At 39.1% G+C, this 244,842-nt stretch overlaps 3 protein-coding genes, 1 long non-coding RNA gene and 1 pseudogene across 12 annotated transcripts; all 5 read left to right on the top strand.

The window, feature by feature from the left end:
* The first annotated feature begins 42,924 nt into the window (after positions 1-42,924).
* LOC113053968 (purine-rich element-binding protein gamma pseudogene) lies at positions 42,925-49,907 on the top strand (annotated as a pseudogene).
* A 4,139-nt stretch (positions 49,908-54,046) lies between these two features.
* Positions 54,047-56,074, top strand: LOC113053969 (uncharacterized). The gene is made up of 5 exons (XR_003277340.1): positions 54,047-54,153; positions 54,831-54,975; positions 55,145-55,310; positions 55,538-55,771; positions 55,874-56,074. It is a non-coding gene; the product is annotated as an uncharacterized LOC113053969 (long non-coding RNA).
* An 8,050-nt stretch (positions 56,075-64,124) lies between these two features.
* On the top strand, positions 64,125-67,172 carry LOC113053970 (uncharacterized). The gene is made up of 3 exons (XM_026219135.1): positions 64,125-65,709; positions 66,100-66,146; positions 66,396-67,172. Exons 1-3 carry the CDS (start codon positions 65,287-65,289, stop codon positions 66,943-66,945), a joined length of 1,020 nt encoding a protein of 339 aa, XP_026074920.1. The 5' UTR covers positions 64,125-65,286; the 3' UTR covers positions 66,946-67,172.
* A 1,412-nt stretch (positions 67,173-68,584) lies between these two features.
* LOC113053971 (serine/threonine-protein phosphatase 2A catalytic subunit beta isoform) lies at positions 68,585-82,590 on the top strand. The gene is made up of 7 exons (XM_026219136.1): positions 68,585-69,018; positions 72,216-72,425; positions 72,500-72,673; positions 72,827-72,916; positions 76,825-76,986; positions 77,059-77,177; positions 81,869-82,590. Exons 1-7 carry the CDS (start codon positions 68,917-68,919, stop codon positions 81,939-81,941), a joined length of 930 nt encoding a protein of 309 aa, XP_026074921.1. The 5' UTR covers positions 68,585-68,916; the 3' UTR covers positions 81,942-82,590.
* A 20,759-nt stretch (positions 82,591-103,349) lies between these two features.
* On the top strand, positions 103,350-241,122 carry LOC113053972 (pro-neuregulin-1, membrane-bound isoform-like). Of its 9 annotated transcripts, none has more exons than XM_026219137.1 (11): positions 103,350-104,007; positions 204,718-204,892; positions 205,356-205,477; positions 229,793-229,943; positions 232,838-232,896; positions 235,079-235,102; positions 236,573-236,675; positions 236,810-236,924; positions 237,094-237,212; positions 237,768-237,956; positions 238,917-241,122. In XM_026219137.1, the coding sequence occupies exons 1-11, from the start codon at positions 103,530-103,532 to the stop codon at positions 239,569-239,571; spliced, it is 2,190 nt and encodes a 729-aa protein (XP_026074922.1). In that variant the 5' UTR covers positions 103,350-103,529; the 3' UTR covers positions 239,572-241,122. The 9 variants fall into 9 exon arrangements, with proteins under 9 accessions (XP_026074922.1, XP_026074925.1, XP_026074924.1 ...); XM_026219143.1 differs by lacking the exon at positions 103,350-104,007 and adding an exon at positions 201,589-201,807; XM_026219140.1 differs by lacking the exon at positions 235,079-235,102.
* Positions 241,123-244,842: the final 3,720 nt, after the last annotated feature.

A 244,842-nucleotide genomic window follows, 5' to 3' on the forward strand; every position in this document is an offset into this window, starting at 1 on the left:
ACTGCTTCAAATATCTCTGTGTTGTTAACTTAGCTATCGGCGCGTAAGCACATCAAGTAAACAACATGCGATGTTGTCATCAAACTGCACAAGTAAAACTGCTTCAAATATCTCTGTGTTGTTAACTTAGCTATCGGCGCGTAAGCACTTCAAGTAAACAACATGCGATGTTGTCATCACTTTCCACATGTACAGCTTAAAAAAAAAAAAAAAAGTCATTTTCCAAAACCGCTAAGCAAATGTATACAGTTTCAGTACATACCACATAGAGATGTCATTGCTGATGCTGCTCTTGTTAAATTTCAGCCTCTGGATCTGATTCTGGATCATAAATATACGCGGAATCTGACTGTTAGCCATGGTTTGTTTTTCCTCACGGTAAAGTCACAGCTTCCAAACGCTCTCAACGTAAAAGCCTACTGGCGCTCGTGATTCTTTAGCTCCGCCCACACGTCACGCCTCAAGCCGGTCGTGTTTTTCCGGGAAAAATCGGTACAGACTATCTTTCTCTTATGAATATAATAATACTAAAAACTTTTTGGAGTTATGAAGGATGCAGTACTACTCTATAGGTACTCAAGATTAACAGGATATTGAGTGAAAACCATTCAGGGCTTTATAAGTAATAAGCTATTTTAACAAATCTATACAATGTTTGATAGTGAGCCAGTGCAGTTTTGACAGGACCGGGCTAATATGGTCATACTACCTGGTTCTAGTAAGAACACTTGCCGCTGCATTTTGGACTAGATGTAGTTTGTTTACCAAGCATGCAGAACAACCACCCACTTAAGCATTACAATAATCTAACCTTGAGATCATAAATGCATGGATTAACATTTTCTGCATTTGACATTACGGCATAGGCCGTAATTTAGATATATTTTTGAGATGGAAAAATGCAGTTTTACAAATGCTAGAAACGTGGCTTTCTAAGGAAAGATTGCAATCATATAGCACACCTAGGTTCCTAACTGATGACGAAGAATTGACAGTAGAGCAGTTTTTAGGTCCTATATTTAACACCTCTGTTTTTTCAGAATTGAGCAGTAAGAAAAAACTCGTCATCCAGTTTTTTATATTGACTATGCATTCCATTAGTTTTTCAAATTGGTGTGTTTCACCGGGCCGCGAAGAAATACAGAGCTGAGTATCATCAGCATAACAGTGAAAGAAAGTTGTGGTCAATTGTGTCAAAAGCAGTACTAAGATCCAATAGAACTAATATAGAGATACAACAATGATCAGATGATAAGAGCAGGTCATTTGTAACTCTAAGGAGACCAGTCTCAGTACTATGATACGGTCTAAATCCTGACTGAAAATCCTCACATATACTATTTTTCTCTAAGAAGGAATATAATTGTGATGATACCACCTTTTCTAGTATCTTGGGGAGATTCGAGATTGGTCTATAATTAACTAGTTCTTTGGGATCAAGTTTTTTTGATGAGAGGCTTAATAATAGCCACTTTGAAGGTTTTGGGGACATATCCTAATGACAATGAGGAATTAATAATAGTCAGAAGAGGATCTATGACTTCTTTTAGGCGCTTAGACGGTATCGTGTGTAACATACATGTTGTTGGTTTAGATGATTTAACAAGTTTATACAAATCTTTCTCTCCTATAGAAAAGAATGAGTGGAACTGTGCACTGTCTGATGCAATACAATTACAATTACAATTTTATCTCTAATACTGTAGTATCGATTTTAGAAGTAAAGTAGTTCATGAAGTAATACTGTATTTACGTTTAGCAATAGCCAGCACTTTTAAATTTGCCAAGATGTCAGGCGCTCTGGCTAAACATTTGACAATGGTGGCTGGTGTCTCTATATTCAAATTCCGTACAATAGAATCGCCAATAACTAGAGAACTTTCATCAGGTTTCTCAGTGGGTGCATCACTGAGTTGGGAGAACCCGTTTAATGTTTTGATCGGAACAGAAGAGCGGTGTTTTGACCCACGACTATGCTGCATCTCTATCGCCCAGTTGCCCTACTGCAGGGGCTCTGAACCGAACAATGTACATGAATCCCTGAGCTAGATGCATCCAAAGCCAGATCTAGAGCCCTAACATTCTTACTGTCCTCAATTAAAGTTTGGATGCATGTTTCTAATTCTGAAATCTTCTCTGTCAGCCTAACTGTTTCCCTGCATTTATCACATGTGAATCCCTCATCTGCGACAGAGATAGATAAACTGTACATGTGGCAAGAGGTTCAAATAACAATAGCAGGAGAAGACACTACTCACCGTGCTTGATTAAATATTCATACCACAGAGAGAGGAGCGAGAGAGAGAGGAGAGGAGAAAAGAAAACAGCGATAGGTTCGAATGAAAATGCTAATGACAAGCTAACGAGTGTTAATACAAAGCGTACTGCACTCACGAATATAAAATAAAAGTGAATGATCAAAATTAATCTGATAAGATTGGCCGATAATATCAGAAATATTGTATGAATTAAGTTATATTTTATCACTTTAAAAAACAGAGAGTGATAGTAAGATAAAGATTCCAGAGAAAAAAAAACAGCTACACGAAGCTACAATCGGCTCCAGCAAGGCCAACAGCAAGCAGAGAAAACACTGTCTAACAGCAACGCCCTTCAGCTCTTCTGCATTGTTGGGTCTTGCATATCAAATCTTCCTCTTCCAAATGCCCCATAGTTTTTCTGTGGGGTTAAGGTCAGGCGAGATTGCTGGCCAATTAAGAACAGGGATACCATGGTCCTTAAACCAGGTCCTGGTAGCTTTGGCACTGTGTGCAGGTGCCAAGTCCTGTTGAAAAATTAAATCTGCATCTCCATAAAGTTGGTCAGCAGCAGGAAGCATGAAGTGCTCTAAAACTTCCTGGTATACGGCTGCATTGACCTTGGACCTCAGAAAACACAGTTGACCAACACCAGCAGATGACATGGCACCACAAACCATCACTGACTGTGGTAACTTTACACTGGACCACAAGCAACGTGGATTGTGTGTATCTGCATCCGAAAACTGAAAAATGCTGCCTTTGGAGAATGCATTCCAAGGATGGAAGGCATCAGGCACATCCAAATTCAAAGTTAGCTTCACTTCCTGTCTCCTGAGACACCTAGTTATCACCAAAGCTCTATATATTTTGCTGTAGATCATTAAACCATTACGCTGCCTCAGAAGCCTGTCCAAAATTAGTTTCATGAGGTGCCTTCGTGCAAAAATGCTGCCTAATTAGACAGCAAGGCAGCGAGTCACCTGCCTAAATTTTCGGATGCAGCCCTAGACTCAGAGACCATTTAAAGGCCTTTGCAGCTGTTTTAAGTTAATTAGCTGATTAGAGTGTGGCACCAGGCATCTTCAATATTGAACCTTTTCACAATATTTTAATTTTCTGAGATACTGAATTAGGGATTGTCCTTAGTTGTCAGTTATAATCATCAAAATTAAAAGAAATAAACATTTGAAATATATTAGTCTGTGTGTAATGAATTCATATAAGTTTCATTTTTTGAACGGAATTAGTGAAATAAATAAACTTTTTGATAATATTATAATTATGTGACCAGCACCTGTAAATGTATTTCATGATCTGGGTCATTGTTTAATACAAAACCACACATAATGTTTCTTCTGTATCTCTGTCAACCACTCTAAGTGCTGCCTGTCACTGTCATTAATCAGTTGTGTGATTGACTGTATGGTAATTTCTATAAAGTAGCAACCATTTTGTTTGTAAAGTACAGTAGTTAGTATTTTCACCACAAAAAAGCCAGTTATTTATTTAAAAAAATGTCTGTAGTATGTAGTATGTTGGAAATATCAGTTTATATTTCAAAACATTCATTTTGCCATTAATTTTAATAATAATCTAGTGAGATTTTTGAATGAACAAGCAGTCTGACTCTGCTCCAATGGAGTTCTGATCTCACCATCATTGAATCTGTAGTGATTACATGAAGAAACAGATTAAACTGAGACAAATTAAATGTAAAGTGATATTTTCTACTGACACAGTGGACAGTTTATAGAGCTAAATGCTATAGCCCCACTAAAAAAGCCTAGCGATGCCCATGCTTGCATACATGTTGGAAAACCAGGACAAATATTTCGATCGATCGCTCAGGCATGTATGAGGAACCAAAATGAGGCACCAAAATCTACCTTATGATTCAGTTCGGTTCATACCACTTCCATAGTTTCCATATTGGCACTGGTTTTCGGTACTAAACCCTATTCTTATGTTGGAATTAAACCTTCTTCTTTCCATTGACAACTTTCTGGCAGAGGGCAGCAATTTTCCTCAAGAATTTGACTGTATTTTGCATCCATTTTTCCTTCTATTCTGACAAGAGCTCCAGTCCCTGCTGCAGAAAAAAACACCCCATAACAGGACATCACCACTTTCATGCTCCATGCAGTAGTAATGCTGTTTTTTGCATTTCTTGAGGAGTGGCTTTTTTCTTCAAACCTCCCATACAAGCCACATTTGTGGAGAATTTGTGATATTGTTGTCACATGCACACAATTACCACTCTTTGTCATAAAATTGCTATTTCGCCTCTTGGTTACCTCTCTGACCAGTTACTACTGGCTCTTTTATCCAGTTTTGAGTGACGTCCTGATCCAGGGAGGGTCTGTGTTGTACCAAATACCTTCCACTTCTTAATAATAGACTGTACTTCTAATAATTTATAATAATTAATTCATCTCCTAACTTGTGCCTCTGCACAACTTCATCCCAGAGATCTTTTGGTGCCTTTCCATCCATAGTTGATTGTTTGCTTCAGTTGCACTGCCAAAGACTGAAATGCTCTAGGAAAGCTCTTTCCATGCTGAGCTGATCAAAATGAGCACAGCTGATCACAGGTGAAAGTCAAATGGATTGGACACAAAAACTGTGTCCGTCTTCATTTCAGGCTGCAAAGCAACAACATTTTAATTATTTTTAAGAGAGGTCATTCTTTTCTATACTCACTGTAATCCCACAATTACACTGTTGTACCCTAATTTTGTGACTGTCGGACTGTAATTTACGGCCACAATTCACTCATCAACCTCCAACGAAAAAGACATGTGATTTTGAGTTGAGTTGAGTTTAATCCTTTGTGTTAAAAGGATAGTTCAGCCAAAACTTTAAAATGCCTACAGTCTTGTTTGCCAGATCAGACATCTCAACAATATTCTTTAATTTGATGTCATAATCAGATAGTAATTTCCACTTGTCAACCCCTAATACCCACACCAACTTTTATGATATTTTCATCCTCCAAAAACACCTTCAGGCCAGGTAAGACATATAGTACATGAGTAGATAATCATGTAATACTAAGAAATAACATACAGCTTCTGCCTAAACCCACCTGACATGGAGGAGATATGAGACAGATAGCATTTTTTCCTCTGATGCACACACCTGCACTATAGACACTTTCTTCCCTTTGATGAAGCTGGGCGGCCATTCAAGATCAAATCCCACCACTGAGCCAAACCAGATCTCAAGGAGACCAAATATAAGGAGAGATTGGGAAGGTTAAAGAGCCACACAGATGGGAAATTAAAAATTACCTGTATTACAGTGTATAATGTAGCTGTCCATCAGTGTAAACAATGTGCAAAGTAATTAAACCAAAAAGTACACGATTTATAAAGTTATTGGCTTCTAAAGTAAGGAGTCGACTCTGAATCGCTGAAACGAGTCGTTATAAATTTCAAATCTTTTGCCCATCTCTATGTACGTCACTAGGAACACTTTGCATAATAATCTCCGCCTACCGTCTTGGGAGAAAAGGAACTCTGACCTGCCCCACCCCCCACACAGACGCTCTGGGGCCCATTCTTCGTACATCGCTTATTACATCCAAGATCAAATGACACATCCAAGATGATATCATCGTGCTAATCATGATCCGGCTAATTTGGTTCTTCGAACACACCTGTTGTGTATGATTAGTATCGCTGGAATGAGTTATCTCAGATAATTGCACGTTCATGTGTTGTCTTAAAAGGGGATATGTATCGATACTCGAAACCATGATCAGCAGTGCAGCGATTGGCTGGTGGCAAGACGGCAATGTAATGACGTCATATAATTTAAAAGGACACCCGACGAAAAACTTGACAAATTTCTGGACTTTTATAAGGAAACAGCCAAGCAAACAAAACTAAATAAATGTTATAATAGATACATGAAACAGATAATAGATACATGTTTTTATTTTATTAGAGTTTTTTTCATGATTCCCAATTATTTAGATTTGCAATTTATAATAGTTGAGCAGTCTTTACATTTTTATTTCAATGTAGAAATTATCTATTTATTTCATTTTATAATTGGACAGATTTGTTACGTGACAGCATTAATGAAAGTTTCTTAAGGGTCAATATCATGTTATCTGCATCTCCTGCGCTCCATCAAGCCAATCTTATAATAGCAGTCATCACTCAAAATAATGCATGACTCTATAATCTGTATAGCATGTGTGTAAGACTCTAATACAATTATGATAATAATTATAATAATAATTTTATGACAAATAAATATTTCAGGGAGTAAAACTGGCTGTGTCTATAGTAGGCTGTTATGGACTACACAGCATTTTTGTATTATTTTTTTTAATATATTTTTAAATGATTATTATTTTAAATTAATGGTGGTAGCAGACATATTTTTAGTATCAGTTCTGGTTGAAAAGAAGCGATCTAATTCTGTTTACATAAAATAAGCCTGCTCCCGAGCAGGGTTAAGCTTACGGACCTGTTGCTATGACAGCAGCTCCGGGATGAGCTTCGAAGAACCAAATGATCCATGATCACGGCAGATCGTCAACATTCAAATCCAGCTAACTGAGTTAGCGACGTACGAAGAACGGGCCCCAGGTTGGTGTGATAGCATCATGTCGAGGAGACAGTGTGTTTTTAATTGTAAAGGCAAGTTTGTTTTATTTTCACTGCCAAAGAATGAAAATCAGAAGAACCAATGGCTAAAATTCATTTTTAGCACAATACCAGAGCAGTACAACAAATCCCTTTTGTTGTGTCCACAACATTTCACTGATGACTTCTTTTCTAATCTCGGTGAGTACAGCGGGATTTTCAAAGCGTTTGGCCATAAAAGAGGGTTCATTACCAACTTTATTTAGAACAACGAGCATCTCCGAATCACAATGCGAAGTATGATTATGAAGTTATGTGTCTGTTTTCTCCCGAGCATCTTATCAGTATGTGAGCTGCTGCAGCCTGTCTGCGCTGATTGTCATGTACAAACACATCATTAAAATGAAGTGTAACTTCGTGAATACTCACCGAAGAGACATGAGAGAGATATCTATAGAAAGTTTGACATGTCTACTTTAAAACTAAACAAGTGCTGCCGAAAACAGATATTCTGTGATAAAGTAATCCATATGAAAACAACGCAATGTCTGCTTTTCATGTCTCCCTTTGTGACCACGTCCCCGCACTGAACGCGCTATTCAGATTAAAACTGAAGCGCGCAGCTTGAATAAACCCACACAGAAGAAAAAGCAGCTAGACTGTGCAAGTTTTTTATTTTACTGTTTGTTTCGAGATGAGAGGAATAAGACATAATTCACCCCAAACAGATGCTAACGCATAGTTTACCGTGGAGGTGTGTGCGGAACAACCAATTAAACCTGACTATGTTAGTTGACCAATCAGAACACAGTATGCTACCGAAAGGTGGGGTTTAAGGAAACTGAATCTTTTGAACAGCTTCGTGCGAACCAATTGGGGATCTCTGAGAATTGAGGTAATTTTAAAATGATATTCTGACAAAATGACAATGTTTTTTAACCTTGGATGGATTTAAACCTAATGTACAGGACTTATAAACAGTGATAGGAAGCTTAGAATTTTCATCTTACTGGCTCTTTAACAAACATCTTTCATCCACACTCATTCACAGCACAAGTCCTGTGACATCAGTAACTCAGTGTATTTTCTGGGTCAAACAAGCCAGACCCTTCAGCATTAGTCCAGACTCCCCCAAGTAAGTCCCACAAATCCCACATAACCTGTCAAGACAAACATAACCTGTCAACACGTTCAAGACAAATTTTCACCCCAAATTCAAAAAGTCAAACAAATATTTTGCATATATTGATATATTTGGTAATTCAGATTACTGAATACCCCCTTCTCCAAATTATAGAATATAAACGTTTATTATAGGTGTACCCTAGTGATTCAGGACAGGCTACAAACACGTTTTGGAAAATGAATTCATGGTGTACTCGCTTATTATATACATTTTGTAAATTTTGAGCACAAAAAAAGTTACGGACCGCAGTTCTGATTGGTTGTTTCTTACCGGGAGCGGTGTATTTCTGCAAATGGCAATAAGACCACTGGGAGGAGCCAGAGGAACTTGATTTTTTTCACAGATTATCTGTCTCATATTTTACTGTCAGGACATAATGACAGGTTTAACAAATATGTAAAAAATATTTTTTTTACAAAAGTTACCTACTGTAGCTTTAACTGAACACTGTAGAACTCTGGACCCCAAAGCGACATGATGGTGATGAACAATGAATCAATGAGTGTATATTTCAACACTCACCCTTTTTGTGTTTGTGGGGAAATGAGGTGGATGGAGAAATCTAGATTTCAGTTATTATGCGAGCAAAAACAAATGAGGATTCAGTGCTTTCGCGGGTGAACACAGAAGCACTGACATATAATTTTTCCTCACAATTGCTCCATTTTTTCAACACCATGTCTCCTTAGTGACTCCATAGTGACCTCTTACAACATCTGTGGTTAAAACATAGAACAGCAAAATACTTGCTAGAAAACGTTTTGATGTTTTTTAATGTCTGTTGTCTTGCAACACTCAAGCTCAATATTCAAAGTGGATCTGACTAGCTAAACCACGTTACTGGATAGTAAGTACAAAGAACAACGTCCTACAAGATGTATATGCAAAAAGGATTCCATCTGAGCAAGTACCATTTCTGGCTCTATAACAGCTGTCTGTAATTACTTTTTTTATGGACTGCACTGAATATAAATCATTGTAGATGTGCCATTCTAGTGACACACAATTTTTATGCACTAGAACAATTATTATTTTCTAACAAAAACATAAATGAGAAATCATTTGTAGTGCACCTTCAATTGTTATGGAAATGTCCCAGTACAAACTATTTTTTAAAGGGGGGGTGAAATTCTATTTCATGCATACTGAGTTTTTTACACTGTTAAAGAGTTGGATTCCCATGCTAAACATGGACAAAGTTTCAAAAATTAAGTTGTACGTTTGAAGGAGTATTTCTGTTCCAAAAATACTCCTTCCGGTTTGTCACAAGTTTCGGAAAGTTTTTTTCGAGTATGGCTCTGTGTGACGTTAGATGGAGCGGAATTTCCTTATATGGGTCCTGAGGGCACTTCTGCCAGAGCGCGCGTTCCCATATAGCAGAGCACTGAGAGCACAACAGGCATTCACTGATCAGAGCGAAAGCGTCGCGAAATGTCACAAAAGGAGTGTGTTTTTGGTTGCCAGGGCAAGACAACCCCGCACAGATTACCAAAGAAAAAACAGCATTAAGGGACCAGTGGATGGAGTTTATTTTTACAGAGCATCAACGGAGTTGTGCAAGTGTTTGTGTTTGTTCCCTGCATTTCGAAGATGCTTGTTTTACAAACAAGGCCCAGTTTGACGACTGATTTTAATATCGTTTATTTCTAAAGAATGATGCAATCCCAACGAAAAAGGGTCACGATCGTGTGTTGGAACCGCAGGCGGTGAGTAAAACTGCTTCAAATATCTCTGCCTCCTTGTTAGTGCGCCCGCCTCCCCGGGTTCGAGCCCCGCTCGGAGCGAGTCGTTGCTGCTGCTGCTCTCGTTCAGTTTCAGCCTCGGGATCTGATTCTGGAACATAAATAAATGGTTGAATTTGACTGTTAGCCATGGTTTGTTTTGGATGATGGTTTTTTCCTCAAGGTAATGTCACAGCTTCCAAACGCTCTCAACGCAAAAGCCTACTCGCGCTCGTGATTCTTTAGCTCCGCCCACACGTCACACCTCCAGTCGGTCGTGTTTTTCCAGGAAAAATCGGTATAGACTATCTTTCTCTTATGAATATAATAAAACTAAAGACTTTTTGGAGTTATGAAGGATGCAGTACTACCCTATAGGTACTCAAGATTAAGCGGATATTGAGTGAAAACGAGCATTTCACCCCCCCTTTAACCTATGGGACCAATTAGTACAGACCAAAACTCGACAATTTTTCAGCAGCAATAATCAGCCAAATTTGCAAGTCCGTTCAGTGGCATTGTTTATGTTAAGTGCCTCTAACATGGCCGACTTCCGGATTGATGACGCGTCGTGAAAACCCTCTATAACACAACACAAAGCTAGTACGAATACATGGTGAAACCAACGTTAGTATAAAACAGTAATGGATGTTTCCAAGCGTATATGTGTTATAATAATATTACTTTTGACGTGCGTTTACTTACAATGACGCAAAAAAAAATAATAACTGTACCGCTCACCCTATAATTAATGTAGCACTGTCTCTCTGTGCATACCATCCAGCACTACATATTCCTCTAAAGGTTTTGTTAACTCACAACATTTGTATAGGCGTTGGATAAGAATTTATATTTATAGGCAACATTTGCAGTTATTCCAGTCAAACTCTCCCACGCTGTATTTGTGTGTGACAGACCCAACAGCGTCACGTGTGGGACTGAAGTGAAATAAACAAGCTGGCTGTGTTACAAAAAACACACATACCAATACCAAGCACGGTTTTTGGTTGTTTAATATAAATGGCAACACTGTCTAATATAAATCATCCATGTGAACAATGCCGTCATGGAATGTGCATTAGGCTATACAGTAGTTATATTAGCTACATTGAAACACAGCGCTCAGAGTGGTAACATCAATATCTCCAAATGTTTATGTTTTCATATTTGATATTTCAAATGTAATAATGATTTGCATATAACAGGCGATGCACAAGAGAGTACAGGTAAATTTTTCCACTGGTCTATAATAAAAAGTGGATCGGGCATTATATACATTTGGAAATAGATAAGTCTCACAGTTCCTCTTAAAGGGGCAATATGATGCAATTTCAATTTTTCCTTTCTCTTTGGAGTGTTACAAGCTTTTGGTGCATAAAGAAATCAGTGGTACATCTAGAAATCAGTGGTTAAGTTTCATTTACAACACTGTTCCAGAACAGTTCAACCCAAATATTCAGATGTGTGCAGCGCATTTTATGGAGGATGAGGACTGTTTCCTGAACTAGTAGCCTACAATGTGTCCATGGCACAAATACTTTTTTCTATAAAGTGGGGCATTTGCAATTTTGCAAGGACATTCTGGCGCTTCTGACTCACAGCCTGTAAGTACATTTTTTTACATTTAAAGAATTAGCCACTGGCGAATTTCCATGGTCATTTGACTGAGGTGAAGCTGAAGTACGTTTTCTGAAAATTCTCCTGTTTGATGTGGTCATAAAGAGATATGGCAGTTCCACATCTTAATAAATGCATTTCTTGTCAAGAAAAAAGAAGGACAAAAAATACAGTTTTGAGGTCGCTGGCTTTGTCCCCTGCACAATGCATCACAGTATGTTAAGGGGCGTAACATTAGGGGCGTAACATAACAAGAGGATACAATCGCTGTTTTTAAGTAAACTCACTTTAAAAAGATCAATCAATCAATCAATCACCTTTATTTATATAGTGCTTTAAACAAAATACATTGCGTCAAAGCACTGAACAACATTCATTTGGAAAACAGTGTCTCAATAATGCAAAATGACAGTTAAAGGCAGTTCATCATTGAATTCAGTGATGTCATCTCTGTTCAGTTGAAAATAGTGTCTGTTTTTATTTGCAATCAAGTCAATGATATCGCTGTAGATGAAGTGACCCCAACTAAGCAAGCCAGAGGCGACAGCGGCAAGGAACCGAAACTCCATCGGTGACAGAATGGAGAAAAAAACCTTGGGAGAAACCAGGCTCAGTTGGGGGGTCAGTTCTCCTCTGACCAGACGAAAACCAGTAGTTCAATTCCAGGCTGCAGCAAAGTCAGATTGTGCAGAAGAATCATCTGTTTCCTGTGGGCTTGTCCTGGTGCTCCTCTTAGACAAGGTCTTTACAGGGGATCTGTATCTGGGCTCTAGTTTTCCTGGTCTCCGCTGTCTTTCAGGGCAGTAGAGGTCCTTTCTAGGTGCTGATCCACCATCTGGTCTGGATACGTACTGGATCCGGGTGACTGCAGTTACCCTCTGATCTGGACACAGACTGGATCTCGTGGCCACGGTGACCTCGGAACAAGAGAGAAACAGACAAATATTAGCATAGATGCCATTCTTCTAATGATGTAGAAAGTACGGTGTTATGTGAAGTGTTTCCGGTTCCGGTTTACCTAATTAATGCAGCCTAAAAAATCCTTTAACGGATTTGGATATTAAAAGCATATTAGTATGTTATGTGTATGACAGGTTAAAGAGATGGGGATTTAAACTGCAAGAGTGTGTCTGCCTCCCGAACAATGTTAGGTAGGTTATTCCAGAGTTTAGGCGCCAAATAGGAAAAGGATCTGCCGCCCGCAGTTGATTTTGATATTCTAGGTATTATCAAATTGCCTGAGTTTTGAGAACGTAGCGGACGTAGAGGAGTATAATGTAAAAGGAGCTCATTCAAATACTGAGGTGCTAAACCATTCAGGGCTTTATAAGTAATAAGCAATATTTTAAAATCTATACGATGTTTGATAGGGAGCCAGTGCAGTGTGGACAGGACCGGGCTAATATGGTCATACTTCCTGGTTCTAGTAAGAACTCTTGCTGCTGCATTTTGGACTAGCTGTAGTTTGTTTACCAAGCGTGCAGAACAACCACCCAATAAAGCATTACAATAGTCTAACCTTGAAGTCATAAATGCATGGATTAACATTTCTGCATTTGACATTGAGAGCATAGGCCGTAATTTAGATATATTTTTGAGATGGAAAAATGCAGTTTTACAAATGCTAGAAACGTGGCTTTCTAAGGAAAGATTGCGATCAAGTAGCACACCTAGGTTCCTAACTGATGACGAAGAATTGACAGAGCAACCATCAAGTCTTAGACAGTGTTCTAGGTTATTACAAGCAGAGTTTTTAGGCCCTATGATTAACACCTCTGTTTTTTCTGAATTTAGCAGTAAGAAATTACTCGTCATCCAGTTTTTTATATTGACTATGCATTCCATTAGTTTTTCAAATTGGTGTGTTTCACCGGGCTGCGAGGAAATATAGAGCTGCGTATCATCAGCATAACAGTGAAAGCTAACACCATGTTTCCTGATGATATCTCCCAAGGGTAACATATAAAGCGTGAAGAGTAGCGGCCCTAGTACTGAGCCTTGAGGTACTCCATACTGCACTTGTGATCGATATGATACATCTTCATTCACTGCTACGAACTGATGGCGGTCATATAAGTACGATTTAAACCATGCTAATGCATAAACGCACAGACGCGAATACATGCAACTTCCATCTCTCTCTTTCTCTCTCTCTATCTCTCTCTCTCTCTCTCTCTTTCTAATAGGCAATATTTGAGAAAATGGTTTAGCGATTTCTAATTATTAGATTAAAAGAGAATCAAGACACGAGGGGAAAGGGGAAGGGCTAAGGAGTAGAATTGGGATTGGGCCTAAGTCTTTGGTTCTTTTGTTTGTGATGATTTTGGTTCACATTTAACAAAAACCCATCACAACAAATTAGAATATGATGACATGCCAATCAGCTAATCAAGTCAAAACAACTACAAAAGTTTCCTGTGCCTTCAAAATGATCTCTCAGTTTGGTTCACTAGGCTACACAATCGTTGTGAAGACTGCTGATCTGACCCTTCACAAGTAGGGTAAGTGTAATGGGGAAATTATGAGAGGAAGCAAATGCAAGAATAATGATGATTTAATGAGTAAAGCACAGACGTCAGAGAATTAACAAGCAGGTAACTGGATGTATAACTGTGTAACTGTGGATCAGGTGTGGAACCGAGCAGCAGGAGAGTGTGACACAGGAACTGAGATGGGCGATCCAGTGATGGGTTGAGGAAATGAAGAAACCACAGTGAGTGCGGAAGTGAAGCAGTCCATCTTGCGTGAGAAACAGGAAAGAACTAGGACAAGAAACCAGGCACGAACACAGGGAAATTCAACAACGATCTGAAAAACACAAGACGAAAGACAGGGCAATAAATAGGGAGCAGGAAATGAATGGCAGCTGTCGCTGATGGAACAATTAACGGTTACTCCCAAATGAAATGATTAGTGCAGACGAAACACACACATAACGCCACCCATAACGTAACAAATCAAGACAATGGTTCTACCAGCTGTGACAGTAAGCCACAAACACTCATTGTCAAAGAAGCTGAATGTTCACAGAGTGCTATATCCAAGCATGTTAACAGAAAGTTGAGTAGAAGGAAAACGTGTGGAAGAAAAAGATGCACAACCAACTGAGAGAACCGCATTTTTATTGTATAGCAAATGATTTATGTATAGCAAAATCAATTCTAGAATTTGAGTGGACTTCACAAGGAATGGACTGAGACTTGGGTCAAGGCATCAAGAGCCACCACACAAAGACATGTCCAGGAATTTGCTGAACCACAGACAACGTCAGAGGCATCTTACCTGGGCTAAGGAGAAGAAGAACTGGACTGTTACCCAGTGGTCCTGAGTCCTCTTTTTAGATGAGAGCAAGTTTTGTGTTTCATTTGGAAACCAAGGTCATAGTGTCCGGAGGAAGGATTGGAGAAGCTCATAGTGTAAGTTGCTTGAAGTCCAGTTTTAAGTTTCCATGGTCTGTAATGATTTGGGGTGCAATGTCATCTGCTGGTGTTGGTCCATTGTGTTTTTTGAAAACCAAAGTCACTGCAGCCATTTACCAATACATTTTGGAGCACTTCATGCTTCCTTCTGCTGACCAGCTTTTTGTAGATGCTGATTTCATTTTCCAGCAGGATTTGGCACCTGCCTACACTGCCAAAAGCACCAAAAGTTGGTTAAATGACCATGGTGTTGGTCTGCTTGACTGGCCAGCAAACTCATCAGACCTTAACCCCATAGAGAATTTATGGTGTATTTTTAAGAGGAAAATACAGATTAGCTGAAGACCACTGTCAAAGAAACCTAGGCTTCCATACCACCTCAGCAGTGCCACAGACTCATTCTATGAAACTGGTGCCACTTCCATGTTGCAGTTTTCCAAATTTTCATGAAAAACAAACTTTTTTTCATTTTCTTACAAATTTAAAGATATGTTAATCTTCCAACAAAACATATTTTCCCACCTCAGGCAAAAATCCTTAATAATACTGTATTATAATTTTTATTCACCAATGGTGTCTTTCTTGTACCACCCCATAACGGACAGTAAAACAAGAAATTTTTTTTTTTTAATCTAATGTTTTCCTTATAGTAAAATGTCCCTTTTTTTGGAAGCCATCAATAGAAAAGTCAATCAATTATGTAAATTAATCAATTTTTTTTATTCTTAGTTTTTTATCTTGAAATATGAATTTGACATTTCAATGGCCTCATTGTTTGAAATGAAAAAACGAATAGACTTAAAAAATACAAATGAAGTTACGTTTATTTGATTAGTTCAAACAACAACAACATCATTCAACATTAATGTTTGTAAGATTACAATTATTAAGTTGGCTTGAGAGAGCCAACTTACTGAAATACTATTTAAACTTATTATTATGTTGGCTTGGCAACAAGCCAACATACTATTATGCTATTTAAACTTCTTCTTTTTATTATTATTATTTTTCTGAGACTAAACGTATCTCCTCCTAGGGCTTTAAAGCTACAAGCCCCTGTATTTCTCTGAACACTTGAAGTCCACATAGAGAATTTACAGCCTTTCACATTAAAACACTGCAGCGAAACGACACAAAACAATTAGAAGAATATATTATACATATGAAAATGAGTGTTTATATGTGCTTGTGAGATTTTCTCTGTAAGGCTGGACGTCACGTGGCGCTGCACAACATGGTAAAGTCATTTATATATTTTTTAAGAGCTTCTTAAAATAAAATATTACTCCGAATGCAAACAATCCACCCATTAGAACACAACAATAGCAAAATCCAGGGGTTTTTGAGCTGTGTATGGGTGCAAAATGCAATATTTGACATTGCAAAGTCACATGACAACCGCGTTTCAGGGCGAGATCGGACAAATAAATACACATTTCATTCACACTGACAAGCTAAACCAACATATGTTATAATTACCAGGTCAGATCTCATTAATAAATTATGTCTCTGGCCAAAGAACCGAGAGAAAGACGAGAGAGAAATGAGCGCTGCATATCAGCCAGGCCAGTTATCACTACGAGCTCACAATAAAAGCATTTTTATATTTTTTAAGAGCTTCTAAAAATAAAATATCACAGGGAATGCACACAATCCACCCATTAGAACACAACAAGAGCAGAATTCAGGTGTTTTTGAGCTGTGTATGTGTGCAAAATTAAATATAATTTGACAGCGTGATACAGCTTATGGATACTGGAAGGAAAAAAAGTCATGACAGCCTTTTAACCCTCTGGAGACGATTAGCATAGGCTATATGTGTTATGAGTCATTTTCTCCTGATAACCCCGAAAAGAACTTAAATTACACTTTCAGTTTTAATCGTACAGAAAAGAGCAATAAATCAATCGAATCTGTCAAGGGTCTACTTCTTTTGGATACAGACATAATAACAACAAAACTTTGTGCACTTATAAAATAAAGATAACAAACAAGGTGTGCTGTCTGCAGCCTTTGTCTGCGCTGATCTTCATTTACAAACACGTCATTAATATGAACTGTAACTCCATGAATACTCAACGAAGAGACATGAGAGAGATATCTACTTTTAAACTAAACAAGTGCTGCCGAAAACAAATATTCTGTGATAAAGTAATCCATATGAAAACAACGCGATGTGCGTTTTTCACGTCTCCCTTCATTATATCTAATGTGACCACGCCCCCGCGCTGAACGCGCTATTCAGATTCAAACTGAATCGCGCAGCTTGAATACGCCCACACATAAGAAAAAGAAGCGAGACTGTTCTTCAAGTTCTTTTATTTTACTGTTTGCTTCGTGATGAGAGGAATAAGACTTAATTCACCCCAAAAAGATGTGATGTGGTTGAGGATTTGAGATTTGGATTTCCTCAGAAAAAAAAAAAAAAAGAATGAAGCGCTTTATTCAGCAGAGATCATAAACATGAGTAAGTCCAGGGGCGGACCTACCGGGGTGGCATAGGGTGGCAAATCCCAGTTGGCAGCAACGAATTAAAAGTTATGGCCAATTTGATAATTTAAGTTCGCAAATCTCTAATGTGTGACTGCAGTGAATGCAAACTAACAAAAAAAAAGTGCGCGCAAAGCGAAAGAACCAGGAGTCGCGAGGAGACACAGGAGGAAACAGGTAAAAATTTATTATCTATCTATCAAGAAATGAAGCTATAATGAAAACACAGTGCTAGCCTAGTTGTGTAGTAGTACGTGATACATTGCCCACTTTTAAAAAGCGTGAGGATACGTAACAACTTTGTTGTGTCATAACTTTCATTCATAATTTCGCCCCGTCTGTGTTTGCGAAGCGACGGGGATTGAATCGCGGAATTCAGTCACAAATGGAACTTGCTGTATAAAGCAGAACGTCACGGAATTCGGCCAATTTTGAAGGAATAAATCAAAAGTAGCTAGGCTGTACATTTAATCAAATATCGATATGGACTATAGTGTCTATCTCTGAATATTAAAGGTGTTGTTATACACGTCTCTGGGAATGAGCCCTCAATGTGTGCTTTACTACACACACACACACACACACACACACACACACACACACACACACACACACACACACACACACACTGAAGCAGTGTTTTCAGCTTTTCACTATATTGACACATGATGTAGGCTACACATGTGCACGCTAGCGAGGATTACCATTACGCCATTTAATAAAGATAAAACTATCGTCATTCATTCGCTTCGTATACACAGACTGACAGAAACTGTCTTTGAAAATGTCTTTACGACAACCTGTCAAAATACAATTTTGGTATAACCTGAAGAAATTTAAACAGAAATATAGTACTATTGCACAGTAGAGTATGTTATACATCAAGTAGGCCTCATAGCTAATAATAATAATAATAGTTTATTAAAAAACACAGAAACTCTGTCTACCCACCTCTACAAATGTCTAGAACCCACCAAAATAAAAGATTGGTCTAACTCAAAAAAAAATAAAATAAAAAAAATAATAGGAAATTGCACTGTAAAATATACTTAAAAAACAATAACACCATATTTTTCAAAAACAATTTCTAAAAGTACATTTGTATTTGTGCTTATAATGTTTATTTATTATTATTGTCAGCTAAACAGTATGCTTCCCCTCTCACACATCTGCCACTCATCACCTGTGTTTTAACATTAATGTCTTTCCTGTGATAATGCCCCTTACTTCTATCACACTTGTATCGCATATTAAGTGAGATCACATTGTATGGTCACTTGTTCCTGTTATGAACTGTTTCAAATGCAAGACATTGATTGCATGAGATTAAGTTAGTAAATGGCAGCCTGTGCCCTTTTGTAGTGTGTACATATACTATTTATCATCAAACTGTATGGAAGCATATGGGTAGCATTATTCAATTTGGGATGTAATATGCAAAATGACAATGCAATATGTAAAATGGCAATGCATTTCTGTATTTACATTTACATTTTCCAATACATTTGTGCAACGTTTGGTGCAAAATGAAAATGAAAATTAAATTACATAATTTTCATTTGCCATTTACTACACCAGTTTTAATATGTAAAATGAATATTAATTTTAACGCTTTATAAGTTGCAAAATTAAAATGAAAATGTATTACAGAAATGATTAGATATGTCTAACATGTTAAAGCAAAAACTGTGGCAAAATGATCATTTAAATGCTATTTTTCTTAATTGCATTAACACTCACAGTCAAGACACTTACGATTGCATTTTCATTCGGTGTCCCGCAATGAATGTAGCAAAATTCAATGTGCACATTGAAAATGCATTCGGAGCCGATCACGTGTCCCCGCCCTCGCGCCACGTCAATCATTGTGTGAACAAGGCGGGGCTTACAGAAGGTCAGAGACTCAAGTCTCAAGAAGAGGATTCAATCAAGTGAGACAACATGGACAAGACAGTTGGTCCGTGTATGTTTTGATCATTTCGGTTTATGGCTTCAATATTTCATTCGGATTTGTGGGCGGAGCTGAAACGCTGCTTTCATCTGATTGGTCGAATCGGATCGGTTTTCATCTGACAGCCTTCAGCTTGGTCTTGTCATTCTTTCAGGCAGAATAAGAGTCAGTGCGAGTGAAGCACTGAAATGTCTGAAACTACGCTCACTGTTAATTAGCATAATATTTGAATCAGATGTAGCTGGGCAAATTCGTGCTGCTGAGACCTGCAAATTGTTTCTAGGTTATAGTATTGTATGAATATTGTCCCACTGATAAATACAGTGCAAATAGTTCTGTCCCTTTGGATAACAGTGAAGTGGAAATTAAAATCAATAATAGACTGAACAGTTCCATGTCTGTAACATTTACCACTCTCATCGTTTAAGTCATAAGGCACTAGGTATGTGTGTGTGTGACATTAATAAATAATTGTAAAAATGAATATAGTTACATTTCTAAATAAAAATAGTAAAATTACCTCTATGCTGCTCAGTGCTCCTGTAGCCTACCCCAGAGCGCCCTCTCGCGGCTGTAGACGGTAATGTTTTCTCTTGGTCTTGAATAAATATGACATATAGTCCAGTGCGACTTATATATGTTTTTTTCCTCGACATGACGTATTTTTGGACTGATGCAACTTATACCGAAAAATACAGTTAACATTATTATTATTATTTATTATGAGAGTAATTGACACAGACTAGAACTTTAATGTTTCAGCCAATTCAGCTCATATCTTTAGACTCGTCCGACTCGTGTTGCTTGTATAACTGGCCAGACTTACCTTCCCAAAAAATCCTATTTAATTTTATTTCATAAATTTAACTATATTTATTTCCACTTTACTGTTATCCAAAGGGGCAGAACTATTTGCACTGTTTTTATCAGTGGGACAATATTCATACAATACTACAACCTAGAAATAATTTGCAGGTCTCAGCAGCACGAATTATGTGCCCAGCTACATCTGATTCAAATATTATGCTAATTAACAGTGAGTGTAGTTTCAGACATTTCAGTTGAAGGCTGTCAGATGAAAACCGATCCGATTCGACCAATCAGATGAAAGCAGCGTTTCAGCTCCGCCCACAAGTCCGAATGAAATATTGAAGCCATAAACCGAAATGATCAAAACATACACGGACCAACTGTCTTGTCCATGTTGTCTCACTTGATTGAATCCTCTTCTTGAGACTTGAGTCTCTGACCTTCTGTAAGCCCCGCCTTGTTCACACAATGATTGACGTGGCGCGAGGGCGGGGACACGTGATCGGCTCCGAATGCATTTTCAATGTGCACTTTGAGTTTTGCTACATTCATTGCGGGACACCGAATGAAAATGCAATCGCAATCGTGTCTTGACTGTGAGTGTTAATGCAATTAAGAAAAATAGCATTTAAATGATCATTTTGCCACAGTTTTTGCTTTAACATGTTAGACATATCTAATCATTTCTGTAATACATTTTCATTTTAATTTTGCAACTTATAAAGCGTTAAAATTAATATTCATTTTACATATTAAAACTGGTGTAGTAAATGGCAAATGAAAATTATGTAATTTAATTTTCATTTTCATTTTGCACCAAACGTTGCACAGATGTATTGGAAAATGTAAATGTAAATACAGAAATGCATTGCCATTTTACATATTGCATTGTCATTTTGCATATTACATCCCAAATTGAATAATGCTACCCATATGCTTCCATACAAACTGTGATAACTGTGACTAAATTCAGTATACAGGTCCTGGTCATATAATTAGAATATCATCAAAAAGTTTATTTATTTCACTAATTCCATTCAAATAGTGAAACTTGCATATTATATTCATTCATTACACACATTTCATGTTCATTTCTTGTTTAATGTTTATTTCCTTTAATTTTGATGATTATAACTGACAACTAAGGAAAATCCCAAATTCAGTATCTCAGAAAATTTGAATATTGTGAAAAGGTTGAATATTGAAGACACCTGGTGCCACACTCTAATCAGCTAATTAACTCAAAACACCTGCAAAGCCTTTAAACGGTCTCTCAGTCTAATTCTGTAGGCTAAACAATCATGGGGAAGACTGCTGACTTGACAGTTGTCCAAAAGACGACCATTGACACCTTGCACAAGGAGGGCAAGACATAAAAGATCATTGCAAATGCAAAAGAGGCTTGCCGTTCACAGAGCTCTGTGTTCAAGCACATTAATAGAGAGGCGAAGGGAAGGAAAAGATGTGTAAGAAAACAACATTTAAAAATGTGGGGGAGATTCACAAAGAGTGGACTGCAGTTGGAGTCTCTGCTTCAAGAACCACTACACACAGACGTTTGCAAGACATGCAGCTGTCGCATTCCTTGTGTCAAGCCACTCTTGAACAACAGACAGCGTCAGAAGCATCTCACTTCAAAAAGGACTGGACTGCTGCCGAGCAGTCCAAAGTTATGTTATCTGATGAAAATAAATTTTGTTTTTACTTTGGAAATCAGGGTTCCAGAGTCTGGAGGAAGAGAGGAAAGGCACACAATCCATGTTGCTGAGGTCCAGTGTAAAGTTTCCACAGTAAGTGATGGTTTGGGGTGCCATTTCATCTGCTGGTGTTCGTCCACTGTGTTTTCTGAGGTCCAAGTTCAGCACCCCCGTATACCAGGAAGTTTTAGAGCACTTCATGCTTCCTGCTGCTGACCAAGGAAGCATGAAGTGCGGTTGGACAGTGTTTTCTCTACTTCCTGTTGGCCTTCTGTAGCTAATCATAGCTCCATGTAGCTGTTTTTATTTTATATTTTTTCTCTATAATCTTTCTTACTATCACTGTCTGTTTGTTTGTTTTTTTTAATTGTAAAATATAACTTAATTCACACCATATTTCTGATATTACCGATCAATCTTATCAGATTAACTTTGATCGTTCACTCTTCCGTGACTGCAGCACACCTGCAAAGCGTTAGCACTCGTTAGCTTGTCATTAGCGTTTTCTTTTCTCCTCTCCTCTCCTCTCTCACGCTGCAGTTTTCCACAAGTTCATCAAACAACCGCAGTAAGAATATTTCATCAAGCACGGTGAGTAATGGCTTCTCCTACAATTGTTATTTGCACCTCTTGCCACATGTACAGTTTATCTATCTCTGTCGCTGATGAGGGATTCACATGTGATAAATGCAGGGAAACAGTTAGGCTGACAGAGAAGATTTCAGAATTAGAGACACGCATCCAAACTTTAATTGAGGACAGTAAGAATGTTGGAGCTCTAGAGATGGCTTAGGATGCGTATAGCTCAGGGATTCCTGTACATTGTCCGGTTCCAGCAGAGCCCCTGCAGCAGGGCAACTGGGTGACGGTGAGGCAGCGTAGTCGTGGGTCAAAACACCGCTCTTCTGTTCCGATCAAAACATTAAACAGGTTCTCCCCACTCAGTGATGCACCCACTGAGAAACCTGATGAAAGTGCTCTAGTTATTGGCGATTCTATTGTACGGAACGTGAATATAGAGACACCAGCCACCATAGTCAAATGTCTACCGGGAGCCAGAGCGCCTGACATCTTGGCAAATTTAAAAGTGCTGGCTAATGCTAAACGTAAATACAGTAAGATTGTTATTCATGCCGGCGCTAATGATGTTCGACTTCGCCAGTCGGAGATCACTAAAAATAACTTTAAAGAGGTGTGTGAACTTGCAAGCACGATGTCAGACACTGTAATATGCTCTGGTCCCCTCCCTGCTTACCGTGGTGATGAGATGCATAGCAGATTGTCATCACTCAATGGCTGGATGTCTAAGTGGTGCCCACAGAATAACATAGGTTATATAGACAATTGGACGAGCTTTTGGGGCAGACCTGACCTGTTTAAAAGAGATGGTCTTCATCCCTCCTGGGGTGGCGCCACTCTTCTGTCTAGAAATATGGCAAATAGTCTTAGTGTTTATACTTGACTAACTGGGGCCCAGGTCAGGAAGCAGACAGACTGGCTAAACCGACCGTCTGCTAGCTGCCTCCCGTCACAGAGGTCAGTTAATTCTCAGCACATAGAGACTCTTTCACCTAGTTATCACACTATAGAGACTGTGTCTGTTCCACGAACTAGAAAATACAAAAAACGTCCAAACCAAGTTAAGGTTAACAATTTAATTGAGGTTCAACAAATAAAAAACAAATGCAATATGGATAAACAAATGATAAAGATTGGCTTATTGAATATCAGATCCATTTCTACGAAAACACTTTTTGTAAATAATATGATAACTGATCATAATATAGATGTGCTCTGCTTGACAGAAACCTGGCTAAAACCTGATGATTACATTATTTTAAATGAGTCCACCCCCCAAGATTATTGTTATAAACACGAGCCGCGTCTAAAAGGCAAAGGGGGAGGTGTTGCTTCAATTTATAATAACGTTTTCAGGATTTCTCAGAGGGCAGGCTTCAAGTATAACTCGTTTGAAGTAATGGTGCTTCATATAACATTATCCAGAGAAACCAATGTTAATGATAAATCCCCTGTTATGTTTGTACTGGCTACTGTATACAGGCCACCAGGGCACCATACAGACTTTATTAAAGAGTTTGGTGATTTTACATCCGAGTTAGTTCTGGCTGCAGATAAAGTCTTAATAGTTGGTGATTTTAATATCCATGTCGATAATGAAAAAGATGTATTGGGATCAGCATTTATAGACATTCTGAACTCTATTGGTGTTAGACAACACGTTTCAGGACCTACTCATTGTCGAAATCATACTCTAGATTTAATACTGTCACATGGAATTGATGTTGATAGTGTTGAAATTATTCAGCCAAGTGATGATATCTCAGATCATTATTTAGTTCTGTGTAAACTTCATATAGCCAAAATTGTAAATTCTACTTCTTGTTACAAGTATCGAAGAACCATCACTTCTACCACAAAAGACAGCTTTTTAAGTTATCTTCCTGATGTATCCGAATTACTTAGCATATCCAAAACCTCAGAACAACTTGATGATGTAATAGAAACTATGGACTCTCTCTTTTCTAGCACTTTAAATACAGTTGCTCCTTTACGCTTAAGAAAGGTTAAGGAAAACAGTTTGACACCATGGTATAATGAGCATACTCGCACCCTAAAGAGAGCAGCCCGAAAAATGGAGCGCAGCTGGAGGAAAACAAAACTAGAGGTATTTCGTATTGCTTGGCGGGAAAGTAGCATATCCTACCGAAAAGCATTAAAAACTGCTAGATCTGATTACTTTTCTTCTCTTTTAGAAGAAAACAAACATAACCCCAGGTATTTATTCAATACAGTGGCTAAATTAACGAAAAATAAAGCCTCAACAAGTGTTGACATTTCCCAACACCACAGCAGTAATGACTTTATGAACTACTTTACTTCTAAAATCGATACTATTAGAGATAAAATTGCAACCATTCAGCCGTCAGCTACAGTTTCGCATCAGACAGTGCACTATAGACCCCCTGAGGAACAGTTCCACTCATTCTCTACTATAGGAGAGGAAGAATTGTATAAACTTGTTAAATCATCTAAACTTACAACATGTATGTTAGACCCTATACCATCTAAGCTCTTAAAAGAGGTGCTTCCAGAAGTCATAGGTCCTCTTCTGACTATTATTAATTCCTCATTGTTATTAGGACATGTCCCCAAAACCTTCAAACTGGCTGTTATTAAGCCTCTCATAAAAAAGCCACAACTTGACCCCAGAGAACTAGTTAATTATAGACCAATCTCGAATCTCCCTTTTCTGTCCAAGATACTAGAAAAGGTGGTATCCTCACAATTATATTCCTTCTTAGAGAAAAATGGTATATGTGAGGATTTCCAGTCAGGATTTAGACCGTATCATAGTACTGAAACTGCTCTCCTTAGAGTTACAAATGATCTGCTCTTATCATCTGATCGTGGGTGTATCTCTCTATTAGTTTTATTGGATCTTAGTGCTGCGTTTGACACAATTGACCACAACATTCTTTTGCATAGACTTGAACACTTTGTTGGCATCAGTGGAAGTGCATTAGCATGGTTTAAATCGTACTTATATGACCGCCATCAGTTCGTAGCAGTGAATGAAGATGTATCATATCGATCACAAGTGCAGTATGGAGTACCTCAAGGCTCAGTTCTAGGGCCGCTACTCTTCACGCTTTATATGTTACCCTTGGGAGATATCATCAGGAAACATGGTGTTAGCTTTCACTGTTATGCTGATGATACGCAGCTCTATATTTCCTCGCAGCCCGGTGAAACACACCAATTTGAAAAACTAATGGAATGCATAGTCGATATAAAAAATTGGATGACGAGTAATTTCTTACTGCTAAATTCAGAAAAAACAGAGGTGTTAATCATAGGGCCTAAAAACTCTACTTGTAATAACCTAGAACACTGTCTAAGACTTGATGGTTGCTCTGTCAATTCTTCGTCATCAGTTAGGAACCTAGGTGTGCTACTTGATCGCAATCTTTCCTTAGAAAGCCACGTTTCTAGCATTTGTAAAACTGCATTTTTCCATCTCAAAAATATATCTAAATTACGGCCTATGCTCTCAATGTCAAATGCAGAAATGTTAATCCATGCATTTATGACTTCAAGGTTAGACTACTGTAATGCTTTATTGGGTGGTTGTTCTGCACGCTTGGTAAACAAACTACAGCTAGTCCAAAATGCAGCAGCAAGAGTTCTTACTAGAACCAGGAAGTATGACCATATTAGCCCGGTCCTGTCCACACTGCACTGGCTCCCTATCAAACATCGTATAGATTTTAAAATATTGCTTATTACTTATAAAGCCCTGAATGGTTTAGCACCTCAGTATTTGAATGAGCTCCTTTTACATTATACTCCTCTACGTCCGCTACGTTCTCAAAACTCAGGCAATTTGATAATACCTAGAATATCAAAATCAACTGCGGGCGGCAGATCCTTTTCCTATTTGGCGCCTAAACTCTGGAATAACCTACCTAACATTGTTCGGGAGGCAGACACACTCTTGCAGTTTAAATCTAGATTAAAGACCCATCTCTTTAACCTGGCATACACATAACATACTAATATGCTTTTAATATCCAAATCCGTTAAAGGATTTTTAGGCTGCATTAATTAGGTAAACTGGAACCGGAACACTTCACATAACACCGTACTTTCTACATCATTAGAAGAATGGCATCTACGCTAATATTTGTCTGTTTCTCTCTTGTTCCGAGGTCACCGTGGCCACCAGATCCAGTCTGTGTCCAGATCAGAGGGTCACTGCAGTCACCCGGATCCAGTACGTATCCAGACCAGATGGTGGATCAGCACCTAGAAAGGACCTCTACTGCCCTGAAAGACAGCGGAGACCAGGACAACTAGAGCCCCAGATACAGATCCCCTGTCAAGACCTTGTCTCAGAGGAGCACCAGGACAAGACCACAGGAAACAGATGATTCTTCTGCACAATCTGACTTTGCTGCAGCCTGGAATTGAACTACTGGTTTCGTCTGGTCAGAGGAGAACTGGCCCCCCAACTGAGCCTGGTTTCTCCCAAGGTTTTTTTCTCCATTCTGTCACCGATGGAGTTTCGGTTCCTTGCCGCTGTCGCCTCTGGCTTGCTTAGTTGGGGTCACTTCATCTACAGCGATATCGTTGACTTGATTGCAAATTAAAACAGACACTATTTCAACTGAACAGAGATGACATCAATGAATTCAATGATGAACTGCCTTTAACTATCATTTTGCATTATTGAGACACTGTTTTCCTAATGAATGTTGTTCAGTGCTTTGGCGCAATGTATTTTGTTTAAAGCACTATATAAATAAAGGTGATTGATTTCATTTTCCAGCAGGATTTGACACCTGCACACAGTGCCAAAGCTACCAGTACCTGGTTTAAGGACCATGGTATCCCTGTTCTTAATTGGCCAGCAAACTCGCCTGTTTAAAATGTTTAAAATCACCTAAAGAGACGAGGGATTGTAGTTTAAATTTAGTCTGCACTTCATTCCAGGACCAGGGGCCATAATAGAACAGGCTTAGCTTTCCAACCTCTGTTATAATAGCCGGCACTTTAAACTGTAACCAGTTATATGACCTGAGATTGTAGGAGCTTTGAAATGATAAAAATTTCCTATATAAATATTTTGGAAGTTTTCTTAAAATAACTTTGTAAATTAAAATATACCAATGTTCAAGCCTGCGCAAATGCCAGGTGACCATCCAACCAAACTGTAAAGTAAACAATGATGTGTCTTAAAACTAGAATTTGTGATGAATCTGAGAGCAGAGTGATAAAGGGGGTCAAGTTTGGACAATGTGGACAGAGAGGCAAATCTGTAAATAGTATCCCCATAATCAATCTGTGACAGAAAAAGGCTAACAACTAAACGTTTTCTTGAAGCCAAGGAAAAACAGGACTTTAGTCTATACAGAAAACCCAATGTGAATTTTAATTTCTTTGCAAGAAAATCAACATGATATTTAAAGTTTAGGTTTTTATCCATCCAAAATCCCAGATATTTGTAATAATCTACAGACTGTATGCAAATTCCATCTAGTGACTTGATGGAGAAAGATGATAGCTTTGTTCGCCCAGTTTGAAAGACCATAACTTTAGTTTTATGTGGGTTTAACAACAGCTTCAAATCTATTAGGGCATGTTGTAGGGTATTGAAATCTGCCTGTAGATTTGAAAAAGATAATTTAGCTGTGGGGGCACAGGAATACAGAATTGTATCATCTGCATAAAGGTGATATTTACAAAAATTAAGATTATCACAAACATTATTAATATAAACTAGGAAAAGCAAGGGACCCAAAACAGAACCCTGTGGAACACCCTTAGTTACAAGGACTGGGTTTGACAAATCGTTGCCATATTTGACCATTTGTGAACAATTGGTCAAATAGCTATGGAACCATTTGACTGCATTACATCCAATGCCAGCTCTCAGCAGGGTATTAACCAATAATGGATGGTCCACAGTATCAAACGACTTTGTGAGGTCTATGAAAAGAGAAACACAGCTAAGTTTACTGTCCATGGCCTCTTTGATGTCATCCATTACTTTTAAAGTGGCGGATATTGTACTGTGCCCCGACCGGAACCCGGATTGCATTTCATTTAAAATATTATGTGAGTGCAAATATGATTCAAGTTGGGTAGCAACTAAAGATTCCAATATTTTAGAAAGAACAGGAAGATTAGAGATGGGTCTAAAATTATTCATGTCAAAACGATCACCAGACTTGAATAGGGGAGTAATGTAAGCTTGCTTCCAGATTGCTGGGATCTGATTAGAACTTAATGACATATTAAAAATATGAGTAATAGGCTCAGCTATAACTGGTGAAGCCACCTTTAACAAAAAGGGATCCAGACCATCAGGTCCAGGCGCCTTTTTTGGGTCTATAGAATTTAATAATTTCATAACATCTTGAACTTGTAGGGCTTCAAAATCAAATGACAAATCAGAGATAGAAAATGTACTAGGTGGCAAAAAATGTGTTGAATCATCCCTTGAAATTGATGGAAACTGCTGATCAAATAGATGACCTGTCTTCTCAAAGTGTGCATTAAAGGCATTTAAAATGTCACTTTTATCTGTGATGGTTACATTTACAATGATCAATTTCTGGGGAAAGTCTGAAACTTTTTTGTTCTGCAATAATTTAATTGTTTTCCAGAATTTAGAAGAATTGTTAAAGTTATCAGTAGGTGCATTAAGATAATAATTTGATTTAGAGGCCCGAATAGCTGAGGTACATTTATTTCTCAAAGTTCTAAAACGTTGCCAATCTACATTACTGCTGGACCTCCTTGCAAGGGACCACTGTTTATTTCTTAAATGAATTAACTGGGCTAGTTCTTGAGAAAACTAAATATATTCTTAATAAACTTCAAACATAAAATTATATAGATTTATTTTGTCCTCACATTCTTTCTTGTAACTCCTCCTTCTCAGTGGCACAGCTGATTGAAAGGCTCATTATTCAGCTCATTATGAAGGCCTTTGTCTTCTCTGGTGTAAATCACAATGATATTCATGATAGTTGATGCCTACTCGCATATGACTTTTACCAACAAAAAGTGTCTTAGAAAATTTAAATCAATATATTGTTTTCTGTAAGTGAGTAAACAAGATGATTTTCACATAATTTAGAAATAAAAATTCTAGGCTACAAGCTCAAGTTCTCAAAAATCCCAGGAACCATTGTTCTGTATGTGTTTTATTGCCTTATTCAAGTGTTTTAAATTTTTAGTTTTTCACTAACCACGCATAACATTTTTTTTCTCAAAAACACAATCATGTACATACTGAAAACTGAAACTGAAAAAAGCACAAATGTCAGGGCACGACAAAACTTATTCAGGCCCCAAAAATACACTTAGACTCCAGAGGGAGTACAGTCCAGCGAATCAACACAAAAAAATTAGAAGAATATATTATAGAGATCAAAATGAGTGCTTGTGTGATCTTTTTGTGAAAATAACATCCATCTCTCCAGATTCAGAGGACAGTGATTCTGGCTTTTTGTCGGTAGATCAGACAAATCAAGAACACGATTATTTCAAAATTCATAATAGCTTGGCGAATGTAAACGAAAACAGCCACGTGAACATAAACTGTTGAGAAATAAATCGAAAATAGGTATTGATGCTGGATTGAATATTAAAAGAGGCTGCATTTACCAGCTGCTTTCAGTATGTTGTCCACACGAAGCCGCCACAGGATAAATATATTCGGAGACAAAGCAGTTCATAAAAGTGAATACATAAATTGCCTATTTTCAAGTAAATTATGAGTCCTTCTGTGAGTAGTATTATATGCACAACATGAGAATAGATAACTTATATAGTGTCCCTTCTTTAATTTTTCAGTAATCTGTGATAATTTAAGGAAATATGTTGTCAGTACTATTAAAATAAGATCAAATTGAATGGTATTTAGGAGATTATAGTTTTTGCATTATTACTATATTGGGCCTTATTGAAGTTTATTAAAATAAAATAATGAATATTTATAAATGTTTTATTTATGCACATAAATAAATTTGAAATATTACATGAGTTTGAATGAGTTTAAATTGATTAGAAATAGTTCATAGAAACAAAGTTTGATTGAGTCTAATGGGATTTGGAGCTTGGCTCATCTGAACATCCTGTCAATTGAAGTCTATGTTTTTTTTTTTTTTTTTTATATTTATTTTTATGAAAACCGTAAGTCCAATTTAGAAAAGTTAGAAAAGATATAGCACACTTCATCTGTTCAAAGACTTGAAAATGCTTCATTTATGTGCATAAATAAAAAAGAATAAATATTCATAATTTTTTTTATAAGCTTTCATAAAACCCAATATAGTAATTATGCAAAAACGATCATCTCCTAGATACCGTTAAATTTGATCCTATTTTAATAGTATTGCCAATATTTTTATCAAGTTATCACACATTACTGAAAAAGTGAAGAAGGGACACTATGATAGTTATCTATTTTCATGTTGTGCATATAATAATACTCACAAAAGGACTCTTGAAAAGAATTTACTTGAAAAGATAAATGTCCATTGTGCAACTGCATCATCTATACCAACCATTGTGCTTGGACCCCTTATGATTACCTTGATTTAAACTGCATTGTTTCAGTTATCTTGTGTGTCGTTGCCCACAACGTGACGGTGACAGGACTGTGAAATAGCAAACACGAGAAAAATAGGCATGACTTATTTCACATCCAGCTAGACAACCCTGCCGTAGCTGTTATCATAGCCTAGGCTTTTTATTAGAAAAAAAAAACAGGGACCATGGAAAAAAAATATTACAGGTGTATTTATTTATTTATTTTATTTGCAGTGAGGCAGCTCAAGAATGTTGGGCACACAAGTACTGTGGCTCTTTTGCCCCATGGCCAACATCAAAATTAGTTCACTAACTTTTAATTCTAGTTATTCTTCTTATTATTATTCTTCTGACCTAAAACATCTATCTATCTATCTATCTATCTATCTATCTATCTATCTATCTATCTATCTATCTATCTGACTGTTTCTATCTATCTATCTATCTATCTGACTATTTCTATCTGCCTATCTATCTATCTATCTATCTATCTATGACTGTTTCTATCTATCTATTTATCTATCTATTTATGACTGTTTCTATCTATCTATTTATCTATCTATCTGTCTGACTGTTTCTATCTATCTATCTATCTATCTATCTATCTGACTATTTCTATCTATCTATCTATCTATCTATCTATCTATCTATCTATCTATCTGTTTCTATCTATCTATCTATCTATCTATCTATCTATCTATCTATCTATCTATCTATCTATCTATCTATATCTATCTATTTCTATCTACCTATCTATCTACCTATCTATCTATCTATGACTGTTTCTATTTATCTATCTCTCTATCTGACTGTTTCTATCTATCTATCTATCTATCTATCTGACTGTTTCTATCTATCTATCTATCTATCTATCTATCTATCTATCTATCTATCTATCTATCTATCTATCTGACTGTTTCTATTTATCTATCTATCTATCTGACTGTTTCTATCTATCTATCTATCTATCTATTTATCTATCTATCTATCTATCTATCTATCTATCTATCTATCTATCTATCTATCCATGCTAGTCGTATGATAGTCATGCTAGAAACATGCTAGCAACATGCTAATCATGCTAGAAACATGACAGCGACATGCTAGCAATATGGTAATCATGCCAGAAACATGCTAACAACATGCTAACCATGCTTAAATCATGCTAGCAACATGTTAGTCGCATTCTAATCATGCTAGAAACATTCTAACAACATGCTAGCAACATGGTAATCATTGCTAAAAACATGCTAACAAAATGTTAATCATGCTAAAATAATGCTAGCGACATACTAGCTAAATGCTGATTATGATAGAAACAATGCTAGCAACATTCTAGTCGCATGCTAATCATGCTAGAAACATGCTAGAAACATGCTAATCATGTTAAAATCATGCTAGCAACATGCTAGTCGCATGCTAGGAACATGCTAGCAACATGCTAATCATGTTAAAATCATGCTAGCAAAATGCTAGTCGCATGCTAGTCATGCTAGAAACATGATAACAACATGTCAATCATGCTAAAATCATACTAATCATGCTAGCAACATGCTAGCAACATGATAATCATGCCAGAAACATGTTTTAGCGACATGCTAGCAAACATACCTTTTTTTATTTTTTTATTGAAGATATAAAGATTTACAAACAAACATGGCTGCATAAAGTCAGTTTCTTCATAATAGGATACAGAAAATATATAGCCTGAGGGAGCAGCTTTTAATACAAACAGGAAAATATATAGTCTTAGTAACAAAAATAAAAAGATTTATAAAAAATAAATAAATAAATAAATAAATAAGAAAATAAAAGGAGATTACAATACATATATGACATAAGGGGAGAATTCAGTCAGTACTCATCTATCAGCCTCAGTTGGGAAGTGTTTTAGGGTATCAAATATTTTTTGTGCTTTAGGACCTTTCAAGATTTTTAAAGATTTCACATATAGTTTAAATTCATTTAAAAAAAACAACAAATTTGGGAGATTTGTGAATGAAGAATTTAGCTAGACATACGATTGTATTAATACAGAGCTCATCATTCTTGTTTTTCAAAATCAATCCAAACGTTATGTCATCACTAGAGAAAGAGGTTGGGAATGAAGACATCTGTTGCTTAACCCATTTATATATCTCACACCAAAATGTCTGAATCACATTACATGAGAAAAACACATGGTCCGTAGTTTCAACATCATTTTCACAGAATGTATTATCCTCTATACCAAAGCGAATATACAGTAAATCTTTAGAGGGGTAAATATTATTCATTACTTTAAAGTGTGTTTCTTTCACTTTGGGAGGTATAGGGAGAGTTAAATATATTGTTCTTAGTTTAATGATTGAATCTTTATCAAATTTTTGTAGGATGTTATTTTTATTTTGGCTTTCAGGGTAAAGATAATCAATAAAACATTTTCTAACAAAGTGGTTAGTGCATTTTTTATCCAGAATATAGATCCCTTGAATTGATAGTGGGGCCAATTGTGGTTGTATCGTATAATATGTCAAAATGCTTCTTGTTAGAGGGACAAAAGCTTGGGGTAGTGCTTTATTTAATGTAAAAAAATCAGATTTTGAAGGTTTGAAATTATGTTTGATGCAAAATTGTTCATAATTTAAAAATTGTCCGTTGGTATCCATTAAGTCGGCCATGAACCATATATTTCTCCCATACCAATCCTCAAAGAACAGAGATCGGTTACGGTGCAAAATATACCTGTTGTTCCAGAGAACAGATGTATGGGGTGAAAAGTTATGTACGTATAACATTTTCCAATACAAGAGTATTTGTTTGTGAAACTCTTGACAATGCTATAGGTAATTTATTAACATTAAAGTCCGCTCTAAGAAGAAATTCTAAACCTCCAATTTTTTTGAATAAGGTCTTTGGAATACAATACCAGAATGAGTTGCTGTGTTTGATCCAAGATTTTAACCAATTTATTTTTAAGGTTCCATTAAGGCAGTCAAAATCAATAACTTTTAGTCCTCCATCCTTTGTGTCTTTAACCATATTGCCTTTTTTCATATAATGTGGTCTGTTTCTCCAAATGAAGTTTAGGTTGATTTGGTTGATAGATTTAATCAATTTGTTTGAAATGGCATTAGAATAGGCTGGGTAAATACACCTTGATAAACATTCCATCTTAGTAAGGTAAATTCGACCTAGAATTGATAAGTCCCTCTGTAGCCATCTATTTAATCTTGATTTGCATTCTTTAATTTTATTTTCTACATTCAGAAGTTGGCTTTGTTTTTGGTCCTTGGAAAGGTAAATTCCCAGGTATTTGATTTCTGATTTAATAGGGATATTACAATTTTTTTTCAGTGAAGTGTTGTGTACAGCAAGCAATTCACATTTTTTTAAGTTTAATGCTAGACCTGAAGCTTTCGAGAATTTTTCAATTTTGGAAATAGTTGTAGAAATTTGGTATCTATCTTTTAAGAATATTGTTGTGTCATCCGCTAGTTAGCTGATTATTATGTCAGTGCCCAGTACATTAAGTTTTTTAATATCATTACAGTTTTTAATATAGATTGCTAGCATTTCTGTGGCTAAGATGAATAGGTATGGTGAGATGGGGCAACTTTGAGGGATACCCACATTAATCTTGAAGCTTGGGGTGGTACCACTAGGTAATAGGACACAGCTACTAATATCTTGATATAAACCACCAACCCATTCACAAAATTTGATTCCAAACCCAAATTGTTTAAGCACCGAGAGAATAAATAGATGCTCCACGGAGTCAAATGCTTTATAGAAGTCTAGAAAGAGAAGGAAACCATCATCCTCTATTTGGCTTCTATACTCAATAATGTCCATTACCAGTCTTATATTATTATGGATTGATCTTCCTTTTAAAAACCCTGACTGTGTATCTGATATAATATCTGAAATCCCTGTTTGAAGACGAGAAGCAAAGATATAAGTTAGGATTAGTCAGAATTTCTGAGTGTAATAGGTCTTCTGTTATCTATAATTCTGGGATCTTTCCCAGGTTTTGGGATAGAGATGATAATTCCATTTCTCATTGTTGGTGGAAGCACACATGTTTCGAATATTTCAGTAAAGACTATTAGCAGCAGGTCTCTTAAATCTACCCAAAAATGTCTGTAAAAGTCACCTGTGAGACCGTCTGAACCAGGGGCTTTGTTAAGAGAGAGACGACCAATTACTGCGTCTAGTTCTGTAATAGTAATTTGATTATCACATGTTTGTTTGAGGCCATCGTCTATTTTTGGTATATGTTTTGCTATATCCTGAAAAAAATTCTGACAGTCCGCGCTAGAAAATTTAGAGCTATAGAGCTGGCTATAGAATTTCCAGATTTCTGAAGAGATCACTTTTTCATCTGTGACTTCATTATTATCAACCATCAGGGATCTAATGCTATTTTTTTCCTGTATTCTTCTTTCAAGACCACAGAAATACGATGAATTTTTTTCCCCCTCCTCTATCCACTTAGCTCTGGATCTAATAAATGCCCCTTGGGCCTTACGACTGTAAATTTCATCTAGTTTAGGTTGGAGGCTTAAAATCTTCTGTCTATCGTCTTCAGTTGGGTTTGGTCTATTGCAGTACATATTTAACTGATTAATAATGTCTACCTCTTGTTTTTCACTATCTTTTTTAATCATTTTACTGAATGAGATGGTAAATTGGCGTATTTTATATTTTAGGAATTCCCACTTTTTGGTAGCAGTTGTTAGCTCCTTAGAATTGGCATATTCTTTAATTAATAATTTGATTTTTTTGGCAATATTCATTATTTTTCAGCAGACTGGAATTGAATTTCCAATATGTGAGTGGACATTGTTGTCATTGGGTTTGATCTGTAGTAGAATAACACTATGATCTGTTAGTGGTGCAGCAGAGATATCAGAACTAGTATTATAAACTAGCAAATTATTTGCAATTAACCAGTGATCAATTCTGGATTTATAATTGTGGCTTGAACTAAACCAGGAGTATTTCGATATTTCTGGATTTAAGTGTCTCCAAGCATCAACCAAATTTTGTTTTTCGCAGAAGTTGGTGAATATGGTGTTTGGATGACTAACAGAGTATCTGCAAGGATATTTATCAAGAGATTCATCATGAACTAGATTTAAGTCGCCACCAATGATGATGTTATCAGTCGAGTGTGTTAGTTTAAGATTGTCTAACTTTTAACCAATTTGTTCAAGTAGGTTTCGGTTTTTTTACTGATGTTATATCCATAAATGTTGACTAAGATGAATTTCAGACCATCTATGTTTATGATAAGAATCAACCAGTGACCAAATTCATCTGCCATATGGGACACAATATGACCTTTGAAATTATTTAGGAGGATGGCGACACCTGCTGACCTTGAAGTGCCATGGCTAAAGTAAGCTTCATCTCCCCATTGTTTAGACCAAAATATAACATCATCAACCTTAGAATGTGTTTCCTGCAAAAAAATTAGATTTGACTTCTTCCCTTTACAAAATAAAAAAATACTTTTTCTTTTTGTCATGTCTCTTAAGCCCCTTGCATTAACAGAAATTAGAGAAATGTTACTCTTTAAACTGAACATAGAGAAAATAAATAAATAAAATAATGATCAAAAACTATCTATAACAACAGATTTCTGAACTTACTCAGAACAACAGTAGCAGTTACCTATCAGGAATATATAACAGTAGCAAAACCCTGAGAATACGTTTTCATTTAAACTCACTTGTTTTCGGGAATCAAAAACCCTGGACAGTTGTGTCTATGGTGAGACTCTTTGTCCATTAATGAAAGCATGGGGGCCCTGGAACACTGTCTTTAGACCTGCCTTTCTTGCTTGTTCAACTTTCGGCCACACAGCCCTCCATGCCTCTCTGTCTTCCTTGGTGAGGTCTTCTGCGAAACGGATGTTGAGATCCTTGCACACGCGGTGAAGTTTGGTGATCCGCCAGAGTTCGTCCCTGAAGTGGCGTCCTGTGAACTGCATGATGATCTGACGAGGGCGGTTGGTGTTACTCGGCCCCAGTCGGTGCACCGAATCCAGGATGAAATCCATCTTCTCCCTCCAGTGTGGTACAATTTTTCCGATGATATCAGATATGATTTGTCGTGTGTTTTCGTCTTTTCCTTCCTCTAATCCATTTAATCGCAGGTTCCATCTTCTTTTATAACGCTCCAACTCTATTGCTCTTTTTCCCACTTCTGCTACTCTCTTCTCCAGATCTATGTTCTCCTCAGTCAATTGTTTCACCGCGATATGCAGTTTTTGGCACTGTTCTTTACAATCTTTGATCTCGGCAGAGTTAAACTCTACCGCTTTCGCGATGTTGGCTATGGTCAGCGTGTTCTGCTTTAGCTCCTCTTTGAAGTCCTGCATCATGTTTTGAAGAGTGCCGATAGCAGCCAGTATCGCAGCGTTAGAGGCGTCTTCAGCATGGGCACCAGTAGTCATGGCGTCGTCTGACTTTGACTTTTTCTGTGGTGCTGGTGGTTTGGAACGGGATGCTAAGGTGTTTTTAGTTCCTCTTGTGTTAGTTTCCATCCTCTCTGGACCACCATAGCCGTGCTCTTGGAGAGCCTTCAATTTAACATTAGATTTTGTGCTAGACATATTATGGTCTGCGATATCGTACTCCAGGAGGTGTTCAGGGTTATTTACAGGATTCTAAATTCTTATGATAAGTACTCTGCAGTTTTACACCTGATATTCCAGGGTTTTGTTTAGTTAAAAGTTAATTCCGTTGATTTTCAAGGTTTTGCTAGTCTGAGCTGTTCACAATGCGTCTGCTCTCTCCGCCATCTTGAGCCTTTTTTCGCTAGCAAACATACTAATCATGCTAGAAACATGCTAGAGACATGCTACTAACTTGCTAATCATGCCAACGACATGGCTAGTCACTTGCTGATTATGCTAGCCACATGCTAGATACCTTGCTAATCATGTTAAGTACATGCTAGTCACTTGTTAATCATGCTAGCAACATGGTAGCAACTTTGCTTATCATGTTAATGACATTGTAGTCACTTGCTTGCAATGCTAGCAATGTTAATCACTGTTTTTTTAAACTTCTTAAACTTTTTAAACTTTCCAAATGTCTCACATTTTCAAACTTTCTAAACTTTTCAAACTTTCTGGTCAGGCTTTCTCAAGCCAACTTAAAGTTTGTCTTGACAAACTTTTTTATCTAGTTATTAAGTTGGCTTGAGAGAGCCAACTTACTGATATTCTATTTAAACTTATTATTATTATTATTATTATTCTTCTGAGACTAAAATTTTCAACTGCTACTCCTCCTAGAGCTTTAACTCTACAAACTCCAAACTCAGTCCAGCTCTTCAGACTGATCTGAAGTTAGTTGCTATATCTTTTTAGACTGATCGGACTTATACTTTTCATAAAACTGAAGATTAAAAATCATAAAAACTCCCATAGACTTGCATTGAAAAGCCTCTGCTCAACTGAACATTCCGTCAAACTCCAACTGTCAAAAATTCAAATCTAAACACACTGAAGCCCATTAGACTCATAGTCTATGTACTATGTACATATTGTATGTACTATTACTAACCCATTCAAACTCATTCAAACTCATCTATCATATCATATCTATCTATCTATCTATCTATCTATCTATCTATAATCTGTCTGTTTCTAATCTATCTATCTATAATCTGTCTGTTTCTAAACTATCTATCTATCTATCTATCTATAATCTGTCTGTTTCTAATCTATCTATCTATCTATCTATCTATCTATCTGTTTCTAATCTATCTATCTATCTATCTATCTATAATCTGTCTGTTTCTAATCTATCTATCTATCTATAATCTGACTGTTTCTAATCTATCTATCTATCTATCTATCTATAATCTGTCTGTTTCTAAACTATCTATCTATCTATAATCTGACTGTTTCTAATCTATCTATCTATCTATCTATCTATCTATCTATAATCTGACTGTTTCTAATCTATCTATCTATCTATCTATCTATCTATCTATCTGTCTGTTTCTAATCTATCTATCTATCTATAATCTGACTGTTTCTAATCTATCTATCTATCTATCTATCTATCTATCTATCTATCTATCTATCTATGTATCTATCTATCTATCTTCATAGCAACACTCTAGCAACTATCCAAACCAACCTAGAAACCACCCAGGGTATCCTAGCAACCACATAGCAACACCTTAGCAACCACTCAGGGTACCCTAGCAACCGCATAGCAACACCCTAGCAACCATCCCAGATACCCTAGCAACCGCATAGCAACACCTTAGCAACCACTCAGGGTACCCTAGCAACCGCATAGCAACACCCTAGCAACCATCCCAGATACCCTAGCAACCGCATAGCAACACCTTAGCAACAACTCAGGGTACCCTAGCAACCGCATAGCAACACCCTAGCAACCATCCCAGATACCCTAGCAACCGCATAGCAACACCTTAGCAACAACTCAGGGTACCCTAGCAACCACATAGCAACACCCTAGCAACCATCCCAGATACCCTAGCAACCGCATAGCAACACCTTAGCAACCACTCAGGGTACCCTAGCAACCGCATAGCAACACCCTAGCAACCATCCCAGGTACCCTAGCAACCGCATAGCAACACCCTAGCAACCACTCCGGGTACCCTAGCAACCGCATAGCAACACCCTAGCAACCATCCCAGGTACCCTAGCAACCGCATAGCAACACCCTAGCAACCACTCCGGGTACCCTAGCAACCACATAGCAACACCTTAGCAACCACTCCGGGTACCCTAGCAACTGCATAGCAATTATCAAACGTTTTAACTTAACTTAAAATTTAATTTTAAACTCTTTAAACTGGCCAGGCTTTCTCAAGCCAACTTAAAGTTTGTCTTGACGAACTTTTTTATCTAGTTCTTCTTATTCTTATTCTTCTGACCCAAAATTTTGCAACTGCTACTCCTCCTAGAGCTTTAACTCTACAGACTCCAAACTAAGCCCAGCTCTTCGGCCTATACCCGCCGGGTGAGCTATATCTTTTCTAACTGATTGGACTTTTCATAAAAATGAAGATTAAAAATCATAAAAATCCCACAGACCTTCATTAAAAGGATGTTCAGATGACCCAAGCTCCAAATCCCATTAACTCAATCAAGCTTCAATGCTAATCAATTTAAACTCATTCAAACTCATCTAATCTATCTATCTAACTATCTATCTATCTATCTGACTGTTTCTATCTATCTATCTGACTGTTTCTATCTATCTATCTATCTATCTATCTATCTATCTATCTATCTATCTATCTGTCTATCTGTCTAATATTTCTTATCTATCTATCTATCTATCTATCTATCTATCTATCTATCTATCTATCTATCTATCCTAATAACATGCTAGTCATGCTAGAAACATGCTCGCAACATGCTAATCATGCTAGAAACATGCTCGCAACATGTTAATCATGCTAGAAACATGCTAGCAATATGCTAATCATGCTAGAAACATGCTAGCAATATGCTAATCATGCTAGAAACATGCTATCAACATTTTCATCATGGTATCTATCTATCTGACTATTTCTATCTATCTATCTATCTATCTATCTATCTATCTATCTATCTATCTATCTATCTATCTATCTATCTACCTGACTGTTTATATCTATCTATCTATCTGTCTATCTATCTAATATTTCTTATCTATCTATCTATCTATCTATCTATCTATCTATCTATCTATCTATCTATCTATCTATCTATCTATCTATCTATGCTAACAACATGGTAATCATGCTAAAATCATGCTAGCAACATGCTAGTCGCATGCTAGTCATGCAAGCAACATGCTAGTTGCATGCTAGTCATGCTAGAAACAATGCTAGCAACATGCTAGTCGCATGTTAATCATGCTAGAAGCAGCATGATAATCATACTAAAATCATGCTAGCAACATGATAGTCGCATGCTAGTCATGGTAGAAACATAATAACAACATGCTAATCATGCTAAAATCATGGCAACAACATATTAGTCATATTAGAAACAAGCTAGCAACATGCTAGTGCTAGCAATCTGCTAATCATGCTACAAACATGCTATCAACATGCTAATCATGGTAAAATCATGCTAGCAACATGCTAGTCGCATGCTAATCATGCTAGAAACATGTTAACAACCTGCTAATCATGCTTAAATCATGCTAGCCACATGCTAATCATGCTTGCAACATGCTAGTCGCATGCTAGTCACATGCTAGAAACATGTTAACATGCTAGGAAATGCTAAACATGCTAGAAAAATGCTAGCAACATACAAATCATGTTAGAAACATGCTAGTTGAATGTTAGTCATGCTATAAACATGCTAGCAACAGGCTAATCATGCTAATATCATGTTAACAACATGGTAGTTGAATGCTAATCATGGTAGCAACATGCTAGCAACATGTTAATCATGCTAGAGACATGCTAGCGACATGCTAGCAACATGCTAATCATGCAAGAAACATGCTAGCAACATGCTAATCATGCTAAAATCATGCTTGCAAAATTTTAGTCGCATGCTAATCAAGCTAGAAACATGCAAACAAAATGCTAACCATGCTAAAATCATGCTAATCATGCTAGCAACATGCTTGTCGCATGCTAGTCATGCTACCAACATGTTAGCAACATGCTAATCATGCTAGAAACATGCTAGAAACATGTTAATAATGCTAGAACATGCTAGAAAAATGCTAGCAACATACAAATCATGTTAGAAACATGCTAGTTGCATGCTAGTCATGCTATAAACATGCTAGCAACAGGCTAATAATGCTAATATCATGTTAACAACATGGTAGTTGAATGCTTATCATGGTAGCAACATGCTAGCAACATGTTAATCATGCTAGAGACATGCTAGCGACATGCTAGCAACATGCTAATCATGCAAGAAACATGCTAGCAACATGCTAATCATGCTAAAATCATGCTCGCAAAATTTTAGTCGCATGCTAATCAAGCTAGAAACATGCAAACAAAATGCTAACCATGCTAAAATCATGCTAATCATGCTAGCAACATGCTTGTCGCATGCTAGTCATGCTACCAACATGTTAGCAACATGCTAATCATGCTAGAAACATGCTAGTCGCATGTTAATCATGTTAGAAACATGATGGCAACATGTTAATAATGCTAAAATCATGCTAGAAACATGCTAGTCGAATGTTAATCATGCTAGAAACATGCTAGCAACTTTGCTAATCATGCTAATGACATGGTAGTCTTTTTTAAACTTTTTAAATTTTTAAATATTTTTAAACTTTAAACTTTTCACATTTTCAAACTTTATAAACTTTTCAAACTGTCTGGTCAGGCTTTCTCAAGCCAACTTAAAGTTTGTCTCGACAAACTTTTTTTTATCTAGTTTTACATACAATTGTAACAAAATTACCCTGTGACGGGATGGTAACTGATGTCACAAAGTGATTCACTGTGACAGGGTGGTATGGACAATGCGTTTATCTATATGATATGGTTTTAAATGATATGTTTTAATCTTTTACTACTGGAGGAGGGAAACATTAAACTTAGAGATTTCATGGAAAACATTGGTGATGAGTGAGTGAGAGAAAGAGAGAGAGTGACAGAGATTGGGAGTGAGTGAGAGAGAGGGTGAGTAAATGAGTGAATGAGAGAGAGAGAGATAGTTTAGTGCGGAACAGGGCACGGTTCGCATGAAAAATCGCTAATGTGAAAGCTGTCATCGGACTCTGGTGTGCATTGGGGTAACCGAAACCGAGACTACCTGGAGAAGATGGTCTGAGTTTGTTTGCTCCCGAACTGTGGTGTGGTTCGCATTATTGTGCAAGCAACACAGACTCGGGTTTGCACTTGTTTAGGAAGTAAAGTATCCCGCGCATGCGTAACACTGTCGATATCATTGTTTCCTCAACACACGAGAGAGTCGATGTTGATTCCACACACTCCTAAAAGTCAAAATGTAATTAATTAAAATAAAATTATTAAAATAAATTATTATGTTGTGCTTAATAGCACCAAAAATTTTTTTTACAACTATGCTCAGTGTCCTCCATGCATTTTACGTGTGCGTTTGCGATGATATAAGCTGAATGCAAAAGCACCTGGGTTTGATACAACTATTGAGTATGAAATCAGACAAAAGTTGCTAAAAATGATTAGCCTATATTAGAATCCTTGATTTCCACACATTCAAATGGAAAGCAGAACCACCCCAGGGTGGTAAATTTCAGCCCAAAATAGCCGCAGATCTCCCATGTGGTCAAGTTCCTCACCTAGCATACATGCATTCTATCTGAAATATAGAAATATCTTGGTATTTTTATTAATATTGTAAAATAAAAAATATAAATACATTTCCCCTTTCTATTTTGCATGACGGTGTGGTTGGTTTAAGCTTGACGGAAGCTGCCTAACATGAAAAATCAACAAATAAAGTATGCAGAGGAATGTCAGTACTTGCCTGCTTTTGTTTTTGGTGGCAAAAACAAAATGATTAAAATATTATGTTATTCTTTAAAAAATATATTTTTATCATATATCATGTTATCAAAAACACTTGAATGAATTTGTTTAATCTTTATAAACACATTTTGGGACATGTTTTATGCATCTCATCAAATGTTGCGGACCCAAAGGGCACCCGTTTCATAGAATGACTCACAAAATGATCACCTCCATGGCATGCTGAATTGATGCAGTATTTAAAGCAAAAGTAGCTCCTACCAAGTATTGAGTATGTGTACAGTAATTGAACATCATCAATCTCATCATCAATCTCAACACAATCTCATAACATTATAATTGTATTGTATTTGTTGTATTTTTCCAGTGTAAATTAAGTGAAAATGTATATATAACAATAATCACATTATCATAATTTAACTTATAGATTAAATGTAAGAATTTGAAATGAAAGATGAAGTATTAATGACACACACACACATACACACATATCCAATGCTAATTTATCTCCTGCATATAGTCAACTCAAAAATGGAAATAGTTAATAGGCCTATAGAATCTCCTCTTTACATGCAATATTTGTGACTTGACTTAATACAATTCCAAATAATAATATGATGAAAAAGGATAACTGAAATAAAATCAGATTAAATTAAGAATTTATTCTGAGTTTTAAATACTAGAGTAAAACTCTCTCAAAATACTAAAGATTTTGGAATGTTTCTGTTCATCTTTTGAAATAAAATAAATGAACAACGAACAATCAAAACCCTGTGGCCACCCGTCCAGGGTTTCTTCCTTGATCCAGCATCCCCTACATAGGAAAAGCGGTGCGGAGAATAGACAAACATGTGCAAGTATGGCCTCATTCTGGAGTATTGATTTAATATATAATTCTCTGTATGCAGCACAGAGCATGTTTTAGTTTGCAAGCGGTACGCGAGCGCGTGTGCGCGCCTGTGTTTTAAAGGGAGGGGAGGGTCATTGAGTTCATTCGCACTACAGCAGAAGCGCCCTCCAGAGATTCACTCTCTCTCACACACACTCTCACTTCAGGAATATGTGTCAGATGGATGGTGAGGCGGAAAACAAGAGCGTTTAAAATATGGTGCAAACGGTACGCGCCTCCGCGCTTCGCTTGACCTTTCATCAGGACAAAGGAAGTAGATGAGCCGTTCTAAGCTACTGCCATTTTCAGGTCAGTCGAGGAGACTCGCCGGTGCTCGAACTGTCGATAAGCGGAATACAGAGCGAAGCGATGAAGCACCGTGAATGATTATGGCCGATATTCACCGAAAGGGCACGGACAGAGGTAGAGGCAGCATGACATCAGTATACTCGCAGCAGTACGCGAGCGGAAAACCGTCAGACATTCAGGAGCTGGCGTCCAAGCGCGTGGACATCCAGAAGAAGCGCTTCTACCTGGACGTGAAGCAGAGCACCCGCGGCCGCTTCCTGAAGATCGCCGAGGTGTGGATCGGCCGAGGCCGGCACGACAACATCCGCAAGAGCAAGCTCACCCTCTCTATGTCTATGGCGCCCGATTTGCGCTACTGCCTGGGCGAATTCATCGATTATTACGCGCACATAGGGCTTCGAGGAAGCCAGGCGCCAGACCACCGGCCGGAGGGGCAGAGCAACGGTCAGGGACGGGCGCCGTACCCTCGCCTGAGAGCAGCGGATCTGACGGCGTCCCCCAGCGGCTCTGCTGCGTCCGAGGAGCAGACGCACAGGGTGCTGAAGAGCGAGTTCATCGAGCGGGACAATAGGAAGTATTACCTGGACCTGAAGGAGAACCAGCGCGGCCGGTTCCTGCGCATCAGGCAGACAGTCAACCGAGGACACGGAAGCATGGGTTACTACGGGCAGGGTATCGAGCAGACCATCGTGCTGCCCGCGCAAGGTCTCATCGAGTTCAGAGATGCGCTGTCTCAGCTCATCGACGACTACGGTGACGACGAACCAGAGCGGGCCTGCGCGCGAGACCACGACGAGTCGCCCGAGCTACCCGATGCCGCATCGTTCCGCGTCGACAACAAGCGATTTTACTTCGACGTAGGTTCGAACCGCTTCGGCGTCTTTCTGAAGATCAGTGAGGTCCGGCAGCCCTACAGGAACACTATTACCGTCCCGCTGAAAGCCTGGGCCAGCTTCGGCGAGAACTTCATGAGGTATGAGGAGGAGATGCGGCACATCTTCACCTGTCATGAAGAGAAGAGGACAGGCACGGAAGAGCACGAGGATTGACGAAAACTAACGTACTTCTGATACTTTTGATTGTTAGTTGTATCTCTAGTCTCCTGCTGTACTAGCGGACGATCGTGACCGGTGCCGGACAGGTGCAGTCTTTCATTAGGTGTGTGTGTGTGTGTATGAGAGCGCTTAGTAGAGCATTGGGATTTGGTGTTATTACATCCAGTACTTCTTCCCAGGCTTAACGTGTGGGGCTGCTGTGCAATTTCTCAAAGCTGGGAATCAAATAATCAAGGTCTTATTAAGCACTTATATCAGAAATGAAGTGCACACGATCAAGTGCGGAATATTTCGATTGTTCAAAGTGAAGTTTATTTTATTTATTTATTTTTTTTTAAGCTTGACTTTGTCAATGATAAAGAGAACTGCAAAAATTTGCCATTGCACAAATACTGATTTCCTCATTTGAAATTAGAAACCAAAAAGTGCATTAATATTTACAATATTTGGATGAATTATTTACACACTAGCCTAATGAAAAATACCTAACACAATGAAGCTGCTCTAACTATAAAGCATCAAATATATGACATTGTGTGTCCATGCTTTAGCATACATGAATGGACACCTCAATGTGACATTTTTTAAAAGTTTTAAGTTTTTAAAAGTGGCTTTAAATAATGGATTTTAATCTCTCTGATGAGACAAAATCATCATTGATAGGTGTGCAATATATTATTTTTTCCTGACAGTTGTTTTAATATAACTGAATTTAGTTTAGCTTGGTTTGCAGGGTTATGTGGTCATATGTGAAATGCTGAAAATAATTGTCACACTGGATTTACACAAACCTAAAATAGGAGCAGACGCACAGGGTGCTGAAGAGCGAGTTCATCGAGCGGGACAATAGGAAGTATTACCTGGACCTGAAGGAGAACCAGCGCGGCCGGTTCCTGCGCATCAGGCAGACAGTCAACCGAGGACACGGAAGCATGGGTTACTACGGGCAGGGTATCGAGCAGACCATCGTGCTGCCCGCGCAAGGTCTCATCGAGTTCAGAGATGCGCTGTCTCATCTCTCTGATGAGACAAAATCATCATTGATAGGTGTGCAATATATTATTTTTCCCTGACAGTTGTTTTAATATAACTGAATTTAGTTTAGCTTGGTTTGCAGGGTTATGTGGTCATATGTGAAATGCTGAAAATAATTGTCACACTGGATTTACACAAACCTAAAATAGGTACCAATGCATTTAACATGTCATTCCTCTCAAAACAATAGCTGTTTAAATCTACTTATCGTCATACACATATTCTATTGCATCACTAATACGTAATCATTTGTTTTTTAAATAGTATTTGATCAAATGTAAATGTCCTTCACTTCAAATTCACTGGATTGAAGGAAATGGTTTTTGCAGATTTTGGCAGTTTTAAGTCTATACTGAAATTGGGCCTACTAATACAGTATGCATTTTGCAATCTGAATTGCTTTCAAATAAAATATAAACAATGTAGCCTATTATTATGAAAACACAGGATTTGTTAACTAGTTGCCTTTACTATAACTTTTTCCTGGGGTTGTAGCATTTAGAGACATGGCTTCTGTTTATTTGTACTGTAATTATTGTCCAGCTGACAGGAAAAGCAATTCATTTCAGCACTTCTTTTTTTCCCCCTGTATTTGTAAATCGTCTGTGTGTGTGTGTGTGTGTGTGAGAGAGAGAGAGAGTATTTATGTTTTAGCAGAAAATGACTGAATTATGGATCAATTCTGTGGGTTAGTGTTAAGATGCATATCTATAACAGACACCACCTACAGGAAGCACTTTATTCAAACAGCACTTTGAGCTGCTTCATCTGCTTTACCACTGCAAAGAGAACCTTCATTTTTGCCCCATATGTAAAGATTCACAATCACGCTCCCAGATTAGCACCTCAGCCTTTCAGAAGTGCATTCATCTGTTTGCTCTCTGCACTTCTTGGTTCATTTCGATCAGGTTTGATTGCAATGTGTTATTTCAAGGATCTGATTAGCATATCACTGACACCAAGTATTCAGTCTTGCGATTGTATTGTTCTCTTTGTGTAGTTCGTTTCTTATGACTGTCTGCACACCGATTTCTTACAATAAGGGCTGTTATAAAAGGACGCAGTATATACTAGCCTGGGTCATAATGCTTAGTATACAGATTTCCTGTATTTATAAGGTAGGAAGGTTGAGGCAGTTATTTTCACTTCAAATTTCAAACCTTTTTTCTACCAGGCGCATCAAAATATTTAGATGGCACCATCTGGTTGTCCTCTTTTATCTATAAAGTTGTAAACGTGTAAAGCTGGTGCAAAATTGATGAACCATGTGCACTTTAAAAATCAGTACAGGTTTGTTCCCAACAAAGATGTTAGTAGAAGTATACTTGTTATACATGTATGTGCAATGCATGACCAGAAGAGAGCAGTGTTCGTATGATGTTTTTCTTGCTTTATGTATAGTCAGAATATAAATATTGTTAGTGTACACAATTTACCACCCTGATAAAGGCGCTTATTTCATTCTAAGTGAATTATTTGGGAAGACTGATGTTTATTTTCCTGTAGTGTTAGAGGAAACAGCTATGTCAATTTATGAGGCCATCTCAAAATGCGATTATATTGCAGCTATATCTGAGTTACTCAAAACACTTGAATTCATGAAATTGGACTGTTATGCATAACATGAAGTCATGAAGTCACAGTTTTCAACCCATAAGCCTTAAAATCATTACACTGTGGTTGAAATGATTGACTTTAGGGTTACGAATTGTCATTCCAACATAGTTTGCCTTCATCTCTAAAATATAACTTTTTGAATGCATGGTGTTAGAAAACAAAATAACAGATGAAAAGGTTTTTTGAATGTGACAATGTGACCATGCAAATAAAATGAACAATAATACAAAGTAAAACAGAAAAACATTTTAAGTTTGTGGAAAATCTAAATATAACAGCAGAGATGCATACATTTATGTATATGTTCTTGATAGTGGTGTGGGTAATGTGATGTTATAAAAAACAAAGGTGTTCACAAATCTTTCTTTGCTCTTTTTTATCTTTGTGTTGACCATCTGCAGTTGGAATTAAGACATGCCAGTGTTTGTTAAATGATTTTAAAAGATGGCAAAATTCAAAAAAATGTTTTGGTGTATCTTTAGAAAAGTAATGTAGTGTGTCCTCTTTTAGAGCCTTCAAATAATATACGATTCAAAAAAAAGAATGAAATGGTTCTGTCTAGTTGCACTTTCTTTTCATGTGAGTACTGTATTAGTTTCTGTTTAAAATGTATGGTACAGTATAAATATTCCTGATTTGCCTTGTAATGTTTTAAAAGGTTGAAAAATGTAGGATACATATCTGACGAAATATGAAGTTTTAAATTTGACGTTCGTGCATGCAAACAGTAGGGTCCTGACTAACTTCAAATATATATGAAAAAATGGTGCTATATGAGAACTTATAAAGGTGCTGAACTGGACCCTAGCTGCATGCATGATGAATGACAAAGGAAACAGTAGAACAAACCCGAAGCTAAATGCTGTTGTCAATCTCAAGAACCATGGCAAGATGCCCTCTTTCAACGTGAGCACTTATGCGTAACTGTAAATCATGCATACTTCCAGAAGCTCATCTATGTCTGTGTAGTCATGAGCCAACTTTCCAGTTGTGTGTGGAGGCTCCCTGCACACAAGTCTGGCTTTATTCTCCAATTAAAGGGGTCATATGATGCTATTTTTTTCTCTGTGGTGTGTTACAAGCTCTTGGTACGTAAAGAGTCTGCTCACTCAAGGCCCTGATGTGTGACACTGTTTTGCTGAGAAAGCAAATCTACTATGTTTATGTCTCGTCGCTCCAGCCGGATACAATATGTTAAGGGGGGTAACATTCCCGTCACACACTTGAGGTATTCTGCCAATCACAATGCACTGGATAGCTGGCCAATCACAAAAGATCTTGCTCTTCAGAGCAATTAGCTTTGTAAAAATGTAAGGGTTAAGAAATTATGTTTTTTAACCTTAATCCCGCTTAAACACATTTCATTACACCAAATACACAAAATAATGTTATTTTTAGCAGCATCGTATGACCCCTTTCAGGTTGCTTTAGGCAGGATGACATAAGAAAGTTGTGTTAGCTACACAAAAATATGTCAGAAATGCAACCAGAGAGCAGCTGCCATGGCTGCTACTCAGTTTTTACGGTGAATAACACTGGTGGGTGAAAGCTTGAATCAGTAGATGTCTCATGGTTGTTGTCCTCACCAAAGTACATGTTGAAATGTGTGATGTTTATTTACAGCTACCCAATATTTGTGTGTAAAGTTCCACAGACAATCTAATAAAATACAACTTTTTTATGTTTAAAATGTGTTTTGATCAACTCTTCAGATATCATTGGCTAATATTATATTATTGACACTCTTTTTTTCCACATTATAGTAAATTCATAACTTATTATTGGAAGGACTGTGATATGACATATTTTTAGCAATTAAAATTCTCAGTAGTTTTTACATTTGTGCTTCAGTCAATGCAATAACCACGCTCTCTCAGCTGATTTAGGCTTCAAGACCAAAGGGTCAAGCCGTCTTTTTTTTGAGATGTTATGTGCTTTTGTAAGGCTGGATAAAAGCAATATAGCATACTGAATCTTAACTGTAATACTCTTCCACATGTGTCAGGAAGAAATATCCCTTTGAGCTCAAAGTGCTTAAGCCATGATTTCAGATAGCCACCTGATCTTAACCTCTCTTGTCTTTTCTTTCAGAAATACTGGTTATTTATGATAGAAGTTGTGAAACTTGTGTATTAAATAAATTCAATGCACACAGAATGAAGTAGTTTAATTTTGGGTCACATTTAACAAAAACCCAACCATTCATCTCAACAAATTAGAATACTTCATGAGACCAATAAAACATTTTCTGTTAATTGTTGGCCTTCTGGAAGGTGTGTTAATTTACTGTACATGTACATGTACTCAATACTCGGTAGGGGCTCATTTTGCTACAATTATTGCCTCAATTCGGTGTCGTATGGATTTGATCAGTTTGTGGCAATGCTGAGGTGGTATGGAAGCCCAGGTTACTTTGACAGTGACCTTCATCCCATCTGCATTTTTTGGTCTCTTGTTTCTTATTTTCCTCTTGACAATACTCTATAGCTTATCCACAGGGTTCAGGTCTAGTGAGTTTGTTGGCCAGTCAAGGACACCAACAGCATGGTCATTTAACCAAATCTTGGTGCATTTGGCAGTGTAGGCAGGTGCCAAATCCTGCTGGAAAATGAAATCAGCATCTTCAAAAAGCTGGTCAGCAGAAGGAAGCACGTCAAGTCCAGTCACTTTTATTTATATAGCGCTTTAAACAAAAAACATTGTGTCAAAGCAACTGAACAACATTAATTAGGAAAACAGTATGTCAATAATGCAAAATGACAGTTAAAGGCAGTTCATCATTGAATTCAGTGACGCCATCATTCAGCTCAGTTCAGTTTAAATAGTATCTGTGCAATAATTTGCAATGAAGTCAACGATATCGCTGTAAATGAAGTGTCCCCAACTATTTATGCCAGAGGTGACAGCAGCAATGAACCACAGAATGGAGAAAAAACCCTGGGGTTATACCAGGCTCAGTCGGGGTGAGGGGATTAGTTTTCCTTCTGGCCAGACAATTCCAGGCTGCAGCAAATTCACATTGTGCAGATGAAAGTGAAAGTGATGTGACATACATCCAAGTATGGTGACCCATACTCAGAATTCGTGCTCTGCTTTTAACCCATCCAAAGTGCACACACACAGCAGTGAACACACACACACTGTGAACACATCATATAATTACAATTTAAACCATGCTGATGCATTTCCATTAATGCCAACAAAGTCTCTAGTCTATGCAAAAGAATGTTGCTTAGTCATAAGAGGATAATTGACTTCTGGAAGCACCTCTTAGATGGAATTAGATGGAATAGGGTCTAACATACATGTTGGTTTAGATGATTAAACAAGTTTATAAAATTCTTCCTCTCCTATAGTACAGAATGAGTGGAACTGTTTCTCAGGAGATCTATAGTGCACTGTGTGATGAAATACTGTAACTGATGGCTGCATGGTTTTAATTTGATCTTTAGTAGTATAGATCTACTAGAAGTACAGTACAGTAGTTCATAAAGACCCTTAGTGCTGTGATGTTGGGACATGTTAACACTTGTTGATGCTTTATTTTTTGTTAATTTAGCCACAATTTTTTCTTCTAAAAGAGACAAAAAGTGATCAGATCTAGAAGGTGTTAATTCTTTTCTATACGATAGGGTACTTTCCCACTAAACAATACGAAGCACCTCTAGTTTGGTTTTCTCCAGCTGTGCTTAATCTTCCGTAAGCATGAAGGAGAATTTAAAATGCTAGAAAAGAGAGAGTCCATAGTTTCTGTTACATCATCAAGTTGTTCTGAGGTTTTGGATATGCTAAGGAATTGGGATACATCAGGAAGGTTATTTACAAAGCAGTCTTTTGTGGTAGAAGTGATGGTTCTACCATACTTGTAATAAGTAGAATTTTCAGTTTTAGCTACTGTATATGAAGTTTGCACAAAACTAAATAATGATCTGAGATATCATCGCATGACTGCATAATTCCAAAACCATAAACATCAATTCCAGAATTATATCCAGAATCATACTTAACTCTAGAGTATGATTCTGACAATGAGTAGATCCTGAGATGTGTTGTTTAACCCCAATAGAGTTCAGAATGTCCATAAATGCTGATCCCAATGCATGGATATTAAAATCACCAACAATTAAAACTTTATCTGCTGCCAGCACTAACTCGGATATAAAATCAGCAAACTCTTTAATAATGTCTGTATGGTGCCCTGGTGGCCTGTATACAGTACTCTTCTTATTCCGAGGTTGCCGTAGTCACCAGATCCAGTTTGTATCCAGATCAGAGGGTCACTGCAGTCACTCGGATCCAGTACGTATCCAGACCAGTTGGTGGATCGGCACCTAGAAAGGACCTCTACATCCCTGAAAGACAGCGGAGACCAGGACAACTAGACTCTAGACTCTAAGACCTTGGTTTCCAAATGAAATACAAAACTTGCTCTGATCTGAAAGGAGGACTTCGGACCACTGGGCAACAGTCCAGTTCTTCTTCTCCTTAGCCCAGGTAAGACACCTCTGACGTTGTCTGTAGTTCAGGATTGGCTTAACAAGAGGAATATGACAAAGGTAGCCAAATTCCTTAACACATCTGTATGTCTTGACCCCAGCCACAGTCCATTCCTTGTGAATTTCATTCAAATTCTTGAATCGATTTTACTAGACAATCCTCATAAGGATGTGGTTCTCTCGGTTGGTTGTGCATCTTTTTCTTCAATACTTTTTCCTTCCACTCAACTTTCTGTTAAAATGCTTGGATACAGTTCTCTGTGAATGGTTAACTAATTTGGTAATTAATTTTTGTGGCTCACCCTCCTTGTGAAGTGTGTCAATGAATGTCTTATGGACAACTGTCAGATCAGCAGTCTTCCCCATGATTGTGTAGCTTAGTGAACCAAACTGAGAGACCATTTTGAAGGCTCAGGTTTTGAGTTGATTAGCTGATTTGTTTTGATAGTGAATTGGTGTTTTTTTTTTTTTTATGTAAGCCAAAATCATCACAGTCTGTGTGAATTGAATTTATTTAATAGACAAGTTTCACAATTTGAATTGAATTACTTAAATTAACTTTTCCACGACATTCTAATTCTATTTCTAATTCATTCTATTTTTAGCTGTTTTACATGGCAGCATGCATAGGATGTGCAAGTGTTTTATGAGTTTGAGTCAGAGAACTGAATAATTTGCAAGAAGGAGAATAAAAAAGGAAGCAGTTTCACATGCTGGTGTGATGAAGTGTGTAAACACTGAAAATAGAAGCTTCTCTTTCTGAGAATGATGGTCAGTTGGTGCACATCTCTACGTAAAAATAATTTCCCCTCTTGCATAAATGATCCAAACAGCATCTATCTGAAACAATACAATACACATATGCTGGTCATTGGAAACAATGCAATTAAATAATGTTTTGTACAAAAAAAAAAAAAATGTAACAACCATTTTATTCAGATTGAAGTGTCATCTAAATAGGCTATGCTTTTTTTTTCATATGAAGTCCTGTGGCAACCTTTGACCCATATATCAAGAATAAATTCTTAAATAGTATAATACTAAAATGTATGTGTGTGTGTGTGTATGTATATATATATATATATATATATATATATATATATATATATATATATATATATATATATATATATTATATGAAACTAAATTATCCAAAAGTTCTCACCTCTGCTCTATGTGGGGGATAAATTTCAAGGCTCATTGGTGGTTGGACTAAAGAAGAACCCGTGGTGTTAGTAACAGTACTAGGTAATTTCCTGTGCCTTTGCTGTTCAGCGTTTGAGGTCAAGCGATTTCCTTTTTGGTATGTCTCACTTGATGTTCCTCAAACTGAAGTGACAAACTTTGCACAGTTTCCTGCTAAGACATCTTAGATCATGTTGTACATGTTCAACTGCCATTTTACATGATGGTAAGTACCCATAATATTTATCTTTCAAGTTGAAAGATTATTTCTTTCAATGTGTTGATACCTGTTAGTTTGATTGCTCGGTTATAGTGTAGATGTGAATTTACTTATATAAACATTTCACATATATACAGCTTTGTTTTCACACTGTCATGCTGTCATGTGAAACATAACCAACATGTAGTAACACTAAATGCTTCTAATAATACACCTTTAGCCAGATCTTTCACTAGAAGCTATGTGATTTTCAATGTTGAATTATAGCAGCATTCCCTAAACCTTGAGTTAGTAACGCTGAACTGACGACTTCTGAAGGATTCTTTTTTTATACATGTAAAAGCTTAAATACCTATTTCTACATTTACATTTCATGCTGTGGCAGTGTGATTATCTTCCAAGAAGCATTTCTTTTCTTTTTTTCAGTAAAGATTTCTACAACACCTCTTTTGCCATTTAACATCCTATTAGTTTGTTGAAAAGTTGTTGTTGGGAAAAATAAATAAAAAATCAATGAACTTTTGTGGTCATACAGTCACATGGTAAATAGTACAAAGAGCTCACCAAGAATAACAGCATTTATGCAAAGTGCATGTTTGTGAGCACTATGGCATAAATAAAAACAGTGAAGCTCTCACTGAAATATAGACTCTCTTTTTACATGTTAGATTAATGTTTTTCAGGGTGAATATCAGTTGTAAACAAGTATGGAGAAAAGACAGCGTGAGGAAACATTAGAGGGCTCCAGATCACAGAAGTCAACATTAACAGGAACACTGACACTGAAGAACTTCACCATACCCAGGAGGAAACGGACCTCAGTAGAAGGTTTTACTAGTTATCTCATAATCTAAATCAACAAAATATTCTTTGTGATAGCATATGTAAACTGGTTTCATGGTGGTGCTGTCATAATCTAGAGATACTGTTAAATTTATCAGGCACTTTAAAAAAAGTATTTTTTATTTATTTATCTTTTTTAATTCTTTTCGGTCAGTCCTTTTGGAATGTTGTTCAGAGGAAAGCCGTGACTACAACCTCATTCAGACAAAACTTAGAGATGCCAAGCTGGACACTAGAAAGGACCGAGCAAATGCATGGGTCTGGAAAGATGTTCATTTAGTTAACAATGAGGAGCTTCTTAAAATGTTCTCTGAAAAAAGGTAATGACATAAAATCTAACAACAACATACAATAACATGCTGGCCAGTTGCTACAATTTCCAGTGCAGTTGGAGGCCTTTCTCTTGTGGCTTTAATCATGTGGCACCTTCAATGATGATGCTTTATTTGTTATCTTCTGTAGCTGTATATTCAGCAATGAAAATTATTTTTGATTCCACAATAAATGAACGTTGCTTTTCATTGCATATCTGTCACGGCTCAACAAGTGACTACAGGGCAGAGATGCGTACTAAAGGAAGACATGGGAGAGAAAGGGAAGAAATATTTAGTTTTTTAGTAGCATCGGACCAAATGGCAGCCCAGATTTATCAGCACGGTTTACAGGTTGGCAGCACAGTCCAGTATGCCTTGGGAAAGCCATCACATGGAGTATATCTCTTTAGGCATGTCGATGTGGCTCTAAGTTCTTATACCAGCATATTAAGTGCAAAAAAAAAAAGGTTTGTCGAATGTTTCCTGTGTCCTTTACAGTCTAAGCATTGTAAAATTACATTTAATAATGGAATGACAGTAATGAACATTATTGTGTTTCGTGGCTTCAGGTTCTTGATGGAAAGGTGAAAAAAATTGCCCCAAGCCTGGAATGGAACAAAACACAAGATCCTACTGTGGGCTTTGACTGTCACATGTGTAAAGATGCAGTGTCCCATCGAGACACTCTTCACCAGCAATATCAGAATATCAAATTATCCAATCAAAAAGACTGGATAATCAACACGAGTCTTAATAAACCATTGTTCTTCTAGATTTTTCTGTTTGACTTTAACGAGAAGCAGGAACTCACTGAAAGACCCAGGCAGTGTTTGCCGTATGCTGTAGTTTCATTTATTCCTTCCAGCAATGTCATTCTGACAGTGCCTACAAAGCTACCACCCTCAGCTTCAGCGTTACCTATTGGCCAAGTGTATGGTGAGATAAATTAAAAAAAAAACTAACAAAGAAGCAAGATAAACATTAATTATGTAGCAAATCTAGGACAAAGGTAGTTCCTTATTAGATATTTGATAATTATTAAATAAAAATATCTTCATTAAGAACTACATGCGAATTATGACCAATTAATTAAGAATAACCAATTAATTACTAATCATAACAGTAACGTCTTTAGTGAGCAATTGATATTTTTGTGAAAACTCATTTATGAATATGATATCCCCCAAAAAAGTCAGCTGCAGGTTGAAATTGTGACTATTACCCTTAAAGGATGGATGTTTTCGGTTTATTTCAAACAAAAACATAGAATAATAATGAAAATAATAAATTAAAAAATGTTAATAATTAGGAAGTGATTGATTTAGTTCACAATTATGAGCCCTAATTTGTGTCAGTTCAGTATGTCTCCAAAGACTCCAAAAGACCTATGACAATAGGCTGGGGAGGACATTTCTTGAATATAAATGATGTTCTCTTGACAAAAACTACATCCTTAATGAAGACAATGACTGCATTTAAATTGTGTTAAAGGGTTAGTTCACCCAAAAATATATATTTTTTTAATTCTGTGCTAATGTTATGAGCGCAGGTAAACCGAAGGCTTGAATCAAGGGCAATCATCGTTTTCTTCAACCGGTTTATTTAATCGAACTGTCCGGAAGAACAGGTTCATGGAAAAGAACCAAACTTCCCATCACTACTGGTGATCTGAAAACTGATGAGTCAATCTTTCGTTCGTATCTGGCTCTGCTCGGTGTTCATCTTCAGTGCTCTCTTCACATCAGTTCAGTCAGTGTACTGTTTGAGTAAATTAATTACTCCAGTATATTGGTGTAAGCCACATTACAAAAAGTTAACAGCTTAAGTCATTTGTGTATTAATGCATATTGGATATGCGAACCACTTAAAACGATTCAGTTCGATTTGGTGAACTGGTTCAAGAAGATCCGGTTACATCGAGTGATTCGTTCCCGAAACTGCAGCGTTTTGAAATCTCACAACAGACATGGAAGAGAAGACAATGCTGAATAAAGTCATTCGAACTGACCCTCTGATGTCACATGGACTACTTTGAAGATGTTTTTATTACCTTCTTAACCATGGACAGTATACCGTACACACATTTTCAATGGAGGGACAGAAAGCTCTCGGACTAAATCTAAAATATATTATACTGTATTCCGAAGATAAACGGAGGTCTCACGGGTTTGGAACAATATGAGGGTGAGTAATTAATGACATAATTTAAATTTTTCGATGAACTAAGTTAGCAACTTTGTTGGTTGCAGGTTAGCAACTGTGTGAAGCACTAGTGATATTTTACCAGTAAGTCTTGGAGTGGGATGATAAATACTGAACTGGCATGAAGCAGAGCTAAGCTTGATCACAGCTTAGAATGTAAAAATGAGCTCATAGTGCAGGACTTGCAAGAGAATGAATCTACTCCAGGTGTTAGCTTGGTTGATAAGCCGAGCACTAAATCATACCTTATGTATAAAAACAACATCATGGATAACACAGTCATAGAAATCGCAAGCTGTGTTGAAGTCTCTAGTTGTAGGACATCAAACAATTGTTATCTCAGTCTTCCCATGGCAGTAAAGCAAAAGCAGAATGGGAGAAATTGCTGTGAAGACTCTGAAAGATCTCCAGAGCTCGATATGGAAACAGAAAAGCAGGACCACAGTGCTCAATGGGAATTGTACAAAAGAATTCAACTTGATCAACTTTTGCCAAGCATGTTTCAAAAGCAGGTTTTCTCCTCCAGCAATATGGGCAGACCTGCAGACAACATTTCCAAGCTAAGAAATGAAAGCAAAGATCACAGCAAAGTTGAAACGAACCTAAACATGAGATTCTGCAAAGATATCCATCTCAAAGTTACTCTAAAAGCCAGCAAAACATCTGCTCATAATACAGAAGTACTTTCTCTCTCTGAGCGATTTCCAAAAATTTAAGTCCTTCAAAAGAAATTGAGTGAAAGAAACAATGAAATGATTCAAAGCCCAATGATCCAAATGTGCAGTAGCAAAGGATACAAAGAAACTGCAACTTGTAATGTTGAACTACTACAATTACTAGCTCAGAGATACAGTAAAACTAATATGTATGTAAAACGGAAGAACTTGAGCAGAACAGGCAGTAAGAAGGCATGTCTCAAAAAACAGCACGCAGTTCTATCACTAGGTCACTCTCTAAAGAGGAGCATATATGTCAAAAAGACATGCTTTTGGAAAGCAAAGAGGAATCATAGCAGAACAGTTGTGTCTGCTGAGAGCCCCCATGAAACAGTAAACAGCAAAGCAACATCAGACTCTTCAAACAGTCAGTCTGAAATAGTCCTTACAGGACATGAAGATCAAGACCCAGACTCTCTCACATCTGATGATAAACAACCGTCACATGTTCAGGGTTCTCAGGAAGCTAATACCACTCTTCCTGGGGACAAACCAATAGAGGGGCAAATAAATCATACAGAACCACTTTCAGAAGATCTCTATAAAAGTGATTCAGTCTACACTGAGAAGACAAAAAAAATTTGACTACAAATCTAATCTCATCAATGGTGGATAAAGGAGAACAAGTGAAAACAGCTGAAAACATCTCCAATCAAAGCCAAACATCCTTGATTACATGCACTAGAAAAGAACATGGGAGTAACACAGAATGCAAAGAGGAGAACATGTTTCTGAAATTGACATCAGAGACTGGACTGAATTCATTAAGCAAGGAGCATTTAACAAAGAAAATCACAGTAGATGACAATGTAGATGCTTTGAGTATGCATGATTGTGAGGCATCAGAAACACACAGTGATGTGCCTGCAAACAACACAATCAACAGTCATAAAACTAAACTCCATACAAACATGACTGCAGAAGCCAAGGTGATGTATACTATCAATGCTAAGGCTTAGACAGACACTATAAAATGTAGTGAGCGAAATGCAAGTATGAAAAATACTCTAAATGTACAGTGTTTTGAAACAACAGAGCACATGTCAGCAGATATCCCATATATGAACCAATCATGTTTCAAAATGTTTACCAGCACATCTAATGTCAGCAGTGTTCGGAGTACTGATTCTGAGGCATTTGAAGAAACAGCACCAGATTCAAAGCAGTGTGGGCCAAAGGCTTTGAAATATGCATCAAATAATGTTATTGATTTTACTGTTGATGATCCAGCATTGAGCGTCCAATGTAAGATTTCTTCAGAACACACAAAGAAGAGTAGTAACACTAGTTTGCTTGGCTCTACCAAATCACCAAGTTCTCTGGCAATCAAAGACAACTGTAATTTATCAAAGACAGACCAAAACAAAATTAACGAGGCAAGCTCACCAGAGACTCAGCTCATTTATAAATTAAGAGATTATTTGTCCAAATTTGAGTCCACTGTCAAGAAACAAGAAGAGGTGAATGAAGATTTTAAAGAGAGACCAGTGGTGTGGATAACACTTGACAGCACATAAACAGCAGTTGTTTGAAAAAAAAAGCCAGTATTGTATGGTAAATGTTCCCTGCCTGATGCCTCACGGGGGTAAAGCTGTTAAAAAGACAATTCAAGTGAATACACCGAAGCCCCTGTTCAAGCTAGGAAGGTTCTTCGAAGTGAACATGCTCAAAATGGAACTGATGTTTGCCTACTAGTGCCAGATGAATCTAAGAGAGGCAGACGATCTTCTCAAATCAAATGAACCAGTAAGCAAAGATCAAGAAAGAGCTCAGTACCTAGTGTCAGTCCTGACAGCACCAGTGCTATAGACACTGTCAAAGGTAATAGTCCTCACCCTTTGCCACAGGTGAATGACCAAAACACTGTTTTTTCCAGAAATCAGTAATACCCTTAATGCTCAGTTACAGATGCAAATAAAAAACACAACAGGCCAACAGAATCCCTCAATGATTTTTAATAGTTTATGTAAACAAAAAAGTCAAAAGAAACAATCTTTGTATACCATAAAAATCATTGATGGCAATGTGAGCAGTACAGTCGCTGACAATAAATACAGCATAAGTGACATTTCAAATACTCTTGAAATGGTTGATCAGACAACATCATTAACCGAACTAGGATCTTTGCAGTCTAAATGCAAAATCATGTTGCAGCATTTTATCCCAAGTTTTGAACAAGATCAGAAAGTGTCATTCAACCAATATTTTGTTTCAAGGGGTATCATCCTAGAAAAATACTTGGACCATCCACCTGCACAAGCAGACTTGAAATGAAGCAGTGAATTCTTACTTGGAGCTGCAGATGATGGAAGCTTGGCAGTTTGTAGAAAACAAAATTAACTTTATGAGCGGTAAACCCACGTTTAGGAGTTTGCTATGGTATGACCCTTCTCTTTATGGAGAACTCTGTCACGGAAAAGACTGGATGCAAGTGCAAGTTAATATCTCTTTAATGAGCGTATACCACAACAGAGTCAGTTTTGCAGGAGAAGACAAGACAAACTAGCAGCAGGAGAGATGGCAACACAGGGACCTTGATGGGCGTAGGTGCTCGTGGTGAGAGGAGTCTGTGAAGTGCCCGTGGCTGAAGTGATGAACGATGTAATCCAGAACGAATATCCATGGAACAAACAGGCAACAGGAAACTGCGACGAGAGATCCAGAGCAGGAACAACTACACGGGGGACAACACAACACCAGGACTCCAAACAACGATCTGACAAACATGAGACGAAAGACAAGGCATTAATATAGGCCAGATGGAATAAGCCGCAGCTGCCGCTGATCAGTAATCAGCAGCGACGCCCACACAGAACAATCATGTGATACACCCCGCAACCTACACACAGACAACAAGGTGACACTATGTATCAATGAACCGTGACAGTACCCCTCCTCCTAGGAAAGCCTCTCGGCGTTCCCACCACCCCTTACCTGTCGATTGTAATAATCGATAAGGGAGTGATCCAGAATGTCCCGGGCAGGTACCCAACTTCTCTCCTCCGGACCGTAACCTTCCCAGTCCACTAAATACTGGAATTCACGTCCCCTCCGCCTTGAGTCCAGAATACGGTTAACCGAATAGGTGGGTTCCACGTCTACGAGTCGCGGCGGTGGAGGAACCGGGACAGGCGGATTAAGTGGTGAGTGAAAAACTGGTTTAATTTTTGAAACATGAAAGGCGGGATGAATCCTCCTGTATGCTGGAGGCAATTTGAGGCGGACTGCCACCGGACTAATGATCTTGGTGACAGTAAACGGGCCAATGAATTTGGGAGCAAGTTTATTAGCAACGGAGCGGAGCGGAATATTCTTAGCAGAAAGCCACACTTTTTGACCGACGACATATACGGGTGGCTTTGACCGGTGGCGATCGGTCTTAGCCTTGGTGCGCACCCTCACCTGCAAGAGAGTCTCACGGGCTCTGTTCCAGGTGTGGCGGCACCTCTGGACAAAGGCGTGGGCAGAGGGGACCGCGACTTCGGATTTCAGACTGGGAAAAACAGGTGGCTGGTAACCTAAGCTAGATTCAAACGGGGAGAGGCCCGTAGAAGACACTGGTAACGAATTGTGCCTGGAATTGAGCCTTTTAGCTGATCGTATATATTCTAAGTTCTTGTGATCAGTCCAAACGATAAAGGGTACCCCCGAACCCTCTAACCAGTGACGCCACTCCTCTAACGCTAATTTGTCCGCCAACAACTCTGTTACCAATATCATAATTACTTTCCGCGGGAGATAAACAGTGAGAGTAAAACGCGCAGGGTGCATCTTGTTATCTGAGGGAGACCGCTGGGAAAGAACTGCTCCTACCCCCACCTCCGACGCATCGACCTCCACCACGAACTGACATGAAGAATCAGGGGCAATCAGAATGGGAGCTGAAATGAAGTGGCTCTTCAGTTTAGCAAATGCGGCTTCGGCTGCATCTGACCACCTGAAGGCCATTCTGGGGGAGGTCAAGGCAGTCAGAGGTGCGGCTAGTTGGCTGAAGTTGCGAATAAAACGCCGGTAGAGATTGGCGAACCCCAGAAACCGCTGTAGGGCCTTACAGGAATCTGGACTTGGCCAATCAACCACATCCTTGACCTTGTCAAGATCCATGCGAATTCCCTCAGACGAGACGACGTACCCTAGGAAGGAAACAGATTGTGCATTAAATTCGTATTTCTCCACCTTGACAAAAAGACCATTCTCTAACAGCCGCTGAAGCACTCGTCTGACGTGTTGAACATGTTCCTGTAGAGACGAAGAAAATATCAATATGTCTTCCAGGTAGACATATATGAACTGATCAACCATGTCTCTCAACACATCATTAACGAGTGCCTGGAAGAGCGCAGGCGAGTTGGAAAGCCCGAAGGGAATAACCAAGTTTTCAAAGTGCCCTCTGGGGGTGTTAAAAGCGGTCTTCCACTCATCTCCCTCCCTGATGTGGACCAAATGATAAGCATTACGCAAGTCCAATTTAGTGAAGATGGATGCTCCTTGCAACCTCTCGAAAGCCGGGGATATCAACGGCAAAGGATAGGTATTCTTAACCGTGTTGTTGTTCAGCCCCCGGTAATCAATACAAGGTCGCAAGGAACCATCCTTCTTCCCCACAAAAAAAGAACCCCGCCCCCGCTGGAGAAGAGGAAGGGCGAAGGATCTTGGCTGCCAGAGAATCAGAAATGTATTTCTCCATGGCCTCCCTCTCGGGAGTAGACAGAGAGTATAATTTGCCCTTAGGCGGAGACTTACCCGGCACTAGGTCATCCCTGGCTCCACAATCGTAGGGACTATGTGGAGGAAGAGAAGCAGCCTGGGACTTACTGAACACCTCCTTCAGGTCAAGATACTCCATGGGCACGTTAGAAAGATCCACAGTCTCATCCTGCAACACAGAAACAGACACCGTGGGACAAGCAGACAACAGACAAGACTTAGGACAATTAGTGCTCCACTCAGTGACAGTACCCAGAATCCAGTCAATACGGGGACTGTGCTTCCTGAGCCAGGGATGACCCAGAACGATGTGAGCATGAGGTGAGTCCATAAGGAGGAACTGAGTCTCTTCGGAGTGGTTACCAGAGGTGATGAGTGTGATGGAATCCGTGATGTGAGAGAGCAGGTAATGACTGTCCATTGAGTGCGCTGACGGAGATGGGGTGCTCGAGGGAGGAAGTGGAGATGCCATGTAGCTGAGCGAAACTTAATATCCATGAAATTGCCCTTGGCCCCGGAATCCAGAAGTGCACTGCAGGTGACGTCGTTGGTGGCCCATCTCAGTCTTACTGCAGGATGGTAGATGGTGAGGACTTCTCGGCAGAGATTCCGCCCGATAGTAGCCTCGAGTTTACTATTGGGCCTGGTCCCTTTACCGGGCAGTTTCTAACGAGATGACCAGATGTTCCACAGTAGAGACAAAGTCCAAGGAACCTCCGCCGTTCCCTCTCCTCCCGGGAAAGCCGCGCTCTCCCCACCTGCATGGGCTCAGGATCGGACGGTGGACTGACCACATCCACCAGACTGGCTCGAAGACCGCAGCGTCGTTCTCCAGCTTCCTCCATAGCCTCCACTTGTTGAAGGCGTGAATCGACACGTAGTGCCAGTTCTACCAAGCAATTAAAAGTCTCAGGTAAGTCCAGGGTGTAGATCTAACGGTGGATGCGATCAGCCAGCCCATGCAGGAAGATGTCCCACTGCGCCTCCTCGTTCCACCGGCACTCCGCCGCGAGGGTGCGGAACTCGATGGTATAATCCGCGACCGTGCGATTGCCTTGCTTGAATGCGGTGAGTCTCCGGGCGGCCTCCTTGCCCACCACCGCACGGTCGAACACCCTTCTCATCTCAGCAAGGACCCCGGTTCTCCCAAACCACCGTTCCCCACAGCGCCGCCTTCCCTGTGAGAAGCGGGAGTACGAATGCCACTTTGGACTCCTCCCTCTCGAACGTACTGGGCTGTAAAGTGAAGTGGAGAGAACACTTGTTGAGGAATGCTCTACAAAAGTCAGGCTCACCCGAATAAGTCTGTGGCACGGGGAGGCGGGGCTCCGAGACGTCCCATGGTTCTGAAGGCGGTGGGGAAACGGTCGGCGGGGCAGGCACAGTGGGAGCGCGAAGTTGTTGCATCTGTTGGTAGAGCTTGGACACCTGTGTTACCAGCGCCTGGACGGCGCATCCGGTGGAAGAGATGCTCTCCTGCTGCTGATCCATACGAGTTATGCTGTGGCTGATGAACTCGGTGAAAGCCACTGAATTCGCTGCATCCATGATGATGGTCAGATCGTTCTGTCACGGAGAAGACTGGATGCAAGTGCAAGTTAATATCTCTTTAATGGGCGTATACCACAACGGAGTCAGATTTACAGGAGAAGACAAGACAAACTAGCAGCAGGAGAGATGGCAACACAGGGACCTTGATGGGTGTAAGTGCTTGTGGTGAGAGGAGTCCGTGAAGTGCCCGTGGCTGAAGTGATGAACGATGTGATCCAGAACGAATATCCAAGGAACAAACAGGCAACAGGAAACTGCGACAAGAGATCCAGAGCAGGAACAACTACACAGGGGACAACACAACACCAGGACTCCAAACAACGATCTGACAAACATGAGACGAAAGACAAGGCGTTAATATAGGCCAGATGGAATAAGCCGCAGCTGCCGCTGATCAGTAATCAGCGGCGACGCCCACACAGAACAATCAGGTGATACACCCCACAACCTACACACAGACAACCAGGTGAAACTATGTATCAATGAACAGTGACAGAACTCTACAAAGGGGAGGTTGGCTTTCAGCAGCAGTCATCATTGTTTGCTTCTTTTCAAAAGATCTTGGCACAAGAGGGCTGCAGTAAACTTCAGGAATATTACAGTGCAGTGTCCTCTGTGCACCAACAGCTCTGTGCAGCCCCTGATGCATCTCACTACATGTATCTGAAGAGTAACGTGAGCTCCTTGAGGCTGAGGCTGCACTCAGAAATCCCCACAACATTAAAAGCTTCTTATCTGTACCAGTGTCTGCAGTGATCAATTTAGGAGACAGTTTGGAAAGCTTGGAAAAGATACACAAAGTGATAATGACTTTTGTGGAAACACCTTCGGATCAGTTGCCAGGGACATTTGATGTGGGCAAAGCAGAGCATCTGTCCATCACATTCAGATATCTTCAAGAAAAAGCTATTTTTGTGAAGTCATGCAAAGAAATTATTAGCAAAGTATCATGGTTTGGAATCGAGCACCTTCTTTATGATGCCTCTAAGGTTCTTGTATGGCAAGACATGAGTCATGGTGCACCAAGTGAGGTCCTCAAGACATATAATAATTCAAACCCGCAGATTATTGTTGGGGTGACAGAGTCAGGTGTTACTCTTGTAAACAAAGTGGAACAGCCCCCTCCATCCATGGATGGAGCAGAGACCCCAACAAAACAAACAAGTAAAGCTGTTCAGAAACAAAAAGGTTTGCAGTTATGGACATCCTCACAACCCAGTGTTGCAAAGGTAAGATTTTGGTATGTGTGACATATGTCGATTGATAGTCAGAATGAAATCAAAATGTTAACTTTAATACTAACTTTTAAATTAAACTTGCTCTAAAATAACTTTTTTCTTTTCCTTAAAAAGCTCATAATGTATTATTATAGGAAACTCTCATTTTGAATGGCTCCTTACATTAACTATAAAACCCACTTTTTATGATTAATCAGTTTCTAATAAATAAAGTACAATTTCTCTTTAAATTTGGTTCAAATTCTATTTCACATGGAAAGTCACATTTCACATCTGATCTGAGCTGCTAGAATTAGATGATAGAGGTGTTTAATCTCATTTGGTTGCAAAGAAAATTATTGTAAATCTTTCCAAATGTTTGTTTATTTATTTCTAATCTAGAGTGTAAAGGCTGACAATGGTGTGGCTTATAAAATGGCTAAAAGGAGGTAGGAGAGATTTTTGCAATTTAATTTTAGAATCAAATGCTGATTTTTTTATTTTTTTTTTTATCAGACTTTAATGAATTGGTTTTGAATACATTTGAACTATTCTACAATGTCTGGGTAATGAATGTTTTCCAACATCTTCAGGAGATCTCTTTTACCCCTAATGCAATGTAATGCTATGAACCCACTTTTCCAAACAACTTCTGCAACTCATGTTGAGAACCCAACCTCTTACAATCTTCCTCACAGAGTGGATCCAGGGCATTGGGGAATGGTTGAGAGCACTGCTGCAGACTGGAATGCCTCTCACTTAGTCCCACCTTCACCTTCGACATCTCATGCACACTCTGAAATAAATTATTTTAATCTGTCTAATAGACAAGCAACTTTATCACATTCTGATGAGAGGAGATATATAGCAGACATACAAAGACCTCAACAGCCTTCAGTCTCGGCTCCCCAAGCAACTTTACGAGGAGATTCTTGTGTTACACATCTAACATGTGACAGTGTTAAATACCAACAAACTAACACTGCACCACATTCTCCTGTGCTGTCACAAGATCAAGTAAACCAGTTCAGGTTAGCCATGACACAACCTAATAGTTTACCAAATTGCCATTTGAATGAAAATTTGATGCCGCGGCCTTTCTCGGTTCAGGCTTTGACGCATGTCCCTATGCCCAGCACAATTACAGCAATTCATTACCCCTACTTCCTTCTAAATGGACAAACATACACCACTGGCTCCACTGCAGCCATTTACCCTGATACTAGATATTATCCTAACACCATTTAGTTCTAATATACTATGAGCAACAATTGTAAGTCAGTCATATTCATAGGTAAATTATATCAAAGAACATGTTTGAGGCCAACGTCAGTCCTAGAGAGCCACAATCCTGTGGAGTTTTGCTCCAACTTTGATAAAACCTTACCTAACTGTTGGTTTGTAGTAAACCTTAGAGCTTGTTTTATTAGGGTTGGGGCTGAACCAAAGCCACTAGAAGGTAAGCCTGCAACCTTTAGCCAAAAAAAGTGTAACGGCTAATGCTAACTCTTCCAGTTTGCCAGTATGTGGTAAAGGAGACCAGAGGCCATTTTTTTTTTGTATGGATGTCAATGGAGTAGAGGCTTCACTATGCTGAATAAAAAGCTTTTTAGAAGTAACAGCTTGTCTTTTAAGAAATTGACAGCCTTTTAGCTAATTCCAACATCTTTTACACTAATCAATACTTTTAAGTTTACTCCGGAAAAAAGCCACTTTTTAAGAGAAGTCACTAACTTTTGTGACAGGTGAGATACACCTTACAGCACTTCTCATTCATTCCTATGCTATCCGTAAATGGCGATTGAGTTTCTGAATGAAATTCAATGACGTTAAGGCTGTTATTTGAATGGTTATTAAGGCACTAGTGTTCCACGTTAACCATCACGCTTTCTGCAATAGTAAGTAATACAGACCCTTTCATCTCGGTAGTAAGACAATCTCTGGCAGAACTCTGCGGGACTGTGGCTCTTCAGCATCGATGTTGGCCACCCCTAAACTAGTTTAACATCTTAAAACCTAAATCTCACAGATTCACAGATGCAGTTGGTGCTTTTAAGCAAATGTACTTTAATGTGACTTTAATGTACATATGATATAAAATACATTATCTGGTAAAAAAAATGTCCATGTACTGTACATAACAATGTTTTATACAAAGAGCTGATGTTCAGTTACTTTGTTATAGTATTTATTGCAATTCAACATTTTTTTATTTATTAAGTGAAACAAAAAGTGGTTTGAAAATTCAATATATTAATAGACAAACTGTTCTGCAATATACTCACAAATCAGCTTTCTTAATTACAATTCTGCATTCAAACCTCTTACACATTAATTTCATTAGAAATTATTTAGAAACATGATACTTACACTAATAGACTACACTGATTCTAACATAGGAAGCTCCAGTAATGCAATCTTAGTCGCTATTTACATAACCAAACAATATCACTCTGCTGGGATTTATTACAAGTTGTGTGTAATCACATATAATCTGGAATTAATCATTCCACATGATGTAAGTAACCAGAATAGGTTACCCAATTTAGGCTATTTATCTGGTATATCAGTTTGATGGTTCCAGGCAAATTTATATGCACATTATTTTATTTGTATGTATTTATTTATTTTCATTGCAGAACATACACAGCGAATCTTGGCTAAACATTATACATTAGGCGCAGATGCGTGTGACGTCTAGTGTTTCTGACTTACTGGTTGTACACTGCATATACAGAATAACTGATTAAAGGTGTACTGCTTATTGAATGGCCTTCATTTACAAATGAAAATTTGCGTGGCATTTAAACATCTACTGGGATCTATTTATGTCATCTTTGAGTTATCCTGACCAAAGGGGGCAGCACCTAGCTCAGAGTGTTTCGAAGCGTGCCTTTCTGAAGATGTCACGGGCGGCGAGCGCAGCGGCCATTACACAGCGCATTTATGAAGAAGGTCGGAAGCGCGACGAGTCAACGGAAAATTCATCAACGACAGACTGCGGATACCTTCTAAAGACATCTACCAGTAACCACCAAATCTAGAATAAAAAAATCACGCGATTTCGTGTTTTAAGAGCTGTTATCCGAGGTTAACAGCGGTGTTTGGCTGTGTTTTGCGTCGGCCCGGCGCAGCGCGTCAGTGTGTCAGCGCGTTTGCTGCTCGTTTAATTAACGAAGAATCTGTGAGGATTACCGTTAACGCGGGATCGTGCCGGTTATGGATGAAAAAGCGTTCACGAAAGATTTAGACCAATGGATAGAACAGCTGAATGAGTGCAAACAGCTGACCGAGAACCAAGTGAGAACACTCTGCGAGAAGGTAAAGAAATGGTCAGGGTTTTAATACATTATTAGGTCGTACTTATCGTAAACATAAACTTAACATCTTTGTAAGTGAACGCAATGGGTGAAAATAAGATTATTAGGATGTTGAATGAGATGTGTATAACATACACCAATAACATAAAACATAATTATTATTTATATGGTGTAGCGTTATTATTCATAATTCTTAAGTCTAAATTTAAATAAGAACTATTTTATTATTATTTTTAAACAAAAAGTTTGCAGTAATTACATCCAGACATCTTGCCACTGTCTGTCCGTTTCATGATTTTCATGTGTGTATTTGGCTGAATTAACACCACCGCTAACACACGTCAGTGTTCACTATTGTTGTTGTCAAGATAGGTTAGAGTTGGCTGTATTTTTTTTTTTACCTAATATTTCAGTGTCTTTAATTAGTTGTATAGTATAGATTTGTTATTTTACTCTCTGAAGATATGACATTGAGTGCCTGTCTGGTTAATTGTTGACCTGTAAAGCAAATTCACTGTTTACTCTGTTTTCTGTGATATCTTCATGGCTCCAAATATAGAACAAGAGGCAACCTTCCGTTTTTTCTCGTGAAACCAACACGGAAGTGACTAAAACTGCAATTTATCAACGGCCCATAGACTCCCCATGTTGAAATGCACAACTTTACAGCAGAAAAAAAAAAAGAGTTAACAGCCTGGTATAAAAAGTAGGTTTGGTCTATAAATCAATCCAAACATGTTTGCGTTCACACAGAAGGCAATCCGGCAATTTTCCAGGACTAAAGTGCAGTCTGAAAGGGGTTTAGTAAAGCACACGTCTCTTCTACAAGACCCATGAGTGAGGAACCATTGTATCGTACAGGCATTTCGTCCACACGGATCCAGCGTTTTAGGAGAGTGAAACCGAGTCTCAGAGTGGAAAACGCTGCCTTTGCATTTTTTGTGTGGACCGAGAATCCATAATTTTTTCTGAAAGGATGAGGGGGTGGGTGATATCTCGATATTTAAAATATATCAAGATATTTTTTAAATACAATATGGATTTTGACATCGTATATATCAATATTTCGTTTATATTTTATTCTGATTCTGCCACTTTGCTTGTTTGCCTTTTCTGTGCTTATCTTTTAAATAATTAAAAGATAAATTAAATGAATGTTTTATACCTTCATTTGATAACCAGAAAAATGTAAATACACAGAATTTCAGAGGGGGAAAAACATTTCATAAGATCATTTTAAGAAAAAAATGTTTACAAATTAAGTTGTTTTATGCATTTAAATAATTACATATGCTAAAACACAGAATTAGGTAACAATAAAATATATGGTGAAGAAAAAATAAAACATTTCATAGGGCCCTAAACGTTATATATATATATATATATATATATGCATATAATATATTAATTTTTTTTGTAGTAGTTTTTGGAGGGATTATCTTTCCTGTAAAGATAGAGAGATATATCGTATATTTTATATAGCAAAATATATAGAGATATATTTTTTGCTCCATATCCCCCAGCCCTAGAATGACATCGCCCCTAGTCAGACACCGCTATGTCACGTAACCACAACAAAAACATGAATAAACACTGAACAATTGTCTTTTCATTAACTAACATTAACACTGATTAATAAATGTATTGTTCCATGTTCGATTGTATTAGGTTTATGTGCATAGTCTTCTCCATTTTAGTGTATCTCTGTGGCAGAATTACAGAGCCACATACCGTATATGTGTAGCTCCTCCTTAATGCTGAAATGCACTACACTACTTTTAAAATCTGAACATAATATCATCTAGGGCTGTGCCGATAAACAATATTATATCGAATCGCTGTAAATATATGTAGATAATGATGAGAAGCTCTAGGCATTTTTACATTGGATTAATATAAGAGCCAATCATACAGCAGAAATATGCGACAACAGCCAATCAGCATGCAACTTTAATTGTTCATGTCAAAGAACAAAGCAAATTTCCTAGAGCACTTTGCAAAGATAACTCGATAAGGACGACAGAAATGAGTGGAAGCAGCGACTAAAGTGAAACTAACCTTGAGTTATTATTAAAATATTATGAAATTGTCGACGAAAAGGTTATTTGAAAACCGGCCAGGCACAAATTAAAACGATCTGTAAAATATGTCGTTGGATGGTGAAAAACAAGACTTGCAACTAAATCAACTTATTCAATCACAGTGTTTCCCACACATACTCTGTGTCTCAATCTGCTCCCTAGCTTCCTAAGACGTTAATCAGTATATTGTGTAAATTAATGTGCCTGACTCCCTGATCAGTGCCCTGACTACTGAACTAGGGAGCTGATTGAAACGCACCCATAGACTTTACTTGGGCGGGCCGCCCATGTAAATAATGACGGCTGCCCAAGTAAATTTGGAGACATATTTATGCTTTTATTACTTTTATTCTCTCAGACTTTTGCATCTGCCCAAGATAATGAAACCATCCGCGATCAGTTAAGTACTGCAAAATCTCCCCTCGCCCTACGTGTTTCGTACCTGCTCGTGATGTGTGCGTCAGAACGGTTTACTCCCGCTGACATTCCCATGTGCGCTGCACAGATGCGGTGGATATTTCACAAGGAGCGTTGCATGCTGCAATATCAGCTGAAAATATAAATCATGTTTGATATCCACCGATGGTCTGTGATGTTATTTTTTTATGAAATATGTCAACTCAAATCTGCAGACTGGCTCTGACTAGAGTTGACTTATCCAGACTGTAAATCGGTGAAAATTAGGGCAAAAGTTGTTTCGTTTATTCCAGTCTTAAAAAAAAAAAAAAAAACACTTCAAGCACTGATTGTTGGTGAAGTGTTTCGGAGGGCATTTACACCTGGTCTTTTCATGATTGGATAGCAATCTGATTAGAGAAAATGCATAAAGTGACCTTTTTCCGCCCATGATTAGTTTGCTTCTATGCATGTTATACTGACATGAGACTTTGTATCTAACCTCAGGTCAGAGGCTGTGAATGTTCACTGGAGCTATTTTTGAGGGAAACTGAATTATTCACTTGTGTTTGCAATGATGGAACTTGCGACTGTAGATGGCTAACCATGCTTTAGGGAAACGCACCACTGATTGGGCTTTCAAAACTTTTGCTTAAGATATTTTCCTGCTGTTACAACATTCACCTGTGCCTGATACACTATCCCGTTCTTACACCCCCAGGCTAAAGAGATTCTCACTAAAGAGTCAAATGTGCAAGAGGTGCGCTGCCCGGTCACAGTGTGTGGAGATGTTCACGGCCAGTTTCATGACCTAATGGAGCTCTTCAAAATTGGAGGGAAGTCACCTGACACTAACTACCTGTTTATGGGCGACTATGTAGACAGAGGATATTATTCTGTGGAAACAGTCTCACTTCTTGTTGCACTAAAGGTATGTTTGTTAGATTTGCTTGTTGTGTTGCAAATTTGACATTTTGATACTACATTTGTCTACTTCATTTGTAGGTTCGCTATCCAGAACGCATCACGATATTGCGGGGAAACCATGAGAGCAGACAGATCACACAGGTGTACGGTTTCTATGATGAGTGCTTGAGGAAATATGGCAACGCAAACGTCTGGAAATATTTCACAGACCTCTTTGACTACCTACCCCTCACAGCTCTGGTGGATGGACAGGTGAGAAAACATCCACCTCGTATAGTTATAGGAATAATAACAGAACAGTTTAACTTCTCTTACAGTTATCAGGTTATTTTCCATAGAGCCAGCCTTAGAATCCTCTGACTGCTGCTGATGGCTGTTAATAACTCCTATAACTCTCTTCGTCAGATCTTCTGTCTGCACGGTGGCCTCTCTCCATCTATAGATACGCTGGATCACATTCGTGCACTGGATCGTCTGCAGGAGGTGCCACATGAGGTACATGAGTACAGTTACAGATCGCATTCATCCCAGCAAGCAGTGTCTAGTGGATTAAAGAAAAATTAGATGTGTGCGAAATATTAGTATTCTTATATTACTTTTGAATAAATCAAAATCTAGTTTTAATTTAGATTTTTAGAAAAAAATTAATCTTTAGTTTTACTTTTGAATAACTATACCTGGCTCTCGCCATGAACATAGCCATAGAAGCTAGCATGGTGTAAAAAAGGAAAGCGAAAAAAACATCACTATTTTAGATAATAATTTACTTTACAGTGAGTTATTACAAGAGTATTTTTGTAATTTTTATTACTGATGTTATTATATTGTAATTTGTATTATTATTATATAGATATTGCATCAGAGAAGCAAGTGCGTAGCCATTTTCAGAATCTTGTCTTTGATGATATAGGTACTGCAAAAACATAAATGCAATGTTGAAGATTAATTAGCTGGTCAATTAGATTTACTTTTCTTTTTTTTTTAAATAACTTATTATTTGTGCAGCCAAGCACAGCAAATCTGGAGTTTTTTTATAGGATTTTTTTTATAGAAAAATCACAGTTCTATTTTTTTTCTTTTGAAGTAAACTTTATTACTCTACATATTTCTTATGACTCTCTCATCACTTCAGATGTTTGTTCTATTCGACCGTAAGTGCTCTGTGAAGTGGAAATCACAGGATATTTGCAAACCTCTAGTCTGCAGTGTATATGTGCATGTTTCTTTTTACCCGGAGTACCATGACAAAAGCCAAAGAAAAGCAGCTTGTCGGAGAAGCACCAGCTGTGACTGGCAAATAAATATCAGAATAGATCATTTATTTAAAAGTACAAAAAATAGACAACAACGGAACAGCAAGTCAAGTCAACGTTATTTATATAGCACTTTTAATAATATAGATTGTAACAAAGCAACTGAACCGCATCAAATGGTAAAATAGTGTCAATAAAGAAAAAAAAACACAGTTCATCATTGCTTACAATGTCATCCATTCATCTAATCTGATGTCATCATTCAGCTTAGTTCAGTTTAAAACCTCTACAAGGATTTGAAACGTACCAGTGTTAATTTCGTCAACAAAGACAATAAAAATATTCGTTAACAAACATTTTTTTAATGTGACTAAGATGAGATGTTGACGAGCTAAAACTAATATCTGATGATAAAAACTATGATGAAATTTATGCCGCATCTTTGTTAACATGACAAGTTGGAACTATAATGTTATTTGTGGACTATCCCTGTCATTGGATTGGATTTCTTCCACCGGATTCGTGTGGAAGAAACGCGTGGTCTGACTATGGGCGAGATGTGGGCTTATGATGTCATAATTTCAGAAAATATATTGCTGTCCACACGAGAAGTGCAGTGTTTTCAAATTTATCTACTGGGGCTAGGATTGGGAAAGGCTGCTTTAAACAGTACAGATGTTCAGGGCAGCTTCACAGTATTAAACTTGATAGTAACATACAAGTGATGCAAACATCAAAAATTCAGCAAATGCAATTTCTGATGTAAAGCAGCTCTAACAGCACAATAGTGTCATTTTTCAGCTCCAGTCACGTCAGTGTTGTTTCAGTTCAGTAACTGTGTAAAGTTCATTCATTCTAAAACAAGTTCAATTCTGCTATAAGCAGCTCTTCTGAAGACAGTAGTGTCATTGTATTCAGTTGGTGTCAGTTTAATGTTTTCCCCAAATCGTACAGCCCTAGATTGATGGATCTAATCAATCTCGACAAATTAGAATGTTAACATTCAAATCAGCTAATCAACTCAAAACACTTGCAAAGGTTTCCTGTGCCTCTCAGTTTGGTTCACTAAGCTACACAATCATGAGGAAGACTGCTGATCTGACAGTTGTCCAGAAGACAATCATTGACACCCTTCACAAGGAGGATTAGATATAAATATTCATTGCCAAAGAAGCTTGCTGTTCACAGAGTGCTGTATCCAAGCATGTTAACAGAAAATTGAATGGAAGGAAAAAGTGTGGAAGAAAAAAGATGCACAACCAACGGAGAGAACCACAGCCTTATGAAGATTGTCAAGCAAAATCGATTCAAGTATTTGAGTGAACTTTACAAGGAATGCTGAGGCTTGGGTCAAGGCATCAAGAGCCACCACACACAGACGTGTCAAGAGTTTTGCTAAACCACAGACAACGTCAGAGGCGTCTTAACTGGGCTACGGAGAAGAAGAACTAGACTGTTGCCCAGTGGTACAAAGTTCTCTCTTCAGATCAGAGCAAGTTTTGTATTTCATTTGGAAACCAAGGTCCTAGTCTGGAGGAAGGTTGGAGAAGCTCATAGCCCAAGTTGCTTGAAGTCCAGTGTTAAGTTTCCACAGTCTGTGATGATTTGGGGTGAAATGTCATCTGCTGGTCTTGGTCCATTTTGTTTTTTGAAAAGTCACTGTACCTGTTTACTAAGAAATTTTGGAGCACTTCATGCTTCATGCTTAGAAGATGCTGATTTCATTTTCCAGCAGGTTTTGGAACCTGCCCACTTTTGCCAAAAGCATCTGCATAATTTATAGCACATGAGCTGTGGACATTGTTTACGAGCTGTGTTATTGCTTTTGATTACATGAGGCATAAGATGTTAATTCATGTTTATTTCACGTGAAAACTAGTAGTAAACAGGAACGGATAATTGTGCTCTGCGTTTGAAATTAGGTGTTTATACAGTGATCTGATGTGGTGCAACAGAGAGCACCAAAACTACATTTGTTTGAATTTCCTAAATAAAATGGATATAATTTGAAAGATGAGACTTCTAGTTATAGTTAGACTTTAGTTTCTTATCAAAAGTAAAAATACATAAAGCTGGAAGTTTCCAATGAATTGTTTTTTTTTTTTTTTTAAGAAAGTTGCAAGACTACAAATAAGTACACGAACAAGATGTAACAGTTCAACCTCTGTGACCATTTAAAAAAGTTACAGGCAATCAATACATTTCAATTGAAATCCAAAGAGACTACATGTGATATGAGCATTATACATTTAAATTAAATTCAAAATTTGAAGCAAAAACTAAATGGTCGGACTTTAGGTATGTGAACTTTGGTTACGTAAACTTTTGCATGTGACATAAACAGCAGACAGACTGAAAATGCAACTACACTTTCTAACAGCAGGTGATGCTCATGGAGCAGCAGTAAAGGAGCTGTTACCACTTTTAACAAAGCAGCTCTGTGCTTATAAAGACTACTTTAATATGCATTATACAGAGGCAATATGAAAAGAAAATATCATCTAAACTTTTCGGAAATCAGTCAGCACTCCGATATACATTAATATAAATCAACAAACTTAATTGAGTATTGTCTTCCTATATTTTGTATATCGGGAACAGTGATCTTGCTCTGACTTGTGCATTATTTTCTCCTATTTGCTTTTGTCTTCAGTGTTTCTGGCCTCCGTTAACAGCAGTTTACAGACTTTGTAATAGTTTCACACAAATTACATTTTGTAAAATGATTGCAATGTTTTTTGTGTTCAAGATCAGATCAGAGATCATCTAAATAAAAAATATAAAAAATGCCAGTTGGGTGATGGATATTTGGAGCAAAAACCTTCCATTTATGGCTGGTTGACCGGTGCTTCTCTAACATTTACACAACTAGTTAAAGAAAGGTTGTCTTGTATATTGTTCTGCTTGTGTCTATAAATGTACACCAGCCTCGTTTTGCTCCCTGTATCCTGATAATTGCTCTGCTTACTGAGAAATTCTTATGGTATAGGATAAGATTCAAGATAAGATTCATGGTTTTGAAGCAAAACTTTGCCTCTTCAACTTATTAGCTCCTCAGATTAAATAACATCTATGCCTGTGAATGTAAACACATGAAATATTTGACTGGTTTATTGAGAATGGCTCCACATCTTTGTTTGTGTATTTCAGGGACCCATGTGTGATCTGCTGTGGTCAGACCCTGATGATCGCGGTGGCTGGGGAATCTCTCCTCGTGGAGCTGGTTACACGTTTGGACAGGACATTTCTGAGACCTTCAACCATGCTAATGGCCTCACGCTGGTGTCCCGCGCTCATCAGCTGGTCATGGAGGTAAGATCCACAATTCAATTCCTCACAATAAAGATATTCAGATAAAGTAAAACCTTTTTTTTTTTTTTTCAGGGATACAACTGGTGTCATGATAGGAACGTTGTCACTATCTTCAGTGCGCCAAACTACTGCTATCGTTGTGGCAACCAGGCAGCCATTATGGAACTGGACGATACTCTTAAATATTCGTTGTAAGTTGCACTTCTCATGATAATCTTTCAAATATCTACTGTCCTATAAAGTGTGATTTCAACACATGTCTAAATTATATTTCAGTAGGTTTACTTTAAGAATAAAAATGCCTATTTAAATTTCTTTAAAAATGTAACCGTTAACCCCAAAACATTTTACAGGAATATTCTTATAGGTGCAATGCAAACAGTCTTTAATTTTAAAGAGCACCTATCATGGCATTTAAAATGTTCCAAATATTGTTTTAGAAGTCCCCAACAACAGTTTTGCATGCATGCAATGACAAAAAAGACTTTAGTTTTCTTATAAAATGCATTTATTTTTACCTGCGATTCTCAAATGATTCGTTTAGTGATTCACTTTTCAAAACCCCGCCTTTACGTGATGTTAGCGAGGATAGCCCAGAGTTCATATTGTAAAAGTGTGCTTTGTTTTTTGTTTCATAAAATCAGTCTTTGTTTGTGTTAACTCGATGCATAAACATAACGTTTTTACAAAAAAAATAAAATAAATGCAGTTACATTACTACGAGATATGACTCTATTCTTAAAGAAAACTCAGAAAGCAACGACAAACAATCTCAATACAATTGTCATTGAACCTAGAAGCTAAACTGTGCTTACACAACAAACCAAACAATTATTAAGGATGCTACATAAATAAGGCTGGGACAACGCGTTGAGGTCATCGAGACGTCGATGGAAAAAATACGTCGACACAAAATATGCGCATCGATTAGTCGACCTGTTTTTATTTCTCTAAAAAACATTTGCAAAACGTTTACCTTCGTTGCCTTTATGGTCTCGAACGAAAAACTTCGATACTATGAGTATCGAAAAATAATTTATCTTTCGGTGCCAAAGTTCGGTTCCAAAAGCCAAGCGGCCGGATTTTTTTTTTTTTTTTTTTTGCCAAGCGGCTGTGTCTGTGTGAGCTTGTAGCATATGTTCATGTAAGGACCTAAATTCGCCGTGATTGGCTGTCCACCACCACGTGACGTGACGGGGAGCATTTCTGAAGATACTCGCAGTCACACAACACAACTGTAGTTGTTTTTTCTCAAAACGTTTCCGTTTTACAATGACAAAGAGGTCTAAAGTGTGCACTTTATAAAAGTGGATGCCGAATCCGCAAAGTGCAACATATGCGATAAGAGTATTGCAACCAAATCCGGTGTTAATGAAGCATTTGTTTGGATGAGTGTTTTGCCCTCCCTCCCTGTTTAGTTTGGTCTACTCCATTGTGTATCTTGAAACACGCCCCCTTTCACGTTGTCTAAAAAACAGAAAGAGAGAGACAGATTTTTCCGTCCGGTACAGCGAATTTCTCTGAGCAGCAGGCCACTGTATGGGTTCACTTAAAACATAACCGACTGTGTTTAAGAGAATACTTGCAGAGACAATCATTTTGATATAATTGTGTGTATGTGTTCATTCAGAAGTTACGCGAAAGATGAATTCATTCTCTGTACGCGCATTGTCTGAAATGCTGCTTGCAGTGCGTGCTTTCAATGAGTGAGCTCCGAACGCACGTGAATTGTTTAAAACGCTTGAATCAGAAATATTTAGAAACAAGTGTGAGCAGCATTTCAGAAACGTTGCAAATGTTGTGTGACTTGAACTGTAAAGCACATAAAGCTGTCGTTTGAGTTTATAAACTTCTATTTAATGCATGATTCATATGGATCTGCTTACTGAATGCAAAGTGTTAGTTCTAGAAGAATGTTTGTTCCTTGATGAGCATGTATCGCTCACTAGGAGTCGCTAAATGAACAGCTGCTGTTCTGTTTTCTTTTTTTTGTGGATCAGTTGCCCTATTGGTTAAAATCCCCAAACTGTTTACTTAAATATTAAATTAATAAATTACATCAAAACAGGGGCGTTTGCGTTATGATGTGGTGGGCTGCTGTGGGCCAGAAAGTCCAGGGCCACTTTTTGGTCCCAGTCCGCCCCTGAATGGCACACCCCTATCCAAAAAGCACAACCAGTTGTATTAATAATGTTATCCTGAGCATGAAGTGTTACCAGAATGTTTTAATTAAGGTGAAAAATAAAAGTTTTGTGTTTAATTTATTTGTGTTGATGTTGAAATGGATTTTAAAACATATGGTATCGAAAAAAGTATCGTTAGGAACCAGTATCGAAACTGAGGTATCGAAATTGGCACCGGATCGAAAGATTTTGAACAATACCCAGCCCTTACCTTATGTGCGCTGAATATACGCGATGGCCGGATCAACATTCTGTCCAACGTTATATAACCATATATTTCTGCATTGATCTTTTTTTTGGCGGCTGTCAAAGCATTATTTGACCGGTGAGTGTTGTAGAATAGAATGACTGGTGTGCCTGACAGGGTGCGTATGAGAGAGAGCCCTGGCTCTGCACGCACTCACAGTCTTCAAACAACACGAGCGCTTCTTGCTCTCTCTCTCCCTTGTGCATATTAATCAAAATCATTAAACACGATAGAAAAAGGGCGGAACACCAAAGTTTCACGTGCGCTCAAGCACTCACAGTCTTCAAACTACACGAACGCTGTCTTGCTCTCTCTCTCTCTCTCTCTCTCCCTCCCCCTCGTGCATATTAACCAAAATCATTAGACACGATAGAAAAAGGATGTTATTTTCATCAGAAAGAATAACTTTTTTTCAATAAGCTAGGCCCTATGTGTTCAGTAAGCTTGTTTCAGTAAGCTATGTGTTTTCAAGGCTTCAAGGTTTTATTGAATGTTATCTCTATACAAGTGCAAAGTAATGCATTCTTAGTCAGTCTTTTATTTTGAAATTTTAAGAGCAATAAACATATATTGCAATGTTAAGGAATTCATTTTTTTTTTCATTCAGATATGTAAATCAACATGTATAAATTGTTAGTAGTCAATTAATGGGGAGATATTCGAAATCGAATCAGTCTGAAAAAATTAATCTGAATCAATGCATCGGAAAAATTATCGCTAGAATAATCGTTTAAAAAATAATCGTTTATCCCAGCCCTATACATAAAACATAAAAGCAACAATTATTAATAACACTTACAGGTTGTGATACGGAGGAGGAAGCTGATGCAAATACACTTGAAACTGAACCTTCCTTCAATATCAGCCGGCTCGCTCGCGAAAGCAATTGTCTTCAAATTGGCGTGAACAAAGCACAAGGCTCGGACTATACTTCTGAGGTACAGTTGTATATATGAATTGTAGCCACTTAGTCTTCAAAAGCTCATCCTTGGGCAAATGAAAAAAGTTTGCTTTTGAGTCGCACTTCAGAACACAGCGTCTCATCGCCATGATGTTTTCTACTTTTCACTGGCATCTTGGAGCGTAATAAGTGGGCATATCGTATTCAAATAACTTTATATAGTCAGAGAAAAAGCTTTGGTCTTCTAACGATTCATAAAAATGACTCAGAGTCGACTCTTACTTTTGAAAGACAATAACTTTATATACGGTGCACCGTCATATTTCAAACTTTGCAGGATGTTTTTGTTCACTTAGATCTATGTCACACACTACATGAAAGGTAAATTTCAAAATTCCATGATAGGTGCTCTTTAAAGTGAGGTATGTAATAATTACCATCAAAATGACACATGCAGAAATGTTTTCTGAACACTCCTGGAAAATCAACCTACAAATGTCTCATGGCATATTATTGCTAAAACGATTAGTCGACAATTAATAAAAATTGTTGACATTTTTGTTGTATGATCTCATATGACCTAATGAAAGAGCCTGCAGTGATGTGATATGACCAGTGTGGTCATTAAACACATCACATTAAAGTGATAGTTCAGTTTGAAAATAAATTCAATGTCTTAGCAGAATTATGCTTCATTCAGTCAGTTACTTCATATTATATTAATTGGAGAATTAATATACGTATTATAAGATCTATAGTCTAGTATTTTGTCATGTCACGTAACTCATGTTCTGTAGACAAGGGTGTATTTAACTTTCTTTTTTAGGCTACTTGTTTAACTGTAATATTTCTTTATTTTAGTGTTTTGCAGGCTGCATGTTCACTGAAGGAAGTGCTAAAATAAACAAACACATTTGTTAATGATTGAGCCTCATTTTTAATTATTTGTTTCAAAATTGCATATATATACATACATGCATATCAACATTCTTGCCACCATCACAGCCTTACTGGTGAATGAGAAAGTCTTATATTTATTTCTATTGTAAAAAAATAAATAAATGTAATTGTACAATAGTAATATAATTTTGTTGTTGGCATTTGACATTCACTTCAAAAGCTGAAGTGATTTACCTTGTTTTATTTATTGGTTAGAATGTGTAACTCAGTAATTTAATTTTAACAGCAGAACTATAGAACAACATTTACTGATCAATTGGTGAAATAATGATTAATCGATTATCAAAATAATAGTTTGTTGCAGCCCTACTGCATATTAAACCTGTATAGGTGGTAGTGGTAAAGAAAACAAATGACAGTCACCATTAAAAACAGTGGGAATTAAATAAAGCAATGAGAACTGAGAGGTAGAATGTGCTTAATTGCCACTAAAATGTCACAGTGCAAAAAATATGAATAATCCAAAAAAAAAATTAATTGTCATGCCTTCTGCAAAAATCTTTTTTTTTTATTATTATTATTGAGGTTTTGTAGTGGAAGTTGTTTGAACAGTGAGCTGTACATTTAAGCCACTTTTCTTCTTTTCCCTAGCCTTCAGTTTGATCCAGCTCCTCGACGTGGAGAACCTCACGTCACCCGCCGCACCCCCGACTACTTCCTATAAGCGAGCACTGGCCTGCCATGAAAGAGCTCTGAAGCAAGCAGAAAATTATGACAAATCCAAACGTCTATACATCTGTTCATCCATTATATATAAAATGGGACACAACAACACTAACATGGACCAAAATGTGCCATTCAAGCATTTAATGCCCAAATCAAATCGCTCTGTCTCAGTACTGCTACAAGTGTCTCATTTTAGCCTATAGTTCAAATTGCCTGCTGTATACAACATGTATAGATGTTCCCTTCATTCTGCAATTGTAAATTATTCTGAAGTAAAAAAAAAAAAAAAAATTGTGACTAGCTTTCTTTCTCACAGTTTCACTGGATTAAAAAAAAGTCCTTTAAGTTGGCAATGCCAGGCATGTGTAAAATGGTAACATTTTCTACAAGTGCACAAGCTGACATCCTTTCCTGTATCTTCACAAAAAAAAAACAAAAAAATCCTATTGGGAAGGAATGTTAAAACCAGAGGATTTGCCTCTTCTGTTTTGGGAGCATACACACACGTGTATATGGACTTTATCTGATTGTCCCACTTTGTCCGATCTTACTATTTAATTTTCTTATGCGTTACCTGTCTTCTGTGTATTTGTTAATAAGTGTTTGAAATAATAAACTACTTTTAATCACAAGCTACTCCAAAGCTACACACTAGTTGTGCTTTTATTTGAAATTGATGGTTAATGTTATCCATAATGAATTATTGGTGACAATGTAAAACAGGATAAATCAGCAGCCTCAAATAATGTAGATTTGCATTTTATTTTTGTATTTTCAAATAAGAATTGACTGGATCATAAAAAATGGTACAGATGGTTTTTAAAGCTTTGACTGGTTAGCATAGTCCTCTGTGTTCTCTTCATTTAAAGATGTCATGAATATCTATGTTTTCTGAGGCTAAGAACAAAGAATTAATCACTGCTATAACTAACTACAAAGTAATGAATTGGGTATTCATTACTTTGTAGTTAGTTATAGCAGTGATTAATTCCTTGGTTTGGGGAACTCTTTTGAGGTTTATTTCCAGATGAATAACTGCTGTTGTTGTTAAAGTCAAGTCACCTTTTTTTATGTAGTGCTTTATACCGAGATTGTGTCAAAGCAGCTTTGCAGTGTTAAACAGTGCCTACAGGAGGAAGGTGGCCAGTCTTGTGACATGGTTTGAGAACAACCATCTTACCCTCAACACAGACAAAGGAGATGATAGTGGACATGAGGAAAAAGAGGTAAACTTACCAACCACTGTTAATCCGAGAGCTTGAAGTGGAGAGGGTGAGCAGCTTTAAATACCTGGAGGTCCTCATCAGCGAGGACCTCATCTGGACACCACCCAACTGGTTAAGAAGGCACAACAGAGGCTGTATTTCCTGAGGAGGCTTAGGAAGTTTGGCAAGTCACCTAAGATACTCAACAACTTCTACAGCTGTGTAGCTGAGAGCGTCTTGGTCACTGCGTGGTATAGAAGCACTACTGCAAGGGACCAGAAAAATCTGCAGAGAATGTTGAAGACTGCTGAGAAGATCATCAGGACTCCACTGCCCTCTCTGCAGGCCATTTACCACTGCAGAGTCCACAGACCCCACCCACCCCCAACACAGACTGTTCACACTCCTACCTTCAGGATAGAGGTATAGGAGTAAATTGCAGGACATCCAGATTAAGGAACTCCTTCGTCTCGGATATTAGACTCTTAAACAGGTGGCTAGCTAGTGGACTTATTCTTCTCAGAAACAGTCGGTTAAAATTGTTTTCTCAATCTCATTTGAACATTTGTAATGTTATTGCTGTTATTACTTCCATTGTATATTTGTTAATATTACTCAGGTAGCCTTATCTCAGTTTGCACTGTTACTGCTGCTATTTTGTGTAGTTGCACTCAATTTGCATGTTGCTGCACTATAGTTTTTTTTGCACAAGTTAATACTGTACATTTGCATATATAAATGCAAATACATGGTCTATAATATTTTCAGTCTATATTCCTACTCTATACTCTCGTATATAGATATACATAGTCTATATTTCATAGTCTATGTATATATTCCTAGTACTGCAGCATAGTTTTTTTATTTTTTATTGTTTCTTACGTTGTAAGTATGAGTGTATAGCTTGTTTATATATGTGTAGTCTTGGCATTCATTGTGGACAGCAAAGTAAGAATTTCATTGCTCAGGGAAACTTATTTTCCACACTGGGTATGTTTATTTTTATTTATTTAAACCTGGGTAGGTTTATTTAACAGGGACAATGCACACTAATAATACATAATTAAATGTGCAGTGTGCCAGAGGCTATTTTACATCTGCTGTCCCTGGACAGATCTTAAGTCACACCTAAAAAAAAATTTAAACAGAAAGATTAAAATATTACATACATGTTAGAGCCAGCCAACCTCATTGGTATAGCACAAGAAACAAACAGACAGGACAGAGAAGACAGGATAGCAGCAAGATTTCATGTCAAATATAATGTTGACAGTCCTGATTACCCGTTAGCCACTTCTTTTAGTTAATTTTAAATAAGTGTATGTTTTAAAATTCCTAATGTGAATTGGAATAAGATTCCATTCACGAACAGCCCTGACTGAGAAAGCTGTTTGACCAAGTGCACTCTTCCTAAACGGAACAATGCAGTCACCTCTTGCTGAACTCTTTGTAGATCTGCAAGCATGTGGTGCTGTTCTGGAGGAGCCAGTCCATGCAAAATTTTGTGCACAAGACAGAGATCTGCATATATAATCAAGTTTTCGAAGTTCAATAGACTATATAGACTATTTTTTAAACATGACAAAGATGATAAAATACGGATTTCCTATCAAGTACTTTAATAGGTTTCTTATATAGGGAGAGTAGTGGTTTGAGAGAAATGTTTCTAGCTTGTGACCAGGTTGTCAAACAATAGGTTATATGTGATAAAATCATTGAGTGCATGAACATCATAGCGGCCCTTTTTGACATGCAGCTACGGACATATTTAAAATTTGCCAGGTTGTACTTAATGCGATTACAAACCTTCTTAATGTGTAATTTAAAAGTAAGATTGTTATCTACTGTATATATACTCCAAGGTATTTAAAATCTGAGACGACTTGTAGTCTCTTCCCTGCTACAACTACACCAGGTTCTACACAGCGGCCTTTAGGTTAACTAAAAAACATGTTGAAGGCAGTTGTGGTTTAACCATTCTGTAATCTTTTGAATTGAGTTTGATAACAGATCAGCAACTTGTGCTGCACTGTTAGCATGTTCAAAGATTATTGTGTCATCTGCATACATTTGGATGTTGGCATTAGGACAAACATTTGGCAAGTCATTTACATACAAAGAAAATAAAAGTGGACCCAAAATTGAGCCTTGTGGGACACCTGCAGACAACGCAATAACATCTCTATAGACAGGGGATCCCTCGATCTGCACGAGGGGGGGAGGAAGACCAGTGTGGGACGTGGATAACCGGCTTAATGCAAGATACATGAATAACAGGATGGACACGACGGAGATTGGGAGGGAGTTGGACCAACGAAACGGGGGGCCAATTTGCGTGAGACCGACTGGAGGGGCAAGTTAAGAGTAGAAAGCCAAACTCTCTGACCGCAAATATATCAAGGGCTCTTGACTATTAGGGACTCATAGGATCCGGTCTCTAGAATGGCAAAGAGCAGATCTGACTCTCCTCCAGGTATGCTTACAGCGCTGTAAGAACGCCTGAGCCGACGGAACGTTGGACTCAGAGTCCTTGCACGAGAAAAAGGGTGGCTGATATTCGAGACTCGCTTGAAAAGGGGATAGCCTGAATTATGAGCATATTCAGACCACGATGCCGGGTGGCGAAACGCAAGGCTACGTAACATGCGGCCGATGGTTTGATTGGCTCGTTCGGCCTGACCATTAGTCTGAGGATGGAAACCGGACGAGAGACTAGCGGACGCTCCGATCAAACGGCAGAATTCCTTCCAAAACTGCAACGCGAATTGGGGACCTCTATCACAAACAACATCAGAGGGAAGACCATGTAGCTTAAAAACATTTTCAAAGAGAATCTGGGCAGGAGGGGAGTTTGGATAATGGAATAAAATGGGCTGCCTTGGAGAAATGGTCGATGACAGTGAGGATAACGGTGTTACTGGCCAACGGGGGAAGACCCGAAATGAAATCTAGAGCGATATGGGACCAAGGGCGTGAGGGAATAGGGAGGGGTCTGAGGAGGCCGGCCGGAGGGGAGTTCCCAGACTTAGTCTGTGCAGACACCGCGCAGGCGGCTACAAAATGACGAGTATCCTGTTCGCGGGAGGGCCTATGGAAGCCAGGGTGCCCCTAACGCCGGGATGGGCAGCTAATTTAGACGAGTGAGCCCAATGGAGGACTGCTGGATGGGTGGATGCTGGGACGAAAAGAAGATCGGTGGGACATCGACGGGGAGTGGCGGAGTGAGAAAGAGCCCGTTTGACTAGTCTCTCGATTCCCCAGATGGCCGCACCAATCACGCGCCCCTTAGGGAAAATGGGAACATGTGACTCGGAGTCCTCTGAGGAATCAAAGAGGCGGGACAAAGCATCAGGCTTGACGTTCTTCGAGCTGGGTCGGTAGGAAATTGAAAAGTCGAAACGGGTAAAAAACAATGCCCAACGAGCCTGACGGGCACTCATCCTCCTGGTGGAAGAATATATTTGAGATTCCTGTGATCCGTCCATACTATGAAAGGAACACAGGAACCTTCCAGCCACTGACGCCATTCACCTAGCGCCAGGCGAATGGCGAGTAGTTCACGATTGCCCACATCGTAATTACACTCAGAGGGAGATAACCGATGTGAGAAATAAGTGCAGGGGTGGATCTGACCATTGGAGGCAGATCGCTGGGAGAGTATGGCTCCAACGCCTACCTCGGATGTGTAAACCTCGACAATGAACTGTCTGGAGGGATCGGGGGTCATAAGGATGGGAGCGGACGTGAAAAGGGTCTTAAGCCGGTCGAAAGCACTCTGGGCGGACTCGGTCCCCTCAAAACTGGACTTTACAGAAGTAAGGGCGGTTAGGGGCGCGGCGACCTGACTGGAGCTACAAATAAAGCGTTGGTAAAAATTAGCTAACCCCAAGAAACGATGCAAGGCAACATGAGAATCAGGGACTGGCCAATTAATAACCGCCTTAACCTTAGCGGTGTCCATGCTAATGCCCTCCCCTGAAATGACTGACCCCAAAAAAGTGACAGAGCACGCGTGAAAGCAGCATTTCTCAGCCTTGACGATCAGTTTATTCTCGAGAAGCCTTTGAAGAACGCGGCGAACCTGCTGGACGTGCACCTGGAGGGAGGGCGAGAAAATAATATCATCGAGATAAACGAAAACAAAAATATTGAGCATGTCTCTGAGGATGTCATTGACCAATGCTTCACCAAGACGGCGGGGGCGTTTACAAGACCGAACGGGAGAACGCAACATTCAAAGTGCCCAAGGGGCGTGTTAAACGCGGACTCCGACAGATATTTCTCAAGAGCTTCGTGTTCGGGGCTGGACAGGGAATACAATCTACCACGAGGTGGCATAGTGCCCGGGAAAAGGTCGATGCTACAGTCATAGGGACGGTGAGGAAGGAGAGAAGTGGCCCGAGAACGGCTGAACACCATCCGCAGATCGTTATACTCCTCCGGCACCCCAGACAAATCACCTGGGTCCTCCTGAAAAACAGAGACAGAGGATACAGGAGGAATAGCAGAGGTAAAACAGTCAACATGACAAGAAACATTCCAAGAAAGAATGGTACCCTTTATGCAGATAATCTGGGGATTGTGCTGTATAAGCCAGGGATGTCCTAAAACTACCGGGAAATATGGGGAATGAAAAATTAAAAAGGAAATGGTTTCACTGTGGTTACCGGAGATAGTGAGAGTTATGGGTGGAGTCTCATGGTTAACCCTCAGGAGAGACCAGAGTGGTTGCGCTCACCAGTAGCCCTCCCCTTACTGACGAGCTCTGGCTTTTAACGGACACACGGCGACAAAATGCGCAGGTGAAGCGCAATACATGCAGAGACGATTGAGAACTCACGCTCACTCCGTAGAGGATATGTGGATGCTGCCCAGTTGCATGGCCTCAGGTTTGGAGGAGGAGAGTTAAAGGGGATCGGCAGGTAGCGAAGCCAGTAGTGCAGACTCTAGACCTCGAGCGCGGCGGCGCTGGTCGAAACGCTTCTCGATGCGTAATGCAAAGTCAATCAGTGAATCCAGATGAGTAGGGACCTCCCTGAACAAAATCTCATCCCTTACATCACCGTTGAGCCCTCCCCGTAGACAGACCGGTCGAAGACACGGATCATTTCCTCCTTGAAGAGGGAGAAGCGCTCGGTGCACACGGCCTTGGCCTCCCAGGCTGCCGTTCCCCACTGGCAAGCTCATCCGGAGAGAAGAGAGATAATATAAGCGATCCTTGCGCGGTCTCCAGAATAGGTTGACAGCTGGAGGAAAAACACAACCTCTCATTGGGTTAGAAAAGAACGGCACTGGGTGGGCTCACCGGAATAGCACGGCGGGTCATTAATTCGAGGCTCCGTGAAGTGAATAGATCCGGACAGGACTGGCGGATTGAGGCAACACTGGTGGAGCTGTCTGGCGAGATCCGTCACCTGTGCAGCCAGAGTCTCCACGGCCTGTCTCGCGGCCGACAGTTCCTCCTCGTGCTTGCCCAGCATAACCCCCTGTAACCCTGAACCTACCACTAAACTTAACCCTACCCCCTGTAGTTACCTTCTATTACCTGAACTTTCTTAGATAAATACACTGTAATTACACTATAAGTACATGTAAGTACACGTACTGTAAAATAAAGTGCAACCAGGGAATTTTCTGAAACTTGGTTGAAAGCTTTTGGCCGAGAACTTGTTGCCGAAAAATATCTGCCGGAAAACATGTGCTACCACAAATTCTTCACCCTCTGTAAACTCACACCTAAGGTACTGGATAAAGATTAATCATGAACTATTAACTATTACAATTATAATTATATCTCCTGTTTGATTACTTTTTAAAAGTTTTGTTAAAGTGTTTTGTTGTTTTTGTTACATAGACAACATAACATTAATAAAACTTTAGAATTTAGGGAAAATTAAATGTATTTCGCAGTTACTGTAAATGGTTCTAGAGGGAGCGCAGCAACTTTAACTTTTGATTTTGGCTGTCCATTTTATGTGTGTGTGGGGGGGGGGTAGGTTGTGTGTGTTGTTCAGAGGTTTAAATATGTTAACATTTCAAAAATTTCTAGGTTAGAGAACATCTGTCTGTTTGTGTGAAATATGACATTTAATATTTGTTTACAGATCAAATGCCAGGCCCATCCAGATTCACATTTATGTCAGAGCCCAGTCTCCAGCGGTGTCAGCTAGAGAAGTCCAGCTACAGGTACTGCTGCCACAGATTGAGGATGAGCAGTGCTGTCATGCTGCATGCTGCTTATCTTCAGCACTTGTCATGTTTCTTGTTTCTTAAAAGTGTGTTCAGAGCAGTGTATGTGTCTTGGTTTCATTTGTGTTTACAGTCTGAACTGTATGGGAAGTTGTTGTCTGCGCATCAGAAGTTAGCTGGTCTCAGAGACATCCCACCTGTTCTACTGGTCACCAACAAAATACTCCTGGACATGTCAAATGAAGTTAAAGTTTGTTGGCTTGTTATAGTGTAGATAGAGTAGTCCTCCAAAAAGAGCATTTCCTCTTACTCTAAAGTTACAAAATCCATTAATTCCTGTAGGAATCTGTGTGACTGGGAGTTTCTTATGAGGGTGTAAGTAACCCTATGTAGGTATACATTTTTTTTGAGTTGGTTACATAAATTCACAGTGTTGACTAAAAAGAAAGTTGCTTGGTTTGGAAGTGACTTCTGTTTGATCTAAACTTTATACAATGGACCTTAATAGTTAAAAAACCCAAATAAGTACTGACTTTTAAATAATAATAACAATAATAAAACCGTGTTATAGGGCATAATGTTAAACTTAACAGTCTTTAAGCAGATCATAAGCATTTGCATAAGTGCAAAACATCCCGCTTGAAATAGATGGACTGTGTATAAGAAACAAAAGCAGCTATGTTTACAACTTTGATTAATGTCATCGTCACATTTTGTCAGACACACGGCTTACAGGTACTGCACACTGGGACACTGCTTAACGTTGTATATTGTAAACTACATAAAATAAAAAAAAAGCTAATTAATGTAATCCATGCTGAGTAAATGTATCATATTCGAATAGTGGGTAGTTTGAAACAATTTCCACAAACATTTGGAGGATTCAGCATCTAACTTTCTCCTCTATGCTGCGTTTAGTACTGTACTAGAAGAGATGCTCAAACAAACAAAGTAATGTTTTGATGATGCCATAGAGTGGTTGTGTTCAACCTGCCAATGATTTATAGTTGTCACTGCATATTAAACATGGGATTTGAAAGCAGTTTAACATTCATAAAATGATACACTTCAACTTAAAGAACTTAAGGTTATTCTGTATTATGTGTGCTGATAAACATGATATGCTGCAAAATATATTCACAGCCATTCAATACAGCACCGCTACAAATTCCTTTTATATAAGTATCTATTAAAAAAAATCAAGGGACATAACATATAAAATTAAACACAATTTTTTAATCAGATTGAATGGTGTCTGCTGTTTACATGTTAGGTTGCTCTCTATGGCTTCTGTGGAGTGAGACACACAGTAACAGCTGAACAGCTGTTTCATGTCACAGCTGTTACTTGATCAAAACAGGAACATCGGATTGACCAGTCAGCATCCAGGACATTTTATAGTGGATCTTACTGGCTCAGGGCTTATGGGTTAATAGTGATCCGATTGAAGTGTTACACATCATGTCTGTGATGATTTGGGGTGGTCAATCATGTAATCAAATAGAGAAGATCTTCTGGAGGTGATCTTGAGGACCTGAAACTGGCAGTGGTGGATCTGTTGCAGGCTCAGAAGATTGGCTGTGATGTGTCCTTGGCTGTGTCCTCTATCTATAACACCATCAGAAAAAGCATCACATCTCCCCCAATAAGCTCAGGTGAATACATTTCTCAAGAAAACATTCTAATATCAAAACATGGAAAAGTTATGTTTTGTTAAAAAAAATTTGGAGCTCAAGAGTTGGTGATTTTGTTAAAAAAATCATATGATGCTACTTTAATTAATGATTATTTAGGTTACAGTTTATTTGAAGGTGTCCTCGATACAGTGCAATTATGCAATTAACTACTGAGTAATTTTAATTAACAACATGTACTTCCTAAAGGGTTAGGATTTGATTTAGGGTAAGTTGCTTGTAATTATGCATAATTTACTGATACTGTATTACTATAGTACGTACGTACATGTAACGTGTAAGAAGGATATCATCTCTTCCAATATAGCTCTAACACTTATATTACTTCTGTTTTATTCTTGAACAGATCAAAAGATTTTAAAGTGTTCTGTTCTTGTGTCCCTGAATATATTAGTAACTATGTGCTCAGGCTGGTGTTTTATGAACTCCAGAGAGAAGCTTCATCCACAGCACATCATGTCATCACCTGGATAGTGTGTTTCACTCCTGTCACTTTTAAATCCAGTAGAGGATTGTATTGAAATTTTGAATTTTTTATCTTAATATTTGTCAACATTAACATTTACATTTTGTTAAAAGTCATATTTGGCTGAAATGCACCAGCAGAGGTCAGCACAGTGCTGTCTCATGGAAAACACATCTACATTTGTTTTTATCAGAGTAACAGATACTGCTACCTGCTGATGTTGCTAATTTCCTTATTAATTATGTTCATTATTAGTGTAGAAAGACTTTCAAGTCGCCACCATTATTTATATAGCGCTTTATACAATACAGATGGTGTCAAAGCAGCTTTACAGTGTCAAACAGGAAAATAGTTTGTCAATAAACCAAGAGGACAATAACAAAGAGTAATTTTTCCAGCTAAAATTAGTTTACTGATGATTCACTGATGCCATCATCCAGTTCAGCTCTGTTCCAATAGTCAAGGGTCCCCAGCTAAGCAAGCCAAAGGTCATCATTTTAGAATAAATCAGTGGTTGCAGATAGACCTGCTGTTAAACGTGTGTTTGAGGAGTCAAAGCATGAGGCAGACATCATGGACACGAGTAATAACCTAGAACACTGTCTAAGACTGGATGGCTGCTCTGTCAATTCTTTGTCATCAGTTAGGAACCTAGGTGTGATACTGTATTTGATAGCAATCTTTCTTTAGAAAGCCACGTTTCTAGCATTTGTAAAACTACATTTTTCTATCTTAAAAATATATCTAAATTACGGCCTATGCTCTCAATGTCAAATGCAGAAATGTTAATCCATGTGTTTATGACCTCAAGGTTTATTGTAATGCTTTATTGGGTGGTTGTTCTGCACGCTTAATAAACAAACTTCAGATGGTTCAAAATACAGCAGCAAGAGTTCTTACTAGAACCAGGAAGTATGACCATATTAGCCCGGTCCTGTCAACACTGCACTGGCTCCCTATTAAACATCGTATAGATTTTGGTTTGGTTTAGCACCTCAGTATTTGAACGAGCTCTTGTTACATTATAATCCTCCACGTCTGTTACGTTTTCAAACCTGTGGCAATTTGATATTATCTAGAATATCAAAATCAACTGTGGGCGGCAGATCCATTTCCTATTTAGCGCCTAAACTATGCAATAGCCTACCTAACATTGTTCGGGGGGTAGACATTCTTTTGCAATTTAAATCTAGATGGTTTACATGTAACACACTAATACGCTTCAAATATCCAAATCCCTTAAAGGATTTTTAGGCTGCATTAATTAGGAAAACCAGAGTTGGGAACAGTTCCCATAACACCCTTTGTACTTGCTACATCATTAGAAGAATGGCATCTACGCTAATATTAGTCTGTTTCTCTCTTATTCCAAGGTCACCGTAGCCACTAGATCCAGTCTGTATCCAGATCAGAGGGTCACTGCAGTCACCTGGATCCAGTACGTATCCAGACCAGATGGTGGATCAGCACCAAGAAAGGACCTCTACTGCCCTGAAAGACAGCGGAGACCAGGACAACTAGAGCCCAGATACAGATCCCCTGTAAAGACCTTGTCTCAGAGGACCACCAGGACAAGACCACAGGAAACAGATGATTCTTCTGCACAATCTGACTTTGCTGCAGCCTGGAATTTGAACTACTGGTTTCGTCTGGTCAGAGGAGAACTGGCCCCCCAACTGAGCCTGGTTTCTCCCAAGGTTTTTTTCTCCATTCTGTCACCGATGGAGTTGTGGTTTCTTGCCGCAGTTGCCTCTGGCTTGCTTAGCTGGGGACACTTCATTAACAGGGATATCTTTGACTTGATTGCAAATGATTGCACAGATACTATTTAAACTGAACAGAGATGATGACATCACTGAATTCAATGATGAACTGCCTTTGTCATTTTGCATTATTGACACACTGTTTTCATAATTAATGTTGTTCATTTGCTTTGACACAATATGTTTAATGTTTAAAGTGCTATATAAATAAAGGTGACTTGACCTGACTTGACTTATCACCAATATTCCCATGCCACAGGTGACTGACACGTGACCTGTCTGTCTCAGAATGCCAATACTTTATAAATACTTCATGGACAATTGATCAAAATTGAAATTAAATTGATCAAAAATTACACTTGTACATTTAGTTTAGTTTATATATTTATAAAGCATGTTTAAAAACAATAGGAGTTGCAACCAAAGTGCTGTACAATATAAAACAAAGTAAAAACATACAGTACCCAAACAAAAAGTTACACCCTCAAATAGAATTAAAACATACAGAATAAAAATAGGTTTTCAAAGAGGATTTAAAAAAAAAAGAAGAAAATGTTATGTGGAGGGGAAGACCAGGAGCTGCCACAGCAAACAACGCCTTTAGTTTTAAAATGTGAAAGAAAGAGAATCTAGAGGTGGAAAGAAGAGATCTAGAGGTGGAATGCGGAATGAAAAAAAAATACAAATATACTGGGGAACACAACCATGAAGAGCTAAATAAAAACAAGAAGCAAAATTCTAAAATCTACCGGGGGCCATTGTAGGGAGGTGAGTACTGGGGTAATATGCTCACATTTTCTTGTGCCAGTCAATAATCTGGCTGCCGCATTTTGCACCAATTGCATTCGAGGCAGAGATGATTAGGTAAACCCAGATAAAGTGATTTGCAGTAATCCAACATTGAAGTTATAAATGAATTACTGTTTGAAGATCCTTCATGGAAAGCATCCTCTTGATTTTAGCAATTGATCTTAATTGAACAAAACTGTTTTTGTCTTTTTTTTGTCTTTTTTTTTTTTACAACAGCACTGATCTGCTTACCAAAAGACACTATAAACCCCAAAGAAAAAAGCCAAGCTTTTTAACACAGTCGTGTACATTTGATGACAGGGGGCCAAGCAGCTTGGCAATGCCACACGACACAGTTGTTGGACCAAAAACCATTATTTCAGTTTTATGATTATTTAACTATAAAAAATTCAAGTCCGTTCAGCTTTCAATGTCCTGAAAACATGCAAACAGATTAGTCATAGAGCAGTTGTTGTTTTATCAGGAAAGTAAAGCTTAGTGTCATCCGAAAAAAAAAGATAAATTATGTTTGTGAAAAATCTAACGAGTGGAAGCATATGTAAGGAGAAAAGGAGAGGACCTAAAATAGAGCCCTGTGGAACACCATAGAAGATTTGAGCCCGAGATGAGAAATAATTCCCCAAATTTACAGAAAAAGATCTGTCTATAAGGTAGGAAGCAAACCAGTTCAGCCCAGATCCCTGGAAACCAGCAACCCGATGAAGTCTTTGATATACTTGAAAAGTATAGACAGTAATCTTTATTATTGTTATTGTTATCAAAATACTTGATACTTATTATTGTTAAGTACTTTCTAATCACTGTGTAAGGATCATTGTGACACATGGTTTAACTGTTTTTGATGAATATGACACCTTAAGATTTAAAACAGCTAATCACATGATGTTAACAAGGAGATGTTTAGGCTGTAATCTGAATCCCAACCCTTGGTTTAGGTGTAACCCTGTCTGATAGAATGATTTAACATCAGACACTATCCCCTGAAGTGATGAGTGCTGTGTGCTGCTTTAGTGTGAACTAACTGTCTTTAACCTCTGCTTGACCTTTGACACAGGCTATTACCCGATACCTCCCCTTGTAAGCTCAAAGCCATTAAGGTCATAAGGTTGTGAGCTGTGTCTCTGCGCTTCATGACTGATCTTCAGGAGAGTCCAGGAGGTGTGACAGGATGGAGTTATCTTTATTGTCAAGATGTTATACATTTGTTCTCTTTTTTTTTTAAAAAAAACTAAGGGAAAAAAAGTTAAATGAAATTATAAATATTACTTTGCTTATAATAATGCTACTTTTTATAAAGACTAATGTATTGTATAATCTTAATTTTTTTATTAGCTTTTCAGGTCTTAATTTTTTTATTAGCTTTTCAGGTCTTTTCCAGTAAATTCCAGCCATCACTGTCTAGTGTGCATCTCTCTGACCTGTTAATGTGGACATTAATGGTGACAGAAGCTTATTTGAAGAGCACGTCCATCATTGCTCTTTTGTCAGTGACACAAGCCTGTAGATCGATATGAGCTCATTAGGGCGTCTCTAAACACACCCTCCCTCCTGATGTTCCCTTGCCCGCTCTGAGTTGACACAAATGATTTAGCATGAAGACTGAACAGATTGCAAAACAGGGAGATAAGAAGAGATGTCTGGAAGGAAATGGAGTTTGGACAGATGTATAAATGGCTTAGGAAGAATTGTGATGGACATTAATCCAATGGTGGGCAGTGCGGGGTTTTCCTCTGTTGATGCAGCTGTCTGCATCATGTAAAGCTTAATGCTCACAATATTCTCAGTGTTGTGGCCATAAGCCAACAACAGTTGGAGAGATGATGATTTTTTAAGCATCACTTTGTTGTGTTAACAGAAAATGGTGAACTGTCTGCACAATTTGGATGAATACAGTAAAAGTCAACATGAAATCAAAATAGTTACTTATTACATTAATAAATGTTCCTGATCTAGAAGTTATTCTAAAGAAAATAGAATTTGTCTTCATAATCTTTACACATTACTGGGACACAAACCACCTAGAATTTGTTCATTATGAACAATATCATTATGAAATAAATGTTTTTCTCTAATACACATTGGCCACAATTAAGGAGACCCTTTTATTGAATTATTTTTTTAAACCTCCATTTGCCAGTTTAACAGCTCAAAACTGTCTCCTATAATGCCTGATGAGGTTAGAGAACTCCTGACAAGAGATCAGAGACCATTCCTTCATCCAGAATCACTCCGGACCCTTCAGATTCCCAGCTTCTCCTCTTCAGTTCACTCCTCTCATTTTCTGTAGGGTTCAGGTCAGAGGACTGGAATGGCTATAGCAGAAGCTTGGTTATGAGCTCAGTGACCCATTTCGGTGTTGTTTTTGAGGTTTGTGTTTGGATTATTGTACGGTTGAATGATCCAAACATGGCCCATTATAAGATTTCTAACAGAGTCAGTCACTTTTTGATTTTTTTATCTGTTGGTATTTAATAGAATCCATGATGCCATGTGTCTAAACAAGATGTCCACGACCTCCAGCAGAAATATAGGCCCACAACATCAAAAATACAGCTGTATATTTAATTGTACACATGGGGTACTTTTTATCCCTGTTTTCACCAAACCCATCTTGAGTGTTTACTGCTAAAAAGCTCATTTTTAGTTTAGTTGTCATCTGATCATAGAAGCCAGTCCAATTTGAAGTTCCAGTCGAATATGCTTTAGTTTGTTTTTGGATGAGCTAGGATAATTTTTCTTGAAACCCTCCCAAACAACATGTGTTGATGTAGGTTCTGTTTGACAACATTTTTAAAGGTTTTCTGAACCAGAAACTCAACAATTTTCTGCAATTCTCCAGCTGTGACCCTTGGAGAGTCTTTAGCCACTCAAACTGACCTCCTCACCATGCATTAGGACGATATAGACACACGACCTCTTCCAGGCAGTTTTCTAACATTTTCTGCTGATTGGAAATTCTTAATTATTGTCCTGATGGTGGAAATGGGAATTGTCACTTCTCTAGCTCTTTTCTTAAAGCCGCTTCACCCATTTGTGAAGCTCAATTATCTTTTGCTGCACATCAGAAATATATTCTTTGGTTTTTCTGATTGTGATGGATGATCAAGGGCATTTGGGCTTTGTTTTCCCTCCACTTTATATTTCTGTGAAACAGGAAGCAATGGCTGGATAATTTCATGTTTATAATCATGCTGGAGTGCTCAAAATTGTGAATATGAATGGTAATATACTTCAGAGATATTATACTCATAAGAATTTCTAGGGGTGCCAATAATTGTGTCCAACGAGTATTTGAGAAAAACATTAATTTCATAATGATATTTCCCCTCCGTTTTAAATTCTTATTATTCAATGAAAGGATACATTCTTGTGAATTTTTGTAAATAAAAAATCAAAAGGATTAACAATGCAGATGAATTTTCACAGCCTTTTTTGATCATATTTGCATAGGGTGCCAATATTTGTGGGCATGACTGTAGGACCAGTTTCACAATATACTTTTACATGCACCTAAATTTAGGGTGCTTTTACATCTCTAGTTTGGTTCATTTGGTCCGAACAAAGGGCAAACAATTATACATTGTAGAATTTTTCTGCTTTTTTGGTTACTTTTCACACCACACTGATTGCTTTGTTCTGTACCAGTTGAAATGAACCAAAATGCAGTCACGTGACAACATCTACATCACTCATTGGCGGGAAAATTCCAACATAAGAGGAAAAGACAGCAAACAACACGGAGACAACACAACTATGGAGAGCCTGGCCATAATCTATTACATTGTTTGTATACACCACAATATGCAAACAATACATTTCTATAACGAAGCGCGTATGCGGCTTGAAAACAACGTTCTAATGCACTGCAAACGGCGAGCGGGCATCGCTCGTAACTTCCAGCGGAGGCGTGCATTAATTCATCTTAACCCTGACATGCTCATGGCCATCTGACCAAATTTCTATGAGGCTCCGCACCTCCTCACTACTCCAAGTTTGCCCTCAAGCTGCCATGCTTAACTGCAAACTGTCAACAAACACTTCCTCATCCCATAATGCACAGCGCAGTTGACTACAGCAGCTGGTTTAGTCCAAAAATGATCAGTACTTTTTGCAGTTTGGTCTGTTCGAGGTCGGATCACATTCTCACCACAAACGAACCGTTCCAGAGTCCGTTTGAAAGCGTACCGAGACCACCTCTTCAAGCAGGTCTCGGTATGCTTGTTTGGTCCGCTTTTGGTGTGCACCCGAGTGCAAATGTTGCTTTCTCACCTGCCCAAACGAAACACACCAGAGGGGAAAACTAACTCTGGTACGATACAACCGAACTAAATGAGGCAGGTGTGAAAGCACCCAAATACTGAAAAGCCTTCATCTAAACATCTCAATTGATCTGAATTAAATTTAGATCAGACTGAAAGAGGGTGGTGCAGACCTGAAATAATCTAATATGTGTATGGTCACATGTTTTATGATTGTACATATGTTTATTTGGTCACACTTTTGTTTGGGGACCAGTTCTCACTAACTATGACTTGCCTCAGTAAACTCCTAATTAGTGCTTATTAATAGAAAGATAACTGTGAAGTTTAGGTATGGAGTGGATTAAGGGATCTAGAATATGGTTATGCAGAATAAGGCATTAATAAGTGCTTTATAAGTACTAATGTGCTAGTAATATTCATGCTAATAAGCAACTAGTTAATAGTGAGAATTGGTCCCCAAACTACTTGTTATTTTTATCTCACATCTTATTAACTGGTCATTAGTGGAGATTGAAAATGTATTACGCAAATATTTGTTAAAACGCTCTTACTGAAATATATGTCAGCTTTTTTAAAATGACATTTCAAATTGTATATTGAGAAAAATTAACTATGGAATTAAATTCTTTTTTTCCACAGACTGAAAGTCAGCCTACAAAAAGAAAACTGCCTGATTTGGCTGAAGGACCAAACACTTCAGTGACTGCTGCAACTCAGAAGAAAACCAAAAAGAAGAAAGGACTTTTAATTTGACACTTATTAAAGATGATAATGTTTTGGTGTTCACAGTCATGCAGTGATTTTTATTTGACTTCTGCTATATATTTATTTTACTTCTGCTTGCTGTAACTAGAGCAGCACATTCAAAGAGCAGTATTTGTGTGCTGGCCCTGTGAAAGTTCGCTTAGAAGGCAGGAATAAACACAGAGTTTTATTGTACATTCCACTTCTGTTTTCTGCCACTATGTTTGTCCCAGCGTTAAGGATCCACATAACAACAGAACCTTAAAGCATGCAAAATTTCTGTTCCTTACACCTTTACCTGTCATCATCATCACACCCAAAACCAGACAGTTTTTGACTTTCGGCCTTCTCCTGAGCTTTTCCTCTCTGAGTTTTATTCAAAAGCTGTGCCACTTGGCTGTGCCACTGAAGTCGGAACATACATGAATAGGCTTTGCTCAACTGACTGATTTTGTTGCCTTTCTAACAGTGTTAATCATTGTTTTGTATAAAAAATTATCCATAATAATCAAATAATTAAAGGTTTGTAACTGCCTGCATCTGGGAAAGGTGCTGTGAGTCATGATCCGTGACACTCAGATCTGAAGGATCAAGGAGAAATGCTGTCAGCATCTTTAAGGTTACAGCTCACTGCTCTATATGATATATGATTTAATGTGCTCTAACATTTCATACATACTGGATAGAAGTTAACTACAGATAACATTACAAAATACAAAGGCTTTCCTAGTGCTCTTGTTCTAATCTCAAGTCATATTTATTTGTTAATAAAGTTAAATAAGTTAAAGTTAGGCACATCAACCATAACTCCTTCAAAAACAGCTAGAAACCTTGGAGTTATGATTGATGATCAGCTGACTTTCTCAGACCACATTGCTAAAACTGTCTGGTCCTGAAGATTTGCTTTATTCAACATCAAGAAGATCAAGCCCTTTCTTTCTGAACATGCTGCACAACTCCTTGTTCAAGCTCTTGTTCTGTCCAGGCTGGACTATTGCAATGCTCTGTTGGCAGGTCTTCCAGCCAATTCTATCAAACCTTTACAATTAATTCAGAACTGGTTCAGAATTCAGAATTTTTAATGAGCCAAAAAGAATACATGTCACACCTCTGTTTATCAATTTGCACTGGCTTCCAATAGCTGCTCACATAAAATTCAAGGCATTGTTTGCCTACAAAACTACCACTGGCTCTGCACCCATTTACCTAAATGTGTTACTTCAGACTAAAGTGCCTCTAGAAGCTTGCGTTCTGCAAGTGAACGTCGCTTGATTGTGCCATCACAAAGAAGCACAAAGTGACTTTTACAGACTTTTATATTAAATGTTCCCTCCTGGTGGAATGACCTCCCCAACTCAATCCGAGCAGCTGAGTCCTTAGCCATCTTCAAGAATTGGCTTAAAACACATCTCTTCCATCTTTATTTAACCCTCTAACTTTAACACTCACTATTCTAATTCTATTCTTTAAAAAAATCTAACTACATTGCTAATCTTTTTGTATTCTATTTTATTTTCATTAATTATGCAATTGTATGTGTGTGTGTATTTGTAAAGACCTCTAACACTAGCTTGCTCTATTCTTTTTTTTTCTGTTTTCTTTATATTATATTATTTAAAATCCCATGTACTGTGTTTAACCTAACTGAGACTTGTTATAGCACTTATATATCATTGCTCTCTTTGTTGTTTTTGATTGCTTCCACTGTCCTCATCTGTAAGTCGCTTTGGATAAAAGCGTCTGCTAAATGAATAAATGTAAATGTAAATTTGTTTAGCCCTTTTTACAGTTTTACAGAAAATCAAGATATATAGAGGTGCTGGTCATATATCATCAAAAAGTTGATTTATTTCACTAATTCCATTCAAAAGGTGAAACTTGTATATTATATTTATTCATTACACACAGACTGATTTATTTCAAATGTTTATTTATTTTAATTTTTGATGTTTATAACTGACAACTACAAAAATCCCAAATTCAGTATCTCAGAAAATTTGTATTTTGTGAAAAGTTTCGAAATTGAAGACACCTGTTGCGTCACTCTAATCAGTTAATTAACTCAAAACACCTGCAAAGCCTGTCTCTCAGTCTAGTAATGTAGGCTACACAATCATGGGGAAGACTGCTGAATTGACAGTTGACCATTGACACCTTGCACAAGGAGGCCAAGACACAAAAGGTCATTGCAAAAGAGGCTGGCTGTTTACAGAGCTCATTAGAGATTCACAAAATGTGGACTGCAGCTGGAGTCAGTGCTTCAAGAACCACTAAACAAAGACATATGCAATATATGGGTTTCAGCTGTCGGATCCCTTGTGTCAAGCCACTCTTGAACAACAGAAGCATCTCGCTTCAAAAAGGACTGGACTGCTGCTGAGTAGTCCAAAGTTATGTGCTGTTATGAAAGTAAATTTTGCATTTACTTTGGATATCAGGGTCACAGAGTCTGGAGGAAGAGAGGCACACAATCCATGTTTCTTGAGGTTCAGTGTTAAGTTACCACAGTCATCTGCTGGTGGCACAGCCATGTCATCTGCTGGTGTTGGTCCACTCTGTTTTCTGAGGTCAAGGGTCAACACAGCTGTATACCAGGAAGTTTTACAGCACTTCATGCTTCCTGCTGCTGACCAACTTTATGGAGATGCAGATTTCATTTTCCGGCAGGACTTGGCACCTGCACACAGTGCCAAAGCTTCCAGTACCTGGTTTAAGGATCATGGTATCCCTGTTTTTTAACTGGCTGCAATAGTTCAGGCAAAAGGAACCCCATCTAAGTATTGAGTGCTGTACATGCTCATACTTTTCATGTTCATACTTTCAGTTGGCCACGATTTCTAAAAATCCTTTCTTTGTATTTGTCTTAATTTACATTCTAATTTTCTGAGATACTGAATTTGGGATTTTCCTTAGTTGTCAGTAGTAATCATCAAAATAAGTAATAAACATTTGAAATATATTTCAGTCTGTGTGTAATGAATCAATATAATATACAAGTTTCGCTTTTTGAATGGAATTAATGAAATAAATAAACTTTTTGATGATATTCTAATTATATGACCAGCACCTGTAAATCTGGACATTGAACTTCTCTGTGCTGTCTGGCCTACACTCCAGAAGGGTGACGTTTGAGCTCTGTTTTTCACCCCTATTGCTTTTTGCTCCCCAACAATAAAGTGGCTGTTTATTTGCATAAAGTTAACATTTCTGAACGGTTTCAGATGTTGCTGGACACACCTACATCCTGTCACCTACATTTGCTATAGCTCATGTGGAAAAATACAATTCTGTTCAATTTCACTCCATGTGTATCTTGATGTGAGCCTTTTGCATGGATTTGATTCGTCATTAGTAATGCTTTTTGTCAAGTCACAAAGTGATTATGATTGTAATAATTTGTGTTATGTGAAATTGTATAAGAATGGTGCAAATGAATATATGTGCAGTGTGTTTTAAAGAAATTTTAAAGTTTTGACATAAAGTCTCTAATTCTGCATTTTTGGAAACTCACCAGAGCCAAGGTAATATTGGATCAGACGAGATGGGCCACATCCAAATACATGTTCCAGGGAGTTTTCCCAGTTGAATATAGGAGTCAGGGGCTAGTTGTCAGTAAGGTTTTGTATATCAGTAACTGTAAGGTTTTGTGTCAAAGTGTCCAATTGCATAAATAGTTGTTTTCTCTTTTACATTCATTATTTTGCTAAATTTCAATGTCAAAATATTTTAAAAACAGTAATATACACTGACAACATTTTGACGTATTAAATAATCAATTAGAATATAATAGCCTATAATATAATAAAGAAAGACTGAGGATGCTACTACATATTGACATTTAAACATTTCTCAGATCAGGAGTATTTGTGTCAGATCGCTGTCACGGGATGATAAACAGAGGTGTGACATGTATTCTTTTTGGCTCATTAAAAATGTATCGTGCTGCCACGTTCTGAATTAATTTATGTTATACTTTATTATTATTTATTTTTTTCAGAATTTATACATTTATACTTTAATTTGGCTTTTGGTTTGAGATTTTGTTTTGCCTTTCAATTTTTTGGTGTTTCATGAAATTTCGTTTTAAACGTTATTTCAAATTTGCCCCAAAACTTTAAAATTACAGTTAGCCTAAATGTTGTGGACTTTTTTTTTTTTTTTTTTTTTTTTTGAGTTTTCGAGTTTTGACAGTGTTTCAAATTCAATATATTTTCAGATCCCTAGCCACTTGATTGAGGACAAATAGGGAATTATGTCGGTAATTCCACACACGACGCGATGACCCGTCCTTTGTCGCGTCGCGGTGGGGAAATCCTTCTCGCACGCGGCTGAGATCTCTCACCCCGCCTCCTGTACGATCAGCTGAAAAGCTATCCGAACCCACGCTGTTCTCTGTTCACTCCTTCTGTTCCACTTTAATTCATCCAGCTGAATTCAAGAAACTCTTGCGAGGATGCAGGCGATTCCGTCAGAACGCAGTCCTTTCTCGGCTATCTGTGGAGTGGCTGTATGTTTGTCCCTGTGGACTGTGGTCCGCTGCGGGAGCTTCGCTTGTTCTCCGCCTGCGGCGTCAGTGCAGGAGCTCGCGCGCCGCTCAGGGGTCGTGTTCGAGGGAAAGCTCCTGGAGGAAGAGCGAACAGAGCGGAACTGGGCTGAAACGCAGGGTGAGTCGCCGGTGAACGCGTCGCGACAGGTGCGCATCAGAGTGCAGCAGGTGTGGCAGCTGAAGGCGGGAGGGCTGCTCAAGGACTCTGTGGTGTCTCTCATTCGGGTTGAAGGTGGCAGATGTTTCCAGCTCAACACCGGAATCCGGTACATGTTCTTTATGGAACCCACAAACGACACGTCCGTGTTCACGGCAGTCTTCCCGCCGGTGGAGACCAAGCGCACCGTGAGGAAGGATGTGATCCAGGTGCTCTGTCAGGACTGCGGTAAGACACTTTAACTGTCTGCTGGATGTTTATGTTCATGATCATATCCACGTGTGAGCCGATTCAGTGACACACAGGAGCAAAACTAAAGTAGACCTTTAATTAAGTTTTGTTTTGCTTTGCTTTGCTTTGTTTTGTCTCCTGTTGATATTGGTGCTAAAGTGGAGTTCAGGGACAAGTATGGTGTTGCTATCAGATGGTAATCACGATACTGAATGATGAGTGATGGTATTTACATGACACCACAGACATGACACTTTAATATCATTTAAAGAATACAGCAGCAATGTCATTGTACATGCCACTGCATTGGTAGACATCCTTTACTGCCAGCATATTTTATATAAATGTTTTGCCATCTAATTTTCATTTTACAGACTAGTTAAGCATACATCGTCTGAAGATCTCTTTGTCAGACACAAAATCTTATTAAATCTTTTTTGAACAAATTGACATGACCTTAATGTATGGACAACAGTTAATTAATATTTTTGGCTCTCCTTCAGGCTCACTCAAGCTCAGGTCATGCAAAATAATTATTTAAAAACTGGAGTGTCTTTGCCTTAGATCTGTGTTTTTGACAGGATTTCATCAGAGATTATTATCACTAATGTCATCACCAGATTCTGATGAATTGCACAAATTCCTGCTCAACTTTGTCGCCTCTGCATTAAAAGGACAATAAGTAACTTTTTAGGTATTTTATTATCTAAAATCAATATTTTTATTCATAAATATGCCCTCAATGGTGTACAAATACCTATGCCAATGTTTAAACTAATCCTCGTAAATGAAGAATTTATTATCTTTATATACATGGGACGGGTAGGTCGATGGAGGCTTCCATGTAGTTCCGCCATCTTGCAAAACTATAATAGCAGAGAGGGACAAAAAGTACTAAGCCAACGCGTTTCCACAACGCGTTTTCGGTCAGAGCCAGAAACGCAGGTGCAGAGCAGTGAGAGGCGCTTGAAACTGCACCGGCAAGTTTAAAAGTCTGGATTGCATTCTTATTATGGACCATACATATGCCGCGCCACAGGAGAAGAAAACATCGTCGCCAAAACAGTCAAAAATAGAACGTAAAAGGAAACGTGACCGTAGATTACAGAAAACAAGAGTTAATGTCGGGGAAGCTTTTTCTAGGTGGAAAGAGCTAATGCTGGATAAAGATTTCAAAAGAGACGCTGAAGTGGCCAGTTTTCTTCTCGACAGGTAAGTCAGTGTTACAATCTATATTACAATATTTTTTTTTATATCTAACAATGCACATTATTCAGAAAATATAACGAATAAAGAAGACATAACTACTAATTACAATATTTCATGTTTTCCACAGTCAGTAATTCATACTGTAACATTCGTTTGTTTCTGGTCATGTTGCAGTTTGTTTGAAATAACACAGCTGTTCACCTGAAGGAAAACTCGACGAAGTGCTATTAGAAGACATCCCGTCAAAGCTTTTTGGTACATATCGCCTACCGTAGATGCAACGCGCATTTGAAAAAGCAAGGCGCTGGAGAGCAAAATTAGTTTGAATGCAAAATACAATTTCACCACTAGATGGGAGTAATTCCTACTTAATGTCCCTTTAAAGCTAAACCTGATAATTTCAGCTAGAGACTTTTTCCGGGATACTTTTGGGTTGATGGACTCCTGCATAAAGCTGGGTTCATTCATGGGTTCATTCATCTTGATTTTGCTCTGAATAGTCTCACATCATGCATGGTTTGTAAAACATTTGCGTACATACAGATCTTGAAGGTTAACGGTTAGATGAGGTGTTCATTTTTCAGTGAAAGGCATTTTGATGAATGATGAAAGGAATCTTAAGTTAAATGTTTTCTATTAACCTTTTGTTTGCTAAACTGACATAGCCTACTTTGTCTGATAACCTGGTTACCTACAGTAAGCTGACTTTGCTTGGCACTTAAACACAAGGTCTAAGTTTACTTAAATTTAAGTATGAGCGTGTATGTTTTATAAGATGCTCAGGCTACACAAGTTGTTATGCCTGCAGGCCCTGCACCAACAGTCTCAATCTTCTAGCTATACACATTAGTGAATCAGTTTGTTTTGGTTATGAATGGAAATGAGACCAGCAGTATAACAGCATATCTGTGAAAGGTTTGTGTTAGAAAACTGAATAAGTATTTTGGGATTGTGATTGAGCTGCCTTTGTTTGAATTTGGCATCAGTTGTAGAAGAAAAGTAGAAATCCTCCAATTCCAACTGTTGCTTCATCGACTGTATGGAACTGTAATGCTGTAAGAAGCTTTGAGATGTTCATGAGCTCAGTGTTGTTTTGTGTTTTCTCATAAATAGTATAATAGATTCAACAACTTGTTAAGCTTGAGTTTGCCTTGAGCATTCATTCCAGTAGTGCTGGACATCACACTTGCACACAGAAGCCTGTCGTCGTGTTTAATTAACACTTGTGCTGGTTTCGTTGTCATCTGATGAGGTTAGTGGAGATCTTTTTAGAACAAATTGACATGACCTTAATGTATGGACAACAGTTAATTAACATTTTTGGCTCTCCTTCAGGCTCACTCAAGCTCACGTCATGCAAAATAATTATTTAAAAACTGGAGTGTCTTTGCCTTAGATCTGTGTTTTTGACAGGATTTCATCAGAGATTATTATCATTATATTATCAGATTATTATAATAGATTCAACAATTTGTTAAGCTTGAGTTTGCCTTGAGCATTCATTCCAGTAGTGCTGGACATTACACTTGAACACAGATGCCTGTCGTGCGTGTTTAATTAACACTTGTGCTTGTTTTGTTGTCATCTGATGAGGTTAGTGGAGATCATTCTTACGGAGCCCCGCACATGACATGCAGGAATAAATAGTCAGCTAAATCGTGTTTATTCACAATTTATTTATTTTTTCTTGCATGTTATGTACATTCTACTCCCAGTCCTTCTGTGAATGTTCCTCTCTTCTCATGACCTGAGCTTTCTTTCCTCTTTGTGCTTTGGTATTATAATAATTTGATGTTGAAAAATCTAAATAGCTTGTGGACATTAATCAATTATGAAGAAGGATGAAAAGCATATGTCAAATTAATACATTTAACACATTGCTGATTTTCACCAAGTTAGTGAAAATTAATTCAGATTGTGGTCTAATATCATGATATACTATACACTTAGCCTAAGCAAGAAATGTTGTGCTAATTTCTAGGACAAGTAAATGTGAATGTTTATTTAAATGCTTAACCATGTTTTAAGACCTTCCTTTCCAAAACTGTGTTTTTCAATTTCTGTAATGGCTAAGAAATGGATTGGTTTTAAAGGCTTTGACTCCTAAGGGAACTACAAAATCCTTTCTTGCATCAGATAATAACGTTATTCATTTTCCGTATTGAAACATATTGATTAACAATTTCCTGTAGGAGAGGGTATTACTTAATTAACCCTGGCTTTAGCCTAAGCAAAGTGAAATAAAAGCGACACAGGGGTGTCCAAAATCAGTCCTGGAGGGCCGATGTCCTGCAGATTTTAGCTCCAACTTCCTCAACACACCTGCCTCAAAGTTTCTAGTATGCCCAATAAGACTTTAATTAGCTGGTTCATGTATGTTTAATTGGGGTTGGAGAGCTGAACTCTGCAGAACACCGGCCATCCAGGAGCAGCTTTGGACACCCTTGCTCTAGCATGGTAGAGTGACGTTTAAAACGGTTAATGCTGTTGGTCTCAAAATGTTTTTTGTTTTTTTACTAGTGAATGTTTTCATTGTTTTACTACAGGGAATAAGATCACCCACACAAAATCCAAAGTTAATGCTTCAAAGAAAAATAGCATCACATCATATGACAAGCATTACAGTTTATTTATTAATCTTTTTGTTTGTTTTGTTTTGTTTTTTATTGTATTCCATAAGCTTTTGAGTATGTGTGACATCACACGAGCTGGATCTGTGGCAGATGAGTATGAGAGCTGAAGTTAAGTCAACACACATATCTTAGAAGGGTTACATACATTCAAATGGCCCATATTCAACATGAGCTCCTAGAAAATTAAAAGTGTTACACCCTGCAGTTTTATGATGTTGCTTACTATATAATTACAATTGCAATTTGCTATTTTATTGGGACAAATTTGTATTAGAATACAAAATAAAGTAGACTGGGTCTGTATTTGTGATATGAATTCAGTAATGCAACTGCAGTTGCTTTAACAAAATTTTACAAATAATTAACTTTATGTAAATTATGTGTAATTGCATTTTAATGGCAAAGTTTGGCTCAGACATTTTGTAGCGAAGAGCTACCAGATACTGTTAGGGCTAGTTTGAATCGCAGCAAACCAGGTGTGTCGATCAGAACACCACAGAGGGAAGTATCAGTTTGAACAGGTTTATTTTGACAGATTTAGTATGATCAACTCAGAGGGGGAGTCAGCCTTTACATGCACATCAGTCCGTGTCCACTAACAAGATGTGGACCAAAAGCTTGAGGACTGCAGTGAACACCCAGTGGATAAGGTTTGACAGCGATGAACTCTGAGGCTGCTGCAGATCAGCAGACACAAGTTGCTGAGAATGACTGGAGGTGTGAGCCAGTTAGAGGTGAAATTTAAGCTCAGTCTTTAAAGAATCTGGTCTCCTTGTGAAAGCTTGGTGCTTATCAGATGAAGCATGAAATGTATGATTGCGATGAAGGTGTGTGGTTTCTCTGAAAGAAATAAAGCAATATGTATATGAATGGAACCACTATTACAAGTATTATACATACACAACTATAGGCTGCTCCCCTTTACAGTAACAATGATATATAAACACTTTGTAAGACTGTGCATCCATGGTCATTATTTATCCACATGACCCATAACATTATAACACTGAACTTTGTAAATAAACATCAGTTCAAGAATAGCTGTAGATAATAGCATTATCACACACTATCAGACAGCTAATAACTGCATCATCATTGACAAGCAATCAAGTAACGGTTATTTGTACTCACTCGTATAGGATGCACACATCACAAGATACATTCAAACTGTCATGATTCTGCCCTCGTGTCCTTGATTTTTCCTAGTCTTGAGGCAGGATCATGACAGACCCGTGTTTTGTGTACAAGCACATGGCCTTGCCTTTGGGCCATGTGCTTGTGTTGTCTCGTTCCCTTGCCCCGCCCCCCTTGTTAACCTAGTAGTGTCTTGATTGTCCCATCTGTGCCACCTGTCGTGTCTTGATTGTTCCCCCTATTTAGCTTTCCTAGTGTGCTCTGTCTTGCGTCGGTTCATTGAGACTTGTTCCCTAAGAATTGTGATTGTGATTTGTGTGTGTTCCTCACCTGTGATTGAGATTGTATCCTGTATAGCCGTGAGTGTTATTTGTAGTTAGTGTTCTCCTGTCTTGAGTCTTTGTTTATCTCGTCTAGTCAGTCTATTTAGTATTTGCTGTATCTGCCCTAGTCCTGTTTTCCCCCTCGTGGGTTTTGTTTTCCCCTTTTTGTTAAATAAATCCTGTTTCGTTACTTCCTGTCTGCACCTGAAATCCTCCCTTACCAGATCCTGACACAAACTAAGACATATGTGGATGATGATGCACATCTCCAGCACTTATTTATGCAGAAAACCTGATTGCTAGCAGCAGCTGAGGCGGTCTGCCGATCTCAGAGTCATGAACAGTGTCTCTTCCGGCTATGCGCGATGAGCGCACTTCATAATAAAAGTCCCCCTTCTGATTAGCGCAACAAGGCTCTGACACTCTCTCTATCGCCTTTTGCACAGCCGCCCCAAATTGTGTGCAATTTGCTCCTGTAAAAGGCGTATCCTTAATCTGGAGTCGTTGACAGGCATTCCTAATCCCCCTCAGCATCCGGTATGACTGGCAAAGTAATAAACCGATCAACGGGCCGGGTGTAGACTTTGTCCCCACTTGGATGTACTTTAACCACTCTACCAACTGGCCAGAGTGCCCGCGGAAACTGGGGGTCCATCAACAGGACTACAGAACCCACTGTCAGATCAGCTGTGGTACCATGCCACTTCTGTCGGCATTGAAGGGTTGGCAGGTAGCACCTGATGAATCTTCCCCAGAAGTGATCTGCTAAGACTTGGCAGTGTCGCCATCTTCGCCGGCTCAGTCCCTCACTCTTATGGTACACCACCGGAGGTAAACCATCATCCAGCCGCCCCATCAAGAAGACATTTGGAGTTACAGCATCCAAGTCAGCAACACTGGAGGTGTAACCCAGGGGTTTTGAGTTCAATATAGCCTCGACCTCTAGAAGCACTGTAAGCAATACTTTCTCAGAGACCGGTTGGACTCCAATGACGGTATACAGGGCGGTCTTAACAGACTTGATATCCCTCTCCCATGTACCCCCGAAGTGGGGAGCTGCTGGGGGATTGAAGCGAAAATAAATCTGCTTGGTGAAGAGTTGTTTGAGGTCAGAAGACATGCGATTGAACCAATCACTGAGCTCTTTCTCCCCTCCTTTAAAGTTGTGCCCTGGTCTGAATAGAGCTCTGCTGGACTCCCACGACGTACAATGAAATGTCTGAGGCTCATTAAGGAGGAGTCAGAATCCATAGCATGCAGGAGGTCCAGGTGCACTGCCCGAGTGGTAAGGCATTTATAAATAATGCCCCACCTTTTTTCTGAACGTCGTCCTATCTTCACTTGTAGAGTTCCGAAACAATCGACACCAGTGGAGTAGAACGCCGGCTTGTATAGACGAACACGTGCCACAGGCAGATCAGCCATCTTTGGGACTGATGGCTTAGATTTCCATCGCTGGCACTCCTGACATTGGGTTTGCACCCTCCTGATGGCCTCCCTTCCACGGAGGATCCAAAATGTCCTGCGCATCTCTGCAAATACTCGCTCTGGGCCCGGATGACAGAGCCGAACATCATAGTCTTGGATAAGAAGTTTAGTTGCGGGATGCGAGGGGTTCAAGACAATGTGATGTTTAAAGTCAGGGTCTAACCCTTCGGTCCGTCGAAGTCTCCCCCCCCCCCACCCGTATAATTCCCTCATCAGGGTCCAGTTCTGGGGATAGGGTAAGGAGACGGCTACTTCGAAGTACATCTTTCCCGGCTTTAAGATGGCGCAACTCTACTGGAAAGCATTCCAATTGAATTTTCTGAAAGATTTTCTTCTCTGCCTGACAATAGTCCTCTGAAGTCAAGGGCTCACATTGGTTTGCCGTCCCATGCACTTCCTGCGCTGTAGCCTCAACCATATCCTTCCAGGACAGGTAAATCTCCTTTCCATCAGCCCTCGATATCACTCCACATGAAGCCACCTTCTTATACTCTGTGATATCCTGTTCCGGGATATCTTTAGGAGAGGATGGCCATTCAGCAGGTCCATTTTGGAGGAAAGATGGCCCTTGGCTCCAGCGATTAGATACAGCTAATTCTGCCAAGGTCTTCCCATGGGTGACATCATCCGCCGGGTTCTGGGAGGAGTCAACATTGCGCCAGGTACTCTCCGCCATAAGCTCTTGGATCTCCGCCACACGAGTGCCTACGAAGACCTTGAAGTGGCACGACTCCGACTGCAACCAGGTTAACACTGTCGTTGAGTCACTCCAAATTACTGTCTTATTAATTACGGTCTTCACTGTCAGTTCCCTCTGGATTGTCTTTGCCAACTGGACAGCGGTCAATGCACCGCAAAGCTCGAGGCAGGGAATGGAAAGTTGCCGCCGAGGTGCTACCCTGGACCTAGTTGCCAAGAAGGCAAGATGGACTCGTCCCTGAACATCTTCTGTCCTAAGGTAGGAGACTGAGCCATAAACCCTTTCGGAGGCATCACTGAACACGTGGATCTGCCTGGAAACAACCATTTCCTCCGTAAGACCTAGAGCATAGGGTCGGGGTACTAAGATGCTTGGTAGCAGGTGTAACTCAGATTTCCATTCCTTCCATGCTTTCTGCAGGTCTTGAGGGATACATGGGTCATCCCAGTCACGAGGCTTATCCCACATGCTCTGGACGATGAGCTTTGCATGAGTCGTGTAAGGTGCAACGAATCCCAGGGGGTCATATTGTCGGGCCAGTACCTTGTAGACATTTCTCATCGTCAGTGCCTCATAGTCCAGAGGTTGGCTCTTGTAACCTAACACGTCTAATCTCCAATTCCAGCTGAGTCCGAGGGCTGGTTCCAACTGGCCAGGTTCATCATGGGAAAGCCATTGCTCTTTGCTGTCAGATCTTGCCTCTGCAGGTAGATGTCGGAGCACATCAGGTATGTTGCAGGCCCACTGTCTGAGTTCAAATCCTCCAGACGCTAGTACCTCTCTTAGTCGGTCCACCAGTTCTTTGGCCTCATTCACTGTGTGCACACTCTGGAGGCAATTATCCACATAAAAACAGCGCTCCACTGAATGCTTGATTTCTTCACCTGGTCCACCATGATCTCTAGCATGCCTCTGGAGGGCGAAGGTGGCACAGCACGGTGAGCACGCAGTGCCAAATGGTAGCACCTGCCACTGGAAGACTTCAGGGGGGTTATCGCGTTTCATGTCCCTCCAGATGAACCTGAGGAGCGGCTGATCTTCTGGTAAGAGCCAAACCTGGTGGAACATGCCTCTGATGTCTCCACTAACTGCCACCGCATGTTCCCTGAAACGTAATAAAACTCCCAGAAGAGAGGCTCCCAGTGTTGGTCCAGGAAGGAGGGTGTCATTGAGGCTTCGGCCTTGGAATTGGAAGGAGCAGTTGAAGACTAAACGACTCTTCCCGTTATGATTTACAAAGTGATGCGGTATATACCACGACTCATTGGTGGCTGAGGCTTCGCCTGTGTCAATCCTCCTGACAGCTCCTGCTTCCACCAACTTCCGAATCGCTGCACAGTACTCTTCAGCTTGTAGAGGATCTCGGGCCAAGCGTCTCTCCATACTCCTGAGGCTGGGTAGGACAGCTTCTTTGGGAGATCTGAGTGGGGGAATGCCTTGTTTCCTTAGCAGGGGCGTGGCATATCTAAGGATGCCTGCAACTTGTACTCACTTCGTTCTAGCTTCCAAGTGCTCCAGCGCTTCCTTATTCTATTTTGATCTCACAGCCAGTTTGATACTCTGGTATGGCAGGATGTCCATCTTCCAGAGCTTCTCTACGTTCTGCATCAGCTCTGTCGCCGGAGATGAGACACCAGTGAGGAGACACTGCTGGATACTTGGGGCTCACTGGAAAAGGTGGGCAGGTCCTTGGAGCGTCCATCCCAGCCTTGTGCGAATGGCCGCCGGACCTCCAGGAGGACCAAGTCTGACTGGCTCCACCGGGGTAAGTAGATGGGGGTAGTCTGCACCAATCAGCATAGTGCGGAGAGCTAAATCTTCAGGTTTCTAATGTAGGCCCAGTTTTTCAACTGCCTCAGGGAGGAGCATTGTCCGCTCCGCTCCATCGTCCAAAATTGCATAAGTGTCTAGTATCCGGTCTCTGTTTCGTAGGAGAACTCTGCCGACTTTCAACAGAATTCGGGTATGTGACGATGGTCTGTCTAGGTATAGAACTTCTGTACTGGTGCTTACAAGACAGCTTTCAGCTTTTGGTTGCTCAGCATTGGGGCGTGTGTTGACATCATGCAGTACTCTTAGATGCTTTCCTTGGCACACATTACAGAGCTTCTTGAGGTCACATTGTGCTGCTTGATGTGCTCTCCCACATCTCCAACATCTCTTGTTGACTTTGATCCACTCTATGACCTCCTCTCGGGTGAGTTTCTGAAGAGCTGAACACTTATTGAGGAAGTGCTCTGTACCCTCGCAATACGGACAGTAGGGTTTCACTTTGCCTTTCCATTTCAACGCGGATGAACTCTGACCTTCTTATCTAGTTGCTTGGTTTGACATATGGCTCTCAGCCCCATGTAGGACTGTAGCTATGGGCTTGCTGCGACGCTTCTCAGCTCGGTAGCCAGACAGCCCCTTGGTATGGATGTCAGATGGGTTGTTGTATCCTTGACACCATGACTCGTATCGAAGCCATTCTGCCAGGTCGAGCAGTGTATGAGTGTGTCCAGGACGGTGGAACATCATATGCCTGAAGTTCGCTCTCATCTCAATTGGAAGCTTGGTAAGGAGACGAGCCACATGCGAACCGCATCTCAGTTCGACTTCTCCATCTGGGCCTAATGTCTGCAGCATACCTACAAGTGACTGTACGTGCAGAGAGAATTTCTCGGAGGCTACTATATCTCCCCTCCTAATCTCAGGTGAATCCATCACTGCAGTAATCCGCTTCAAGGCTACGTGGTGCGGCTGGCCAAACTTCTCAGTCAAGGCTGCCATGGTGTCCGTGTATGGCCTTGGTGAGTTAATGAAGGAGTCAGCAATGAGACTCTTCAAGCTTCACGTGATCTGATACTTGAAAAGCTCTGAAGCATCTGTGGGTAGCACGTTTGACAGAGCTAATTTTAGCCGAGAAAACTCCATTGGGTCGTTATGGATAAACAGAGGAATTTTTGGTGCAGGCCCTATATACTGTCCTCTTCCCTGATTCACAGATTCTGACGAGAGCTGACTGCCTCTGGTAGCATGCGGACGGCTCATATCAGGCCTAACTAGATGCTGAGTTGAGGATCTTCCATTGGTAGGATACATACTGGGTTGTGGACGCAATATGGGTGAACATGGCCCTGGTCTGGGGGTTGAAGACAAGACATCATACTGTGCAGGACCTCGTTTAGGCTGAGTGGGGTTCAGGCTTCGATCGGTCGAATGTGGACGAGTGTGGGCTGTGATGCTGGATGTCACATTATCCCTCATAAGCTGTAACTCACTCATCATCCGGTCTATGACAGTGATGACTCGCTGCTCCTCTACAGCTGCTGGCCCTGGAGGATAGTCAGAAGAAGGCCATGGCGGAGGGGGCAGCTCCCCATCATCCTCCTCTTCCACTGGCACTAAAGAGTCATCTGGTACTGGAAGGGGAGGCATTGGCCACCGCTCAAAGGATGCTGCACCTTGCTCTCTGGGTGAGGCAGATGGTTCAAGCAGTTCCCTTTTAGAGTCATAAAGTGAGGCAGAACGTTACTGCAGGCGTTCTCTGTGTTGCCCGCTTGCCTCATCTCCTTCAGTGTAGGACATAGTGGTATGTGGCCATCCTAGGCTTGTGTCCTCATAGCTCTCCTCAAAGAATTGGGAATAACTGTCAGGTGCCGGGGGCGATTCCGCTACGCTCCGATTCTCCTCTCGAGATGGATGTACTGCTGGACTGACCCGTGATGGACCACGTATCTTTGGTTGCACAGCACTGACCTCATAATCCTTCAAATAGGATGGCTGTTTTAACTGACGTCTGGGCCGAGTGGAGGGGGCCCACGATGCCTCATCACTCTGTTGCATAGTCCCAGCACAACTGCGATCCGGCTCGAAGGACCACAAATGTAGCGAAGGGCTAGTTTGAATCGCAGCGAACCAGGTGTGTCGATCAGAACACCACAGAGGGAAGTATCAGTTTGAACAGGTTTATTTTCACGGATATAGTATGATCAACTCAGAGGGGGAGTCAGCCTTTACATGCACATCAGTCCGTGTCCACTAACAAGATGTGGACCAAAAGCTTGAGGACTGCAGTGAACACCCAGTGGATAAGGTTTGACAGCGATGAACTCTGAGGCTGCTGCAGATGAGCAGACACAAGTTGCTGAGAATGACTGGAGGTGTGAGCCAGTTAGAGGTGAAACTTAAGCACAGTCTTTAAAGAATCTGGTCTCCTTGTGAAAGCTTGGTGCTTATCAGATGAAGCATGAAATGTATGATAGCGATGAAGGTGTGTGGTTACATTGAAAGAAATAAAGCAATATGTATATGAATGGAACCACTATTACAAGTATTATACATACACAACTATAGGCTGCTCCCCTTTACAGTAACAATGATATATAAACACTTTGTAAGACAGTGCATCCATGGTCATTATTTATCCACATGACTCATAACATTATAACACTGAACTTTGTAAATAAACATAAGTTCAAGAATAGCTGTAGATAATAGCATTATCACACACTATCAGACAGCTAATAACTGCATCATCATTGACAAGCAATCAAGTAACGGTTATTTGTACTCACTCGTATAGGACGCAGACGCACACATCACAAGATACATTCAAACTAAGACATATGTGGATGATGATGCACATCTCCAGCACTAATTTATGCAGAAAACCTTTATGCAGAAGATCGCTAGCAGCAGCTGAGGCGGTCTGCCGATCTCAGAGTCATGAACAGTGTCTCTTCCGGCTATGCGCGATGAGCGCGCTTCATAATAAAAGTCCTCATTCTGACTAGCGCAACAGCGCTCTGACACTATCTCTATCGCCTTTTGCACACATTTGTTGTAACTTGTTACTCATTTGGCAAGTTGAATGGGGGACATAAGAAGGGAAGAAAACTGCCTTTACCACTGGAAGTACCCTGTATCAGTTCCAAGTCATGCTTATGGTCCTGACAAATGCTACATCCACATTTCTAAGATTTGTGGAGCTGCTGTTCTGGCCTGTGCTGAAAAATGTGACATCTGTCTTGATGATATGAATGTTTAGATGGAAATTTACAGAACAAACCTGAAGCCTCAATAAATCACTTCAGTGTTGTTGGTCTCAATATGAGGCTAATAAACATTTTTTTAACAGCTATGACAAAAGGACAGCAATGGTTAGTGTGGATAAAGAAAATATCCAGGAATTTTGTTTGACATCAATCAGTGAGAAAAGTCAAAGGTCATTGCAGCTTTGTCATCAAACCTTTGTGGAAGACTGGATGTCAGATGCACAGCTTTAGGGAGCCAACAGAGGTCTTCATTTCCAGATATGTGAGATTTGTCACAATATGTATTTCAAAAATTAATCACAGTGTACCAGAATTGTCAGTAAACAATTCAATAACAGCCTCTTTGTGAAGCTGTATTACAATGTGTTAGGTTCACAATCCTGACTAACAGTCTTGAATAAAGTTAAGTCATTCTGATTTAATATTATAATTCTTTTTTGTTAAAGAAGATCTGTCTGTGCTAATATGCTAATATGCAGAAGTTTATAAGTTTGTTACAATACTAGATTGCAGACATTGGCAGTACAGTTTAAAACCTTCTCAATGCAAAATATGATATGAAGTCTGCAGTTCAGAGAATTTCTATTCCTAGTCTTGATATAGTGATTGAAATTCAATGTATTCTAATCAGTTGATCCAGATCCGCTCTTTTGGATTATGTACAGTATGATTCTGATTTCAGTTTAGATGATTTGGATTAATTTTGTTGATTTTGGATTTTAGAGCATAATAGCTAAAAGAAGTACCAACAGATGGTTTATGATTTACTGTACAACGTGCTAGAAAACAAGCAATCTCTTGCTCCTAGAGATTTCCTCCAGAGTTTTGAAATACTGCCTGCCTAGAAATCCTAAAGACTTTGTCAGCATCCAAAATTCCATACTTCCGTACTATGTAGTAGGTGTAAAAGAGAGTTTGAAAAAAAAAATGAGTATGTCTGAATACACAGTTCTCATAAAGGAGTAGGCAATAAAGACCCAGGTGACCTTTTACTTACGGCGTGATTCTGAAGTGTGCATGATGGACAGTTTACTATCGCATGAGGCCAATTTATGAATGGCAGTGAAGTGATGCATCTGACTCTAGTAGGTCATGTGACTGTTGTTGCTTTTTAATAGGTCGTAAGATAGTTCTTAAGTTTAGTATTAGGTTTGATTAAGGGATCTAGAATATGGTCATACAGAATGAGCAGAGGTGTGGACTGTATAACAAAGTACATTTACTTGAGTACTGTACTTAAGTACACTTTATTAAGTACACCGTATTATTTTTTTCTGGAATCTTGCTGCTTTAACTTCACTACATTTAAAAAGATAAATATCGTACTTTTTACTCCTACATACTACATTTATATCAAGGTCCCCAAGTAGAAAGTCATTATATGTAGCAGTTATTCCAGTGTGTGCATTTTCAGATTCACTGAATCCTTCTTTTTTTCTGTGAAAATCCAGCCTGCAATCTGCCAGGACCTTCCTGTGTTGCCAAGTCTTACAGTATTTCTAAGCCTGCAGTTTTCCGCGTAGCTTTGAATGGTTGTTTGGCTGTTTTTTTTTTTTTTTTTTTACGTTTTTTTAACGTAAATCAGGCAAACTCAGGGCCTTCCCCACTAAACTAAATGTCTGCACTACTGCACAGTGTGCTCTAAAAAGGGAAATAAGATAATAAAAGATAATAAGATTTTTAAAAAGCACATATTTATATGTGTTCACCACATTGATTTTAAAGAGACAATTGTATTTGATGCCTTACGTAGTGCTACGATCAAAGATCACAGAAGATAAATGAACAGCCAGTGGTTAATAAAAATGACCTAAACCTTGATCTACATGACAAAGAAAATGTATAGTTTTTATTCTGTGTGACTAGTTTAGCTATGGTATTTGTGGTAAAATGACAGTTTTCAAAATGTTATATTATTTCACTATAGTAACCATAATTATGCGATTTGTAGTAAAACTACAGTAACCACAAATTTAACAGTTTTAGCCGTGATTCCCATCCACTTACATCATAAGACTGATAGACTGCAATGGTTTGAGCTGATCAAAATGACCACAGCTGATCACAGTTTAAAGTCAAATGGCTTTGTGTGTCAGGTAATAGAGCATCACAGTCCCGCCCACAGCCGGAGAGAGCTTAGGTGCCGGAAGTAAATTTCCCATTCATTTCTCCCATTGAAGTTTTGGAAAAATCTGTATCTAAAGAGTTTTAGAGCATGCCTGAGGATAACCAGCTATGGCTGAACTCATAGGCATACAACATATAATTTTGAGTGAAAAAAACGAAAAATCTCAGTTTGTGGTCTATTGAAGAAACAAAGTCACCTTCATCTTGTATGCCCTGTGGGTAAGCAGATAAACACCAAATTTAAATTTTTGGATGAACTATTCCTTTAATATGTGTTTTATAAAAGCTAATAAACAGCCAGTATGATTGTAATATGCATGCTAATAATAAAGTTAGTGTAACGAAGTACAAACTTCATATTCATCGGGAAGAAGGAGGCGGGAACCGGCAGACAATCAAATCAAACTTTAATTACAAAATAAAGACAAAACCGCGCGTAAGCCACTCACGAATGACTGACGTGCACAAATAAAAACCAAATACAAAATAAAGTCCAGACCTGGTCCTCTCTCGTCCGTCACTGTCGTTGCTCCGGTTTTATATCCCGACATTTCCTCCGTCAGACTCGAGACTGGTGGGTCGAGCAGGTGTCGCTCATTTCCAATCACTCCATCGGCCTCGCTCCTGTTCCCACGTCTCTCAGCCCCACCCCACTCGTCACAGTTAGTTACAGTGCATGGCTATAGAATCACCCCTTTAAAGTAATCACAATTTGTTGCTTTGCAGCCTGAAATGAAGACAGACACGGTTTTTGTTTTATCCAGCTGTATCTACTTGTGACGGCTGGTGAAAGACAGTCCGGAAACAAATGCGAGTTAACAGGATTTAATGAAATGAAGACAAGTAGAACAATGATACACAAAGACGATGGGACGATAACACTCCAGGGAGACAATGGTTGGTGAGAAATCCGGCCTGAGGTGGAGTGTAGGTGGGAAGTCCGGGTCTTGGTGGCGTGAGGCAGCAGGAGAGAGTGGCACAGGAACTGCGGGGAATAGAGCCGAAGGTAAGTGTCCGTGGCTGAGTGATCGTGCGGAGAGTGGATGAGGTTCTAGGAAAAAACACAGACATCCAAACGCAAACTAACACTTTAACCAGACGGGGTTAACACAACGACATGAAACAACGATCTCACAAACACAAGACGTGAGACAAGCCATATATATAGGAGATGAGTAATGAGTGGCAGCTGTTGCTGATACAATTAACGGAGACGCCCACAACTAATCAGTGCAAACGCAGAACACACAGAATTCACCACAAAGTGTAAACAACCCGAGATCACGGTCTACCAACCGTGACAGTACCCCCCCCTCTAAGAACTCCTCCTGGAGTTCCCAGAAGGGCCTACCTGCTGATTGAATTCATCAATAAGGGAGTGATCCAATATGTCCCTAGCAGGTACCCAACTCCTCTCCTCCGGACCGTAACCTTCCCAGTCCACCAGATACTGGAATCCTCGTCCCCTCCGTCTCGAGTCCAGAATACGATTAACCGAATATGCTGGTTCCCCTTCTACGAGACGCGGCGGCGGGGGAACCGGAGTAGGCGGATTAATACGTGCATAAAACACGGGTTTAATTTTGGACACATGAAAGGCGGGGTGTATCCTCTTGTACGCAGGAGGTAGTTTGAGGCGGACTGTCACCGGACTAATGATCTTAGTGATAGTGAACGGGCCGATAAATTTGGGAGCTAATTTGTTAGAAACGGATCGCAATGGAATGTTACTGGTAGAAAGCCACACTTTTTGACCCACGACGTAGACGGGAGGCTTTGACCGGTGGCGATCGGCCTTGGCCTTAGTGCGCTCCCTCACCCGGAGCAGAGTCTCACGGGCTCTGGTCCAGGTGCGGTGGCACCTCTGGACAAACGCGTGAGCGGAGGGGACCGTGACTTCAGATTCCAGACTGGGAAATGCTGGTGGCTGGTACCCTACACTACACTGGAACGGAGAGAGGCCCGTAGCAGACACTGGCAACGAATTGTGGGCGTACTCCACCATAGAGAGTTGTTGACTCCAGGAAGAAGGATTCTTGGAGACCAAACATCTCAACGTCCTCTCTAAATCTTGGTTGGCTCGCTCAGACTGTCCGTTGCTTTGGGGATGATAACCCGACGACAAGCTAACTGACGCTCCTAATAACTTGCAAAATTCTCTCCAAAATTTGGATATAAACTGGAATCCCCTGTCTGAGACCACGTCTACCGGGAGGCCATGAAGCCGAAAGACGTGATCTAACACAGTAACCGCTGTCTCCTTGGCTGTAGGTAATTTGGGCAAGGGAATGAAATGTGCCGCCTTCGAGAACCGGTCCACTACAGTCAAAACGACTGTCATGCCATTAGAGGGCGGGAGGGCGGTAACAAAATCTAGAGCGATATGTGACCAGGGTCTCGAAGGGACAGACAGCGGTTGAAGGAGCCCATCAGGAGGTCGGTTAGATGACTTACCACTGGCACACACTGAGCAAGCCAAAACAAAATCGCGGACGTCGCGAGCCATACGTGGCCACCAGAATCGTTGTCTAACCAACCCATTAGTTCTACTTATCCCTGGATGACAAGCCATGTTGGAACAATGACCCCACCGGACAACTTCGGACCTTAACTCCTCCGGCACAAATAAGCGGTTCGGTGGGCAACCGGACGGAGGCGTTACCCCTTCTAAGAGGTGAGGCTAGTTGGCTGTAATTACGAATAAAACGCCGATAGAAATTGGCGAACCCCAGAAACCGCTGTAGGGCCTTACGGGAATCTGGAGATGGCCAATCTATCACAGCCTTTACCTTGTCAGGGTCCATTCGTATTCCCTCAGACGACACGATAAACCCTAGGAAGGGGACCGACTGTGCATGGAATACGCACTTCTCCACCTTGACAAAAAGCCCATTCTCTAGTAACCTCTGGAGCACTCGTCTGACATGTTGGACATGTTCCTGGAGAGATGAAGAAAAAATCAGTATGTCATCCAGGTAAACATATATAAACTGATCTACCATATCTCTCAACACGTCATTTACGAGTGCTTGGAAAACCCCGGGCGAGTTGGAAAGCCCGAACGGCATAACCAAATATTCAAAATGCCCTCTAGGGGTATTAAAGGCAGTTTTCCATTCATCCCCCTTCCTGATGCGGACCAAATGATAAGCGTTACGTAAATCCAATTTTGTGAATACCGATGCTCCCTGCAAAATCTCGAAAGCTGAAGACATGAGTGGTAATGGATAAGTATTCTTAATAGTAATGTTGTTCAGCTCCCGGTAATCAATACAAGGTCGCAGAGAACCATCCTTCTTACCCACAAAAAAGAACCCCGCCCCCGCTGGAGATGAGGAAGGACGGATGAATCCAGAGTCTAGGGAATCAGAAATGTATTTCTCCATGGCCTCCCTCTCAGGAATAGAAAGAGAGTATAACTTGCCTTTAGGCGGAGAAGTCCTCACCCACATCCTCGTTCCTCCTTCCGGTGAAACTGCGGTGGAGGAATCAACATCATGAATGCCAAGCTCTTCTGGACTCTGGAGCCGAAGGTAATTTCATTGATTCTTCACTGGCACATCACCTGAACATTCCTGTCCTGAACTGCGGGGAATAGAGCCGAAGGTAAGTGTCCATGGCTGAGTGATCGTGCGGAGAGTGGATGAGGTTCTAGGAAAAAACACAGACATCCAAACGCAAACTAACACTTTAACCAGACGGGGGTAACACAACGACATGAAACAACGATCTCACAAACACAAGACGTGAGACAAGCCATATATATAGGAGATGAGTAATGAGTGGCAGCTGTTGCTGATACAATTAACGGAGACGCCCACAACTAATCAGTGCAAACGCAGAACACACGGAATTCACCACAAAGTGTAAACAACCCGGGATCACGGTTTACCAACCGTGACACTACTCTTATAACTTATAACATCTAAGTAAAAGATATAACACTCAGAATCACTGAGTTGGAAAAAGGATCACCACTTTGTGTCAGTATTTTGTTGAACCACCTTTTGCTTTCTTCCTTTCTTTCCAGTGACACATTTCTGGCAGAGGACAGAAGATTTTCCTCAAGAATTTAGCCGTATTTTGCCCCTTCCATTTTTCCTTCTATCCTAACAAGTGCTCCAGTCCCTTTTGCAGAGAAACAGCTCATAAAAGGATATCACTACCTCCATGCTTTACTGCAAGAATGGTGTTATTTGGATGCTGAGCTGTACTGGGTTTCTACCGTGTATAAGTTGTATCATTTGTCGTGGAGGCCAATTATCAATACAATTTTAGTCTCATCTGTCTCAAAATCTTCAAGGTGTGTTTGACAAAGCTGAGTCTGACTGCATGTGGCCTTTCTTTAGAAGTGGCTTTTTTTTCTTGCAACCCTCCCATGCAACCTTCCCACATTTGTGGATAATTTTTGATATTGTTACATGCACACAATTTAATTTGGCCTCTTGGTCGCCTCTCTGAACAGTTTCATCCGGTTCTTTCATCCAGTTTGAAGCGACGTCCTGATTCAGGGAGGGTCTGTGTTGTACCAAATACCTTCCACTTCTTAATGATCGACTTCACTATGCTTCTAGGCATTGATAAAGCATTTTAATAAAAAAAAAAAAAATGCAGGTCCACAACTTTATCCCGGAGATCTTTTGACAGTGTCTTGGCATCCATAGTTGATTGTTTGCTTCAGTTGCTTTCCCAAGGCCTGAAATGCTTCAGAAAAGCTATTTTCATGCTGAGCTGATCAAAATGACCACAGCTGATCACAGTTTAAAGTCAAATGGCTTTGTGTGTCAGGTAATAGAGCATCACAGTCCCGCCCACAGCCGGAGAGAGCTTAGGTGCCGGAAGTAAATTTCCCATTCATTTCTCCCATTGAAGTTTTGGAAAAATCTGTATCTAAAGAGTTTTAGAGCATGTCTGAGGATAACCAGCTATGGCTGAACTCATAGGCATACAACATATAATTTTGAGTGAAAAAAACAAAGAGAAAATCCAAAAAAAGTCAAAGGTACAAGACTCCGAGCAAAGGAACTACTCATCCCATATGTTACGGATCACTCGGGAAGCTGAGGAGTAACCGATGAAGATGTTTATTGATAAAGACACAAGCAGAGGAGCAGGTGGTGAGGAGTGAATGGGAGTTAGGATCCGTGCAGGTAAGGCTGTGACTTCTTGGAGGGAACGCACTTCGGAGAACTGGGTCCTTCGGAGAGAATCTTTGGAGAGAGTAGAAGAGGAGTCAGTCCTTATAGTAAGCATACAGGAATGATCTTGTCGCTAACGTGACCGGACGAAGACTGACTGCATGTGTGTGGCTTTTATGGTGCAGCGCTGATGAGTGGGTGATGAGGAACAGGTGGTGGTGATCTAATATTCCGGTGAGGGTGTGCGCTGTGATTGTGTGGAGGTGGAACCTGGCGTGTTTGTAACACCATAAACCACCGCGCCTCACTGAAATTGACTGAAGCCACAACCACGAAAGATCCTTTTGAGTGACTTCCAATCTGACGACGGCCACACAAACTTTTTCCTCTAGTGAATTTTATATAGTGAATTTGCAGTTAGTAGTTCTTTCAGTAGTAATAGTGTAAATAATTGAATTGAATTTTTATCTGACAAATTGCTGACAAATACCTCAACAATTTCCCACTCCATGCTCATTTTATTCATGAAGTTATATTGTTATAAATGTTAATAACATTTAATGTATTTTATTAATATCCACAAAAAGTGAAAATTAAAAAGTGATGTCAGCAAACCAGAAAGTGCACCATGCCACTGGTCTGATGCATGGTCTGTGACTACCATCATATTCAGTTTATTAACTTGCCATGAATTATTACAAAAATGTTCAGTAAATGCATGAAGATGTATGCCTATGCTAAATATTGTTTTGATAGTGGCATCATAAAATGCTTGATTTGACTCATACCATTTGAAGGCTACAGTAGCCTAGCTAAAGTGAACGATAATGCTAACTAACATTACCAACCTCCCTGCAAAACTCACCACAACTTTGTAGGTCTTGTCCCTCATGCTGGCCCTTACAAAACCCACAAGCTGACCCTCGGACACGCTGACACTACACTAACCTACATGACCCGATTTTAAGTGGTTTTCACCCATTTGAACACTTTTTAAATCCTTGAAAAAAGCCATCATGGCAGCCAAGGAAATCATGTTTGGACTGATAAGTCTACTGTGCAAAAACACAACACAGGTTTTTATTTTTATTAATGATCTTCAGTCTTCACGGACCTTCTCTGTGTTTAACCAGACAGTTACATGAGTTCCACCAATCAGATGCATCACTGTGGGATTGTGGGATTGTTCAGGATTGTGGGTAATGAAGTACTTATCCAAGACATCACGAATAAAAGGCATTTATCACAAAACAAAGTAAGTGCCCCATGAACTTTTGGAGTTTATTTGAGCATATACAATCGCTTAGTACAGCCGTAGCTGGTTTTAAGTCTACCATATATGGTTTAGTTTTTATGGCTTATACCACAACTGTCAATGGAGAAATTGTATTGAATTCTTACTTCTGGCACTGGCTGTGGGCGGGACTGTGATGCTCTATTAGCTACACCTGATTGAGTTTACAAGTTATTTTTAGGAGGGGGTGATCCTTTTTCCAACTCGGTGATTCTGTTTGAGAAAATACAGTTGCTCAGTTTTTTATTACAGGCTCAAAAGTGACAAAATGGATTGTCGGAAGAGGGGAAATCAGCCTAAAATCAGCCCGATTATCTTTTGGTGTGTACCCAGCATAAGTGATGTTTACCTGCTACTTGCAGTAAAGACACTGCACACAAAACCCTACTGCAGCTTCTGGAGCTCAGGAGTTTTTGGGAGGATGTGTCACCGACAATTTAAGAGCTATATTTGAGTGAGAATGTCACGTAATTTGCAGTGTGTGGTTTGAAAACAGAAAAATGTAGGTTGTATACACTTTAAGGTTTGTTCCACTGATGTAGGTCATCACATATCTTTTAAGGACATTCTTTTTATACATTTAAACAAACTAGGAACAGGATTGGGCACCCCTGAGCTAGAACAAGCTTATTAGGAGATCTACCTTCCTGCAAAGTTCAGCTCCAACACTGATCAAACACAACTTAAACAACTCATTAGGATCTTCAGGAGCACTTATTAATTACAGACGGATGTGCTGGAGAAAGTTTGGAGATGAACTCTTTAGGTTGGTAGATCTCTAGGAACAGGATCGGGCACCCCTGACCTTGAATGATGATAAGCATGTTCTTACTCGACCACAAATGTGGTCTGTGCCATTAATTAATAGCTGTCAGCTAAATTTAATTTCTTTTAATCCTAATAAAATATGATTTTTAAAAATTATTTTATTAATAGCTTTTGTTAATTTAGAGGTTTGTTCTCACTCACCATGGTCTCCTTGAGTGTAAATGGACACACCCTAGTCACCTTGGAGTTATAATGTCTGTCTGCATCCTGAGCAGTTTCAAGATATTAAGCTTCCTTTTATATAGTGATATTGGATATGTGAAACAAGTTTATTTCATAAATCAGTGCCAAAATGTATACAGCTTAAAGGAAAAAAAAACATCACATAATGTAAATTAGTTGTCACACAATAAGAATATGTGAAGGAAAGATGCACTTTTTTTGTTTATTTTTTCAAACTAACGATCATTAAGTAGATTAAATGATCACACAGGTCAAATTGTTTTACTTCACAACTTTGGAATCTAAACTGGGAATCGATAAGAATTAAAATCAATAAGCAGAATCAGAACTGGAATGGATAAAATTCAAACAATACCCAACCCTAACCACTGATTTATGAGCTTTTTATGAAGACGTAAAATTCAAAAAGACAGTTCTTTGGTGCAATATGTATACCGATGGTATACTTGGAGAATATGTTTCAGTTTTCTGAAAAGACCAAAGCTTATTTTTGTTATCAATGTTTGCTTTAATTGTTTGCCTAAAATGAACCATATCATATCCTTCTATATCTTTGAAAATTAATTTTCTATATATCTATATACTATATATATTTCTATATATAGTATTGACAAATTTATGGCAAATTATTCACATGAGAGTGTTACATGGAGAATCTGCGAGCTGTGTGCTGATCTTCAGTTCTTGCCCTGATTAGAGCTGTTAGAACAACATGTTCTGCACACACCTGTCCTGCTCTGGCGTGTGCCCACTAAATACCTTCCTAAACACATTTCCTCAGCTGCTGAAAACAACTGCAGATCAGGCTTCCTCTCGCAGTGCCTACTTTACAGGATCATAAGAAGTCCTTTGTTGGAGCCATGTTCAAATTTCAGGGCTTTATGCTCTGAAATTCCTGTCATAAAATGCCAAGACATTCAGCATTGATTTATCCCAGATTCGTCTTGACTGCAGTGAATTATGTCCTTTCTGATAGAGCTTTTGACAGAATATATTTAAATAATAAAAAAACAAAAACAAGGAACAAGTGGAGAGAGAATGTTTTATTATTATTATTATTATTATTATTATTATTATTATTATTATTATTTTGTTAGATGAAAAATAAAGATTGTTGATGATTGAGAAGTTTTAAGCAACAATGATTTTTGGAAGGAAGGGATTTATTTAGACTGGCTGTTGTTGCCACAGCAGGGTTTATCCAGCCTTGGCCCCTGGCCTTATGCATTCGTCCAGTTTGTGTCAGCCTGAAGTGGGTAGAGTAGCCAAAAACTTACACAAGTAAAATTACTCAAATGACCTTTAGCAGTTTTTTTTTTCACTGAAAGTAAGGGAATTGTTTTGGCTTTGTTTCTGTGCATTGAAATGAGCATTGCTGTGGAGCCTCTTTTAAATGGTTTAAGAATGGAGACTGACCCAAGTGATGGAAACAGATGAGCGATGATCACAAGTGAAGTCAAGTCACCTTTATTTATATAGCGCTTTAAACAAAATACATTGCGTCAAAGCAACTGAACAACATTCTTTAGGAAAACAGTGTGTCAATAATGCAAAATGACAGTTAAAGGCAGTTCTCCTCTGATCAGACGAAACCAGCAGTTCAATTCCAGCAAAGTCAGATTATGCAGAAGAATCATCTGTTTCCTGTTGATTTCGACAATGAGTAGGTCCTGAAACATGTTGTCTTACCCCAGTAGAGTTCAGAATGTCTATTAATGCTGATCCCAATGCATCTTTTTCATTGTCAACATAATGGAATTTTGTTGCCACAGACTCCACTGCAGACACAGAAGAGCTAATGGACTGATGTTTGTCTTCTTATTTATTATTTTCACCTAATAACAATTAAGAACCTTTTTTTTTTAAACACACACACACTCACGTTTGGTTTTGTGAAAAGTGGGGACATCCCATAGGCGTAATGGGTTTTATACTGTACAAACTGTGGCCCTACACCAACCCTACACCTAACCCTAACCCTCACAGGAAACTTTGTGCATTTTTACTTTCTCAAAAAAACTCATTCTGTATGATTTATAAGCGTTTTGAAAAATGGGGACATGGGTTATGTCTTCATAAGTCACCCTCTCCTTGTAATACCTGTGTCATACCCATGTCATTATACATGAGTTGTGTCCTGATATGTCTCAAAATTAAGAACACACACACACGCACACACACACACACACACACACACACACACATATATATATATATATATATATATATATATATATATATATATATATATATATATATATATAAATTATCCTCTATGTGCACTAGACATTTTTCATACACACTGCTGTGTGTATATAATACCACAAAAGACCCAAATATGTGTTTACATGCTCGTGCACTACAGATCATCCTGCACTATTCCTCAGCCACCTGCTTGACTTACAGTGTTTCTCTTTGCACATGTACAGTATTATGGGAAGCATTCGTATAGTCTATATATTTTTCCTTTTCAGTCTATGTATAAGTAAACAAACATATACACACATATATATATATATTTATATATATATATATATATATATATATATATATATATATATATATATATATATATATATATACATATATATATATATATACATACATACAGGTCCGTAAATATTGGGACATCGACACAATTCTAATCTTTTTGGCTCGATACACCACCACAATGGACTTGAAATTAAAGGGGGGGTGAAATGCTATTTCATGCATACTGAGTTTTTTACACTGTTTGTTCCCTGCATTTCGAAGATGCTTGTTTTACAAACAAGGCCCAGTTTGACGCCGGATTTGCGTATCGTTTATTTCTTAAGGATAATGCAGTCCCAACGAAAAAGGGTCACGATTGTGTGTTGGAACCACAGGCGGTGAGTAAAACTGCTTAAAATATCTCTGTGTTGTTAACTTAGCTATCGGCGCGTAAGCACATCAAGTAAACTACATGCGATGTTGTCGTCAAACTGCACTTTCCACATGTACACATAAAAAAAAAAAGAAAAGAAAAAAAGACGACATAAAGTGGAACTTAGTCATTTTCCAAAGCCACTAAGCAAATACATACAGTTTCAATACATACCACATAGAGACGTCCTGCTGTAGTCGTTGCTGATGCTGCTCTTGTAAAATTTCAGCCTCTGGATTCTGATTCTGGATCATAAATAAACGGCTGAATCTGACTGTTAGCCATGGTTTGTTTTGGATGATGATTTTAAACTCACGGTAATGTCACAGCTTCCAGCTCCCAACGCAAAAGCCTACTCACGCTCGTGATTCTTTAGCTCCACACGTCACGCCTCCAGTCGCTCGGGTTTTTCCGGGAAAAAACGGTACAGACTATCTTTCTCTTATAAATATAATAAAACTAAAGACTTTTTGGAGTTATGAAGGATGCAGTACTACTCTATAGGTACTCAAGATTAACAGGATATTGAGTGAAAACGAGTATTTCACCCCCACCTTTAAACTTTCAATATGTGCTTTTAACTGCAGAGTTTCAGCTTTAATTTCAGGGTATTTACATCCAAATCAGGTGAATGGTGTAGGAATTTCAACAGTTTGTACAGTATATGTGCCTCCCACTTTTTAAGGGACCAAAAGTAATGGGACAGATTAACAATCATAAATCAAATCCTGCAAATCCTTTGCAGTCAATTACAGCCTGAGGTCTGGAACACATAGACATCACCAGACGCTGGGTTTCATCCCTGGTGATGCTCTGCCAGACCTCTACTGCAACGGTCTTCAGTTCCTGCTTGTTCTTGGGGCATTTTCCCTTCAGTTTTGTCTTCAGCAAGTGAAATGCATTCTCAATCGGATTCAGGTCAGGTGATTGACTTGGCCATTGCATAACATTACACTTCTTTCCCTTAAAAACTCTTTGGTTGCTTTCGCAGTATGCTTCGGGTCATTGTCTATCTGCACTGTGAAGCGCCGTCCAATGAGTTCTGAAGCATTTGGCTGAATATGAGCAGATAATATTGTCCGAAACACTTCAGAATTCATCTTGCTGCTTTTGTCAGCAGCCACATCATCAATAAATACAATAGAACCAGTTCTATTGGCAGCCATACATGCCCACGCCATAACACTACCACCACCATGCTTCACTGATGAGGTGGTATGCTTTGGATCATGAGCAGTTCCTTTCCTTCTCCATACTCTTCTCTTCCCATCACTCTGGTACAAGTTGATCTTGGTCTCATCTGTCCATAGGATGTTGTTCCAGAACTGTGAAGGCTTTTTTAGATGTTGTTTGGCAAACTCTAATCTGGCCTTCCTGTTTTTGAGGCTAACCAACGGTTTACATCTTGTGGTGAACCCTCTGTATTCACTCTTTGTTTCTTGAGCCTAATGATGACTTGCTTCACTGATAGTGACAGCTCTTTGGATCTCTCATATTGAGAGTTGACAGCAACAGATTCCAAATGCAAATATCACATTTGAAATGAACTCTGGACCTTTTATCTGCTTCTTGTAAATGGGATAATGAGGGAATAACACACACCTGGCCAAGGAACAGCTGAGCAGCCAATTGTCCAATTACTTTTGGTCCCTTAAAAAGTGGGAGGCACATATACAAACTGTTGTAATTCCTACACCGTTCACCTGATTTGGATGTAAATACCCTCAAATTTTAGCTGCAAGTCTGCAGTTAAAGCACATCTTGTTCGTTTCATTTCAAATCCATTGTGGTGGTGTATCGAGCCAAAAAGATTAGAATTGTGTCCATGTCCCAATATTTATGGACCTGACTGTATATATATTATGTTTATGTATAGTTTTTGTATAGTTAGTTTTTTGTTTTTAGTTTATGAATAGGTTAACACATTTAAAGTCAAATCTGAGATTAGGTTAATTTGTAGAAGTATAATATTATTATTTTTTAGCTTATGTGCAGGTAAACTTTTATATATAGTATATTTATAGTCAAAATCTGTCAGTAGGTTAGTTGTGTATAGGTTTATTCTGTTTTACTTCATTGTTGTATGTCTGTATTTATGTAGCACCGTGGTCCTTTGAGGCACGACATTTCGTTCCACTGTATGTCCGTACATGTAGCGGAATGACAATAAAGCTCAGCTTGACTTGACTTAATAATATTTAAGGTTTTCTGACGATTTCATTAATATTTATGTTTTCTGTATGCTTTTACACCAGTGGGACACAAAGATCTAGCCCATAAATCCACAGGATAATCTTAATTATAATTGAGTTTGCATGTATAAATACATTCATAAATGAGCCTGTATGGATGCTAGATCACTAATGGTGTGTATGTTTGTCTTTGTATGTGTCTGTGTGTGTTAGAGGAATAATTCAGGAATGTGTTCTGATCTGCTGGGTTCTCAGCTCTAATGGATAGTAGCAGCTGCCTCTTCATCTCTTCCAGACACAAACCACCATTGTATAAGTTTGCTCTCCCTTTCCAGTACATTCCCTCGCTGCAGCCTAGACTAACCTCTGACCAACTAAACTCAATCAGCACTCTACATTGATTCAGTGTCAAAAATCAATTGCTTTATAAAAATCATGTAGAATTAAAGGCTGTTCAGTATTGAAAAAAGGAGAACTATAATGTGTAAGGTTTTTTTTTATTTTTTTATTTATTATTTTTATTTATTTTTTTGTAGAGGTGGCTGTGGTGGACACTGTATTTCATGACAATTTAATACTGGAGCTTGAGCTGTTATCTGGTTTCATGTTATTGTGTGCGTGTGTGTGTGTGTGTGTGTGTGTGTGTGTGTGTGTGTGTGTGTGTACGGTCTCCAGGTGGCAGTGTTGCACAATAATACATTTAAACAGTGTCTATGGCTCTCCCTAGTTGCCCATATGTCTGTGTCAATCACAGTTAGCAGCAGGGGTCAAGGCTTGGCAGTTTGCCCCTGCTGGAAGATGTTGCAAAGATACAGTTATGGAGGAAAATTAGTTTTAACATGTCTCAACATGACTGGTACATAAACTTTTTAGGAATTTATCAGATTAGGTCTTGTGACTAATGCATATCAGATTACAGTACATTTCCAATTAATAATTTAACATTTTGAAAAAGCATTCCAACAAATGAGTAATATTACGGTATAAAGAACTAATCATTATATGATAGTAACATTAGTGGTGCTGCAGTGCATTCAGATTGTGCCAGAAAAGTTCAAGCTAAAACTGAGATTTTAGTGTTAAACAAACAACATTAAAGGCCATGGTATACTTCAAACAAAGTTAATTTTTGTTGTTCGTTTGGGGGCAAAAAGAAGTTTGAAAAGGCTGTACGACAGTATACTGTTTACGAACAGAATATTATAGACAAAAGAATAATATTTAGCAGCAGTTCAGAGTCAAGTAACATGTTTGCAATACAAAAGAACCATAATCATTCCTTTATGGGACTTGTGAATGTCTCATAGTCTGTAAAACTTTGTCTGTTCCACAAAACATGATTTTTTTCAGTTTGTTACTTTTATTATTGTTAATTTATTATATTAAACTGGATAATTTGTTAAACCTTTTTATATTTTATGTGGTGTCATGATTTACTTTTGATAAAAACAACTGTCTATTATTGTGTGTTCGTTTGGCATTTCATTTATTGTATACCCTTTAAAGGGTAACTAAACCCCTGGTCAGAGCCTGACTCCACCCACTGTCAATATCTAAATATACAAGTAGAGGACTTTTCTCTCCCACCTTCACCTGTCGAGGTGTCTGTGGACACAGGGCCAGGACCTGAGCCATATCAATTCCAGCCGCTGGCTCAAACTGCAGTCTTAACTCCCGCATTATGATCGGCACTGTGTCGCTTTTCAGCGCGAGCTGTGTGGAGAAGCCCATTTCCACCTCCATTACTTTGGAGAAGCAATCCCACGTAAAATGCAGTTTGCACACTCCAGCTCTAGGCGGGAACTCTTGGTCTTCCAGGCCAAGTGCATGCAACCACTGGCACCTAATGTTCAAGTCTGCTGGAAAACTATACAGTCCATGCTGTTGCAACCAGCAACACTACACCTACTGTACGTAGCATCCTGACAACTGTAAATAAATCTACGCTAACTTGAAGCTATCCTAGCTGATGCAATACTATGCTACTAACTATGCTTCTAACAACACTAACGTTACACTAACAACTATGCTAATCAACTACATAGGCTACACAAAATAATATAATAACTATTTAAATGGTATGCTGCATAGATGCTATAATAGTCTATCCTGGTTGTTTTCAATATTCGCAATTCCAACTCCTGACTCACTACAGTGATTTTGACGGAAAAAGATCCAAGGGTGTGGTGAGCTGGAAACTGCTTACGTCACCTGCCACCACTTACGTGAAAAAAAGAAAAAATTAATAATTCGCACATCCACAAGAAGGTGTAGTTTCAGAACATACCCACCGATTGTGTAAACACCATGGACCGATAGAAACTCAAAGGTGTTTAGGAGCCAAAATGAACTCTCCACGAAAGTTCGCTTTGGTCAGCTCTTTCAAAATATCGAAACAACTCAAAACACACTTAGTTTCGGCCTGATTTTGTTCGAAACAATGTCATATTAGTTCTTTCTTCGATTTAATTTGAAGTATATCGGGGCTTTTAGCAATGATGAAATATTGCAGTAGTACATTAAGCTATAATTACCAATTCATACTTTTATAGTTACATGATGATTACAATAGACATAACACATATATAATTAATGAACCACGTTCATAAATGTTTTTGTGATTATATCATTGCCATTGAATACTTTTTTACAGTAACAATATATGTTTATGTTTTCCTATAACATCATCTTGTACAGCATTACGGTTACTCCCTGTTTTAGATTTATCAATCACTCTGGGTGGGTTTGTTCAGTGCTGGATGGGCTGAACATGTTTTACAATAACATGCAAGGACTATCAACAGGAAATGTTGAACGGCCGTTTAGCCCCTCAGCATAAACAATGATCTCACTAAAGCTCCATTAGTCTTTCCATCAGAACGTGTCTCTTAAATAAGCTTTCTAATGCTGAAGCCATACTATTGATAGTTTCCTCTCTGTGTATTATGAAACAACTGATGCTCACAAATAACGTTTTCCAATTAATTTTGTAATTTTGACATGCAGGCTTTTTTATTTATGACACTGATGCAGTCCCTCTATTGCAGATTAATCGGTGCTTGGGAAACCACTTTTAAGTTAACTACGGCTTACCAAACTACAAGATGCTTAGAGTACTTCAACTAAAATGATAATATGTTGGTAATATGTATGTATTTGTTTATAGTGTTTTTCTAAAGTCGGTTAGCTATGGTCACACTACTGAAAAGTATTTACCCGAATATAAGATGTTTTTTTTTTCTTCTTAAAAATGCATCTGAAAAATGTGGTCGTCTTATGTTCAGAGTCTATACTTTGTGCCTGTCATGTTATCGTGATGGGAAAAAACTTTCTTTGGAAGTGATAATTAAAAATAAAAAAAAGACTGTTAATTTTTTTTGGTAGGCTACTATGAGGTGGATATACTAAATGTTGTAGGAATAAAATTCAGATGGGCTACCTGTTATTTTTATGGTGTATATATAAAAGTATAACATTTTAAATGTGATTGTTGGTACATTTCACCAGTATTTACCATACTTTCAAAACAAAAATGTAAATAGGAAAAATATGCAATATGAAAATAATTTAGTAAAACACAAGATTTGGTTTTCAAAAAGTTTTTTTTTTTTTCTTAAATGTACATCTGGAAAAAGGGGGGTCGTTTTATAATCAGGGTCATTTTATATTCGGGTCAATCCAGTAGATTGAAAGGGATGATGTACACCTGAAATAATCCCATAAATAGGAAAAATAAATATATAAACGCTTTAATCCAACTATCCAACTAATCCTAACTGGTGCCTTGATGCATATGTTTACATGTGTTTTAAGAACGTGTGTATGTTTATTTACGGGAATATTTACTAAATATGGGCTGAAATAGCTTTTCTGAAAGATAAAACAGCTTTCTTTTAAATTATTATCATGCAAAACTCTATGTAATGTAATGATCATTACATTATCATGGTGGCATTTATCATTAATAGCAAATGAGCACAGCGTATCCAGAATTTTGTGCATTTCATTTTGTAACATAGTAATGTTATATAAACAAATTTCTTAAATAACTTAAATATTTCATATTTAAGAGTTTATATAAATAACTTTTAAAATCTGAAATTAGATTGACAGAAATCAACCCATTTATACATATCTAGAGTGACATGATATCACTGATGTGATGTGCAAATCTACTGATATTGCCCAGACCAAAATTTTCCTAAATTTACCTAAATCTACAGTAGGTGTAATGCATTTTGAGATCTATTGTGATCACATAACTGAAGTCACATGTTAAGGCTGTCAGGGATGGATTCTGGCCACAAATCCTCACTCGTGTCTTCTCCTGCAGTTTTCGACTTTATTTTATTCGACTTTACTTTTTATTTTATTATTATAGACCAAATAAAAAAATTACAGAAACCATTTTGAATTTTTTATTGAAAAAATTCAGTAAATGTTAAACTTTTTTTGTAAATTCAACCTCTGTATGCAAGTTTTTATTTCCAGTTTGCTCAGTTAAGTATTATCAGCCCTCTATTTGATTAAACTGGAAACACATTAAAATTAAGTCTGCGTCTGTGAAATGCCTGTTAATTCCAGGCATATTGACTCTTTAAGTTTCTCTCCCTGTGTTTGGGGCAGCTGCATGTGCATTTTGGGCACTTAATTCCCGAAAGTCTTGGCATTTTTTGTTTTATAACGAGGGCTGCACAGTGCATAATGTACATGTTTGATTTGCATCTAGTCATTGTGTTGCTTTTTATTCCTTCAAAAAGAACGTTATAATATGCTTATTATTATAAAGTTATTATAAAATATGTTTTTGTTTTTTACTTAAAGCATTGGAGTGTTATTTGTATTCTTTTTTATTATTTATTTAAATTGGCTTTTGTTTTTCCATTTTCATTATTTTTTTTTTTTTTATGTTTAGGATTTAGTCATTTTATTTAGTATTTATTTTGTATTTTGTCAAATTTTTATTTATATATAATTTTAGCTTCATTTCAATTACTGAAAATTATTTTAATGATTTATGTCTTTTAGTTAAAAATAGCTGTGAGTTTATGGCCATATTTATATGAATTGTAGCAGTGCTGTATTGGGCCTCAACTAACTTTTTTTAGGTCAGATATAGATATATATATATATATATATATATATACTGAGAAAATTTGAAGAACGACTTTAAAGTTGTCCAAATTAATTTTTAGCAGTGCATACTACTAATCAAACATTACGTTTTTTTTTATATCTACAATAGGAAATTTACAAAATATCTTCATGGAGCATGATCTTTATTCTTTACCTAATATCCTAATGATTTTGGCATAAAAGAACAATGGTTATACAATGGTTTTTGGGTATCACTAAAAATATACCCAAGCGATTTAAGTTTTTGTGGTCCAGGGTTACATATACTGTATATTTATTTTCTTCTTTTCCACTTTGTATTTACTTTTACTTTCAATACTTAAGTACGTTTAAGATTAAAAAAAAAATACTTTTCGTACTAAAGTACAATAAATATCACATACTTTTACTCAAGTAATATTCAAAAAAAAGGTGACTTCAACTTCTACCAAAGTAATTTTTATGGTAAGATATCTGTACTTTTACTTGAGTATGACTTTCAGGTACTTTATACACCACAGATTTTTTATTTGTTATTCTGAGTTGTTCCAAATTTGCCGTTTAGCTGTATGAATGAATATACCTGTTGTATTTCTGGCAAAACGAGCAGAAATTCAGAAATAGCCTTCTCATCTTTCTCATCTTTTTTTTGGACGTCACAAGCTATAGCTGTCACAAAGAAAACTATTTTGTCCTCAGAATCCATATTTTTATGAATGGCACAACATATAATGCTGACATCAGAGTTTGTAAAATCGTAGTGAATTCATTTTGTGTGTGACTGCCTCTGTACGACTGTTGGATAAAGTCAATTGTGACGTGCGAGGGCTCACAATGTTCTGACCTTCAGAATCGCACCACCGCCTTAAAAGTCCCCTTCTTTATGATCCCATGTTTTAAACTTTAGTTAGTGTGTAATGTTGTTGTTAGAGTATAAATAATATATGTAAAATTCTAAAGCTCAAAGTTCAATGCCAAGCGAGAATATTTTATTTAACAGAATTCGGCTACAAAAAACAACCCGTTTGGACTACAGCCCTCTAGTTCCTGCAGTAATTACTTCACTAAAACAGTTTTTTGTCTTACCTCCGCCCACAGGAATACACAAAAAGGGGGCATGGTCTTGTTGCGCTTGCATGGAGAAGAGGAAGAGCTGCGTTTGTGTTTGCCATGTTGAAACGCTGTCATTTTCATCTCGGAGTTCAATCATCTTTGTTTGGGCTTCCCAGGGACGCTGTACTTGGAGATTAATGGTTACAATTTATGTTTAACTCGGTTCCTGAAAATTATAATCCACATGCAAAACTATGTGCAGCACATTTTGCTGAGGACAGCTTCCTCAATCTCAATCAGTTTAATGCCGGATTCGCAAAAAGATTATTCTTGAAAGATGGAGCAGTTCCCTCTTTGTCTGGAGAAGGCGTTGTTAATGGACCACAACCGGTAAGTGCATTTTATTATTTAAGTTGGTGCGTTTAACAGTTTCTGTAACTTACTACACAAAGGGCAACGCTGTTTAGCTTTGTTAACTAGATGTTAGGGCTGTGCAAAAAAACTAATGCGATTTTCATGCGGCTCTCGTCAGTAAAAAGGCTCCTGTGATTATAAGTACATCTCCAGCACATGCTCCTGCTTCTCAAAACTACTCCAAAATGAGTCCAATCGCGTTACCAGGAGGTCAGCCTGCTCTAAGCTGGTGTTGAATCACAACACAGGAACCGCTGGCCCAATCAGAACTCGTTATGTATTTCTGAAGGAGGGACTTTATAGAATAAGGAAGTCAACAGCCCGTTTTTATGACAGTGAAAACAGCGGCATACAGATAGGTGAATTGTGTGAAAAATACTGTGTTTTTTTACACACGAAACATGTTATATTGCACACTGTAAACACAATCAAAGCTTCAAAAAAGCGTTAAAAAACGGGACCTTTAAGGGAATCAACGACACGCTGCCAATGCCTGCAAAAAATTTGGCATGCTAAATATCTGGAGTTATCAGTCGCAATAATAATTCATCAAGCACGGTGAGACATGGCTTTTCCTGCTAATGTTATTTGAACTGCTTGCCACATGTACAGTTTATCGATCTCCGTAGGTGATGAGGGATTCACGTGATAAATGCAGGGAAATAGTTAGGCTGACAGAGAAGATTTCAGAATTAGAGACACGCATCCAAACTTTAATTGAGGACAGTAAGAATGTGAGGGCTCTAGATATTGCTTTTTTTTGTTGCGTCTAGCTCAGAGAGTCCTGTACATTATTTGGTTCCAGCAACAGAGCCCCTGCAGCAGGGCAACTGGGTGACAGTGACATAGTCGCAGGTCAAAACACCACTCTTCTGTTCCAATGAAAACATTAAACAGGTCCGCCCCACTCAGTGATGCACCCACTGAGAAACCTGATGAAAGTGCTCTAGTTATTGGTGATTCTATTGTACGGAATGTGAATATAGAGACACCGGCCACCATAGTCAAATGTTTACCGGGAGCCAGATCGCCTGACATCTTGGCAAATTTAAAAGTGCTGGCTAATGCTAAACGTAAATACAGTAAGATTGTTATTCACGCTGGTGCTAATGTTGTTCGACTTCGCCAGTCGGGTTCACTAAAATAACATTAAAAAGGTGTGTGAGCTTGCAAGCATGATGTCAGACACTGTAATATGCTCTGGCCCCCTCCCTGCTTATCGTGGTAACGAGATGCATAGCAAATTGTCATCACTCAATGGCTGGATGTCTAAGTGGTGCCCACAGAATAACATAGGTTTCATAGAAAATTGGACGAGCTTTTGGGGCAGACCTGACCTGTTGAAAAGAGATGAGATTGTGTCTGTTCCCCGAACTAGAAAATACAAAAAACATCCAAACCAATTTAAGAGTAACAATTTAATTGAGGTTCAACAAATAAAAAACAGATGCAATACGGATAAAAAAATGATAAAGCTTGGCTTATTGAATATCAGATCCCTTTCTACAAAGCACTTTTTGTAAATAATATGATCACTGATCATAATCTAAATGTGCTCTGTTTGACAAACCTGGCTAAAACCTGATGATTACATTATTTTAAATGAGTCCACCCCCCAAGATTACTGTTATAATCATGAGCCACGTCCAAAAGGCAAAGGGGGAGGTGTTTCTTCAATTTATAACAATGTTTTCAGGATTTCTCAGAGGGCAGGCTTCAAGTATAACTCTTTTGAAGTAATGTTGCTTCATATAACATTATCCAGAGAAACAAATGTTAATGATAAATCCCCTATGATGTTTGTTCTGGCTACTGTATACAGGCCACCAAGATTCAAGATTTGTATTTGTCACACACAATTATATAGAGCATATATAACCAGCAGTGAAATGTGATTCAGGTACGCTCCATGGACAGTGCAATTATTAAAGAATACAACGCGGATGAAAATATACATAAATATAGCTATAAGAAAATGAAATAAAATTAAACTATAAAAATATAAGAATAAAATATAAACTAGATGTATACTATACAATTAAATATAGAATGGAAAATAATTTGCATGAAAGTAAACTAGTCTCAATATATATATATATATATATATATATATATATATATATATATATATATATATATATATATATATATATATATATATATAAAAACTAATTCTAACGTTTCTAATGTTCTGTATGTTACTCAGAAAAAATATATATACATATTTTTAAAAATAACACATATTTTATAGCTGGATCAACAATACCTTGATACTGTGAAACCGTGATATTCCTGCTCAAGATTATCATACTGTCAAAATCTCATACTGGCCCATGCCTACCATCAACATCAATTCCATGTGACAGTATCAAATCTAGAGTATGATTCCGACAATAAGTAAGTCTTGAGACATGTTGTTTAACCCCAATTGAGTTCAGAATTTCTATAAATGCTGATCCCAATGCATCTTTTTCAATATCGACATGGATATTAAAATAATCAACAATTAAAACTTGAAAACTTTAAATTCTTTAATAAAGTCTGTACAGTACCCTGGTGGCTTGTATACAGTAGCCAGTACAAACATCATAGAGGATTTATCATTAACATTTGTTTCTCTAAATAATGTTATATGAAACATCATTGTTGTTGTTGAAATCATTGTTGTAAATTGAGGCAACACCTCCCCCTTTACCTTTTGGATGTGGCTCATGTTTATAACCGTAATCTTGGGGAGTGGACTCATTTGAAATAATGCAATCATCAGGTTTTAACCAGGTTTCTTTCACATATAGATTATGATCAGTGATCATATCATTTACAGAAAGTGCTTTCATAGAAAGGCACCTGGTATTCAATTAGCCAAGCTTTATCATTTTTTTTATCCGTATTGCATGTGTTTTTTATTTGTTGAACCTCAATTAAATTGTTACTCTTAAATTGGTTTGGATGTTTTTTGTATTTTTGTAATGATCGCGATCCAGTAAGACACAGGGAGAGAGAGAACGATCCAAATGCAGACAAGTTTATTGAGGGGTAATCCAAAGAATAGCCGGGTCAAAACCAGAAAATCATCCAAAATAAAACAAACAGGGAAGGGGAAGGAAAGGGAACAGGCAGACGAGGAATCTCGGAGGATGAGAAGACTGGGATCACGAAAGTTAAGGACTCCATACAGAGAACAGGAAAGGACTAGTAAATGTAGGGAGGCTAATGACAATAAAGTTAAGGCACCTGGTGCAATTAGCAGGAGTGCAATTACTGTAATGAAGGCTAGAGGGAATTAGTAGTGCCTACGGTGAAGTACCTAAGGGGAAGTGAGCCCACTGGTGGACACCCAGGGAAACAGAGACTAGACAGCATGACATTACCCCCTCCTCCACGGAGCAGCTGCCAGATGCTCCACCCGAACCCAAGGGGAGACCAAACACACAAAGAAACCAGGAGGGAGGTGGAGCGGCGGAGGACCAGGGTGAGGGACGGAGGGCCAGGTAAAATGGGGAAACAGAGACAAGAGAACCAGGTAAAATGGGGAAACAGAGACAAGAGGACCAGGTAAAATGGGGAAACAGAGACAAGAGAAGTGTCACACAAAAACAAGGAGTCCAGGAGGGAGGTGGACCAGCGGAGGATCAGGGGGAGAGACGGAGGGCCATGTCCTTAGAGGGAAACAGAAAGAAAGACACAGACAAGAAACCCAGGAGGGAGGTGGACCGGCGGAGGATCAGGGGGAGGGACGGAGGGTTAGACAGAAAAACAGACAGAAGAGCAAAACAAAACAACCACAAAAACACAAGTCCAGGAAGGACATAACGTGACGCCCACCAGGGCCGAGCAGAAGAACACCACATCCGTGCGGTCGAAACAGAAGCCCCCCAGGGTGGAGCAGAAGGCCACCACAAATCTGTGTGGTCGAGACCGAAGCCTCCCAGGGCGGCGCAGAAGGCCTCCACATCCGTGTGGTCGAGACAGAAGTCCCCCCAGGCAAGTCTGAAACAGAGAACATGAACAAGTTAAGGGTAGACTCCGTGGCCACAACAGGATCAGTTGAGAGTTTGACTGAGACGTGATGAGGCTCTGGAAGTTCCGCAGAGGCGAGGAGAGACTCTGGTAGATCAGCCGAGCCGAGGAGAGGCTCTAGTAGTACAGCAGAGACGTGGAGCGGCTCTGGTAGTTCAGCAGTGACGTGGAGAGGCTCTGATAGTATAGCAGAGACGTGGGGAGGCTCTGGTAGTTCACAGAGAAGTGACGAGACTCTGGTAATCCCATGGTGTTTATACTGGATTCCGGAAGATCAATGCTGACTTGACTCTGCTCATGGAGATCAATGCTGACTTGACTCTGCTCATGGAGATCAATGCTGAATTGACTCTGCTCATGAAGATTACTGGTGACTTGCATTTGTTCATGAAGTTCAATGGTGACTTGCCTTTTGCCCATGAGGATCATTGGTGACTTGGTCTTGCGCATGAAGATCAATGGTTACTTGCCCTTGTCCATGAAGATCACTGGTGACTTGAATTCTCCCCTGAAGAACCCCGGTGACTTGACTCTGTCCTGGAAGATCACCGGTGACTTGACTCTGTCCTGGAAGATCACCGGTGACTTGACTCTGTCCTTGGTGATCACCAGTGACTCTGGCGTGTCAACTGTGACTTGACCTGACTCTGGAGTGTCAACAGTGACATGACCTTACTCTGGGGTGTCAACGGTGACTTGACCTGACTCTGGCGTGTCAACGGTGACGTGACCTGACTCTGGCGTGTCAACGGTGACGTGACCTTACTCTGGCATGTCAACGGTGACGTGACCTGACTCTGGCGTGTCAACGGTGACGTGACCTGACTCTGGCGTGTCAACGGTGACGTGACCTGACTCTGGAGTGTCAACGGTGACTTGACCTGACTCTGGAGTGTCAATGGTGACTTGACCTGACTCTGGAGGGTCAACGGTGACTAGCCCTGACTCCGGAAGGTCAACGGTGACTAGCCCTGACTCCGGAGGGTTAACGGTGACTAGACCTGACTCTGGAAGGTCAACGGGAACCTGACTCGATTCTGGAGGGTCAACGGGAGCCTGACTTGACTCTGGAGGGTCAACGGGAACCTGACTCGACTCTGGAGGGTCAACGGGAACCTGACTCGACTCTGGAGGGTCAACGGGAACCTGACTCGACTCTGGAGGGTCAACAGAAACCTGACTCGACTCTGGAGGGTCAACGAGAACCTGACTCGACTCTGGATAGTCAACTGTGGCTGTCATTCTGTGAAGAGGCGCTGGACAAGCAGCCATCTTGTGCCATGACTCTGCACCGGTGGCCATTTTGGGCCGTGGCACTAAACCGGTGGCCATTTTGAGCAGTGGCGCTGGGCTGGCAGCCATCATGTGATGTGGTGCTGGGCTGGCAGCCATCTTGCATCGTGACGCTGGGCTGGCGGCCATCTTGGGCAGTTGCAATGGGCTGGTGGCCATCTTGGGCAGTGGTGCTGGGCTGGCGGCAATCTTGTGCTGTTGCGCCGGGCTGGTGGCCATCTTGTGCTGTGGCGCCAAGCTGGCGGTCATCTTGTGCTGTGGCGGTCTAGAATCGGTGTGGCTGGGCTGGGGTATTCCACGGAGATCGATGACGCAAGTAAAAGACAAATTGCCAGAAACAATAGGCATTCAACTGATTCATCTCGCTCCGAGGAACTGGGTCATCCAGCCCGATATTGAAAGTGTCTTTAAGGGCCGCATCATTATAGCCCATGCCCTTGGCCAGGGACCAGAACATCTGTGCCATGGCACCCACCTCATTGCCCTCTTGGTGGAGGGTGATCAGCTTTAAATATTTTGCCCTCCGCTCCACCATACTGGCTAGGGAGGAAACCCCAACAAACATACCTCTGGATACCTCAGGAACGAGGAAAGCGAGGAACTCGGGAGACGCAAAAGGTAAGGACTCCATACAGAGAACAGGAAAGGACTGATAAATATAGGGAGGCTAATGACAATAAAGTGAAGGCACCAGGTGCAATTAGCAGGAGTGCAATTACTGTGATGAAGGGAAAAGGCTAGTGGGAATTAGTAGTGCCTACGGTGAAGTGCCTAAGGGGAAGTGAGCCCACTAGTGGACACCCAGGGAAACAGAGACTAGACCGCATGACAATTTTCTAGTTCGGGGAACAGACACAATCTCTATAGTGTGATATCTAGGTGAAAGAGTCTCTATGTGCTGAGAATTAACTGACCTCTGAGACGTGAGGCAGCTAGCAGATGGTCGGTTTTGCCAGTCTGTCTGCTTCCTGACCTGGGCCCCAGTAAGTCAAGTACAAACTCTAAGACTATGTGCCATATTTCTAGAGAAAAGAGTGGCACCACCCCAGGAGGGATGAAGACCATCTCTTCACCACCTCACAGGTCAGGTCTGCGTCAAAAGCTTGTCCAATTGTCTATGAAATCTATGTTATTATGTGGGCACAACTTAGACATCACGTCATTGAGTGATGATAATCCTCTATGCATCTTATCACCAAGGTTATCAGGGAGGGGACCAGAGCATATTGAAGTGTCTGACATAGTGCTTGCAAGTTCACAGACCTCTTTAATGTTATTTTTAGTGACCTTCAAAGTTCTAGTTGTGTAGGCTGTCAAAGGAGGGACAGAAAGCTCACAGATTTCATTGAAAACAACTTGATGTGTGTTCAAAATACAAACAAAGGTCTTTTAAGTTTAGAGCAACATGAGGTTGATTATATAACAAAATATTTTTTATTTAGGGTAAACTAACACTAAGACTTTTCACATTAATTATACCCCTTACATTCTGAAATAACTTTAAAAAACAGGAAATCTTGTTGAAAATAGATGTCAGGCCATCGATGCAAATAACTTAGAAAATAAAAACTGTAAAATATTCAACAAACACAGGCCTTTGGTAGTAATACACAACACCTTACCTCAACAATATCTTTAACTTAATCAATGTGTTTTTAAGCGAGTGCACTCTTGCACTGCACATATCTGCTCCAGTGTTCATCAGTAGCCGCCAAATTACCTCAAAAGTGTATTTGAGTTTTTTTGGGTAGTTTATGTTAAGAGCATAAAGCAATCCCATCATGTTCACATACACATTTGGTATGTTACCAAGTCCTCACAGAACAACTTGCTGTCTCTATAATAAGGGCCACACCATAAGAGTCATATGGTCTGTCAAATCCTTCCCCCACTATGATGATTCCTAGAGTCATGACCCTGATAATTTCTTCTTCGGAATCTGTGTGCTGTATTAAAAATAAAAAAAACTTCAAAATGTGCTTTCACACATACAACACTGAAGCTCAAAGACTTAAACACAACATGAGTATTATTTTTAAGTGCTACCTTCATGACAAGTGGTGCTCAAAAACTAATTTCAGTCTCTTTGAGAATATCTCTAAATAATTCTCTAATATCTCTCTCTCTCTCTCTCTCTCTCTCTCCATTTTATATATATATATATATATATATATATATATATATATATATATATATATGTATATGTATGTATGTATATGTATGTAAAAAATGTAAAAGTAAAAGTCAACCAACATTTAATAAACAGATTACACAATCAAGATCAGGACTTTCTTGATATTTATTCACATGAATTTGTCACATCAAAATTTTATGGTAACAAAGAAGTTTTATTTGTGTTTATGACTGTATTTCGTTGGCTTGTACCCACATGTGCAATGACAATAAAGTTGAATCTAATCTAATCTATTTCCTCTAAACAATCATGTTAAACTACATTTGAATGTGCAGAATGTTAGGTTTTTAAAGATACTCACTTGTTAGCTTGGTGGCTATCTGAGACACCTGCAGTTAGCTAGATCTACATTAGAATGTAAAAATAAAAGGTGTAACTGATGTTGCTGAATGGTATGCAATTCATTTTGAAATATATTGTATAGGCTAGTTGACAATTTGTATTACTGCTTACTGTAAAGGTTTAGGCTACTAAACTTTACTATATTTGATATTATACTTTACTATCCATCCTAAATAGTAGGGTGAACTATATGACCATAACCTTATTTCAGGGTAAGATACATTTTAACAGAATGACATATCAAGATATTTGGTGAGAAACTACAATTGGGATAATGTTAACTGTAATAAGATTGACAGGCCAGTTTAAACAGTGACAAGATGAACTTATCTAAGCATTAGAACTGTCCATTAAAGAGGCAGTTATGACGTACATCCCAAAGCTTGACTAATATTCTGCTACACACGCAGAAGCATTCATGACAGAGTAACGTTACATGCTTTTATAGTCAAGTCACCTTTATTTATATAGCCCTTTAAACAAAATAAATTGCATCAAAGCAACTGAACAACATTCATTAGGAAAACTGTGTCAATGATGCAAAATGGCAGTTCAACATTGAATTCAGTGATGTCATCTCTGTTCAGTTTAAATAGTGTCTGTGCATTTATTTGCAATCAAGTCAACGATATCACTGTAGATGAGTTGACCCCAACTAAGCAAGCCAGAGTCAACAGCGACAAGGAACCAAAACTCCATCAATGACAGAATGGAGAAAAAAACCTGGGGAGAAACCAGGCTCAGTTGGGGGTCCAGTTCTCCTCTGACCAGACGAAACCAGTAGTTCAATTCCAGGCTGCAGCAAAGTCAGATTGTGCAGAAGAATCATCTGTTTCCTGTGGTCTTGACCTTGTGGTCTTCTGGACAAGGTCTTTAAAGGGGATCTGTATCTGGGGCTCTAGTTGTCCTGGTCTCTAGAGGTCCTTTCTAGGGGTCGATCCACCATCTGGTCTGGATACGTACTGGATCCGGGTGACTGCAGTGACCCTCTGATCTGGATACAGACTGGATCTGGTAGCTACAGTGACCTCGGAATAAGAGAGAAACAGACTGATATTAGTGTAGATGCCTTTCTTCTAATGATGTACAGTAGCAAGTACATCGGGTGTTATGGAAAGTGTTTCCGGTTCCGGTTTACCTAATTAATGCAGCCTAAAAATCCTTTAATGGATTTTGATATTAAAAGCATATTAGTATGTTATGTTTAAGCCAGGTTAAAGAGATGGGTCTTTTATTTAGATTTAGACTGCAAGAGTGTGTCTGCCTCCCGAACAATGTTAGGTAGGTTATTCCAGAGTTTAGGCACCAAATAGGATAGGATCTGATGCCTGCAGTTGATTTTGATATTCTAGGTATTATCAAATTGCCTGAGTTTTGAGAATGTAAGCAATATTTAAAAAACTATAGGATGTTTAATAGGGAGCCAGTGCAGTGTTGACAGGACCGGGCTAATATGTCCATACTTCCTGGTTCTAGTAAGAACTCTTGCTGCTGCATTTTGGACTAGCTGTAGTTTGTTTACTAGTGCAGAACAACCACCCTATAAAGCATTACAATAATCTAACCTTGAGGTCATAAATGCATGGATTAACATTTCTGCATTTGACATTGAGAGCATAGGCCATAGTTTAGATATATTTTTGAGATGGAAAAATGCTTTACAAATGTTTTACAAATGCTAGAAATGTGGCTTTATGTGGTTCCTAACTGAAGGAACCACATAAAGAAGAATTGACAGAGCAGCCATCAAGTCTTAGACAGTGTTCTATTTTAATACATGCAGAGTTTTTAGGTCCTATAATTAACACCTCTGTTTTTTTTTTCAGAATTTAACAGTAATAAATTACTCGTCATCCAGTTTTTTATACTGACTCTATGCATTCCATTAGTTTTTCAAATTGGTGTGTTTCACCGGGCCGTGAAGAAATATAGAGCTGAGTATCATCAGCATAACAGTGAAAGCTAACACCATGTTTCCTGATGATATCTCCCAAGGGTAATATATAAAGCATGAAGAGTAGTGGCCCTAGTACTGAGCCTTGAGGTACTCCATACTGCACTTGTGATCAATATGATACCTCGTCATTCACTGCTACAAATTGATGGCTGTCATATAAGTATGATTTAAACCATGCTAATGCACTTCCATTAATGCCAACAAAGTGTTCAAGTCTATGCAAAATAATGTTGTAGTCAATTATGTCAAACGCAGCACTAAGATCCAATAGAACTAATAAAGAGATACAACCATGATCAGATAACAAGAGCAAAAGAGTCATTTGTAACTCTGAGAGCAGTCTCAGTACTATGATACCGTCTGAATCCTGCCTGGAAATCCTCACAGATACCATTTTTCTCTAAGAAAAAATATAATTTTGAGGATACTACCTTTTCTAGTATCTTGGACACAAAAGGGAGAGTTGAGATCGGTCTATAATTAACTAGTTCTTTGTGGTCAAGTTGTGGTTTTTTGATGAGATGCTTAATAACAGCCAGTTTGAAGGTTTTGGGGACATATCCTAATGACAATGAGGAATTAATAATAGTCAGAAGAGGATCTATGACTTCCGGAAGCACCTCTTGTAGGAGCTTAGATGGTATAGGGTCTTACATACATGTTGTTGGTTTAGATGATTTAACAAGTTTATACAATTCTTACTCTTCTATAGTAGAGAATGAGTGGAACTGTTCCTCAGGAGGAATATAGTATACTGTCTGATGCGATACTGTAGCGGACACCTGAATGGTTACAATTTTATCTTTAATAATATCGATCTTAGAAGTAAAGTAGTTCATAAAGTCATTACTTGTTGAGGCTTTATTTTTTATTGATTTAGCCACTGTATTGAATAAATACCTGGGGTTATGTTTGTTTTTCTTCTAAAAGAGAAGAAAAGTAATCAGATCTAGCTGTTTTTAATGCTTTTCTGTAGGATAGGTTACTTTCCTGCCAAGCAAAACAAAATACCTCTAGTTTTGTTTTCCTCCAGCTGCGCTCCATTTTCTGGGCTGCTCTCTTTAGGGTGCGAGTATGCTCATTATACCATGGTGTCAGACTGGTTTACTTAACCTTCCTTAAGCGTAAAGGAGCAACTGTATTTAAAATGCTAGAAAAGAGAGAGTCCATAGTTTCTGTAACATCATCAAGTTGTTCTGAGGTTTTGGATATGCTAAGGAATTCGGATACATCAGGAAGATAACTTAAAAGGCAGTATTTTGTGGTAGAAGTGATGGTTCTACCATACTTGTAACAAGAAGTAGAATTTAAAATTTTGGCTATGTGAAGTTTGCACAAAACTAAAATGATGATCTGAGATATCATCACTTGGCTGCATAATTTCAACACTATCAACATCAATTCCATTTGACAGTATTAAATCTAGAGTATGATTTTGACAATGAGTAGGTCCTGAAATGTTTTGTCTAACCCCAACAGAGTTTAGAATGTCTATAAATGCTGATCCCAATGCATCTTTTTCATTATCAACATGGATATTAAAATCATCAACTATTAAAACTTTATCAGCAGCCAGAACTAACATGGATGTAAAATCACCAAACTCTTTAATAAAGTCTGTATGGTGCCCTTGTGGCCTGTATACAGTAGCCAGTACAAACATCACAGGGGATTTGTCATTAACATTTGTTTCTCTGGATAGTGTTATATGAAGCACCATTACTTCAAATGAGTTATACTTAAGGCCTGCCCTCTGTGAAATCCTATAAACATTGTTATACATTTATTTTACTTTGTTTAAATTGAAGCAACACCTCAGCCTTTGTCTTTTAGACGCGGCTCATGTTTATAACAGCAATCTTGGGGGATGAACTCATTTAAAATAATGTTATCATCAGGTTTTAGCCAGGTTAAACAGAGCACATCTAGATTATGATCAGTGATCTTATTATTGCAAGTGAACGACGCCTTGTGGTGCCATCCCAAAGAAGTTCAAAATCACTCCCATGGACCTTTTCCTGGACTGGGCAGCTGGTGGAATGACCTCCCAGTCTCAATTCATACAGCTGAGTCTTAATTCATTTTCAAAAAAACATCTAAAGACTCATTTTTTTCTCCAGCACTTAACCAACTAATATTAGCACTTCTCTTTTCTTGTCTTTTCATATTCTAAAAAAACTGGCTATACATTCTGTACTACACTAACTGAGACTTGTCCTCTTGTTGATCTGATTACTGTATTGTTCTCATTTGTAAGTCGCTTAGGATAAAAGTGTCTGCTACATGATTAAATGCAAATGTTCATACATATTTTATTATGAACAACTATTATTAACAATATCCATGAAATTATATGTTTCCTTGTTAATGAATTGAGTGAGTTGGTGAGTTGGTGAATTGTGTGATTTTCATAATAGTGTACCCTTTAAACTCACCATAAAATAATATTAAAACCAAAAAAACAATGAACTGTCACTTTGTAATATTATGGATTTAAAATTACAGTAATGCCTGTGAAGTAATATATTAGCGTAGCACACAATCTTATACAGCTAGTCAGATTGATAACTGGGTTCTGTAGTATCTGTGTACGTTGCTAGAACTATCTTTTGGATCGAACTGTAATTATTTCCCACATTCAATTCAATTAAATTCAAGTTTATTTGATACAAATCATTACAAAGCAGCTTTACAGAAAAATTTAGTTTTTACAATATTTAGTTGTAGCTTATAAGTGGTGACTGACAGGATTTTTCAGAAAAATTAATACAAGAAATAGTCAGCTAGACGATGAACATTATAACAGCAATTATTATATGATGCAGTCATACTTTGTTTTTTTTTATTCAGGGTTAGCATCATCTCTTTTCAGGTATTCTGGATCCAGACTTGAGCTTGTGTAAATCCTAGTTACCCGTGGTAAAACATGAAACAAATAGAGACATCATTAGCATAGCTGCTGTTCCAACAAAGTAAAATTAATGAGTTTGATGGTTTGGTTATGGCGCATGAGGAGTAGACGTGTGTGCGGCTCTCTCCCTAAACTTTTAAGTTTATCTCTAAAAAAACCTCAGCATTTTCGTTGACATCTGACAGCATTTGTTTTTTAACAGTTTTGTGACTTCATTCGATCTTGAAATGTCCAAAGGAAGGGGAAAACAAGTAAAAAAAGACAGAGAAGGTGCCTCTTCGCCAGGTGTTAGCGTTACGCTAGCCGAGATCAGTGCTTTACACGATGACCTCAGAGCATCTATCGCCGCGGATTTCAAAACATCTTTTGAAAGTTTGGCAACAAAGTTGGATAACATTCAGTCCACAGTGGCAGATCATGATCTTCGCATCGGGAATCTTGAGTCTGGCACTACGGAGATCAGTCAACAGCTTGAACGACTCAAAGCTACGTGTTCGGGGCTCCAGAAGGATAACGAGTGGCTTAAGGCTAAAGTCTCAGATCTCGAGAGCCGCAGCAGGTGCCAAAACATTTGAATCCTGGGCTTACCCGAGTCAATCAAAGGGTCCGAGTACATTTTTCTCCCAGCTTCTGGTCGATGTCCTCGGATCTCAGGTGTTAACCTCGCCACCAGAGCTATACAGAGCTGATCGCAGCCTCGCACTAAAACCAGCGCCTGGGCAGAGACCGCGACCCGTCATCTTGTGATTTCACCGTTTTCAAGTGAAGGACTTGGTCATCCGCGAATCTCGCAAGAAGGGTGAGTTGATGTATGAAGGACACAAAATACATATCTTTGAGAATTACTTTATTGTTTCTATATTGTTTTTGTATTTCTGTCTCTTTGTCGTTTTTTATTTTTATTTTTTCTTATATTTTTGTCAATCTGTGTGCAATCACTATGGCAATTTATATCCTTATATGCTACAAGCAAGGTGTACTATTGGCTGGCACCTCGTGGTGCACTGAAATTCACCAGCTGGAACGTCAAAGGACTGAATTCTCAGGTGAAACGAAATAAAGTTCTTAATTATTTGAAACAATCAAATACTAGCATAGCGTTTATTCTGGAAACACACAATATGCCGTTCCTGATGTTTGCCGTTTTTTTTAATTCTAGCACAAAACAGTTTTTTTTTTCCTGTACATCATACTTTCTCCCGCATTGATTACTTTCTTGTTGATAACAAATTGCTTCCAGTGATTAGCTCATGTATCTATAATACCATTGTTATCTCAGACCATGCTGCGGTTACATTTGACCTCGCTTTACAGAGACTTTCAATGTCCCGGTCTCCTTGTCTTTTTAACTCTTTGCTTCTCAATGATTCTAATTTTATCTTTGTCATTAACGATCGTATTGACCTTTTTATTTCTACAAATGTTTCCCCTGATGTTTCATCTAAGACAATTTGGAAGGCATGCAAGGCTAATTTAGGGGGAGAAATAATTTCATATTCAGCTTATACAAGAAAAATAATGAATGAAAGGAGAGCTAATCTTTTGAATACATTGGCAGACCTCCAGTCTAAGTGTGTTAATTCTATAAACGCAGATGACTGTTACATTTCTGACAACAAAGACCACTGAAGCCCTACATAAAACTTGTTGCAATTATTATGAATTCAGTGATAAATCAAGTAAATTGCTTGCCCATCAGTTACGTCAGTCTGCTGCTTCACATCTCTTACTAAAATTTCCACCTCTGGTGGGTCTTCAGTTAATCCACTAACTATCAATAATGAGTTCAGGAATTTTTATTCCTCGTTATATACTTCGGAAAGCATAGCTGAAGTAGCCCAACTCGATAGTTTTTTCAATTCCTTCAATATGCCTTGCATTGATCCTGATATCTCCTCAAATTTGATAGGCCCTCTTACATTGAATGAAATTAAGTCTGCTCTTAGTCTAATGCAGAATGGCAAATTCCCAGGCCCGGATGGCTTCCCTGCCGAAGTTTTCAAGACATTTTCTGACAAATTATCACCTCTTTTACTTGTTTACTCTTTTACTTTAACATGTTCAATGAGTCTTACAGCTCAGGTATTCTTCCTCATTCCCTACGGCAGGCTATCATTGCTATTATTACTCAGTGCAGCAATTATCGCCCCATCTCCTTACTTTTTTCAGATGTAAAACTATTAGCTAAGGTCCTAGCAAGACGCCTGGAGGTGGTCCTTCCAACTTTAATTTCTACTGACCAAACAGGCTTTATTAAAAATAGACATTCTTTTCATAATATTAGATGCCTTTTGAATATTCTCTATTCTTCTTCTTTAAATGAAACACCAGAGTTAGTTATTTCCATGGATGCTGAGAAAGCGTTTGACAGGATCACGTGGCACTATTTGTTTTATACACTGAAGAAATTTGGCTTTCCTGATAAGTTTACATCTTGGATTATGCTTTTAGATACATCTCTCTTGGCCTGTGTTCGAACTAATAATAACTATTCTGAGTATTTCTCCCTTGGTCGCGGGACTATACTGGGTTGCCCACTTTCTCCCCTTTTTTGCAATAGCCATTGAGCCTTTGGCAATTGCTCTAAGATCCAGTGCGATGGCTGGCATTCAAAGGGGAGGGTTGGAGCATAAGCTATCTTTGTATGCAGATGATCTTCTCTTATATGTCTCTAAGCCTGGCTCTTCCATTCCCCTTGTACTTGATTTGCTAATGGATGTTGGCCTAATCTCAGGCTATAAGTTAAATTTGAGTAAAAGTGAATTAATGCCCATTAACACAGCTGTCTTGAATTATCCATTAGCTTCCCTACCTTTTAGGTCTTCCTTACAAAGTTTTAGATATTTGGGCATAAATGTGACAAAAACTTTTCAGACTTATTTTATAAAAATTTTGTCCCACTGCTTAATAGTCTATCTCAGGATTTTAATCGTTGGTCTCTCCTTCCTATATCCCTGATCGGTAGGGTTAATTGTATCAAGATGAGTGTGCTCCCTAAATGTGTATATTTATTTCAGTGTATTCCTATCTTTATTTCAAAGTCTTTTTTTTTGTTACACTAGACAGCTCTATTTCTAGTTTTCTTTGGAATAAAAAAACCCCAAAGATTCGGAAAGGCATTCTGCAGAAGACAAAACAATTAGGTGGTCTAGCTCTTCCTAATTTTCTAATATATTATTGGACAGCAAATATACGCACCACTCTTTACTGGTTCCAGCCAAGCAAATCTGTCAACACCCCATCCTGGCTGCATATTGAGAATGCTTCATGTAAATCAGCTTCCCTGGTGGCTCTTTTATGCCTCCCATATACATTGTCCCCAATGAAATATTCAAATAATATAATTGTTAAAAACAGTCTTACATAATAACCCCGTTATCCCCAATACATTCTAAACCATTGTTTTACCACTCCATTTTAGACCGTGCTTACACCTCTTGGAGAGACCTTGGGTTGGTTTCTATTGCTGACCTTTACATCGATGCAGTTTTTACATCTTTTAAACAGTTGACTCCTCAGTTTAATATTTCCAAAAAAAAAAATTTTTCAGATATTTACAAATTCGAGATTTTGTACGGAAAAAATGTGTCAACTTTCCAAATGCACCTCTCCCTTCAGATTTAGACACCATTCTGGGTGTGGATCCTCGTACTATAGGGGAAATTTGAAAATTAGTAAATACAATTGTTCATTTGCAGTCTTCATCTGATAATTTACACCTTGTCAGTACACTGCTATGTTTAATGTTACTGTATGTGATTGTACTGTACTCTAAGTTATTTATTTTATTCGATTTGTTTTGAGGGGAAAATAATTCTCTCTTCTTTCTGTAATGTTTTGTATATTTTTATTTTCCCCTGTTACTGTAAATGTTGTATTTTTTTATTATTATTATTATTTGTTTTTATAATTATTTAAAGTATATAAATAAATCATACAAAAAATAATAATTAATTAGTTTAACCCAAGCTAAAGAATAAGAATGCACATTTGATCAGATGCAACTGCAGTCACAATTTAAGAGATGCATTATTTGAATGCTTGGCGAAAGAAATGCGTTTTTAATCTAGATTTAAAGAGTGTGTCTGAACCCTGAACATTATCAGGAAGGCTATTCCAGAGTTTGGCAGCCAAATGTGAAAAGCTCTACCTCCTTTAGTGGACTTTGCTATCCTAGGATCAAAAGTCCAGCGTTTTGTGACCTTAGGGTGCGTGATGGTTTGTGATGTGGTAGAAGACTAGTTAGGTACGCAGGAGCTAAACCATTTAGGGCCTTATAGGAAAGTAATGATAATTTGTAACTGATACGGAACTTAATAGGTAAGCAGTGTAAAATTGGGGAAATATCATAATATTTTCTTGACCTGGTAAGGACTCTAGCTGCTGCATTTTGGACTACCTGTAGCTTGTTTATTGAAGAAGCAGGACAACCACCAAGAAGTGCATTACAATTGTCCAGTCTAGAGGTCATGAATGCATGAACTAGCTTTTCTGCATCAGAAACAGATATGTTTCGTAGCTTGGCAATGTTTCTAAGATGGAAGAATGCAGTTTTTGTAACATGGGAAATATGATTTTCAAAAGATAAGTATATATATAGTTATATATATAATTGTAATCTACAAGATTCTGTGTACTGTTTTTCGGTCCAATAATTAATATCTGATATCTAATATCTTATCTGAATTTAATAGGAGAAAATTATTGGTCATCCAATCAGTGGGTATTATCAGCACAACAGTGGAAACTAATCCCGTATTTTCTAATAATATTACCAAGGGGCAACATGTATATTGAAAATAGAAGGAGACCTAGGACAGGTAGGATCTAAACCATCTTAGAGCCTGCCCTTGAATACCTGTATAGTTTTGTAATCTATCTATGAGTATGTCATGATTTATGGTGTCGAACGCAGCACTAAGATCAAGTAAACCTAGCAATGAGATGCAGCCTTGATCTGACGCAAGAAGCAGGTCATTTGTAATTTAAACAAGTTCAGTTTCTGTGCTATGGTGGGGCCTGAAACCTAACTGAAATTCTTCATACAGATCATTTTTTTGGAATGGTGGAAATTTTGGAAAGGAGCTCAATTGAGCAGACACAACTTTTCAAAAATTTTTAGACATAAATGGAAGATTTGAAATAGGCCTATAATTTGCCAGTTCACTAGGATTTAGTTTTGGTTTCTTAATAAGAGGCGTAATAACCGCCAGCTTAAATGGTTTTGGGACATGACCTAAAGATAACAACGATTTAATAATATTGAGAAGCGGTTCTTCAGCTACAGGTAACAACTCTTTCAGTAATTTAGTGGGTACAGGATCTAATAAACATGTTGTTGGTTTAGATACAGTGATAAGTTTATTTAGCTCTTCCTGTCCTATAGTTGTAAAGCACTGCAGTTTATCTTTGGGTGCAATGGATTAAACTGAAGTGTTAGATGCTGTAGAATCTACATTCGCTATTGTATTTCTAATGTTATCTATTTTATCAGTAAAGCAATTCATAAAGTCATTACTATTAAACATTGATGGAATATTTGAATCAGGTGGCGACTGGTTATTTGTTAATTTAGCCACTGTGCTAAATAAAAACCTTGGATTGTTTTGGTTATTTTCTACGAGTTTGTGGATATGCTCTGCCCTGGCAGTTCTTAGATCCTGTCTGTAGCTGGACATACTGATTTTCCATGCAATTATAAAAACTTCCAAGTTAGTTTTTCATTTTTTGCATTTGCGTTCAAGGCTACGACTTTCTTTCTTGAGAGAGTGAGTATTACTGTTATACCATTGCACAGCACTATTTTTTTTCTAACCTTTTTTAATTTGATGGGGCAACAGCTTCTAATGTATTAGAGAAAATAGTGTCCATTTTGCAAGTCATTTCATCTAGTTCATGTGTATTTTTAGGTAAAATAGCAGTTGAGATAACTCAGGCATGTTATTTGCGAATCTGTCTTTGGTAGCTGGAACAATAGTTCTGCCCAGATGGTAATGTTGAGCCATATAGTTAAAGAGCCAGTAAGATGAAAATTCTAAGCTTCCTATCACGGTTTATAAGTCCTGTACAATAGGTTTAAATCCATCCAAGGTTAAAAAACATTGTCATTTTGTCAAAATATCATTTTAAAATTACCTAAATTCTCAGAGATCCTCAAACGGTTCGCGCGAAGCTGTTCAAAAGATTCCGTTTCCTTAAACCCCACCTTTCGGTAGCATACTGTGTTCTGATTGGTCAACTGTCAGTTTTTATTGGTTTTGAACTTCACGGTAAACAATGCTTTAGCTTCTTTTTGGGGTGAATTATGTCTTATTCCTCTCAACGTGAAGCAAACAGTAAAATAAAAAACTTGAACAGTATCGCTGCTTTTTCTTCTGTTTGGGCGTATTCAAGCCGCGCGCTTCAGTTTGAATCTGAATAACGCGTTTAGCGTGGGGACGTGGTCACATTAGATATAATGAAAGGAGACGTGAAAAACGGACATCGCGTTGTTTTCATATGGATTACTTTATCACAGAATATCTGTTAGCAGCACTTGTTTAGTTTTAAAGAAGACATGCCAAGCTTTCTATAGATATCTCTTTCATGTATCTTCGTTGAGTATTCAGTTACACTTCATTTCAATGACGTGTTTGTAAATGAAGCGCAGACAAAGGCTGCAGACAGCACACATACTGATAAGACGCTCGAGAGAAAACAAACACATAACTTCATAATCTTACTTCGCGTTGTGACTCGGAGATGCTTGTTGGTCGAAATAAATTTGGTAATGAACCCTCTTTTATGGCCAAACGCTTTGAAAATCCCGCCTTGAACTCACCGAGATTAGAAAAGCTGTCATCAGTAAAATGTTGTGAACACAACAAAAGGGATTTGTTGTACTGCTCTGGTATTGTGGTAAAAATGAATTTTAGCCATTGGTTCTTCTGATCTTTATTCTTTGGCAGTGAAAATAAAACAAACTTGCCTTTACAATTAAAAACACACTGTCTCCTCGACATGATGCTATCACACCAACCAGAGCGTCTGTGTGTGGGGGGTGGGGCAGGTCAGAGTTCCGTTTCTCCCAAGACGGTAGGCAGAGATTATTATCTAAAGTGTTCCTAGTGACGTACATAGAGATGGGTAAAAGATTTGAAATCTATAATGACTTGTTTCAGCGATTCAGAGTCGACTCCTTACTTTAGAAGCCAATAACTGTATAAATCGTGTACTTTTTGGTTTAAATACTTTGCACATTGTTTACACTGATGGACAGCTACATCATACACTGTAATACAGGTAATTTTTGATTTCCCATCTGTGTGGCTCTTTAATATCCATGGTACACAGCATGCACGATACAAGTGGTCGAAATCTCTCAAATTTACAATAATTGCTGAAAGTTAAACAAAATAAAGTCTTAAACATCTAAAAAATTCACATTTAAGGGGCTCTTCTTTTGGTCAAAGTTTTCAGATAGCTTTCAAAATGTCCGCATGTCAAAGTGAAAACAGAGTGAACCATATCTCAGTGTGCAATTAACTGATTGATTTGACATTACAGGAGGTATGTGGAAACAAACAAACACATCAATTTGTTAAGACATCAAGAATGATAATACATTATTTATTATTTTTATAATCTGAGCTCAAATATGGATGTGTGCTTAGTAGGTACGTGAGGTTAATAGTTATGTTTACTCTTTTTATTTCGTATTTATACGTATAAAACACATCATTAAATAACATTAATGTTATTTACAGCAGACAATAGATAAAGTGCAGTGGAAAAGTGCAGAAGAAATCCTGACAGAAATGTTTTTGGTTAATCTGCTTCTGCTAATCTGCTTCTTCACCCACGGCTCCAAACAGGAGAATGGAAACACACTATCAGTCCTATCAGGAAGAAAAATAATGAACTCATGCTTTCTAGTGCCTCTATAAATAGATGCCACAGGTTGTAAAAACAGTAAATGCTGTTTTTGAATTGAGAAGGAAGATGAGGGGTGAGGGTCCTGTACCCCCATTGGAGTTAATAGGAATAAAAAAAAAAAAAAAAAAAACTGGGGGGTGTCTTTCTGATTTACATTAATTACATTAAATTGTTTAGGTTTAAGGTGTAGCGACTGGGGGGAAAATTGGTCCCTCTCCTTGTTATTCATCCAATAGCGTAGAGCTGCAAATTTAATAGATTACAAAAGGCTAAATGAATGTCATTAGATGTGGATTTGAGCCTATGATGAGTCAAATGAATGAAGAGTTACTTCATAATGGTGTTTATTACAGTAGTATTCTTCAGTTTTTAGGTTTGTTTGGTTGTGTTTCATCTTACTGTCATCAGGGAGGGTTGTAAGTGAAGCACTGAAGTTAATCTGGAGATTACTGGATGTTTCCTCAGGGTTGAGTGGGTTTGTTTGAAGGTCATATCCTGTTGTAATAACCCATCCGCCTCTTCTGTAGCTTAGTAATACACACATTTCCATCTCATGATGAGTAAGCCCAGGTGGTGGGCTTTAATCAGTTTGGCTTCTTGCGCTGTTTACATTTATCTACGTCAAGTTTCAAGAGGAAGTACAGCATATCTGAATGAAAAGAAAATGAACTAACAGGTGGGAAACATAAAAAGTTCACTTCAGGACAGATGCATCACTGGATCTGAATCTGGTTGAAATGAGTGAAATCAATAAAAAAAAAAAAAAAAAATACTGAACTGAGTCCTATTTTCAGAACTGTCTGTCTACTTAATCTGTGCATTTACATCTTGATATAATTGGCTACATAACCTGCTACTCTTTGCTCAGATGTTCTCTGTTTATGATGTTTATGGTTCACAATTAATCTAAAACCGCTCATAATGGATGCACAGTTGTCTCAGTTTGTTAAAAGTTGAGGTTGAATTGGGTACACTTTACAATAAAGATTAATTTCTTAACATTACTTAACATGACCTAACAATAACTTATCTGTATCTGTTAACTTTAGTTAATACACTATGAACTAACATGAAAAAAAACAACAGGTGTATTTTTTTAACTAATGTTAACAAAGTTTGGGGATTCTGGAAAAATGTATTACTCATAGTTAGTTCATGTTAACTAATGCATTGACTAAAGCTAAAAAACGGGACCTCATTATAAAGTGTTAACAATCTTATAATGTGTTTTGTCAGTATATTTGTCAGTATAAACACTTTATCTTACTTTCAGGACTCAACATTTGTTCATAACTTCATACAAAGAAATGAGTAATTAATCATAAAAAAACTGTCATTGTTCATTTATAAGGCTGTAACAGCAACTGCTGAAAACAGACTGCTGGGGAAGATATACAACAGGAGCTGATGGACTGACGACTTGTACCTCAATAACAGACTGTGGACTGGATAGACCATTAGTTTTAGACATAGACAAAGGATGTAAGGCATGGCAAAGCTAAGCCTTCCCCTGGACATGGGTTGGAAATTAACGGAAAAATACCACCAAATAGTTTATGATGTATATAGGTAATAGATTACTCTAATACACCTTCATACTTTACCCTGGAGTTGGTTCACCCTCCACCTATGGATTCGGAAGTGGAGTGGTCTGAATGCTGTAATATCGCAATGACACCTTGAGCTGCTCCTTTTGACTAATCAACCACAGAATATGAAACGTGTTTTAACATGAAACACTAAAAACTCTTGAAATCCTTTAATGTGGAAGAAGCTGTGAACCATATAAAATAGGTTTGACTTGTTTTTTGTTCCTCCAGTTTTTCTGTATTAGGTATATGGCTGTATCAAAGTTTCTTGTTGCGATTAATTGCTAATGCTTTTATCACGGTATACGGTATTGTCACGTTATTGAATCTCAGTTTATGGTCATAATACAGTATAACAGGCTAAAAAACTTTTTTCTTATAACAAAAATAACTGAACATTTAAATACAATAAAGCAATACAGAAAAATATGTGAAGTTAAAAGTTTTACACAGTTTAAAGTGCAAAAAAACTATAAAGACCAATGGGTATCACTTTACAATAAGATCTCATTAGTTACCTTTAGTTAATCCATTAACATTCACAATGAGCAATAGCTACATTTGTTACAGAAGTAATTAATCTTTGTTAAAAAATACAAGTCTTAATTCATGTAAGTTCATTAAATAACACATTTGCAACTTTAGATTTTAATGTGTTATTAAATATTGGAATACCTAAGATTAATGACTGTTCAGAAGAATTTTTCATTGGCAATTTATGTTAACCAATGAATTAGCTAATGTTAACTAATGAAGCCCTAATGTAAAGTGTGAATGAACAATTAAGAATCAAAACACTTTTAAACAATATCTAGGGCATTTTGTAGTTCAGATTAAAATCAAAACAAATAAAAAAAAGTTCGAAAATACTGTAAATAGCCTAGTAAGTCGAAATATTTAAGTATTTGGCATTGTGATGAACACCATAGCAAATACACAAATCTAAAAGGCTATTTAAATCTATTTAAATACATTTGAGAAAGTAGCAAAGCTGCATTTTCTGCAGTTTAGCGCCATCGGCTGTCAGAGAGTGAATGTGCTTTCATTCATCGAGTCTCTCATGTGTTCCCCCATGTGCTTTTCATGCATGCTTGTTTACATCAGAACACATGTGTCTTTCAAGCAGCATACAGCGTTGTTGTGCAATTTGACCAGTTGATGGGAATAGTATTATTAAAATGCATTCCAAATTCGGAATAATTTGTAAAATATAATTATTCACTGTATTTAGAAGTGCCCGGAATAACATATTCATATGTTGCATATTCATTACCGTCATATATCGCATTACCGTATACTGGAACATGTCTAGTCTTTATATATTTTTTATTTAGTGAGGTTTCTAGTACTAAAACCAAGTGCAACAATAGCTTATATTTTTAACTGTGCAGATCAGAATGAGTTTTTTTTGCCATGTGTGCTTGCACACTCAAGTAATTATTCTTAGTAAAAGAAATTACACTGCTAGTTAACACACATAAATACAGCAGTACAGATGTAGCTGAAAAGCAACTCTAGATGACAATATTTATCTCAAGTCAGTTCAGTGTTGATTCTGTTCAGAGAGAAGTACACAATGTATTTTAATTGTGATTATGGTTTCTGCATATCACCATTTAGTAAACATACTCATCTGTACGCTCATCATATTTGCCCACTGGTTATTTATCCTGATGGTGTTTTATTTGAATTTGGCATTTGTGTAATCTTGAAATGGTAACAAGCCTCCATAAGCTTTCATAGTTGTGGTTGCCAGATGTCAAGATGTTTAAAGCCTCTAATCAAAGTTTTTCTTAAATTAATACATTTTCTGCCCAGTTGTTTTATTTAACCTTCCCAACCTGGCCACCATGAACACACACACTCCTTTAAATTATGGAAAAAGCACAGATGAGCTGAAAACACTGGCAAACACATTAGAGTTCAGCCATCTCTGTTGAAATGTTCTAAAAAAAAAAGTAATACAGCAAGTCCGTTATCTTTCATGTGGTTGTTTGCTGCAGTTAAAACCTGTGCACAAACCATACGAGTTGACAAGTGTATATGAAGCCAAGTGGTTATCCTTCCTTCTCTGTGCAGACTTATCACAGTCCTGGATGAGGCTGATGGCTGTGGAGTTGTTTGCGAGCTTTGGGTTCTGAACGTGGGTCTGTAGGAAGAAGAGTAGTGGGTTGGGCACACATCCTTGTGGAGCACCTGTGAGTGCTTGTTGTGCTGGTGTTAGATGTAAATCTTTCCCAGCCTCTCATCTTTCATCCTTTAACATCACAAAGATCAGATCTTTTCCATTCACTGTCCCTCACTTATTGAGTGATTAAAGTCAGAACCAATGCCGTGAAAGTGCCCTCACTTTTTATTATTTTGAATTATACTCACTCTCTATTGTTTATATTCCATCTTGTTTTCTTTTTATTTATTCTAAAAGATCTTTACTTTCTAACACTAGCACTCTCAATTCTAGTTACTTGTTTTTTATTATTATTAACGTGACCCTCTACAACTAGCTAATATTTATTTTTAGCAACTTTTTATTCTTTTTATTTATTATTAAAATATTTTTACACATTTGCTACATTTACTGCATTAGAATAACTGGTACTTAAATTGTTCTCCTTTTTTTTTGGTCTGATTGCTTCTATTGTCCTCATTTGTAAGTCAAGTCACCTTTATTTATATAATGCTTCAAACAAAAGCGATCGTGTCGAAGCAAATGAACAACATTAATTAGGAAAACAGTGTGTCAATAATGCAAAATGACAGTTCATCATTGAATTCATCTCAGTTCAGTTTAAATAATATCTGTGCAATCATTTGCAATCAAGTCAACGCAATTGCTTTAAATGAAGTGTCCTAACTAAGCAAGCCAGAGGTGACAATGGCGAGGAACCAAAACTCTGATGACAGAATGAAGAATAAACCTATGGAGAAACCAGGCTCAGTCACAGGGCCAGTTCTCCTCTGGCCAGTTCAATTAGAGACTGCACCAAAGTCAGATTGTGGAGAAGAATCATCTGTTTCCTGTGGTCTTGTCCTGGTGGTTGTCTTAGACAAGGTCTTTACATGGGATCTGTGTCTGGGGCTCTAGTTGTCCTGGACTCCACTTTCTTTCAGGTCTGTAGAGGTCCTTTCTAGGTGCTGATCCACCATCTGGGATGGATATTAAAGTGAAGTGACATTCAGACAAGTATGGTGACCCATACTCAGAATTTGTGCTCTGCATTTAACCCATCCGAAGTACACACACACACTGTGAACACACACCCGGAGCAGTGGGCAGCCATTTATGGGCAGCGCCCGGGGAGCAGTTGGGGGTTCAATGCTTTGCTCAAGGGCACCTAAGTCATGGTATTGAAGGTGGAGAGAGAACTGTACATGCACTCCCCCCACCTACAATTCCTGCCGGCCCGAGACTCGAACTCACAACCCTTCGATTGGGAGTCTGACTCTCTAACCATTAGGCTTGGATAAGCAAGATTTTTAAATCTATTTGATGTTCAATAGGGAGCCAGTGCAGTGTTTACAGAACTGGTCTAATATGGTCATACTTCCTGGTTCTAGTAAGAACTCTAGTTGTTGATTGTTGGGGTGGGGCCGAGAGCCGTGGAAACGGAGTGAGACCGGTGGAATGAGATTGATAACGATCAACACCTGCGCCACTCACCGGTCTCAAGTCCCACGATGGAGCTCCAGAAGGATAAAAGGGGGAGTTATGACAGTGAAGAATGAGAGAGGACCAGGCCTGGGTTTTATTTAGTGTTTTGATTTTGTTTGTGCGGGGCAGTCGCCCACGTTTTGTGTTTTTATTATTAAAGTTTTTGTTTGAATGTTCGGTGGTCCCCGCCTCCTTCTTCCTGACTTATGAACTGCTTACACTGGAGTTTTGTTTATTAAGCGTGCAGAACAACCACCCAATAAAGCATTACAATAATCTAACCTTGAGGTCATAAACACATGGATTATCATTTCTGCATTTGACATTGAGAACATATGATCTGATAAAGCTTCAGAAAGTATGCTACAAGTAACCCAAAGATTGCAACTTATTTCTCCTGATGGACCAATGTTAATTTTGGGTGATTTTTAACCATTTGTTAGCTGGATAAAACCCTGAGAGACCTTTACCAATATCACATGTCCAACAAGACATAACAGGACTTTAGATTAATGTTATGGTTCCAAACAGGAACCATAACATTAATCTAAAGCGACTTACAATTGCTCCAAAGCGACTTACAATTGCTATATATGTCAGAGGTTGCACGCCTCTGAAGCAGGTAGGGGTTAAGTGTCTTGCTCAGGGACACATTGTTGTCTCACAGTGGATTAGAACCCAGCTCTACAAAATGCATTGCGTCAAAGCAACTGAACAAAATTAATTAGGAAAACAGTGTGTCAATAATGGAAAAAGACAGTTAAATGCAGTTCATAATTGAATTCAGTGATGTCATCATCTCAGTTAAGTTTAAATAGTGTCATAGGCCGTAATTTAGATATATTTTTAAGATGGAAAAATGCAGTTTTACAAATGCTAGAAACATGGCTTTCTAAGGAAAGTTTGCTATCAAAAAGCACACCTAGGTTCCTAACTGATGACGAAGAATTGACAGAGCAGCCATCAAGTCTTAGACAGTGTTCTAGGTTATTACATGCAGAGTTTTGTGATGACCGTGCACCAGAGAAACACAAGGAGAGGGAGAGATCCAATTGCAGGTAATTTTATTAACAAAAGAGGGTAATCCAAAAAAACAGTCCAAGGAGACGAACAAAACAAAAGAGGGAACCGGAAGGAAAGGAACGGGAACTCGTAGGACGAGAAGGCAAGGGTAAGTCTCGGGAGACGAGAACATAGGTTACGAATTGATGGCGGTCAAAGAAGTACAATTTTAACCATGATAATGCCAACAAAGTGTTCAAGTCTATGCAAAAGAATGTTGTGGTCAATAGTGTTGAACGCAGCACTAAGATCCAATAGCATTAATAGAGAGATACAACCACGATCAGATGATAAGAGCATGTAATTTGTAACTCTAAGGAGAGCAGTCTCAGTACTATGATACGGTCTAAATCCTGATGGGAAATCCTCACATATACCATTTTTCTCTAAGAAGGAATATAATTGTGAGGATACTACCTTTTCTAGTATCTTGGACAGAAAAGGGAGATTCGAGATCATTCTATAATTAACTAGTTCTTTGGGGTCAAGTTGTGGTTTTTTGATGAGAAGCTTAATAACAGCCAGTTTGAAGGTTTTGGGGACATATCCTAATGACAATGGGGAATTAATAATAGTCAGAAGAGGATCTATGACTTCTGAAAGCACCTCTTTTAGGAGCTTAGATGGAATAGGGTCTAACATACATGTTGTTGGTTTAGATAATTTAGCAAGTTTATACAATTCTTCCTCACCTTCAGTAGAGAATGGATGGAACTGTTCCTCAGGGGGTCTATTGTGCACTGTCTGATGCGATACTGTAGCTGACGGCTGAATGGTTGCAATTTTATCCCTAATAGTATCGATTTTAGAAGTAAAGTAGTTCATAGTAGGTCATTACTGCTGTGATGTTGGGAAATGTCAACACTTGTTGGTGCTTTATTTTTCATTAATTAAGAAAAGTAATTGGATCTAGCTGTTTTTAATGCTTTTCTGTTCGATCAGTTCCTTTCTCGCCAAGCAATACAAAATACCTCTAGTTTTGTTTTCCTCCAGCTGTGCTCCATTTTTAGGGATTCTCTTTTTAGGTTGCGAGGATGCTCATTATACCTTGGTATCAAACTGTTTTCCTTAACCTTCCTTAAGCGTAAAGGAGCAACTGTATTTCAAATGCTAGAAAAGAGAGAGTCCATAGTTTCTGTTACATCATCAAGTTGTTCTGAGGGTTTGGATATGCTAAGGAATTCGGATACATCAGGAAAATTACTTACAAATCAGTCTTTTGTGGTAGAAGTGATGGTTCTTCCATACTTGTAACAAAAAGTAGAATTTACAGTTTTGGTTATATGAAGCTTGCACAAAACTAAATAATGATCTGAGATATCATCACTTGGCTGCATAATTTCAACACCATCAACATCAATTCCATGTGACAGTATTAAATCTAGAGTATGATTTCGACAATGAGTAGGTCCTGAAACGTGTTGTCTTACCCCAATAGAGTTCAGAATGTCTATAAATGCTGATCCCAATGAATCTTTTTCATTATCAACATGGATATTAAAATATTATAGTTTAGATAGAAAATCAGCATATTCTTCGGTAAAGTCTGTATGGTGCCCTGGTGGCTTTTATACTGTAGCCAACAGAAACACAGTAGGAATTTACCATTACCACATATTACACTAGATAATGTTACATAAAGCTCCATTACTTCAAATGAATTATACCTGGAACCATATCTTTGAGAAATACTGAAAATATTGGTATAAACTGTAGCAAGACTTCCCTGTTTACCTTTTGAACCTGGCTCATGTTTATTACAGAAATCTTGGGATGTAGACTCATTTAAAATAATTAAATCATCTGGTTTTAGCCAGGTTTCTGTCTGTGCAGAGCACATCAAGGTTATGTTCTGTGATAATAAATGCTTTCGTAGAAAGAGACCTGATATTCAATAAGCCAAGCTTTATCGATTGTTTATCTTTATCATATCAGTTTTTTTATTTGAGGAACATCAATTAAATCGTATCAAATACAAACTCTATGACTATGTGCCATATTTCTAGAGAGAAGAGCGGCACCACCCCAGGGGGGACGAAGACCATTGCTGTGTCCCATTTCGTATACTATCTGTCCTAAATATTATTTGAAATTAGAAGGGATGCACAGAATGTTCAGTAGGGGTGTAACGATTCACTTGTTTTCTCGATGCATCAATTACAAACCCTAACGTTGCATATGCATCGATCTTGAAACATAATTTTTGAATTGTGACTCGCCGATCTTGGACAGTAATCAATTTAAAACGCTAAGAATCGAATGAATCGTGATTTCTATAGTAATGCAATGCTTTTCAAAATGTATATACATTCAATTACTACACGGAAGAATTAATGGAGACCTTGAACAGTGTTCGTGCCTCTTATTTCTCTCTCTATTTCGTGCCTCTTATTTCTCTCTCTAGTTCATCCACTAACTGGGATAACAGTAAACACTGTTCCTCTGTCCAGTTTGGCTTTCTCGCCCATCTTGTTTTTGATTCCATGTTTGATACTTTAAAACCAACATTCAAACCACCACTTAAATAGGACAGCAATCACTGTAATTGGAAAGAGTGGAATAATTTTTATCATTCTAAGCCAATCAATACCTTATAGGAAATTAATAGTAAAAGTTTTTAAGCTAAATTAAGAGTTTTCTGAGAGGATTCTTAGAATCTTTATGAATACGAGCCCAGATGCATGAAAGTAGCCTTTGCTGCCATAGAAACAGACATTGGTAATTTTTTCTTTCAGGATCATCATTCACTGATGGAGAGGAAAAGCTTAAATAGCTACTATAGCATTTTATTTTGTGAAAATGAAATACAGTTTTCACACTGAAAAAGAAGTGATCTCACTCTCATAGATGTACCAGGCTATATCTGCAGCTAAACTGAATAAAAAGCAGAATGAACTGATGAAACGTTTAAACAACCCACAAAAAATAATTAAAATTTATGAATGATGCAGTGCTAATTGACATCATCTATTACAGTACAGAAACTATAAAGTATATTTTCTACCTTATTCAGTGCAGAAAAACTAAATAATAGCTAGGTAATTGTATTATATAAAACAATCATAAAATTGCCATTAGAAAAATATTATCAATTACAAATGATTGATTATTGTCGAGCAGTGTATTTGATTTCTTACAGAAAATTAAAAGTAATAAAAAAGTAAAAAATTAAATAAAAAAAATAATAATTATGATAATACATATGGTACATAAATAAAATTATTGTATTTGACATTTCTGTCACTTCTGAAAAATGTGTGGTGTGACAAAATGTTAGCTCTTTTTTTTTAATCTTGGCACACATACATTTTTATGTATGCTATGTCATGCCAATGCATCATTAAACTAGCATCTAACAATGAACATTTTTTTTTCTAACCAATGGTTCTCTAACCATAAAGGCTGTTGTGTAATTAACCCCCTGACTAAGCATTTAAAGAATTTAGGGGAAGCATTTAAATAATCATGTGAATGCACTTAAAGAATGCAGAATGGAATCATTAATAGAATCAAATCAAATTTAATCGTGAATCAAATCAAATTGAATCATAAATTTGCAAAAATCGTTCTTGAATCAAATCGGAAACATGAATATGAATCATGAATCTAATCACTGCCTACCCAAAGATTCAAAGCCCTAAACAAAAAATCTTCTGAATAAGCAAAAAGACTGAATAAATTATACTGAACAATGACTTGATGTGATGCAACAAGCACGTCAGCAGTGTGGATGCATGTAAAGGGGTCATATCATGTGATTTTAAGTTTTCCTTTCTCTTTGGAGTGTTACAAGCTGTTTTTTTTATAAAAGTTAAGAGATAACTACGCCTAACTAAAATAGCTCATTCTAATAGCCCCCACATGGTTACATTATGTTTTGCATAATGGCACCTGAATGTTCACACAAAGAGGAAGAAAGCATAACTTTATTGTTGCTGCCACCGCCATGTTGTGAAGAGGCTGTGTGTTTCGTTGTGAAGGCGAAAATACTTCGCTTGACCTTCCAAAAAAAAAAAGATTAGAAATTAGACGTAAAGTTGTATTTACACCACTGTTGCAGAACAGTACAACTATGTGCAGTGTATTTTATGGAGGACTGTTTCCTGATCCGGGGATAGTAGACTACAATGCTGGTTGTTTTGTTCTGACAATGCGTGTGTAATGATATAACTCTCCATACTCCCGAGACGGCGCTCTACTCCCCCCCCCCTTCCCCCTCCGGGGGGGACCGCTCACGGAGACCTGCGGGAACCTAGGACAGACGAGACGAGAGAAAAGGAGATGGAAGGAGGAGCGACATCAGCTGCTGCTCGGCCCTCCACCAGCTGGGTGATCTCCTCCGCGGTGCCTGGCGGTGGCACTGGACGGCCCTCGGCGGACGGCGCGACACTCCTTCGCCGCCCGATGGAAGGCGATGGCTCCTCCAGTTTTGGGCAGCAGCAGGAGTCCCCCGTTCCCTGCCCCTTCCGGATTCCATCGCGGAGGCAGCAGGCTCCGGCCCCCTGGCGAACGGCGCCGACTCCTCCGCTCCCTCACCGACGGCAGTCGCCCCTCCGTATCATGGGCGGCCGGCAGCGAGCTCGCCCGTCCCCGGCAACTCGCTCCAGCCTACCGCCTCGAGCGTCCCTGGCGGCACATACCTCGCCAGCTCGAGGGCACCGCGGATTCACCACAGCGGCGAGGGATCTTCAGCAGCGCGTCCCTCCTTCTCCCGGGTTTCGGCACCACTGTAATGATATAACTCTCCATACTCATCGGGAAGAAGGAGGCGGGAACCGGCGCACAATCAAAACATTTTAATAATCAAAAATAAATACAAAACAGCGCACCAGCCCCTCACGGACGACTGGTGCGCATAAATTAAAAGCAAACATAAAATAATGTCCCAGGCCTGGTCCTCTCTCGTCCTTCACTATAGTCGCTCCAGTTTTATATCCTTCCATCTCCTACGTGGGACTCGATACCGGCGGTGGGGCGCAGGTGCAGCTCATCTTCAATCACTACACCTGGCCTCACTCCTCGTTCCCACGCCTCTCGGACCCGCCCCACTTGCCACAGCGCGTCTTTACGTTTACATATGCAAAAGATTTGCCACTGATGATTCAAATGCAAGTTTTGAACAGTGTAGAGTACTGTCTGTTGTTTGTCATTTTCCCATCACAAATGCAAAAAGACATGGTTTGACGTGACTCAATGCATGTCAACACGTAAAAAGACAGCATAAGTCATTATAGTCCGAAATTATGTCCCCACTGGATACAACAAATGCCTCGTATTGTAATGTTTTTTTTTTTTTTGGTTTTGTCTTGTCGCCATTAAAAAAATGGTAGCATATGACATTCAGCCAAGTATAGTGACCCATACTCAGAATTTGTGCTCTGCATTTAACCCATCCAACGTGCACACACACAGCATTGAACACACACCTGGAGCAGTGGGCAGCCATTTATGCTGCAGCACCCGGGGAGCAGTTTGGGGTTCAGTGCCTTGCTCAAGGGCACCTACGTACCTATGTACATGGTATTGCCGGCACGAGACTCAAACCCACAACCTTAGGGTTAGGAGTCAAACCCTCTAACCACTAGGCCAAGGGTTCCCAAACTTTTCAGACCGCGACCCCCAATATTAGATTGCTGACGACCCGCGACCCCCCCCCCCCTCTCTGTGTTTCCCTCTTGTGAGGATTTGCGATTTGGTTACATACTGACAGAGCTAAAACAAAAAGGAACACAAGCCAGGCTATTTTATTAACAAATTATGGACAAAAACAAACACATCCATAACTGTGAAATGCTTACAGACAGAATACGAACAAGCTGCCTATAACACGCATGCAACAATAACTTTGTATTTTTATATATTGTATATATAAAAAACGCCTTACATAAATGTATGGATTTCCCAATCAGGACCCAGATTTGGTCAATGGGTGGAACAGATAATTTTATATTTATTATACTTCATTTAAGATTACAAGTAGCTAAACAGCATTCAAGACTGCAAGAGTTCCAATCTATATGGGCCTTAGTACTCTTTTTGATGTTATTTATTTATTAAATTTTTTTTGTGATTGCATTGTTTGTGTAATATGTGCTAAATTGTGAATAAAAAAAAAAAAACGCCTAATGTGATGGATGGGCGCTGTGCGCGAAGCAAAGCAGGTCCACTCTAGGTTTAATTTTGGAGATCGCTACCCGCAGATCATCTTCCACGTTAAGCCGTGACCTGTGTTTATTCTTAATGTAAGTCAGCGCGGAGAATGTCTTTTCACATAAATACGTCGAGCCAAATTGCATGAGGACATCCAACGTGGCTTTCGACAACTGTGGATATTCCAGCGCGACAGAAACCCAGAACTCATCCAGCGTCTTGCAGTCAAATGCCGTCCTCAGGGTTTGATCGGTTGAAAGTTCTATCAGCGCATCTTCCATATCTGACGCCAGATGATTTGCCGTGGTTACATTAAATGGTGACCTTATCCAGTCATATTGGTCGGGAGCGTCTCCTTCAGGGAAATACTTGTGAAAGTGATCCAAAAGGGACTGAAGGTGAGCCGTAATAGACGCCTTGATGCTGTTAACACTGAGTGCATTTTCCTCCATGAATTCTTCCAGTTAAGAAAACATGTCTATGCATCCCATTTCCACTCTCTCTCTCCAATGCACCAGCTTTCTCGCAAATGCCTGCACTTTATCGTTAAGGTACAAGATGTTTGTGTTTTCACCTTGCAGGGACACGTTTAGTCCGTTGAGTTTTTCAAAAATACATGACAAATATGCCAGTCTTGTCACCCAGTCAGCATCAGACAGATGGTCAGCTAGTGGGGATCTTTGATCTGTGAGGAAAATGCGCACCTCATCCCGCAGCTCGTACAGGCGTCTCAGCACATTTCCTCGCAACAGCCACCTGACTTCTGTGTGTAGGAGCAGGCCTTTGTGCTCTGATCCCATTTCATTACAGAGAGTGGAAAACAGTCGTGTGTTCAGTGGACGTGATTTTATGTAATTAACAATCTTCACAGCAGTGTCAAGAACATGTTTAAACTCTGCATTCAGGGTTTTGCACGCAAGGGCTTCTCTGTGTATGATGCAGTGCATGAAATTGAGGTGAGGTGCTACTTGGAGGACTCGTGCCTTTAGTCCTTTCTTTTTTCCCAGCATTGCCCCAGCTCCGTCTGTGCACACTGATATACACTCGCCCCAAGATAGTCCTGCATCTTTAAGTTTGCTGTCCAGCTTATTGAAAATGTCCTCGCCCGTGCATGATCCCTCCAGTTGCGTACAAAATAACATTTCCTCATTTAGTTTCCCCTCAAAAATATATCTGACAAATACAAGGAGTTGAGCGGTGCTGGACACGTCTGTAGATTCATCCAGTTGTAAGGAGTACCTCCCACTCTTCTTCACTCTGTCAATCAGTTGACACTTGATATCCTGAGCCATGTCTGTAATGCGGCGGGATACAGTCCCATCAGAGAGCGGCACTTGTTCCAGCTCAGTGGCCAGTTTATCTCCATGCATGACGCGACTCATAACTATTGCTGCTGGTTTTATTAAAGTTTCTCCAATGGTGTGTGGCTTTTTGGTCTTTGCAATTAAATATGCCACTTCATATGAAGCCTTCTGAGCTTTTGTGGGGATAGCTGTTTGTTTAAAAATGACTTTTTTTGTCCCTGTAACTCTTTCTCCTTTCTGCGGAAAAAGTCAGTGGGTTTATCTGTGAGGCTGGGGTGTTTGGTGTTCAGGTGTCTTTGCATTTTCACGGGCTTCAGACTCTCATGTGCGAGGACTTCGGAGCACACAACGCATTGAGGGTGTTGTACCTGATTTATAACAATGCACGTGAAACCATATTTTATGTATTCCTCTCTGTGTTTTCTGGCTTTCGATGAGGGATGGTCCGTTTGCGGGCCACGGGTTTGGCGGGCTGCCCTTCCAGAGGTGGAGGGTAGTCCTGACGGCTCATCCTCTTCTCTGCCCTCTGTATTTTCTGCTGATCCCGTTCTCTCATCAGCAAGTATCTCTGCTCCCTTCTCGTTCTCTTTTGATGATAATAACCACCGTTTCATTTTTTTTCAAGTTTAGATCTCAAAATAGACCGGTCGCTGTTTAGCAAAACACCAAATGTGCATCTAGCTAGCTAGCGCATGTTGTTGTGCTGTAAATTGTGATTGACAGGTCACTGTCATAATTAATCGGAGCAAACAAAGTTTATTTCCAGTTTATTTAAATTATCCTAAATGTATACTCACATCATTACAACCTTTTTTAAGGTGAGACACTACAGGTGAATAGGGTAATTTTTTTAACTAGCACATATCACCAAGAAACTTTCCCAGTTGATTACCTACGTTGAGATGAGAAAAAAATGTATTACTAGTTTTCTGTAATTTAATGTTTAAATATGCAAATTAGGCAATATCTAATTAAATATGCACTAATTTGTATATATTTAAAAAACGAAATCTGAGTATTGGATAAATCCAGGTTAAAAAGTATTTTTTCATTGTGCTCACATATTAGACGAGGAAAAAATTACAGAGGAATTTATTGATATCTACTTTTGTTATCCTGTAAATCAGAATATACTATCAATAGCCTTAAAAAATGATTTTCGCCATGTTTTTTTGTAATAAAATATAAATCATAAATATAAATATAAGGCTAGGAATAATATATTTACAAATCCCTCTGTAAATGTCTTCATAATATAACTAGGTACAAGACTGGAAAGTTTGGTGTATATAGGTGCTACTAAAGTGGAGATTTTGTACTTGAGTATGAGAGAAAGGTCATTTTGAGAAAACAGGCTTTAAAGATTTATCATCAGCCAATGAGATTGCGCATTCAGCCCTTTTACTTTCGCGATTGGTTGCTGATAAAAAGGAAACGACCATATTTGGATCTGACAGCATTGTACAGTGAAGAGAGAGCTTTCCAGACGTGCCTGTGATGAAAGAGAGCAGACAGAGATCGCCGATCAGCAGGATGATGTACAACGCTAACTTTTGTTGAATTTATGCGAAATCTACAGACGCAAACAGACAAAGTGTAATAATATAAAGACCTAAATGTGTATTTCTGACTTTTTTTTCCACCATCTCGCATTGACATATAAAAAAAAAAAATGGTTTCTGTAAATCATCTCGCGACCCCCCCACTTTGGGAACTACTGCACTAGGCCACAACTTCCCCAAGAAGCAACATTAACCCTCTGGAGTCTAAGGGTATTTTTGGGGCCTGGAGAAGTTTTGTCATGCCCTGATATTTGTGCTTTTTCAGTTTCTTATAAATATCTAAATGGGTAAAGTCTAATCTCACTGGGCTATAATAATATGTGAAATGCATGCATGTACATGATTGTATTTTTGAGAAAAAAAATTTTTATGCATGGTTATTGAAAAACTGTTAAATCACTTGAATAAGGGCATAAAACAAAAATACAGAACATTGGTTCCCGGGATTTTTGAGAACTGGAGCTTGTAGCCTACAATTTTTCTTTCTAAATTATGTGAAAATCATCTTGTTTACTCACTTACAGAAAACAATATATTGATTTAAATTACAAAGTTTACAAAGTTTAAAAAATTAAGTTGTATGTTTTTGTACGGTTTGTCACAAGTTTCGGAAAGTTTTTTTCGAGTATGGGTCTGTGTGACGTTAGATGGAGCGGAATTTCCTTATATGGGTCCTAAGGGCACTTATCCTGGAAGAGCGCGCGCTCCCGTATAGCAGAGCAGAGACGAGACATTCACTGACCAGAGCGAGAGCGAAATGTCACAAAAGAAGTGAGTTTTTGGTTGCAAGGGCAAGACAACCCTGCACAGATTACCAAAAAAAAAAAAACATCAAGGGACCAGTGGACGGAGTTTATTTTTAAAGAGCATCGACGGAGTTGTGCAAGTGTTTTTGTTTGTTCCCTGCATTTCGAAGATGCTTGTTTTACAAACAAGGCCCAGTTTGACGCCGGATTTGCATATCGTTTATTTCTTAAGGATAATGCAGTCCCAGCGAAAAAGGGTCACGATCGTGTGTTGGAACCGCAGGCGGTGAGTAAAACTGCTTCAAATATCTCTGTGTTGTAAACTTAGCTATAGGCGCGTAAGCACATCAAGTAAACTTCTTGTACACCTTTAAAGAAAAAAAAAGACGACATAAAGTGGAACTTAGTCATTTTCCAAAACCGCTAAGTGTAACGGAGGCCAGCGAGTTAGTGCTGTGCAGGTAAACCTCCCCGATCTCAAGAGATGCACTAGCAACAGACGCTAGTGGCTGTAGCCATTTAGCCTCCTTGTTAGAGGAGACCCGGGTTCGAGCCCCGGTCGGAGCGAGTGCGAGGAGCGTCAGAAAGGACCCGGGAGAGAGGGGTTACATAAGCAAATATATACAGTTTCAATACATACCACATAGAAAACTGTTGTAGTCGTTGCTACTGCTGCTCTCGTTCAGTTTCAGCCTCGGGATCTGATTCTGGATCATAAATAAACGGCTGAATCTGACTGTTAGCCATGGTTTGTTTTGGATGATGTTTTTTTTTTTCCTCAGGGTAATGTCACAACTTCCAAAGGCTCTCAACGCAAAAGCCTACTCGCGCTCGTGATTCTTTAGCTCCGCCCACACTTCACGCCTCCAGCGGCTCGTGTTTTTCCGAAAAAAATCAGCACAGACTATTTTTCTCTTATAAATATAATACAACTAAAGACTTTTTGGAGATATGAAGGATGCAGTACTACTCTATAGGTACTCAAGATTAACAGGAGAGAAAATGAGCATTTCACCCCCCCTTTAAGTTCTTTTCGGGTTTATCAGGAGAAAATGATGTTTTTTTGTAACGATCGGGAACACAGGAGACAAGAGATCCAAGAGCAGTGAAGTTGATTGGGTAATCCAAAATCATAATCAAACAAGCAGGGGGTCATATCCAAAAATCAGCCCAAATCCAAACAAACAAACAAACAGGAACAGAAACTTAAAAATACAAGGAACGCGAGGAAACCAGGTGACAGAAAGTAAGGACTCCATGAAACAAACAGAAACAGACCGGTTTAAATAGGCAGGGTAATGACTATGAAGTGAAGACACCTTAATGGAATTAACAGGAGTGCAATTACTGTGATGAAGGGACAAGGCCTTGTGGGAATCGTAGTGCCTGTGGTGAGGTGCCTATGGGGAAGTGAGACCACTAGTGAAGACCCAGGGAAACACAAACCAGACACCATGACATTACCCCCTCCTCTACGGAGCAGCTACCAAATGCTCCACCCGATACAAGAACAAATGAAGGAACACAGAGACCAGGAGGGAGGTGGACTGGTGGAGGACCAGGGGGAGGGATGGAGGGCCAGGCAACAGAGGGAAACAGAGACAGGAAGTGCAAAAAAATAACAAGGAGAACAGGAGGGAGATGGACCGGCGGAGGACCAGGGGGAAGGACAGAGGGCCAGGCAACAGAGGGAAACAGAGACTGGAAGTGCAAAAAAACAAAAAAAAGGAGACAAGGATGGAGGTGGACTGGCAGAGGACCATGGGGATGGACGGAAACAAACCAACAACAAAACACAAAGCCAGGGGAGAACAGGAAGTTCAGGGGCCCAGGGCCGAACAGACAGGGCAGGAATCCAGGGTGGAGCAAGGTGGAACTGGAGCCATGCGGTCAAGAGAAGAAAACCCAGAAACCCATCAGGGTGGCGCAGAAGACCACCACATCCGTGCGTTCAAAACAGAAGCCCATCAGGGCAGCGCAGAAGACCACCACATCCGTGCGGTCAAGACATGAGCCCACCAGGGCGGCGCGGAAGACCACCACAGCCGTGTGGTCGAGACATATGCCCACCAGGGAGGCGCAGAAGACCACCACATCCGTGCGTTCAAAACAGAAGCCCATCAGGGCGGAGCAGAAGACCACCACATCCGTTGCTGTCGAGATATAAGCCCACCAGGGCGGCGCAGAAGACCACCACAGCCGTGCGGTCGAGATGTAAGCCCACCAGGGCGGCGCAGAAGACAACCACAGCCATGCAGTCGAGACAGAAGCCCACCAGGACGGCGCAGAAGACCAACACAGTGGGATTGATGACACAAAAGAGCAAGTCTGGTTAGACAAGTCTGAAACAGAACATGAACAGGTTAAGGGTAGCCTCCGTGGACACGACAGGATAAGTCGAGCGACAGGAGAGTTTGGCTGAGACTCGACAAGGCTCTGGAAATTCCGCAGAGACAAGGAAAGGCTCTGGTAGTTCAGCAGAGACGTGGAGAGGCTCTGGTAGTTCAGCAAAGACTTGGAGAGGCTCTGGTAGTTCCACAGAGACGTGGAGAGGCTCTGGTAGTTCAGCAGAGACGTGGAGAGACTCTGGTAGTTCAGCAGAGACGTGAAGAGACTCTTGTAGTTCAGCAGAGACGTGGAGAGACTCTGGTAGATTTGTGGTGTTTTGACTGGATTCAGGAAGATCAATGGTGACTTGACTCTGCTGATGAAGATCATTGGTGACTTGACTCTGCTCATGAAGATCATTGGTGACCTGACTTTGCTCATGAAGATCATTGGTGACCTCACTTTGCTCATGAAGATCATTGGTGACCTCACTTTGCTCATGAAGATCACTGGTGACCTGACTTTGCTCATGAAGATCAATGGTGACTTGCATCTGCTCATGAAGATAGTCGGTGACTTGACCTTGCCCATGAAGAACACTGGTGACTTGACTTTGCCCATGAAGAACACTGGTGACTTGACTTTGCCCATGAAGAACACTGGTGACTTGACTTTTCCCATGAAGATCATTGGTGTCTTGCCTTTGCCCATGAAGATCATTGGTGACTTGCCTTTGCCCATGAAGATCAATGGTGACTTGCCTTTGCCCATGAAGATTGTCGGTGACTTGACTTTGTCCATGAAGCACACTGGTGACTTGACTTTTCCCATGAAGATCATTGGTGACTTGCCTTTGCCCATGAAGATTATTGGTGACTTGCCTTTGCCCATGAAGATCATTGGTGACTTGCCTTTGCCCATGAAGATCAATGGTGACTTGACTTTGCCCTTGAAGATCACCGGTGACTTGACTTGACTCCTAACTGTGGTAGTGCTTAACTCATGAGTGTCAACGGTGACTTGACCTGACTCTGGAGTGTCAATGGTGACTTTACCTGACTCTGGAGTGTCAACGGCGACTTGACCTGACTCTGGAGTGTCAACGGTGACTTGACCTGACTCTGGAGTGTCAACGGTGACTTGACCTGATTGACCTTGTGCTGTGGCTCTGGGCTTGCGGCCATCTTGAGCTGTGGCGATGGGCTGGCGACCACCTTGTGCTGTGGCACTGGGCTGGCAGCCATATTGTGCAGTGGTGCTGGGCTGGCGGTCCTCCTGTCTGTAGACCCTGGTTTAGTGTCGGCCATCCCACCGGGAGAGAGGTGTGGCTGAGGTATCCCACAGAGACTGATGTTGTAGGTACAGAATGAACCCCCAAAAATCAAAGGCATCCAGCTGATCCATTTCCCACTCCAGCATGGGGTTGTCTAAGCAGATGTTTAAAAGTCTTTCAAGGCTGCATCATTATATCCCAGCCCCACCGCCAAGGTCCAGATAATTTGGATAAAATGGATAATTTCATGAATTTTTTTCTCTGCTCCTTCATGCTGGCTGGGGAACGGAGAAAAAATTCCATACCGCTGGATCTGATTGGATGGAGTCCTTCTGTAACGATCGGGAACACAGGAGACGAGAGATCTTCTGTTTTAAAAGCTTGATCAAGTAAATTTTAACGGTGTACCAACAGCGAAGGAAAACTTTTGTGTTTGTGTCGAGTGAAACTGTCACCAAGATTCAGAACGCCATCATTGTGTTCCCTTAACTACAGCAAAAGCTGCTATATCTGAAATAAGATAAATTTAACTCTATACAAACTGAGAGTTTAAGTGCCACATCGCAAAACCAACTAAAAGCGGTGTTGTTATTTGTACAGTGTTGAAATGAGCCAACATTTCATGTTACATGCTTAACTGTATTTGCAACAATGCAACGATTCATGTGCTAACGTTATCCACTAGAGTGTGTTTTGGTTGACATAGTGACGACCGTGACCCGGAAGCCTTAACGTACTCCCGGAGCAACTCTGAACTGTGCACACGCAGCGCACTAGTGTAAACAAACTCCACGGTGTTGCTAAGCTAACGAAACCATTGCATTTACATTGAAGTCTATGCTAAAGCCACTAGCCTCAAAGGTTAGCCGTTAGCATTACAATCCAGTGGATGAATAGTGTGTGTTTGGGCAGCGCTGACGTGATTTAACCCTTTAAACATCTTAACTAACACTTGTTGGTCTCTTTCTCTCACTTATTGCTCTCTTTTCTCACTATACCACTTATCTTCATTTTACTAGAAAGGGAAATACTAACTCACAATTATTAATTGTGACAAATTGAAATTTAATTGAAACATTAAATTTATTTTGAATCATTTAAAATTTCCCTCTCAGATCATTTCGTATGATCCTTTATTTCTAGAATCCCCTTTGGGCCTAATTATTTTAGGAATGAATAAACCTTGAACTTTTAAAGTTTAAGTAAACTAATTCTTCCTAATTTATTTATTACCCATCTGAATATATGCTATTCAGACCTTTACTTATTTGAATGCGTTTTACCCCTCTTCCTGTTTTGGTTATACACTTAACCACTATTGTTTTACTTATTGATTTCCTCTTTTTAATTTCATTTTTGCATATTTTGCCCATTTATTATTTTTTTTTAATCGTACCTTTTCTTACCATTTCTTTACTTTGTGTATCCTAGCCTGGGAACGACACACCTGAGCCCTAAAAGGAGACATTGTTATCCCTCACTACGAGTTCAAATAAATTAGAAAGACAACTCTTTCACTTAAAGTTTATTTTGTTTGATTAGTTGGGCAGCAACTAACACAACGCTCTCTGTGTAGTTGAGATAACCACTACTGAGACTTACCATCTCCGTCCTCGCTCTCCTTTACTTTCCTCTTCTCTTTTTACATTTGTAGGACATGTAAGAACCATCAATCAATTCTAAGTGAATTAAATACACAATCGTGCCAAAGAAGACGAATCATCCTTATGAATTTTGATTGTAATCATCCTCTCCTTTGTTCTTCCTAACCTCCCTACATTTGGAAACGCAATCCAAGTTTTAGCATCTCATCCAACGTTGAGATCAATTTAATAGAGATATGTGTTGAACAACTGTCGCCTTCGCAGCCTCCCTGGTGAGTGGTCCAACTGTAAGGTGTACGGTGTCAATCCTGTCATACTAAGAAAAGAGATATCAGCATTATTATTGTATTCTTTTGTCCAAAACAAGAAATGTAATAATATTGTTTGACTTCTTGATAACATTTAATTGGAAAAAAATTATTTTCCTCATTTGAAAAACAAAGTTTGCTGGTCATTGAATTTGTTTTTCACCTCTGTCTCTCTTTTCCTCTTCCTCATTAGAGTGACAAAGTCTTTGCATCTCTAGTCTACTTAGACCCCCTTGAGACCAACACAGTCATCACCACATTTCACTAGTGGTTCACAATCACTGATACAACACTTAGTTGTCCCACCACACATAGGCTTTTACTCCACACAGATCTGTGTCAGTCTCTCTTCTCCCCAGCGTGCCAACATGCTGCAGACTGCAGACCCCATTTCCCATGAGGAAGATGTGAACATTTGGCTGAGAGGCATGACAGACAGCCTCACTCCAAAGACATTTGAACTGCTATTATTTTTAATAATAATCCTAATCCTGAGAAGATTCCTGACACAAGAGTCAAGCCAGAACAACAACCACGAGGAGCTAGTCAAGATCACAAGCTCACTAAGCTATGCCTTCACAACCCAGCTGAAACTGAGCGACAAGCACATCACCCACCTTAAAGAGGAGCTGGCGCATGCTCAACGTCGCATAGACAAGCTGGAAGTGTAAGTTCAAGATCAACTCAAAGCACCCAGCAAGAGGGAGCAGGAAACAACGGAACAAGTTATGAAGCTCCAAGCAGCCCTGGCAGCAGCTCAGCTCGACCAGCAACATGCAACGGCTGCTCAGAAAGAACTGGTAAACAGACTCCAGTATGCCGAACAGCTACTAGAGAAAGCCAAGCTAGACATCAGAAACAAGAATTCTGAAATCAGTGCTTTGAAAGACCACCTTGAAGGTACAGAACTGAAACGGACAATCTGACCCAACAACTAGATGATACCAACGATGAGTTCTACATGGTCAGAAAAGAACTCCAAAATGCTTACAAGCACAAACAAGAGCCAAGGAAAGAGAAACCTCTCTTAGCGTCATCACTGCTGAGCAGAGCACAGTCCCACATCCAAGAACTGGCATATGATGACAGGAGCGAAGGGTCACAACCAAAAATCTCACCTGCCTTTGCCACACAACCCTTTCCTGCCAATGAAAGAAAACCTCCCGTCCAAGACCTTGGAGCTGTGCACGGGATGACAATCAAAGACCTCAACATGTGTCTGAAAACATCAGCAGGTTCAACCCGGACTCCACAGAGAGCCCCGACATCCAAGCTTACCTGCTAGATATCGAATTGCATCTGGAAGTGAGACCTCATGTGACTGACAGACACTGGTTATACCTCCGTAGAGCCACGTCCAGTCCCGAGGTACGAAACTTTCTAGATCGACAGCCCAGTCAAACCAAGTCAAACTACCAGCGACTTTGTGAGGTCCTGATTAAAGAGTTTACAGACCCAGAGTCTGAACATGGACTGTTAACTGCCTTGGAAACCAAACATGGTCGTCAAGAGACTCCACAAGCTTACTACAACTGACTCCGACAAGCCTACTTTGGTGCACACAACAAGCCTGACCTTGAAGAGGATGTGAACTTCAAAAGCCTCTTCCTAAAGAATCTGCACCCTGGAGTCAGTCACCATCTAGGTGTCATGGCCTGTCCGAACTCCATGACCATCCAACAGTTGCGTGACCTTACACAGAAGGCCTATAACAAACAGAAGTTGGCCTCAAAGAAAGGTAACAAAACATCCACACTCTTGAACTCTTTCAACAAAGACTCAAGCCTTGCACTGGACGACACCCAGTGGCATCACAACACCAGAGTCTTCCATCACAGAGAACGTGATGCCCATATCCACGACCGCTTTCAGCCCAACTGCTGGAAAAATCCATGGGACCAGCCACGCTTCTGGAACATCTGGAAACCTAACCAGATATCCAAAGGTAATCACCTGACTCATCCAAGAGCAACTCCTGTGGGTAAGCGACAACAAAACCCACCTCAGCACCACTCAAACATGCACAGTGCTGAGTATGCACAAGAACATAACCGCTTACCATCAGAAGACATGGAACAAGTCATGAAACAACTGAGAGAGTTCTTTCAAGACAATTTACATGCATATGACCACAAAGCTGAGTCATGCTCGCTGTGACCAGCAACAGAACGGAAGGCCGGTGATCACCTGGTACACCACATCAGAGATGACAAGCACCTGTTCAACAACCACCGAGAACGAACAAGTCTTTCACGGCCAACCATTGATGAAAAATCTGAGGTACTAAAGGACATCACCTCAGTAACCTAACACAGTCACTAACAAACTGTCAAATGAACTCCAACTCCAAGAACCACATTCCCTGTCTGTGCAACAGCAACCACCAGAGCACAGAAGGTCAGAAAGTCTGCTACAGCCAGAAGGCATCACAAGAAGAATGCAACATAGGAGACAAAGTTTTGCAGCCCAGCTGCACACAGCCATGCCAAACTGCTCTCATCCAAGCCAAGGATGCAGAGAGCCAGTCTTCAGTGACATGCTAGGAAAAGGGGGAGACAAAACAGACTTGAACAGATCTGACCACACATGCACTACACCAGTAACACACACAACATTACCTACACCCAGAGGTAAACACATCTACTGATAACACATTCAACAAACATATTCTTCCCACAGGTAGAATACCCAACTTTTAGCGTAACAAAGTTACACATACCCACCATGAAGAAATGTGCAGCCATCCTCACAATAGGTAGAACACCTGACACTAAGTTAAGGTTCACAACACACTAGCTGCACCTGACATCCTAGCTCAATAGTAGTTGTAACCCATGCTAGGAAAACCCACAGCAGCTTTGTTTTATTTTGTTGTTCTTTTACCTATCCTTCTCCTTCCCATTTCCTGAGTAGGTGAAACGCCTAGACACCCTGCAAGGGTCGAAGGTCTGATATTAGGATTGGCTCGCAACACCTAATATCTGCCAGCCACTCTAAACTGAATGGAAGCCAGAGAGCTCCATGCATGATAGGTCAATTCATTGAATTGAAAATGAAATTACTAGAAAACTAACGGTAAATGTGTAAAGTAAGACAACCTAGAAGAACCAAACAAAGTTAACCACAAATTTGATTGATGAATCAAAATAAAACAACAATTTCCAAAACAATCTAAACTATCCTCAATGTGCTAAACTACATTGACTAATTGAACTTAACCACGTGTACCTAAATAACCTGATGCCTACACCAGTACAGTAACTGTCATGGAGGTGTTGTCTTGCTGTTTGCTGTGTTTGTCTGCTTCTTCTGCCTTTGTTTGTCCAGCGATCGACGATGTCTTCACCTAAACACCTCGCCGATCGAAAGGGGGATATATGTAACAGAAATGAGTCGAACCAGACAAATTAAAGAGTCTATCAAAGCTGTGCGTTGAAACACGAGCCGAATTCCTCAGGAAGTCATAAATCAGTTCTAGTGCCACAAGAACCAAGCAAGATGACCAACCAACTTGTTCACACAACAGCTTTCAACATTAACACCACTAGAACAATTATTTACAATTTAAATTCGAAGAAGAGAAATTTGGTGTCAAATTTGTTGTTTGTAATTGAAATGCAACGCTGGACATCACATGGAAACCCATGAGTTAAACACTTCCATTGTTCTTCAATAATAATTAAAAAAGTTTATTAAATTGGTAGTTCAGCAGAGTTTATTTTTATTTTTAAGTTTATTTTTTAATGTAAAAAAAATCTGGAATATGGTTGAACTGATAGGAGGACCTTTCAAATTCTGTAACAATGTACCCTTATGACACAATCTAAAAAATAATTGTGGAAACCGTCCATTTGTCCAACCATCTTGGTCTTCCTTAGGCATTGTAAACACATGCAGTGATTTATATGATGACCAAAGCCTTTGTTCATTTCCGGCATTAAGAATTAAGTTCTGTTTACCAGCATCATCATATTGTCTTTTTCAGTTACATTCTGCTCTCAAAGCAAATCTCCTTCTGGCTCTCATCCATTGCGAGATTGGATTGCACCATCCTCTGGTCGACCAACTATTTCCTTTATATATAGTAAAATTATTGATCAAATTGCAAAACCTCTTTCTATTTAATCTGTTTGGAATCAGGAACTATCTGACCTTATTTATCTGTTGTCTGGGAGACGTGGTGTGGTCTAACCTCAGTTTAACCTCAAAAATCCTGGCTCATTGTCTTATACATTTCAAAGTTATTCATAGAGCATATATAACTACTTACAAAAGATGCAAAATGAAACAACAACCAAATTACAGCTGCCATATCTGTAATACTGTGTCAACAGGTACTCTCCTTATGTTTTGGAAGTGTCCTATTGTCAATAATCTCTGTTTTCTTGGGGAAGTGGCCTGTGAATGTATAACTGTGCGGATTTATAGCACCAAACCTAGTACTATTGATGTTTGCCAGTTTTTTTTTTTTCTTAAATACTGAATTGTACATATTAGAATATGCAAATTTATTATATGTCTGTTGTTGTTGTTTTTCATGTTTTATCCTGAATGGATGTTATCTATTTTTTATATATGAAAAAATAAATTAAAAGTAAAAAGATGCTTTTAGGGCATAGGCGCAGTATACATGAGGTCAACAGGTCAGGTTTGCCCCAAAAATTTGTCCAATTGTCTATGAAACGTCTTAGGTTAAGTATGTTACCATGGTTCCTCGAGGAAACGAGATGCTGCGTTGGAGAACACTTTGGAAAATGCCTCCAGCGTGATGGCTCTGAATCACATGTGTAATCAATCCAATGGATGGGCAAGACGTCATAAGCGAGTGACGTCAGAGACTAGGAAGCTTAAAAGCACGAGCGGTGAAGCTGCCATCAAAGCCTCAAAGGATGAAACAAGAGCTGGCCAGAGATGCCAGAAGTGTGGCACTGCGGCGCAGCATCTCATTCCATGTAATCTTAGACGTTCCTCTTCAGGAACTCGACCTGCACCGGAGAACACTTTGGGGAATGAGAATGCTCACGCCGCCAGACTTTCAAATCTCTGCTTAGTGTGGAAGAGCACAGCTTAAGCAAGAGAAGGAGACAGGAGCCTGACAGTTATCGGGAACAACCCGTCCAATGCTCAAACTTAAGAAGGAGTGAGTCTTGACCCCCAAGAGAGGGGAGAACAGAGTAATTGAGGCTTAGGATAGCATCATGATCACTGCTTAGCATCACCATGGAGTAAATATGTAACCAGAGGTTGTCTGCCCACTGACTAGCCACTGAGAGGGGCGCGGTAGGCTGCCATGGCCGCCACGTAGACCTTCAGGGTGGAGTGGGTCAACCATGTGGAGAAAAGGCCTGTACCAACCGGGCATTAACTGGGTCAAGTTGGCGGTCTCCGCACCAAGAAGTGAAAAGCTTCCAATTCAAGGCATACAGTTTTCTCATTGAGGGAGCTCTGGATTGAAGAATGGTCTCAACTCTCTCCAGACCCCCCGGGAGCAGAGCAATCGGGGGAAAACCATACAGATGAAGCATTGGCCATGTCTGTAACATGGCCAAGGAGGAGCTGGATGAGTCCGAGGGAGCCAGAGGGGACAGTGCGATGTCTCTCGAGTCACAAACAGATTCACCCAAGCCTGGCCAAAACTGTCCAACTCTGCTTCATCACCTCAGTTTGAAGCCGCCAATCCCCGGGCCTTGGCCCCTGCCTCAACAGGATGTCTGCTCCCATATTAAGATGACCAGAAATGTGGACTGCTCTCAGCAAGAGGAGTCCACCCTGGGACCACACAAGGATCTGGTACACTAGTTTGTATAACGGCATGAGCGCAGAGCTCCTTGGTGGTTGATGTAAGAGACCACTGCTGTGTTGAAGGTGCACACCAACACGTGGTGACTTCTTAGGTCTGGGAGAAAGTAATGTAGTGTGAAGCACGGCCAGCATCTTCGGACAGATGATATGCCATGTCGGATGGCGGCTTGGTCTTTGCAAGCGTGCTGAACTTCAGTTCCATGACTGAGCAGTTCAAAAGATGCAGATCTAAAAAAAGGACACCTCATCCTTCCTCGAAACAGTGACGTACCGGCTATAGGACCCGGACTCTGCAACGCAATGAGGGACCACCTCGATGGCCTCAATCCTCAGAGAGTATCTACTTCTGTTCCATTACCAGAGCCTGCTCGGGGCCTACCAGAACTGGATTATGTGGCTTCTCACTACAGTGTTCAGGACCCACTGAGACACATTTGCCAGTAGTTTTCACGCTGCCAAATAGTCTACTAAGGGAATCAGCCTCTCAAGACTGATCTCTGGTGTAATCAGCTCAGTGCCCTGAAGCGGCACACTGGAAACCTCCCAGGAGTTTGCGAGCCTCTTAGCACCGCTACGTTTCCAGGGTGGTAACTGAGAGAAGCGCTCGCCGGAGACCTGGAACAACAGAAGGGTTGGCAGATCTATCTCATGAGGGCACTGAGGAGAGACGGGCACTGTGTAATGCAGTGTACACTGCTCTTCCCCAGAGGGGCCTGCCCTCAGAAGTCCTTAGCCACAGCATCAGCACTCTCGTAGCTGAAGTCTCCTAAAAACAATGGTCCTCAGGAAGCATGTCGTCTGCTAGGAAGACCAGACCAGAGACTGCTTGGGGCAGGACCCCATGGAGCACACTTGGCAGGGGCTCCCATACCGCCATGTGATCTCCTAAGGGAACCAGATCTCCTGAGGGCACTGAGGAGAGACGGGCACCGCGTAATGCAGTGTACACCACTCTTTCCCAGAGGTAGCTGGCCCTCAAAAAGTCCTAGGCCTAAGGTGTCAGGACGTTATGACGAAGGCTATCCAGCGAAAATGACGGTCCGCAGAACCGCTTTCCACTAGAAGCCTTCGTCGGGAGTGCCACTCTGACTATAGCGTCTGTGGACTACAAAAAGTGACACCCCAGGCACGAGGGGCTGGAACACGGTAGGGTTGGGACTGCTCGCCCAGCAGCCCCTGACCGCCTCAACTTCCTCAGAGGAAGAGATGTAAACACGTGTTCTCACACGAGAAATTACATCCCAAGAGCCCCTGTACATCTAACTTCTCATAGTCAGATAAGTCTGAGGCAGCAGCGAGCTCTGCCTCAGAGGAGGAAGAAACTGGAGTGCGGGCTTCCAAGCCTCGAGAATGAGCTCTAGATCTATTGAACACAGGCGGAGACAGGATGAGCCATCTCCAACCCGTTCGCCAGATCATATGCGATTCCCGCGATCTCGGTCACCGCCGTGCCTCAGCAGCAGCGAGAGCAGATCGCTTAACAGCGATTGAGCCATTGAGTGACAGCAGTATGCTATGTATCTCGTCTCCTAGGAATGCAGGGAGGAGACCAGCGCATATTAAAGTGTCTGACATTTGTAAATAAGTCAGCATACATACGGAACCGTCTTATGCATTCCGTGTCTAAGGCCCTTATATTCTTAACTGTCCTCAATTAAAGTTCAGATGCATGTGGTCAGCCTAACTATTTCCTTGCATTTGTCACAGGTGAATCTCTCACTGCTGACATAGAAAGCTACACTAAACATGTGGAAAGCAGTGCAGGTGAGAGTAACAGGAGAAGAAGCCATGACTCATTATGATTGCTGACTTACCGCAGTTGTTTGATGAACTCAAAAACAGAGCAAGTGACAGAAAAGGAACAATAGGCATAAATAACAAGCTAACTGGATAACGGTATGATAACATGCTACGCTAGCAGTTTATATTAAAAGCAAACAATGTAAAATTAGTTTGTTATATAATATCAAAAGTATGGTGCGAATTAAGTCATATTTTAGCTATACAGAGTTAAAATCACAAACCAATCAGCAGCACGTCAGACAGGAGCCCTGCAGCCGCTGGCCAGTGTACAGCTGTCTGCCCTCACTGGGGCTGCCTTTACCAGCACCAGAGAGCTCTATATGGATACTGATATTTACGGATAGGGATATAGTATATGCAGGCTGTTGCTACCTTTAAATTCCGTGTTAAATTATTATTTATTTTTTATTTTTTTAATTGCATTTGCGTCTTATTTTATCAGGTTTGTCTAGGGGTTAGGGTTTTTTCGGACAACTCAATTTTTGCAGGTCAGCTCTGGGTATAAAGTTATTCACACAAGTACAAATTTAAAACTGGAAGACCTCTACTACAGTATGCTGACCTGTATTTAAACCCTCCAGACAGTCTGCGTGACCAGGATGTGTGAGACTGCAAGGAATGCAGAGTACGGGACAGCTCTGGCAGTGTGAATGAACAAAATCCTTCAACAACAAAACCATTTCCAATGCCAAAACAACCTTTCTGGAATTTGTCTGGAATCACGGTAACCTGACATGAACCAGCAATGAGCAATCCATTGGTTTGTTACAGTATTAATTAATCTTTTTTTAACATTAGATAAAAATACAACTGATCATTGTTAGTTCAGTGTTATGTCCATTATATAAAAGTTTAACTTTTTATTTTTAATCATGTATTCGTAGATGTTTAATTAAGATTGACAAATGCTTTAGAACTATTTTCTTTGTTAGTTCATAAAATGCAAATTATTCAAAACACATTTGTGTTTCATGTAGGCTAACATAACATCATACGGAGTAAAATATATAGCCTGAAGAAATTTATGATCACATGACACACAAGATGTGACCTGCTTAAACCTCCTCCTGATGATTCAACTTTGCTTGCGTTAACAAGAGTCTCGCTGACTCCTCTGTGACTCTTCTGTTTATCTTTTATACTTTAATGTAAACTCTGTAATGATGCTCATAATGGAACTTTTAAAATGAAATGTATTTGTATCAAACCCCATCACAACACTTTCATAAACAGCTGTTTGTCTATATGCAAATTTCTTGATCTGTGAATTTGAGTCAGATGTAGCTAATGAATAAGTACATAAATAGTTGATTTAATCAACTGTTTTTCAGCTCCCGCATGGAGGTCAAAAATACCAAAGAAAACTCAGTTTGTTGGGCACAGACTGCCTGTGTAATTTGTGCATGTGTGTGTTGTGCTCAGGTTGGCCTTTGTTGAGTGCGCTCTTCCTTCAGTTACAACTGTGTTTATCAAACAACCCAAACAACTTCACTTTCAGAAATGTTGAATGAAAACAATCCATTATGAGCAGTACACACAGCATTTGGACATCTGGATGTGAGCGAGACAGAGAATAAGCTGTCTTCATGATTCGGCCGTTTCATCTCAGTAATTTCAGAACACCACAGCACAGGGCTTGTGTTTTATGCTAGCTTTCACACAAATCATAATATTTAGATTATGGTTGTATAATTATAGTTTTTGTCATGTTTTTTGGTATTGATGACCATTCATGGCAATGAAAAACATACATCTAAAAAATGCATCTATTGGGTTCAACACCCACTTGGACCTCTCAAAAAATATTTACTTCATCAAGGTGCTTTTCTGTAAGAAAACAAAATAGAGATGTGGAGTTGGTTTGCAATAATAAAGGGGCAAGATGATCAGATTAGGTTTATAAATAACTATAGAGAGAGAGAGAGAGTGATGTATTATTATTAGTAATATGTGTTGCAGTATATACTTTAAAGGTGGTTAAGGGTCATATACACTTGCCCACCACTTTATTAGGTGCTCCTGTTCAATTGCTTGGTAAAACAAATCCCTAATCAGCCAATCACATGGCAGCAACTCAATGTATTTAGGTGTCTAGATGAGGTGAAGATGACTTGAAGTTCAAACTGAGCTTTAGAATGGGGAAGACAGGGGATTTAAGGTACTTTGAACGTGGAATGGTTGTTGGTGCCAGACGGGCTGGTCTGAGTATTTTTTTTTTAAACTGCTGATCTACTGGGATTTTCACACACAACCATCTCTAGGGTTTACAAAGAATGTCTGAAAAGAGAAAATATCCAGTGAGTGGCAGTTTTGCTAACGAAAATGCCTTGTGCCGAGCTCACCGTAGCGAGCAGATCCAGTATGTATCCAGATCAGAGGGTCACTGCAGTCACCCGGATCCAGTACGTATCCAGACCAGATGGTGGATCGGCACCTAGAAAGGACCTCTACATCCCTGAAATACAGCGGAGACCAGGACCACTAGAGCCCCAGATACAGATCCCCTGTAAAGACCTTGTCTCAGAAGACCACCAGGACAAGACCACAGGAAACAGATGATTCTTCTGCACAATCTGGCTTTGCTGCAGCCTGGAATTGAACTACTTGTTCCGTCTGGTCAGAGGAGAACTGGCCCCCCAACTGAGCCTGGTTTCTCCCAAGGTTTTTTTCTCCATTCTGTCACCGATGGAGTTTCGGTTCCTTGCCGCCATCGCCTCTGGCTTGGTTAGTTGTTGACTTGATTGCAAATAAATGCACAGACACTATTTAACTGAACAGAGATGACATCACTGAATTCAATGATGAACTGCCTTTAACTATCATTTTTCATTATTGACACACTGTTTTCATAATGGTTGTTGTTCAGTTGCTTTGACGAAGTTTATTTTGTTTAAAGAGCTATATAAGTAAAGGTTAATGGTATTCTGCATACCTTGGTTGTACTGAGTGGTTATTGAGTTACTGTTGCCTTTCTATCATCTCTAGTCTGCCTATTCTCCATTGACCACTGACATCAACAAGTCAAGTCAAGTCACCTTTACTTATATAGTGCTTTATTTTTTGATAATTTAGCCACTGTATTGAATAAATACCTGGGGTTATGTTTGTTTTCTTCTAAAAGAGAAGAAAAGTAATCAGTTTTTAATGCTTTTCTGTAGGATATGTTACCTTCCCGCCAAGCAATACGAAATACCTCTAGTTTTGTTTTCCTCCAGCTGTGCTCCATTTTTCGAGCTGCTCTCTTTAGGGTGCGAGTATGCTCATTATACCATGGTGTTAAACTGTTTTCCTTAACCTTCTTTAAGCGTAAAGGAGCAACTGTATTTAAAGTGCTAGAAAAGAGAGAGTCCATAGTTTCTGTTACACCATCATCATCATACAAAAACATCTTGGCTACTAATATTCAAGAAAAAAACACCAAACTTCACCAAAAAAAAGCACTTCATATTAGATAAGGACAATGACCCAAAATATCCTGCCAGTTCAGTCAAGAACTTTATCAGGGCAAAGAAATGTAAAGTCTTAGATTGCCCAAACCCAGACAGCAATTAAGTGTTGGCCCCGATCGGCCCACATCTGGCCCACGTGAAATCCATTTGGGTCGGATCTGTGCCGACAATGCTTGCTATATGGGAATCAATCTCCAGATTTAAGTCAGATTGAACATTAATTTCACCAGCTGAATAGGAGACTAATGACAGAAACTCCCCCAAACAAACAACAGTTGGATTGGCTGCATTAAAAGATGGGGAAAAGCATTTAAAAGCAGAAGACCCAGAGACTGGTGATGTTTATGGGCTGCAGACTCACTGCTCTGATTCCATGCAAGGGATCTGCAACTAAATATTAGCTTTCAATCTTTTACATCTGCCTTAAATTCAGCTGTTCCAATAATTATGCTCGCATCAAATAGTGGAATGACCTCTAAAAGTGCTGTCCTTTTTATTTGGTAAAACATATGTGTCGAAAGACCCTAATAATAAAAGCAGAAAAGAGAAAGCAATTTTGTCATCACTGTCCCACTACTTATGGAGGGCACTGTATATATATTAATTTAAAAGTTTTTATTTAATATATTTTTCTGTATAATTAATTCCTGTGATGCAAAGCTGAATTTTCAGCATCTTTACTCCAGTCTTCAGTGTCACATGATCCTTTATCATTCTGATTTATTATCAATGTTAGAAACAGAATAATTTGTATATGTACAAATATGTATATATATTGTAACAAGGTTCAATGATCAAAGAGGAAGGAGACCGGGATCGGCATTCTGAGGCTCATGGGTATTTATTGAATAATTTAAAAAGAAACAGAAAATAAAGACGCGCCACATGCGCACACGTTTAACGTCTTTTTTACTCTATGCGACTGCTGTCTGTGACTGCTGTCGCCTCCGCTCAGATTTCCCACGAGTCCTCAGCTCTCTCGCCCTTCTCAGGATGTCGTGCGGCTTAAATACCGGTTCCCCACGCCAATCACTGCAATGAGACCCAGCTGTTAATCGTTTCTCACCTGAACCACTCACCACCGCTCGTCTCTTCATCTGCTCTCCCGTTGCAGACTTCACTAAACCACGCCTCCGCCACCACATACCCCCACCGCCCGACTGCCCCCCCCCCCCCCATTCCTGGAAAGAAAGTCGGCCACAGCCATCTGCGCCCCCGGCCTGTGAATCTTGAACTTAAATGGCTGTAAAGCTAGATACCAACGGGTGATTCGCGCATTGGTATCCTTCATGCGGTGGACCCACTGGAGGGGTGCGTGGTCCGAGCAGAGGGTGAACTCCCGTCCCAGGAGGTAATAGCGAAGGGTGAGAACCGCCTACCTGATGGCCAGACACTCCTTCTCTATGGTCCTGTACTTCGTCTCTCTCTTCGAGAGCTTCTGACTAATGTACAGCACCAGGCAGTCGTCCCCCTCCACCTCCTGGGACAGGACCGCGCCCGGCCCCCTGTCCGACACGTCCATCTGCAAGAAAAAGGGGAGAGAGAAATTAGGAGAGTGCAGGAGCGGCCCGCCACACTGGGCAGTCTTATCTCGGGTAAAGGCCTGTTGGCACTGCTCCGTCCACTGGACCGTATCTGGTACGTCCTTTTTAGTGAGGTCAGTCAACGGGCTGGTGAGGTCCGAATAACGAGGAATAAACCTCCCGCCAGTAATATCCCGCCAGCCCCAAAAACTGCATAACCTTCTTTTTGGTCTTGGGCCTGGGGCAGGTTGCAATTGCTGCCGTCTTATCGATTTGGGGACGCACCTGCCCGTGGCCCAAGTGGAAGCCCAGATACTTTACCTCCACCCGCCCAACTGCACACTTCTTCGGGTTGGCCGTCAGCCCCGCCTGTCTCAGCGCCCTGAGGACCGCCCTCACATGCTCCATATGCCGTGGCCAGTCCCCACTATAGAGGATAATATCATCCAGGTAAGCCGCGGGATATGTAGTATGGGGCCGCAGCACTCAATCCATGAGGCGCTGAAACATAGCTGGGGCCCCGAACAAGCCGAAAGGAAGCGTAACAAATTGGTGTAATCCGAACGGCGTGGTGAAGGCTGTCTTTTCTTTGGACATGGGAGATAAGGGGATCTGCCAATATCCCTTTGTTAAGTCCAATGTCAAGTAAAAGCGAGCCGTGCCTAACCGATCAAGCAACTCGTCAATTCGCGGCATTGGATAAGCATCAAATTTAGATACTGCATTCACCCTGCGATAGTCTACACAAAACCACACCGAGCCGTCCGTTTTAGGTACCAAAACTATCGGGCTCGCCCAATCACTGTGTGACTCCTCGATTACTCCCATCCCCAGCATGGCCTCTAATTCAGTCTGAACTACTTTTTTCTTGTGTTCAGGTAACCTATATGGCCGGCTGCGAACTATGACATGACACCCGGCTCTGTCTCAATGTGGTGCTGAATCAGGTCAGTACGACCAGGTAGGGGCGAAAACACGTCCGCAAATTCTACCTGCAAACGCGCAATGTCAGTGAGCTGCAAGGGCGAGAGGTGATCTCCCCCTAGGGCCAGTGCGAGGGATTTCTTTTTAGAAACCACCTCTGGCCCGAGATCCTCCTCCCCACTTAATGCCGTCGCTAGCAGCACTGACTCCTCCCCACTCCATTTTTTAAGGAGGTTGAGGTAGTAAATTTGCCGTGAGTCACCTCGATCTGTTCGTACTACCTCAAAATTAAGATCTCCTATCCGCCGTGTGACCTCAAAGGGTCCTTGCCACTTGGCTAATAATTTGGAGCTAGAGGTTGGCAGTAATACGATCACTTTATCTCCCGGTGCAAATTCTCGCAGCTTAGTCCCCCGGTTATACACCTGGCTTTGTCTGTCCTGGGCCTGAAGCAAATTCTCCATAGATAGCCGCCCCAGTGTATGGAGTTTTGCTCGCAGGTCCAGGACGTATTGAATTTAATTTTTGCTATCCGAGCGTCCGTCCTCCCAAGTTTCTTTCAGGACGTCCAACACCCCCCGGGGCTGACGTCCGTAAAGAAGCTTGAAGGGGGAAAACCCGTGGAGACTTGGGGGACCTCGCGCACAGCGAATAAGAGGGGTTCTAGCCAACGGTCCCAATTGATCGCGTCTTCTTGTACGAACTTCCGCATCATGGTTTTTAATGTGCGATTAAACCATTCGACCAGGCCGTCCGTTTGTGGGTGATAGACACTGGTACGCACCGCTTTAATGCCCAACAATCCGCACAATTTGCTTAATGTGCGTGACATAAACGCAGTGCCCTGGTCCGTGAGAATCTCCTTTGGGATTCCCACGCGGGAGATTAAGCGAAACAGGGGGTCTGCCACACTCCTGCCACAGGATATTGTGTCGCGTAATCCACTAAGACCAACGCGAAACGATGTCCCCACGCCGATCGTTCTAACGGCCCGATGAGGTCCATACCAATTCGTTCGAAGGGGACCTGCACTAGCGGAATAGGGCGCAATGGCGCTTTTGGGGTGGCCGGTGGGTTTACCAGCTGACATTCCCGACAAGACGCACACCACCTGCGCACATTCTTATGAATGCCCGGCCAAAAGAATCGGGTCGTTAGACGATTTAGTGTCGCCGTTGTTGTTCCAGTGGAAAGTCATCGCGACTGGAAAGATTTAGCCTTGCCATGGCGCTCGGATCCCCTGAGACCGCCCCGCTAGGTCCTGGCACAGATTCTCCCACCTGAGAGCTCGCCCTGCCCCCCGGCCGGTTCTTCCCCCCAACGGCATCCACTGTTAAACACCCCCATGCTTTTGGCCCCTAAATTTAATGGCTATGGCCTTTACGGGGTATTCCACTATATCCCCGTGCACACACCTTACCTTAACCATGCGGCCCATATCCAATGCCCTGGATTGTATCAGGCTTTGATGCATGGAGGTTTGGTTACAACCTGAATCCACCAAAGCCTGATAGGTACCCCCCTTAATACTCTCAGGTATTTGGTACAGCCCGGCTTGATCAGGGGCGGCCTGTGGGTCGTCCGGAATCCGGACCAGCGTCCCCACCTCCATGACCGGGCACCTATCCACAAAGTGGCCCAGATCCCCGCAACGCCAGCAGGCCGGCCCAGGCCTCCCCGCCACCCTAGTGGCCTGAAGTGGGTCGGGGAATTGGCGTGGGGAAGCAGCAGAGGGCTCCTCCGTCACCCTTCGTTGGGGCGCGGCCATTCCGCGCTCAGGGCCTCGTGCCCCGGCTGTGGGCTCCATCCCCATCCTCCAGCGGGGGCCGGACCTCGGTGGCCCCACCCAACGGGACCTAGGGAGAGGGACATATTTCGGGGTGGTGGGGAGGGGGAGACAGGGGAAGAGAGAGAGAGAGAGACAGCAGGAAGGGCCTCGCCGACCCCGGAACACGCCGCCAGTTGGATGGCCAGATCCAACGACGCCGGGCAGTGGCACTGTACCCACTGGGCAGTCTTCTTTGGAAGGTCTTCTTTGGAAGGGCCAGCAAGCTCCGGAACTGCTCGCGGTCCTCCTGTTGGACCTGCATCATGGCCTGGAAGCGATGGTGATGGTCGGCTCGCAGATCCAGCAGGGCCTGATGATGTTCCTGGTGCAGGCCCGCGAGCAATGTTATAATGTCCGCAAATGGCGTAGGCGATGGTCCTGACGGAGACTGCATGGCGGGAGTGTTCTCCTTCCTCCCGGGTTTCAGCACCAGTGTAACAAGGTTTAATGATCAAAGAGGAAGAAGACCGGGATCGGCGTTCTGAGGCGCGTGGGTATTTATTGAATAATTTAAAAAGAAACAGAAAATAAAGTCGCGCCACATGCGCACACGTTTAACATCTTTTCACTCTATGTGACTGCTGTCTGCTTTGAGGCTTCTCCAGCTCGCCTCCGCTCGGATTCCCCACGAGTCTTCAGCTCTCTCGCTCTTCTCGGGATGTCGTGCGGCTTAAATACCGGTTCCCCACACCAATCACTGCAATGAGACCCAGCTGTTAATCGTTTTCTCACCTGAACCACTTACCACTCCTGGTCTCTTCATTTGCTCTCCCGTTGCAGACTGCGCTAAACCACGCCTCCGCCGCCATATATATATATATATATATATATATATATATATATATATATATATATATATATATATATATACTTACTTTTTTCAAGTTTCTTTGATGATTAAAAAGTTAGTAAGAACAGCATATATGAAAAATGTAATTTCTAACAATACAATTCTTTACTATCACTTTTTATCAATTTAACAATTTGCTGAAGAAAAGAAAGAAAGAAAGAGAAAGTAAGAAGGATAACTGAACCTAAACTTTTGTGTGGTAGTGTATATTGTTACAAAAGACTTAAATGATGCTATATCATGATGCTATATCATGTTTTATTCACTGAAGAATCCTGAAAAAATGTGTGTGTGTGTGTGTGTGTGTGTGTGTGTGTGTGTGTGTGTGTGTGCTCTTGTTTTTGTGACATATCAGGACACAACTCTGTATAATGACATGGGTATGACACCGGTATTACAAGGAGAGGGTGACTTATGAGGACATAACCCATGTCCCCATTTTTCTAAACACTTATAAATTATACAGAATGAGTTTTTTTGAGAAAATAAAAATGCACAAAGTTAGGGTTAGGAATAGGGCTGGTTTAGGGCCATAGAATATACAGTTTGTACAGTATAAAAACCATTACGCCTATGGGATGTCCCCACTTTTCATAAAAACAAACGTGTGTGTGTTTGTGATAAGAGTATATATATATATATATATATATATATATATATATATATATATATAGCAGCAAAAACTGCTGATGTTTCATCAGAACTTTTGTGAGACTAGGTTTTTCAATTTGGCCGTAAGGGGTAGTGTGTATCCAAGACAACAAAGCCTAAATAAATATGGGGAGAGCCTTCAGTGAATATTCTGTATAATGTTCTGATCTCTTCAAGTTCAAGCAGGCTGTATGTTCAGACTTCGCCCCTCCTAGAAACTCATAGAAAGGGAAAGGACCTAAAAGTGTTTTGTGACGTCTGTAGAGTTTTGTGTTGCATGTCATTCCTGAGTGTCTGTGTTTTACTTTTCATGCTTGTAGGCTATTTTTTTTTAATGAGCTCTTTTCACTAGATCGTCATGACCCAAAGGATTAAAGGCGTAATCCTGCTGTCTGAACAGGCATTATTCATATTCCTCTACAAACAGCAGCATAACACCACAGCAGAAAAAGTGATGATTGCAAAAATTATTTTACTGTGTATTTCATAGATGCTGTATAACAAATCTAACAGATCCTGGAGCATGGAGGGATGGTCAAGACCTTGTTTTGCATTGATGGGGACAAGGGGTTTACGCTTTACGTGTAGGCGTCATGTTTATACAGATTGCGCTCACGGAAAGTCTGCGATTTCTCAGAAAAGTTCTCTGGAAAGTTGAGGTTCCCTAAGTGCCTTGAACCCACTAATATAAATTGTTTGTTCAAAATGACTTGGCGTAGGTGAATAAAAGTCACCAATTATGTATCTTTGTCATTTATTGTTTAAAAGAAATGACAGCATTGAGCAACACAAGCATGTATTCACAACACTGTTTTCTAACATGATTCATATTTTTATGCATGATGTAAATGGGAAGCGACCCCAATTCTGCCCCATCAGGTGTATGCATAATAGTATCTGTAATAAGGAAACATGTCTTACTGTCAATACTATGGTAAAATTCCTAAATGTCTGTATGACTTAGAAGAGCATTAGATGACAGGATGCTAAACTAAAGACTGGAATACACAATTTGACTTTTTTTTATTTTATCACTAGGCATCATAAACAATTTTGCAAATAGTTACAGAGGAAAGACTGCTCATCATACACTTAACAGCTGAAAATCATACACTAAAAAAGTCCATCATACACTATACGATTTTCTATTAAATCTATCAACTGAAACGTGTTCAATACATGACCTTGGCCAGGTTTTTCCTTTGTTAGTACAGGCATGTATTTCTGAATGTATTTTCAAATGTTCAGCGAGTGTGGCTGAAAGGTTAGCGCTCTACTGTGTTGGAAATTAACCAACCCCCTACACCAAACCCAACCCTAAACCTACCTGATAGTGTTAATGAATGCAAAAGTGATAAAAACTACTTTGCTGATGCAGCTGTGCTATTGTAACTTCCTTATATGCAGGTTTCAACTGTTTAGTTGAGCCAAGGGATTTGTACCAGAGCCCTTTACATCTCAAGTGCAGTGCATCACATGGGCTACCGAGCAAACCTCATGAGCTAAAAAAATACAAAAAACATATGAAGCTGTATATGTGACACAAATGTTCAAAAGTATCAGATATGTTCAGTGCTTGCAGCATGTTAAAATTGTTTTGAAGTCATAATATAATATTGTGCAGGGAATTATATGAAGATTTATTAAATTAAGTTCTTAATGGAAACTATAGCTCTGTAAATCATACTTTGACAATATTTATTCCTTTTCATAAAGAGTTTTACTGCCTCTAGTGTTCAACAAGAAACTGCAGCAATTTGTACATATAGGTATGTGTTTTGAGTTTTGGTGAAATGTACGAAGAAGAGCGTATTTCCTATGAGCCTGGGTACAATTCATTCCTGTCACTGGCATCCTGTTTGAAGTCTGTAAGTGTAGTCTGCCTCTATTCATTGAGACGGATCCCTGCTCGCTTTGTTCACACATGCTCTGCATGCATTGGATCACAGGTCTGTGGCAGCATGCTCCTATTTACTGTAGCCCACACATTTTTATTCCAAGCTCACTTAACCGTATCCTTAACTTTTACCGCATGTGTGACACATCAGCCTTTGTGAAAAAGGAAGAACTCCTGGATTTCCTCGATCCGCCCGACCCCACCCACCTCTCAGAGACTCTCAGGATGACTGTGTGGAGGGGCGAGTTTCATTCAACACCAGCTGGGTGAAACTGAAAAGTTCGAATTAAACAGAACCGAGGACTGACTTTGAAGTGGTGTGTTTGCTCAGTAACTGACGTGCCGGTGCTTGTGCTAAAGGAAATGGCTCAGGACTGTATTTGTGAAGGTAGCATGTCTGAAACTACAACTGTAAATAAAACATTCTTTTGTGCCTCGTCTGCCTACCTAAAAAGGTCCCAATTTACATTAAGCAGTTAAGGCCACTTTATATGAAGTGGGACTGGAGCACAAAAGCAGTCTTAAGTCTCTGGGGTATATTTTTAGCAATAGCCAAAAAAACATTGTATGGGTCAAAATTATTGATTTTTATTTTATGCCAAAAATCATAAGGATATTAAGTAAAGATCATTTTCCATGAATATATGTTGTACATTTCCTACCATAAATATATAAAAAACTAATTTTTGACAAGTATTATGCGTTGTTAAGAACTTCATTTGGACAACTTTAAACATGATTTTCTATTCTCCAGTATTTAGATTTTTTTGCACCCTCAGATTCCAGATTTTTAAATAGTTGTATCTCGGCTAAATATTGTCCTATCCTTAAAATTTTTTAAAATAATACATAAATGGAACACTTATTCATTCAGCATTCAGATGATCTATAAAACTTAATTTCGAGAAGAGCCTTGTGACTGGTTCTGTGGTCCAGGGTAACATATGTAAATGCTTTAGAAACAATATTGTCTACCCATATTCTCAAGGATAATTAATTACTTTATATGGTATAGACGGTTTCAACGGCAACAATATAAACAAACGTTACTGCGCGTGCCCGTATTGTGGACCTAACATAACTTCCGGTAGACTTCCAAATAGAATAAATAACAACAGCCAAGTCCCTCTAGAGTAGATATTTTTGATAACAAACTAAATATGTTTGCTGCGTGGATCAGGCGGACTTAATGAATATGCAAATTCATTATTTGCGAGCAGGAGATGTTTTAAAGCACAGACATAAAGCGCGAGAAATAGAGGTTTCCCCAGTAACAGCTGTAAATGAAGCAGAGCTACGCTCACACGCTGCTTTATCAGGCATATAACTAAACATGCAAGTCCTCCTCCAGAAATACAGCGATAAAAACACCTGTGCCTCGCTTTGATATTGAAACATATAAATGTAAGGAATTATTATTAATAAAAGTGCAGTACATAACATTACTCATGTTTATTCAAAGAAGCCTTTTTGTAAATCGATTAGTTTTAAAATTGTGGCGAGTCTCCAAAAATATAATAAATGTATGGGAAACACATCCCAAAAGTAAACCACCTGAGCCCAACTTCAGTCTACTCATCACCTTAAGTTTAACTGCGTTTGTAGAAGGCAAGGCACTGCAGCCAACAGACCGGAAGTTAACTTAGGTCCAGGCGCGTGCGCCCGATGAAACCGTCTATAGCCTAGCAAACAGATTTTTTGTTCCATTTTTAAGCCATTTTTTTTTAGATGCACTCAGTTTTTTTACCACTTGGATATTTTCATAAATTGTTATTTTTCGTGTGTCAGTAGTTAAGTCAAGTCACCTTTATTTATATAGTGCTTTAAACAAAATACATTGCGTCAAAGTAACTGAACAGTATTCATTAGGAAAACAGTGTCTCAATAATGCAAAATGACAGTTAAGGCAGTTCATCATTGAATTCAGTGATGTCATCTCTGTTCAGTTTAAATAGTGTCTGTGCATTTATTTGCAATCAAGTCAACGATGTCGCTGTAGATGAATTGACCTCAACTAAGCAAGCCAGAGGCGACAGCGGCAAGGAACCGAAACTCCATCGGTGACAGAATGGAGAAAAAAACCTTGGGAGAAACCAGGCTCAGTTGGGGGGTCAGTTCTCCTCTGACCAGACGAAACCAGCAGTTCAATTCCAGGCTGCAGCAAAGTCAGATTGTGCAGAAGAATCATCTGTAATGACTTTGGAGTTCAATCATAGGTCATATTTTTATTTCCAACCTGTAGAGTTGTATATACAGGATTTGCTTAGAACCGAAAATGAGCAGTATGTGTTCAAATGATTAATTTGTTTAGTTTTAAAGATCCAGTTTCAGTGTGTTTTGTGATCTTGATTGGTGTAGCCTGACATTTGTTCCACTTGTCAAACAAGAAGACAGATCCACATCAAACTGTGATAACAGCAAGAACTGAAATCAAGCGTGTCTGGTCTTTCAGGCTCACCACGCTTATGTCAGCAATGTGTTGTCACATAAAAAAAAGGATGGCAATGCATGATGCAAGAATTATGTGTATAATTTTTTCTATTAATAAATAATTGTTGAGTATTTTGTCGACACATTTCACAGCACTTAGTGCAATCACAGTTTATGAGGACACTGTATGACAACACCCACGTGATAACTGCTGTTTATGCTGTACACATCAATCAGGAGGCAATTAGGAGTTGTTTAAAGAATCATGTCTTAAAATATTAAGAAGGCTTTAAAGCAGCATCAGTCTCACCCTTATATACCCCGAAAAGAAAAGAACTAGATTAGTAAAGCACACACTGCTTGTAACGTGGGACACGTGGAAATCTGACACATTTAAAGCTGAGATCCCGCCTCTTTAAAGCATGTAAAACACGCTTGCTCACGGGGGAGAGATTCTGTTCTTCAGTTGACTGCAGGGAGTTCATGTTCACACAGCGCCGAGAACTTTGACTGACTGACAACTTAACAGAGCGGAGAAATCACAGATCTAAAGGCCATCATGTCTGAGAAGTATTCTAGTAAAGAAGGGAAAAGTGGCGTAAAGAAAAAGGATAAGGACCCTGAGAGACCAAACAAGTCTGACAACTCCCCGCAAGGTAAAGCGCTGCTCTGTTGAGATGTGGGAACCATGTGAAATTTTTGGGTGTTGTGAATGGATTGACAAGCTGGACTATTGAGTAGGCTTCAATTGTTTCTGAGCTCAGCTCTTTTTACTCGTGAGCTGCACTTTCAGGTTACAGGTGTTGCAATCCACTGTAACGTTTGTTCGCATGTCAAGGGAGAAAGGGCAGAAATGTTTGTATCCATTAACATGACCCACCGGTCTGGTGACTTAATGGAGAGGTTTTCCCAGTTATTATACAGGCTGCTTAACTTACAGACAGTGTTATAATAGTATGGAGTTCTGTGGGGTTCAGCATTTCTCAAATCGAATGCAAATTGTACCTTTACAAATTATATTTATTGTATTTTATTAAAGATTGATTTGGAAAGATGTACTCGATGATGAGCATGAGTGACAGCAGCACTGGAGCTAAATGACCTACACCTGATGATCATGTTTGTTTGTTTAACAGTGTGATCTGAGATGTTCCAAAGAGACCTGGAACATTCCATTTCAGAATTTCACCTGCTATTCATATTTTAGTTTTTTTAAGTCATGAATTCACTGTTTAATTTAAAGATTTAAATATATAGATTTGAATCAGATGAGGTCATTTTTCACTCGTAATATTAATTTTGAAAACATTTTATGACAGGTGTGATGCATGGCAGTAGGTCTGAGTAAATAGATTCTGTGAATTAGCTCTTGGTGAAATATTAGGCAGAAGAACACATTTAGATGCCCAGCATTAATTCATTTAGACACTCATGTTGAAACATGCTCATGCCAGCTTTAGCTGAAACTCGCTTGTGTAAAATGAGTCCTGTTCATTGAGTTTCATCACAGTGGCAGCGTGTGCGTTTAAACACATGCAAGGTATTACTGTGAAGCATTTGGACTTTTGAGTCTGACTTAAAAATGTCTCTCCGTTAAACATAAAATATCAAAGCAACTTTTTTCTTGTAAGAAAAATAGCATGAGTAGCCTAAACATCCAAACATCTGATGATCAAAATGATTAAAATGTTTTATGATTTTTAAAAAATAATTAAATACTTTTAAAAATACTATTTTGTAGTTAGTAAGTAGTCCATGGATTCTCTGCACCTATGGTTCTTCTGCTAGGACACTTGTGTGAAGAGAACTGACTTCATACATCAACTAAAACTCACCAAATCACCAGCTGATTCAAACACACTGAGACTTGAGAAGAAAAGTTAATGAAGAGAAAAGATCATTTAGACATGCCTAAGTGTGACTGAATTGTCCAAATTGAGTACTGGATATAAAAGTATCCCCTCTTTAGTTGTGCAATACTGTAAAAAAAAAAATGGTGGGTACAATATGGACAGCTATTGGGTTGTTTTTAGGGTTACTGCCCAGAGGGTTGGGTCAAAAGTTTAACCCAACTGTTGGTTGAAAACCACCTAATCGCTGGGTTTGTCCATATTTTACTCAACACTGGGTTGTATTTAACCCATCGTTTTTTAAAGGATTTTTTTTTAGTATTGTTAGGGGAAAAGTAGGGAAACTAAGATGACTGGCTGATCTGTCTGTCTGAACCTCATATTAGATCATGGAATTCTTTACTTGCTGTACTGGAATGTGGACCCTGATCCGACTCGATTTTGCGGCCTAAAAAACAGTGTAGGAGTTTCCCCAAAGGGAACTGGTCTGTGACATAAAGAAACAGCTGGATGGGCAGCAGCCTGGACACAGAGACTGTAGCCACTCGGAGGAAACAGGGATCAGACACAAATAAAGCTGTTCACTGTTATTTATCCATGAGTTTACCATTTATGAGTTTGTGTTTATAATGTGCTCAGTGTAGTGTGTCTTAGGATGTCTCTGCTGACATCTGTATGCAAGGAAACCCTATAGGTGTCCCAGTAGAGATTTCTACAGTCTGTCCATATTGCTGTCTGTCATCAGTGTGCTTTGCAAATGATTCTTGTTATTAAAAGCACCTTGTCAACAGGAAATGTTGTAAGATAAGCAAGACTTTTGAGCTGCATAGTTTATCATTGTGAACTGGGAATCGGGGGTTTGGGCTGATTTGGAGTTTAGTGTTTCTGATGATTCACAATAAAATTGAGCAGCTGTGACTGGTTTAAGCTGGCAAGCAAACACCTTCAGGATCAGTAGAAATCAGAGTGCTTCTGTTGGATTTACAAGCTAGGCAATAAAGAATAAATAGCCAGAATAAACACAGTGTAAGCAGGAGACAGGCGTGAACCTGTGTCATTTGCATTTGTGCTGTCAATGGGGCCCAAACAATTCTCATTATGATGGGCACAGCAACATTAAAGGCTGAATAATCACAGAAAACTCTCCATGTCAAACCTCTCTGAATAAATAAAACAACGAAGTTGATGAAATTGGGTTTGCAGAATGTATCTTCAGACTTGCATCATTACTGCGGTGTTGCTATCACCCTCTGCTGGTGTGGACTTATAACTTCACTTTTATTGATGAGAGGACAGTTATGCTTTCTTTTGTGTTTGTGTAAATGTTATAAGTATGGTTTATGGTTTATTGAATAGCTGCAGGAATCAGTTGAAACCAATGTCTGGAATGATGAATTTCTTTACTGAGAGGACAGCAGTGTAGATTCCAGATACCCAGAGATCATTTTAGGAACATAAAAAAAGAAGCCTATTTTGTATTTTCTTTTTGTATTTTTTCATGACAATTTTTATTATATTCATGACAATTAATAATTATAAATATAAATTTTTCTTTTGGAAGAATAGCTGTTCTTAAATAAAAACAACTTCTTCTCAAATGCACCTACAATAGAAATATAATCACAGGGGTGTATTACGGTGAAATACTGCAAGTTTCACAGTTGTGAGGGCTGATGGCATTCTTTGGGTAATTTCTGTTTTCTGTCTTTGTTTCAGTGGAACCCAAGTTAAAGGACCTGCGGGGCTTGACAGTGGATGATGGAAAAAAGACCTTACTGAAGTGTGAAATTGTGGCAGGAAACCCAGTACCCATCATTAAGTGGTACAAGAATGGAAAAGAACTCACAAGCAAAAACAAACCCAAAAGCGTAAAGATTAAAAAAAAGAAACAGTAAGTTCCTATAACAGAATTATACATAAAGGGATACTCCACCCCGACATGAAAATTTTGTCATTAATCACTTTAACCCCATGTTGTTCCAAACCCGTAATGAACATTTGTTAATGACAATTAATTTATTTTGGGCTGGAGTATCCCTAAGAAAAAACATGACTGTATATGTTGTTCAGGCTGAATGAAGATTTGGCTTCATAGAATGTTGAGTCAGAAATGTTATTGTTGCATTTGCAGGAACAGATATCTGCAATGTGTATAATATGTGTGCTAGGTGATAAAAAAAATTAAATAATTACCCAGTATAATCCAAACTGGCCTGTGCTGAGATACAAACACAGTGCATCAACATTATGTTATACTGAAATTCACTTCTTAATGACAGAAGTATGTTTAGTTGGGACAGTGTTGGACTTTTGAGGAGCGATATAAAAAAGCGCCATTATGTAACTTTCTACAGGGGGAAAATATCTGAACTATTGATCAGGAAGTCCACAGAGGCAGATGCTGGTTTATACACCTGTGAGGCAGTCAACAACCTTGGAAAAACAAATACTACAGCCAGCCTGACCATCAGGAAAAGTAAGAATGCATCCTTTTTATAAGCATTAAAATCAATCATGCAAATCAGTGGTGAGGTTATATAGACGCAGGGTGACACTGGTCTACCCTGAATGATGGCAGTACCTCCCAATCCAAGCTGCCAGAATATACTGGAAAAAATGTTATAAAAACTGCATGATCTTTCTAAGCGAACCTCAGGCACTTATGTAGCTTAGGAAAGTCTGAATCCTGATAAATGGTGCTCCCTGTCTCTCATACATCATGTAGCTTTGTCAACTCAGATTCATTCTGGTGATTCAGTTTGTCAGACCGATAAACTCAGACAGACCTCATGTAGACTTGAAAAGTCTGATTCATTCTGGTAAATTGGATTATATAACTGACGGTTATATAAATGAAGTAGTATTCAGGTATTTGTATTTATTTATATTCAAAATTAATAAATTAATAGTTTCTCTTCTTTTCAAAGTTAGGTTTTGTCATCCTGAATGTTTTTTATTTTTTTATTTTATTAATTCAGAAGCCCATATAATGGGATAGAGGTACAGAAAAGGAGATTTCTGGACTCATCACTGGTGCAAATAAATTGTGTTGGGAGTTATGAATCATGTTGAATGGTGAATCACCCTTAAAGACTCATTAAGCTTCATAATTTCATATAATAGTTTCAACAGAGAGGTTTTGAAAGAATTTATGTTTTCTTATTTTAAATTGGCCCATTAGTCAAAAACTGTGCTCAATGATCAGACGTATGACTTTCACCTGCTAGACGATATAAGGGTTGAAAAAACCCCACTGACACGCATATCTAAAGACCTGATTATGTGTGTCCCAGTTCATATAATTGCCGCTTTGTAGTAGAAATATTGTGAGTCATGTGTTAACACTGAAAATTTCCAACATGAAGAAGTGCACTTCAAATAATCAGATAATGCACTTATTTAGATAGTACATTGGACACATCATGTGCTCAACAGTTACAGCTGTTCTTATGTCGTGGAAATATGTAGTAACTATATACAGTGCATAAATCAAGAAATTAAACACAGATATTGGTCAACTGCGGGGTGTGAGTCTAATAAACAGTGGCTCTTAAATATCCGATCAGCTAATTGGGGTTCCTCCAGACCAGTTGCAACATTACAAAAATGATCCGTTTTCTGCTCTCTATAATCCGTCTTCTTAATGCCTTTTCTGAATTAGTGAGCAGTGCATTTGAATGATTACCAAGAGAGAAAAGTACAAGCTCTTCCATGTCTTTCCTCAGGCATTAGAACAGCAAGCTAGTCTGTAAGTGTTAATTACTGTAATGGCTTGGTATTGATGCCTTACAAACCAGCTAAAGAATAAAGTTACCGGTATCTGTCAGTACACAGATTACTCACCGTTGTTCTTGATTTTAGGATGTTAAACTGTAGTTCATTAAGATGTCATACATCTGATCTGGAGGTGGAGACTAGAGCTGTGTGATCTAAATGCAAAATAAAATGCAAACACATGCAGCCGTGTTTCTGACACAGGTGTACTTAACAGAGGAGGACCATCCTTTTAGGGACCTAAAGATCTAAAAATCTGACTTTGTAGTGAGGATGTGATGATTATGCTGAGCTGTATGACAGTTTTCCTGCAGTGATGGTTGTCAGTAATTGTCTGTGGTTAACTTTAATGAGTCAGAGACGTGCTGAGCTTTGTCCGCACTTTCAGAGCTTACAGTCATATCCGGAGCCAGACAAATGCATGTATGTGGCAAAATCCTAGATCCATCTCCTTTTCAAAGGCAGAATCTCTGAATGTATGGATCCGCATTTACACTTTATTGATTTGTGGGATTTTGTCTGAGCAGTTTCTCCTCAGGTTCCCCATGTAAGCGGTCCTTTCTTGTAACTCGAGACCATCGGCCACCATTAGATACTTCCTCATACATCCGCCAAATTCATCAAAGCTTCTCATTTGACCCATTTCAAGGAAAAAGACTCTCTCCATTCAATTGATTTCACAACTGGTATTATATTCCCATAGATCACAAATCTTTCAGTAAGGTTTTTATTTTTTTAAGTAGCAGCTTTTATAATTACAATTAACGTTGAGGACACTGAATGTTTTTGATTATGTCTTTATTTTTTGGAAAATGTATACAAAGCCAAATATATCACGCTCTGCAAGTCAAGTAGCATTTATTTAGATATAACAGTGTCATTGTCCATCTCAGCTCAGCTCAGTTCGGATTTTGTTCTTATCTGATAATGTCAGTAATCCAGGTAAATGGATAGTTGTGAAATGTGGAGGGAATTTTACTTCATTTATTAGTTTCCATCTATTTGCACAATGGATAATTATGTAACGATGCTTACAAGCGATTCACGTTTTAAACCAGAAGACAGAAAACATATGTTTTCTCATGCTGAGAGATAAGCAGATGTGCAGTATGTGTGTGAGAAAATATCATATATCGCATAAAAATTATATTAAGCAGTCAGTAAGTGACACAGCGGATTAGAAAGGTTTCTGGTCTCTGTTTGTATTTGAGCTCCATCAGATGAGGTATGTTAGACTGGAACATTCTCGTGCCATTTACTGTCACTTTCGGGAACTATTTTAAGTGGAAGGACAGCATTTAACAAGGTTAAATATTATTAAATTAATAAGGTACTCAAGGTGTGCTCTATTGTGAGTAAGTCACTGCTGAAGGAGTAATAGTGACTGCACAGCGTCTTGTACCTTATCGCTTGCTTAAATCCCATTTTGGGTAACACTTTATTTTGATAGTCCACTTTAGACATTCTACTAACAGTAAATAACTTCGCAACTACATGTCAACTAGCAGTTAGTAGCAGCTTAATATCTTCTAACACTTTCTTTGTCAACTTATTCAACTTACCCTAAGCCAACCCTAACAGTCTAGTAGACATGTAGTTGCAAATCATGAGATTAACTTGATATGTAGTTACAAATTACTTATAGTTAGTAGAATGTCTAAAATGGACTATCAAAATAAAATATTTTTGTGACACACAACCACCTTTTAAAACAGGATTTGCCAAGAATTCACTCCATCAATATGTTTCTGTTCACTCATTTTATTTTGATCAAATATAGCAAAGACCAAAGATGGAGAAATGTATAATGACATATGGGTTGCAAGTGTTAATAGATAATTTGAGTTTACAGTCACAAGATGCAATGTTGTCATGGTTTTCACCAACGGCCAGAGTGGATTAAATAAACTAAATTTTGTAATTTTGTTTCATATTTAAATGTGGTTGGCACTCACAAAAATATCACTCTCAGTACCTACAGCTGTAGTCAAACAAGATTTGTAAAATTACATTACCACACAATGGTGCTGGATGAAAAAAAAAAAAAAAAAACGCTAGGAGGTGGAAAGAAAACACAGACGTTTCCTTTATTGAATGGCAATATAATCATAGACTAGCACAGATATCATCTGAAATTACATTATGGCCCCATGTTAAACAATTATGAGTGACATTTTAGGGCCAATTTCATTTGTGTTTTGTCTCAGTGGCTACATGAGCTCATGCACTGGATGTTTCTACTGTCTGAATCAGTGAAGCCCAGCTGTACTGCAGGATAAGACTTTCTGCAAAGACAAGGAAAGATGTCATACGTGGGGAATTTGGGTCCAGAATCATTCATTACATTCCCTTCATATGTCTGAATGCTTTTGAAAGTGGTCATCTGAAAAGGTCAGGTTTTAATTACGGTGTCTAGACATGTGTAAGGGTCTGCTGATTAAAAATAAAAAATAAAAAATAGGCCAAATCCAATCAGACTGAAATGCATTTTGGTAAGTGTTGCTTTCCTCTGCAAAACTCAGTAGGCTGGAGTGTTTTGGTGGTAGCCAAGGTCTCACTGTACAGTCAATAAGGTGTTGTGGATCGCCTAGGAAGCTGCTATAATGTGTTCTGTAAGGTTACTTATATCACTAACCCAAAATATAAGCAATGCAGTAATGCTCAGCTTGATGTGAGTCAGGCAAAACTGTAGGTGTTACTGCAGTGGTCTTTAGAGTGCAGATTGCAGATTGTAGCATTTAGACAAGCTCTTTGTCTGTAGTGGTCTCTGTCACGCCACACTCTTCCAACTGAAATCCATTTGGGAAAAGATCCAAAAGAGGGAACACACTGCACCTTCAGACCGCATTAATAATTGCAGTATGATGAGTGCTGCACAGTACACTGCAGCAGGAACAGGAGATTTTGGCTTTTACATAGTCAAGTCACCTTTATTTATATACTGCTTTATACAATACAGATTGTGTCAAAGTAGCTTTACAGTATTAAAAAGGAAAATCGTTTGTCAATAATGCAATAAGACAATAACAAACAGTCAATTTTTCATTTAAAGTGAGTTCATTGATGATTCAGTGTTGTCATCATCCAGTTCAGCTCTCTTCCAATAGTGTCTATGCAATCAAGCTGACAATATTGCCAGTAATTAAGCATCCCCAACTAAGCAAGCCAAAGGTGACAGTGGCAAGGAAGCAAAACACCTTTGTTAACAGAAATGGAGAAAAAACATTGGGAATAAAAAAAGACTCAGTCAGGGGGCAGTTTCTCCCCTGTACAGATGAAACCAGCATAGCTATAGACAGTAGCTTGTGCGTCATGAGCAGATCCCTCGCGAACAGAATCATACAGCGCAGAAATGTACTGTCAACGCTGTTATGTAATTTCTCAATAAAATAGCTTAGAAAATGAAAAGTTCAAGCATATATTTGTTAATAACTAAATCCCACAGCGTCACTACTTACTACAAAGACACTGCCATGTAGAAATAATTCACACACACAATCGCTCTCACTAATATATTCATATAAATGTAATCTTTACTGTGCTACTTTATCTGTATCTGATTTAGAACGAGCAGAAATCTGTGAGAAATAAAACGACCCAAAGGCAAAAGAACTGATAAAAATGAGCTGTTATAGGAGCAATATACATGTACGCAGCACTGTGCCATAGCTCTGCACAAGGTGTTTTTCACAGCTCAAGACTTATTTGTTCATTAATGACGTCATCAGCGACTAATCAACTTCGACTTGACCTTTCATCACATAAAAATCATTTAAAAAAAATCAGAAGTCGTTCAACCCCTAATAGAGACATACAACCAGGTCATTTGTAACTCTAAGGAGAGTAGTCTCAGTACTATGATACGGTCTGAATACTGACCGGAAATCCTCACAGATACCATTTTTCTCTAAGAAGGAATATAATTGTGAGGATACCACCTTTTCTAGTATCTTGGACAGAAAAGCTAGATATATACATATATGAGCCTATATACATGTTGTCCAGCATAGCAGTGTTAAATAGCATTCAAAATAACAATAATTAGTTGCAGAAATTAACTAAAATGAATATTTTTTATTTTATTTTATTTTTACGTATAAAAGCTTCACTAAAATAACAAAACTAAATATTCAAGATAATATCTTAATATTTTGTGCAGTTTAGTTCTAATGCGAATTTATGTTGTGTTAAAGATTAGATATTTCTACAGGAAAACTTAATGGAGATGCTGGTCAAGAATATATGTATTTTTTACAGTGCCAAGTATGAAACTTAAAAAGATGAAGATGATACTGTAGTTGTGAGATAGATGATAGAATGGTAGCATGGGACACCATCAGATGAGAAACAATGTAGGGAAGAGTTTGATTTTATATTGAAGTCATTTGAGAGGTGGCAGTTATAGTTTGGGGTCTTGCAATAATACTACAGCAAGAATAAAAGTTATGTACGTAGATATGTGGGGACATGTTTGAACGAGGCGTTTAAGGAATGCGTGGATGAGATATAAAGAGAGATTTCTTATAAAGATTATCTCTTTAGGTTTGAGACTTTAATCTTTGCAACTCTACAGATCTTCTGTATGCAAACAGCTAAAGACAAAGGAAAACATGAAATAGCATCATATGACCCCTTTCTTTCATTTTAAAAATCATTTTAAGATTATTTTAATTTGAATAATTTGCACTAATGAATCAATAAAACCAGGAACATGATTTCATGTTTACTTTAAATTCCTGTCTCACCATTACACAATTGATTGGCCCACAGGCGGAGTGTGTGTGTGTGTGTGCGTGCGTGCGTGTGTGTGTGTGTGTGTGATGGATGATCCTGCAGCACTGGCACCAGTCGGGCGGGCTGTTGGAGGTGAAGATGCTAACACACGGTCAGACGTGACACTGTGTCTGACTCCGGCCACCCAGCGCTGTGTCTCATTGGTCAGTGACAGCAAAAGAGAATTTCTTTAAAAGCTCCTCAATGTTTGTGCGTCAGCAGAGAAAGGCAGCGTTATTGAATTGCTGCCCAAGACCTTGTTCCGCATTTGGTAATAAAACTCTTGCCTTGATGTGTTTGGAATAAAAAGTGTCTCATCTCCTAATGCACCAGTAACCCATCACCTGCCGAACCAATGCTGTTTCCCCTTACTGAGCAGAGATTATTTCAGCACAGATCTCGAATTACCATTTTTTTTATAAAAAACATAAATAATAATTTCAAGTCAAGTCAAGTCAAGTCACCTTTATTCATATAGCGCTTTAAACAAAATACATTGTGTCAAAGCAACTGAACAACATGAATTAAGAAAACATTGTATCAATAATGCAAAATGACAGTTAAAGGCAGTTCATCATTGAATTCAGTGATGTCATCTCTGTTCAGTTTAAATAGTGTCTGTGCATTTATTTGCAATCAAGTCAACGATATCACTGTAGATGAAGTGACCTCAACTAAGCAAGCCAGAGGCGACAGCGGCAAGGAACCGAAACTCCATCGGTGACAGAATGGAGAAAAAAAACTTCCTGTTAGAAGGATTTAGAATAATTTCTCCTTTCACTCTATTGATACTTGCATTTAGCAGGTCAGATATTTGAATGTGTCAGTTTGTTCATAGATTTATTATACTATTTATACTGATACCATATTAATTCTGAATACATTGGCCTTTATTATCTGAGCAATATAATATTTAGTATTTATTTATAATACAAACACTTATGCGTTTTGTTTTAGTGACCCAATCTAAAAGATCTTGTAATGAAAATAATGTTTTGGTTCATTTTGTCATGCTTTTTTGCACCTAGTTCACATTATTAAGCCAATGTCCTTTGAATATACCAAAAAGAATAAGGTTTTGCTATCTATAACCATTATGTCATTTAATGGAATGAATTGTAAATTTGTTATTCTCCATTTTTCATTTTTGTTGTAATTTTTCCACATTATACCGTATAGACATAACATTTCCCTTCAGTATGTAGATGTTATCTTTATATACTCAGTATTAACACTGTAACACTGTCCACTGAAAAAAACCCTGAAGCCTTTGTAGGTAGCTTTTTTTAAGGAGTAACTTTCAGTAACACATAAAGTAAGGTTAATAGTGCTGTGTACAGAGAGATGAACAGTAGCGACTCTTTCATATCACAGCAGTCACTAAATTGTGTTTGGAAACATGTAAATCTTCATTTTATAAGTAGCATGTATGGCTTTTTCGTAGGGTCCTGTGAAAACCATTTTTATTTTTTCCTTAATTCCATTTGATAATTTTTTTCCAATTTCCATTTTTTCCATTTAAAATTTTCTAGGCATAACACATTAATTTGATTTATCTTTTAATTATTGAAAATTAAGCAATTTTCTGGCAAACAAAGGGGATTTACTATTAAAATTAAATCACGGAACAAATGTTTTGTGATTATTCCTTTGAAAAATTATGTTTGTTTCATTTTAGTAGAAGTAGTAGTAGTAGGCTATACTGTATGTACATTCTACTGAAAAATAGTAATAAGCACAATGTCTTCAAATCAAACCATTATTTTGACAGGTTGCCATGTATACCTTTACAGTTCTATGAATGTAATATGACACTAGTTTTACTCGAATCAAACGGTCAAATGCTGATGAAGTGACTCTCAGTGCAGTTCTGGAGATGCTGTTCATGTGTTTACGTCCTCATCTAGTGAGACAGCAGACGCTGAAATCACCGCGAAAGTCACCTGTGCTTCAGCATGTGTGTAGTAAATGAAGCCGTGCATCTGCACCATTCTTAACATGCAGGATTCATATTTAAATCAACTTTTGCGGATTAATAGTTACAGATACTAGTCCATGTTGCAATTTGATTTAAGTGTAATAACCTACATTTGATTCATTTATTCGAAATTTTACAAATTCCGTGACATTCCGTGTTAAACTGTGAATTCCGTTGTTATGACTGGATTCCATGATTCCGTCTGTGTTTTCCACATCGTGGAAATCATAGGTCCCTATAGTTGTTACTGGCATGTCAAGCAGGACGTTAACATCTGTCCATTCAATGACAGTCCATTTCCTTTCTGTGAGAGTGAGGGGCTGTTGACCTGACCTTATAACCCTACACACATACACACACCCTCGTGTTCATCTGAATCCCAGCCTAATGGCAGTAAGATGTGGGACAGCTTAACAGGCCCAAGGGGACTTAAACCCCTCTGTATCTGCCTCATTTACCCCTGCGGGGGTTGATGCCACATGTTGTGTGGTCACTAATCCCAGCTCATCTGACAATGGTAAAAAATCATCAGCCCACACCAGTGTTTGAGGGCTTATTTAATATTAGTAGAAAGCAATGTGTATGCTTGAGTGCAAAAAAAGTGAGTTTGAATTAAATAATTTAAAGATCTTATAATGTAAAAACATACATAGACAGTAAGGATGTCAAGGATGCATCTAAATGTTACTAATCTGTTAAACAGATGGCCTCTGTCTGGGTTAACTCACTAGATTTGGAGACTCTCCCGAAACCTGTCAAGTCATATTCCACCCCAAAATCAAAATGAATTGTATTGCACTAGGGCTATTAAGACAGGTTTTAGGAGAGTTTTTCATGACAGTTAAGCACATTTTAACTTTCAAAAACGCTCAATACTGTAAATCAAAAAAAAATTATAAAATAATAATGCCATTTATTTAAACTGACTTGAAAAAAGATAAGAAAATGTGTATTATACTAATGGAAATATGATGATAATTGTCATTGTTGACAAATCTGAAAGTGTTAAAGTAATGAGAATTTGTGGGGGGACCTTAGTGTCATGAAAATATAAAATATAAAATACTGAATACGACCGAAAAAAGAATCTTAACAAAAACAGGTTTAATTATTTTAATGCAGAATATAATTTCTTGTTTTTCTTGAGTGCTTTATAAATATAATATTTTTAAACTCACACAAACACAGTTTAGTTTCAAGGTGCCTAAATATATTAACCTGTTTCATCATTCCATGTTATATAATGGCTTTAAACATGAATCACACTATCAACTGTGAAATTGGCTTCATCTTGAGATCACTGAAGCGAATTAATCTAATGGCAATGAAGGACTAGTAATGAACAACTTATGAACAACTAAAAGTGACAAAAACAGTTAATTAGAGAAGCCCTTGTTCTTATATTGTGTGTTAGCACAATTGACGTTTAAAGAATACATCTCATTATATTAAAGCACGCTGATTTCCGGTGTGGCTGCAGTATTCCCTGTGGAGTCTTTTCCTCATGCAGTATTTATTGGTCCGTGATGGGGGTCCTGGTCCGCCTGCGATCTCTCGGCCCCTGAGTCAGCGTTCCTACAGCATGTACAGACAAATGTGATTATACAACAATACAGAGCAGACTGGATGTATACCTACATTACTTAAACAAATCAATTTAGCCTTTAAAATTCAGCTCTGTGATTTAAAAACAGGCATTTGATTGAATGATGCTTTGAAAGACTCATGAAACATTTCCATTCATATTTTATTCTCATTTATTATCAGCAGCACCAAAGCCTTTTTGAGAAAAGATCATATTTAAAATATAATAACTTTGGTAATTCCTTGTGTATCTACCAATAATCTTTTAAAATGCATACATGCCTATATACATTTTTTTTTAATTAAAAACATATTTTGTGAAAAGTTTCAGCAAGATACCTCAAGTATCATTGGTTTGTAATATGATATGAAATACAGTATGACTGGGAAGTGTCCTTTGAGGTGATATATTTCACCTGAAACTATTTTAAACAGCAGTGTGTGAATTATTGTATAATTATTATGCCTGCCATTTTTATGGGATCATATTATAATAGGTACTGTACTTAGAATATTGTAATTTTAAAAGTGAATTTGTTGAATGACAATGCTACTATTAAAAAAACAAGTTATCATTAAAAATGAAAAAAAATGAAAATCTTTTTTTTCTCTTTTTTTTCAAATTTTTCACTTTCATATAAATTTTAAATATGTAATCTAAAAAAAAATGTTTGTGGACACATTATGCATCAACTACCATTGCATATATATTAACTAATGTTAATATCTGCCATCACTCACTCTAGATGTCAGTAACGGTTATAAGCCTTTGGGAGAAAAAAAAACACTAACTCGACCACTAATAGAAACAGTAGTAGCATATTCTCCTAAGAAACAGCCCATCACTATGTGTGATACAACTCTATCCTCGTCCACAGCAGAATCAATAAGAGAGAGAGAGAGAGAGAGAGACTGTCTCATTCGCTGCTGTTCTTCCTAATTGGATCAAGCGCAGACTTCCCTGACTCTCTGCTCAATGTTCATATTGTGGACGGATCGAGACGACATACACAGCGAGAGACAGAACCTGTGTTTGGTGTGATAGATAGAAGAACAGGGAGAAAGAGGAGGGGTAAAAGATGGGGTGTGTGTTCTCACTCCTCACTCCCATCTACTCATCCTTCCGTTTGGTTCTGTGCTCAAGTCTTTACTGACCGCTCCATAGAGTCGGCGCTTTGATCGGACAAGCACCAGCTGCTTTTGGATGATTCAGTCATTTTCAGCAGCAGCAAGAGTGTGAAAGCATGAGCTGCAGCCCCCTCCTCCAGCCCTGCCCCCAGGTGAGTGCTGCTCTCTCCGGGACTCTCTGAGACGGGATCCACCCTCACACGCCTGCATCCACAGCATATGCCTTATTTGTAGACTTCTGCCTGTGTTTTTCTTCATGCTCTGTTGGAGACCATGAGAACAAACCTGGGTGACAGAAATTAGAACCACGGAAGTCTTCATCTTGCTCTTGATTAACGAGGTTAGGCAGTTGAGCATCGTGTCCGAGTCCCTTCCCCCTGGCTGGTGATCTGATAATGGAAAGAACACTTTATGAGGCAGCATGCCTGCCGCAGCATTAGAGGAGGACTGTGCTGCTGCTTCTGAGAGACAGAACGAGGGAGAGAGATGAAGTCAGAAGCGGCGGAGGACGTCTCTGCCAGACCAGAATCTCAAGAGGCTCCTTCGGATGACTTGTCTGAGGTCGCCACGAAAGAGTCGCCCGAGGAAGCGGAGGAGGACGTGGCGGGGGGAAGCGATAGCTCTGAGCGTGCTCCTCTGGGATGCGTGCCTGTGGCCGCATGCTGCGTGTGTCTCGAGCTGGAGCGTGTGAGTAACTGCATCCGCTCAGAAAAAATCTGCATCCTGCCCATCCTAGCCTGCTTGCTAAGTCTGGCCCTCTGCACCGCCGGCCTCAAGTGGGTCTTTGTGGACAAGATCTTTGAATACGAGCCACCGACCCACCTTGATCTCAAGCGCATCGGACAGGATCCTATAATATATTCAGACTTCACTCACAATACACCTTCCACAGTCACTCCGACAACTGTGTCTTTCCCCGGACAGTCCAAGGTCTTTGTGGAAGGGGAGTCTACAGCCAAAACCTTTGAGGTGCACTCATCGAAGGTGCCAGTTTTTACACCCACTGCAGCAGTGACTGTCCACACAAACTCTGTGTCTCCACCCAGCCCCAAGAGCACCTTCAAACCCCTCCAGAACGGCACTGCAAACCAGTATCCATCACAAACTCTGGAATCTAATGATATTGTTCCAGTGACCTGTAAGTACAATCTGTGTTCATGTCATAGAGGCACTTTGGGATTGCATATGAAAATTTTAGGTCCAGGTCTAGTTACAGCTCAAAATAGGTCTCTGCAGTGAATGATCAAAATAATTATGTAAACCCCTGTCAGTATCATTTGTCCATTCATACAGGATCAAAGAACATTAATTGTTTATACATTTAGGCAATGCTTCATAGTGAGGTAAGAACCGGATGTGAGTGCTTTTGTTCAAAGTAGACGTGTTGCATCTTGTCAGTTGTGCAGCACACTCCACTGACTAAGCGTTGGTGCGTTGGTAGTGACGCAGATGACCTTTGAAGCTACTTGACGATTATTGTGTCAAATCTAAACACTACTACCGGTTACCTGCCCACACGAGTTATATCAAACCCCAGTCACGGCACAAAAGTGCATGATAATGCAGCATTGCTGCAGTGAGAGGAGGACACTTCCTATTGCCTCTGCTCCATTTCAAGGTCAGAGTCTCCACAAAGACTAGCCGATACCCTTCAAGAGAAAGATGATCATCAGTAATATTATCTGCTTTCTACTGTGACTTTGAGAGCTTGAGTTATAACTGCTGGAGGACTGCCAGACATCCACTCTCGGATCTCGGATCTCCCTCCCTTTTTTCTCTCCTGTTTCTTCTTGTATCTCTGACACTTTTAGTTTCCTTAAGTCAGTCTAATAATGATGCGGCACATGTATCTGCAGGTCAGATTGCAGGCCCGACTCCAGAATCAAATCACCAGTCAGCAGTTTTTGAAAAGTAAGATCCAAAGATCAGCATTTATGTGAAATAAATAGCTTTTGTAACATTATACACTATACCATTCAAAAGCTTAGAGTCAATGTAATTTTTTTTTTTTTTTTTGAAAATACATTATAGAAATTCATACTTTTTTCAGAATTTTCTAATCCTCAAAGAAACCTGAAAAAAATTATACTTCGCTGTTTTCAACATAATAATAATATTAATAAATGTTTTTTGGTCAGCAAGTCAGAATAACAGAATGATTTCTGAAGGATTGTGTGACTGGAGTAATGATGTTAAAAATACAGTTTTGAAATCACAATAAATTACATTTTAAAATGGTTTCAAATAGAAAACAGTTATTTTAAATAGCCAAGTAAAAATATTTCAAAATGTTACTGTTTCGCTGTACTTTGGATCAAATAAATGCAGGCTTGGTGAACAGAAGAGACATTAAAAAGCTTGACTGGTAGTGTAGAGGCAACTTTAATTCTTCTCTAATTTCTAGCTTTTAATTGGCATTTATTTAATAACAATGCTGGACAATAACAAATAATAATGATTTTTTTTATATATTACACTTTTTTATAACACAATAATGCAGAATAGTTTCTATACTGTGATAAATCCTATGTCAATTAGCACTGCATTGTTCATATACTTTATTTATTACCTGCTGGAGATGACTTGAAAACATACATTGAAATATGTTGAAAACGAACATATATTGTCAAATCTTAATTTTTCCAAAATTTTCAGTTTTTCTGTGAAAACAACGGTTTTCATACAGAATAGCTGGATGCTGTTGTTCATTTTAGGAATTTCCTTGCATGACTTTCTGAGCGAGAGCACCCTCCGGCTTCGAGTATGAAACGCTCCGTGAAGTTAATCTCGCTTTATTCTGGGTCAGAATAAAACATCAGATAATTATCCTGTCGTTCTGAATTTAAATCTATATTTATTCAGACTGGCTTTTGAAAACCTCAATGTGAGCCGACCCCAGCATAATCTACAGCCCTGTAATGAGATGATTTATGCTGAACACAATAACTAAAAAAACAAACAAACTGTGGATTCTAACTTAAACGCCTCTGATTCAAGAAATCTGTGATTGGCTACATTGCTCAATGCTGCAAAAACACACTGAAACAGAAATCGATCTTCTAAGCACATATAATAATGCACTGTATAGTTTGCCATATCTGCAATAAAATGCCATTGATTAGGCTTTAACTGAGGGTGCTTCTGATTTTGTTTGAAATCTAGCACCACCATAGAACCGGGACTGGTCAGAGGTCATTATCGTGCAGATATTGATTTATTTCAGCAGAGAAATATTTTTAATAGAGAACTCACCCTAGTCAGGCTGAACATCACATTTATTGTGATGTGAATGAAAACAGAGCTGTGCAGGACTACTATATATTTAATGAACTTGTGAAATTTGTTGTGTGTGTGTGTGTCAGCTGGACGCATTACTTCTTCAATGTACAGCCCAGTCCAAGTCACTGAAGGCACTGTACATATGTCCCTTATAGCTTCGTTCATTGAAAATTAAGATTATTCTGACCAGACTTCATTTGTGCTCAGACCGGATGTGGTGGGCACCATGACCACAGCCAGAGCTCTTCAATGACTCGATCTCCATAACCTCACTTATCCACGGCACCCATTTAGCTGCAGATGAACACTTTGCTTGAATCAAGTTCTGCTGGGAAGCTCAAAGACCCTCCCACTGTGTGCACTGTGATCAATTGTCCAGGCCTGAAATGGGAATGCAGAAATTTCAGCCTAAATCAATAACAGACAGCAGATCAGCTGACTAACAATGTTTCAGTAATTTTGATAGATCGTGCAGCCCTAGCTGCTGCCTCACTCTGTTAGTATTATTGTGAGTTATGTATTGTATGTGCATCTTAAGTTGCTAAATGTTTCTTTGGAGATTATTTAAGTTCTTGGTGTTTCTTTAAAGGTTTATAGATCAGTGTGGTGGTATCTGAGTTCTTCAAAACACCAATAAAGGGATGATTCTCTAAAGAACTTGAGAGTAAATCTTTTTTTGTGGAGCTTCAAGCAAGTGACTGCAAGTGACTGGCCTCATAGCTTCATCAGTCTGCTTGTGTCCTTGAGCTAAGAGACAGTTCAACCTTAAGTTTAACATTAGAGTTCCCTACTGATGTGTATTATAGGTAGGCAGAGGAACTATCTTAGATCTTGTATATATTTTGAGAAGGCTTGCATGAAAGACCTGACTCATATCTTACTGCAATATTTCAGTGGGACTAAAGTTACAGTGCTGGATATATTGATGTCCTTTGTTGTAACAGAATTATAGTTGCACGTTTCTTTGACTGTGGAAGATTAGTGTTCAGATAAGATTAAATCTCCTCTGTCACTTCTTTGTGGACTGGATTCTTCATCTTTTTTATTAAATGTAAGGAAATCCAGGTGTAGCCTTCATAACGGTTTACAAACACTAAATCTGTGCTCTTCTGTGATATAGGATTCATGAGAAGGCTAGCTTATGCGAACAGGCAGTTAAATGGTGCGTAGCGCTAAGTACATGATAGTAAACACACTTAAGCCATAGGTATCTATCCCATAAAACATGCTGCTCATAAATGCACAGCACTGTAAACTCATTAAATAATGTATAAATAACTTCCCCTGGACTTCTGAACTGATGGCTTTATCGATCAGTGCTGCACGTCTCACCAACCTTTTAAAATGTCTTTCTCATGATGTCACAGACACATTTCATATGTTCATACCATTACCATCAGAATCTAAAAACTCATTGTAGATGATTTATTACTTATGGAAAATGAGTCAAAAGAAGCTTCTTTTTGCAAAGCTTTTACATTTCATAATATGGTCTGTTCTCCTGCAGCTTTTGTTCATTGTAATTAAGTGTAATTAGGTTCATGCTCTGCCTTCAGATGCAGTGTCAGAGTGCTTCTTAAATGATTTCGAGGATCCATTTTACATAATCACATGCATAACAGATATCCTACCTTTATCATTGAATTCATAAAACCAAAATTATGCATATTACCATGACTGGATCTAAGAGAACTTTATTACTTTTTACATGTGCACACAAAAACATTGCTAATGTGTTATAATAGCATGCAGCATGTAAGCATACATCATCTTTTATTAGCCGTCTCTTAGGTGTTTCCTGTCCCATGAGGGCCATATCCACATGGTTTGAAATGTTAATGAAGCTCATAAAGTTTCTGCAAGACTCAAACGACACCAAGGACATGCCAAAATGGGTTTCAATCCCCAAAATGGGTTCTTTTTCTTCATTAGACACGTTGCATTGTCTTAGAGGAGCTGTGTTGAATTCATCCTTACATGAAGGTAAAGTTATGTTAATCAAGGAAATGCATATTACACTAAACCCAAATATAAATCCAAACAGTGTATGGAGATATGATTGTGAAATGGAGCCATGGGTTTGATGAATTCATTATTATAATGGAGAGAGACCAGCTGAGGCAAACATCTCTGATTTAATTATGCTTGAATGAAGTGACATCTGGCAGTTATGAGTAAGGTAATGATGCCGTTCTGAACAGAATCCTTGAATGGCCAACATGTTCGATCCAGAGACTCATTTAAAAGTCATTTAAGTCAACCGCTTCTGCCTCAAAAAATGTCCTTGCTATAGATTTTAGGTGAAAGTTTGGTAAAATCATGCTTGATGTCTTGAACATTAGATCAGTACTAGTAACAACAGTCTGAGTGATAGTGAGACGTTTGATAGTGGCTCTCACAGTGCAGCTACATCATGTGTGTTTCTCAATGCACATCATTTAGTTTCTCAGTGTCTTGTGACGCCTTTAGTATCGCAGAGGAAAATAAATCTGTCTATGTGTTATTTGGCCTTCTGCAGGCCCTGGATTGATTGCAGGACTTTTCCTGAAACATTATGAATATGCAAATATCGCACGTGTCTTTTCATGACCTTGTTTGGTGGAAGGTAACAGGGTTTGAATGGAATGCCAAAGGCATTGTGGGTAAAGCGAATATATGATACACTCCTGAGAACAGACGTCCCTTGAGTCTCTGCTGCATAATGATATTGGTGAGATGCACATCAGTCTTATATTACAATGCACATGGACAAGGTCAGCGAGACAGGAAACAGGAAACACTACGCCATCAGCGACTGACGTGATGGCCACTGTTTATTTCATTGCATATTATCCAGAAAAAATACATTTCTTGGAGGAGAAATAGTGCTTGCTTACAGTGAGATTTTAGAAATGAGTGTGTGTGTCCAGTCTGACTGTCCCACCTCATCTGCTGCATCTGTGGATCAGTGTGTGTCTGTGGAGAGCTGAGCTGGGTTTTCCTAATGATCACCTTCAGAGTCTCATTAACGCCGGGCACTCACAAACACATTTAGTTTCCTGGCCATGTACATATTGTGCCAAAGAGTGAGATGCATGTGACAGTGTTGTCTGTTTGTGTGTCTGTCTGCTCTGGAGATTGTGTGGAAATAACATCCCCCTCCCAGCAGCGGCTGATTTCCCAGCCGTCCACTTAACACGCATCTTTCTGTGTGTTCTTGCTCTTCTGAGAGTCAGCAGCATATTTTGAATGCTAATGAGCCGACTTCTGAGTATAGACAAAAACCTCCCATCATGCTTGATGAACTTTGATGTGTGTCCTTCATATGCTTTACATGACACTTCATTTATCCCTCTTATTATACAGTGACAATAAAATATTTACACTTTAAGATACACTTCCTACACTTTACAAAGAAAACATTTCACACACAAAAAACATATTAGAAAGAAAAGAAATGTTTATTTAGTTTGAAATGATAAAAAAAGTCTCTTTTCACTGTTTGTGAAGTCTTTGTGGAAAATGTTCACTGGACACCTGTGTGATATTCCTACACCCCCTAAAAATAACAAATAATTCATTACAAATACATTTAAATACATGACACATGTTTCAATAGATTTCAGCAGAAATTACATTAATATTTTAGTTAACCATAAATAATTTGGAAGTGTCCTGCCTATGTGGGAAACAATGTCAAAATGAAAAAAACTCTCAGCTAATTGCATTTAATATAAATGCATTTAACATGCAATCAAGTATCCAAAAGCAATACATCCAGTTAACACTACATTATTTACATTATTTCTGTAACTCCTTTATCTGGTGCCGTGTTTGGAGCAATACCCACAGAGAACAACACACCTCCCACACACACACACACATCCCTGAGCACAATGACCTGCTCAGTGTCATTCAGTGTGTCTACACACGTAATGATCACTGACTGAGTTTGGAAATATGGCACAAGCTCATTTATTTATTTATTAATTTATTGTGTATGTGTTTTTACTCATTGGTTGACTTACTGAATTTAATTGAGTAGTATCTACTGATCCTGAGTAGATGTGTGTAACTGCATTAGTATCAGAAAGTAAGCTAGAAAAACATATGCTTTACTGTTGAGAAGTACAGAAGAAAAAGAGACCTCTGTTTTCAGGAGACTATATACTTTTTATATAATGAAGTAACAAAAGCCTGTGTTGGATATATTTCCCTCTTCAGATAAATCATATTGTATATCAGACATCAGCAGTAATGTGGTGTCTTGTTACACTGGGTTATTTGTTACCATAGTTGGTTACCACAATATAGCCCATTCTTGTCTTGGACTTTTCTAGAGACACTGAATTGTCATGCTATGTCATATCAGTAAACTTACAGTACAGCAGATAAATGTGGATTAACGTTTCATTGCATAACGGGATAACCTTATATGAAATGTTGCCCCAAATTTAAGCCAAAGTGAGATGTCTTAGAAGGTTTTTCTTCCTAGAATTTGTCATGTGCCAGCTTGTGCCCAAAAAGTGACCTACTTTAGGTAGCTATAAGGCTCAAGGAATCATGGACATTGCAACCAATATAACATCCTAATTCTTCCAATAATTATGTATTTATTCATTTAAAATCATCCACTACTAGACCAGCCAGTTCATGCACATGTGATTTAAGAGCTAATGTTTTCACTGTATGTCTTAATAGTGAAGCAATTAACAAAAGTGGTTACAAAAGTGTATTTCAAGGATACAGGACTTCTCATGACCTGTCTTCACAGTATCATCATCAGTCTGCTCAATGTGATTAATTGTTTTGAGGCAAAAGGGGTTTCCTTACACCATCTGTCTCGTAATCTTAGTGGTGTGCATGCAGAGGTCTTAACTGACCATATGACTAAAAACAGACTCTTCCCCACCTGCTTTGCTTTCATCCTGAATGACCTCACACACTCTCTATATTTTGCTCTCATCTCTTTACCTACTTTACATTATTGGTGCTCAAGATAAGTATCAGTGTACTGTGTTTGGCAGGTTTTAGATTTTGGAGGTCATGGAGACAAGGAAGACTTCAAATAGAAAAATGATGCTCTTTTCTCGTAAAATTGTCAGCAATCACTGAGAGCTCCTTGACCACTACCTAGTAACACCATTAGTAATCCATCTAATATCACATTTTTTATTAATCTTCCTGCCTCTGATTTTGATTTTACCCCTTCTGGTCATTTATTTTTCATTTTTAAGATATTGTTATCCTCAACAGAAGGCAAGATTATCTACTCTTTTATGAGACGAAAACAGATTTTCATTTTAATTCGTGTTCTGGACTAATTTGTCGGGATGGATGAATGATTTCAGAATGTTTGCTTATTTTAATACCACATGGGGTCTGTAAAGTGTATAAATATATTTATAGTCAGTAGTTTAATTAAATAAATAATTTAATCTAATGAATTCAGTGTTAACAACTGTTGTTTTTACTGTTTATTTTATATGAAGTGCAGTATTTTCTACCCTGGTTGAACCAATGCCGACAGCACAGCAATGTTGTAATTCATGAGAGTAGTAATGTTCCTGACTATTTTTAGGAAGTTTTCAAGGGTGACTATATATTTATCCTGTAGATTATCATGGTCTAGAGCACATGAGCCAGCCCTCTTTCCAGGTAGGCACCTTGGTCATGGTTACATAGATAAGGAGTTTTGTTAAATATTAGCTAGTAAAGTGACACTGCCTTTCAAAAAATTCCAACCTTATTGTTGAGAAATCAGAGACTAAAATTATGTGCAAATGAAGTTTAAAATGAGGAACGTCTGTGTTTTCTCTGTCTGACATCTGTAAACGTAATCAGCTGGTGTGTTTAACAGCCATCTAAATTCATCAGTCAGGTTCTTGTTTAAAAACTTAAACTCAAATTTAAAGTGTCTAGGGTTTTCTGATGTTGGAAGTGTCAAATCTTTAAATACTGCCCTTAATTATGCATGTCCATTAGAACAGGAGAACACTTCCAGTCCCATTACACTGCACAAGAATGTCTTGGCATTTTGCACTGCCCGAAGGTGTGCTCTTTAAGCACATTACACGAGACCGCTATGAAAACACATTCGTTTCCTGCTGGTTATGATGAGTGAGACATCAAACATGTGGTTGATGTGGTTACAGATAAACAGAAAATCCCATTCCATTACTGAAGCCGTTGACTGGGCATGTGCAAAATAAAACATGTAAACGCTGAGAGAGGCAAGGTATGACCTGGTCATGAGTTCCTGAAACCTGCCACACCAGATCCAACATTTAAGGAACAACATCAGTTTCAGTTTTGCTATTCTAGACTTTCTCTGCAACAGTGTGTCATGTAGAGATTCATCCAGCCTTTCTGAAATAGAGCTCTAGTATGTTTACTATCTACTATCAGGATAAATGGGTTTTTCTGGAAACTGAAAGTGACATTTTACCCAAAAGTGAAAATTCAGTCATTCAGACATAATGTTGCTTGGTCTTTTCCATAACAATGCAATGTATAATTTTGGTACAGTGTAACAATAGTGCTTCCTTTTGAGGCTTGAATGCTTCAGCTTCCATTTATATCAATTGCAGTAAGAAGACAAATAGCATGAACTATGTTACCAGGTAGCCTAACTGTGTTTCATTTGTGTTTAAATACTGAGTTTATGTCCTCAGCTAATGACCTAGTGCATGGATTTGTCTGTCCTGATTCTAGGACTTTAAGCGAACAGCAGTACTGTACATTGCAGATGTTGTATCACATAACTTTGAAATCACTGTTTGAGAGAAGAATGCTTTAAGATGTCAGACACAAACCTTGAGCACACAGCACTCACTGAGTCACTGATAAACCTGCAGTATGAGTCAGCAGTCTGTCCAGTAGCATCAGGAACACTGTGTTTTACATCTGAGGTTTAAACCCATCTGAAAGAAAAAAGTATATTTCAGATTCAGTATGCTTGAATGTATGTACTCAGGTGGAAGTGGTATCTTTCACCCTGTGTATTTGATTAAAGGACCTTGCTGGAGTAACCTCATCAGCAGCACAGGAAGTGCTGGTGCAGCAGTTGCATCAGGAGAGATGGCATGTTTGCACAGCGGCATGATGCAGTGTCTGTGCAGAGCTGGCGTCTTTGGTTTCTTCTGATTAGCAAAAAAAAATGAAATGGAACCAAATCGATCCAGCAGTACCCCTCAAAGTGCTCACACAGAGAAAGAGACCCTGAGCGCTGCTGCATTGCAGTGGATACTCTGCAGTGGCCCTGCACAGCTATTTTAAGGGAGCATTATTTTAAGACTCAGTGCGTCTCTTGCAAGTATTCTCACAGACAGTAACTCCATTTCATGGGACTTAGCCTGCATGCCGCTTTTATGAACACCTAACAATTAAGAGGAATATTTGTATTTTCAAATATCGATTTGTCACACTGCAACAGCCTTTTTAATGCAATAGTGGGAGTGAAAAGGTGTTTAACAGTGGTGAAAAGCTTAGATAAGATATACACTTTTCTTTTAATAGTCATATTATTTTTAAACTAAAATCTTGATGTTGTCCATGCATGGAAAGTCAATTCATGTGTCAACTCCGCACTATCAGCTGAACCCTTAACAGCCAACACCACTTCAGCACACAACTAAACATCAGGAATTTTCCTGGGAGTTTCCAGTTGGTGTTCATTAACATGTAAAAAGACTCAAGTACAAGCATGAAGGTTACACAGCAAAGCGATTTTCCCTCCTCTCTTTTACTCATCATTCATGTTTATTTGTGGCATCTTCTCTGTTTGCCGCCAGACTTTGGTTGCATTGAGATGTGCTCATACGTGAGTTGAATGAAGCAGCTCATGTCTCTCACCTTGAAATGTACTCCTGCTGTTTTACTGACAATTGCACTTTACCGACATGCCCGTCAATGTGAGCGCAGGATGCCAAAATGCCAACATCACATGAATAGTGTCTATTTCAATCTTGTCATTCTACTTACAGTCTTTTCATCTGGCGTTTCTTTCAGGCACTGAGGGTCAGTCATATGCAAATACATGTCACTTTCCCATCCTCAGAAAGCACTGAACGTTGTTGTGATGTGACGGATGATAAAATGTGCCTGATCTCTAATGCTGCAGGTTTAATGGGAGTGAAAAACAGCAATTAGATTAACGGGACAAAAGCAATCTGTTACACTGTCAGTTATTCATGCAGCGCTGGTTGTCTCGGACATCAGCAGTTCGGATGGTAAAGATTGAATTACATGGAGCTCAAAGGCAGAATGTCTCCTGCTTCAGTGGACACCTGATGGGGTCTGGGATCTACGAAACTAACTCAGTTATCTATCAGGATGAAGGCTGAGTTTTATTCTAATCTGCTCATCTTCATACCAGCAGCCTCAAATGTCCCCAACCTTCAGTGGCTCATGTCCTGTATTGACACAAGTCAGGACAGCCAGATATAGCCACATTATAGCCCATACATATAAATACCTGTAAACGAGAGTAACTTGATGTTGAAGGTGGTTAGAGTTGGCTATCAATATTTCTTGGTGGAATCAGTTTGTTCCTAACAGCAGAAAATAGAGCCATTAGTATGTGAAGTCATGAATTAACTTCAGGAGGTTCTCAGTCATTCGTGCAGGGAATCCTGTGAATTCATGGTTGAGATGACATCAGTCCCTTCCTAGTAATGGTGACAGATCCAGAAGGATTGTGAATGTGTGTGTGTGTGTGTGTGTGTGTGTGTGTGTGTGTGTGTGTGTGTGTGTGACTCTGTGTTTTCACCAGGCCCTTCCTAGTAATCGTGACAGATCCAGAAGGATTGTGGATGTGTGTGTGTGTGTGTGTGTGTGTGTGACTCTGTGTTTTCACCAGGCCCTTCCTAGTAATGGTGACAGATCCAGAAGGATTGTGGATGTGTGTGTGCACGCACATGTGAGGGGGTGTGTGTGTGTGTGTGTGTGTGACTCTGTGTTGTCATCAGTTACTTCCTAGTAAAGGAGACAGATCCAGAAGGATTGCGGATAAGTGTGTCTGTGTGTGTGTGTGTGTGTGTGTGTGTGTGTGTGTGTGGCCTGATGTCCAGAATGTGTTCTCTTTTTTTTCCCCTTGTGAAAAAGTAAAGTAATTGGACATTTACAAAGTAATTATAAAAAAATATTATAGTTTATAGTATAGCTTTGGAGTGCTTTTTTGACCCACTTAAGTAGGACATGTGTACATATTATATGTAATTTCACAATTACATGTATTTTCTTTTAAATATGGTTAAAGTACAGAATACAGCCAAAATTTCCTCCCTGTTGTGATGTTTATATCTGAATGAAATGGGTTTTCATGTAAGAAAAGAGCAACAGGTTGCTGGAGGGAAGAGGTGACATTTCACAGTGACATTAAAAGTATACTTAATTGTGTTATGAAGCATGAAAGTGTACTCTATAAGCAACCTTTTATTCATATCTAAAAGTATAGTTTTTAAAAATATACTTTTAATATTTGAAGTAGGCTACAGTTGTGGTGTCAGTACAATTAAGAGGGTTGGCCAGGTTGTGACGACTTTGATTTATCAATGCTGCACTGATGACGCATTAGAGATGCGATGCCAGATGTGACGTGTGCAGTGAGGTCGCGAGCTGGTGTAGAGGTGCTCAGTTAAAATTGTTGATGAGCAGGCACTTTGCAGACTGCTGTGGCTGGAGGAAGTGCAGAGGAAGGCAGTAGATCCAGAGTGCTCAGGGAAACACTTTGTCATCCCAGTGGTTGTTGACACACAGGAGTGATGCGCTTTCCTATATCCAGATATTATCAAAATGTTACAGGTATGGAGTTATTTAATGCTGTTTTTTCTGAATGCCTGAGCTGTTTTAGTTTGAAACGGCTTAAACTGCTCACATGCTTTAAACTAAATCATGGCATTGCATGATAGTGCAGCTTTGTAAGTTGCTTTATTTGAACAGAAAGATAATTATTGGAACGTTGCTTGTATTTTACTCTGTGTAGGCGTGTAATGAAGTAGATGTTTGGTGGAGAAATATTATCATACCTTTGCACTAATTCTTTTTTTATCTTTGTGAAATTTGATGAGTCTGCATTTATTCCAGTCTCAGTAGCCTGCCTGTCCAATGCTGGCCTTCTCCTACTCCTACTTATATTTGTCAAATATTTTGTGAAGATCATTTGGATCAGACACCCATACTGTGCATGTCATGAGCTGCAGCTTGAGCATTAGTGTTATAGCTCATTGTTTATATTTTTCTGCAGTAAAACGGTTCCTTCCTCAGTGCACTTATGTGTTGTGTTGATCTGTGCAGCGGCCACCAGCACCACTCCCTCGACCTCGACCTCGACCTTGACCTCGAGTCATGTGACACGCTGCAGCGAGAGCGAGAGGAACTACTGCGTGAACGGCGGCGAATGCTTCAGGCTGGAGGTCCCACCCGGCAACATCAAACGCCTCTGCAGGTACAGCTGCTCATCCCCGCCTGTTTAACACTGAGAGATTCAGTCTGCCAATCACACAGTCATTCTGCAGTGACCATCAGTTCAGTTGAGGTTTGATTCTCTGACATTGGTATTTCCTCCAAGGACACGAGGGAGGCAGCGCTTCCTCAAAATAATTAAATGAGAAAATATCCACTGAACAAAAATTAACAATGCCAATATAACAAAGTTTGACTTTAAAAAGAGTTTAATTTTTTTCTTTAAATGGAACAGCAGTTGAAGCCACAGTGGGAGGCAGTGTCTCTCTTCCCTCCTTTGAGCTGATCGGTTACTTAAAGGGCTCATTGGATGACCATTTTTAAGTTGATATGATTCTTTAGGGTCTTAATGAAGTCTGTAACACAGTTTGGTAAAAATTTCTGTGGTAGTGTAAAACAATACCCTTTTTACCCCGTCAAAAACAGCTCTTTTCAGAGCATGCAGTTTTGTAGCATTTTCCATAAAATGTTAATGAGCTTCGCTGACCCCGCCTCTCTCTTCTGAGCACCTCTCTGAGGCTCTTATAGTTGCTCTTTTGGAATTAATGTAAAACTGCCTAAAAAAGTTGATGAGATATATTCTTAGTTTTGAAAAATAAAACATTTATTGCATTTTTAATATAAAAATGCAAATAAAAAATTGTATTGGCTATTGCTTTGTTTTGTTTTTTGTAGACTGTAGATAACATTTAAAGGGGTCATATGATGCGATTTAAAATATTCCTTTCTCTTTGGAGTGTTATAAACTCTTGGTGAATAAAGAAGATCTGTGAAGTTAAAAGACTAAAGTCTCAAATACAAAGAGATATTCTTTATGAAAGTTAACACTTGTCCTTGCCCCCCTGAAACGTCTCGTTCTTACACACCCCACATATCTCCATCGGTATGTGGGAAGATTTGCATAACAGCGCACAGATGTTCATGCACATGCACGTTTTAGTATTGTTGTTCTCGTGCCGTCATGTTACACTGTGTCTTTCACTGTTAAAGCGAAACTACTTTGATTGCCCTAACAAAAGATGACGATATAAGCTTGTTCATGCCTGGAGCTGATCCGTGCTGGTTGCTGAGGAAATACATAAATTTTGCAATGCACCTGCCTCTCCGTCCTCAAGCCGCCCGGCTCCGCTCACTCAAGGCCGCAGTGTGTAACGTTGTTCCATTGAGAAAGCCAAACTTCTTTGTTTTGCCTTCCAAAAGAAAACACGACTAGAAATAATGATAATATCACGTTTATAATGGGTTTTTTGTTTTTGTCTCGTCGCTCCGGCCAGTCAAGGCTTCAGTATATGTTAAGAGGCGTAACATTTCCGCCTCACGCTTGAGGCATTCAGCCAATCACAATGCACTGGACAACTGGCCAATCACAGCACACCTTGCTTTCAGAGATATGAGCCTTGTGAAAATCGATGCGTTTCAGAAGGCGGGGCACAGAGGAGAAACAATAATGTACAGTATGTGGAAAATAATAAACCTTAAACAACATAAAAACATTGTATTACATCAAATAATGTTCTTTTTAGCAGCATCATATGACCCTTTTAATTATTTAACCCGGAGGATGTGCTAGCATTAAGCAGAACTGAAACATTAATTTACACTGGATTAAAATAAAGCCTCATAAAACAGTGAGGAGTTTGCCTCCTCATTTGAGATCAACATACTGCTAGCTGAGGTTTTCTGCCTTCACGACACTGACAGCTCACTCTGGGGTATTGATGCTTTTACTGTCCAATCTGGTGAATAAGCACAAACCTGAGTGCTGAAGTCAGGACTCTGTTCTCATAAGTAAGCACTGCAGTCAAGAGGAGCTTCTCTCTGTCTCTCTCCTTACTGTAAATGCAGTAGCAGACAGACAGTAGCACTCCTCAGGGACAGAAGATCTCTGAGATTTCCATTTCACCCATCCATCAGGGGCCACGTGACTCTTAACAGACACATGGATGTAGTGCCAAGTCAAATTTCAATAGTAGTGATGTGATTGCACTAAAGTAAGTATTAAGGTTCAGTGCATGCAACATCCTGCAAACATGAATGATGTGTCATGTGGAGAGAGTGGTGTTGAGATCAAGAAACGGAGAAGATGTTGGAGCCGTGGAGAACACGTACCCATTAGGTAATTACCACGGACCGATGATGGCAGATTGAAGGTGTTTACCGGCTGGGGCAAACTTTTGCCGAAAGTTTCTTTTGGAAAGCAGTTTCGAACTCCTGAAACGAACTTTATTGGAAATGACATCAGAACATCTGATCAGACAACAATCATCATCATCCGAGAGCAGCCGGTCAGCTGAATGATCAAGACTGAATGAACAGCCCTTTGCACAATTAAAAAACAAACAAATAAATATAGAAAAACGATAAGCACAAAATCAGAGAAACTATCACATAAAAAGATGGCAGCAGCTCCTTTAACTAACTGAGTGTTTGTGTGGTGTTGTGTAATGTTGTGTTGTGCTGTGTTCATCCTCTTTCTAACCCAGGTGCCTTCCCGGATACATAGGGGACCGCTGTCAAACCACAGACCCTGTGAGAGTCATAGACCCCAAACGTATGTGCAGTCAGTGAACATCCCCTTCACCCCCAAACACACACGCCATTGACGCTGTTTCCACGCTGCCTCGCCACCTCCGCCGTTCACAAAACATAGTCTCTGTCAGAGTTTGCCAGGCCGCCCATCTGTCCCGCTCTGAGATGGGCTACTGTCTTCTCTGACAACATTCAGACTAGAGACACTCCTCAGTGTGAGGTGAACGTTTGCGAGAGGTTCAGCGGGCAACACCGGAGACACGCGTGTGTGCGGGGGACATTTGGGTGTCAAACTCACTTCCTGTCTTCCTCTCTTTTCTCTCTGTGACTTCTGTCTTTCCCTCTCAGGTGCCCCAATGAGTTTACTGGTGATCGCTGCCAAAACTACGTAATGGCCAGCTTCTACAGTACGTCTATTTCTTCTTTCTGTCTTTGCTTGGATTGGAGCATGCTCAGTCAGCGCTACCTCCTGTTGCTTTGTTTTTGTGCTTCTGACAGACGGCTAGTCAGATCAGACAGTGATCTAGTTATTTTTGGGATTCTGTTTATGTTTTCCATTACATTTGCATGTTTCGTGTTTATTAATCTAGTTTTGTTCTGTTGGATGCAAGTCAGCTGACAATGGTTAGACAGGGTTTCAGGACACATAAGTTTATTAGGGGATATCAAGTTTCTCTGCTTCACATCATCTTGGACTTTTGTGTTTGTGTTTTGTGAGCTAGACATCACGGATAATTATGTCCTGTAAATGTACTGAGGGTCATTCTCAAAAAACAGTGAACATTTGTGCTTGAAAACTTTCTGTACTTTCTTTTCTTTATTTTTGAATTTTTTTAGTTTAGAACAGTGTTGTTAATGTTTACTAAAAAAAGTATTACTATTACTTTTACTATTAAAAGTATTTAAAAATAACTTACACTATTTCCATTTGTAAAGCTGTAATACAATAAAAAAGAATAAAATATACAAATATTAAATTAAAATAATAAGCCTAAAGAAAATTAAATGGAAATTTGAATTGTTCCATTGCAACTAAAATAAGTTTAAGCTGAAGTAATTTAATAACCAAAACTACATTTGAAATGAAAGCTCAATAGAAATATTTTAATAATTAAAAATAACAAATGCTAGAAATCTGCAAATAAATGTAAAGTTTAAATATTAAAATAAAAACGTATTAAAATATATTAAAAAATTAAATATATTACCAAATACTATAATAGTACATGAATAATACTAAAATAACACAGGTATAGAATTCACATATTTTCAAATTCATAATTCATATAGTAATAATAATTATAATAATAGTCATAGTAGTCTGCCATAATAACCCAGTATAACATTTATTTTACATAATATGGTATTACATATTTGTAAACATAAATAAAATAAGAATAATCATATCTATAAAATACGTTCAGTTTCCTGCACAGAAACACTTTTTCCTAAGAATGGCCCTGTTAAACTATATAAATGACCTAACACAGTAATCATCATTTATTTCATTAACACATCTCTGAAGCAGATCAGAAGGAGCCCTGCCGAAACGCATCAGTACACTATAAACACTGTGAACCTTGCTCAGATGAGATATCAGATAAGATATTGAAGGAGGTATAATGGAGCAGACAGAACATCTCCATCGATTTATCTACAGTGCTAAAAAAATAGCTAAATTTACTGGAGACCAGCACAGACAATCTATTCTCAGCTATTAATAGTGATTGCTAATGTGTCCTTCATAGTATAACCTCTATCAGTGGAGAAACGACATGCAGGAAAGATCAGTAAAACATTGGCCCTCTAACAACACTTCATTATTAGATTAGCATTCCTGCCAAACAATTGATAAGCAAGGGTGATAGATTTAAAATTATTCGAATTGGTAACTTTACATTTTTGTTATTGTAATGTCACTCCATTTTATGCATTCTGTATTTATGGCTAGGCATGACATTGCTTTTTTTAGTCATGAGGTTATTATTGGAAATCGTTATGTGCGTTTCTGAGAACCTCGTTTTTTATTTCAAATGATATTTCTGGAGCCTGTTCTCAATGTACAGAGGAATCAGTTTGAGAGTGTTATTTCTCTCAAACTTGGACTGGCTCAGGTTTTAGACCAACAAGCAACAGCAGGTTTTCTTCTGGACGTTACAGACAGTTTAGGTGACCGAGACATGCATGTGTTTAACAGCATGTTAATCTAAAACGTGCTGGTGTAATGACATGAATAACCGAGTCTGACTTGTCCGTAGTGAAATGTGTAGGGTTGGTCTCTATAATGATGTGAGCGCAGTGACATCTGCATGTGCATGTCCTTGTGTCATAATGACAACCAACCATGAGTGTCTGTATATAGAGATGCACATCGCTATATACGTGTGACAAACCATCCATATATCTCTTAATGTATTCTAAAAGCATTTAATGATTCATTGTGTGTCTGTGTGATGTACCATGCTGTACTGTACATGCGGAGATGGTTTGAGCTGGTGTTTGTGTGCAGTCAGTCAGAGTTGACATCACCGCTCAACTGTTTTCTGTTTGTGTTTTGCTTTCTTTTCATCACCTTGTCTGCCTTGGCAGAACATCTTGGGATTGAATTTATGGGTATGAATCGTTCTTTCCTCCTAGTTTGCAGATTCGTAGGTCTAGAAGCTTGACCCTGTTTCCTTCAACTTCAGCTGGTTTCCTTTTGCTCATGAAGGGATCAAACAGCCATAACAAGATGATTGGAGATTGACATCATTATTATTCTTTATTATATTAATGCACTGGGCTTCAGATGGCTGCTCAGAGCCACTTTGCAGGTTTCTAGGGTTTTAGGCAAGAAAGTGGATAGCCGCTCCAAAGAATGTGATGTGCAGGAAGGCATTAGCCTACATGGTAGGACGGATGTTGTTAATTATTCATGAAGACCTCTGATATCTCCTATTCAAAGCAGATATGTAAGGCTCTCTCTCTCAAACACACACACACACACACACACACACAGAGGCAGCTAAAATAATTCACACACAGTTCAGCTGTGCAGAAGAGAAGCCGTAATGCAGTAGTTATGCTGTGTTTAGATCCCTTCAGCTTTGCTTTGCCATCCATGCATCCCTCTATCTTCAGCATGGCATTGCATTCCTCACTTTCTTCCTTGTTTTCTATCATTCTACTATTTCTCCTCAGTGTTTTATCAATGTCTGTTTGTAGTGATTGCCAATGTGTTGTGTGCATCAAGAACATGCTTAAAGATTTAAGATATAAATCCAATGGGTGGTAGTGTTTGCTCACAGGCTTCAGTAATGTTTATTGCGACAGGAACACACAGTATTATGTGCCTTAAAGACCCTTTGAAGTCAAAAATGATCAAAATGATCTTTTTTGCAGCAAAAATTTACAAAAACATTCATGAATTTTTGTCAAATCAAATACTCTTTGGAGTGAGAAATGTCTAATTGTACTTAGACACAAGAAAGAAAACAATTTCATGGTTCTTTGGCATGAAACAAAGCCATTTCCAGCCATTCAGTTGAGTTCCCAAACTGTGAGTTTGCACCACTACCAATTCATGACTTTTTATTAAAGCCTTTAGCATTCCATATCTATTGACCCTTCACACAAAATATGAATCAAAATAGACTTACAAGTGAACAATGTGAAAAAAGAACAACTTGCTGAAGACTTTGATAAATTCAGTCTGTCAATGTTGTGATTAAACTGCTAATGAAATGAGTGAAGCGCATGCGGTGTTGAAGACATCCCAGAGGCCTCGGCCCTGCAGAGTTTGCATTTCAAGTAATTGAGATGACATGATGATTCTGAACTGACCTTGAATTAACACGTCCCGTTGTCTCTTCCCCTCCCCTCTCAACAAAACTACATCCTGAAATCAGTACGCATATGTGTGTCCTAGTAGCAGTAAACATCACTGGAAACATGTGCTAGCTTCAGTTCTTACTTGGAAATATCTTGACATAGTTATTATAAAAAGAAATATTCCAAGTAAGAATGTAACTGAGATCCATGTGATGTGTGTTTGTGTGTGTGTTTCACCTGAAAGCTTCAAAATCAGTCTGTCCTCTCTTCCAGAAGCTGAGGAGCTCTATCAGAAACGCGTTTTGACTATAACAGGCATCTGCATCGCTCTTCTAGTTGTTGGCATCATGTGTGTGGTGGCTTACTGCAAAACAAAGTAATTCCCTTTTTGAAATGTCTTAGTTTGTACTAATGTTTTACTCAAAAACTAAAATGAGCCATATCAATTATTAATAGTCGTTGAATGTGATCTCCTGCTTTCTAAGAGCTCTTCATGTTTTGCACATGTAGGAAACAGAGGAAAAAGCTGCATGATCGTTTGCGGCAGAGTTTACGAGAGAGAAACGCTGCGGCCAAAGGTCTTCAGCACCCCCACCCTCCACCCGAAAACCTGCAGCTGGTCGATGTAAGTATCATCACTGCACAATGCACCTAAAAGCCAATATCGAATTATGTAAAAGCATTTAAGTTTAGATGTTACACAAGTATATAGTATGCTATAAGAAAAACAATGTAATAAAAGTATATAATATGCTATAAGAGTAAAACAACAATGCACTTTGCTCTAATTTCAGCATTGCATGCCGAAAAATGTGCATGTGACGGACAAAGAAATGGAAACATCTCTCTCCACAAACGAGTTCACCTCATCATCACATCCGTCTACTGCTGTCACTCACTCCTCCTGCCAGTGGTACAGTACAAACCCATATAACATCATGCACACAAGATTACTAGCTAGAAATTGTACAAATGAAATCAAGTTCTATTTATTTGTGAAGCACTGTTGCAAAGCAGCTTTACATGAAGTCATGTTGTAATTATAATTATATTTATACTGTAGTATAAATACTGTAATAGGCTTCCTTGCTTAGATGTCCGTTTTCTTTTAAGATTTTTATAAAAAGACAGATCGACCATTAGCTCCCATGATTTATATATATATATATATATATATATATATATATATATATATATATATATATATATATATATATATATATATATATATATATAATATATAGTTTGTTGAACGTCTTTTAAAGTACTGCACCACCTATAATACTGAAGTGAGATCAGTCAAGAAATGTCTCTGTTACATGGACCCTTTGAAATGTCTATGGAGACAATGGTAAAATATGTCCAAAACCAATAGACAGTCACTGTTTAAAGATTAGGAGTCATTGTGAATGAACAACACAAGACTAGAGGATGTGTATGATGAGCGGCTTTGCTTCTGGGTTCTCAGCTGGAGTAATGGGAAAGCAGAGAGCCTGGTTTCTGACAGTCACGTAGTCCTGGTCAAGTCATCGGTGGAGAACTGCCAGCATGGTGCATCCGGTCAAAGGGGGCGTCTGAATGGGACTGGAGGTGTCCATCAGCTCAATAATCAGCTGATGAGCTCCAGAGAAACCCAGGGCTCCCCCTACAGCGAGAGGTACTGCTCACTGCATGACACTCATTAATCGTCCTCATTAATACTATGAGTTTTTGAATGAATACTGTCATACATAATGATCAGTGTTAGGGAGTAACTATAAGAAAAACTATCCACATTATATTGCATACACTTGCTTTACTACCATGTGAGCTGAGGTTGTGATCAAACCGTACTGAAAAGTTCTCTCCCTCACATGTATCCAGTGCTGGGAAGTAACTGATTACATGTACTCTGGATCATGTAAGCAGATTCCAAGAATTAAATATTTGCAAACATATTGTATTATTTTTCTTTAATAGTAATCAGACTATAGTTACTTTTAGTCATTGATTTCATTATTAGATATTCACACATTAGCAATCAATTATTCTGAATTATTTTCTTAATGCTTTTCATTTTTCGTTTCTAAAATAACTTACTGTTTATATACATTCAGAAAATCTTTCAGCTCTGTAATCAAGATAATCTTATTTAAATCAACGTAATAAACAGGTTTAAGTTTAAAGTAATCATAAAGCAGTCTGATGAGTTGAATTAAGTGGAATACAGAAAACAAGGTATGCCTGAAGTCTTAGTAACTTGTAATGTCTATGTTTCAGAAGAGGAGCTGTCATATCACTGATATATGATGAGTTTTATTGCAGCCTCTCCAAAACTATTGTGTCAAGTGTTTACATGTCCTCTGGATCAGATTAGAAAAGGTCTACACCACCCGTTCAATCTGATTGAGCCATCAGTCAGTTTATTAATGGATTATTTGATTGCATGTAAACATAGCCATTGAGGATTTCAGAAAAGCATCCATCATTAAGTAAGAATGAAATTGGAGTATGCCTCACAAAGTATAGCTGTTAATTTTATAATGTAACTTTTTTTAAACGAGATGTAGTATGCAGATGACAGTTGTACAGCAGTCACAATAGATATTTTAAAGTGAGTCTGTGTTTCTTCCCCAAGGTATGTTTCAGCCATGACTACCCCCAGCCGTCTGTCCCCCGTGGGGTTTCTCTCTCCAGTGACGCCCTCCTCGCCTCCCTCCGAGATGTCGGCTCCTCTGTCCAGCCTGGCAACCTCCTTTCCTTCCATGGCAATGAGTCCCTCGGGGGAGGAGGAGCACCCCTTGCTGTTCCTGCGTGACAAATCCGGTCTGAACCAGGGCCAGAAGTCAGGCCATAATCTCCGCAACTCCGCTCACTACAATCACGGCCTGGAGCTGCCCAGCCCTCCGACCAGCCCTCTGCACATTGTGGAGCACGAGGAGTATGAGAGTGCACAGCAGTACCAAAGCACAGCTGCAGCATCCGCCCCATCGTCCCCCCCTCACAGCCCCACTGTCGGCCCCTGTAGCTCGAGAACTCAGCCGAGTGGCCAGATGGGTCCTGCAGCGGTGCTGGAGCCAGTCAGCGGCAGTAACTCCGAGAGCAGCAGCTCAGAGAGCGAGACTGAGGACGCTCCGTTTCTGGGCTTACAGCACCCTCTGGCCACTGGATCAGTTGTTCTGGACGCGCTGGAGGGCAGCAGAACTAACCCCGCACTGCTCCTCTCGCCGAAACACGACCTGCAGAGCAGACTGACAGCTGTCATGGTCATCCAAGATCCTATAGCTGTGTGAAAGATGCATTGAAGAAAAAAAAAATCACCACTAAACCTTTATTTTCTATAATTAAGTATTACAAAAAGAAAAACTTCAACTTTTATTTTAGTTATGTAGTGAAACAAAGACTTATATATGTGTGTGTACAGCTTGTTTGTGTCATGGAAAAAGGTGCCATTCACATGTAGCTGAGGTCACAGTATTTCAATGGCAGAAAAAAATATAAAGTAATTGGTGCGAGTTAAATATGCCTGCATCATGACACTGGGCCATATATTCATGACTTTAAGGCAACAAAATAAATCATGTGTGACTGAAAAAAAAAAAAAAAAATTAAAACAAATAAATTCCACCAGCACTCCATTTCGGAATTCTTGCAATCTGATTTAAGAGTAAAAATCATCATAGTGGCTTTCCTGTCGACCCACCACCTTTCACATTTTATATGTCTCACCTGATTCAGATCATCAGCTCCATGAACTGAACTGTGTCAGATAACAGAGACATAGGATATGTGCAGTGCTGTGGCTCACCGGACCAGGATTGAAAACCACTGACCGTACTGTGGCAAGAATGTTTGTGTTTCATTACACTGATAATTATTTATGCATTTTGATATAAAAAAAATGACGTGTGGCTGCTGCAAGCTGAAAACAAGACAATTCAAAAGTTATATAAATTAAGAATAAATGCTAAAAAAAATACTCACAGGAAGCTAAACTTGTACAATCAAATTAATCAAAATATTAAGGTTGTCATGCATAGCAAACATTACTCTAGGAGACATCCATTAGATTGTTTTTCTTTCATATAAATGTTTTGATTTATTACTGAATGACTGAATATATGGCTCACTTTTGTCGATTGTGCTTATTGGCTTATCAAGCAATGCATTGTGGGAAAATTACAGCACCACTTTTATGATACTGACATAATTTTTATGCCTATGTTTTATTTTATTTGTTATTGTCCAAATCACTTTTTAAACATTTGTCCTTTGCTGTCCATGTAGAACGTTACATTATATTCAAGTGTTCCTTTATGTCATGTTATTTTTCATCAAGTTTATGTTTGTAATCATTTAAAGAACCTGTTGTGCAGTATTTTACATGGTTTGCATCACCAGATTACTACAGTAACTTATCTATTCACAAGGTTTTACTGAAAATAGCCTCTAATAGTCTATCCAGCTTGCTAAACAGAAGGAACTGGTTATACAAACAATACTTTTAACCTAGAGCTCACTATAAAACGCACGTCTCTAGTGTGTGAAGGCCTTTTTCCCCTAAGTTTTAGTTTTAATGAAATGTGGCCCATTTTATTGTATTTATTTTCTTTATTTATTTGTTATTTATTTATTTATTGCCTGGGCCTTATGGAATCTAGCATCTATAAATGTATATTTTAATAGCTATTGTAATATTTGCAGTTTTTGGGTACAAACAAACCCTTATTTTTAGTGGGGGTTTTTTCCTCATCAATCCATAATATATTTGTGTGTTGTTTTGCCATTTAGGCCTAGACTCTGTTATTCAAAATCTCATTCAAAAACAATAAATGTTCACCATGACAAATATCCATGAGCATGATTATACAATTAAAATGAGTTGAACTGCATCTAAGACACTTGAAAACAGCCGTTGTTATGTTGCTTTTAATGCAAGCCTTTATGTAACAATTCAGGCAACCTTGAGGTTGTTTGATTTTGATATGATGCAATATGGCTGCTTTAGGCATCTTAAACACCATCACCTTTTCCATCATCAAAATAAGTTTTGTTTTCAAAAATGGTTGATCATTTACTGTTTGGATGAAATAGTCTTACCTTTTGCAGGAAAATACAAGCTAAGGTATAAAGACGTGTGATCTCCAAATTCATCAGTGTTCCAGCATAACAGATTTTTGCCTCTACATTGCCAATGAAGATAAAGGAGGAACAGAAAATTTCCCCCAAAAAATGTCATTCTGATAGCTACATGAGCACAGGAGGACAAATACAGGCACGTCTTGAACAACACATGCAAACAAGCATGGTCAGATATGTCAATCAAGATATGACCACACTCTAACTTAGAACAAAATGTTCATTTTAATATTCACTCGTGTGAACAACTCTAAAAAAACATTTAGGCAATATGTATGATAGCTTTACGTTGTGTTGGATCTCTTTTTTTTTCAATGTCTTATTCTCTAAGCTGTTTAAGTAAGTTAAAGTTGTTAGCAGGTGTTGATGGCACACTCAAGTCAAGTCAAGTCACCTTTATTTATATAGCACTTTAAACAAAATACATTGCGTCAAAGCAACTGAACAACATTCATTAGGAAAACAGTGTGTCAATAATGCAAAATGATAGTTAAAGGCAGTTCATCATTGAATTCAGTTATGTCATCTCTGTTCAGTTTAAATAGTGTCTGTGCATTTATTTGCAATCAAGTCAACGAAATCGCTGTAGATGAAGTGTCCCAAACTAAGCAAGCCAGAGGCGACAGCGGCAAGGAACCGAATCTCCATCGGTGACAGAATGGAGAAAAAAACCTTGGGAGCAACCAGGCTCAGTTGGGGGTTCAGTTCTCCTCTGACCAGATGAAACCAGTAGTTCAATTCCAGGCTGCAGCAAAGTCAGATTGTGCAGAAGAATCATGTGTTTCTTGTGGTCTTGTCCTGGTGGTCGTCTGAGACAAGGTCTTTACAGGGGATCTGTATCTAGGGCTCTAGTTGTCCTGGTCTCCGCTGTCTTTCAGGGCAGTAGAAGTCCTTTCTAGGTGCTGATCCACAATCTGATCTGGAAACGTACTGGATCCAGACGACTGCAGTGACCCTCTGATCTGGATACAGACTGGATCTGGTGGCTAAGGTGACCTTGGAATAAGAGAGAAACAGACTAATATTAGCGTAGATGCCATTCTTCTAATGATGTAGCAAGCACATCGGGTGTTATGGGAAGTGTTCCCAGTTCCGGTTTACCTAATTAATGCAGCCTAAAAATCCTTTAATGGATTTGGATATTAAAAGCATATTAGTATGTTATGTGTAAGCTAGGTTAAAGAGATGGGTCTTTAATCTAGATTTAAACTGCAAGAGTGTGTCTGCCTCCCGAACAATGTTAGATAGGTTATTCCAGAGTTTATGCACCAAATAGGAAAAGGATCTGCGGCCCGCAGTTGATTTTGATAATCTAGGTATAATCAAATTGCCTTAGTTTTCAGAACGTGGTGGACGTAGAGGATTATAATGTAAAAGGAGCTCATTCAAATACTGAGGTGCTAAACCATTCAGGGCTTTATAAGTAATAAGCAATATTTTAAAATCTATACAATGTTTGATAGGGAGCCAGTGCAGTGTTGACAGGACCGGGCTAATATGGTCATACTTCCTGGTTCTAGTAAGAACTCTTGCTGCTGCATTTTGAACTAGCTGTAGTTTGTTTACTAAGCGTGCAGAACAGCCACCCAATAAAGCATTACAATAATCTAAGGTCATAAATGCATGGATTAAAATTTCTGCATTTGACATTGAGAGCATAGGCCGTAATTTAGATGTATTTTTGAGATGGAAAAATGCAGTTTTACAAATGCTAGAAACGTGGCTTTCTAAGGAAAAATTGCGATCAAATAGCACACCTAGGTTCCTAACTGATGACGATGAATTGACAGAGCAGCCATCAAGTCTTAGACAGTGTTCTAGGTTATTACATGCAGAGTTTTTAGGTCCTATAATTAACACCTCTGTTTGTTTGTTTTTTCAGAATTTAGCAGTAAGAAATTACTCGTCATCCAGTTTTTTATATCGACTATGCATTCCATTCGTTTTTCAAATTGGTGTGTTTCACCGGGCTGTGAAGAAATATAGAGCTGAGTATCATCGGCATAACAGTGAAAGCTAACACCATGTTTCCTGATGATATCTCCCAAGGGTAACACATAAAGCATGAAGAGTAGCGGCCCTAGGACTGAGCCTTGAGGTACTCCATACTGCACTTGTGATTGATATGATACATCTTCATTCACTGCTACGAACTGATGGTGGTCATATAAGTACAATTTAAACCATCCTAATGCACTTCCATTAATGCCAACAAAGTGTTCAAGTCTATGCAAAAGAATGTTGTGGTCAATTGTGTCAAACGCAAAACTAAGATCCAATAAATCTAATAAAGAGAGTGACAGGAGGAGCACAAGACAGACACAGTGGGCGTGGCGTCAGGCCTCGGAGAGGCTTTTATTAACAGAAATCAAATAAAACAGGATAAAAGGTGGCCAAGGGGAAGAGTGTCCAAAATAACCGGGAATCTGGTGTCCTCGTAATGCTGCAGGGTTCGTGTGGGTCGGGCAGTGTTCATGGAGGAAGCAGACCTAGGTTCCTAACTGATGTCGAATAATTTATAGAGCAGCCATCAAGTCTTAGACAGTGTTCTAGGTTATTACATGCAGAGTTTTAAGGTCCTATAATTAACACCTCTGTTTTTTTTTTCAGAATTTAGCAGTAAGAAATTACTCGTCATCCAGTTTTTAATATCGACTATGCATTCCATTCGTTTTTCAAATTGGTGTGTTTCACCGGGCCGCGAAGAAATATAAAGCTGAGTATCATCAGCATAACAGTGAAAGCTAACACCATGTTTCCTGATGATATCTCTTAAGGGTAATACATAAAGCGTGAAGAGTAGCGGCCCTAGTACTGAGCCTTGAGATACTCCATACTGCACTTGTGATTGATATGATACATCTTCATTCACTGCTACGAACTGATGGTGGTCACATAAGTACAATTTAAACCATGCTAATGCACTTCCATTAATGCCAACAAAGTGTTCAAGTCTATGCAAAAGAATGTTGTGGTCAATTGTGTCAAACGCAGAACTAAGATCCAATAAATCTAATAGAGAGTGTGACGGGAGGAGCACAAGACAGACACAGTGGGCGTGGCGTCAGGCCTCGGAGAGGCTTTTATTAACATAAATCAAATAAAACGGGATAAAAGGTGACCAAAGGGAAAGAGTGTCCAAAATAACCGGGAATTTTGTTTCCTCGTCTTGCTGCAGGGTTCATGTGGGTCGGGCAGTGTTCATGGAGGAAGGGTCCAGGTAAGGGGCGGAGTCCGGTGGCCGCACGTGCTCCCCTCTTTGGTCTGGGGCGCAAGGGGCGGTGGCTTCCTCTAGCAGCCGCATCACTCTTGTTGGCCGCGGTGCTGGCAGGGGATGGACGGCCCAGCATTCTGGCCCGTCGGCCGTGTAAACGGGTGCAGTTCTTATCTGGATGGCGGGTCCGGCAGCTCACGTCTCCAGTGGC

Source organism: Carassius auratus, chromosome 35 (assembly GCF_003368295.1).
Source record: "Carassius auratus strain Wakin chromosome 35, ASM336829v1, whole genome shotgun sequence".
Lineage (NCBI taxonomy): Eukaryota > Metazoa > Chordata > Actinopteri > Cypriniformes > Cyprinidae > Carassius > Carassius auratus.

What these genes read in the sequence shown, in the direction of transcription:
- LOC113053970 (XM_026219135.1), top strand. Translation starts at nt 65,287, where the DNA reads ATGACTTTTGTGGAAACACCTTCGGATCAGTTGCCAGGGACATTTGAT. An exon ending in CACAACCCAGTGTTGCAAAG is followed by an intron (nt 65,710 to 66,099) that starts GTAAGATTTTGG and finishes TTTCTAATCTAG; the next exon opens with AGTGTAAAGGCTGACAATGG. An exon ending in TATAAAATGGCTAAAAGGAG is followed by an intron (nt 66,147 to 66,395) that starts GTAGGAGAGATT and finishes TCTTCCTCACAG; the next exon opens with AGTGGATCCAGGGCATTGGG.
- LOC113053972 (XM_026219137.1), top strand. Translation starts at nt 103,530, where the DNA reads ATGCAGGCGATTCCGTCAGAACGCAGTCCTTTCTCGGCTATCTGTGGA. An exon ending in GTGGCTTACTGCAAAACAAA is followed by an intron (nt 236,676 to 236,809) that starts GTAATTCCCTTT and finishes TTGCACATGTAG; the next exon opens with GAAACAGAGGAAAAAGCTGC. An exon ending in AAAACCTGCAGCTGGTCGAT is followed by an intron (nt 236,925 to 237,093) that starts GTAAGTATCATC and finishes CTCTAATTTCAG; the next exon opens with CATTGCATGCCGAAAAATGT.
- LOC113053971 (XM_026219136.1), top strand. Translation starts at nt 68,917, where the DNA reads ATGGATGAAAAAGCGTTCACGAAAGATTTAGACCAATGGATAGAACAG. An exon ending in CACTTCTTGTTGCACTAAAG is followed by an intron (nt 72,426 to 72,499) that starts GTATGTTTGTTA and finishes CTTCATTTGTAG; the next exon opens with GTTCGCTATCCAGAACGCAT. An exon ending in CTCATCAGCTGGTCATGGAG is followed by an intron (nt 76,987 to 77,058) that starts GTAAGATCCACA and finishes TTTTTTTTTCAG; the next exon opens with GGATACAACTGGTGTCATGA.